The sequence below is a fragment of the Zalophus californianus genome, chromosome 5 (genome assembly GCF_009762305.2).
Source record: "Zalophus californianus isolate mZalCal1 chromosome 5, mZalCal1.pri.v2, whole genome shotgun sequence".
Lineage (NCBI taxonomy): Eukaryota > Metazoa > Chordata > Mammalia > Carnivora > Otariidae > Zalophus > Zalophus californianus.
In genome coordinates, this window is record NC_045599.1 from 60,096,801 (window position 1) to 60,385,158 (window position 288,358).

General features: G+C 39.8%; 2 protein-coding genes, 1 long non-coding RNA gene and 1 other non-coding gene across 5 annotated transcripts; 3 read left to right on the top strand and 1 right to left on the bottom strand.

The window, feature by feature from the left end:
• The first annotated feature begins 59,430 nt into the window (after positions 1-59,430).
• TENT2 (terminal nucleotidyltransferase 2) lies at positions 59,431-127,601 on the top strand. Of its 2 annotated transcripts, XM_027605042.2 has the most exons (16): positions 59,431-60,820; positions 61,050-61,119; positions 67,441-67,614; positions 67,819-67,908; positions 70,682-70,919; positions 86,957-87,071; positions 87,161-87,252; positions 89,005-89,083; positions 90,801-90,870; positions 97,955-98,031; positions 98,402-98,530; positions 103,527-103,570; positions 111,804-111,940; positions 119,231-119,322; positions 124,260-124,339; positions 126,145-127,601. In XM_027605042.2, exons 3-16 carry the CDS (start codon positions 67,478-67,480, stop codon positions 126,217-126,219), a joined length of 1,455 nt encoding a protein of 484 aa, XP_027460843.1. In that variant the 5' UTR covers positions 59,431-60,820; positions 61,050-61,119; positions 67,441-67,477; the 3' UTR covers positions 126,220-127,601. The 2 variants fall into 2 exon arrangements, with proteins under 2 accessions (XP_027460843.1, XP_027460844.1); XM_027605043.2 differs by having other exon boundaries at positions 59,432-61,119; positions 89,017-89,083.
• A 2,666-nt stretch (positions 127,602-130,267) lies between these two features.
• On the top strand, positions 130,268-218,640 carry CMYA5 (cardiomyopathy associated 5). Its single transcript, XM_027605718.2, has 13 exons — positions 130,268-130,542; positions 164,387-174,614; positions 178,002-178,097; positions 179,493-179,726; positions 182,148-182,170; positions 186,565-186,683; positions 192,381-192,530; positions 195,274-195,420; positions 196,461-196,608; positions 209,616-209,749; positions 210,960-211,059; positions 212,779-212,952; positions 217,793-218,640. The coding sequence occupies exons 1-13, from the start codon at positions 130,394-130,396 to the stop codon at positions 218,037-218,039; spliced, it is 11,949 nt and encodes a 3,982-aa protein (XP_027461519.2). The 5' UTR covers positions 130,268-130,393; the 3' UTR covers positions 218,040-218,640.
• LOC113929099 lies at positions 152,793-169,576 on the bottom strand. Its single transcript, XR_003522097.1, has 3 exons — positions 169,478-169,576; positions 155,989-156,081; positions 152,793-153,076 (listed from the first exon to the last, which is right to left on the bottom strand). It is a non-coding gene; the product is annotated as an uncharacterized LOC113929099 (long non-coding RNA).
• Positions 157,202-157,308, top strand: LOC113929998. Its single transcript, XR_003522384.1, has one exon. It is a non-coding gene; the product is annotated as a U6 spliceosomal RNA (small nuclear RNA).
• Positions 218,641-288,358: the final 69,718 nt, after the last annotated feature.

The window sequence follows — 288,358 nt, forward strand, 5'->3', positions numbered from 1 at the left end:
TATCTGTATAGTGCTTTATGCTTTTCCACTATTTTCAATATTTTCATGGGTCCAATAGCACTGAACTTTGTGACTCTAAAGAGAATTTATTTTTTCTGTAAGCTTAAAACTACTCTATTCAAAAAAATCTATTATTAAAAAAACCCATAATTTAAAAGGGAGACTCCTGGTAATGTTTCCTTGGAGGAAAACAAAACAAAACAAAACAATCCATTTACTCTACTAGGACTGTTGCATTCCTTTCCACCCTGATTTAGTTTTCCTTATTGTCCACTTTAACTCTCTGGCTTATTTCAGTGGTCTTTTCTTGCTTTAGAGTCCCCTGAATAACATTTATCAAATTCTTATTGACCATCATCTATGACTACATTATCAGTTGATTTTCAAAGAAAGCTAGAAAATGTTTATAAATAATACTGTACATAATAGCTTTTATTGATTGGGTATCTACTGCATGCCAAGCATAGCGCTAAACGTGTTTTATATATATATATATATATATATATATATACATATTTTAAGATTTTATTTATTTGACAGAGAGAGAGAGAGAGAGAGAGAGAGAGAAGGATCCCAAGTAGGTAGAGCAGCAGGCAGAAGGAGAGGGAGAAGCAGGCTCCCTGCTGAGCAGAGAGCCCGATGCGGGGCTTGATTCCAGGACCCTGGGATCATGACCTGAGTTGAAGGCAGACGCTTAACTGACTGAGCCACCCAGGCGCCCTGTTATATATATTTTTTCAGTCAACCCATAACAACTCTAATGGGGTGGCATTCTATATTCATTCCAGCCTCATAGAGGAGGAAATGGAAGCTCAGCAGGAATTTGTTGTTTGCCTAAGGTCTGGCTAGATTGGAACCTAGCTCTGCCTAATTCCAAACCTTTGCCCTTCATCCGTGCTCTTTTGCCATTTAACTGGAGTTGAATTAAGCATTTTTAGAACTAGGGGTGGCTAGATTAGGATGTTGACTCTCTCCATTCTGGCTGGTTCTGCCACAACCATTTGAGGGCAGGTGACTTAACTTGCGGGGAGTCTGTTTCTTCATTTGTTAGATTCAGTGGTAGATTACCAGAACTTAATGTCTTTCAGTTCTATGATTCTATTTAAATAAATATTCACTAATGCCTATGTGGTCACAGGTAGGCACCAAACAAAAGTAAAAATTGTTCAAATATGCCTCTCTTATAAATTGAAAGAGAACGGTTTTATATTATTCATTACAGTTTCTATACAGAGGAGGAACATGTTTGTTCTGTTGTTTTACTTTACAGTAAAAAAAAAAAATGCAGGTGCTCACTAAGGAAGAGAGCCTCCATTTTTTTGGTGTGTCAGCAGTTATGTCTGTAAGTGAATTTTTATTCATTGCCATGAATGATGGATATACATGTTCATTTCTTGACTTGAAAATGCTATCGTTGGAAGTTTGAATATAATAGAGTATTTATTCTTTTTATTCAGATTGTATTCAGAGTGATCTAGTGAAGAAAATTAACAGTGTCAGGGCCTGAATTTGGCTAAGTCAGATTTATTTTCCCAAGTAGTTTTTGCATTTCTTGGCTTTTCTTATTCTGAACATAACATTTCACCCTTTTTTGTTTGTTTCCATTTTGTTTCCCCATCTCTCTGCACCCTGCTCTGCCCTGCTCCTTGCGGTGGAAGACTGAAGTTCGGGGCTGCATCTTCATGACTCCCCATGAGCTGGCAAATCTGAGGGTGGAAAGTGGGTGTTTCTTCTTTGCCTACCCTGCTTTCCCACCCCACCTCTCACTGTAGCTGTGTACCCACAACGCATTTTCCACCAGGTCAGTGTTCTTCCCTACCTCCAGCTCTCACTGGGTTCTGCTGTTTTTCCTTTTGTAGTTTCTTCAGTCTTGGAGGAAAAAATGGCTCTCCTTCTGTAGCTGGTTGCTGCGTACCTCACCATACATTGCCCCTTTTCTTCACCTGGCCTGTACATATTTTGAATGATCTTTTCATTAAAGTCTCTTCATTTGAACCATCTAGGGTAAATTTTGTTTCTTCCAGAGGACACCATCTCTTACCTAAAACACTTGGAACTGGAATTTAAGCACCTCTTTCTTTTTTTTTTTTTTAAATTTTTTTCATGGCTTTTGAATGTCTTTCTTTTTTATTGTTATGTTAATCACCATATATTACATAATTTGTTTTGGTGTAGTGTTCCATGATTCATTGTTTGTTCATAACACCCAGTGCTCCATGCAGAACGTGCCCTCTTTAATACCCATCACCAGGCTAACCCATCCCCCCACCCTCCTCCCCTCTAGAAACCTCAGTTTGTTTTTCAGAGTCCATCATCTCTCCTGGTTCGTCTCCCCCTCTGACTTACTCCCCTTCATTCTTCCTCTCCCGCTATCTTCTTCTTTTTCTTTTTTCTTAAAATATGTTGCATTATTTGTTTCAGAAGTACAGATCTGTGATTCAACAGTCTTACACAATTCACAGCGCTCACCATAGCACATACCCTCCCCAATGTCTATCACCCAGCTACCCCATCCCTCCCACCCCCGACCACTCCAGCAACCCTCAGTTTGTTCCTGAGATTAAGAATTCCTCATATCAGTGAGGTCATATGATACATGTCTTTCTCTGATTGACTTATTTCACTCAGCATAACACCCTCCAGTTCCATCCACGTCGTTGCAAATGGCAAGATCTCATTCCTTTTGATGGCTGCATAATATTCCATTGTGTATATATACCACATCTTCTTTATCCATTCATCTGTCGATGGACATCTTGGCTCTTTCCACAGTTTGGCTATTGTGGACATTGCTTAAGCACCTCTTTCTAAAGATGACATTGATTTCAATCAATGAACGTATATTGAATATCTTGAGAAGCTTAGGATTATACCAAGTGCTAAGAGAGGTACAAGAGCTATTTATGGCATGATTCTTTTTTTTTTAAGGATTTTATTTATTTGCTAGAGAGAGAAGCAGACTCCCCACTGAGCAGGGAGCCCGACTTGGGGTTCGATCCCAGGACCCCAGGATCAGGACCTGAGCTGAAGGCAGATGTTTTACCAACTGAGCCACCTAGGTGCCCCTGTGGCATGATTCTTGCCCTTGACAAGTTTATAATCTAGTTAGAAAGTTCCTGATCAATATATTAAACAATTCATATGTAACAGGACTTTAAATCTTAAATTAGGTAGTTCATAGGACTACTCAGGTGACACCAGGTAAAATTATCATAGGAAATCCTCATCCTCTAGATATGCCACACTTCTTGTATTTTTTTATTTCCTGAATTGGAAAAAAATTTATTCATCATGGCTTATAAAATATGTTATTCTATACTAGAAAGAATTCATGAAATTTTAACCAGTTTTGGAACACTCATTCTTGAAATATCCTAGGAGAGATGTGTCCAAAGGTACCTCTTATACAAACATCATGAGAGCCAAGAGGTCATTCTTGTGTGTGTAAGAAGAGTTTGTTAGCCAAACAAGAAGAATGGTGGGCCAGGAGTCATTGATCAGCCTGGAACTATCCATCATTCCTATATACTTCATGAGTAAGTAGCTGATCAGCTGCTGCTGACTCTTAACTTCAGTGGGAGCTTCTGATGGGCCCAGAGACATGCACTAAGACCCAATCTTGCTTATCAGTCTTTTTCCCTACTTGGTTTAGAGAGAAGGCTCTGGGGATGGGAGAATGGGAAAGGCACACACTACACTCTGGTGCCTAATGCGATTATTGCAATTTAGTAAACGGGCTCCAGTTTTATGAACTTGGATGTCAAGAGTACACATTTGATATTTTAGCCACAGGTTGAAAGGGGGAAGACAGAACACCGAGTTTCTCTGCTGGTGTACAGACACCAGTGGGGTTCTCTGTCAGGGCAGAAAAGGCTTTATGCAGATCTTGGGGGCTTGTTTTCAAATTTGATTAGAATTCAGATTGGCAAGAGAGTAGACGGACTTAGAAACAGTATGAGAGTAAGCAGAAGGGAGGAAATGAGCTAGGTATTACACACAGGACAGTGAAGAAACCTGCTTGATGTGACGACCAAGTACACTTTGAGCAGTACAAAGTAATATTGGACAGATGAGATAGGGGTAGATCAACTTCCTGGAACTGTGCTGATGAAAGAGAACAGAGCGGGGTGCTTGGGTGGCTCAGCTGGTTAAGCGTCTGCCTTGGGCTCAGGTTATGAACTTAGGGTCGTGGGACCGAGCCCCATCGGGCTCCCTGCTCAGAGGGGAGTCTGCTTCTCCCTCTCCCTCAGCCCCTCCCCCCTGCTTGTGTGCTCTCTTTCTCTCTCTCAAATAAATAAATAAAATCTTAAAAAAAAGAGAGAAAGAAAGAGAACAGAGCATGAAAATTTCAGTTTTATCAGCAATGTGATTTCTCTTTAAATAAGGTAACTTGCTTTTAAGTATTGATGTAGCCACTCTGTAGAATCATGGTTGGCAAAAAGTTGCTATCACATTCGATAAGCAGGGTTTGAATTGGACAGGAGCTCATAAAATTTCTGATCTGGAAACTGATTCTGAGGTCCTGTGCATATTATAGTAGATGAAGGAAGAGAGGAAGTTCAGAAGTGCATTCTCAGCTAAACCTAGGGTGGGACTAGATCTACTAAAGAGACAACATAAGTTTGCAGCCATGACAACAATAGTATCAGTCAAGATTGCTTCCTTACCCAAAGCAAGAGGCAACATTAACAATGATTTCCTCTCCCTGCCCAGAAGCCTGCTTCCTACTGGCAGTGTGGGAAATGAGAGAAGCAGCACCAGCCAGATCATGATAGGCACTGGGTAAAGAAAGGGTCAGAGCAATAGAAATTGTAATGGGTGGGATGGGAGTTTTTAAGGTCTTACCAAGCACTGTCTTGTTGGTGCTACCTTCTATGGACTTTTCCTTTCCGTCATCCCCTTCTGTCCTCCCCATTCCAAATGAACAAAGTGGCACTGTAACTCACCCACCAGTAACACCGGCTGCATAAATGTGTTTTAACACTTGGTCGTGGAGTAGCAATTATTGGAGCACTTAGCTAATAAATGCCTGGGGAGTTTAATCTCTGGATATCAGAGAATTAAATAAAAATGACTGAAAACTGGATAGGAAATTAGCAACACCAGTTATTGAAGTGATGTGTATGTGTGTGTATGTTTTTCACATTAAGGACCAGTATGATATTACACTCCAATCATGAGAGCACCTTGATTCCTTGAGTTAGCAGAACAAAGAATTTACACTCTATATAACTATTTCAGACAATAAAAATTTCCAAGTCAGCACCATTTTTCTCCATAAACCTGTCCTGCATACATCACACTGATGTGAAGTCAGAGGAGGTAATTATGTGAAGACACTTTGTAAACTGAAGAGCTATATAATGGTCAAGGAATCCATTATTACTCTCATTCAATGCATCATGAAAGAACGTATTGGAAGGTCACTTGTAGGTCAGTATTCTCAAATGCTAGAAAAATGCACTATTCTTAAGGACTAAAGGCATCAAATTAAATTTTTTGAAATATATTTTTTAATTTTTGAAATATCTATTAAGAGTTTGATATGCTGATTACAATAACCTGAAGTGCTAACAAGAATGAATACATTAGGGCTCCTGGGTGGCTCAGTCGTTAAGCGTCTGCCTTCGGCTCAGGTCCTGGGGATCGAGTCCCACATCGGGCTCCCTGCTCAGCGGGAAGCCTGCTTCTCCCTCTCCCACTCCCCCTGCTTGTGTTCCTGCTCTCACTGTCTCTCTCTGTCAAATAAATAAATAAATAAAATCTTAAAAAAAAAAGCATGAATACATTAAAACAGTATTATTCCATTGCTTCTTTTTAAGGTTCTGTATAACACTGTGTTCCAAGTATATACACTATGTTTAAAGGGATATTCACTGCAACATTGGTATGGCAAAACAAAACAAAACAAACAAAACCAACCTGGAAACAACTCATGTGTCCATCATTATGGATCTATTTGAACAAATTATGGTACATTTATATTATGGAATGCTATATATTTGACAATATGGGTTTGAATTGAGCAGGTACACTTCTATGTGGATTTTTTCCAATAAATACAGTCCAGTTTGGTAAATGTAGTTTCTCTTCCATATGATTTTCTTAATAACATTTTCTTTTCTCTAGCTTACTTTATTGTAAAAATACAGTATATAATGCACATAACATAAAAATACATGTTAATCTGCTGTTTATATTATCAGTAAAGCTTCTGGTCAAGAGTAGACTATTAAGTTTTTGGGGAGTCAAAAATGATATGGGATTTTCACCCGCATGGGGGGAGGGGTGTTGGTATCCTTAATCCGCATATTGTTCAAGTGTCAACTGTATGTCTAAAAGAGCTCATTTAATAAGTATAAAAGAATTATGAGTGCTAATAAAGTTCTGTTTAGTCATCTAAAAAAAAAGAATGAACTAGACTTTTTAAGTACTAACATGGAAAGATGTCCAAAAGATATTAAATGATAAGTACAATGTACAAAACAGTATGTACTGTATAATTGAGTGCATTTCCAAGAGCTATGTAATTATCATGGAATTATTGAAAGAAAGTCTCTCTATATAGTAATATGTACTTGTAAGCAGGAAAACGTTATTGAGGAATGTTTGCGATTCTTCTATTAAAATGGCCGTCCAGGGGCGCCTGGCTGGCTCAGTTGGTAAGCGTTTGACTTCGGCTCAGGTCATGATCTTGGGGTCCTGGGATGGAGCCCTGCATCAGGCTCCCTGCTCAGCGGGGAGTCTGCTTATCCCTCCCCTCTCCTTTTGCCCCACCCCCCCAAGCTTGTGCTCATGTGCTCTCTCTCTGTCTCAAATAAATAAATAAAATCTTTAAAAATAAATAAATAAATAAAATGGCTGTCCATATCACAAGTCTACCTATAACAATATTTTAATGTTAGAATTTTTATAATGAGCTTTTTATATAATTTTTATATAATTATATATAAAATTACATAATTTTACATAATCATATAGAAAGCTTTTTATATAATTTCTCATTTTTCATAATGAGACTTTTGATATCTCATTAAGTCAAAGTCAAAGCTTTTACAAATGGATAAAATACCTGTGCTTCAAACAAAACCTAAATACGTTGATGAGTGGATAGGATTGACTTTCAATCATATATTGAAAGAAATATTGAAGGTTTGAATTGCTAAAGCCAAATAGAGTTTAGTTCAACTTGCTGAGGCTCATTTGGAATTGTGAGACTTGAAAAAATGCCTCCAAATATTGATCCCATTGCTCTAAGGCACCAGGCAGTAAGTTCAAAATAAAGTTCAGAGTCTCTACGGAGCTAAAACAACTCTTCCTGCTAACATAAGCTGAAACAAAGATCAGTTTTATCCTCCTGTAAGATTTTTAGCTTTTGTCTGTGACCAATAAATCAAAGGTCTACATGTTTGTTGAATGCACTCTAAGCCCCAGAGAGACATCAACTAAAATGGTTTGAACATAAGTTGAACAAGGTCAACTTGGACTTGCACAACAGGAAGTACTGGTAATGACCAAAGTTAGCTTTGCTATTAGCCACCAAGAAGCAAAGCGCGAAGAGTGTGGACTGTTGGTGCAGTGAGATATTTCGAAGGTTCAGCCATTTCAGAGATGAATGATTACTTTTTCTTATTTTCCTTCCTTTGTCCATCCCCACGCGTGTTAAAATACATACCTGATGGCAGAATGGAGAGAAAACTGGGATGTCATTAAAATTAGAATGCTAAAGGCTCTTTAGCAGTACCCAAAACAAATTTTATGCAGACACATAAAATAATAAGATCTCAATTTGTTGAGGATGGTGAGGTTGTAGATGATTCAAAAAATTTCTTATTATTGTTTTAAAGTTGAGCAAGCCACACATTTAAAAGCAAAACATATATTTTCTTGAAAGATGATTTCACAAAAATTATGGCTTCCTGGGATGCCTGGGTGGCTCAGTCAGTTAAACATCTGCCTTTGGCTCAGGTCTAATCCCAGGGTCCTGGGATGGAGCCCCACATCGGGCTCCCTGCTCCCGGGGAGGCCGCTTCTCCCTTTCCTCCAGCTCAGTGCTTTCTCTCTCTCTCTCTCAAATAAATAAGTTTTTAAAAATCTTTAAAAAAATTATGGCTTCCTATTTCTCAAAGGATGCATATGAAGAAAAAAATCATTCAATATTAATATTTGTGAGAATAGTTTGGTTCCAGATTAACTCTTCAAAGCTAGTTGTAAACGTAGCACAAGAAAGAAAATTATTCTTAGGTATCCTGTGACTATTTCAGCTTGTTCAACAGACTCTCATTATAGGCAGACATTCACAGTATAAAAAGCCTTTTTGAACTTGGAAGTTAGCTTCCATATAAATTCATTCTGTCCCTTGTGGCATTGTCTTATGAGAATATAGAGTAAATACGGATGTATTAAATAATATCCCCTTCTGGAAAAATAAAGATTAAAATAAAAAAAAGAAAGCTCATATGTGCTATTAAATATTTACCACAAATTCCTAAAAGCTCCTTAGGGAGTCTGAGGTCCTGGATCCATAATGCTTATGATAAAATATTGCAAACACTGATATATTTATAACATGAATACATGAAGTCATATTTAATAATTTTAGAATAGCATAAATAAACTCCAAACCTTGATTCTAAAATATTTTAAGTGAAACAAGCTCTTATAATAAACTTAAGAAACTAGTCAGAAGGTAGAATAAGCTTAATTCAAGCTAAACAAATAATGTTTAATAGCGGAAATTACATGAATTTGGAGATTTAAAATATTTTTTCTTTTTTTTTAAGATTTTATTTATTTATTTGTCAGAGACAGAGAGAGAACAAGCAGGGGGTTGGCAGGCAGAGGGGAAAGCAGGCTCCCCGCTGAGCAAGGAGTCCGATGTGGGACTCGATCCCAGGACTCTGGGATCACGACCGGAGCCAAAGGCAGACGTTTAACCAACTGAGCCACCCGGGCATCCCGGGAATTTAAAATATTGATAATATTGACTGCTAGGTGAGTTACAGCATAACACGTTAGAGCTATTTTGGTTTTTAACTAATTTTAATCAAAGATTATGCAACATAATTACTTTGCTTTTATTCTTGTAAAAAACAGGGTTCAAATGTAAGCTGTTATATAAATGTATTTGCTTCTAAATGTATAATTGAACTGTAGCACTGGGTTCTTTATTTCTTCACCTAAAAATCTGGTGTTTACACATTTGCTAACATTTTATACTATGTACAATGACATTCTCTTCATAGAATTGTAATGAGAATTAACAGCATTTAGAAAACAAAATAAAAAAGGATATATTTTCTAATAATACTTAAGAAACAATAGTAATGTAGTAAGAAAAAAATCACATCACAATGATTTCTTATTAACTCTTAAAAACTTCAACCCAAAAAGATTAACTTCCATCATCTTTTTCATTCTTTATCCATGAAATAAATGTCTTATAATTCTATAATTATTTTTATGAGAAACTAGTAACTTAAAAGTGCTGAAGAGTGGGTGGGGGGATGGGTTAGCCTGGTGATGGGTATTAAGGAGGGCACGTTCTGTGTGGAGCACTGGGTGTTATACACAAACAATGAATCATGGAACACTACATCAAAAACTAATGATGTAATGTATGGTGATTAACATAACAATAAAAAATTTAAAGAAAAGTGCTGAAGAGTGCCAATTGCCTTACTATCAAAATAAATTATTGTAAATAACTTTGATTAAACAAAATTGACTTTTAAATCTACATATTTGGAATTCCATTGAAAAAATTGGTCAAAAATGAAAAGACACCACTTAATTTGTAGACTGGTGGAACAGGGAAATAAAGGCACAGAATCCAGTGCTAAGTTTGATCTCAGGCTCTGCTTCTTTTATTTTTTATTTTTTATTGTTATGTTAATCACCATATATTACATCATTAGTTTTTTCAGGCTCTGCTTCTTACTTGCTGTGTGATCATGAGCAAGTTACTCAACCTCCCTGCCCTTCAGTTTCCTTATCTGTAAAATGGGATGATAATGTAGCAGTACTTCCTTCATAAGGTTGCTGTTAAATTTAAAGGAGTTAGTAAAAGTAAAACATTCAGACTATTGCACCTAATAAGTGCTAGTAAACGTCAGAAGTTTTTATTATAGGATATTCTTTTAAATACTCTAAATTAAAATGTAACTGGTAGTTTCACAGTTCAATTGTAGTTGATGGTCTGTTCAAAACTAACCTCTTGTTCTGTCTTAAGGATCTGAGTTTTCGTTGAGAAATGTCCCAGCAAGGAAATCCCAGGGCTGTCACATTGGTCTTTGGCCAATGATTCCAAATATGCTGAGTTGAATCCATTCTGCAGGAAATGTGGTGAGTGAGTCAGCTGGGAGGGAACCCACCTCCTCACTGCTGGCTGAACAAATGCTGAAGGATTGTTTCATAAAGTCACTTGGTACTGGAGGGCAAGTTTTCCAACATAGGGTGTAAACCTGAAGCCACTTAAACTCTCATGTCATTTTTTTCCAGAAAGATGGAAGATGAACAAAACCATTCTAAAGTCACTTAGCAGTGCCCAAGCTTATCAAAACGAAATATAGAAGCAAAAGCTGTAAGGAAACGAAACTCAGTTTTCTGAAGAACCTACCTATTAAGCAACAAAACCAAAATGCCTGGCAGAATTCCCTGGAGGACTCCTCACCATCATGTCCAGCTGCCCTGCCCATCATCTTGGGGCGTTAACAATGGAGGACTGCGTGGCCGACTCGGATTTGCCCTGAAATGCTTTAGAGTTGCACTGATTGACGTGTGCACAATATAATGCATGCCACCAATATTTCCAAAAACATGGTGGACCAGTTGTGAGTTACCTACAGCCAGTTGTGGGTACAGCATCCTGGTAGTTCCTCTCCTGCTTCTTGGTTCTTATATTCAGAATAGGATTACTCGTTTCAAAATAAGAATAATAGTTAAGATTAATTTAGAATTTAACATGTGATAGTATGCTAAAAACTTTTCATATATTTCCTCATTTCATCTTCAATCCCAGGTAATAAGTACTATTATTATGCACATTTTACAGAGGAGGAAACTAGGGCACAAACTGTGCCAAGGCCTTAGAATTTTTATTATTTTTTATATATATATTTTTTAAAGATTTCATTTATTTATTTGAGAGAGTGAGAGTACGAGCAGGGGGAGGGGCAGAGGGAGAGGGAGAAGTAGGCTCCCCCGCTGAGGAAGGAGGCCAACGTGGGGCTCAATCCCAGGACCTCACGAGCCAAAGGTGGATACTCAACCAACTGAGCCATCCGGGCTGCCCGAGACCTAATACTTTGTCTAAAAGGAGTGTCTGGGGCTCAGACCAAGGCCTGTCTAACTCCAAAGCCCAGAGCTTTTGCCCTGCACTGCGATCTTCTTGGTCTCTGGAAGGAAAGAAGCGCTTCTCCGTTGTAAGGGATGGGTGAGATAAGAATGGGTCTGAAAGAGAACACATTGGTCTCAAGCAAACGTTTTGGAAAAACCGCATCCGTCTTCGGTGCCTGGCCACTTCCGTTTCCGTATCTTTCTCCTACAATGTTACGTTTCCTCTGTGATCTGGAGTACAAATTTAGTAGAGCTATTGATTCTAGTATAAAATTTGCTAACACTGAATGTAAGTTGATTATCTAATCATGGCACAGTTCCCTATCCCCGAATTTCCCATAGGTATTATGCCGGCTCCGTTTGCTCACACCGCGCTGTGCTCCCGCTGTCCCTTACGGACCCCGGGGCTGGTTAGCAGAGAGAGGAAACCAGGGGGCTACCCTGAGTGAGCCCTAACACACGTCGTTTCTTTGCTCACTCACTGCTCAGCAATGGCCTTCTCAGATCAGCTCCAAAATCTTTTGAGAAAATAACGGTGATGTTCTGGAAGGTTCTGTGCCAAATGTAGTAGGCTTTAGGCTTGGTCCTGATTATTAGAATATAGATTTTAATGAAAGAACTGTTTGAAATTCTGGTTCCTGAAACTTTTTTTAAAGTTATGGTGACAACCAACATGATCTTGAATTCATATTTATACACAGCTTCTTAGAAACGGACTTCTGGGGCAAAACGATTGCAGCGTATTCTGGTTTGCAAACCAACATGTTTGATCGTCATATAGCATTAGTACTGAAAGATCATCTGATCCAATGCTTTTTTTAAAAAAGATTTTATTTATTCATTTGAGACAGATACACAGAGAGAGAGAGCATGAGCAGGGCGAGCAGCAGTGGGAGAGGGAGAAGCAGACTCCCTGCTGAATAGGGAGCTGGACTTGGGGCTTGATCACAGGACCCCAAGATCATGAGCTGAAGGCAGACGCCTAACTATCTGAGCCAGCCAGGTGCCCCTGATCCAGTGCTTTTAGTCTAGAGATGAGGAAATGGAAATCCCAGGAAGCTAAGAAATACCCTAAAGTTACACAATTTATTAATGTGTGTACAAAATTAGAAGCCAGGTCTTCTTATCATATCTTTTCTGGTGAACAAACAAGGCCCAGCACAGTATGATGTGATGGAAGAAACACTTGGTTAGGGATAAAGAGAGCTAAGCTTAGTGCCTGACTCTTCCACTAACTATGTGACATTAAACTCTTACCCTCTTTGGACCAGTTCCTTCAACCATAAACTGATGGATTTGACTTACAATTGTCCAATAATATAGCTACTAGCTGCACGTGTGGCTAGTGAGCCCTTGAAAAGGGGTTAGTCTAAATTAAGATGTTCTGTAAGTATAAAATACCTACATGGTTTCAAAGACTTAGTACTACAAAGAGACTGTAAAATATCTCATTACATAGTAATTTTAATATTAATTACCTATTGGAATGATAACATTTTGAATATATTGAGTTAAATAAAACACATTACTAAAATTTTTATCTGTTTCTTTTCCTTGTTCTTTTTTTTTTTTTTTAAGATTTTATTTATTTATTTGCCAGAGAGAGAAGGAGAGCAAGAAAGAACGTGCACAAGTGGGGGAGTGGCAGGCAGAGGGAAAAGCAGACTCCTGATGTGAGACTCGATCCCAGGACCTGGGATCATGACCCGAGTCGATGGCAGACACTTAACCCACTGAGCCACCCAGGCGCCCCTCTTTTTCTTGTTCTTTAATGTGGCTACAGCAAGTTTAAAATTACATATATGGTTTGCATTATCTTTCTACTGGACACACTGCAATAGAAGATCTCTCAGGTTCCTTTTAGGGCAAGGATCCACAATTTTTTTCTGAAAATGGCCAGATCATAACTAGTTTAGGCCTTGGAGACCATACGGTCTCTGTTGCAACTACTTAATTCTGCCCTTGCAGCACGAAGGAAACCACAAGCAATACATGTGAGTGTGGCTATGTTTCAATAAAACTTTATGCATACATACAAATGGGTATATTTATATAATACATTTAGACGAATGTGGCTGTGTTTCAATAAAAGTGTAGTTACAAAACAGGCAGTGGGCCAGATGTGGACTATAAGCTAGCTGGAGTTTGCCGCCTGCATTCTCTGAGTCTCTTCATTCTTCCACTCAACATTTACTGGGAGGCGATTATTATTTTAAATTATGTCGTATAAGGACTCATCCTCTGCCTTCAGTCTAGAGGGGGAGCCAGGACCATGAACACATAAACCATCATGATACAGTGTGTGAATATCACCATAATCAAGGGGGGAGAGAGAAGGCTTTGTAGGGGGGCAGCCATTGAGTTAGAGGCCTGAAGAATGAGTCAGGAAGTTTCCAGACTTAAACCATGCACATTTATCTGTAGAAATATGGTAGGACACGTAAGGGGATGTGTGTGTATGGGGCTGGGGGAGAATTGCGGGAGTGATAGTGGGAAGGGAGGCTGAAGGAGGAAAGGGGCCAGATAATGGAATGCCTTCTATGCTGTGGAGAAGCCCCAGAGAAGGACAAAGGCAGCTGCAGAAGTGAAGAGTGGGCAACCTCCAGGTAACTACATCAGTGTGTTTTGCATTAAGAGGGTGGAAAACCTAGCCCGACGTACCACCAGTAGGTTCAAACAACCTTAGCAGGTACTGTTGACAGGCCTCAGGCAGATGGCCACGGAAGAGGACAAGAAGTAAAGGAAAGGGAGAAAAGTAGTCAAAAGAAAAGGAGAGTGAGGGGCGCCTGGGTGGCTCAGTCATTAAGCGTCTGCCTTCGGCTCAGGTCATGATTCCAGGGTCCTGGGATCGAGCCCCACATCGGGGTCCCTGCTCAGCAGGAAGCCTGCTTCTCCCTCTCCCATTCCCCCTGCTTGTGTTCCCTCTCTCGCTGTGTCTCTGTCAAATAAATAAATAAAATCTTTAAAAAAAAATAAAAAAAGAAAAAAGAAAAGGAGAGTGAGGTGAGAGCGGAGGTTTCTATAGAGGTAACACATTGCTAATCGCCTTAGGAGCCCCTCAGAGAGGGGCACTTGGGTGGCTCAGTGGGTTAAGCATTGGGCTCTTGGTTTCAGCTCAGGTCATGATCTCAGGGTTATGAGATCCAGCCCCATGGTGGGCTCCACTCTGAGCGTGGAGTCTCCTTCACCCTCTGTTTTCCCTTCCTACCCCCTGCCCACTCACACGCTTTCTTTCTCTCAAAAAAAAAAGAAGACCCTCAGAGAGGCTGAGTTGGGGCTGAAAGGCTAAGTCCAAAGGTTCTTTTTTTTTTTTTTTTTAAGATTTTATTTATTTATCTGACACAGAGAGAGAGAGCACACACAGGGGGAAAAGCAGAGGAGGAGGGAGAAGCAGGCTCCCCACTGAGCAGGGAGCCTGATGTGGGACTTCATCTCAGGACCCCAGGATCATGATTAGAGCTGAAAGCAGACACCTAACTGACTGAGCTACCCAGGCACCCCAGTCCAAAGATTCTTGGCCTAGGCTATGCACTAGAATCTTTTGTGCAATTGGAATTTTTTTTTTTTTAATTACTGATGCCCTGGCCCCACCCCTCCAGAGATTCTGATTTAATTGGAATCAGGGGCCTCTGCATTAGCAACTTAAAAAGCTGATTCCAGCGCACAGCCAGGGTTGAGAACTGCTGGTTTGGCTGACCGGAAGCTGATGTGATGCCCTGTGACTATTTGGCTGGTAAGAAGATGTTCAAGAGAAGCCAGACTGAGCAAGACAGAGAATCTAAACCCGTTCTTGTATGTGGGAAAACAATGGCAACTACCTGCTCTACTAATCTACAAATATTTATAGTTGGTTAGTACTGTTATTTGCTATATATGAAATGTAGCAGCTTGTCGGAAATCCTGCATTTGTCAGAGATAACTAAAATCAGATGGCTTCACCAGAGGTGTTTGGTCCCAGATTTTCTAGGGTATTCTGTTTTCGGTAGGGTCATCAACTCTTCAGAGCATGTCTCCTGATGCCCCAAATCACCAGTCACTTCAGAAACTGGAATATTGCTGTAAAGTGATCAATTAAAACAGCTACGGACAACGAGCAAACCCTAAGCTCTGGTTTAGGAATTTTTTTTTCCTCTGGCAGAAGATAGAGCCACACAAAAATATTTAATCAAGGGTATACAGGTTTAAGCAATTAAAAATAGTATTACAGTTTTTGCAGTGGGAGGATTATCAATAGACATCTCTTTGCTTTTTAAGTCAAGAATAGGAAATAGGAAGTGATTTCCCAAGAGACTCAGCCAGCTTGACTGACTGCCTTATTTAACATTGCTATCCCTGTTCCCTATCTGCCTGCCTTAATTTTTCTGCACAGCTTTTCACCTGTTTCCATACTGTATAACTATTTCCACTAGAATGTAAACTACATGATGGCAAGGACTGTTGTCTGCTTTATTCAGCTGTCTTTCCAGTACCTGGCCCTAGTAGGGGCTCAATAAATGTTCGCTGAAAAATTGAATGAATTGCTTAAAAACACTTGTTACTTTAACATGTTGCAAAGATGTTTGAGAACAAGTGAGGGGATGTCTGATATCACTTTAAGAGTGGGTTTCTTTAAGAAGCAGGTTTTTAAAAAAATGGAATTCTACTAACGCTGTTTGAAATAAGTCCATAATATGTAGTGGCAAGTGTATGTATAAAGACTGGGAGAGATCAGATGAAGTTAGTAAGCAGTTGTAGAATTGCCTGGTGACTGAAAGAGGATCATTTTAGGGTTTTCATTCAGGTCTAAGTCATGCTGAAACACTTTATTTTTCTCTCTTTTGTTATGAGGCCAAAAAGGTGACGTCTGAAACAGGGAGACTTAAAGTAGCTACTTTCTTTCTCTAGGTTGTAAGCAGTTATAGAGAACCAGAGTAGAAACTGCATATAAGAATTTCCTTATGAAAAGTTGCTCTCAGGGCGCCTGAGTGGCTGAGTCGCTTACACATCTGCCTTGGGCTCATGTCATGATCCCAGGGGATAGAGTTCTTTTTGCTCAGCCGGGCGGGAGCCTGCTTCCCCCTCTCCCTCTGCCATTCCCCCTGCTTGTTCTCTCTCTCTCTCTCTCTCCAATGAATAAATAAAATCTTTAAAAAAAAGTTGCACTGAAGGCCCCTGGTCTTGGATCAAAGGCATGCCTGTGGATTTGTGACTATAAGAGAAGATTTACGGCAAATTTAATCTGCATGGGCCAAAGTAAACCTGAGTTAGTTTAATCAGAGGATTATTGAGTAGGGTACTTAACTATAGTTATAACAAAGGCTAATGGGCAAGGTTCTTGATTGTAGAAGGATAGATCTTCTTGCATTGTTATACATTGTCATCATTTCCTTTTTTTTTTTAAGATTTTATTTACTTATTTAGTTGAGAGTGAGGAGAAGAAGAGTGAGTGAGTGGGGGCAGGGGCAGAGGGAGAGGGAGAGAGAGAATCGCCCATTGCAGAGTTCACTGAAGAGCTGGACACAGGGCTTAATCTAATGCCCTGGAGGTAATGACCTGAGCCAAAACCAAGAGTCTGATGCTTAACCAACTGAACCATCCAGGTGTCCCCACTGTGATCACTTTCTGATAAAAATGCATCCATCGGGGGAGACGACCCATGAGAGACGATGGACTCTGAGAAACAAACTGAGGGTTCTAGAAGGGAGGGGGGTAGGGGGATGGGTTACCCTGGTGATGGGTATTAAAGAGGGCACGTACTGAATGGAGCACTGGGTGTTATATACAAACAATGAATCATGGAACACTACATCAAAAACGAATGATGTAATGTATGGTGATTAACATAATAAATAAAAAAAGTAAAAAAACAAAACAAAACAAAACAAAACGCATCCATCGTCATTATGCATTTTGCATAATGCAATATACATTTTAGTAACTAGGTTTTACGTGAAAAGGTGTCACTGAGTGATGGCTACTCACTCCTGTGAGAAGCCCTCCAATCCGGGCCCATGGCTGTGTCATGACTTCTCGACCCTTGACCGCTAACTTAATTTTAGGCCTGCTGCCAAACGGTAATCTGGTCCTGGGGTACTCATCTCCAATCTCAGCCCAGTGAAGTAGTGGTGCTGGTAATAAAATGACCTCGGGGGGCGCCTGGCAGGCTCAGTCAGTAGAGCATGGGACTCTTGATCTTGGGGTTGTAAGTTCGAGCCTCACGTTGGGTGTAGAGATTACTTAAAAATAAAATCTTGAAACAAAACAAAACAAACATTGACTTCAGTTCTATATCCTAGTTAGTTAAGGGAGACAAACAGACTCAGGGGCTATGAGAAGAGGAAGGAGAACAAGATGGAGAGGCAGGAAAGGGAGAAAGATTAACAGCAAAAAAATCGAGATGGAGCTAACAAGGGACAACAAGAGCAACAAGCCACATAGACTCTTGTGCACAAACATGCGTGCCTATGCATGTGCACGCAGAGACCCTAGAAAGACAAGGAGAATCGCGCTGAAAGACAGACTTTAATGGAGTTTAGGGCTTATTACTAAAGCCTTCTAAAGTATTTTCCTACAACTATGGATATATATGGGAATAACATCTAGTACTTGCAAAGTGAGCTGATACACATAAATCAAGAGTAAACATTTATCTTTGCTGTCTTGGGAATATACTCTTTAGGCATTAAAAAACATTACAAACCCTAGATTTTCTTTAAGGTAAAATTTTTCAAAATTACTTTCAAGATTACACATGCCTTAGAAGATATGGTTCAAATATCATAGTGGCCTTGAATGGACCAAAGAAGAAAAGATTAAAAGAATGTTTTTTAAACCCTAGGTGAGATACATAGGAAGTAAAAGAGAATAAAGTAAGGGAATATGAGTAATAAAGAGAGGGCTCAAACTAAAATTGCCCTGATGTCCCTCTGTGACTACCCGCACCTCCTCCTGGGGAATCTGCCCTGCTCACTTCTGCTGGCCAGTCAGCCATGTTCCGTAGGGCCCTGCCTCCCCTTTCCAAGACAGGTGATGGTGCCAAAAGGTGGCATCCGGTCTAGAGAGTGCCATTTTGGTGACTTGTCTGTGGCTAATAAAATAGAAGCTCTGTGACAGCAGACATCTTTGTTTCTTCCAATGCTTTGACTCCAGATTCTAGAAGAATGTCTGGCATATATTACATGTTCCTTAAATATCTGATGAATGAATGTGGCTTGACGAGCTGCGTCAGTTAGAGTCCTCTCTCGTGGATCTGAAATTTGAGAAAAAAGAGGAAGTATTGGGGCTCAAGGTAAAAGGGTGTTGGAAACTTGAATTGTAGCCAAAACTCACGCACAAGTTATCAGGAGATTGAAACACAAATGGAGCTGGGCGAGAAGGAATGGAAGGGTGCAAAGATGTGACGAGAGGCCAAGAGGGTGTTCTGTGCCCCATGTGTACTCATATCCCACAAGGGCTTCGAGCCCCTAAATATCACCTCAGTGTCTCAAAAACAACTCCCTCTCCCATCCCTTGAGTTAGCTTGACTAATTCTCTGTTCCTTGTAATTAGAAAAGCTCTAACCTAAGCCATAATGTTGTATTTGATGCAGTAATTATGTCCCCAAACAGGGTTTTTAGAACTACTTAAATGATATTAAAAGAAGGATGCTAAACTGGCATACAGAAATGATTAAAACTTGCAAAAATAGGAAAATAAGATTTATAAAATGAAATCAGTCCAGTGGCTAAGAATACTTGAGAAACACTCATGCAACCAACATTATGTGTTCACTAGATGCCGGCATTGTGCTAGCAAGCCCCCGGAGATAGCAACAGCAGACGCGCTCAACCCTCTTTAGGAATCAACGGTCTAAAAAAAGTTCAGCAAGTACAGTGAAAACTATAAAGAAGATCCAAACAAAGCGGAAAGGGAGTGTGTGAAAGGGAGACATTTTGAACTCAGACATGAAGAGTCAATAGAACCTTGCCAGCAAGAAATGAGAAGATTCTGCAGAAAAATTGTACTTCAGTTGCCAAGTGGGAGGAGGAAGACATTTTAGGCAGAAGGAATAAATGTGCACATGCACGAAGGAAAGAGAAAACATTCATGGAATTATGATTCTGTGAAGTACAAGAAAAGACAGCAGAAGATGAATAGGTAGAGCTAGACGGTGAAGGAAATGAGATTTTATTCTGTCGGTAACTAGAAGCCATAGAGAACAGAGAGTGCTAGAAAGACATGATTCCATTTGCACATGAGAGATTTCATTCTGGTGGTGGAGTGGTTTGCATGGAGCCCTATGGTAGTCGGGGGTGGGGTGGTGGTGGTGGTGGTGGTGGTGGTGGTTAGTGGGTGGTGAGGTGGTGAATGGGAATCATGCTTGTGGAGTCCACAGGAAAAGAGGTGGGAATATAGAGGAAGATCTGGATATGAGAGTTTTGGGGTAAAATCATCAAGACTTGATAATTGATAAAGGCAAGATTGATAGGTTTGTTTAGAAAAAAATAAATAAAATAAAGATGAGAAACAATCATTAACATTTGGAAATAACTTCGCAGTCTCCAAAAAGAATTTATACATTCCTTTTTTTTTAAAAGATTTTATTTATTTATTTGACAGAGAAAGAGACAGCGAGAGAGGGAACACAGGCAGGGGGAGTGGGAGAGGGAGAAGCAGGCTTCCCGCGGAGCAGGGAGCCCGATGCGGGGCGCGATCCTAGCACCCTGGGATCATGACCCGAGCGGAAGGCAAACGCTTAACACCTGAGCCACCCAGGCGCCCCGAATTTATACATTCTTATCAGAACAGCAGTGTGGGAGAGCTACTGTTATTATTAAAACCCATTTTGTGGATAAGAGTAAGTCTTTGAGAGCTGAAGTGGCTCACCCAAGGTCACTTACACTTTAAGAGGCAGAGTCAGAGCTAAAACTACTTTCTCTGACTTGAAGGCCCTGCTCTCCCCCTTTGCTGGGGTGTGTCTATGAAAATCAGGTGAACAGATAAGAGAGCACAGGAATAGCTTTCTCAAGGTAGCCCTGCTGTTGAAAAAGCAACAACAACAACAACAAGACAAAATGTTAAATGTCTGTCAAAGTATTTTTATAGAATTGAACTTATTTTTCACTTATTCATTAAAATGCTCAAATAATTAAAACATTCAGGACTCAGGTTTGATTCTTTCCTTTTATATATTGATTTTGTGTTTGAATTTAGAAGTCAGAGACTTCGTTTTTCTTATTTTGCTCTCTCTGAAGAAAAATGACATTTTATAGTTTTGTGAGCAGGGTTATTTTTCCTGTCGCGATTTTGTACTCTATTTCAAAAATGGCATGTGGTGCATTTCACAGTGCCCTGGTAGCGAGCTTCTGATGATACTGCCCTGAGTCTTTACGTAACACTGCCCTTCTAAGGAGCACCATATTCTCTACTAACATTAAACTCACTAATCTTTAGGATGTCCTTGTCATTTCAAAAGGCATCGAGAATTTTGTTCTTTCCTCGCAAATAGAAAAACTCAGTCTTAAAGTGGTTAAGTCTGTTCACGAGTTTTCCAAAGTAGATCAATGCCATTCTCTTTTATTTTCAACCCACTAGACCTGTCAGATTCCAGCTTGGGGAAAAAAAAGTGTTGCTGTTTCTTTAGATTCATGTTCACAGTCACCTGACCTGTTTCGATACAGTCAATTGCCTACTATGGGTGGGGTACTGGGTAAGTTATTTTGTTTAATCCTTAGGAATTCTCCAGTCTTTAACCTCTTTAGGTAGTGATTAATGACATTAATTTAGTAGAAGAGAAATAAATTAATTGATTTTTTTCCACCTTAGGGGAAGAAAACAGACTTTTTTTTTCTCACTTTGTATTTAAAGTGAGTTGCTTCCACAGAAAATAAGTGCAAAAATTATAAGGGTACTGCTCAAGGACATGATTAGTAAAACCAAACATCAATTCTTGTCATGAAGAAGATAACTTATTTAAGTATGTGCTTTCAAAAACTTTCACAAACTTCACAAAATGGCTCCTTTAATTTTCACACATTTTAATTATAAGCCCTAAAATATATTAAGCAGGGAAGTTTTTGAGAAGCGATAACCGTTTAAAGCTGGCTTCCCTAGTTGCAAGGCCAGAAGGGACCACGAGGGGGCGATCAAAACTGTCATTTCCAAAAGTATTTTGAAATCATTGAACCCGAGTTTTGGAGCTGGAAGTGACCCAAAGGTCCTTAAATCCAAACTTCATTTTATATGGACATGAAAACTGAGTCCCAGTGAAATCACCTAGTTTTGCCAAAACCACACAGACATCTATAAATAGAGGCAGCTTAGAAGTCAAGCTTTCTTTCTCCTTTCCAGCCCATATTCTTCCTAATAGTAGCCGGATTTCAGTTCTTTCTGTATCACTTGGCAAACCACTTCATTGAATCCTCCATCCTCTTAGCTATTGTTTCTCATCTGGAAAAACCTGGAGACTTGTGTTAGGTTTCTTTGAACTTCTTCCTGTGAGATTGGTGATACTAAGTAATGTTTTGAAGCCAGAACGAGTGAGCAAAGTATGAGCTCTCCTGTTGTATCATTATTCAGCAAGAAAATCATCATCAACATCAAATATACATTCTGTGACTACTGTGGTTTGGCATTACTTTGATTTTTTAATCTATTTTGATAAATACTAAAACTCTCTACTTCTAGATTTATATTCTAGAGAAATTTCTGCACATGTACACCAGGAGATGTAAATAAAAATGTTCACAGTAGTATTGTTCATGAAGAGACAAAAAAAGGGAAATAACCATCAGTAGTAAAATGGATAACAAAATTGTAGTCTATTCATACAGTGGAATAGTGCATAGGAGCAAAACTGAATGAATTACGACTTCACATTTCAATGGGTGATAAATCTCAAGAACATGTTGAACAGAAAAGCAAATCACACACCTAAATATGTATGATACCATTTGCATAAATTGCAAAAGCAGGCAAAGTTAAACCATACATTGCTTGGGGACTGATAAGACAATATACAGAAGCAAGGGATGTTTAACAAAGTTTTACCATGTGAGTACCTATGGGGTGGACAGGGAGGGAGATGTCATCAGGAAGAGGTACAAAGGAAACTTCTAGGGTACTGGTAATGTTCTATTTCTTAAGATGAATGGTAGGTGTATAGTTATTATTTTATTATTATTCTTTCAACAGCATATATAAATACACACACACACACACACACACACTCTTGTGGAGGCGTGATATATTTCACAATAAGAAAGTTTAAACAAGGGGCGCCTGGGTTGCTCAGTCGGTTAAGCATCTGCCTTCGGCTCAGGTCATGATCCCGGGGTCCTGGGATTGAGCCCCGCATCGGGCTCCCTGCTCTGAGGGAAGCCTGCTTCTCCTTCTCCCACTCCCCCTGCTTGTGTTCCCTCTCTCGCTGTCTCTCTCTCTGTCAAATAAATAGATAAAATCTTAAAAAAAAAAACTGCTTTCAATTAAAAAAAAGAAAGTTTAAAAAGTAAAAAGCTAATATTTTCTTTTTTAAAATCTTATTCAAATTCAGTTAATTAACAAAGCGTGTATTATTAGTTTCAGAGGTAGAGGTCAGTGATTCATCAGTTGTATATAACGCTCAGTGCTCATTACATCATGTGTCCTCCTTAATGTCCATCACCCAGTTACACCATCCCCCACCCACCTCCCCTCCAGCAACCTTCAGTTTAATTCCTAGAGTTAAGAGTCTCTTATGGACGAGATTGGGCGCGTTCAGGGTGGTAGTTGTGGTCCATATATAAAATGGAATATTACTCAGCCATCGGAAAGGATGAATACCCACCATTTGCATCGACGTGTTTGGAACCGGAGGGGATTATGCGAAGTGAAATAAGTCAAGCGGAGAAAGACAATTATCATATGGTTTCATTTATATATGGAACATAAGGAATAGCATGGAGGACATTAAGAGAAGCAAGGCAAAAATGAAGGGGGGGAAATCAGAGGGGGAGAGGAACCGTGAGAGACTATGGACTCTGAGAAACAAACTGAGGGTTCTAGAGGGGAGGGGGGGATGGGTTAGACTGCTGATGGGTATTAAGGTTGGCACGTATTGAATGGAGCACTGGGTGTTATATGCAAACGAGGAGTCATGGAACACTACATCAAAAACGAATGATGTACTGTATGGTGACTAACATAACATAATAAAATAAAATTAAAAAATAAAAAAAGAGTCTCTTATGGAAAAAGCTAATATTGTCTGAATTAATTTGGAAATTGCAGTTACAAAGGCACATCTGAAAAACTGTTTTCTTTTTCATTTAGAATTAAAGCTTGGTTTTAACTTATATCTCAGAACATATTGAGAATTAAACATAGTACAAAATATTGCAATAAGGACCATGTTTTAAGAAATGCGCTTATACTAAGCATGGGTAAGCTAAATATGGCTAGGTCTGATGTTGTTGGATAGAGCTATGTTTATGTTGGGCCAACACATTTGAAAAACCAAACATCCTCTTTTCATTGATGTTTCCAAAAATATGACATATCTGGTGAGCCTTACATTGAAAACCAAACTTAGTAATTTTTTCCTTTTGTTTTAGAGGTGATATTATAAAAGCTCAAGTTGCCAAAAAGAACAGCAGATACATTCTATTATCCACTTTAATGTATCTTCAGCTATTTGGGTAACTGAAATGTGTTTTTGCCGAAATAAACACGGCCTTACGCAGCTGTGTGTGTGTGTAATTTAGAAATGTTACAAGGAAATTATTCCCTATTACTACATGTAGATTATTGTAGTATATGAATACCTAATTGTATTGTTAAGCTCTGCAAAAATAAAGCCAGACTCTTGGCTGATGGACAGAGCAATTCTCTGTTGAATTCTTAGGAGAAGAGGTGGGACCTTCCGTGGGAAATCAGACTGAGAGGGCAGTAGAAATGTGGGGTAATAGACAAGGGAGCTGGATCTTTCTTCCTCTTGATCTAGAATCTGAATATTCTAGATGTCCAGTCAGGATCTCCATGGCTCATGTGATACAGGTGCACAAAGTGAGAATAGGCACCACCTCCCTAAGTCTTCCTCAAGACATTCTACTTTCAATGATCATAAAATTATAATGTACTGAATATGTAATAAGGCACTTAGCTGCCATTTGGCAGAAAATTATTTTGATAAATATAAAAATATTATGATGTCTACAATGTGAATGGTACCTCCTTAGATGTGATATTGTCGGGCAGTGCCCAACATGCATAACTGTATTAGTTCTGTGACTGGGATTGTACACCTTCATGGTGGGTACTCATCTATGGCACATGCCATGATGAGGGAGATTGGAAGCTAGAAGGAGTCCAAGCAAAATTTCTTTTTCCCAAGACCTCATGTGGACTAGGGAGATATCTGTGAGAAAGCAGACTCTGCCTTGGATATACTTTATTTTGATTTCTTTCTTTCTTCTTTTTTAAATTATCTACTACATTTTAGTCTCCCCACCCCCCCAGTCCAGTTTGGTCTCAGCAAAGAGAAGCAATTCCTTCTCAGCTAGCCAGAATGGTAACAAGGTAATCCACTGGGAGTGGAAATTTGGTTGGGGAGTAGGGGTCCAGCTGCCCTTCCTCACCAGGAAATTTGCCACGGTTCCAGACTTGGAATTTCTGGATTTTATTTCCTTACAGATAATCCTTACATTGCCTTACAGCTGCTCCCTGGAATTTTATGTTCGAGGAACCAAGGATTGTGAGTTTTGAAAAGGCAAATACAAGGGCAGAGTTCAGATACTTCAGATTTTAGTAGTAGCTGATAATAGTAATACTTATTAAGCACTAATTATGAGCTATGCTAAAATGTTTTACATGCCTTTGTATTTTAATCTTTGCAACTAGCATATGAAGTAGGTCTACTAAGAGAGGAAATTGAGGCTTAGGTAATTTAAGTAACTTTTCCCAAAATATACAGGAAGTATCTGGTAGAGGCTAAATCAAACACAGGTCTGTCTGTATGATTGTAGAACCCAAATTTAGCATTATACAATCTAGAGTAGTCCTTAAAGATCTTATACTTTAAAAAATAAACGGACTAAGGCTGGGGCACGTGGCTGGCTCAGTCAGTAGAGCACGGGACTCTCAATTTCAGAGTCATGAGTTCAAGCCCCACATGAGCGTGGAGCCTACTTAAAAAAATAAAGAAGAAAAATGGACTGAGACTGAGACTGATTTTACATGAGGCTAATGAAACTTTAGCTTTTTTTTAGAGATGGGGGGGAGCAGAGGGAGAGACAGAACCTTAAGCAGGCTCCACGCCCAGCAGAGAGCCCAAAGCAGGTCATGATTTCAGGGTTGTGACTTCTTGGTAAGTCTGACACTTAACGGACTGAGACACGCAGGTGCCCAGACACTGTAACTTCACGCCCCTTCATTTGCATGGGTCCCTTCCAACTCCTGTGAAAAAGGCCCTGGCAATGTGCCTTATATGATCTCCTGATTTTGTAAAGTGTGAGGGCATAAATTTTGTATTCATTTTCTAGAAGTTGGCTCCCCAAATTGTGCAAGCTTATGGCCTCACAAAACCTGATCAATCCCTGACTGTCCCAGTTTCATAGGAATAAGTAGTCTGTCAGCTAGGACCATCCTAACTCATCCAGTTGTTACTCATTCAAGGGTTTTTGCAGAGGAGCCCTGGCCATTTGTTCCTACCCTATGAACACTTGCATGATCATCTGTGTAACTCACTAGAACATGACTCCTTACAGGCAGACAACATAGTTTCTTAACCTGTATTACCCTGACATTGAACACACAAAGTTCTTAGTAGATATTTGTTAAATGAATGAATGAACATGAGATTCATAAAGAATAGAAATCCATTTCCTTCCCATAGTACTAATGACTAAAAAATCCATGTATGGAGAGTTAGGCTTTGTGTAGAGCAGTAAGATTCTGCAGCTGTTTTCATTTAGCAGATCAATAGGTTCAGATTTGAACTTAAGAGGGTCTGTTTCTGATGGCAGGACTGGAGGGAGGGAGGGGAGCGCGAGAGGCTCTGGGGAAACCTGGGTTCATACTTGGGTATGGTATATACTCTGGCTACCCCACTAGAGATTTGGGGTTTCACATTGGTATGAGGCTAAACTACATTCTCTGTGGAGTCGTCTTATACCTGTCCCCTGTAAGGCGGGGTAGTAGGGGGTGTTTTGTGTAGGGGAGAGCCTGGCACAGAAGAATTAGTACCTGTCCCTCATCTGAAGACATCTAAGTGGGAAGAGGCATGGTGAAGGGAACTGTGGTGGCAGGGTGACTAGAGTTGGTATGATGGTTGATCTTTTGTATCAACTTGACTGGGCCACAGGATACCCAGACATCTGGCCACATATTATTCTGGGCGTGTCTATGAGGGTATTTCTGGGTGAGATTAACATTTCTTTTTTTGTCTGTTTTTTTAAAATTTTTTAATTGTTATGTTAATCACCATACATTACATCATTGGTTCTTGATGTAGTGTTCCATGATTCATTGTTTGTGCATAACACCCAGTGCTCCACGCAGAACGTGCCCTCCTCAATACCCATCACCAGGCTAACCCATCCCCCCACCCTCCTCCCCTCTAGAACCCTCAGTTTGTTTTTCAGAGTCCATCGTCTCTCATGGTTTGTCTCCCCCTCTGACTTACTCCCCTTCATTCTTCCCCTCCTGCTATCTTCTTTTTTTTCTTTTTTCTTAACATATGTTGCATTATTTATTTCAGAAGTACAGATCTGTGATTCAACAGTCTTGCACAATTCACAGCGCTCACCATAGCACATACCCTCCCCAATGTCTATCACCCAGCCACCCCATCCCTCCCACCCCCCACCACTCCAGTAACCCTCAGTTTGTTTCCTGAGATTAAGAATTCCTCATATCAGTGAGGTCATATGATACATGTCTTTCTCTGATTGACTTATTTCACTCAGCATAACACCCTCCAGTTCCATCCACGTCGTTGCAAATGGCAAGATCTCATTCCTTTTGATGGCTGCATAATATTCCATTGTGTATATATACCACCTCTTCTTTATCCATTCATCTGTCGATGGACATCTTGGCTCTTTCCACACTTTGGCTATTGTGGACATTGCTGCTATAAACATTGGGGTGCATGTACCCCTTCGGATCCCTACATTTGTATCTTTGGGGTAAATACCCAGTAGTGCAATTGCTGGATCGTATGGTAGCTCTATTTTCAACTGTTTGAGGAACCTCCATACTGTTTTCCAGAGTGGCTGCACCAGCTTGCATTCCCACCAACAGTGTAGGAGGGTTCCCCTTTCTCCGCATCCCTGCCAACATCTGTCGTTTCCTGACTTGTTAATTTTAGCCATTCTGACTGGTGTGAGGTGGTATCTCATTGAGGTTTTGATTTGGATTTCACTGATGCCGAGCGATATTGAGCACTTTTTCATGTGTCTGTTGGCCGTTTGGATGTCTTCTTTGGAAAAATGTCTGTTCCTGTCTTCAGCCCATTTCTTGATTGGATTATTTGTTCTTTGGGTGTTGAGTTTGATAAGTTCTTTATTTTTTTTTTTAAAGATTTTATTTATTTGAGAGAGAGAGAATGAGAGATAGACAGCACGAGAGGGAAGAGGGTCAGAGGGAGAAGCAGACTCCCTGCTGAGCAGGGAGCCCGATGTGGGACTCGATCCGGGGACTCCAGGATCATGACCTGAGCTGAAGGCAGTCGCTTAACCAACTGAGCCACCCAGGCGCCTTTGATAAGTTCTTTATAGATTTTGGATACTAGCCCTTTATCTGATATGTCATTTTTAAATATTTTCTCCCATTCTGTCAGTTGTCTTTTGGTTTTGTGGACTGTTTCTTTTGCTGTGCAAAAGCTTTTTATCTTCATGAAATCCCAATAGTTCATTTTTGCCCTTGCTTCCCTTGCCTTTGGTGATGTTTCTAGGAAGAAGTTGCTGCGGCTGAGGTCGAAGAGGTTGCTACCTGTGTTCTCCTTTAGGATTTTGATGGACTCCTGTCTCACGTTTAGGTCTTTTAACCATTTGGAGTCTATTTTTGTGTGTGGTGTAAGAAAATGGTCCAGTTTCATTCTTCTGCATGTGGCTGTCCAATTTTCCCAACACCATTTGTTGAATGATCTTTTTTCCATTGGACATTCTTTCCTGCTTTGTCAAAGATGAGTTGACCATAGAGTTGAGGGTCCATTTCTGGGCTCTCGATTCTGTTCCACTGATCTATGTGTCTGTTTTTGTGCCAGTACCATACTGTCTTGATGATGACAGCTTTGTAATAGAGCTGGAAGTCTGGAATTGTGATGCCGCCAGCTTTGCTTTTCTTTTTCAACATTCCTCTGGCTATTCGGGGTCTCTTCTGGTTCCATACAAATTTTAGGATTATTTGTTCCATTTCTTTGAAAAAAGTGGATGGTATTTTGATGGGGATTGCATTGAATGTGTAGATTGCTCTAGGTAGCATTGACATCTTCACAATGTTTGTTCTTCCAATCCATGAGCAGGGAACGTTTTTCCATTTCTTTGTGTCTTCTTCAATTTCTTTCATGAGTATTTTATAGTTTTCTGAATACAGATCCTTTGCCTCTTTGGTTAAATTTATTCCTAGGTATCTTATGGTTTTGGGTGCAATTGTAAATGGGATCGACTCCTTAATTTCTCTTTCTTCTGTCTTGTTGTTGGTGTATAGGAATGCCACTGATTTCTGTGCATTGATTTTATAGCCTGCTACTTTACTGAGTTCCTGTATGAGTTCTAGCAGTTTTGGGGTGGAATCTTTTGGGTTTTCCACATATAGTATCATATCATCTGCAAAGAGTGAGAGTTTGACTTCCTCTTTGCCGATTTGGATGCCTTTGATTTCTTTTTGTTGTCTGATTGCTGTGGCTAGGACTTCTACTACTATGTTGAATAGCAGTGGTGAGAGTGGACATCCCTGCCGTGTTCCTGACCTTAGGGGAAAAGCTCTCAGCTTTTCCCCATTGAGAATGATATTGGCTGTAGGTTTTTCATAGATGGCTTTTATGATATTGAGGTATGTACCCTCTATCCCTATACTCCAAAGAGTTTTGATCAAGAAAGGATGCTGTACTTTGTCAAATGCTTTTTCTGCATCTATTGAGAGGATCATATGATTCTTGTTCTTTCTTTTGTTAATGTATTGTATCACGTTGATTGATTTGCGGATGTTGAACCAGCCTTTCAGCCCAGGGATAAATCCCACTTGGTCACGGTGAATAATCCTTTTAATGTACTGTTGGACCCTATTGGCTAGTATTTTGGTGAGAATTTTTGCATCCATGTTCATCAAGGATATTGGTCTGTAGTTCTCCTTTTTGATGGGGTCTTTGTCTGGTTTTGGGATCAAGGTAATAGTGGCCTCATAAAATGAGTTTGGAAGTTTTCCTTCCATTTCTATTTTTTGGAACAGTTTCAGGAGAATAGGTATTAATTCTTCTTTAAATGTCTGATAGAATTCCCCTGGGAAGCCATCTGGCCCTGGGCTTTTGTTTGTTGGGAGATTTTTGATGACTGTTTCAATTTCCTTAGTGGTTATAGGTCTGTTCAGGTTTTCTATTTCTTCCTGGTTCAATTTTGGTAGTTGATACATCTGTAGGAATGCACCCATTTCTTCCAGGTTATCTAATTTGCTGGCATAGAGTTGCTCATAATATGTTCTTATAATTGTTTGTGTTTCTTTGGTGTTGGTTGTGATCTCTCCTCTTTCATTCAGGATTTTGTTGATTTGGGTCATTTCTCTTTTCTTTTTGATAACTCTGGCCAGGGGTTTATCAATCTTGTTAATTCTTTCAAAGAACCAGCTCCTAGTTTCGTTGATCTGTTCTACTGTTCTTTTGGTTTCTATTTCATTGATTTCTGCTCTGATCTTTATGATTTCTCTTCTCCTGCTGGGTTTAGGCTTTATTTGCTGTTCTTTCTCCAGCTCCTTTAGGTGTAGGGTTAGGTTGTGTATTTGAGACCTTTCTTGTTTCTTGAGAAAGGCTTGTATTGCTATATACTTTCCTCTCAGGACTGCCTTTGCTGTATCCCAAAGATTTTGAACAGTTGTGTTTTCATTTTCATTGGTTTCCATGGATTTTTTTAATTCTTCTTTAATTTCCTGGTTGACCCATTCATTCCTTTGTAGGATGCTCTTTAGCCTCCATGTATTTTAGTTCTTTCCAACTTTCCTCTTGTCATTGAATTCTAGTTTCAAAGCATTGTGGTCTGAAAATATGCAGGGAATAATCCCAATCTTGTGGTACCAGTTGAGACCTGATTTGTGACCTAGGATGTGATCAATTCTGGAGAATGTTCCATGGGCACTAGAGAAGAATGTGTATTCCGTTGCTTTGGGATGGAATGTTCTGAATATGTCTGTGAAGTCCATTTAGTCCAGTGTGTCATTTAAAGTCTTTATTTTCTTGTTGATCTTTTGTTTAGATGATCTGTCCATTTCAGTCAGGGGGGTGTTAAAGTCCCCCACTATTATTGTATTGCTGTCAATGTATTTCTTCGCTTTTGTTATTAATTGCCTTATATAATTGGCTGCTCCCATGTTAGGGGCATAGATATTTACAATTGTTAGATCTTCTTGTTGGATAGACCCTTTAAGAAGGATATAGTGTCCTTCCTCATCTCTTATTACAGTCTTTGTTTTAAAATCTAATTTGTCTGATATAAGGATTGCCACCCCGGCTTTCTTTTGGTGTCCATTAGCATGGTAAATGGTTTTCCACCCCCTCACTTTCAATCTGGGGGTGTCTTTGGGTCTAAAATGAGTCTCTTGCAGACAGCATATTGATGGGTCTTGTTTTTTAATCCAATCTGATAGCCTGTGTCTTTTGATTGGGGCATTTAGCCCATTTACATTCAGGGTAACTGTTGAAAGGTATGAATTTAGTGCCATTGTATTGCCTGTAAGGTGACTGTTACTGTATATTGTCTCTGTTCCTTTCTGATCTGTGCTGCTTTTAGTCTCTCTCTTTGCTTAGAGGACCCCTTTCAATATTTCTTGGAGGGCTGGTTTCGTGTTTGCAAATTCCTTTAGTTTTTGTTTGTCCTGGAACCTTTTTATCTCTCCTTCTATTTTCAATGAGAGCCTAGCTGGATATAGTATTCTTGGCTGCATATTTTTCTCGTTTAGTGCTCTGAAGATATCATGCCAGTCCTTTCTGGCCTGCCAGGTCTCTGTGGATAGGTCTGTTGCCAATCTAATGTTTCTGCCATTGTAGGTTACATATCTCTTCTCCCGAGCTGCTTTCAGGATTTTCTCTTTGTCTCTGAGACTCGTAAGTTTTACTATTAGATGTCGGGGTGTCGACCTATTTTTATTGATTTTGACAGGGGTTCTCTGTGCCTCCTGGATTTTGATGCCTGTTTCCTTCCTCACATTAGGGAAGTTCTCTGCCATTATTTGATCCAATATACCTTCTGCCCCTCTCTCTCTTTCTTCTTCTGGGATCCCAATTATTCTAATGTTGTTTCGTCTTATCGTATCGCTTATCTCTCGAATTCTGCCCTCATGATCCTGTAGTTGTTTCTCTCTCTTTTTCTCAGCCTCTTTATTTTCCATCATTTGGTCTTCTATATCGCTGATTCTCTCTTCTGCCTCATTTATCCTAGCAGTTAGTGCCCCCATTTTTGGTTGCACCTCATTAATAGCCTTTTTGATTTCGACTTGGTTGGATTTTAGTTCTTTTATTTCTCCAGAAAGGGTTTCTCTAATAACTTCCACGCTTTTTTCAAGCCCAGCTAGTATCTTTAAAATCATGATTCTGAACTCGAGGTCCGACATCGTGCTAATGTCCGTACTGAGTAGGTCCCTGGCTGACAGTACTATCTCTTGTTCTTTTTGCTGAGGTGATTTTTTTCGTCTTGTCATTTTGTTCAGAGGAGAATAGATGAATTAGAGAACAAAATGCTAACAGGTTAAGAACATTCCCAGCAAGTATACTCTATACAAATCAGAAAAGACCTGAAACCAGGGGAAAAGAAAGGGAAAGAAAGAAAAAAGAAAGAGAAAAGAAAGAAAGAAAAAAAAAACAAAAAGAAAAAGATAAAAACAAAAACAGAACAATACAAAAAAACCCGAATATGATCAAATATGATCAGGCTAGTGCATAGATCAGTGCCACACACTAGATTTTGGGCATATTTTGGTCTGTTAGAAAAAAGTGCCTCCTAAAATTTTAAAGGAAGAAAGACATATATGTACAAAATAAGGGTTGATACATGAAGGGATGGAAGATGACTGTAAAGATGAAAATTATAAAAGATTTTATAAAAGGAATTGATACGGTAAGAAGTTGTTTGATAAAAGAAAGAAGAAGATTTAAAAAAAAAAGGGGAGAGAATGTGATCAGGCAGGAGACTAGAAGAAAGCCATACACTAGTGATTTAGGGTATATTTTGATCTGTTAGAAGAAACTGTATCTCAAAATTTTTAAAGAGAGAACAACTTATATATATATGCCAAAAATAAGGGTAACTACTATGAAGGGATAAAATATGACTCTAAAAATGAAAAATAAAAAATGTTTTTTTAAAAAAAGGGATTGATAAGATATTGGTTGCAAAAGGGAAAAAGAAAAATAAAAAAAACAGTTAAAAAAGTTAACTTTGAAAAACTAATGAATCATGGTAAAAAAAGCCATGAATTCTATGTGCAGTATTCCCCTAGCGCTGGAGTTCTATTGTTCTCCTTGATCGGTAAACTTGGTCTTGGCTTGCTGGCTGTTCGTGCTGATCTTCTGGGGGAGGGGCCTGTTGCTGTGGTTCCCGAATGTCTTTGCTGGAGGTGGAATTGCCTCGCCCTTGTTGGTCCCGGCTAAGCCAGCTGCTCGGGTTTGCTCTCAGGAGCTTTTGTTCCCAGCAAGCTCTTGGCACAGCTTTGGAGGACCAGGGTGAAAATGGTGGCCTCCCAATCTCCGCCTGGAGGAGCTGAGAACTCGGGGCTCCGCTCCTCAGTGCGCCCCCAGAGAAAAGCAGTCACTCCTGTCTCCCCGGTCTCCGGCCGCACTCCGTGCTCACCCGGCCTGTGACCGAGTGTTTCTATCTCTGGCACCCGACCTCGTGTGGAGTCTCCAAACCCAGCAGATCCCCGCGGTGCGCTCCCGCGCCGCTCCTCCTGGGAGAGGAAGGGGAGTCTCCCCGGCTCTGCCGCTTGTTGGGTCCCTGCTGGAGGAGCAGTGGCCCGACTGGGCCGCGGATCACAGTTTATGGCAACCCCGAGCTGAGAGCCCGCGCCTTGGCTCCATCTCTGCAGCCGGCTTCCCCGCTCCGATACCCGGGAGCTCTGCTGCACTCAGGCACCCCCGGTCTTCCTGAGACCACACTGTCCCACGAGGGTTCCACCCCCTGCTTAGCCACTGGAGCGACGTCCCTCAGCGGAGCCGGCTTCTAAAAGTTCCGATTTTGTGCTCCGCGGCTCTAGCACTTGCCAGAAGCGGCCGATGGAGGCCCCCTCCCCCGCCGTCTATCCTCCCGAATATCGCCTCGGATTCACTTCTCCGCACGTCCTACCTTCCAGTAAGTGGTCGCTTTTCTGTTCAGAGAGTTGTTGCTACTCTCTTCTTCGGTCTCCTGTTGAGTTCGTAGGTGTTCCGAATGGTTTGATCCCTATTCAGCTGAATTCCTGAGACCAGACGAAATCCAGGTCTCCTACTCCTCTGCCATCTTGCTCCGCCACTCCTTTTGTTTGTTTTTTTAAAAAATAATCTCTACAGCCAACATGGGGCCCAAACTCACAACCCCAAGATCAAGAGGCACATGCTCCACCAACTGAGCCAGATGGGCATCCCTGAGATCAACATTTCTAACTGGAGACTGAGTAAAGCAGATTGCATTCTCTAAAGTGGGTGGGCCCCAATCAGTCAGCTGAGGGCCTGAAAAGAGCAAAAAGGGCTGAGTCTCCCACAGTTAAGAGGGGGAATTTCTCCTGTCCGACTGCCTGTGAGCTGGGAAGTTTGTTTTTTACTGCCTTCAGACCTGAATTGAGACACTGAATTGAAACATTGATTCTTCCTGGATCTCCAGCGCACTGACCTTCAGAACAGAACTGCGCCATCAGCTCTTCTGGGTCTCGGGCTCGTTGACTGCAAATCTTGGGATTTGTCCGCCTCTGTAATCACGTGAGCCAATTCCTCCTAATGGATTTCTTTATATATCTATATCTGTATGTCTCGCTATCTCTGTATCCTCTAAGTTCTATTCCTCTAGAGACCCCTGATTAATACAGCTGGAAATAAGGGCCTGAGGGGGCAGACATACAGGTTTCCTATGGTCTGCATGTGGCTTACAGAAACAAGAGCTGGATTTTGGTCATCTTAAAAGAGACTTCACCAGAACAGTCTTTCCAAAGGGTGGCGGTGGACCATTTAAAGCTTTAGGCTGAGATGCAGTGCCTGGAGTGGGAAGTGGTGGAGAAAGCAATAGTCGGCCTGAAATCCTATTTTATGGAGGGAAACTGGAGTTTGGAGGTCCCCAGTAGTGAGAACTCAGAGTCCACTACACCAGGGAGAGAAGACTACTCTTGTCCTCTAATCTGCCTCCTTCGCTGATAGGACCGTAGAATAGCCACAAAGAACAGTTAGAAAGTGGAGAAGGAGGTAGATCTAGAAAGAAAGAATACCCCTCTATCACCCTCCCCCCCACCCCCATGCCACACAAATCCACCCTGGCCTTTCCCATGTGGGGCTTGGAAGCTTGATTCAGGCCAGAGGATGAAGAGAGTTGGGGCCGGGGGGGAGTCAGGAAGGGAAACCGAATCAAATGAGAGTATAACATTTTAATATTAGATAGTCCTGAGCTTTTTAATACCTGAATATGACCAGAAAAGCTAGGATCCCTGCCTAAGACTTCATCCAAGGATGGAGGGGAATAATTTCACAGAGGGAATTTGAAAGAGTGGTGGAGAAAGAGTAAAGCTGTTTCTTTTGCTTTTGACTGAGTCCAGCTTATTCGATTAACCAGTTTTATGCAGTTACCCAAAAAGAAAGTTTTGGTGTGCCAATTTGTAAAACTTCCCAGACTACCATTACTATTTTATTCCAAAAAGTCTAATGGAGACCTAAGAGTGCCCTTGCTTTAAGCCCCAGGAGATATGCCTTCTCTTTTTTTTTTCCTCCTATGACTCTGCCAAAGGCCAGCAAACTCATTTCCTGAATCAATTGGATGATTCAAAATCTCTCATCTCCAAAGTATAGCCTTAAAATCCTTTAAGCAGAAATTGAATATTGTAGCTTTGTATGTGTCATTGTAATAATATAAGCATCAAAATGACACCAAGACTTAATGAGCCAACAAGGTCTGTGATTAATTCAGGAAGGTAGGAGTCTGTTGAAGAGGAGGGGGTGGTTCCTGCCAGGAATCTAAACGCTTTTTGTCAAGGAAAGATACATCCTCATGAGATGCAGATCATGATAGTTGCAGGGCTATAGCTTTCAAACACTGCCCCTATTTCCAGGAAACAATACATTTGCCTTAAGTATTCATAACAATCTCCCAGTGTTTAGCAACTCGTTGCTTTTTGCCAGGCAGCAAAGTTCTCTGCTAAAATGTTGTCAGATCATCAACCCACAAGCTATAAACCACCTACCCACTAGCTCTGTTCTTCAACACTAATTTTCTTTTAATGCCCGTTTGTCCGGGAGGTGGGGGAACAGGGAGCTATTTTGATGATTTATAGCATCTGCTTGATCTCCAAGATTTGATTTGTTTAAATATGGAGTCTGGTATTCAGAAGGCACTTGAAATTTTGCAAATAAATGAATATCTTTTCTTGAAATTGAACCGAAGGAATGATTAATCCCCTTGGTTTCTGCCTGCGAATGGGGCATCAGAAAGCCTCAGAATGGAAGGTACCTGTTGTACCAGCCTTCATTTCAACGCTCAAACAGAGCATAAAATCTCCTGGATTAATAGTCATAGTTTGGGTTTTCTAAAGCAGCCTCTGCATTCTCAGGATTTTCTACATGATGCTACTTTCAGATGTCCACATCCTAAGTCTCTGTCCTTTAAATTTTTATTTTTTAAAAGAGATTTTATTTATTTGACAGAGAGAAAGAGCACAAGCAGGGGGAGCGGTAGGCAGAGGGTGAGGGAGAAGCAGGCTTCCCGCTGAGCAGGGAGCCCGATGCGGGACTCGATTCCAGGACCCTGGGATCATGACCTGAGCCGAAGGCGGACGCTCAACCGACTGAGCCACCCAGGTGCCCCTATGTTTCTGTCCTTTAAAGGAAGATTTCTTTCTTTTGTTTCTGTTCTTTTTTTTTTTTTGTCTGAGGTATGTGAAGTAAGACATCTGAAGGAATAGTAATATCTCACAGAATCTCCAAGAAACCAGAGAACCAGGGTATGCAAACAAGGAGGAATAGGAAAGGACAGTTGAATAGAACCACATACAAAGCCATGCTCCAGCGTTGTATGGCAAGGGTACTACTGACCCTGCTGAGTGAGGAGCCCTGTGGCTTTGCACAGGTGACACTGCTGTCCCTGGACCCTAGACACCCCCAACGGCTCCGTGACTTCGGCTGCCCCTGGAAAGTGTGACATTAAGAATTTATTTATTTATTTTTTTAAGATTTATTTCTTTTGGAGAGGGGGGAGGGGCAGAGGGAGAGAGAGAATCTCAAACAGACTCCCAGCTGAGCATGAAGCCTGATTTGGGGCTCGACCTCATGACACTGAGACCATGACCTGAGCCGAAATCAAGAGTCGGATGCCTAACCAACTGAGCCCCCCAGATGCCCCAAGGATTTTTTTTGAAGTATAGTTTGTTTTTTTTTTTTAAGATTTTATTTATTTATTTGAGACAGAGAAAGAGCACAAGCAGCGGGGTTGGCAGGCACAGGGAGAAGCAGATACCTCACTGAGCAGAGAGCCCAATGTGGGACTTGAAGGTAGGATCCTGCGATCATGACCTGAGCGGAAGGCAGACGCCCAACCTACTGAGCCACCCAGGCGTCTCTGAAGTATAGTTGACATACAATGTTCTATTATTTTCAGGTGTACAACATAGTGATTCAACAATTCTACACATTATGCAATGCTCACTCCTATACGTGCAGTCACCATCTGTCATCATACAATGATATTACAATATTATTGACTGTATCTCCTATGCTGTACTTTTCATCTCCACAACTTATTTGTTTAATTTTTAAAAATGATTTATTTTTAGGCAATCTCTACACCCAATGTGGGGCTCAAGCTCATATCCCCCGAGATCGAGGGTCACATGCTCTACTGACTGAGCCAGCCAGGCACCCTTCCACATCTTATTTATTTTATAACTGGAAGCTTACACCTCTTAATTCCCTTTACCTATTTCACCCATCCCCCCAACCCCCTCTCCTCTGGCAACCTCCAGTTAGTTCTTACTTCCATTCCTACCTTCCAGGTCTCAGGTCACTTCTCATGTGCTGATAAAATGCTAATGTCTTATGGTTGCAGATTCTTTTTTTTTTCAAAATGGAAAGATGAGAACCTCACTATTATCCGTGATGATTGAGAACCTCACAAAAAGCTCAGTGGGCACCTTTCCCCTGTGTATTAGAAGCAGAAAGCCTGGCTAGAGCGTATGACTTTATCTCTTTGGGTCATATATTGTCCTGCAACATCATTATTTCTTGTTGCCATTCTAGCCCAGGAACTTTTTTTTTTAAAGATTGTATTTGTTTATTTGACAGAGAGGGAACACAAGCAGGGGGAGTGGGAGAGGGAGAAGCAGGCTTCCCACTGAGCAGGGAGCCCAATGTGGGGCTCCATCCCAGGACCCTGGGACCATGAACTGAGCAGAAGGCAGACACCCAACGACTGAGACAGTACTTTTAAAAAACTTTCTTTCTGTTGGTTTTCACCTCAGCTGAGACAAAGGGTCAATGACCATTTTGGCTTAAAAGGCAGCAGTACAGCTGTTGATGGGCATAAGCGGTAGGCAGAGAGAAAGATGGAAAAAATAGAAAGTAACGGAATTAAGTGAGATCAAGGGAAAGAGAAGGAAGCCGAGAGGAAGAGAAGAAGGAGAGAAGGAAGACAGAGGTGGGAGTGTCACACAAGCCAGAGATGACCTGTGATCTAATATTAACTAATAAAAAGCATATCTGCTGTACCGGCCTTTTGTACTTTCTTGGAACATGGAAATCACCAGAACATTTCATTTCCCTTGGCGTATTTGATACTTGTGGCCTTGGTGGTTTAATTTTTGAAAGGGGAAGTGATACATACTTTGGATTTTGAAGACAGGTTTTGAAGAGTTACATCAGAGAAAGTAAACAGAGCATTTAGCCTAATGCCTGGTGTATGGTAAGTGCCTAGTGAAATGTTAGATTTCCTTCTCTTTGAAACAATAGGTAAAAGTTTCCTCATCAAAGGAAAAGAGCCTGAGGAAAACAAAAACAAAAACAACAGGATGAAATCTACAAATAATGACATAACTGCCTTTATCTCTGGATTCTAAACTCTTCCTCCTCCACGACTTCTTTTATCGCGGCTGTCAGCTAATAATAATATTAGCTGATTTGAGTTTTTCCTGTTCCGCTTCCTCCGTTAGAAGAGATGGTATTTGTTTTGCTTTGGGGGGAGGGGAGAGTTGTTTTTACAGAGGCAGGGGACGCTGTGCTAAGGAGAGTGGGTTATCCTCTGCAGGCCGAGGAGCCCGCAGCATTTTTCAAGCTGGGGAGGGATGCAACCTGTTTCTCGTTTTGAAATATCCATCTGGTGTAGGACCGGAGACAGGAAGGGTGAGGTGGTAAGCTAGAAATCATTGGTTTCCTCCACAAATACGCCCTCAGTGCCTACTTATGTTAGGTGCCAGGCAGCCAAGGTGCCTGACCGCATAGGACTGAGGGCAGACCCTCACGTAAGTATATAAATACATACTTGGGTAAAGGTGATGAAGGAAAAGAAAGGGTAGGCACTATGGACGAAAGGAAATGCTTCTCTGATGTGATGCTTGGGCTTGAGGATAAATAAAAGTAAGTCAGACAGAGAGGAGGAACAGGAGAGGACCTTACTCAGGAAGAGGAAAATTGAACGTACTTCTGCGCTGGAAGGTTAGGATGAGGTTGTGGGGGGAAGGTAAGGAGAGAGGCAAAAGCGCAAGAGTCTTCAGAGGACATGCTCAGTGCTGGGGGGCGGGGGGGGAGAAGAATTAGCCGTGGCCAGGAAGAAGGTTACCATCTGCTGTGGGATAGGATAGAGGGAGAGGGGTTGGAAACATGTATCGATAAGTTTCTAGATGGAGGATAGGTAATGGCAGTTTTCCTGGGATGGTGGGACGTTCTTTGTGCAGTAGGAAAAGCGGTTGCTGAAGATCAGGGTGAGCTTATGGAGTAGAGGGCTTGGTGAAAGTGGATTGGAATGGCTTCCTTGGAAAACCAGAGGGAGTCATGGCAGGTGGGTCTAGCTCTGTCCCAGAGGCTCCTGTAATTCCTCTGCGGGATGCCCCCATAGTCTCCTTTTCTCCCTTTAATTATTATATTTTCCAGGGAACTCAGTAATGACATACAGCTGCCATGAGGACAAGCATAGGGGAATTCTCCCTTTACACCTGTATGTCCTAAACAAAAAAATGATATATTTATGCAGGCCTGCTTTCATCCAACTCTTCAAGGAGACCCAATAATGATACTGGCAAAAATTAGAAATCTGTTAATACTGAGTGTGGATGTCAATATGGGCAAAAGGGAATTCTTACACACTGCGGGGAGTGATGGTGGTGTAAATTGGTACAACAACCAAGAAAAGCAAGGTTCTGTTGTCTTGTAAAATTGCAACTGTCATACACTGTGTATGTTATAACAGCTAGATATAGACTTAGAAGGTTGTTTTTCAAACTGCAGATGGAGATCCTATAGTGGGTCCAGAAATCAAGTGGCTCTCAGCTAGCAAGTTAAAAGAACATAGACTAAAGATAGGTAATATGAGAGATCATTAGTCATAGAAAGGATAAGTACTATTTCTCATGAAACTTGGATTTCTGCTACCTATATGCAACTGGTTACAAGGAGACATGGACTGGTCACAATAAGACATTTCCCATTGTGGGATGGGGTCAAAATATGTAGAAACACTGTTCTAGAGAGACACATGCACGTACACAGGAAACATGATTATAGCTATTTCCCGCAGCATTGATTATAATAGTGATTTATAATGTAAGAAATAATCTCCATCAGTAGGTGAATTGAAAGTGATCTGTTTATACAATGCAATATTGAGCTAGGCCCAACTCTATCAGCATACATAAATCTGGAAAGTGAAAAAAAGCAAGCTGAAGACTATGTAAGGATGATACCGGTTATGAAAAAATTTAAAAACCCACAAGACAGCTATATACATCGTTTTCACTATATTTACATTTACATAAAAGAATAAAAAAGACTGGAAAGAAACACCATACAATTGGGCATGGGGACAAAGAAGATTTTATTTCAAAAATTTTTTATTGAAAATGTTTGAGAAAAATATTGATAAGGTAATAATAGCCAGTTTGGGGCAATGAGTATACCACCATTTGTTAAATTTTTCTTTGTACTCTTTGTAGTTTTAAAGATATGTTTATACATTCTTTGATATTCCTCCCCTCAAGAGATGGAGCTTAATTTCCCTCTCCTTGAGTTTGGGCTGGACTTGGTGACTTGCTTCTAGCAAATAGAAAATGACAGAAGGGATGGAATGCCACCTTTAAGACAAGGCCAGTAGCTAGGACAGAAGACTCGGCTTGTATCCTGGGTTCTCTCTCTCCCTCTCTTCATTCCTCCCAGCCCCCTCTCAGATTTCTTACTCTGGGGAACCAGCTGCTAAGTTGTATGAACAGCCTCATGGAGAGGCCTGCATCGGGAGGAACCGAATCTGCTACCAGCAGTCGTATGAGTGACCTCAGAAGCAGATTCTCAGACCCTTCAGATAACTGTGGTCCTGGCCAACACCACAATTACAAGCATGTAAGAGACCCTGACCAAGAACCACACACCTAAGCCATTCTCAGATTTCTGACCCTCAGAAATTGTGTGAGATGATAAATGTTTATTGCTTAAAGCTGAGAAGTTGTAGGGTTATTTGTTACATTGCAGTAGATAACTAATGTAAGTTCACTGTATTTATATTTTTTCTCAAAAAAGGGAAAAGCTCCCCTAAGTACATTTATAAGTAAATAAATCTTTAAAATAAAAGAGAACAGAAAGAAACCATTAGGGATTTCCTTCAAATATCAACACAAAGCAGAAAAGTCAAGGGTTGGAGGATATCAGAGTCACAGAATGGAGCTTAAGAGCATGAACTCTGGAGCCAGACAGCCTAGGCTTAAAGCCCTGCCTCTGTCCCTCACTAGCTTTGTGGCCTTGGGCAAGTTACCTAACCTCTCTGACCTTCAGTTTCCTTATCTGTAAAATGGGAATAATAGTAGTTTCTGCCTCATAGGTTTGCTGTGAAGATTAAGTGAATCTGTTTTCTGTATTTATGAGTTTGTTTCTGGTTTTTGTTTTTTATGTTTTTTGGACTCCTCATATAAAAGAAATCATATGTTATTTGTCTTTCTCTGACTTATTTCATTTAGCATTATCTAGTGTTGTGACAGATGGTGACTGCAGTTGTTATGGTGAGCATTGCACGATTCTATGCCAATAGTGTACAGAATTGTTGAATCACTCTGTTGTGTACCTGAAACTAATATAACACTGTATGTCAATGATATTTCAATAAGAAAGATTAAGTGAATCAACAAATATGAGGCAATTAGAACAGTGCCTGACAAATACTATGCACTTTATACATGTAACTTATAAATGTTATTATTGTTTAGAGGAAAGGGACCTTAATTTTGCAAGTGGGGAAAATGGAGGTTCTTGGTTCCAGGCTTAGAGCTATTTCTTCCTTGAAATGTCATTTCCATGAGAATTTTCTTTTTCCTCCCTTTATGTCAATTATACCTACTGAGTGTCCCAATTTGCAAGGCTCTTTGTTGGGTTTCTTCACATACAGCACCTCATCTAATCTTTAAAATCATGTAGGTATTTTTTGTTACCTCCATTTTGCAAAAACACCCAAACTCTGAGAGCTTATCACTTGCTCACCGGTTAGTCAATGGTAAAGTCAGAATTCAAACTCAGGTCTTCTGATAATAAGATTAGTGGCACAAGTACATTCTTAACCAGTTTAAGGTATTTCATAATAGACTCTTTTGATTATAAAGGTCTTACAGACTTCTCTGCCTATGACCTCCTAGGACTCTAGAACAGATGCTTTCTTTGTACTCTTTTTGGAGGTTATTATGGGTCACTTTCATGTACTTCAAGGGATGGTCTCATCTGGAATTTTGACTTCCTCTTTCCATAGAGCAAGACCTATTTCTTTTTTTTTTTTTTTAAAGATTTTTATTTATTCATTTGCGGGAGAGACAGAGAGAGAAGAAGCAGGGGGAAAGGCAGAGGGAGAGGGAGAAGCAGACTCCCTGCTTAACAAGGAGCCCGATGCGGGACTCGATCCCAGGACCCCGGGATCATGACCTGAGCCGAAGGCAGACGCTTAACCATCTGAGCCACCCAGGCGCCCGAGCAAGACCTATTTCTACAGAATGCATTGATTGGTCTCTTTCATTTCCATAATATTCTTCTACTTGGTTCCCTATTCTATATTCAAAAGAGGAACATTTCAGCCGACTGCTAAAAATTGGCAGGGCATCTATGCCCTGCCAATTTGGCAGATTTAGCAGATTATGAAGAGGCTCAGGAAATACTCCTATCCTACGAAAACTAAACTGAAACCTAATATTAATCAACCATGAGGCTTTAGTTTTGTTATTTGATTTTCACAACAATCCTATGAAACAGACTGAGATGTTTCCTTGTTTAACAGATGAAACAGAATCTCAGGGAGTTGAAGTGAATACTCAGAGTAACGCATTAGAAGTGGCAGAGTTCTGAGTGTCCTTTTCAAACCACCTCTGTAACTTTACCCAGTAAATCCACATCTGGGTCTTTAGCCTCCAGAAGTATTCTCAAAGTGTGTGAGAATATATGTACAAGGGTTCCTTGCAGCATTATTCATAATAATGAAAACCTGAAGAAAACCTAAATATTCAGCCATAGAAGGTTAATTTAAAAAATTATGACATATCCATACTATGGGAGGGACACTTAGCAGCCATCTAAACCAATGAGGTACACACACACACACACACACACACACACACACACACACACACACACACAGTGACATGAGGAATAGACACAAAGATTGCTTAATTAAAGAAAGCAAGTTGCAGGGGCACCTGCGTAGCTCAGTTACATTGCTTACATTTTTATAATGGTTAGATGTTACCTTATACTTAAATGTTTTAGGTTGAGTTATTCACAGTTTTTAAAAAAGTTATTCGTGGGCGCCTGGGTGGCTCAGATGGTTGAGCGTCTGCCTTCGGCTCGGGTCATGATCCCGGAGTCCTGGGATCGAGTCCCGCATTGGGCTCCCTGCTCAGTGGGGAGTGTGCTTCTCCCTCTGCCTCTCTCTCTCTCTCTCTCTCTCTGACTCTCATGAATAAATAAGTAAAACACTTAAAAAAATAAAATAAAAAGTTATTCGTCCTCGCAACTATTTATTGAATTTTTGTTATGTGTGTGTTCGGCACTCTGCCAGGGACCTCACAAGGAAGACCTCACAAGGAAGCTCTTGAGGAAGTCTGCATCTGGTCGGAGAGAAAAGCAGAACTTGGAAAATGATCCAAGACAGTTTTTGTACTTAACTGTGGGGGGGATGACCAATTAAGTGTGCCAGTCAGAAACCTTTCAGGAAGAGTCACACAGATTTCATTTTCTTTTGGAGGTTTGGCACAAGGGAAGTGGCCTCCTGTCCCAAATTTCCCTGCAGTGGGACCTTTGCAACTTTGGGTATGACGAAAAATCCTGAGCTGCTCAGTATCACTCAGGCTAGTTAAATTGGAGTAACGTGCCCTTTCTTTATTGATCTATCACTTGCAGTTCTCAAAGAGAGAATTTGATTGGCTTGCCTGGTGTTACCTGGCATCAACAGAAATTGGGCTCCTGGACAGAAACTTGATGATGCCACCTCTGGCACCTGGTGTCCCTCATGTGTAACCCAGAGAAGGTAATTTCTGGGTTGGGCAGTTGTCGTCAGTCCATGCCAAGCCAAACTCTTACGGCCAGGATATCTGGGTTCATTTTACTTGACAAAGCATGCTCTTTGAGTCGCTGAACTTATATTTAAAAGAACTGATGGGTGCCGCTTGTCTTCACAGCCAATATTTTCTGCATGGCAAACATTATGGATTCTTCTGACAGCTGTTTAGTTTAAAAGGTAAAAATGAGCATAGCACGGGTTGCCTGGGTGGTTCAGTCGGTTAAGCATCTGCCTTCGGCTCAGGTCATGATCCCAGAGTCCTGGGATCGAACCCCGCATTGGGCTCCATGCTCAGTGGGAAGTCTGCTTCTCTCTCTTCCCCCTCCCCCCCGCTCGTTCTCTCTCTCTCTCATGCAAAAAAATAAATAAAATCTAAAAAAAAAATGAGAATAGCAGAGGTAAAGGAAAAACATTTTTGAGTGTAGCCAAATTCAAAAAAATTAAAGAGAAGTTGACGTTTATTTGCTAGTTTTCTTGGGCTGAGCTGCTCTGTAGAATAGAACAGATTGTACCTGCATAGGAATGTTCACTGAGGGAGTGAAGGGCTGAAATTCAAGCTGAGCCCTGCTCACACGACATGGTATAGTGCTGGCTGTGTGGCCCTGGCCTGTGATCGGGTTCTGTGGGAGGAGCGCACCTTTTTCCAAGTAGCATAAAAGCAGCTCATGGACTAGCAATAGCCCTGTTCTTGGGATAATATCGGCTTGTAATCTACCAAACTGTAGAATCAGAACTGAGGGCCATGCTAAAAGATACAGAGGGAAGGGACTTCAGAGGAAAACTCAATTATTTCCAACTTGAGCCTGGTACATAGCTGATATTTAATAAATATTTGTTAAAGGAATAAATAGTGCTGGGGATAGAGCAGTGAGAAAAACAGACAAAGTCTTTGAGGTTATATAATGAATTAAAGTAAGATACAGAAGAAGTGCTACTATATGATACCATTTACATAAAGAGCCCAATAAAATAAAAGTAGATGGAGATGTGAAACTGGAACCTGGAAAGAACCCCAATGGCCACTGACAGGAGAATGGATACATTGCAGTATGTTCATCCAGTGGAATTCCACACAGTCTAAAACTTAATTATCTACAGCTACACACTAATTTGTATTCAGAGATACCATCCCTGAAGCTACACAGCCATCTTGACATCATGAGGGAAAGTCTTTGTATCACTGAATCACTGAACCAGGGCTGGCAACTGCCTCTGAAGTAAACTCCATTTAGTTTGGTCACTGATGGTCAGGTTTTTTTGTTATTTGTACATGTAAACATTTCTAATACATAATAGTTAACTGAGAGGAATGTTCAGGAATTATTAAGGATAATAAATCAGGGGGACTTTTCAGTTTGTATTGTTGAAAATTTTTACATTAAGACTATGTTCATGAGTTACTTGCTTAATTTAAAGAATTTAAGTACAAGAAACCAAGAAGTAGTGATATATAGCAGGTCATATGGGCCACCTTTTCAATCTTTCCCAACCAAACTTTTATAATATTTACGTAATTTGCCTTCTCTCAGATTTCCCCCCAGAATTACTGCTTTTAGCACAGTCATGCTACAACTTCCTTTCTATAATTCATGCATCCTTCATTCTCGGGGTATGTATCTTGGCACCTTCCGAAATCTTCAAATTACAAATTTCATGATAGCATTTTTCTTTGATAAAACTTCTAGTTAGGAATCACCTTTAAATTAGGCTGTTTCTCTTTTTCTGCAGTTCCAATATCAGCACCAAAAGTTGGCTTTCTTGTGGAGACCATTTCACAAAGAAATAATAATTTTAAAAAGTGAATTTGGGGCACCTGGGTGGCTCAGTTGGTTAAGTGACTGCTTCTTGATTTCGGCTTAGGTCATGATCTCAGGATTGTGAGATCAAGCCTCACCTCAGCTCCGTGCTCAGTGTGGAGTCGGCTGGAGATTCTCTCTCCCTCTCCCGCCGCCCCTCCCTCTGCTCGCAGGTGCGTATGCTCTCTCTCTAAATAAGTAAAATCTTTAAAAAAAAAATGAATTCACAAGTGTCCCCATGTATATAAAGATAAGAAGTGAAAGTCAAAATTTTAGGTGTATTCCAAGCGGTCAGGTAGTCTCATTCAGTGGCTGGAAATTCTGCAAAACTAGAATTTATGTATGTAAAATTCAAATTCTTACCACAAAAGAATGACAAATCATTCCAAGACCAAGGGTCTACTGAACATTGATTATATTCATAACATTTCAATTCAACAGGCCCTCCCTGAGGTTAAGTTCAGATTACTTTTTTTTTTTAAAGATTTTATTTATTTGACAGAGAGAGACACAGCGAGAGAGGGAACACAAGCAGGGGCAGTGGGAGAGGGAGAAGCAGGCTTCCCGCGGAGCAGGGAGCCCGATGCGGGGCTCGATCCCAGGACGCTGGGATCATGACCTGAGCCGAAGGCAGACGCTCAACGACTGAGCCACCCAGGCACCCCAGATTACTTTGACTAGATTTCTGACGTTTGTAAAACTTTTAAATCTCACATTAATTAAAAATGTCTTATAATGTATAATTTTTTATTTTTAAGAATTTTATCTTATTATTGTGCATAACATAGACGTAGAATATAAATAACAACCACAATAATAATAAGTGAACACTCAGATTCCCTCCACCCAATTTAAGAAACAGAATATTACCACTCTATATCGTACTCTCTGTCCCTCCACTATCTCATCCTTCTTCTTTCTTTCCTTTCCCATGGATATCTTCTACTCTGACTTTTGTATTTATAATTTCTTTGCTTTTCTTTACAGTTTTACCATGTCGGAATGTATTCTTAAATAACAGATTGTTTAGTTTTGCCTGTTTTTGAACTTCATATGAATGGAAGCATGTAGTTCTTTTCTTCTGAAACATGTTCTTTTTATTTTTACTCAACATACAGGTGCATGAAGTTCATCTATGTTGACATGTGTAGCTGTAATTTCTTTTTGCTGCTATATTGCATTACATTTTATGAATAAACTACAATTTATTCATTCGGTTTCTTGCTACTTGAGTCACCGGTTTTCTGCTATTTGAAACTGCCAATGTTAACATAATTATACATCTCTCTTGGGTAAGAATTTCTTTGAGGTATATATTTAGGAGCTGAATTGCTGGATTGCAAAATAGATAAATATTCTACTTTATTTGAAATGCCATAGTGTTTTCCAAAGTGGTTTTAAACAAAGTAGTTTTTTGTTATTGAAGTACAGTTGACATATCATATTATTTTAAACAAAGTGGCTTCATTTTTTTTAAGATTTTATTTATTTACTTGCCAGAGAGAGCGAGAGTGTGAGGGAGAGGGAGAGCACAACCAGGGGGGTGGGGCAGAGGGAGAGGGAGAGGGAGAAGCAGACCCCCGCTGAGCAGGGAGCCCCATGCGGGACTCCGTCCCAGGACCCTGGGATCATGGCCTGAGCTGAAGGCAGACACTTAACTGACTGAGCCACCCAGGCACCCCAAAAAAGTGGTTTTAAATACCAGAAGTATTCAAGATTTCTTATTGTTTGTTATCCTTATTAATAATAGTTGCTATTGGCATATTTTAAAATTTTTGCCAGTGATATCCACTATAGATGGCTAAACATGTCTTTGTATTTTTATCTTTATAGTTTCATTTTTGAATTCAACTTTAACCTCTGTTTGAAGGTATCTTTCATCATCACCCTGTATCACATATTTCTTGGTGATTCTTTTAAATAAATCTACTTTTTAGATGCTGAGAAAAGAGCTAGACGATATTCAGATTGATTTGAGGACTAGTATTGATTATGTTTCAGAGTGGCTCCATCTCGGTAGTGCACTGGCACAATTTGATACACCCAGAATGTCTTCTCTCTCCTTTTCCTCAGTTCCATCCACCCACCTCCCCAAAACCTCACGTTATTGCCTGGGGAATCGAGCTCATGTGACTGCCATGCTGCAATACCCCAAAGAAGCTGGCTTCTAGAGTTCACAAGTGTTGATTTTTAATGCCTAGATGTATACCTCTGTTATCTGCTTAGAATTTGGAGCCACCTGCTGTATTCTATGACCGTTAAAACTAAAATCTAAAAATTCAATACAGGGGTGCCTGTGTGGCCTGGATGGCTCAGTGGTTATGAGGCATCTGCCTTTGGCTCAGGTCATAGGGATCCTATGCCGGAGTCCTGGAATTGTGTCCCTGCTCAGCGGGGAGCCTGCTTCTCCCTCTGCCCCTCCCCCTGCTTGTGCTCTTTCTTTCTGTCAAATAAATAAATAAAATCTTAAAAAAATAGAATAAAAATTCAATGCAGTATTTCTTATGGACCTACTTTATTATGATTAATGCTGAGGTTCAGCTTAGAGTTTTTTCCTTATGGTGACAACTAAGATGATCAGGTGCACGTTGCAGGGTGAATCAGAAAATACTTCTTACTCAGTTATCTTATGCATATGCTCAGTTTCACCTAAAAACAAAGGTTCTGGTGACTTTGGGAGAAGGTGGTGGAGGGAGGAAAGGGGTCCAAGCTATTAGTAATGCTGAAGGCTACCCATGAGAATGCTCAGGACAGGATGAAATGGACAGGTATCTAAACTGAAGTTTAGCCATTCTTAATAAATACTCAGAATTTAATCCTCACCACAAAGAAGTAGCTGCTATCATAATATCCTTATGCAGGTAAGGAAACTGAGATGCAGAGACGTTAAAGTAACTTGGCCAAGGATCCCATATGACTGGAAAGATGTAGCTAATAACATAGAGATGAAATACATAGACAAATCGACTTTTTTTTTTGAAGGATGCCAAGACTTTGAAGTTATTTTTCTTTTCTTATTTTATTTTAATCACATTTCTATTTTCTGTAAACCAAAAGCTATACTCCAAAGTCCTATTCTTAGATTTCTGGCAGCTTGAACATCTAGCCAGATGACTGGAATCTCAGTCACTTTTTTCCAAAGTACTTACTTGTAGGTGGCAGTGTTACTTTCAAACCCCCCTACTTTGCATTTTTTTTCTGGGGAAGATTAGAAAAAGCCATCTGGTTAACATTACCCTGAAAGATTCTTCTCTGAGTGGAGCTTCCTAAGAAGAAATTATAAGAGAAGAGTGTGGTAGAAAGCTAGGCAGAATACAAATAGAAATATTTAGAAACTGAAGCATTGCATTCTGATACTTCTGAGAATTATCTTTCCCTACCATAAATTCACTTTTATTTCAGCCCTTTTCTTCACTTTTCCTTTTGAGGAAAGATTTTTTTGAATGAAACTCTTTCTTGATAACACTTTTCTAGTTCTTGTTGAGGTTTAATCTTGTTCACATATTGCTAGTTTGATTTTGAACTTTGGGCTTCTTTTCTATTAGCTCTCTATTCTATAGGTTTTTATTACCACCATCCTCCACTTCCCCAATAGTGACATTCTTATTGTTACTCTTTAACTAGAAGAGAATCTGGCAAATATTAGGTGCCCAGTAAATATTTGTGGATTAACTGAATGACTGCTTAAATGAATGAACAAATGAATTAGTAAGTGAAGACTTTTCCGGGAAAGAAAGAAACAAGATCAAAGAGAGTAAACTCGAAACAAATCATTACTGATGAACTTTGTAAAGAAGTGTTGGTGATATTGACTATTCTTTTACATTTCCCTAGTATTTGTTAACCTTGAGAAGTCTACCTATCCATATAATTTCAGGACTCAGCTTAGAAAAATCAAATGTTATTCTAAAAATGACTTTTGGATCAACTTAAAAGATTAAGGTTTATTTTGGTCTAATTGATTCATTTAATTGCAGTTATTCTATCCAGTTATTTGGAACCTTCCACTAACGTGTTTTAGATCTTCATTGCCTAGTAAATTACTCTCTCATTCACAGAATTTATCTTTTACTTTGAATCTCTTAGAATATTATCTTATACTGAATCATACCTGTTTAAAAAAACATTCATGATGACAAAAGTTGAGATATTGACTGACATTTATTGTAATTCTTATTTCTGTCTTCATAAAATTAAACTTTTAAAAGGCAACTTTCAGCCTCATGGATTTTAGTTATGTCGAATCCTGTGAATTAAAATTTTTTATTTCCGGGGCACCTGGGTGGCTCAGTCATTAAGCATTTGCCTTTGGCTCAGGTCATGATCCCAGAGTCCTGGGATCCAGCCCCCATTGGGCTCCCTGCTCAGCAGGAAGCCTGCTTTTCCCTCTCCCACGCCCCCTGCTTGTGTTTCCTCTCTAGCTGTCTCTATCTCTGTCAAATAAATAAATAAAAGCTTTAAAAAAATAAAAATAAAAATAATAAAACTTTTTATTTCCTTCTTAATACATTTCTGTATTTCCCCAAATTTCTTCAATAAACCTTCATTATTTTTATAATCATAGAAAGCAATAGATTCCATTAACACCCCTCCCCTCCAAATCAGTCACTTATCACTCTGAGCAAATTGTTGCTCAAATTGTTGCAGTTAATTTCAACTTGAAATTTCTAAGGGCTCTCTCTAAGAGACTGAATAGAGAACTACACTCATGGTGTATTCATGTAGAATTTGCAATTGCCTTCCTGGATCATACTGTCTATTCTCAGGCAATATCCAAGTTGAAATTGTATGCTGATATACTTAAAATGATTTAGAACATGTGAATTTATTTCCTTTTCTATCTTTATTACATCCATTGTTTTCTTGCATGTAAAACAGGGAACGGGAATAATTACTAAGCTTTGTTTTAGTTCTGATATTCTCTAACCATTCACTAAGATTGCTCTACAATAAATTCATTAAAGATAGAATTATGGAATATTGTATCTTGAATTCCCAAGAACACTGTTCATCTCAGTAGCCAGTGTATGTTCTCAAATTGTATACAGAAGAATGCACTTTGAATGTATACGCATGACCTATAAGGAATCACACAGGATAGGGAGAAGTTGGTAAGTTTGAAGAGTTTTAATACTATAATCATCATCTAACTCTATCCTATACCTCTGGTTTCAGTCACTCCTTCCTAAATAGAAAGACATCTGTGTATCTCCATGTGACATTACCTAATGAAGAGGAACTTTCTGGAATTTTGTTCAATCTTTTATTTCTCTAACTTATAGAACCTTGTTTATAACAGTCTCCATTAATGAAATTCTATCCAGTTACCTCATGATTTTCATATATATCACCAGGGTAATTCAGGATGTTTCTGCTCTGTTTTTAGAAGAGGTAGTGGCCTTTGAATGTATTACAAATTAAAAAAAATTATGTAACAGATATTTTCTTTTCAAAGTCCATTTTCAATTCTTCTGAAGGGAGCTGGTGTAACTTGGTAGTTAAGCAGTTAAAAGTAACAGGCTTGGAAACAAACAAACCTGTTTGTATCCCAGCTGTACTTTCAACTTCTGCCTGACCTTGGACAAGTTACTTTACAACTCTGATCCTCAGTTTTCTCGTTTGTAAAATAAAGATAATAATAGAACTCCTTTTGTAAAATTGTTTATGAGGAATAATTACATGCCATACACAAAGCACTTTGCATTCCATTTAGTCAAGCAATACTTATTGAGCACTAAAAATGTGCCAGGCACTGCGCCAAGCTCTTATCTAACTCAGGACTGTTCTTTTTCTTTCATCACATTTTTATCTAACTTCTCTTCCATTAGGTCTCAGCTTAAATGGCACTTTCTCACAGAAAACTTCTGTGCCAGTTCAGGTCCTCCAAGAAGCTAATGCCAAGACAGGATTAGACAGGCAAGAGATTTATTAGAGGAGATTCCTGTGGAAGATAAAGGGGAGGAAGCAAGAGTAAGCAGGGAGAGACCCAGACTCCAATGCAAGGCTGACATCTGTTGAAGGAGAGGAAAAAAGAAGGAGAATTGGGTAGAAAAAGACTGCAGTACTGTCTGAGGAAGTTTTGGCTAGGCCAAGGGGGAGTTCCTAAGCCAGAATTGCCCATGAGAGGAGTCCTGTGTCCTACAGGAATGGGCTGGCACTAGTACCTCTGCTGTGCTCAGTCATTGGCTGGTTGAGGTTCCAGAGAGGGGGGAGCCTCAGCTTCAAATCTGGTGGATCTGGAGAGGCAGTAGCTGGGGTTGTCAGTCAACTATGCTCCTCGCACAGCAGATCTCAGTAGCACCTGTCCATAGCCCTCACACATCCATAATAGGTTGGATCCCCTGGCTATTTATTTGCTGTTACAGGAACATGTATTTTCCTTTTCTCTGTTTCCACCATAAAAATCAAATTTTTGTTTTCTGAATTTGTAAAGGTTATTCTCTACTGACTGTCAGCTACATGAGGGTAGGGACTGAGTCGATCTTGTTTACCATTGCTTCCCCAAGATGCACCTGGTGAAATGGCAGATAATAGGTACAAAGTACAACAGTAGTCATTATTTTTATCCACTCTATTCTGCTCTGCACATTACCACATCCAAATCAAAGCACCGCAGTCTCACACTGCAGTATAAAAATTGCAGATTTCAGCTTAACGTTATTTTCTCTGAAGCTCTTTATTTCATTTTGTCTCAGGGAGAGGTTGCACCTTTACTTTTAACATATGTCAAAGCATAATCAAAAGTGGTGAAGCTTTGAAGATGGATTTTTGAATGTACTAAAAGTATACTCATGCATAAGAAAAATAGAGCTTCCAGCATCTAGTTGTAAATTCTTTCCTTTTCTTTAGTGGGTAGAATCTAAAGAATCTCTTTTCTGGGCTTAGAGAGCTATCTGTATAGACTGGTGACTGTCAGCTTTTCTCTGAATGACCTATTTCCTCACCCCTGTCTCCTTTCCAGAAAGCAAAATTTTCATCAGATATAGCAGAAAATGTTAGGGAGATAAGAAAGGGGATGTAAATTAATAATACAAAGATGAAGGAACCTAGAAGTTGTAGTTGACTCTACCTCATGGACGAGCTCAAGATGTCCATCACATGCAAATATAAAATTAACAATTACAAAACCACATCATCAAAAGCTCCAGAGTCCCTTAGTCCTGCCCTTCTTCCCTGACTCCTTCCCAAAGCAGTGGGTTGAGTGGGGGGAGGGGCTTCGGAAGAGGAGGGGGTATAGGGTACTGGAGTCAGGCTATCTAGATTCAAAGCTTATCTTTGGCATTATTTGTGGGACATTGAGCAAATTGCTTGATTTCACTGAGACTTAGTTTTTTCTCCTGTACAGTGAAGACAATGAAAGTAGTAATCTTAGAGGACTATTAATCAGATTATAAGAGATAATTTTTGTAAAGTGCTTAGCAAGGTGCCTGGCATATAGCAAGATCCCAATAAATCTCTCTACTATCAGTTCTTACTAGGACTTCTGCCATACCCTGCTCCAGCCTTTTTCCAAAATGTGATCCATAGACAGTTTAAGGAAACATGAGGTCAAAATTATTTTCACAATAAGAATTTATTTACCCTTTTCATTGTTTTAAACTTTGCTTTGATAGTTCAAAAGCAAATCACTGTAGACCACAAAATACTACTTCACACCCACTAAGATGGCTATAATAAAAAAGACAGGCAATAACAAATGTTGGCAAGTATGTGGAGAAATTGGAATACTCATATGCTGCTGATGGGGATGTAAATGGTGAGGCCACTTTGGAAAAGAGTTGGCAGTTCCTCAAAAAATTAAACACAGGGTTACCATATGACCTAGCAATTTCACTCCTAAGTATACACTTAAAATAATTGAAGACATATGTTTAAACAGAAACTTATACATGAATGTTTATAGCAACATTATTCATGATAGCCAAAACTCAAATGTCCATCATCTGATGAATGGATAAACAAAATGTAGTATATCCACACAATGGAATATTGGGCTGGATAATACCTTGAAAGGGTTGTCTTGTGCACCGATTATCAGAATGGTTAGCAGCATCCCTGGCTTCTAGTCCTTAGATACCAGTAGCAACCACCTCCAGTCCCAAGTTGTGATAACCCAAAATGTCTCTGGACATTGCTAAATATCCTGTGGGGGCAAAATCAACTTCAGTTGAACACCATTGGCACAGATCAATAGTCCTTATATTCTTCACTGTTATTCTCTTGTTATTTAAAAAAACTTACAATTTTACTTAAGAATGTTCTTAAGGAAGGAGTAAAAATTATTCTTTTTTTTTAAAAGATTTTATTTATTTATTTGACACAGAGAAAGAAACAGCTAGAGAGGGAACACAAGCAGGGAAAACGGGAGAGGGAGAAGCAGGCTTCCCACTGAGCAGGGAGCCTGATGCAGGGCTTGATCCCAGGACCCTGGATCATGACCCGAGCCAAAGGCAGATGCTTAATGACTGAGCCACCCAGGCACCCCAGTAAAAATTATTAATTCTAATAATGACTGACCCTTGAATTCACATTTTAAAAAATATTCTGTTCAAAAAAATAAGAAGTATTCATAAGTTACTTTTGCTACATACTGAAGAACTATAATTGTCTCGAGGAGAAGCACTTTGTGGGATTGAGTTGCAAGCTGAACTAACTTCTTTTAATATTACAGAACACCATTTTTATTAAAATATCTATTGACGGACAAACTGGTTATTTAGACATGCGTATTTGACAAATATTTTCTCAAAAATAAATGAAGTGGAACCATCAGTTCAGGGAAAACAAATGATAATATTTGGCATTAATATAATTGAGCTTTCAAGAAAATAAATTGTAATAGTTGGATAAGGATTTATCATCACTGTCATCTTGACAGCTTCCAAGTACTTAGATTCTTCTTTTTTTTAAAGATTTTATTTATTTATTTGACAGAGAGAGAGAAAGAGAGAGAGCGCACAAGCAGGGGGAGTGGGAGAGGGAGAAGCAGGCTTCCTGTGGAGCGGAGAGCCTGTTCCGGGGCTCAAACCCAGGATCTGGGATCATGACCTGAGCCAAAGGCAGACGCTTAATGACTGAGCCACCCAGGTGCCCCTACTTAGATTCTTCTGATGAGATTGGAAGTGATATTAACAAATGTGATATTTTGATAGCGTAGGATGAAATAAGTCAATATTTGGAAGATCGGCATAACTCAGTGAACAATATTTCCAATTGACCACTGTGGGATGTTAAAATCATGCGTAGTTTAAAAGATTCACTCAAAGTGCGACATGGACCAATAGATTTTTCTGCTTTAAAAAAATTTTAATAGCTTGTCTGAGGTATAATTGACTCATAATAAGCTGCGCATTTTTATGCATGAATACACACATGAAACCGTTACAACAATCAAGATAATTAACATGAGTATAGCTCCCGACAGTTTTCTTGTACTCCTTTGCAATCATTCCCTTGGCCCCTCTCAGCCCTCCGCCCCAATTTCCGTTTTCCAGACTACCACTGACTTCTTTTTTCTCCCTAAAGATTAGTTTTCATGTCCTAGAATTTCATATAAATGGGATCATATAGTATGTACTATTTTTTGCCCAATTTCTGTCACTGATCATAGTTATTTTGAGATTAATCCATGTTGCATTATATCAATAGTTAATTTCTTTTTATTCTGAGTAATATTCTATTGTATGGATATATCGTGAATTGTTTATTCATTTCCCTGTTGACAGACATTTTTGTTTCCAGTTTTTGCCTATTATGAACACATTTGCTATGAACATTTGTGTACAAGTCTTTGGGTAAACATATGCTTTCATTTTTTTTTAACAATTTTTATTTATTCATTTGACAGAGAGAGAGAGAGAGAGCACAGGCAAGGGGAGCAGCAGACAGAAGGAGAGGGAGAAGCAGACTCCCCACTGAGCAGGGAGCCCAGATGTGGGGCTCTATTCCAGGACCCTGGGATCATGACCTGAGCTGAAGACTTCACCAACTGAGCCACCCAGGTACCCCTATGCTTTCATTTCTTTTGGATAAGTACCTAGGAGTGTAATGTCTGGGTCACATGTAAATATATGTTTAACTTTTTAAGAAATTGCCAAAGCATTTTCCAAAGAGGTTTACCATTTCACATTCCCATCAGTGGTTATGAGAGTTCCTTTTTTTAAAAAAAATTATTTTTGGGGCACCTGGGTGGCTCAGTTGGTTAAGCGACTGCCTTCGGCTCAGGTCATGATCCTGGAGTCCCAGGATCGAGTCCCACATCAGGCTCCCTGCTCAGCGGGGGGTCTGCTTCTCCCTCTGACCCTCTTCCCTCTCATGCTCTCTGTCTCTCATTCTCTCTCGCTCAAATAAATAAATAAAATCTTTAAAAAAATTTTTTTAAAGATTTTATTTATTTATTTGCCAGAGAGAGAGAGAGAGCAAGCGTGTTTGCACAAGCAGGGGGAGCGGCAGGCAGAGGGAGAAGCAGGCTTCCATGTGGAACTCAACCCCAAGACTGATCATGACCTGAGCTGAAGGCAGATGCTTAACAGACTGAGCCACCCAGGCATCCCATGGTTATGAGAATTCCAATTACTCCACATTCTCAACAACAGTTGGTATGGCTAATCTTTTTAATTTTACCATGAAGTAGGTAGGTAGTGATATTTCATTGTGGTTTTAATTTGTATTTTCTCTAATGACTCATAATGTTGAGTATCTTTTCATGTGCTTATTTTCCATTCATATGACTTTGGTGAAGTGTCTATTCAAACTTTATGCCCATTTGTCTACTGGATTGTTTAATTTCTTCCTGTTGAGGTTTGAGAGTTTTTGGGTTTTGATTTTGTGTGTGTGTTTTTCTCTGTTTATTGAGGTATGAGAGATTTAAAAAGTATATTTTCTGGATATAAGTTCTTTATTAGATATGTGATTTGCAAATACTTTCTTCAGTTTTTGGCTGTTCTTTTCATTTTCTTAGTTACCTGAAAAGAATACTTAATTTTGATTAAGTTCAATTTATTACTTTTTTCTTTTAAGGATAGTGCTTTAGGTATCAGACCCAAGAAATTTTGGTCTAGCCTAAGGTCACAGATATTTTTTCATTTTCTTCTAGAAGTTTTAAGTTTTATGTTTAGATCTATGATCCATTTTGTGTTTTCATTCATTCATTCATTCATGTCTATGAATACCCAAATGTTTCAGCATTATTAGTGAAAAATCTTTCCTTTTTCCACTGAATTGCCTTTGTCCTTTGTTGAAATGAACAACCTTGGCACTTTTAAAAAACTCTCTATTCAGTTTTGTCAATCTTTTTTTCTCTCTTTACACCAATACTATACTACCCGGCTTAATGTGGCTTTATAGCAAATATTGAAATCAGGTAGTGTAGTGTAATTTCTTCAAGTTTGTTCTTCAGTCTCAAAGTTATTTTGGTTGTTCTAGGTCCTTTGCATCTCCATATAAATTTTAGAATCCTTTTGTCAATTACTAAAAAAAAAAGCCTGCTGGGATTTTGGATTGGGATTGTTTTGAATCTACAGATTAATTTGTAGGAGAATTGACATTTTTACAGTTTTGAGTCTTCTGAACCATGAACATGGTATATTTTCTGTTTGTGTCTTTTTTATTTTTATTATTTTTTAAGATTTTATTTATTTATTTGACAGAGAGAGACACAGTGAGAGAGGGAACACAAGCAGAGGGAGTGGGAGAGGGAGAAGCAGGCTTGCCTGTGGAGCAGGGAGCCCGACATGGGGCTCGATCCCAGGACTCTGGGATCATGACCTGAGCCGAAGGCAGACGCTCAACGACTGAGCCACCCAGGCGCCCCTGTGTCTTTTTTTTTTAAAGATTTATTTATTTTAGAGAATGCTTGCACATTTACGAGTGGCGGAGGGGCAGAGGGACGAATCCTCAAGCAGACTCCCCTCCAAGCGGACTCAAGACCATCATCAAGACTACAGGATAGAAAAATCAATATACAGAAGTCAGTTGTATTTGTCTTCTACTAACAATGCACAGTCTGAAATTGAAATTTAAAATACCATTTAAAATAGCATAAAAAATATGAAATAGATCAGGATAACTTTGATAAAAGATATTCAAGTTGTACACTGAAAATAATATGCTGAGATAAATTTAAGAAAACACAAATACATGGGGCACCAGGATGGCTCAGTTAGTTAAGCGTGTGATTCTTGGTTTGGCTGTCATGATCTCAGGGTCATGAGATCCAGCCCCAGGTTTGTTCCATGCTCAGCGTGAAGTTGGCTTGTGATTCTCTCCCTCTTCCTCTGCCCCTCCCTCTGCTCCCATGCATGCGTGTGGACGCTCTCTCTCTCAAATAATCTTAAAAAAAAAAATACATATATATATCTTGTCAACACTACAAACAAGAAAGCTGAGTGGCTATATTGCCATCAGACAAAGTGCACTTTATTTTTTTTCAAAGTACACTTCAGAGCAAAAAGTATTACCAAGAGAAAAGAGGTTTTATAAAGTGGATCATTTATAAAATGGATCATTTCATAATGATAAAATACTTTTCATAGTCAGTTTCATTATGGATAAATTCATCTAAATAACAAAAATTATAAATGCAAGAAAGTTTATGCAACTAACAGCAGAGTTCAAAATACATGAAGCAAAACTGATAGAACAAGCAGAATTAGAAGAATCCGTAATTACAGTTAGTTCAATACTTCTCTCTTAATAATAGGATAAGTAGACAGAAAATCAGTATATTTTAAGTCCCCCAGGATTTAGAAGATTTGGACAATATCAACAAACTTGATGTGATTGATGTTTATAGAACATTTCACCCAACAACTGTCGAATACACGTTCATCTTAAACGCATACTGAATATTTATCAAGATAGACCATATTCTGGGTCACAGAATAAGTCTCAATAAATTGAAAATGATTCAAATTATGCAAAGTATGTTATCTGATTATCTGATTACAATGGAATTAGAAATCAGCGACAGGAAGATGTCTGGAAAATTCAATTTTTGTAGACTAGGTAACACACTAATAACCCATGGCTCAAAAAAAAAAAAATCTCTGGCGAAATTAGAAAGTATTTTGAAATGAAGGAAAATGAAAACATATTAAAATGTGTGAGGTGGGGTGCCTGGGTGGCTCAGTTGGTTAAGCGACTGCCTTCGGCTCAGGTCATGATCCCAGAGTCCCAGGATGAAGTCCCGCCTCAGGCTCCTTCCTGCTCAGCAGGGAGTCTGCTTCTCCCTCTGACCCTGCCCCCCTCATGCGCGCGCGCTCTTTCTCTCTCTCTCTCAAATAAATAAAAAATCTTTAAGAAAATAAAACGTGTAAGACGTAAAGAAATACTCTGAGGGACACATCCCACCCAATGCCTATATTACAAAAGAAACGTCTATAATCAGTGATCTCAGTCTCTAAGTTAAAAAACTAGCAAATAATGAAAAAATTTGAAAATTAAGGAAAAAAAAGTAGAAGAGAGGAAATAAACCTGAGCAGAAATCAATGAAATAGGGAACAAAAACAATAAAGAAAACCTATGAAAGCAAGAGTGCTTTGAGGGATTTGAGATCAGTAAAGTTGATAAGCCTCTTGCCAGAACGATCAGGAAAAAATAAAGATGACACAAATTACCAATTTCAGAAATGAGAAATTCTTCTGTAGGTATTAAAAGGAAAATAATACTGTTAAAAGATTGACATTAACAAATCCCAACAACGTAAGATATTTTCATAACCATTAAAGCTCACTACAGAACAAATATTAAATATTTGTTGAATTCGGTAATGTTAAGATATTATTAAAAGCAGGGTGCTGAGTCCAGGCTTCACACAGAGACAAATAAGGCATTTTCAACCCCAAGCGGCTTTCATTTACTGGAGGAGTAAAAAAAAAAAAAAACAAAGCTTAATACAGATCCGGTGCTGAGGAGCGAGGGAAAACTGGGTCAGAGAAAGCTTCTCTGGGGAGGAGTCATTCAGCTGAGACAAGAAAAAGCCGTTAAAATATGGGTATCAGAAAAAGAGCCGCTGTGCGTCATATCAGGTGGTAGGTAGCCCAGAGGAGCCCTCCGCGACCGGGCCTCTGCCGAACGCCTTGTCCTCCCTGTCTCTGAGGTGTCCCATCTCTTTCCCCACTCGCGCTCACTGGCGCTAGGCGTCCACCTCCGGCCAAACCGGGACTGCAGCAGTGTGCGCCTGCGCACTCAAGCAAAGTGCTCGCTGGAGGGGGCGAGGCGGCTGCCGGAAGTGTGACCTCTCGCTCCCTGCTCGCTCTTCCCATCCGGGGTCGTGGAGGTCTTCCGGGTGTTCCTGACAGGGTTTTCTACGCCGTTTTTTCGGCGAATTTTTGGTCTTCCGCTTCTTGCTACCGGCCCGAGCCTTCCGCACGCTTGCTAGCCCTGTCTTTTCTTGTGTCGCTCCTCCCCGGCCGCCGAGCCCGGGGTTTAGATTGCAATCGGGATCCGGAGCCAGGCCTAGCCCTTCCGCAGGCCACTACCTGCTTTGGCTGGGGCGAAAGCTACAACCGTGCACGCCGGACTCTCGCTGCTCGGGCCTTGGAGCTCCTGGGCGAGCAGTGCCGGTAGGCCCTGCTTAGCCCTTCCCCAAGGACACCTGTGAGTCAGGGGGGTTTCGGAAAAGGACGCAACCGTGTAGGCCCAGGTCGGGGGCGGGGCTCGGGGAACTTTTCCCGAAACCTCACTGTTATGTTTGCGTGGGAAGTTCCGGCAATATTTCTTAGACGTCCCAGACTTATGGGCGGCCCCCAGGCTGCAGCACTTTTTGAAGAATCTTAGGACCAGTTACTTTTTCCACTCGTTTCCCTTCCTCGCACCCGGTTCTCAGTCTAGGACCATAAGAGGAAGACTGTCTTGGGACCCCTGCATGGTGTTTCAAAGGGTGGTGAAAAACTAAGGTAAATATCTGGATTAATAATTTAAAATTTAAGACTTTGTATTAAATGGGCTTCAGTTCTTCATTTTACAGTAAAGTGCACAGTTCAGGACTGTCAGATTGTTGTACCCTTTTCTTCCCGTTAAGCCTTTGTAGTTAGACTCCTTGTCTCTTTAGGCCAGAACACGATGGGGTTTATGTGTCTCATAATATCTGGAATATCCAAATACCCCGTCTTGTTTTCTCTCTTTTAGCTCTTTGTTTAAAATAGTAGTTCTTTATTTAGATTGCGGATACCAGTAGGAAACAAAGAGAAACTAAAACTCAAGCTAAATCGGAACTTGTTAACAGATATGTGGTATGTGATTTTGTGAGGAAAGATCATAACTGAACACTAAATCTGTGTTTGTATTACCGGTAACATACTATTTTTGTAAATACTGTCTTGTATGGTGTTTTACTACAGGTTTTTAATATGTACAGCCAAAAGGCTCATAGTAGCTAGCCAATAATGGTAATATTATTTTGTTGGTATGTTAGCCCCAGTTATGTCTAATCTGGAAATGCTCCATAATATAGGCTTTATGTGAAACAGGCTATTTATCAATCATTTAAGAAATGTCCATTTCAAACCACATGACATTATTTTTTAACTCTTGGATGGAATCTAATTCTTAATAAAAAGGAATGTTCTTTTCAAAACCTTCAGGTAGTTTTGACAGTGGATGAGCAGGATTTAGGAATTGGGCTTTTTGGGTGGTGGAGAAAAGAAGTGAGTTTAGGATATCAAAGACATTTGGACAAAGTGGACAGATAACTTGATTTAGTTGCCACAGTTCTGTCTTTTGGCTTTTATCCTAGGGAGATTCTGCTTTCCAGGAAATCCTGTTGAAGGAATTATATAATCTTGAAAGTTCTCTTAATTGGTTGGAGGAGAGATCAGGTTTAGGACAGAAATTCCAGGTTGTGAGTTACAGGAGCAAATACTGTATCAGTAGGAATTACTTTGCAAACTACCCTTAATACAGCTTTGTCTTTCATGTATGATTATTTACAAATAAACCTGTATAATATCCCATTGTGTCAACCTTAGTCAAGAAGCAACTTTTAAGATTTTTTCCTGACAAGAATCAATGCAACAGTTTTAAAACACACCAAAAATTCCTAGATTATCCTATTTTATAGTCATGTACATATTGAGAAACCGGTAACTTTCAAGCTAAGAAAAACGGGATATCACCAATATCTGGATTGTATTTATTTATCATGCAATTCTTATACCTGCTACCACAGTTAATGTGGAATAGTGTTTTATGTAGATCATCCAGTAGACTTAGTGAAGAAGCCTTTCATTCGGAATATAAAGAAAAATATTTAAAATTTGATAGATGTCTCCTTAATGCTGCAGTGGTAATAGGTTTGCTGGATTTTATACTCTAAAACTCTATATTCTGGGGATGCCTGGGTGGCTCAGTCAGTTAAGCGTCTGCCTTTTGCTGGGGTCATGATTCCGGGGTCCTGGGATCGAGTCTCGCATCGGGCTCCTTGCTTGCCTACTTCGCCCTCTGCCTCTGCTGCTCCCCCCTGCTTGTGCTCTCTCTCTCTCAGATAAATAAATAAAATCTTAAAAAAAAAAAATAGAACTCTATATTCTGTTTAAAAGATGATCCCTTGTATTGTTTGTGATAGATTATTATTTTTGGATTCTTTCGTTTTTTTGGATTATTTTAGATTATTCTTATCTTCATCAATATCACTGTTGAAAGGTATTAGAAAAAATATTAGAAGGAAGAACTGAAATTCATAGACTTTTGTTTTACTTCCTCATCGTCATGCAGGATGCCTATGTTGTGGGGCATTGAATGCCATTCCCATAGGAATGATCTTACTGTGAGGGCTGTCCTAGTTAAGAGCTAGACTGGAGGGCCAAGATTCATAATGAGGAGAACCTGACAGATACTTTATTGTGGAGGGCCTGCAAAAGCTTCGATGCTTATCTGGGAATTTGGGATAGGCTGAACTAGATACCTGCCCTAAGGTAAACTTGGCTAAGTAATCATTGTAAGCTCTTAAGCCTTGGATAATTTGGTCATTAGCTTTGTTGAGTACTACTGGGGCACAAGACACCTTTTGACTTACTCCTAGTTTGGATCTTAACATGTCTTGGGATAGAAATAAGGTGAAGTCTGGGCTGTCATATCGTTTGGGGTCTTCCAAGTCTGAGTGCATGTGTATGGGACTTTATTTGGGTCCAGAGGAAAAACACAAGCATATAATTTATAGATGTAAACAAAGGGTTTCGAATTTTAACTATGAACTGATTTCAATAAATCTGAAAATAGGACATTTTAATTTTAGCTTTTCTGAATATAAATTCCTTCCCTTGTTTGATCGGATCTATAGTATCTGTATTCCAACAAAATGAAATACCAAGAAAAATTCATTATGATGAATTATATTTAATGTCATTTTCTCATGAATCTTATGATAGGAATTATGTTTATGGGAGTTTGGGACAGGGAAGCAGAATAAAGAAGGCCAAGAAAGAAAAGAGCATGAACCTGGGCAAAAGGTAGAGCAAGTCTTTAGTTGCTTGTCTTTAATCTTGCTTTCTGTGATTGAGTGTACTTTTAATAAAGGATTGTCTGGAATCCTGCTTGGTTCAAGATAATTTCCATTTCCTCTGAGCAGTGAAAATCAGTACAGCTTAGCAATTATGATAGGATTGATTTTTTTTTTTTTAAATCTCCTATAATAAGAGGTATAGACCTTTGAAAAGAGTTGGTAAATTCTTGTTTTCTGAAGGTAACACCTTGTCTCGCATTCACATTAGGGAGTTGGGCACTTGGGATGAGATCTGATGGTGGCCCAAGATTCTTGTTCACAATCCATTTTGAAGCCTGGACTGGTGAATCTCATTATCTGTGGCCAGCCTCGGGAATTTAAATTTTACAAAATTGAAAAAAAAAACAACAAAATTTGTATGAGTAATTTATTAGTTTCTTCCCAGATCTTTGTCTTTTTCTCTCCTATTTTCTCCTGCTCCAATTTTTCCAACCATCTGGTCTCAATACCCAGAGGCAGCTACATTTTTTTAAGCTGCTTAAGTGTTATTTTCCTCTGTTGTTCTAAAAAAAAAAAAAAAGCTTAAAAAATTTCTATAGCCAGTTTTTAAAATTGACATCTGCTGAAAATGAGGACTAAGCACCTTTATGTACCCTTTCTTATCATTAAATTGTGATGTATATGAACATGTAACTGTATATAATGTGTATGTAATCCTTAAATATAATATGTAATAAATGATATATAATAAATTTATTATAATTTTTGTTTAAACTAGTATTTTTAATGTTTGTGTTATTGTGAGAACCAAATAGGTAATGATTATATTTTCTTTTTTATATGACTTTTTGAGTTTTGTTTGTTTGTTTAGTAATTTCTTTTTAACCTGCTACTTTTCTGTTTCTATGATTATTTCTGCTCTGTTAGCAGAACTCCTCTTGGTGGTCAGATACATCAGGAAATCTTTCAGTAAAGTTTTAAGTTTTTTTCTCCTTGGCTATCTTCTTGAAACACTTTATCTTCTTGGCTCTAATTTAAGCTGGTAGCTTCCCTTCACCATCATCCTAGGGTATTTACTTTGTCTCTGCCCTACAGCAGATCTCCCTTTTCCTAGATCCCAGGTTTTGTTTTGTTTTTTGATACCTTACATGTCTGAACATGTTTTTATTCTACCTTGCCTTGATATTATACCTGGGTATGGAATTACTGCTTGAGAGCATTTCCTTCAGAGACTTGAAGGCACTGACTTCATTGTCTTATGGTTTCCTCTGTTGCTATTAGGGAGTTTAAAGACATTTTGATTGTCAGCCCTTTTATAACATTTTCCTCTTCTGTAATATTTTATAAGCCTCTTTTCCCTGATATTCCGAAATTGACCATACCTTGATGCATATATATATTTTTAATGGACTTTGTACTCATTAGGTCCTTTAATTCTCAGGATTGGTTTTCTTCAGTCCTGGACATTTTCTTGTGTTATTTATTTGATAATTTCCTTCTCTGTGTTTTCTCTCTTCTACAGGAACTTCTGTTATGTTGCATGTTGGACCATATAATTTGATTCTCTTTTATTTTTTCTCTTACTGTCCTGCCTCCTTTCTACCCTCACCCATTTTTCCTTTTTCTTCTAAGAGATTTCCTCAGTGTTACCTTTTAAGTTTTTACTCAGTATTTCTGCTTTCAATTTTGTAATTTCCAAGAGCCTTTTTTGCTTTTAAGTATATTCTTTTTTTTTTTTTAAGATTTATTTACTTATTGGAGAGAGAGAGAGAGGAATGTGTGAGCAGGGGGAGGGGCAGAGGAAGAGAGAAGCAGACTGTGCTGAGTGGGGAGGCTGATGGCAGGGCTTGATCTCAGGACCCTGTGATCACAACCTGAGCTGAAATCAAGAGTTGGACGCTCAACTGACTGAGCCACCCAGGTGCCCTGAAAACAGCATATTCTTGTTTTATGTATGCAGTTTCTTAAATTAATTTTTTTTCACTTTTAATTTGTTCTTGGCATTGTTTTTGTTTATTCCTTGATCTTTTTTTCTGACAGTGATCTGTGGATGTTTATTTTACATGAGAGGTACTAGAAATCTAATCACAAAAAGCAAGCTCTGTTTGTATGGATGGGCAGCTCAGTAGTAGGCTTCACTGTAGTTTGCTAGCAAGCTTAACTTCTCCTTGGTGGAAAACTGTTACTATATTATAGGTTCTTTGGTTACCATATTATATAGTTTCTTTCTCAGTTATTCTGTAGATGAGTTTTCTTATTTTTTTTTTAGATTTCATTTATTTATTTATTTGAGAAAGCGAGAATGAGAGAGAGAGAGAGAGCACATGAGAGGGGGGAGGGTCAGAGGGAGAAGCAGACTCCCCGCTGAGCAGGGAGCCCGATGCGGGACTCGATCCCAGGACTCCAGGATCATGACCCGAGCTGAAGGCAGTTGCTGAACCAACTGAGCCACCCAGGCGCCCTGAGTTTTCTTATTGACTCATGGGAGATGGGCTGGGGATCCTATTTTCACTTTGTTGATTTTACTTAATACTTGTTTTCAGTTTGTTACCTTAACCTATTCTTTGTAAGTTTACAGCCTTTTGGGATCAGTCATTGCAAAGTATAAATATCTAGTCTCTTGCCTGGGTCAGTGAATGGTTCTGATTGCTTTGTATAGTAGCCCCCCCCCATCCTCAGAGGAGATAGTCCAAGACCCCCAGGGATGGCTAAAACTGGGTACTACCGAACCCTATATATATATATATATATATATATATATATATATATATATATACATACACACACACATATATATATACACACACACACACACACACTGTTTTTTTCCTATATATACAACCTATGATAAAGTTTAATTTATAAATTAAGCACAACTAATAAGAAAATAGAAACAATAATCTACTGTAATAAAGGTTTTATGAATGTTGTCTCTCAGAATGTCTTATACTGTATTCACCTTTCTTGTGATGATGCTATAGGTGATAAAATGCCTATGTGATGAGATGAAGTGAGGTGAATGATGTGTGTATGTGACATATTGTTAGGCTACTATTGACCTGATGATATGTCAGAAGGAGGATCATCTGCTTCTGGGCTGCAGTTGACCACAGATAACTGAAACCACAGAAAATGAAATCGTGGATAAGGGGGGGACTACTGTGTATAAATTTTCCCCATTGCCGTGGAACAAGCTCTTTTACTGGACATCCTTTATATAAGTTATTTAGACTTTGAAGTGAATCTCAGAATTTTAGAGTTATTAGGCAGTACAGATTCCTTCCCTTGTTTGAGCAGATCTCTAAGAAGATCTGTAAGATTTATATCCTAGGAATCGGGTTGTCATATTATGGCTTACACCTTTGAATAAATTAGATTGGGTATAAACATAAGAGTCTGTATGGCTTCATTAAATGTCTGTATTGGGTGGTTTCTGTTTTATCAGAGTATATGGTGATAACTTGATTTCTGAAAGATGTGTTGATATTAGGGTACATTCATCAGAAATTAGAAACTTGCATATATTTTACTATCATTTGAATAATATTTTTAGATTTAAAATTCATTATTAGCAAAAAATAAAAAAAGTAAAGTTAAAAAAATTCATTATTAGCAAATTTTTTGTTACCTGTAGTGGGACTTAGAAATCTGTTTAAGCTTTTGAAATAACTTTGCAAATGAAATTCATAACTTGGTAACTAATTGCTTTAAATAGTAGATACTAGTTAGGGTTCAATATTTTTAAGATATAATAATTTGTTTTTTAAAACTATTCTAGGTAGAAGAATACATGTTCACTTTTAGTGAACAAGAGCATGTTCCCAAACTCAATTTTGGGTCGCCCGCCTTTCACCCCAAACCATCAACAACATAATAACTTCTTCGCCCTGTCACCAACTCTTTATTCACACCAGCAGCTTATAGATGCACAGTTCAACTTTCAGAATACAGAGTAAGTATGGTGATACTTTGGTCCATATCGTTTATAAATTTTGTTTTCTACTTGACACAAACTCTTTTTATATGAAACATTTGAAGTTAAAATGTCATTGTCTTGTGTTCTTTTGATCAGTGAAATATATTTAGTTCTTATGAAATTGGTTTTTTGTTTTTAAGGTAAAAATGTTTACTACTGTTTTTTATCTGTTTTTGGTAGCTTGTCAAGAGCTGTGTCTTTACAGCAGTTGACATATGGAAATGTCAGTCCAATACAGACCTCAACATCTCCGTTATTTCGAGGAAGGAAGTAAGTACTTCTTAATTATTTTAAAAGAAGAGTTGGCATGTCTCAGAACTGTAGATCACTGTTTCCTGTATTAAGATTGGGTGGGTACTATGCCCTAAGTTTTATTTTCTGGAACCTGTGCGATCAGTCCTATCAGAGAATTTTAAAACTTCTATATATTTAAAAAAGTTTAGGGATATTTTTGTTGATTTATTCCTGACACAGCAAATTTTAGATGGAGTGAAGCTATATTTCTTCAGAATATTACTTTGAATTGAGATATTAACTAAATGAGATGGTTTTCTGTATTAGTTTGCTAGAGCTACTGTAACAAAGTACATCAGCAACAGAAATTTATTTTCTCACAATTCTGGAGGCCAGAGGTCCAAAAGATCAAGGTGTTGGCAGGTTTGGTGTCTTCTGAGGCCTCCCTGCTTGGCTTGTAGATGGCTGCCTTCTCTGTGTCCTACATGGTCATTCCTCTGTCTGTGTTTTCTGTGTCCTAATCTCCTCTTCTTCTAAGGACACTAGTCATATTGGATTAGGGCTCATTTTAATGACACCATTATAATTTTTTAAAGGCCAAATGTCCAAAACCACATTTTGAGGTACTGGGAATTAGGGCTTAACTATAAGAACTTTGAGAGTACACAGTTCAGCCCATAAATACCTTTTTTCTAGTAAAGTTTACTATTTGATTTATCTAAATCTTATACAGGTAAGGTTCCTTAATAAGTATTCGTAAAAATTTCTGCATGACTTAAAGCTTTCTACAGAGAAATGAGAGTCAATTAATTTTAACCAGTTAAAAGTAATGGGTGTATTACAAAGTAATTATAATAGAACTTTAGAGATGATTATTAAAATAAAATTTGGCAGTACTTGTAAGATATTACTGTTTAAAGCCTATGTAAATATTCCATAACTTTACATCCAATTAAAAATAACACTAGCTAAGTATTATTTATTTATTTGTTTGTTTGTCAGTGAGTGAGAGAGAGCATGCAAGCAGGGGGAGTGGTAGGCAGAGGGAGAAGCAGGCTCCCCGCTGAGCAAGAAGCGTGATATGGGGCTCAGTCCCAGGACCCTGGGATCGTGAACTGAGCCGAAGGCAGACTCTTAACCGACTGAGCCACCCGGGCGTCCGCCCCCCCCCCTTTTTTTTTTTTTATTTATTGATGACTCATGTAATTGGCATTGTTCTTAGGACTTTACAAATAATTTGATTAAGTTTCACAACACTCTATGAGGTATGTTATTCCTCTTCTGTTGAGAAAGATGAGGCACACAGAGGTTAAGTAACTAGTTATTCAGGTGGAAGCGCAATTGGGATTTGAACCCAGGCGGTCTGGCTCTAGATCCTCTGCTTAGAAGCACTGTGAGTTCTTCAGAGTTGTTGTGGAAAGCTATATAATGATGCTAAAAGTATTGACTTTATTCAGATTTTAATTTTTTTGAAGTTGTCTGGATAGCTAACTTGTGAATCACAAATGAAAACAAATTCCATTGGCTCATAGTTACACATATTTTAAAAACTAAAATTGGCATTCTCAATAGAACCTATTTAGCATATAAAGCTAAATCATTTTTATATTAAAAGATATTAAATATACTCTTGTTAGCATTGTATACCCACTTATTTTGTGGATCAAGGAGTGAGGAATTGGGGTGATCCTAAAGGAGTGTTGTAATGAAAACCTTCAGGTGGCTATGACCCATAGAATTTTAGAGCTTAAAAGCAATCAGACCATTTCCCATGGCCTAAATTATTATCTGTATGAACAACTTAATGTATCAATGAAGTATTTTTTTAAACAAATAATTATTTTTTAATTATTTCCTTTTGCTTTATTATTTTGAAAAATTTCTGCCTCCAGAAAAATTTAAAGAATAGTACAATAAAACCCTGTATGCTGTTTACCTAGATTCATTAAAGTTGTGCTATATTTATTGTCTTTTTTGGCTTCTTTTTCTCTTTACCCCTACTTTTTTTCCAAACTTTTTCTATGAAAAAGTTGTAGACATCACTTCATTCTACCCCAAAGCACATTAGTGTGTTCCTCCTAAGAACCAAGGATCTTCTCCTATATAACCAAAATGCATTTGTCATGCCCAAGAAATTTAACATTAATACATTACTGTTATCTGAAATGCAGTTAGTTTTCATATTTCTTTGGTTGTTCATTGTCTTTATAGCTTTTTAATATGATCTTTCCAACTGATGAGCCAGAACATAGGTGGACTTAAAGAGCCTTTTTATATATATATATAAATAAATTTACTTATTATTATTTTTTAAGATTTTATTTTTAATCTCTACACCCAATGTGGGGCTCGAACTCACAACGTAGAGATCAGGAGTCACATGCTCTACTGACAGCCAGGTGCCCCTTTAAGAGCCTTTTAAAATATATAACTCTCAGTTCACTTAATCTTTTCTCCCTATGTTAGAATTTGGGTTTTTATTGTTAGTGTTTCTATGAATAGAAGTTTTCCTACAAAGTTTTCACTGGTGAGATAAAACATTGGGGGTAGTTCAAATGTAGGTGACTAACCCTGATGTACATATGTAGTTTTTTTTTAATATGCATTATTACTATTTGTTTTTCCTAAGGTGTTTTTCTAAGGCATCTTTTGTGCTCACAATGAATATTTTAAGATTCATATAGAGCTAATAATGTGGCCTTGCTGTATTATTAGTCATTATTGGTATTATTTATATATTTTTAATTGTTTTCTGTTTGTTATTAGAAAGTTATATCTTTAATCACTAAGGTATATTGCTTGTTTTCAGGAGATTAAGCGATGAAAAAAACCTTCCTCTTGACGGTAAACGGCAGCGTTTCCATTCACCCCACCAAGAGCCAACTATAGTTAACCACATAGTGCCTTTATCAGGTGAAAGAAGATACTCAATGCCGCCATTGTTTCATACACACTATGTACCAGATATAGTCAGATGTGTTCCACCTTTTCGAGAAATACCATTTTTAGAACCTAGAGAAATCACACTGCCCGAGGCCAAAGATAAGGTAATAATAATGTAGATTTTAGTTTTACCTTTTGGGAAGTTAATATAATGTATTAAAAATATCAGAAATACCTAATGTTTTGGATTAAGTAGAATATGCCTTTTTTGCTCTGTTTAAACTACTTAACAGTTTTCTGTCTAAATTTGATTTTTTAAATTTTTTGTTAGCTGTTCTTTTATTTAAGTGCAGCTTTCATATCAGGAAATCAGATTTTCTCTGATTCATAAAAATCTGGATTAGGGCTCAGAACATTTGATTTCTTAGTTTAGAGAACTCTTGTTACTTTTATTACAGAGAAACACATATTTATGTGGTTATTGTAATAAAGTGTCAAAAAGCATTTTCTCTTGGGATATTTGTGTTTGTCATGAGGTTTTTGAATATCAAAAATAGAAAATCCAGGAGTCACTGAGAAACTAATACATTCAGAGTGATAACAATGAAGAGAAAGATTTATCTAGCAATATTATTTGTGAAAAGCATTTCAAATAAATGAAATGAAGCTATTAAATAATTTTTGAAAAATGACATTGTCATCATTGGGGAACAATGAGTTATTTAACCACTAACATTAGAAGCATATCCATCCCCCCCCACCAAAAAAATTCTAGGTAATTTAGAAGAGTTTATAATGTAAATATCTGCATTCTCTTGGCTTGTCTATGGCTTATATTTGCTGTTTTTGCATTTTCAAAGCTGCTCCATTTTTAAGAAATATGACATTTGTAGGCTGAGGGGAATGATCCTGAAGAGTGTAGTGACTTTGTTTTACTCATCTTTGGGTTCCTGGCAACCAGCATAGGTCTGGAATATAGTGAGTGTGCAGAAAATGTTGGGTCAAAAAAAGAACGCTTGCTTCATTCTTTAGTTGTGCTGCTTTTTATTCCTTTATCATTCTTTTTTTTCTTTGAGATAGAACTATCATAAATTTCATTCTTTTTAAGTGTATGATTCAGTGGTTTTTAGTATATTTGCAAAGTTCTGCAGCCATCACCACTATCTAATTCTAGTATGTTTTCATCATCCCCAGGAGAAATCTTGTACCCAGTAGCAGTCCCTTCCCCATCCCTAACCTTCCCACGCTGCCCCCCTGCCCTTGGCAACCACCAGTTGATTTTTTATCTCTATGGATTTGCTTATTTTGGACATTTCATATAAATGGAATCATACATTGTGTTGTCTTGCTTTTTTTCACTTAGCATATTATTAAGGTTCATCCATGCATGTGGCATGTGTCACTTCTTTGTCTCCTTTTACAGTTAAATAATATTCCATTGTATTGATATATCCTATTTTGTTAATGTATTCATCAGTTGATCAACTTTGGGGCTGTTTCTGCTCTTTGACTATACTGAATAATGCTACTCTGAAAATCTGTGTACAAGTTTTTGTGTGGACATATTTTCATTTCTCTTGGGTATATATCTAGAAGTGAAATTGCTGGGTTATGTGGTAACTCTATAACTTTTTGAGGAACTGTCAAAGTGTTTTCTAAAGTGGCTACACCATTTTACATTCTCACCAACAGTGTATAAGTGTTCCAATCTCTCTCCATCCTTGCCAGCACTCATTATTGTCTGTTTTTTTGATTATAGCCATCCTGGTGGGTATGAAATGGTATCTCATTGTGATTTTGAGTTCCATTTTGCTAATGATTAATGATGTTGGTCATCTTTTCATTTGCAGGTTGGCCATTTGTGTATCTTCTTTGGAAAACTGTTCAGATCTTTTGCCCATTTTTAATTGGGTTATTTATTTTTTATTGTTGAGTTGTAAGAGTTCTTTATAATTCTCAATATTAGACCTTTATCAGATTTATGATTTGCAAATATATTCTCCCATTCTGTGGTTTGTCTTTTTCCTTTCTTGATGGTGTGTTTCTTTGAGACACAAAAGCTTTTCATTTTAATGAAGTCCAATTTATCTGTTTTTCTTTGGTTGCTGGAGCTTTTGGTGTCATATATGAGAAACCATTGCCTATCCAGTGTCACAAAGATTAATGTCTGTGTGTTACTCTGAGAATTTTATAGTTTTAGCTCTTAGATGTAGGTCTTTGGTCCATTTTGAGTTAATTTTTATATGATATGAAGTAGAGGTCCAACTTCATTCTTTTGCTGTTAGTCCAGTTGTCCCAGCACTATTTATTAAAAAGATTCTGTCATTTTTTTTTGTTATTATGAAGTAGGAAAGCAGTTAGGTGAAAATGGCAGGAGGGAGGAAGAGGCAAAGTAAAATGGGAAAAGACTAACTTGAGAAGTTTTGGTACTGTTCCTCCTCCTCCCTCCCAGCCCCCCATTCTTTCTCCTTTCTTTGCTTTCTCATTTTAAAGAAACTCTTGTAATACTATAATGTGAAAGCCTGTGGTGTAAATCAAATCCGACCAATTCTTTGAGTGAACATTAAGAATCTTTTACTATATGTGGGTTTTTAATGTATGTATGCAGGCTCATTTTTTATGGAATTTATAAGTATTGAAGCTTTCTATATTTTTGCATGTATTTATATGTTTAATAGTTAACTATTAGAACTAACTAAATAACTGCTAGTTCTGCATATAGACTAAATATATGTTGAGTCTCAGTAAATTTAATAACATAATTTATATCAGTATGTATCATCTAGTAAAGTATGGTTCCATATCAATAACTTTGCTTAATAACATAGGAAAAGATTCTCTTAAATCTTACGTTTTTGGAGTAAGCATTTATTTCAGAAACATAAAGATATATTTTGTTGTTAAGGCAATTTCTTTGAGTGCTACTCTCTACTTGCCTAGTTGTAGGGGAAAGAAGGCAAGCGATTAGTTCTGTGTTCATTCTTTAAGCGAACACTTTTAAAGAAAACTAACATTTATTGATGTCTTTTCTCTTCTAGGCATTCTACATATGTTATGTCATTTAGTCTTTTCAACAACCCCATGACATGGATATTACCCTAATTTTACTGAGGCTCAGAAAGCTAAATAACTTGCTCAAGGTCACAGCTAGTAAGTGACACAACTGAGATTTGACCCTTGTCTCTGATAATACAAAGAGGAGGAACTTAAGATGCTTAAAATCAAGGGTAGGGAGATGACATTCTTAGCATTGACTATAACACCAGGTAATCTGTGACAGTAGTGCTAATACTAATAAGTATCTTTCTTTGCCAGCAGTGTGTTCAATGATTTGTATTGTTTACCTCTGTTTACCTCTGCTACAGTGTGAAGTGAATGGGAGCTTCAGTGTGAAATAAAAATGGGGTAGTGGTTTCAGGCCTTGAATGCGCAGTAGAATGCCACTGAAGGTTTTTGAGTAGAGGAATAGCACAATCAGATTGGCATTTTGGAGAAGATGGTTCTTGTGATATAGTGGAGTTGAGCTTGGAATAAGGAGGGCCTGGAAGATGGATTATTATTACCTTGAAGGCTGTTAAATTCACTCAGATGAGACGTGCTGAAGCTTTCAGTTATGGCATACGGTAGTGAGAAAGATGTGAGAGACCATGCATAAGGAAAATTGGTAGAATGTGTGGAATCATTGAATATAGGGAAGAGAGAGAGAGAGGCATTTGTGGCTCCAATGATTTGATTTTGGACTACTAACAGAGATAAGGAATATAGATTTGGGGTATATAAATTAATTGAGGAACTAGTCAAGAACTATTTGGAACCATGGTAAGATCTGTAATTTTTGTGCACTTGAGAAAGCTTGTATTCTGAATATTGCTCACTAAGAATATAGGGCTATGGGAAAATAGAGCTGGAGTAGGCTACTCAAAATTTAAACAATTTTGTAACCAGAACACTATCAAGAGTAGTAACTGATGCCTTGGGAAATAACTTGGTCAGACCAGTAGGCGGCTTCGTATGGCTGGATGCTGCTGCAGGGGATATTAAAAATATACAAAATAGAGTTGGGATACTGCCTTGTGGTGGACATTGAGACAAGGCAGTTAAAAGTGGAGCTCTGAGTCAGTGAGGCTGCTGTTATAGACACAGAGGGAAATACATCAGCAGAGAGCTGTCTGAGGCTGACGGGATGCTTTATTGAGTGGGAACCGTCAATATAGTGGGAACCCAAATAGGTGGGAACTTATTTTTAGTTGTGTTAGATCTATAAGGACTCCTACTGTGCAGCAGCCAAACTGAGGAATTCTTTTTCTTTCTCATGAAGGTTATGATGTAGAATTTCAGCTCCGTGTTCAAATTAACTAACATGTTGAATTGATACCATTCACCTACTTATCAATTGTCTATAAGCTAATTGGTATTGTAGAAAAATATGTTGTAGTTGAATTGGCAGTATATATTTCAGAAGCAAAGCAGGGCCAGAGATACAAATTCTGAAGTCTCCTGTAATGAAACTCTTGGGAGTAGACTAGATTCTGTTTTTATTTATTATTCAACAAATACTTGTGAGTGCTGTTATCTATGTGCTACAATGTTGTACCACAGTGTTGTGCTAAATATACATGGTCACGGTCTCTTTACCATATACACACAGTATAGTGAGAGGGAGAACCGTTAAAGAATGGCCATTCAAATCACAGTTTTATTTATATATTTGTAAGTTCAGTGAAGGAAAATTGCAGTTCTGAGAGAGTGTTTTTGAGGTCAGGGAAGGTCTAGAGGAGGTAATGTTTTAGCTGAGATCTGAAGGATGAGTAGGGGTTAACTAGGGAAAGAGTGGTGGGGTTGGAGAGAATGCTTCAGAGAGAAGGAACAGTATCTTTGAAGGTCCTCCTGTAGAAAGGAACATGGAGTATGCAAGATCTGAAAGGAGGCCAAGGTGGCTAGAGTTTGGTTGATGAGGGGAAAGTGGCTGAAGTGTGGTAGGAGAAGTGGGGCGAGGGCCAAACACTAGTATGTTACTTTGGTGTTCAGCCTAAGAGCAGTGATATACCATGCAGGGTGTTTTTTAGGCAGGGAAGAGAGAGAAGTTAAAATTATTTTGACTTCACTGTGGAATTTGAACAAGGATAGATGTAGGAAGTTATTGGATTCTATTCTAGGTAAAAGGTAGTGGTGCCTTGAATTATGCAGTGTTGGTAGTTAAGATGAAGAGAAATTATTGGATTTAAGCTGTATTTGGGAATTGGAATTGATAGGATTTGGTGATTTGATTAGATTATGTCACCTATTAGGCCTCTTGACTCTTGACATTTTGGAGCAACTTTCTTTAAGGTGGAGAGGCTGTCTTGTGCATCTTAGAATGTCTAGCTGCATTTCTGGCTTTAACTCACTAGATGCCACCAATCCTGTTAAGAGAAACAAAAGTCAACAGACATTGCCAAATGTCCCCTGGGTGGGGGTGGGGGGCTGGGGGTGGCTGGTGGGAGTGGGGGTGGGTGGGTGGGTACAGAATTGCCTCTGGTTGAGAACCACTAGATTAGAGAAGAAGGTACTGAGGATTACTTTAAGTTTCGGTCTTCTACATGGATTCATGGTAGGATCATTCACTGAGATGGAACAAAATGGAAAAGGAACAATATGTTTGTGTGTGTTTAATAGGAATTGGAGGATAAACAGGGGCCACATGAAGTCTGTGGACATGTTGTCTTTATCGTACATTTGAAACATCAAATTAGATATTAGAGATGATAGTTTAATATTATAGATCTGAAATTCACAGGAAAGATACTGACCAGAAATGTACATTTGGTAATCATTGGCATATAGATGGTAATTGAAACCAAGATGGTGGATATGATTGTTCAGGGAGAGAAGAGAGCCTGGATTCAAGACTGAAATAGTTTGTGGGAAGAATGGGAAAACAGAAATGGAAACTAAAAGTATATACAACTGTTTTTGGGAAGTTTGGCTGTAAAGGGGAGGAGCTAAAGATTTGAAGTTGGAACAAAGGTTTTTTTTTTAATTTTTAAGGTTGGAGAAAGTTTAACCACATATAAACGTTTATGGGAAAGATTTAGTGGAAAGAGAGGAGATTGACTACTCAGCAAAGAAAAAAACAATCATCATAAGTTTCTTCAGAAGGTAGAAAGGGCATGGATCCTGCTTATAGGTGGAGTGATTGGCTTTAGAGAAGAGAAAAGCTTTTTGGAATTGGGAGGATAGGGGAGGATTGGTGTAGATAACGAGGAAGTTTGTAGATATGATAGGGAGTTCCCATAGTTGAGTGGCTCCTTCCTGTTTTCATTCTGGGTTATTGTGCAAGGTTATCTATTAAGAGTGGGGAGAATGAAGTGGGATGTCCAAGGTTTGAGGATAGTGGAGAAGGTTTGAAATAGCATTGACTGAGTGCAGTAAATCAAGCTGTGAAATAGAGAAATATAAATAGAGAAATAGAATGGAGAAGACTTGAAACAGTACTTGCTGTATAGTGTAGAAGACCGACCTAAGATTGGTAATAATGAATTTATTGTAATTAATATATATCAGTCAGCTGGCTCAGCCAGCACCAAGGAAATATTTTGTTAGTAAAAGTTTTAATCACTTTGAAAATTCATATTCTTCGTTTTGAAACCTGAAGACTTAAGTTTTTGAAAATGAATACGCTCTGAATTTACTTTTTTCCCTCCATTTTAAAATCTTTTGTGTTTTTCAAGTTGCTGTATTAACAAACAACTCTTTAAGTAAAATATCTGAATTACCTTTCTGAATTAACTTTTATTTCACTCTAGCTTTTAGGTGAATATATGGTTGCCTGGACAAAAAAGAGGCTGTAGAGGAATCAAGAGTTAACCAAGCTCCTGAATTCTATCTATTATAACTGTTCTTTGGAAATTCTGGTTAGTTTGAAGATATTAATTGAATTGAAGTAATTGATTTTGAATTTTTAGTTGAGATGAGGTTAGGCTGAGGTTTTCGTGGTATTGATTATAAAATAAAAGTGATTATGAGTGAATTACTCAAGATATCTTGTATAATGTTTAATTTTGGAAAGGAGAAAATTTTATGGATCCTCTTGGCACCCTTGGAGGAACAGTTTAGGGACGGTTATAGATCTCTTAGAGGCTCTGTCTTTAAAAAGTTTTCTTTTAAATTTCATCATTGCTCTTAGAAACAAATTTAAAAAGGGAATATTTGTAAAGCGTTAGCTCACTGAATTTCAAATACAGTTGGCCCTTGAACATCACAGTGATTAGGGGCGCCAACCTCCTATGCAGTTGAAAATCCTTGTATGACTTTTGACACCCAAAAAAATTCTTCTAATAGTCTACTGTATGTTACATGTATTATATACTGTATTCTTAAAGTAAGCTGGACAACAAATGTTAAAATCATACAAAAGAGAAAATACACTTATAGTACTATACTGCATTCATTGGAAAAAGTCTAAGTGGACCTGTGCAATTCAAACCTGTGTTATTCAAAGGTCAACTGTAGTTAAAATGTGTATGCCCACATCTCCTACCTACCTCTTTATTCCAGCCTTATTGAGGTATGATGACAAAAATTGTATGTATTTAAGTTGTACACTATAATGTCTATAAATTGTGAAATGACTACCACAATCAAGCTAATGTCCTTCATCTCACACAGTTACCATAGTTTTTTGTGGTGAGAACAACTAAGATCTATGCTCTTAGCAAATTTCAAGTACATAATGTATTATTATTAAAGTCACCATATTGTACATTATTTCTGGAATTATAACTGCAAGTTTGTATGCTTTGACCAACATCACCCCATTTCCCCCATACCTCCCAGCTCCTGATAATCACTGTTCTACTTTCTGCTTATTTATTTAACTTTTTAAGATTTAAGATTTAAAGTAAGTGAGATCATGCAGTATTTTTTTATGTGTAGCTTATTTCATTTAGTATAATGTCTTCCAGGTTTGTCCATGTTGCAAATGGCAGAATTTCCTTCTTTTGTAAGGCCAAATAATATTCCATTGTGTGTGTATATGTGTGGGTATGTATATGTGTATATATGTGTATATGAGTGTGTGTGTGTGTGTGTGTGTGTGTGTGTGTGTGTGTGTGTGTGTGTGTGTGTGTATGCCACATTTTCTTTATCCATTCATCCATTGACAGACATTTAGGATGTTTCCATATCTTGGCTATTGTGTTTAATGCTGTAGTGAACATGGAAGTGCAGATACCTCTTTGAGATAATGACTTTATTTCTTTTGAATATATACCCAGAAGTGGAATTGCTGGATCATATGGTGGTTCTATTTTTAATTTTTTGAGGAGCCTCCATACTGTTTTCCAGTAAGGTGGTAACAATTTACATTTTCACCAACAGTGTATAAGAGTTTCCTTTTCCTCTACATCCTGGCCAACACTTGTTACCTTTAACTTTTTGATAATAGCCTTTTAACAAGTGTGAGATGATATCTCATTATGTATTTGATTTGCATTTCTCTGATGATTAGTAATGTTGAACATCTTTTCAGGTACCTGTTGGCATTTTTGTATCTTCTTTGGATTCCAAATGTTTGTTCAGGTCCTTTGCCCATTTTTAAATTGGGTTATTGATTGATCGCTGCTGAGTCATATGAGTTTCTTATATATTTTGGATATTAACTCCTTATTGGATCTCTCATTTGCGAATATATTCTCCCATTTTGTAGGTTCCTTTTTCAATTTGTTGACTGTGCAGCAATTTCTTTAGCTGTGCAGAAATTTTTTAGTTTGATGTAGTCCCACTTGTTGATTTTAGCTTTTGTTGCCTGTGCTTTTAGTGTCAGATCCAAAAAAATCATTGCAAGACCACTGTCAAGGACCTTTTACCCTATGTTTTCTAAAGAGTTTTACAGTTTCAGGTCTTACTTTTAAATCTTTTTTTTTTTAAAGATTTTATTTATTTTCTTTTAAATCTTTAATCCACTTTGAGTTGATTTTTGTGTTTGGTGTAAGATAAGGGTCCAGTTTCATTCTTTCACATGTAATTTCCAGTTTGCCCAACATTGTTGAGGAATATCCTTTTCGTATAGTCTGTCCTATTGCATAGTCTTGGCACCTTTGTCGAAGATAAGTTAACCGTGTACATATGAGTTTATTTCTGGGCTCTGTAGTGGTCTGTGTGTCTGCTTTTATGCCAGTACCATACTATTTTGAATACCATACCTTTGTAATATAATTTGAAATCAGGAGTGTGATGTTTCCATTGTTATTCTTGCTCAAGATTGCTATAGCTTTTCTGGGTTATTTGTGGTTCCATGGGACTTTTACCAGTGCTTTTTCTATTTCTGTGAAAAATGCCATTAGAGTTTTGATAGGGTTTGCATTAAATCTATAGATTGATTTGGACTTTTTAAACAGTTTTAGTTCTTCCAGTCCATGAATGTGGGATATCTTTCCATTTATTTGTTGTCTTTAATTTCTTTTGTCAATATTTTATAGTTTTCATTGTAGAGCTCTTTCACCTCCTTGGTTAAATTTGTTCCTAGGGCTCTATCTTTATAATGTACGTGTCAGAAAAGTTTTGAAAGCTACTGAGATGTATTTTTCTGTAGAAAATCTAGGCCAGGACTGTACACAGTAGGTCCTCAAGTGAAAGCTTGTTTTGTTTTGTTTTTCCATTCTCCTTTTATTTCTTGGTCAAGTTCAATAATAATGTATGCCTAAAAGCAATCAGACTTAAGGGAAAGAAATCAGAATTCAAAGTGCCAAATCAGTGTTTTATAAATTAAGAAGACTCTACTCCACACAAAAACGTAATAATTTAACACAAAAACAAGGATTGTGTTTCTGGCATGACATTTTCCTGATTCTATTTTATTTTAGTCAATTTTAAGAGAAAGGGAATTTAGCATCAGTAATGAATTTAAACTTTTATTATATATCTATCTTTATTTTTCCAGAGTTATGTATGTAACAAAGATTATGGCAATCTTTGTTGCCTGAGGGGAGCGAGCAGGAGAGAGCCTGAGGAATTGATAGTTTTTGTTGAAATGTTTATGAATTAATAACTAATGTTTTCTGTACGATATTTAATTTTATTGCTCTTGTCTTTGAAAGCTCATTTCTGAGTTGTGTTTGTTGTTTCAGATAGCATTTATATTTAGTCAAAAACCTGTTACCGTTTTCATATAGTATATGATCAGGTTTTAGTAATCCCAGCTGAAAGATTTTTTTCACTTTCTTTTACATGGGGGCCCAGCTAACACGGACAAATGTAGAAGCTGCTGAGAATGACATGTGAAAGTTATACCTTAAGCTTTATTTATTGACACATTTAAAAGCTTTTCTGAATCTCAGTCTATACTTGTCCTTGATGACTTGTGTTGACCTAAGACAGTAACTTCATTGGTAATTTCTTTGAGCCTGACTTTGAAGAAAGGTTATAATATCTTTTAGGAAAAATGAACATATATATTTGGAAGAAACATTAATTTTAGTATTTTATACTATAGGTAAATATTTTGTACAGTTTTGAACAGATACAACTTTTATTTATAGTGAGAAAGAGATATCTTCTACAATTACTTTAAATTAAAGTAATAGATATTGGAAGGCAGCCTAAACAGGTAGTATTGTAGAGATTGAAACAACTTCAAGAATAATCTATTATATGGATACTTTGTTGGAATAATTTTTTTAAACCAATGATGAGGAAAAATATGCTTCTGAGTGAAACAAAAGCAAGTTCCTGAAGTGCCATTATTCATAGTCACCTTGGTATTACGTATATGATTTGAATATTTGATGCCTGATATTCATCAGCCAAGGAGAATTCATATCATACATTCCGCCCCCCTGAATTATAAGAACATTGAGCCATCTTCTGAAATATTTCTCTAAATTTAAGTAGTAGAAGTCTTATTTCAGCATGTATGTACATTTATTTTGAGTTTTGTCTCATTTGTACTCTATATTCTATATGGTGTCTATTCTAGGATGCAGGAACGTAATTTGATAATGTGAATCCCTAAGTAAATAGCTAGGTAGTGAGAATTCTTTTGTATAGAAACCTGTTAGTGCTCCATTATAGCAGTACTTGAAAGAGAAGAAATGTTTCAATGAATGTAAAAAAGGGAAAGGAGCAAGTATATAGAATTTTATATTTTTTTATATTTTTCACATAATCATGAATTTTTTTGGTATAGGAATGTTTCTATATGAATATCATTTGGATGAAAGAACTTCATAAATATGATAAAATTTCATTTGAGCATTGTTATAAAGAAATTTCTTTTTGCTACCTAAGAAATGTAGTTATATGTAGGATGATACCTACTATTAGTTCTAGGATTGTGTTGATCTGCCTAACTGATTCTCTAGATCATAAGGTCGGCAAAACTTTTTCTATAAGGGCCAAATAGTAAATATTTTAGACATGTGGGCTGTGTGGGGTCTCTGTTAGATATTCTTTTTTCTTTTCTCTCTTTTTGAAACAATGCTTAAAACATGTAAAAATTATTTTATCTTACTGCCTCAGCAAAACAGTTCAGGGACAGTATTTGGCTTATAGGCCATAGTTTGCCAGTCCTGCAAATCAATAAAATTTAATTGTTCAAGTGTTATTTAAAATTTTATATTAACCACTTTACTGGCCACTTCTTTCAAATCTTTTATACACTTGGATGCTTTTATTTTATTTTAAAAGATTTGATTTATTTATTTGACAGAGACACAGCGAGAGAGGGAACACAAGCAAGGGGAGTGAGAGAGGGGGAAGCAGGCTTCCCGCGGAGAGGGGAGCCCAATGCGGGGCTCGATCCCAGGACTCTGGGATCATAACCTGAGCTGAAGGCAAACGCTTAACGACTGAGCTACCCAGCACCTCTAAACTTGGATGCTCTTAAAAAGGTTTTTATGGAAAATATCAAATATATACAAAAATAGAATATAGTATCATAAATCCTATTACTGAGCTTTAAAAACCACCAACATAACTACCAATTTTATTTCATCTATACCTCTCTTCCTCATTTGTTTGAAGTACATGAAAGGTATATCATTATATTCACAAATATTTCAGTATTTTTTGTTATCTTTTTAATCCTTTTGCCTATGCCATACTTCCTTGTTTACTGTAGCTGTTATAATAAGTAAGTCTTGAAGTCTGATAAGGCAAATCCTCCAACTTTTTTTTTTTTTTTTTAAAGATTTTATTTATTTGACAGAGAGAGAGACAGGAGAGAGGGAACACAAGTAGGGGAGAGGGAGAAGCAGGCTTCCCGCTGAGCGTGGAGCCCGATGTGGGGCTCAATCCCAGGACCTGAGCTGAAGGCAGCTGCTTAAGCGACTGAACCACCCAGGCGCCCCTCCTCCAACTTTTTTCTTCCTTTTTTTTTTTGGCTATTCTTGGTCTTTTGCCTTTCAAATAAAATTTAAAGTTACTTTCTCAACTCCTAGAAACAAACATGCTGGGTATTTTATTTTGTTTTGATTGCACTGACTGTGTAGATTAATTTCAGGAGCATTAACATCTTAACAGTAGTTACCTGATCCACGAACATGGTATAGCTCTCCATTTATTTAGGTTTTTAATTTCTCACATCCGTACTTAGTAATTTTAAGTGTACAAGTTTTATATATCTTTTTGTAAACATATTTCTAAATACTGTTTTTTGCTGCCTTTGATAAGTTTTTAAAATGTAGATTTCCAATTCTTTTTTGTTAGTACTAGTATAGATACTTTATAGTCACTTATCTTTTTGGAAAATTAAAACATAAGAGAAAAAGCCTTGGCCTGATATATTATGTTAAAATTTGCAATAGTTTGTGGACATGTCTTTCTGGTGTGCTTTATTATCTGTAGGAGTGTTACTCTATTCTCAGTTTTCTTATAAAAACTTTGTATGAAGGGCACCTGAGTGGCTCAGAGGTTGGGCATCTGCCTTGGGCTCAGGTCATGCATGATCTGAGAGTCCTGGGATCAAGCCTCACGTTGGGCTCCCGGCTCAGCAGGGAGTCTGCTTCTCCTTCCTCTGCCCCTCCCCCTGCTCATGCTCGCTTGCTCTCTGTCTGTCTCAAATGAATAAATAAAATCTTTAAAAAACAAAACAAGACAAAAAACCAAAAAACTTTGTATGAAAATTGACCAGAGTCCTTTTTAGGCATTATTTCTTCAAATGTTTTTTCTGTCCTCTCATTCTCACCTCCCTGAGATTCCAAAATTTGCATTTAACAAATACAAATACAAGTGAGATGCCTTTTCCTATACTACTTTTAAATTAGAATGGTTGGGCAGACTAGCTTTCTGAGATTTATGGCTTTAGGAATCCTCTTTTGTAGTTATGTAGTATTCAGAAATATACTCTCTGACACTTTTTCTTTCCTTATAGCTAGACTTGGATTTTTCAGCATTTTGGGTCAGATAATCTTTACTGTGAGGGATCATCCAATTCATTGTAGAATATTTAGTGGCATCCTGGCCTCTAACTACTGGATGCCAGTGACCACCCTATGGCACCCCTCTTGCCCCCAGTTATGATAACTAAAAATGTTGCCAGACATTGTCAGGTGTCCCCTGGGAGTCAGAATCATTTTAGTTCTAGACCATGTTTTCTTTGCCCCTTTTGGCTCTCTACTGTTTAGTTTAGATTTCTCCTCCTGGCAGTTTCTGCTTGTGTGTTGCTTTGTCTTAGAAGGGAGCTTTCACTTTGTTTTGAGATTTCTGATCTTTCTGTGATCCTCTGCATTTACCTATAAACTCTTGCATGTAGCCTGTGAAACTTTCCCCCAGTTTTGGTTGCTGTTCCACTCTGAATTGGATTCCTCAATTTGAGGAAGGGGGAAGGAAGTACTACCTATAGGCAATTTGATTTCTGGATGGTCTGGCTTCAGGACTGTCCAAAATCTTTTTCCTTTTTTTCTTCTTAACGTTTCTGGTACCATGTGGGTCTTGCTGCTATTGGTGTTTGGTCCCGATTGCTCATATTTTGGGGTTCATGAGTGATATGTGGTCATTTGTTTTGTATTTGTTAGCCCTGTTTTATTTTATTTTGGTTTGGTTTTATATGTTTTATTCTGGTTGCTCTTATGTTTTTTTGGAGGGAGGGTTATTAAAAACTATTAAAATACTAATGTTAAGTATATTAATATTGTTATCAAAGGGATATTAAAAAATGATATCTCTTTCATTGTCTAATTGCCCAGACTGCCTGTGCCTTCTTAAAATGTGTATTCTAAATATGACAAAAGAAAATGTTTTATTTTTTTGTCCATCTATTTAAAAATTCTTTTTCTTTTTTTAATTAAAAAATTTTTAATGAAGTACAGTTGACATAATAATATATTAGTTTTAGGTGTACAACAGTGATTTGGCAATTATATGTGTTAGGAAATGCTCACCACATTAAATGTAATTATTCTGTCACAGCAGTATAAAGTTATTACAATATTATTGACTATGTTTCCTATGCCCTATCTTTCAACCCTGTAACATAGTTATTTTATAACAAAGTTTGTATCTCTTAATCCCCTTTACCTATTTTGCCTATTCCTCCATGCCCTCCTTTTGACCGCCACCAGTTTGTTCTCTGTATGTATGAGTCTGTTTCTGTTTTTGTTTTGTTTATTTGCCTGTTTTAAGAAAACATTTTAAATGATGGGTGAGACTAGTGCCTCATGGCACATGGGCCCTGAGGAAGGCCTAGAGAGGGAGAGGTTGAAAATGCAAGAGGGATATGGAAAAACTCATGGAAGTATTTGTGCCCTGGAACACAAGTATTGGTAGAGGGATTAACTTTGAACAGGGGAGAACAGTTTGTTTGACAGAAGAGATAAAGAGATGGAATTCATTCAGGTATGTTAGTTTGCAGAACTTTGCAGTTAGGAAGCTGAGGAGTCTGCTATTTTCAATTTTCTTAGTAAACTTTATGTAAAGTTATTTGCTGCAGAGAATGAGGTAAGTATAGGGACTTGAGGAAAGTAGTAAAGGTTTTAGAACAATGATGGTGAAAAGTGAGAGCAAAATCTAACCAGAGGCTTGGAAGCCTGAATGATGCTAAGGACCAACCTTAGGCTAGACTTTATAAAGTTGAAAGATGCCAGTTTTGTGATTTAAAATTTTTTTTTTCAGTTTCATGTTCTGATGTAAGAACTTAGAAGGTGGTTGTTTGTATAGTGAGATTTTTCAGGACCAGTGTTAGGTTGATCAAGACAAGGGGATAATGTTAAGGCATGATAAAAGAGAGTGGTTCAAGGGATGCACTTTGTGGTATAGACTGGATAGGGAAAGAAATTATACCACTCAGGTGCTAATGAGCTGGGAAGAAAGGGAGGATTCAGTGGAATTCAGGTCTGTGTGGTTCTGGAACACGTATGAGGGGAGTAAGAAAGTAAGAACTGGAAAGGAGATTGAAGCCAAGATAGTATATTGGAATTTAAAATTTCAGAGGTCTCTTCTCTTTTATTGTAAAGACCATGTTATGGCTGTGGGAGTGTAATGTTGATGAAAAATATTGAAGTAAGAGAAGTTCGGAAATGGTGGGAGTATGTTGTGATATGTATGTAGCCTGTTGTAGATGAAGAAATTACCTGTGATGATGGTAAGAGTTGGGTTGGAGGGGAAAGTGTAAGCCAGATAGGTAGATGAACAAGGAGATCTATCTATAGATGGCAACAAGAAGACAGGGTTCAAGCCAGTATTGTAAAAATGGGGAAGGAGGGCGGTTTGCATCGGTAAAGATGACCAGGGTTTTTTTTTTTAAAGTTTGTTAATATTTGTTATTGGTGGTATGAATATTGGGTTGGGCAAACTTCTTTTTTAAAGGGACAGATAGTAAATATTTTAGACTTTGCCACTCATATGTTTCTGTTGCATATCCTTACTTGTTTGTTTTTATAACCCTTTAAAAATGTAAAAACCATTCTTAGCTCATGTGCCTTCCAGAAACAGGCAGCAAGTGAAAATTGTAGTTTGCTGTCCCATGGTTTATACTCATTAAGAATTTTCTGTGACCAACTGTACTTTTCTGTGACTTATCAATGATACTTTACTTTGGGAAAGTTAATAACTATTTTAGTTATTAAGTAACTATTGAGTAAGAGTAGTTTTGGAAAATGTTAAGGAGAATAAATATTCATTTTTAAAATGTTGTATTTAAAATACTGTGTAAAACAACACTTCTTAGTATGGTAATTACTTTTACATTTCTGAACAAAATTTTTACTTTTTTTGCGGTGGATTCAAGTTGAGTCAGCAGATACTGGAGTTATTTGAAGCATGTCAGCAGCAAGTAAGTGATTTAAAGAAGAAAGAACTGTGTCGAACACAGCTGCAGAGAGAAATTCAGCTGTTATTTCCACGTATGTTTCCCCATTTTGCATGCCCTTTGTATATACATTCCTACTTTAAATATTAAATAATACCTTATAATTTCATTCTATTTCTCTAGAAAGCAGACTTTTTTTGGTTGGGTCCTCTTTAAATGGATTTGGTACCCGGAGCAGTGATGGTGATTTATGCCTAGTTGTTAAAGAAGAACCAGTAAGTAATGAAATATTTATTGCAAGTGTTCTTCTCATGTTAAGTCATTTAAGAAATTTCATATAAAAATTGTTGAAGAGGGGTGCCTTGGGTAGCTCAGTTGGTTAAGCATCTGACTCTTGATCTCAGCTCTTGATCTTAGGGTCGTGAGTTTGAGCCCCACTTTGGGCTCCATGCTGGGTGTGGAGCCTACTTAAAAAAAAAAAAACCGTTGAAGGAGAAAATTTGTTTTGTTTTAATTAGTTCTTTGGATTCTCTCTTCATAGTAATTCAAGGAAAGTCAGGAAATGCTTTTTCTTTTCAGGCATGTGCACATGCACAAATACACATAACAGGGATTTTTAGCATTTATTTTTAAGTTGTTAAAGTAAGATGGCTTCACTGTGTTTGCTCTGCCTCTATTTTGAAATGTCATTGGATTGGATATGTTGCCAGGATGCAACAAGAAGAGTATGTGTCAGTATTATTTTGATGTATTTCCTTTCCGTTTGAATTATCAGTGATTCTATTTTTAATCTTTTTTTTCCCCTTTAGAACTGCTATGGGGTTTGGAGTTCTTATTTTGGGAATACAAAAACGATTTCACTGACTTTTTAAAAAAGACTATTGTGATTGAATATATTTTTCTGTGATATTTTGGGTTTCTTTTTATTTAGCAACCAAATTTTGTTATTTAGTTTTATGTTTGTTTGAATTTCCTGTTAACTGATACTCTTGTGTGTCCTTAATACCACAGTAATTGGTGTTCATTAAGCTAACTTGAAGCAATCTCTTTAATATGCTGAGGTCTCTTCTGAATTACCGAAGATTAATTTCACTATAGTTTTAATATGCTTTATTACATTCCACCTCTTTAAAAATACAAAAAATATCTACTGAATCATAATATATATTTTTATTATTTCATTAACAAAATTTGCTTCTAGTTACTGCAAATCAGAAAGAGATTTATTCCAGGAAAGAAACTGACATGTTTCTAGGCTTTGAAATCATGTAAAGGAAAAACTTTGAAAAAAAAACCTCAGAAATAATAAACATGGTGAAGAATACTAGACTTTTAATTAAATCTTTCTCTCAGAATTAGAGTTAAACTCTACCCAGCCACATCCTACTAATCCTCTCTTGTTCATATGTTTGAATCATGTCAGAACCTACAGTGAGACACCATAGATTTGAACCTTATCCTTAAGAAGCTTACAGTCTGTTACAGAAAGTTAAAATTCTGTTCTTTTTTTCTTTTTTTTATTTGAAGATTTTATTAGAGAGAGAGAGAGAGAGAGAGAGAGAGAGACAGCAGGAGCAGGGGGGACCGGAGCAGGGGGGAGGGGTAGAGGTGTAGAGGGAGAAGAAGAAGGAGAAGCAAACTCTCCGCTGAACGGGGAGCCTGGTGCAGGACTCAGTCCCTGGCATCATGACCTGAGCTGAAGGCAGATGCTTAACTGGCCGAGCCACCCAGGCGCCCTCTATTTGTTTTTCCGGGAGAAGATTGCTTTACGTACATTTATACTAAATTTAAATGACGTATAAGACTGTTTTAATATTTTTTAAATTTTGCCTTAAGTTTATAATTAGGAATTGATTTAGGAATGTTGATGTGAAAGATGTTTTCTATAATGTAATTTAATGTATACTGAAAAATAACTCCAAAGAAAAGTTTACTTTGTATGGTTTCTCTTTGATGAGAAACGTTAAGAAAATAAAACACTAAATTTAGAAAGGTAATGAAAAAACACTTTATTTTTAACTTTTCAGTGTTTTTTTCAGGTAAATCAGAAGACTGAAGCACGGCATATACTCACCTTAGTCCATAAACACTTCTGTACTAGACTTTGTAAGTTTCATATGCCTCAAGTTCATCTGTCATCTGACGTAACTATTTAATATGTCTCTCACTTTATTTTCTGGTAAGAGTTGTTTATCTGGTCAGGATAGGTATAATATGGATCCTTTTTTCCAAATGAATTCTTTTTAACTCTTGATTAGAAAGATAACAATTCTTTGAGTTTACTTAGACAATAATCCCACTGCATGCACTGGGAATTCAAATATATATAAGCTTCAGTTCTTTTTCTCAGTAGACTGTTAGGGAAGCCAAAGCATGAATATGAATAGCTGTAGTGCAAAGTATCTGTGAAAAGCCAAAAGGGTGGTACAGATAGTATTCATGTGGGGAAGTGAGAATTTCATCTGTTTTGCAATGACGTGCAGTTTATGACATCACATTTTAAAAATAGAATCACTGAACATGAAGCCCATAAATGAATTACTCCAACAAAAAGCGAAATTATTGACTTAGGCCATTTTATTGTAAGATTTTATTCTTGAATAAGTGAGCTAACTGGATTTTAATCCACATGTTAAGCCATCTCAAATTATTTTAAGTTTCCACAATACTGTGGACAGTTTAAGTCCCTCTGTGTGATGTTGGAAAGAGCTGGGTCCATTTATGGACAGACACTCCTATGTGTCAGGCTTTGACCTGGAAAATACAAAGTCAAGTGACAAGTTATTGCCCTGGATGAGTTATATCTATTGTTGGAGAGAAATAAATGAAGTGATTTATTTTAGTGGACTTAAGTTTTCACATTTGTGAAGTAAAGGAGTAATTCATACCTTAAATGGATTTTCCATAGCTGTTATTAGAATAATCAAATATTAAAAACAAAGGGACGTTAGAAATCATCTAATTCAAAAGTGTTTTTGGTTATTTTTCATAGTTAAGGAGAATGATGATCAGTGGGTTTAGTAATTAGCCTGAGGAGTATAGTTTGTTTATTGCTCTCAGAACCTGTACCTGGAACTTGAGACTTTTAACTCTTAATCTTATTTTTCATTGAACCTCATTGAATTCCTGCACACAAATTCTATTTGAAGCCTGACGTATTTTATGATTTTGGTGGTAAAAGCATTATAACAGGAAAAATTATCATTTTTAAGTCTGGTATTATGCTTTTCTTTAGTTACAGCATTAGGAAATTTTTCCTTTGGGAGAAGTTTGCAGTTTCCTTTTTTTATATATTCCTGTATTTTCCTAGTTTTCTATAATGGACATGTATTATTTTCAAAAACAGTTTTTAAAGTCTGATGGAATAAAAATATGAGTACAGTATCCTTCTACTTAGAGATCATACTTATTTAAATGTATCACTGCCCCATGTATCATGTGTAGGCCTTTCCACATTAAAGACTCTTTATAAATAGGATTTTTATGGCTGCCATAATATTTTGCCTTGTGCTCTACTAGAATTTAGCTATCCCCTTGCTGCCAGCCTAGATATTTTTCATGTGTATAATGCTGTGATGAATTTCTTTATGAATATTACTAGATATTAGATGACATTTCTGAATTTTAATATTAATTCCTCTAAATGGTATTGGAAGTTTCAGTGTTAGAAGAATGTAATAATGTCCTTCCTTTGCTTTCTTATCCAAGACTGTTTTCTTAAATTGTTTTAGTTTAGTAAAATACTATTTTTTAAAAATGTGTATTGGAACACTATGAATTTGAGAAATATTTACAGGTATTCACATTATCTTTTATCCTTCAGCTGGCTACATTGAGAGACCTCAGCTGATTCGAGCAAAAGTGCCAATTGTGAAGTTCAGGGATAAAGTCAGGTAAGTAATTATTGAATCTTCCTTTTTCAGTTGCTTTAGATCATTTTTAGATGTACTTTTGATGTAGGTAATTAAGGAATGTATGCTACAGTGTAATTGCTTATCCTCATCAGTTTTTAGAACTGCTTGATTTGGTCTTTGAGATGATTTTTTGGAATAGGCTGAGCAGTTTTTTATGCTTAACTGTACTTATTTATTCTGCTTGACATTTCGAGTGTTTGAAACTATCCATATTAAAAAATATGTATATATATTTACATTTCACATTTTTAAATGATCTCTTGCCTTTTGGAAATGTAATCACTCTTCAGAACATTGATGAAATTTATGTGTATTTCGAAATTTGATGTGTATTTATATCAAGGGGGTTGTTATAAATGTAATTACATCTGTTGGTACACTCTACCACCCTGGGTTCTGAAATTGTTATGGGCATGGGGATTGGAATCTTTTATATAATATCTGAATATGAAATGTAAATTAGGTGTTGACTATTTCATTGGATAAACAAGATTTGTTGTTTTCTAAAGAATAGATAGGATTGTGATAAATTAGATTTTCTAGTCCAGTTTTATAAAAGTAATACTGAAATTGTTTATATAAATATAAGTGCAAATATATACATACTTGATCCTCTTTATTCATGGATTCTTTACGAATTTGCCTACTTGATGAAATTTATTTTGTAACCCTCCAAATTAATATTAGCTGCATTTTCATGGTTATTTGTAGACATGTGCTGAGTGGACAAAATTCTGAGTCACTACATGTACAGGTTCCTAACTGAAGTTAAACAATAACAGTCTGCCTTCTTGTTTCACCTCTTATACTGTAAGCGATTATTCTTTTCATTGTCCAGTTAGTGCCATGTTTTTTACATTTTGGTGTTTTTTATGAGTGCCTTTGCTATTTAAAATGGCCCCCTGGCATAGTGCTGAGTTACTGTCTATTGTTTCTTTGTATAAAGCTCTGATGTGCCTTATGGAGGAAATACATGTATTAGATATGCTTTGTTCAGACATGAGTTATAGTGCACTTGGCCGTGAGTTCATTGTCAGTGAACAAGTTGTCTTTAAATGGAAACACATAAAAAAAAAGTTAGGTTTTGATCGATTGATGAAAATGTTTTGACTGAAGGCTTGTGGAAACCTAATCCTTTGTTTTTCCTAGCAGCTCTGGTTTTGTATTCACTAACTCAGTGTTTACAGTGATGTTATAGAACATAACTACTGCAAATAATTAGAATTGACTGAATATATATATTTTAAACAAATCCTTGGATATATACCTGGCTCACACCTTCCTCTCCATTCATCCAAGTATCCATCCAATCTATAAATATTTATTGAATTTTTACCAAATACTTTATAGGGAGATAAACTAAACATAAATAAAATTATTAGCTTATTATAATCATTTTAAAAAATATATGGTTGTAGTTGTCATTATGTAAAAATTTTATTCCTTTCTTTTTTTTGTAGTTTTTTAAATTTTTTAATTAAAAAAAATTTTTTTTAAGTAGGCTCCACACCCAATGTGAAGCCCAGTGTGGGGCTTGAACTCAGAACCCTAAGATGAGCTGAGATGGAGAGTCAGATGCTTAGCCTACTGAACAAACCAGGCCTTCTCTCTTTTTTTTTAAGTTTTAAATTTTAATTCCAGTATTGTTAACGTACAGTTAATTAGTTTTAAGTGTACAATATAGTGATTCAACAATTCTGTGCATTACTCAGTGTTCATCATAATAAGTGTACTCTTTAATCCCATCACGTATTTCACCCATTCCCCCTATCCCCCTCGCCTCTGGTAACCATCTGTTCTCTACAGACAAGAATCTGTGTCCTGGTTTGTCTCTCTCATTTGTTTTTCCTTTGCTCATTTGTTTGTTTTTTTATTCCACATGAGTGAAATTATATGGTATTTGTCTTTGTCTTTTTCTGAGAGACTTAGTTCACTTAGTAGTATTATGAATATCTTGTAGCTCCATCCATGTTGTTGCAAATGGTAAGATTTTTTTTATGGCCAAGTAATATTCCTCTGTGTGTGTGTGTGTGTGTGTGTGTGTGTGTGTGTACACATACATACATATAGATGTGAGATAATATATATATCCATTCATCTTTTGATGGAAATTTGGGTTGCTTCCAAACTTGGCTATTGTAAATAATGCTGCAGTTAATATCAGGGTGCATATATCTTTCAGATTAGTGTTTTTGTATTCTTGGGGTAAATACCTAGTAATGTGATGACTGGATTATGGGGTAGTCCTATTTTTAATTTTTTGAGAAACTTCCATACTGTTTTCCACAGTGGCTGCTTCAGTTTGCATTCCTGCCAACAGGGCACAAGGGTTCTTTTTTCTCCACCTCCTTGCCAACACTTACTGTTTCTTGTGTTTTGTTTATTTTAGCCATTCTGACAAGTGTGAGGTAGTATCTCATTGTGGTTTTGATTTGCATTTCCCTGATGATGAGTGATGTTGAGCATCTTTTCACATGTCTGTTGGCCATCTGTATGTCTTTGGAGAAATGTCTGTTCATATCTTCTGCCCATTTTTTTTAAATTGGATTTTGTTTTTTGGGTGTTGAGTTGTATAAGTTTGTCATTTGTAAATATCTTCCCCCATTTAGTAGATTGTTTTAGTTTTGTTGATTGTTTCCTCACTGCTCAGAAGCTTTTTATTTTGATGTAGTGTATTTTTGCCTTTATTTATCTTGTCTCAGGAGACACATATAGAAAAATGTTGCTATGGCTGATGTGGGAGAAATTACTGCCTATGCTCTCTTCTAGGATTTTTGTGGTTTCAGGTATCACATTTAGATCTTTAATCCATTTTGAGTTTGTGTGTATTGTGTAAGAAGGTGGTCCAGTTTCATTCTTTTGCATGTAGCTGTTCAGTTTTCCCAACACCATTTATTGAAGAGACTGTCTTTGTTTCATTGCATATTCTTGCCTCTTTTGTTGAAGATTAATTGACCACAGAATTGTGGGTTTGTTTTTGGGCTGTCTGTCCTGTTCCATTGATCTGTGTGTCTATTTTCTGGCAGTACCAGACTGTTTTGGTATCTGCAGCTTTGCAGTATAACTCGAAATCTGGAATTGTGGTACCTCTCGCTTTGTTTTTCTTTTTAAGACTGTTTTGGCTATTTGGGGTCTTTTGTAGTTTCATACAAATTTTAGGATTATTTGTTCTAGTTGTGTGAAAAATGTTGTTGGTATTTTGATAGGGATTTCATTAGATCTTTAGATAGATTGCTTTGGGTAGTATGGACATTTTAATAATATTTGTTCTTTCAGTCCATGGGCATGGAATAGCTTTCTATTTATTTGTATTATCTTCAGTTTCTTTCATCAGTGTTTTATAGTTTTTAGAGTGTAAGTCTTTTGCCTCCTTGGTTAAGTTTATTCCTAGGTATTTTATTCTTTTTGGTGCAATTGTAAGTGGGATTGTATCTTAATTTCTCTTTCTGTTGCTTCCTTATTAATGTATAGACATGCAATGGATTTCTGTACATTGATTTTGTATCCTGCAACCTTACTGAATTCATTTATCAGTTATTGTAGTTTTTGATGGAGTCTTTAGGGTTTTCTGTATATAGTATGTCATCTGCGAATAGTGAAAGTTTTACTACTTTATCAGTTTGGTTGCCTTTTATTCCTTTTTCATGTCTGATTGCTGTGGCTGTGACTTCTAATACTCTGTCGAATAAAAATGGTGAGTGGGCATCCTGGTCTTGGTCTTAGGGGGAAGGCTTTCAGTTTTTCACTGTTGAGTACGATGTTAGCTGTGGGTTTTTCAATATATGGCCTTTATTATGGTGAGGTATGTCTTCACCACCCCACCTACTTTGTTGAGGGTTTGTATTATAATGGATGTTGTACTTTGTCATGTGCTTTTGCTGCATCTATGGTTTTTAGTCTTTCTCTTATGGATGTGATGTGTCACATTTATTGATTTGCAGATATTGAGCACCACCCTTGCATTCCAGGAATAAATTCCACTTGATTGTCATAAATGACTTTTTTAGTGTATTGTTGGATTTGGCTTTGTAATATTTTGTTGAGGATTTTTACATCTATATTCATCAGAGATATTGGCCTGTAGTTCTATTTTTTTGTAGTATTTTTATCTGGTTTTGGTATCAAGGTAATGGCAGGACTTATAGAATGAATTTGGAAGTTTTCCTTTTCTTCTATTTTTTTGGAGTAGCTTGAGAAGAATACATATTAACTCTTCTTCAAATGTTTGGTAGAATTCGCCTGTGAAGACTTCTAGTCCTGGACTTTTATTTGTTTGGAGTTTTTTGATAACTAATTTAATTTCATTGCTGGTAATCAGTCTGTTCAAATTTTCTATTTCTTCCTGATTCAGTTTTGGGAGGTTATATGTTTCTGGGGAATTTATTCATTTCTTTTAGATTGTCAAATTTGTTGGCATATAATTTTTCATAATCTCTTATAATCCCTTGTATTTCTGTGCTGTTGTTATTTCTCCTTTTTCATTTGTGATTTTGTTTGAGCCCTCTTTTTTTTTGACGAGTCTGGCTGAAGGTTTATCAGTTTTGTTGATCTTTTCAAGGAACCAGGGCCTGGTTTCACTGATCTGTTCTATTGGTTTTTTTTTTTTTGGTGTGAGTTTTTATTTCATTTATTTCTGCTCTAATCTTTATTATTTTCTTCCTTCTACTGATTCTGGGTTTTTGTTCTTCTTTTTCTAGCTTGTTTGGGTGTAAGTTTAGGTTATTTATTTGAGATTTTTATTACTTCTTGAGGTAGGCCTATATTGCTATAAACTTCCCCCTTAGAAGCACTTTTGCTGCTTTACAAAGATTTTTGGTCATTGTGTTTTCATTTTCATTTGTCTCCATGTATTTTTTGATTTCCTCTGATTTTTTTGGTTGACCCATTCATTGTTTGGTAGCATGTTATTTAATCTTCATGTATTTGTGCTCTTTCCAGTGTTTTTTCTTTTGGTTGACTTCTAGTTTCATAGCGTTGTGGTCAGAAAAGATGCATGGAATGACTTCGATCTTTTTTAATTCGTTGAGACTTGTTTTGTTGCCTAATATGTGATCTGTTCTGGAGACTGTTCCGTGTACACTTGAAAAGAATGTGTATTCTGCTGTTTTAAGATGGAATGTTCTGAATGTATCTGGTAAATCCATCTGGTCCAATGTGTCATTCAGAGTCACTGTTTCCTTGTTTATTTTCTGTTTGGATAATCTGTCCATTGATGTAAGTGGGGTTTTAAAGTCCCCCACTATTACTGTATTACTGTCAATTATTTCCTTTATGTTTGTTTTTAACTGCTTTAAGTATTTGGGTGCTCCTTAGTTGGGTGCATTTCTTTTTCTGTTTAACATTATTATACAAACTTTTTTCATCGTTAAGTGTTTTATAAACACCATTTTATATTTTCTATACAGACTTTAAAAAAAAGAAAGTCTACTTCTAACACCCAAAGTTAAGTGATGTGAACATTTTGGTGTAAAACTTTCAGTCCCTCTTCTATGCATATGAATGCATAAGTTTTTAAAATTAAAATTGAGATTTTACTTTTTTATTTAATCATACGTCATGAATATTTGCTTATATCATTGATTATTTTCTGGCTTCATTTTTAATGGCTTTACAGTAATATTTCATGAGTGAATATATTGTGATTAACTTACTTATTCCCCTGTTAGAATAAGCATTTTGTACATAAACTTTTTTCCTATATATAAGATTACTTTAGTATTTCCAGAAGTAGAATTTGAAGCAAGTACTGTGGATATTTTTAAAGCTCTGAAGTCATATTTTTGGAAAAGTTTTTAATTGCAAACTGGTTTCCGTCTGTTTTTTCCTCTTTATCGAGTTATACTGGTTTCAGTGTTAGCCTTTCACAGATGCAATTGAAGAATGTATCTCCATTGTTTCCATAAATTCCCAAAGGCAGATATATATATGATATCTGACATGTTACTACTACTATCTGTTTTTAATAATATGCATGGTTGATTGAAAGATTATAGTATTTCATTTCCCAAAACAAGAAAATCTGAATTGGTAAATTTCAATTTTTATAATTAAAAGTTCATAGAAAGGATTTTGTTAAGTTTTTATTTTAGGCAGTCTTTTCATAGAGAACTCCGTGTGCAGAGGAAGTTGGGCCTCATAATGTAATTTTCATTAATCTTTCCTTTTATTTTGGATTTAGCCTTTCTTTGTAGATCCTATCATTATTGCCCTATTTTCTAAATTGTGAATTGCATGATATCTTTGTTTTCAAAGAAGTAACCCTTCTGTTATGTGTTTGACTGTTCTTCCCAGGTATCAGTAGCTAAATTTGGTATGATATTATAATTTATATCTTATTTATGTCTTATCCTTTTTGGGGGGAATATAATGTATAGACTTCTTCTATTTTTTTCACCTGTACTTTATTTGGCATTTTATTTCTGTTGTTTTATTTTTTAATTTAATTAATTAATTTATTTTTTAAAAGATTTTTAAAATTTATTTGACAGAAACAGCGAGAGAGGGAACACAAGCAGGGGGAGTGAGGGAGGGAGAAGCAGGCTTCCTGCTGAGCAGGGAGCCCGATGCAGGGCTCAATCCCAGGACTTTGGGATCACAACCCGAGCCGAAGGCAGATGCTTAACGACTGAGCCACCCAGGCGCCCCTATTTCTGTTGTTTTAAAGCAAATGACACTTTAATTCCAAATTAATTGAGACTATATAACTCAGTGGGATAACTTGGCCAGAAATGTTTTTGGTCACATAATTTTGTTTATCTGGACAGGACTGCAAAATTTTAAAATTTGTTTTATTAGGGATAATTGGAGACTTAATGTAGTACATTGTGGATCTCGCAACTGTAATCCTGTTTTATATTTTTAATATACACTAAATCATATGTACTGAGTATGTATTCTTATTTCTTTAGTGCCTCATTTTAAAGTATTTGGTCTTTGGGCTCATGCTATTTTTGCATCATAGGGTAGATGAATATTAATTTAGTTACTAGGGAGTTTGTTTCAAAACACTTGAGCTAATGTTTCAGAACACTTGCGCTAAAGTGTATTTCTCTCTTTTTCATAGTTGTGTGGAATTCGACTTGAATGTAAACAATATTGTTGGAATAAGAAACACATTCCTTCTCAGAACTTATGCATACCGTAAGTTTTTTGTTTCCAAATAATAATCAGCCTTCTCTATCCTTCATTCTTTATTCCTTTTAAAGATGTAATAAATACTGACATCTGTTTAAATATGTTTATATATAGTGTCTTTTATTACATGTATAATATTTTGTTACACTAAAATTATATACTACTGGAGTTACAGGTCAATAAAACAAATTTTAATAATTAATAATTTTTAAAAGGTGACTAAGATACCTTTTTAAAGCAAGACACATTTATGGTGAACACAATGTTTAATAAATAGGGAGGCAGTGCTCTTTTTGTTGTAGTTGGGAAATGTTATAAGCTTTCAAAGACACCATAATATTTCCTTACCATTTTTAAGTTTTAATTTCACTTTCAGTTGAAAATCGAGTTCGTCCGTTAGTACTGGTGATTAAGAAGTGGGCGAGTCACCATGAGATAAATGATGCCAGTCGTGGTACTTTAAGCAGCTATAGTCTTGTATTGATGGTTTTGCACTATTTACAAAGTAAGTATTTTGGGTTTTCCCCAATTTTTAAAATGAAAACACAGTTAAACTTCATTATGATGTCTTCTCTGTTGCCTCTGTCTTCAAATAGCATTGTTTTAAAAAGTTCTTTCTAAGGCCTAGAAAAGCATGTTTCCTAATTCGTTGCTTTGAACAATGTTTTAGAAATATTATTCCCTGGGGGGTGCCTGGGTGGCTCAGTCAGTTAAGCGTCTGACTCTTGATTTCGGCTCAGGTCGTGATCTCAGGGTTGTGAGATCAAGCCTAACGTCAAGCTGAAGTACTTTTTGGAAAGTACTTATGGCTCAAGCTTAAGGTTCTCGCTCTCCTTCTGCCCACTGCATCCACCCCCCCCCCAAAAAAGAACAAATGTTATTCCCTGGAAAACATTATAAGGGAAGTTTCACTGTGTTTTTTGACAGTTTTTCAGTATTAACTTTTGTATTCAAAGAACTTTTTACCTCTGTATTGTTGACCCATTATGTTGAGGCACATGCATGTTCAGAAGGTCTATAAAAATAAGCTCAAGCACCATTCATTGTGTTTTTTTATTTTTCACTCGAGACAGGATTTTCTTTTTGGTCAAAGAAGTTTTATTCCTTGTGAGCTGGCATGGAGATGTGGGCGAAAGACTTGATGTTAATGTAACAGAAGAACCTTTATCAGGATGTCTAGGGTCTGATTTGTTCTGGGTTAATGATATTTCTATAGTTTAGAAAGCAATGTTGTGATATTTATGTTCATACCCTTTGACTCAGTGTTATTCAGCAATTGCATTTCTAGAAATTTATCCCAAGGTAATATCAGGGATGCAGGTACGGATTTATATATAAGGCTGATTTTCATGGTGTTTATTGAAATAACAGAAGGTTAGAAATAATCTTAAGTTTTTAAGAATGGGGTATGATTGAATTAATTATAATGTTAGCCACTAAAAATGATGCTTTTAGGATATTTAATGATATAAGAAAATACCCATGATACACTCTCATATACAACGTGATGCCAATTTTATTTTAAAAATAGCATCTGTATTAGAGTTTGTATATATATTCATATGTATATAAACATTGAAAAGTTATGTACCAAAAATTTATCAGAGTTATTTAGGTTTAGTCAGATGTACTTTTTAAGTCGCAACTGAAACTAAAAAATGAATAGACACTAGTTGGGATTTAAAAATTAGATTTGACTACAGCATTTAACATGTCTGAACATCCATAATATGTCTCCTTTCCTTCCATTTTTATGGGTTACATAAGAAATTTTAATTTGATTGCCCTCTTTAGAAAAATGTACATTAGGGATGCCTGGGTGGCCCAGTCTGTTAGGCGTTGGACTCTTGATTTCAGCTCAGGTCATGATCTCAGGGTCGTGGGATTGAACCCTGAGTCAGGCTCTATGCTTGGCAGGGAGTCTGCTTGAGATTTTCTCCCTCTTCCCCTTCTCTCTCTCTCTCTCTCTCTTTCTCTCTCTCAAATAAATAAATCATGGGGAAAAAAAGAAAAATACTTTAATCACAGATTCCCCAAGGTGGTTTGGCAAGCAAGTTGAAAGTTCTGATGTTGGTATTTTACCAGTGTTAAGAAATCATGCTAAAATTTTGCTTAGATTTTATTAAATACATTTTATTTTTGACAAAGTAGTCCCATTTACTGAGATGGTTTATAATTAATAGCACTCTCATCAACTGTTTATGGGTCTTTGTTAAAGGACCTCACCTATGCAGAGCTGAAGTATAACTGAATTATTTGGCAAATTTAAGCTGCCCCTCACTAGAAGAAATTAGACTGAAATTAGCTGCATTTTTTTTTATCATACAGGATTTTGCAAGATGTACTGAGTAGTTCCAGTCTGCCATAGTGAAGTAGTGTTTGTGATTTTGGCCAAATTATTCTACCTTTCTGGTCCTAATATTCTTATCTGTAACAGGAATAGTTGGATTGGGTGGACCTTTAAGTTTCGTTTAACTTCATAAATGCTTTTAATATCTTTTTTGCCATGAATAGAGAAAGGGAGCAGTCTTCTGTATGTAGAAAGGTTGAAAAAAATTAAAGCATTTCCTAGGATGAATTTCAACAGTCTAGTAGACTACATATGCTTGAAAGGTGACTGATGAAAGTATGAGGGGTAAAAACCCAATGAGAAGAGTTTTTAATGGCAATCTAAGATTAATAATTAATAAAAAAAGGCAAAAGTATCAACTGGTAAATAATGATACGAATGAATATTCATAGAATATTTACCATGTTACCAGGTACGGAACTATCTCATGCATTTAAAAATTATTCGTGAATTTTCAAAATTGTTGCTTAGTTGTTGAAGATTTGCACTTTATTTTTTCGTTGAATTTTTGATGAATCAGAATGGAATGTTTATATGTATAACTTTGCGGGAGCTTGACTAGAAAGCTCTCATCTGGAATGTAAGCAAAATAAAATCTTGACAGAGTAGTTATTCTGAAAGCGTTATCAATTGACCAGATACTGCAATACCAAGTTTTGTTTTATTTTGCTTTTGAGAGAGAAATTTAGAAGATTGAAGTCCAGAATTTTGAAGTAAAAATAGATGTTACAGCCAGATTCTTCCTGAATGTGTGTTGCTTTGAGTAAAATAAACATTTGAAAAACTACTGAAGTCTTTGAGGTTACTATGAGGATAGTGTTAATAAATAACTGCCACAATACACCAGTTGCTCTTAATGTGTTGGCCTTGAAAAATAAAAGAACCAGTTTTTTTTTTTTTTTTTTTTACTGGCACAATGAGTTTATTCAAGATTAGCAGAGGAATTGGAGTTCAGTACAAGCAAACTGGTGACCCAACCATTGGCAAGTCCAGAGAATGGAGGCCAGGGACTTGCCTTTAGAGGAAGGGGACGAAGCTGGAAGGGGCTGTTTTCGCTGAATTCTCATTGGCTGGGCTGTTGCTGGGCAAGGAAAATTATTTCTTCATCCTGCTGGGGTGTGTGAAGTAAACTTATTCCTATTTAGGGAATGCAAGGTACACTGTATTCCCTTTCAGGGTGTCCTCACACTGCTATAAGTGAGGTTTCTTTTATTTCTTTCCACAAGTGACTTGTGTTTTGAAATCTATAAGATTGTCTGGCAAGGGATTTACTGAATGGTATCCCTGCCCCCCCCCCCCAAATTTCCAAATTGCTTTTAGTTCTGTTTACTTATTTTTTATATTATTTATTTAGAGACAGAGAGAGGGTGCATCTGAGAGAGTGAGTGGGGGAGGGGCAGAGGGATTGGGAGAAAGAATCTAAAGCAGGCTCCACACTCGGTGTGGAGCCCCATGTGGTGCTTGATCCCATGACCTTGAGATCATGACCTGAGCTGAAATCCAAGAGTCGGTGCTTAACTGATTGAGCCACCCAGGTGTCCCTCAAATTGCTTAGTTCTAAAGGTTTTTTGTCTATTGAAAGACCCTAACCCAGTGGTTAGTATTTGTTTTTCTCTTCTAGCATTCTAGTTATGATTCCAGAATGAGATAAAATTTTTTTCTAATTCTCTATAACCTTTTCTTTATTATTTTTTAAATTATAATTTTACTAGGAGTATTCAGTGAGAAAGGAATTCAGGTTTTTAATTAAGTAAACTAATTTCTAGTAAGATTTTCTAGTTTGACTTCTGTATTATAGCAAAAATTATTAGGAAGTCATTAAAAATGTTTGAAGACTTTTAGAATTAAAGTAACTGGGGCTTGAGTTTATTTGTAGGATCTTCTAGAATTTTGAGCATTTGAATGCCTCTAGGAAAAAATATTTTTACTTCCTAAGAGTGGTTGGTTCCGGTAAGTAATAAGTTTTCCCCCTCAGTCACACGCTGTGAACATTCCAGGGTATCATGGAATTTTATTTTATTCCAATTTCAACTTGAGAATGAAGCATGATACAGAAGAGAAATTTAAATACTATGAAATAGGAATTTATATGTTTATAATCATAGTTGGAGATTATGTAACTTGGTGATAATGGTTGATTATATGTATATTAATATATTCCAGAAGTCATTTAAAAAGGTTTGTGCTAAATTGCAAATTAAAGGTAACGATGGTTACTGAATTTACTTAATTATATACAATGTATTTCTAATTCTTAAAAACATAGTTTATAATATAGTATTATATTTGGTCTTTAATCTTAAAGAAATCTTGAAAACATACTACTTGTATCTTACCATACTCAACACATTGTATTTTACAGTTTTTTAAATTGTGAATATTAAGCACTTTGCCTTTCATGTTATTCCCTTTATACTATAATGATGTGAAATTACTGTTAATGCATTTAATGAGGTTGGATTTCGGTAAAGCTATTGGAGAATGAAGAAAAGAAAAAAGTAACATATGAAGATAATAATTCCCTTATGTGAAATTTTTATTTTTTATAGCAAATTGGTATAAATATCCTGATTTATATTTCTGAACTTTGCTGAGGCCTTCTTTTTAAAAATTTGTGAAGTTGAAGATTTTTTTTTCAGTTTTTCTCCCCAATAGATCTATTTCCTGAAACTATCTAAATTTTGGTATTATTATTTGAATAAATTAAAAATAAAGGGACAATTATGATACAGCTGTTGTTCTTTCATGATACAGTATCATTGGACTGTATTTAAAAATTTTCTTTTTGTTAGCTACATTCATCCTAACAATGTTCATTCAATATCTGTAGAACAATCCTTGTCTTGCTTATTTTATGTGTGTGTCTGATGTTGGACCAAATGATGTGTGTCCATTGATGGCCTATTTTTCTAAAACCATGTAAGGAACATTGGTTTACGTAGAAATATACATAGTTTATTAACAAACCTTAAGTTATCAACTTAGATATATTTGGAATTTAAACTTTTAGGGATCAGAATTAATTCACAAAATATATGGAAACTGTTGAATTTAAGCAGAAACCCTTATGCCTGGGGTGTAGCTGACAAATTATTGCTTTGTAAAATGAATAACGTGAATCACGGAAGCTTTAAACTTTTTTTTTTTATAGCCCTACCTGAACCCATCCTTCCATCCATCCAAAAAATTTACCCAGTAAGTGTTTCTTATGAATTATTATAATACATATTATAACAAGTATATGTGGAACTATTATATGCAGTATTAATGTGAATATAAAAGGTGTAATAGTTGCCTTCTAAGTATATGGTAACATTTTCTATATAGGCTGAGGAGTTTGCCACTAGCACATTAAAAATATTTCGTATACTTTTTTTGGAAGACTGTGATATTTTATTTAGTTATTGGCAGACAGTCTGGTCATTTATGTAAATGGTAGAATTTTTCACATAATGCTCATGATTATCACTAATAGTAATTAAATATAGGCTCGGTTAGGCTCTTTCTAGTTTTCTTCATGCTATTTTCAAATACAGTTTTATAGCATTTCTTTAGTTAGTGACTAAGAAGTTTTTAATCCAATGTATGTATACTTTGAAAGCAGGGGAAAAAATTAAGAAGTTGAACAATTGGATAATCATTTTATCTTTCATTTGATTTTACCAAGTAATCCACCAAGAGTAGTAACATCAGTACACTCTTTGTGTGCTTAATATTAAGATTCCTGAAGTTAATTGGAAACATTAAAGAAGTAAAGTGTGCTCACTAGAAAAAGTTTGATATGTACTCAGTTTGAGTTTAGAAAAACCTAGGTAATATACATATTCACAATCTTTTATACTGTTGTTTCTTTTCTAGTTTTTTTGTGTTCTTTTTTCCAGGATTCTCTTTCCTTGTTTTATAGTCCTACTGTTTCTGTTTTCCTCCATAGTCATCCTTATTCCTGGTTTTATTTGGAAATAGTATTTAAGCTGTTTAGAATGTTTAACCTTCTGAAACCGTATAATTTTGACCTGTTTTATAAACTTACAAAAAGAGCTGTTTTCTAAACTTACTAAAGAGTCAAATTGGAAAATGTAATATCTAGCTTGAGTGATCAATTTTCAAAGGACATACTTATTCTCTGTATCATACAAAATATAAATCTACTTGATGTGGAATCTAAATTAAATTTAACTTAATCTTTGATAATTGAGAAGAACTGATGTTCTTGTTTTTGAACATGGGTTATTATTGTAATGCATACATGCCAGGTGCTGGATAATAAAAGGTTCATTGTAATAGAATTTTGCTGTAGCAGGGGCTTCCCAGTTTGTGGTGGGTCATCTGGTAAAGACATCTGTAAGAATCTTTTGGAGTCTGGATGTCTTATCCTCCTCATTTTGAAAATGAATTTCTGCTATTATGAAGAACTATTATAATGAATTTCAGTTATTGCTAGGGATCAGTATTTATGCTGTCATAGACATAATGAAAATGAAAGCATCAGAAGGTGTAGAAATAAAAGTAACTTGAACTTTTGGCCTTATCCTTGAATGGTTTTCTCCCTGCAATAAAGTATTGTTTCTTTAGCTTATACTGAAAGGTCAAAGATGGTGACTGGGTGTTACTATTTCATTTTTTTGTCTCAGTTTTTTTGTTAAGACCTAGGTTTCAGTATAGAAGGAACTATGTATATTTTTCAGCATACAAAGCATCTAATAGTTAAACTTATCCTTTAAAGAATCTATTATTGTGTATGGAACAGACGCTTTTACAGAAATCTCACTTAAAACCCTTGCTGCATGAACTCTTTTTACTAATACAAAATACTAATGAAATCTCAGCTTAATGCACTGTGCTGGAGAACAGAACAGACGTATTGCTTTTATTATAGGATGCCCAGGTTCTTACTGGTATATTCTAGTTTGAGGAGCCTCATTTTACTTTTCTTTCATGTTTCTCATTATCTAGCTTTCCCCATGATAAGAGTCCTGACTTCTCTTCACATACACCATCTCTCACCCTATACTCTCCACCCCTATTTTACTAATAATCTTATTTCTATACCTGTAACAGGGAAATAGATTTAATATTAGTCCGGCGCAAAGCCTTAAACTAATAGGGAGACTTGCTAGATTTAAGAATATCTTAATTTGCTTTCAGATGTGGTTACATTATCATAAATATTTAAAGTACATTATTTTTACTATGAGATTGATGCTTATGTGGGTAAGGACTTACTATCCACTCTACAGGATTTTAAATTTTATATGAAACCTGTAAGCTGATTGATCAGTAGAGCACTTTTCTCAGTGGTCCATCTAATGGAACAAACAGATCAGCTTATTTCTTACTACTAATAACTGTCACTTATTTAGTATCTATTTTATGTCAGCACTCTATAAATATTATATGCATTATCCTTAATCCTAAACAAATAAACTTGTATTGTCCTTGATTCACAGCTGAAGAAACTAAGTCTTAGTTTAAGGAAGGTTACATTATTAATTCAAGCTGTATAGTCACAAATTATGGATCCAGAAACTGATTTTTTTTTTTTTTTTTAAAGATTTTATTTATTTATTCATGAGAGACAGAGAGAGAGATAGAGAAGCAGAGGGAGAAGCAGGCTCCCAAGGAGCAGGGAGCCTGATGCGGGACTCGATCCCAGGACCCTGGGATCATGACCTGAGCTGAAGGCATACGCCCAACCATCTGAGCCACCCAGGCGCCCCAGAAACTGATATTTTTAAAGACAAAATGATAGTACTATTCATTAATATAGTTTCTGTTGCTTATTACATTTTATGTATATCTGATTGTTCCTATACAGATATACCTTTCTTTAAGAACAACATGTATGACAAAATTTCAACTTGTATAAATAAGTTTGAGAATGACTTAAAACTTTATAGTAACAAAAAAAAACCTTTGTTATTTTACAAGGGAACAAGTTTCTTTTAAATTTTGAGCTTCTCTAATATAGTTAAATAGAATTAAAAAATAGGATAAAAACTTTGGAATAGAATAACATTTGTTCAATGTATTATGCTTTTTTAAGTTATTTTCATATTTTCTCAGATTTATGGTAATATATTTATTTTAAAAATGGGTATGGTATGCATTATTATTTTTTTAAGTATTATTCACTTTTATTTACTTATGTGACAGTATTTGTAACAACACATTATCATTGAGTAGTGAATAAAAGAAAATGAGGCTTATTGGGAAACTGGCATGAAGTCATATTTATCTTTTTTTTTTTTAACAAAACAAGAACACTGAAATTAAAATCACAAAACTCCTACTATGAACTGTTAAACTTGAAAAATTCATTTCAGAAAGCTATGCCATTTGAATTCTAAAAACACAAGAGTCAAAATTGCAACTGTCATTATTCCCCTAAGAATCTGCCAAGCAGAGAGAAACCTTAATATTGAAGATTTCATATGTCATGTTCCAGCCTGGTATGGATGGTTCCATGGCAGAATACTTAAATTTGAAATAATAGTGTGTGTTTTTTTTTAAGATTTTATTTATTTATTTGACAAAGAGAGACACACCAAGAGAGGGAACACAAGCAGGGGGAGTGGGAGAAGGAGAAGCAGGCCTCCTGCTGAGCAGGGAGCCCGATGCGGGGCTCAATCCCAGGAGCCCGGAATCATGACCTGAGCTGAAGACAGATGCTTAATGACTGAGCCACCCAGGAGTGGTACAAAGTCACTACTTGACCCTTTAGATATTGCAGTAAAATCTGGTTGCAGCACTACTGGCTAAAAACCATAAAGTCTTGCTGCCACCAATGACCAAAGGCACTTGGATAATCAAGAGTTCCACACTGGGCCATATGATAATATAGCATTATTATTACTACTTAATTCTTACTGACTTAAAAAAACAGCATGAGTGATACAGAGCAGAATATTTATTATTGAGTTAAAGCAATGAAGTTGAGAGAGGTTAAATATATAAACTTAGGTTAAGCTTATGAAGAGATCTTTATTTTCACGAGAGCATATTTTACCTAGATTTATGCTAGGTGGAGATTTATGAGACAACTTATATTTGTTTCTTTCCCTAATGGTATCTTCATATTCCAGAAAGCCATCTTTATAGTTATGAGATTAGGAATTCTGAGAATGTAGAGTTCCTCTGTGCAGTTGTATATTGAAAATACATTAAATTTTACATATATACATACATATACACATATAGCAACTTTTTTCATTTTTGAAATGCATATAATATGAAGGATTTTAGTTATGTAAAACAGGCTATAAATGAATACCTTTGAAAAATGAGTTTAAAAATTTTGATGAAGTCTTTTAATGATAAAAAAATCTCTTAAAATTGATATTATTTAAATTTTAAAAGTTACAAGGAAGTTAATTTTGAAATAATACATTATTTCAGGAGGTAACCATACTGCATTATTGTATGAATTGTGTAGTTATAATAATGATGCCTGGCATATACTAAATAAGTAATATGTAGGTAATACTATTGCTGCTATGCTTTATATACATTGTATCATTTAATCCTCATTACAGTTCTATGAGTACTGTTATTTTTCTTATAGATGAAGAAGCTGAACATTTGGAAAGCTAGGTAACTTGATAAAGTTCATATAGCTAATAGGTTTCAAAGCTAGATCTGACTCCCAAGTTCATGCTCTTAACCACTTCATTATTGTACTTCTACTTTATGATACTTATGTTGATTACAAAACTTTAAAAGCTTTCCAAAAAAGCTTTCAAAAAGTTTAAAAGCAAATATAATTTAAAGAATTTAATGATCAGTCTTTAACATGTTATCACCAGATTAGTGGTAATCTGCATACAATTAAGAAAGCTTGGTAGAACTTCAGTATATCATTTAGCTCTTTATTCATTCAGAGCTCTGCCTAAGTACTCCATATCAGTTATCCTTTTCTTTGAGACCTTTCTCAACATTTATATTCAGGGCCTAACAATTCATATTGTTCGAATAGGATGTAACAAATTTGTTTGCTTGGAGGTAGAAAACAGTCCTCCTTCATTTAAGGCATATATCTTTTTTTTTTTTAAATATTTATTTATTTAGAGAGATTGTGTGTGTATGTGCACATGGGGAGGGGCAGATGAAGGGGGAGAGAGAGACTCTTCAACTAGACTCTGAGCTGAGTGTGGAGTCCAACACAGGGAGTCAGCTTCCTCTCTCTCTCTCTCTCTCTCTCTCTCTCTCTCTCTCTCTCTCTCTCTCTCCCCCTCCCCCTCTCTCCCTCTCTCATCCCATTTGCCCACTCCCTGTCTCTAAAATAAAATAAAATCTTTTAAACAATAGGGAATAAATTTATTGAGAGAATGTGTGCCTATGCAAGCAGAGGGAGGGGCAAAGGGAGAGGGAGAGAGGGAGAGGGAGAGAGAGAATCTCAGGTAGACTCCATGCTGAGTGCAGAGCCAGACCTCAGGACCCTGAGATCCTGACCTGAGCCAAAATCAAGAGTCAGCTGCACAGCTGACTGAGCCACCCAGGTACCCCTAAGGCATGTATCTTTTTAAAGAACAGTTATCAAGTGAAAGTTTAGCCAATCTAATTTATTCCAGAAAGTGCTTAATTGTCCAAATTTCAAACTTTGAAGGTAAGATATTATGGCACAAATCAGAAAATAATGGAATTTGGCAAAAGATGTTTTTGCCGTTTTTGGTAGGCAATTGTATGAGCAAAAAAGTGAGACTTTGCAGTTTTTCAAGGGGTTGCCCATTAAAATTTTTCTTAACTTTGCGTTGATTGAGGGAAGAAAAGGATGATACATATGTTTAAAAATGTTAGCATTTAAATATCAATTGGAAAATGTTTTCAGGAATTAAGTCATTACAAATTTGGTTATTAGAGGCCCCATATAAGATCTACCCTTAAAAAGTAATAAAGATATCTTCCCCACATTAAAAACAAACAGCATTAAGTATCAGTAATCCCCACCTCAAATGCTTTAAGAAATAGATATTACATTGTTCTCAGTTAAATTGGTTTTCCATGGATTTTGGTTGTAGTTGCTTTGGCTTTTGGATTGGTCATTATGTGTTTTCTAATATGTTAGCTTAAGTTTTGCCTACCCATATCCTATTCAAAGTAGTGTATATTATTCTTAAGTACATACGCAATAGGGGAGCTTCCTTTTTAAAAAAATTTTTTTGACGAAATTTTTCTTAAAGCAGAGAATCTTTCTGTAATGTTAATGATTATAAAAAATGGGGATTTCTAATGGTTAAATGGAATTTCTGTTAACTTGTAGCATCTTTTGGATCCTTTTTTTTTTTTTTAAGTTTGGACTTCTCCTTCAATTCTCCCCTAGTATGTATGATATGGCCCTTTTTGTATATGACCATGAAAAAGAATAGTGGCATTAAGAGGAGACTGGTCAAATTGTTGGCTCAAAGTCATTCACCATTTTAGTAGAGTAGGTCTTACAACTCTTCAATGTTAATTTACAACTGCTGATCTTTTTCTTTAACTTATTGAACAAAATAAAAATTTTAAAAGAGGTTTAAACAGTTTTAGATTTAAGGTAAGAAAATGACTTTTATTTTAGCATCAGTTAATAAATTGAGTGCTTACTGTGGTATGTCGTAGAAGTCAAAATTAGTAAGAAGCTTTCAGAGTGGAACCGGTTAAATAGTACCCACTTTTCTTTTCCTTGTCATTTGAACTTAGGTTAACCTTTTTGTTTAATTAGCCAGAAAATAATATTGAAATTTTACAATTTAAAATACTGTCCTAAGTTCAGTTTTACACTTAACAAGTAAAAGACAAAGGGTGGTAGAAGCAGTACTCCTGCTCTTCCTTCTGCTTCCACTCTTCATTATAAATTGAGACTTCTTCCCTAACTCCACCTAGTCTTAGAAACAATTTAGATTTCTACTTAAGTCTCATAATACAATACTAAATCCGCTAGAAGTATAAGGGGAGGTCCGAAGTTTAGGAGTATTAGCTTTATGAACTGTGGTTGTCTTCTGAAAGAAGGGTAATCACTTCTTGGTAGTTAAAAATTATGGCTAGAATTGTAGGTAATAGAACGGGAGGGAATTTTTTATTTTCTTGCTCTTTTACTTTTCCTGATGATTTTTGAGGATCACCTTTAACTAGATGCACTACCCAATTTCTCTGTATTACAATTTAGTTATTTAGGGACCCTCTGTTTTTTAAAGTTGGGTTACTAATTGAACTGATATCTGTAAACTCAAGGTTGATTTGTTAAGTATTTGGGAACCTTAAGAATAGCTGTCATCCACGATGGACTCTGAAAAACAAACTGAGGGTTCTAGAGGGGAGGAGGGTTGGGTTAGGTTGGGGGGATGGGTTAGCCTGGTGATGGGTATTAAAGAGGGCACGTTCTGCGTGGAGCACTGGGTGTTATGCACAAACAATGAATCATGGAACACTACGTCAAGAACTAATGATGTAATGTGTGGTGATTAACATAATAAAAAAGAATAGCTGTCATCCATTAACTAGTTGCTTTAAAAAAAAATCTGTTATTACTCTAATGGCAAAGGGGAATGTAGAAAACCTGTCTTAAGGGCAACTGTGCAAATTACCTTAAGAGTGTTTTCTAACACTCTTGGATATGTATTACTTGAGAATCTCTGTGGTTCATTTAGTATGTTTTAGAGCCAGAACTTGCTGCTAATAGAGGAAGGATCAGATATGAAAATGAATGGCATAGTTAGCAAAAAGAATAAGTACCCATTAGTATTCTTTCTAATAAGTGTGTTGTTTGGGCATGGATTACAAGCAAATGATATCTTCCTTTATGAATATTGTGGTAAAAGTTTGTTGAATATTGCTTGCTGCTTAGTTTCCTATCGTTCTTCTTTTCCCTGCCATCTATGTCTTTTCAAGTTCAGTTCATGTTGAATGTCTGTCTTCTCTTCCCAATAAGATACAAAATACAAAAATAAAACAAAATTTTAAAAATCTTAAAACTGGTGTAAGTACTATTCATATACTAGTTACTTTTATGGCCTCTAAGAGAAATTTTAAGTGGCAGTTAGAAAATGCTGTTACCTTGTACTTGATATAGCCTTTATAAAGTACAACTGCTCCTTGTAGAGGCACTTAAGAAGGAGGAACATTTATAAAGAAATCTCTATTATGTTATTTGATGAAATCTTGGTATGTACAGTAAGGATTTATTTATGAGTTAAGAAATCTTCTACTGTAGGCCTCTTGGTTAAATGCGTGATATGCCTCAGCCAGGGTTTAGAGTGTCTTAGTTTTTTGGGTACTTTCTCACATACTGCAAACACCAGTGAAGTCTTTAGTGGAAGAAAATCTTCAGATTTCCAAACTGCCAACATAAAGAAGATTTCTTCTCTCTTCTTCAGAGAGCATTAGGTCAGGATTTGTAAAGTTTTTAGTGTGTGTTTTAAATGACTTTATATTTCCCCCTTTTTCTTTTTGACAGGAATCTTTTAGTCCTGCTGTACAGCTGCACCTTGTACATCAAGCTCCATGTAATGTTCCTCCTTACCTCTCGAAGAATGAGTCAAATCTTGGGGACCTCTTACTGGGCTTTCTTAAATATTATGCTACAGAATTTGAGTAAGTGAAACATCAGATTGTGTTTTATTCATTTACATATGTGAATGCTACACTTTTGGTCAGAAGCTACAAACTTGTCCAGAAATGTGTAATTTATAAAATTTAATATCTAGTGATTATTAGAAACTAAATAGATTTTATATTCCTATCTAATGAAAAATGATAGTTCAGTAAGCCCAATTTTAGTTGATTTCAGTAGCGATCCTGTCTTAGGTTTAGCTCCCTCTTTTCCTAGTAGGGCCTGAATAAATGTTTGGGTTGGCCCTGTATAGGTTCTGTATAGTTTGAAACATCTGTTTTTAGCAAGTTAAGATTTATAGTAAAAAGCACAGCTAAGACAAACATGGAAAAAGATCTCCTTGATATCTGAATAGTTATGTTAGTATATAAAAAATCAAGGAATACTCTCTTTCCTTTTTTTTCCCCTTTCTTCTGAGGGTGATATGTAAACATGGAATGCTGAAGTGTATAATTAGACTGGACTTAACTGAATGTTCCTAAGGGAGTTCTAGAAGTCCAGATAGAGTGGGGTTAGGAATTGCAGCTCTTCTGATCAATTTAGAAAGGTTTGAAGGGGGGAAAGAGAAAGGACTTAGGAGTTTTACAAAGTTAGAGGAGGAGGGTATGGTAACCACAGGGTGCCATTTTGAAAAGATTTGGAGAGGGGAATAATAATAGCATTCTTTGTAAATTGTTATTACTAGCTGGGAAAAACGGTTCCCAACAGATTATATGTATCTTCTCATTTACATAATAGTCATATGTTACAATATTACATCATGCCCATTTTACCAGTGAAGCATATATAGAGAGAGGTGAAGAAACTTGCCCTAAGATCACACAGCTAGTCACGGGGAGTATTTCTGTTAGTTTTGACTGCAAAATTTGTACTCTTAACTATGGTACTTTACTGCAGTGTTGGTATTGCCTTATTTGCTATGATGCAGTAGCTCTAAAGAAACTTGACTCAGATGATTTGAAACATAGGGCATGAAAGAAGTAATGTTACTTAAATTCTTCAGCGCAGAGCTTTCATCAGAATGTGTCTGTTTTGTTTACAGTTGAGTCTCCATTACTTAGCCCAGTGCCAGAGTGGGTACTTGAAAAATTCTTGCTATAAATAAATAATTTTGAAGTAGAGGGTAAGATTATAGACATGTTGCAAAGATCCTGGAGATGACTTAAAAATTACTGAATCAGGTTAAGAAAAAATGTAGGAAAAGTGCTGGTGGAAAGTAGTTCAATAAGAATGAAGTTATAATCATCATCATTAAAGATGACTAGGACCCGAGTTTAAGTCCAGGCAACAAGGATAAAAAGGAAGGGGCCTTCATTTATAGGATGAGAAAAGATTTAAGGATATAAGACAAGGGACATAAGAGACTACAAAGGTTATTCTAGAGTCAAGATTTGTAAGATGCTGCAATAACAAAAGCTGATGTTTCGTGAGTATTTACTTAGTGTCCTACAGTATGCTGAGTGATTTTTGTGTATTATTTAATCCTCACAGTAACACCTTGTGAGGCCTAGGGAATTTGTGTACTTGAAACTTGTCCATGGCAGTACAGCTAGATAGTGAGAGAACTGGGATTCAGTCTCAGGTCTGACTCCAAAACCACATTCTTAATTGTTAGAATATATTGGCATTGTCTTTTCTATTGTAAATTAGTGAAGTTTGCAGAGAGGGGAAAGGATTCATAGAAAAAAGGTATATTTCTACCATGTATAGTTTAGGATTAGAACATCTAGATACCAGTGCCTTGAAAGCCAACTGCTTTGTTGTACTGAAACAAAAAGGTAGATGAACAGGTTTGTGTATTAGTTTAGTATTAACAGAAACTAGCCGGTTGTGCCAAATGAAACTGGCTAGGATGCTGAGACTTTGAAAGAGGTTTTGAACTTTTGGATGCATTTGTTACCACTATGACACATGATTTTGGAGACATCGTCACCTTTTCTTTCATCATACAGTGCATTTGTCAAGTGTATTATTGTTTCATATCAGATATTTTCAGAAATTTGACTGTAGGGAGCATTGCCAAGAATGTAGTCATGGCAGTGAACTAGGTGCTGTGCAAAGGAATTCTGGCAGCTGTTAGAAATGTTTGTAAGGATTTCTTCTGAACTTTGAGACATTCATTTAAAAAATTCTCTTTACTCGAAGACAGAATTAAGTGTCAAGGGATACTTGAGTATATGGTATAAATGTTGCAGAAATTTTGTATGCCTATTTAAAAATTACCAAGATTTTCTTACCTACTTCACTCACAGCTTTCTTCTAAACCTTCCTGCTGAAAATTCTTAAAATGAAGCCATGCTTCTAGAACTGTACCTGGGAGCAGGGAACTGATAAATTAAAAAAGGATCAGGTTGGGGCGCCTGGGTGGCTCAGTCATTGAGTGTCTGCCTTCGGCTCAGGTCATGTTCCCAGAGTCCTGGGATCAAGCCCCGCATTGGACTCCCTGCTCCGCGGGAAGCCTGCTTCTCCCTCTCCTACTCCCCCTGCTTGTGTTCCCTCTCTCGCTGTGTCTCTCTCTGTCAAATAAATAAATAAAATCTTAAAAAAAAGGATCAGGTTGCTTAGAGAAACTAGGAAAAAATAAAGTCTGAATGTAATCATTTTGTATTTTAACAAAACAAAACAAAATATGTTTTAAATATCTTACAGACACCTAGGTACTAGAGATTCTAGGAGCCTTAAAAAGTTACCTATTTTGTAATCCTTTTATTCCGTGGATGCCTAATCACATGCCATTATTGCTAGTCTAATCTCTTGTGTTAAAAATGCATGCCTACATACTTAAATACATTTTTTAAAAAGATTTTATTTATTTGACAGAGAGAGACAGCGAGAGAGGAAACACAAGTAGGGGGAGTGGGAGAGGGAGAAGCAGACTTCCCTCTGAGCATGGAGCCCGATGTGGGGCTCGATCCCAGGATGCTGGGATCATGACCTGAGCCGAAGGCAGCTGCTTAACCGACTGAGCCACCCAGGTGCCCCTTAAATACATTTTTTAAGTAGGAAATTACAAAGGCCCAATTTTTTTGACTATCTCCTTTCTTACTGATTTTTTTCCTCTCATTTAATCAATAAATCATTGACTGCCTACTATATATCAAGCTGTTTTCCTATGCACCGGGGATATGACATTTAACAAAACAGGCAGAAGTCTTTGTCTTCATGGAGCTTATATTGTAGTATGTATTGTAGTACGGAGAGATAGACAATAAACAAATAAATTGTATAGTATATACATGAGGTTAGGGATAAGAAGGAACTAATTTATAGTCTATCATTGAGATAGGAGGAAAGCCAATAGAATGTGTTGTCCTGGAATCCAAAGAGAAAAAATGTCTCAAGGGGGAAGGAGTGATTATCTGTGTTACATTTTTTGATGGATCGAGTAAAAGATGAGAACTAAAAGCTGACCATTGCAATATTGGTCCACATGGAGGCCACTGGACCTTTATTAGGAGCAGTTTCTGTGGAAAAATAGGGATAAAAAGCATCATTGGTGTGGGCTCAGGAGTGAACAGGGATGAATTAAATACAGATAGGATAGTGTTTAGACACTGTAATATGTAGAGTGTATATACTTATAAAGGGGAGCAGAAAAAATGGAGTAGAAATTGGAGCGTTAAGTGGGGTTGAGTTTTTGTTTTTTAGAAAGGAGAAAAAACCTATCTTGATGGCAAAATTGATGATACCAGAAAAAGATAGTAAATTGTTGAATAGTATGCTTCTTTGAATCAGGAAGGGTTGGAATCTAGAGCACAAGTGGGATAGGAGCACAGATGATGCATTAATAATAGTAAGTAAAAGAGTATATGATTCAAAGGAATGCCAGTTGAACTGATGTGGGAGCTAGTGGAAATTATCTTTTGGTTGCTTTAGTTTTTTTAGTGAGATGAAGCATGGACATCACCTGGGAATGATTGTGAGGGAGGAGATTTGGAAAGTGAGGGAAAGTATGAATTATTCTGTAGGAGAGTAAAGGAGTGAATTAACTATGGAAATACAGTATGTTTGGTGGGTAGTAGCATTTAGGGTCCTTTTGAGCTAAGTCATCATGAATTTTAAGTGAATTTAAAGTTATCATGAATTTAAGATCAGCATGGTTGCATATTTTTCTCCAGCCACATTGAGTTGCAGGGGAAAGGATTGAAGTAGACAAAGATTTAATTATGGTTGTATTTCAACCAACTAAGTTCAGTGCGGCAAGAAGGGTAAGAGAGTTTGGGGGGGATGGTATGCAAGCAAGTGATTTTTAATAACTGACAATGGACTGAATGTATTAAATTCAGTCTTGAAAATGTGGACACGGGGATGCATGTAGGACATCAGGTGGCAGTTTCCAATTGTTAGTTGCAATAATTGTCCTAGAGCTTAGTAGCAAGGTCAAAGCTGGAGAAAAGGATTTGGGAAAGAAACATCAGACTGTTAAAGCTTGGGAGGGGTACTGTAGCATTAGAAGAGGATTGAAAGAGGCAAGGCCCTGATGGACACCGCATTTAAGGGGTCAGGCAGAAGAACAAAACAAACCAAAACTCTGGGATTAGAGCAGAATTTTCTGTTTGCTTACGAGGTTTGAAATCCCTGACATTTTCTTTTTGTTTGCTTCCCAGCCCTTAATAATAAAACAAAACTATATATATTTGTTCACTTAATTTGACTAGTCTTGCTTAATATATATAGCCACATAGTTCAGACCCATAATTTTGACTTTTTGTTGGACTTAAATTTTTGTTTGTAATGTTCCAGTGTAAGCATAGTATTTTGAAATAAATACTTAGTCACAAAAAGAATGGCTAGAAGAGAGTTAATAGATAAGTAGCAGTTCATTATCATTACTGAAGAAAAGAAGCAAACATCTTACCAATGTGGGGTTGGTAAACCCAGTTTTACAATCAAAAGATTGTCATATATTACCAGATCTGTTTTAGATTAAATTAAACCCTATATCTGTTCTCCTGTTCTTTTCTGATACATTCCTCTTCTATGGACTATATCTTATTTTACATTTTAATTATTGAATGACAATAACATTTTTACATGGCAGACAAATTATGGTAGAAAAATATGGTGTGATAAAAGGTTTAATTTGGGGCCTGTTTTAAAGAAAGAAATATTTAGGGAAAATGTTTCTAAATTGCCATTTGAATTTTACATTTAAATTCACCTCTGAAGAGTAAAAATAGCATATAAGTTTTATGTATCAGGTTTTATGATTTCATATATTTAGTAATTTAGAAATATTTAAAAGTGCTTTGAAATGTAATAGATTGAATCAGTCTAAATAATAGTGACTTAAAATATTTTTTTTCTCTGTGAAGTACTTCAGGTGTTACAGTCACTTAAATAACTGCATTATTTGGGTTGATTATAGGTTGAAGCTTAAATGATACCTGTTTAGGGATGATAAAGTGAATATTGGTATGTCACATATGTTTCTGTCACCTGGTTTAGAACCAAGTATTGGCATGTAATATAAATTCTGGATTGGATTTCATACAAGTATGGTGAGGAGAGTTCCTTTGATTTAAGAAAGTAAAAATTGTAATTTAACAGCAGGATACAGTTTCAAGATTCTAAACTTGTCTGAAAAAAAATGGTTTATCCCTTTTTAACATAATGTTTCCAATTTTAATTTTATTGCAGATTCAACTGTCCTGTAAGTTCAGTGAGAAACAAGTAGTCTCAAGAAAAAAGTTCATTTTATTAGTGAAATATATCTTAAGCAGTATAAAAGTAAAGCACATAGTATAATTCTACTGTGATCATGTTTGGTTCAGGCATGTGGTTATATAACTCTCTCCTTGACATTGTTGTTTTATTTTATTGTTATTAGTTATTTATTAATTTATTTAAGTCATCTCTGTATCCATTGTGGGTCCTGAACTCACAACCCCAACGTCAGGAGTTGCATGTTCTACCTATCGACTGAGCCAGCCAGGCACCTGTTTATTGTTATTTTAAAAAAATTTTGGAAACACACTTGGACCAACAGAGCAGTGTACTTTTCTGTTTGGAGTTTATACTAATGGAGCTGCTGTACATGAAATATCTAAAACATGTTACTGTAATTAATACTGTTTCTCATTGAGAACCTGCTTAGTTTTTAAAAAGCATAAATTCTGATATGTATTCTTAAAGAACTTAAAGTTATCTTTGCAAAGTATTTCTAAATTGTACTCCTTATAAGAAAAAATAGAGGATCATACTTGAGGATCCTTTTCAATTATCAAACTTCATAAGATGCAATGTTTTTTTGCATATTTAACATAGAGATTAATCAGTTTTCCAGAAACAAATGCCACATTGGACCCTCAGTTATAGTCCTAGGGATTCTTTTATCTGATAAAGTAGAGGAAGGGTAAGATAAGTGTTGGAGTTGGAAGGTCCCAAAGCTTGGTCTTTTTATTCTTACTGAAATGATGGACAAAGCTAAATATGGCTGAAAAAAGAGATATCGACTATTTTCCAAACTCATTTGTCTCTTACATACAAGCTGAATGGTCATACGTTTTACAGTGTTCCTTGAGAAAAAGAAAATTGTACTTGTGCAGAACTATTATAATTGTAAAGAAATTTTTAAAAAACAATATAAGGTTAGTACATACTAAAGACTGAACAATTTACTTTCAGACATGCTGATAAAAAATTGTTTTATTTGAATATAACTTTACTGTTAAGAGCTACATCTGATATATAGCAATAACAGTATGTTTTCATAGAGTATTAATTTTTCCTAAAACAGCAGCTACTGGCTTCTCTTGGATAGTTGTAAAATTTTCTCCCAAATCATACAAGTGGACATGCAGTAAACAAAAATTATTTAATGATACCAGAAAACAACACAAGATTGCATCTCTCTTAACAAATAAAAAATTCTTACTGAGGTGCTAACAGTGAACACAATTTTTACATTTTTTGCTTACTTACGCTTTCTTATTTTTCATATTACTTCATTTATTCAATAAATATGTATTGAAGGCCTACTTTATACTAAGCAACTATTTGAACAGTGAAAAAATACATAAATCAGCATCTTGAAGCTTTCATTCTGCTTGGGCGAGACATACAGTAAACAATAATAAATAAGCAAATTGTTAAAATATAAGTGCTGTGGAGAAAAAAGAAGGGTATTGAAACAGGGATTGTGGTGCTGAGGGTCAAGGCAAGTTTCAGTATTTTGTGAGAAAATTAGAGTGGGACTTAGTATTATATAATAAATACAATAAAAGGGAAAATTAAGAAAATAGTTAACAGTTATGTTTTTCTTCTTGTAGCTGGAACAGTCAAATGATTTCAGTTCGTGAAGCCAAAGCCATTCCCAGGCCTGATGGTATTGAATGGAGAAATAAATACATCTGTGTAGAAGGTAGATTTTCCACAACTACTTATTTACCATCTGGTTATCACCATGGTACTGAGAGAATTACTTGAATAATTCCAGTTTGTATTTCAGTTAAAAGTAATACATTTATGTTCTGATTTACAAGTCTTTTAGTTATAAAATTTTTTTTTTTCTTCCAACTTTTTACTTAAATTCCAGTTATAGTTTAATATTGATTTCAGGTGTGTAGAAGTTAGTGCTTCAACACTTCCATACAACACCTGATGCTCATCACAAGTGTCCTCCTTAATCCCCATCACCTATTTCACCCATCCCTCCACCCACCTCCCCTCTGGTAACCATCAGTTTGTTCTCTGTAGTTAGCAGTCTGTTTCTTGGTTGGCCTCTCTCTTTTGTTCCTCCTCTGTGTTGTTTTGTTTTGTTTCTTAAATTCGACATATAAATAAAATCATATGATATTTGTCTCTCTCTCATTAACTCCACTTAGCATAATACTCTCTAGCTCCATCCACATTGTTGCAAATGGCAAGATTTCATTCTTTTTTATGGCTGTTTTCATTTAATTTTTAAAAGTAATTTAATTCTTTACCTGTAAAAAATAATAAATATGAATTTAGGCATTTAATCTTCTAGTTCATAATATTTGAGCAGTCTTTATGCATCCCTCCTGCTTGTAGTTGATTGAAGCTTAATTTCATGACTTGAAGGTAGAAGAAAATACTATCTTCATGTGATAATTCTTACATTGAGATAAAATGAGTTCTTTTAAAATTAAAATGTTGATATTTAATGCAAGCTAGATTTTTATGAATAGAAATTTATTTTACTTTAAAAATAAAATGCCCTGAAGATAATCTGTTCTCTAAAATTAATTTACATATAGTTGAATATTTCTTTGAGTTGGTGGGAAATTGACTTCAAGAAGCAAAATTATTCTCACTGATGCTAAATTGAAGACTTTTGTAAACGTTGAGGTAAAAAAGAATAAAGCGTTAACAGCATTTGTAGGAAAACATCACATTTAGAATGTTTTAATCTTGGATTACATGCAACATCTTAAGAGTTTATGAATATGAAATTAAATTTCCTGCTTTGGTGGTTGGTTTGTTAAGTTGCACAGTGAGTGTATATTATTTTAGTTACTTGTGTTCTTTTGAATATTAAATACTTGTAAAGTGCTGTGTGTGATGTGATCCAATAGCTTGGCATTATGCTGTGAAAAAACGCAGGCATAGCTTGGATATATTGTGGGTTCAGTTCCAGACCACCGCAATAAAGCAAGTATTGCAATAAAGTGAGTCATGAATTTTTTTGGTTTTCCAGTGCATATAAAAGTTATGTTTACCCTATGTTGTAGTCTATTAAGTACATAGTAGCATTATGTCTAAAAGAATAATGTACATATCCTAATTTAAGAAGACTGTTGCTAAAAATTCTACCCATCATCTAAGTTTTCAACAAGCCGTAATCTTTTGGCTGATGGAGGGTCTTGCCTCAATGTTGATGGCTGCTGTCTGATCAGGGTGATGGTTGCTGAAGGTTGAGGTACCTATGGCAGTTTCTTAAAATGAAACAACAGTGAAGCTTGCTGCATCAATTGACTCTTCCTTTCGCAAATGATTTCTCTGTAGCATGTGAGAGCATTTTACCCACAGTAGAACTTCTTTCAAAATTGGAGTCAATCCTCTCAAACCCTGCCCCTGCTTTATCAACTAAGTTTATGTAATATTCTTAATCCTTTGAATCCTTTGTTGTTTTTTCAGTATTGTCACCAGGAGTAGATTCTGAGGAGCAGGTCCTATCCACTCAAATTTTATCATGAGATGGTAGCAATTCAGCCACATCTCCAAGCTCCACTTCTAATTCTAGTTCTCTTGCTATTTCCACCACATCTGCAGTTACTTCCTTCACTGAAGTGTTGAACCCCTCAAAGCCATCCATTAGGGTTGGAATCAGCTTCTTCCAAACTCCTGTTAATGCTGATATTTTGACCTCTTCCCATGAATCACAAATATCCTTAATGGCATCTCGAATGGTGCATTCTTTCTAGAAGGTTTTCAGTGGCTTTTGCCCAGATCCATAGAGAAAGCACGATCTATGGCCAATTATATCCTTAAAAAATATATTTGTTAAGTAATGAGACTTGAAAGTTACTCCTTGATTGATGGGCTGCAGAATGGATATTGTGTTAGCAGGCATGAAAACAACAATCTCATTGTACATCTCCATCAGAGCTCTTGGGTGACCAAGTACATTGTCAAGGAGCAGTCATATTTTGAAAGGAATTTTTTTTTCTGAATTGTAGGTCTTAAAAGTGGGCTTAAAATAATATGTTGTAAACAGATGTGCTGTCGTCCAGGCTTTGTTGTTCCATTTATAGAGCATAGGCATAGTAGATCTAGCATAAATAGCATAATTCTTAAGGGCCCTAGGATTTTGTGAATGGTAAATGAACACTGACTTCAACTTAAAGTCATCAGCGGCATTAGCCCCTAATAAGAGCGTCATCTTATCCTTTGAAACTTTGAAGCCAGGCATTGACTTCTCTCTAGTTATGAAAATCCTAGATGGCATCTTCTTCAAATATGAGGCTGTTTCATTTACATGGAAAACCTGTTGTTTAATGTAGCCACCTTCGGGAATTATCTTAGCTAGATCTTCTGAATAAATTTCTGCAGCTTCTATGTCAGCACTTGCTGTTTCACCTTACACTTTTACATTATGGAGATAGCTTCTCTCCTTAAGCCTCATAAACCAAACTCTGCTAGCTTCAGACTTCTCTTCTGCAGCTTCCTCACCTCTCTCAGCCTTCATAGAATTGGAGAGAGTTAGGGCCTTGCTCTAAACTAGATTTTGGCTTAAGGGAATATTGTGGCTACTTGGTCTTCTATCCAGACCACTGAAACTTCTCCATATCAGCAGTAAGACTGTTTCACTTTCATATTCATGTATTCGCTGGTGTAGCTCTTTTCATCTTTTCATTTCCGTAAGGAACTTTTCTTTTGCATGCACAACTTAGCTAACTTGTCCAAGAAGCCTAGCTTTTGACCTGTCTTGGTGTTCAGCATGTCTTCTTCACCAAGCTTAATCATTTCTAGCTTCTGATTTAAAGTGAAAAATATGTAACTCTTCCTTTCACTTCACTTGGATATTTAAGGGCCATCGTGTGGTTATTAATTGGCCCAATTTCAATATTGATGTGTCTCAGGGAAAATAGGGAGGCCTGAGGAGAGGGAGAGAGATGGGGCAACGGCCACTGGGTGGAGCAGTCAGAACACACACAACATTTCTTAAGTTTGCCATCCTATGTGGGTATGGTCATGGTGCCCACGAACAATTATAATAATAGCATCAAAGACAGCTGATCACAGATCACTATAACAGATACAATAATGATGAAAAGTTTGAAATACTAGGAGAATTACCAAAATGTGATAGAGACAACAAAGTGAGCAAATGCTGTTGGAAAAATGGCACTGCTAGACTTGCTCAGCACAGGGTTGCCATAGACCTTCAATTTATTAAAAAAAAAACAAACCCACAATATCTGTGAAGTGCAATAAAGTGAAGTGCAGTAAAACAGTGTATCCTATACTGTGACAATAAACTTTTAAAAATGGCCTTAGTAAGCAATAAAAAATATATATAGACACAAAAGGAGGGTTTTTTTTTAAATTACGGACCTGATTAGATTTGACAAATCTAGAGTTAACGTCTTCATCATATTTCCTATTCTTCCATGCTTTTTCCAGGTCTTTCCCCTCAATTGCATTTTTTCCTTCTAGCGACTTCATTTTTTTTCTCTCTAGTCACATTCTCTTTCAGCTTTAGAGCATACATAGGTCTTCTCATCCTTGAAAAATACTCTTGATTTTACTGGCTCTTGTAAGTACCTTTTTTTCCTCTTTTACAGTGCCAATATTCTTTTTTTATTTTTTAAGTAAGCTCCACACCCGGTGTGGAGTCCAACATAGGGCTTGAACTCACGACCCTGAGATCAAGACCTGAGCTGAGATCAGGAATCACATGCTTAACTGACAGAGCCACCCAGGCACCCCCAGTGCCCAAATTCTTAAACTCTAGTCATTTTTACCTACTCTTGGCATTATTTCAGCTATCTCATCTCATTTTAATGCCTCTAGTTATCTTCCTTTGCTCACTAGCATCCTCAGTTTCCTTTCTTCTCATGTAGATAGTTTCCTTATGTCTATATATGGACTCTTGTCTCTTACCTTGTGGATGAAGGGTTAGTGGGTGGGGGGTGAAGATGTGGAAGGTAATGTTGGAGACACGACACACATAAAAACTTCTGCTTTGTTTTCTTTCTGTGTTCTGTACTTGCTCTCCTGTTTCTCCCTCTCCTTTCACTGCCAAATTTCTCCTACAAGTTACTGTACTCACTGTATCTTTTTCTAAACCACCTACTCACACAACTCTGCACTGTTTTCTATCCTCCTGAGTATTAAACCTCTACTTTGAAAGGTAGTGACCGTTCTCCTGCTGGACAGATCGTGGCCTTTTAAATTAAAATTAAATTTAAAATTACCTTTCTGTGGTATTTGACATTGACCACCTTTTTTGCGTATAGTGTTTTATTCTTTCTGATAATTGTTATTTAACTTACTTTTATTTCCCTTAGGGTAGGGATAGGTCCTTGACCCTCTGTGATTCTTCAGAGTTCTTACTCACTTTTGTGATTTAGACTTAACATACCTATGCTGATGACTTTGTTTTAGTTATCCTCTCTCTTGAATTGTATCTACCTTATTAGAACACAGTTCATAATAAAACTATTTTTATATGCGTATATCAAATAAGAGATTAGGCTTCACAATATGCAGTTGCTATTTTGTAGGTTAAAAACTGTCAAATATTGACAGTTTCATATAGTTAAACCTAATATAGAAACTGAAGTTCTAATTTTAATAACTTCTTGTTTATATGTACATTTAATATTGTAGAACCTTTTGATGGAACAAATACAGCCAGAGCGGTGCACGAAAAGCAGAAATTTGACATGATCAAGGATCAATTTTTAAAGGTAAATAATGCATCAGATTAACTCTAGAAACATTAGTGGAATAGTATGCTTTGAAAATGGAAAAATATAATAGAACATAATAGCCCTGGTTCCTGTGTTATGAAGTCATTAAAGTGGCACAGTAGGAAATTTATTACTTGATTGAGAGATACACTTTTCCTTCAGAGAAATCTGTTTTCGTTCACATGGCTTTCACTCTGATGGAAGTAAGCATTTCCTTAGTGAGCCAGTTAAGCTCTCAGAATGAGTGAGTAAAACCTAATGGACTCATTTCTCTCCTTAAAATTTCAAGGAACTTAGTGTAGCTTTAGAATAGAGCTGATGTTTGTTCCATGATTTTTCTTCTGTGTACCCCACTGTAACAGTGAACCTGAGTACCTTTTTATCTTTGCTTATATTTTGAGAAATTAAAAGAAAATCAATGTGTGTGTATCACACATTTTGTATATATAAACTTCAGCCATATGTATGTAAACTGTCATTTATTATTTGGCTCTTTGGTCTACAGTATGAATTGATTCATCAGTGATTTTGTTAGGTGTGGTTTCTTTTTTCAAGGAGTTCCACAGTACAGTGTAGAAACACATTGATGGAAATACATACTGTGAGACATATAGGAGAGAATGCTTCATTGAAGAAAAAGATCAGCGAACTATGAAGGTCATTTTAGAGGGATACTTTCTCATTAGACGTAGAAGTGGACTTTATTTTGATGATAATTAAAAATGCAAGTTTATCATATTACAAGCTGTCCTTCCACGTTAGGCCCTCTCAGTTTGTCAGCCAGATTAGAATATTAAGATTAATGGAATTCTGCAGGGCAAAACAAATATCCAAGAGGGAATATTTTTGTCTATCAGAACAAATTGAGAACTCAGAAATAGCATTGCTACATTGTTGATGCGTGAGTTTTCATTTAGGATTGATTAGCTATAAAACCAATACTTTCGGGCGCCTGGGTGGCTCAGTCGTTAAGCGTCTGCCTTCGGCTCAGGTCATGATCCCAGGGTCCTGGGATCGAGTCCCACATTGGGCTCCCTGCTCAGCGGGAAGCCTGCTTCTCCCTCTCCCCCTGCTTGTGTTCCTCCTCTCACTGTCTCTCTCTGTCAAATAAATAAATAAAATCTTTAAAAAAAAAAAAGTTTTATAAAACCAATACTTTCAGTCAACTGAACAACTGAAGTAAGAATAAACTACAAAGATACGCAGTCACCAAGTAGTGAGCCAGAGTTTTAGCCTGTGAATAAGAGTTTGGGTTTGTTTTTTTTTTTTTTTACAAGTTATATGTTTACTCTTCCTTTTCAAAACTATAAAGTGGTTTATTTGAGATTTACTCTCTCCATAATACTATTTTTGATTGAAAAAGCTTACTAGATGCAAACTAGTCAACCAAGTAATTGAAGTAATTTTCTCACACCCTCTCAAACCCGAAGGTTTTGTCTTCATTACCTTGCTGTTGTAGATGAAATAGTTTAAATCTCTGAATAAATGTTAATATTGTCAGTTGTATCTTTTTGTACCATCTCTGTGTCCATTTCTTTTTTAATGCTGTGTCCATTTCTTTTTTAATTAATTGGAATCACACAGGTATAGAGTTTTTAAATAACATTTTCTTTTCTGATGGCAGAAGCAATACTTTTACTGTGTTAAAAACTTGGGAGATAAAAAACACAAAGGAAAAATATTACCCCAGTTTTGCCACCTAGAGAGAATCACTATTTAACATTCCTAGTAACTCTCATTTCAGTCTTTGTTCCACTTATATAAGTTTTATGTTTTAAGAATGATTTTTCTTTCTCTCCCAGTCGTGGCACAGATTGAAAAACAAAAGAGATTTGAACAGTATACTACCTTTAAGAGCTGCTATCCTGAAAAGATAACTGGCCTGTATTTCTTAATAAAATCTTCTGAGAAATAAAGAACAATAGTAACATCATAATGCATTTTGTTTACCTCCATCATGGTTTCTTTTTAATTGTTCTTGTTTTCATGTTTTATTTTTAAGAGGACATACTTATATAAAGATTGCATATTTTATTATGACATTTCCTAATAAAACCCTTTGATTTAAAGATGTATTTTTGAAAATGTTTACATTGATTAGTAATATTATGGCATGAATTTTCAGATCAGATAAAATATTTTTTGGGGAATTATCTGAACAAATAAAAGGTTTTTGATATAACTTCAATTAATTATACCACATGCTAATACTAAAGATATGTGTGGAATTTTGGAAAGGGATTGATTCATACATACTTAACGTATAACGTACAGTAGATAGTTTGTTGTCTCTCTATTCTAGTAAAGTGAAGATTCAAGCCAGTTATTCAGTTACTTGAAGCAAAATGAAATCTGTTATTTCACTGAAATCACTGCAGAGGCTTGAAATACTGGACAATTGCCTTAAGTCTTCACTTGACTCACCAGGATAGACTGAGGCTTTGGGTGTGTCTCTATTAGCATTTCATTAGTACCTCACATGCTTTTGATGTACTCTTGAGATTGCTTTAAGTTTTTTGTTGAAAACAGTACATTTTGCACTGTAGTAATATGAGCACTAACTCTGTATTTTTCAGCAGTTAGTAAATTGTTTTAAAGAATTAGTTCATTGTAGACATTTTGAAAAGATTGTAAGTCCCCTGTGCTTTATGATAGTTTAGTGCATTGTGCACTTTTACTTTATTTTATGTTTTCTTGCTTTTATTTTCCCTGTGACGTGAAGCATCAGACTGGGGAAAGATCAAAGTTGAGATTATAGCCTATTGATGGTATCAGATTTCTTCTGTATACAGTTACAGGATTGTAATCTAAACTGGAATTTTTAGGCAGTAAGCCACTATAAAATGTTTTAGGTAAGACATAAAATTATTATAAATAAAAACTTAATGTTTGTAAAGATAACTTTTTTAGTATTTTTTTTCCATATGAAGAAGTAGTGGTAGCTGCTTAAAAAAAGGCTACAGTGTTTTATTAAGGTTGTTTTTGGTTTATGTAAATATTTGTAAATTGGTCAGTGCCTGTACATTTAAATATGAAAAGTAATCTTGAAAACAATTTTAACTTTTTCAGAAGGACTGTGTACAACTTCTTTTAGGCCTGCTGTAGCACAGTTTGTACCTCTAATGTATTTGGGTTTTTTGCAGACCAATTCAAATGCTAAGACTTTTGCTTTTCTTTGACTTGTAAAGGTGCATATTTTCCTTTTCTTCTTTAAGTTTAAATTTTTGTATGATGTCAAATGGAATAAAGTTTATATATGGAAATTGGTGTGTTTTGTTTTGTTTTGTCTCTGTGCTAGTCTTTTGCGATGAGATTGAGGCTGTAGTTCTTCTCATCTAGAACTGAACTGAATCTAACTTTTATGCTTGATAATATAGATTATACAGAGAATCTCGGAATTGAGTTCATTCTTGGTTAAGCCAGCTAACCACATCAACACTGTATTTCTCTGGCTTTATTAGGAATGAAGCTTTCCACATAGGTGAATTTTTTAGATTACTCATGTTCAGCACTTTTGAGGCAATGGAGCTTTATACATCAGTTCTTTTTCTTGGTAGTTTTCCTAAAATACACACTGTGCAACTCTGCTTTATCAGAATGTACTGAGTATAATTAATATTCTAGTGATGACTCTGATAATCATTAAAAACAATAAAAAACAGTCCTAGTACTCCATGGTAGTACTGTGTAGCTCTCAGGGATGTTTAAGTGCGAAGGGTGTTCTGCCTCGACAGTATTGGGACATTTCCTAAGAAAGCCCTAGCATTCATTTACCATGGTATGGACTCTTTTATTGCCACTGTTTTCTCAGCGCTCAGTGCCACGTACTCCCCCACCTCCTCATTTTGCTGCTGCTACTTTTTAGCTATCTTGCTGTAACATAGATAAAGAAGTTATTTGTTAATAAATTTATACCCATTTCCAAATCAATAGACTGAAGCCTAAGATTATGTACCTTGTGATAGATGTGTCAGATAAGTGAGCTGTATATTGAGGGAATTTTTTAGACTTTTATTTTTAGTTTGAATTTTTGAATTTTTGTGTGGTGAATAATACATTCTTTTATATTCTATTTGTATTGATCTGGCCATTTCATTTGCATGCATTATTAAGAAGATAGTGTTACAAAGTTAAAAATGTGTAATCGGTACTGCAGTTCTACATTTTGGATTGGTTTGAACTAGGATCTTTGCAAATAAATCTTGACTTTAATTAGTGTTCCCAAGAAATTTTGAGTTAGATGGAAGGAATATACAGCAGCTACCTGTAGTTTGGTGAGTGTTTAACAGATTCCCACAGCTATGATTGCATTCTTTTTGTCCTAGGTGAGGAGTCAGTCATTTGGGATTACTAGTTGGATAAATCTAGCTCATGTTAAGATAATAACTTGCTGAACCTGGTTTAATGAACCCTGGAAGACTGGACTCCTCTGTCTTCCCTTCCCATACACACCAGCTGATACTTCTATACTGTATCTGAATTATCTGCAATTCTTTGCTCATAGACTTAATACACACATACAAGCTAGTGTAACTGGTGAATATTACCTAACTTATGTTCATCATATTTAGCAACTCTGTGAATAGAATTTGCTGTAATTAAAAATAAATGTTAGCTATTCTAGCCATAAAATCATCCTCATGAAAAGAAGACCGTTATATAAAGATATTTCTATCTGTTGTATGTACTGGGCAGGTCTGGTCCTGTTTTCTTCAGGCAACATTCATTAAGTGTCTACTCTGTGCTAAGTACTTTGCTTGCTCTGGCCTTGTAAGAGATGGGGATGGTGTGGAAAAAGATGAGTAACAAATATAGAGTGTACTGAGGCAAAGAGACACAAACATAATTTGAATATAGGATAATGGAACCCGAAAGGGGTATTGAACTTAACCTGGGCATTTCAGAGAAAGGTGGTGATCTTGAATGGAGAGTCAGTCACCAGGTAAATAAAGGTTGGGAAAACCTTTCAGGCAGAAGGAACTGTAAATAAAGGCACAGTGGTGTGACTTGATAAATGTTGGGAATCCTGACTTCTAAAGAAGAAACGAGATGTGGGCTGTTGTTATCCAGTGTTCATCTTCCCTAAGGAGCTTGGGCTTTAGTCCTTGAGCATGGGGAAGCCATTGAGTGGTTTTAAGCGTAAGCACGCTATGATCCAACGCAAGTCTGGGGCCTTTGGGTTGAGTTTCAGACAGAACTTAGACTTTGGCCAATGTGAGGAAAATTATCTCTTGAAGGTTTTTAGGAGAGAGAAAAATGCCCTGACTTAAACAGTCTGCAGGTCACCAAGGATGAGAATACACAATTATTTGATTTGCAAACACAAAAGGAGGCAATATGAAGGAACAATGGTTGAAAACTGTGCCCTTGAAGATGGCAGACCTAGCTTTGTTTCCCATAGGATCACATACTAGGCAGGAGACCTTGAGCCAGCCAGCTTCCCAAGCTCTTCTGAGCCTCGGTTTTCTGATCTAAAAAACCAGCATTGCAGTTAAAAGTACCACAGCAGAATTGTGAGGGGGTAATGGAAATGAGACCCTTAGCAGAGTGCCTGAACTAGTAAGCGCTCTGCTTAGTAAGGAGTAGTTACTTGGTTGGGATGAAGGGTCCATCAAGTAGTTGGGCACCAAGCATACAGCACACCAAAGCCACACTGGAGGGAAGAGAGGCGGGGTTGGGTGCCTTTCCTCCTTTCAAGCCCCTGGTGCAGCTGGAATCTAACCCCCCTTCGGAATGGTGATCAAGAGTTGCCCAAAGGGCCGCCAGGGATCTGCCTAAACTGGAGCGGGGAGGGTCGGGGAGGGGGAAGTTGGCAGACGCAGGGGAAGAGAACTCGCTGAGCCCGGGCCCCAGAAGCTCGGTGGCGAAACTTTGACGCCTTCTATTTAAAGCCTCGGGGCTAGCCCGCCCCCGGGGCCGGGAACCCGAGCCGCCCGCCGGGGCAGGGCAGAGCCTGGCCGGGCCGGGGCCAGAGGCGCAGTCAGAGGGAGAACACCGGGCGCGCGCGGGCGGCTCCGGCTCCAGCTCCGGCTCCGGCCCGGCAGAGGCACGATGGCGAGCAGCGACAGCACCTACGCCGCGGAGAGTTCCCTCGGCTCCGACGGGGACGAGGAGGCCACCCGAAGGCTGGAGAGCGACGAGGAATCGGAGAGCGAGGAGGACGAAACGGCCGCAGAGTCGGAGGAGGAGCCGGACGCCAGGTAGCGTGCTCCCCTCTCAGGCCACAGTCCGAGCGCTTGCCCGGCCGCAGGCCTGGAAATGCGGCCTCGAGGGCAGGGGCTTCGCAGGGAGACTCCGCAACGCTTCGCTTTTCTTTTTCAGCTAGCGTGCCCTGCCTCCGAGCTATGCACTTTCTTTCAGGGGATGCTGCCTTGGTAAGAAACTTGAAGGTGAAGGTGCTTGCTGTCAGCTAGAGTGACAGGCCCGCCTGCAGCAGCAAAGTTCATTACCGCCCCTCCTCCTCCTCTCCGCCACCCCCGCCCCCCCTCCGCCCAGCAACTTGTGACTTGCTCTTGTTTATTCCTGGGGATTTACTTAGGGTCCTGCCTAATTGCAGAAATGTGTTGAACCGCTTATATTTGGCCCAAGGCATAGGAACAATCTTAAAACCCTGAGCTAGAAGAGAAGGGGATATGAGTGGGGGTGGAGACGGAGAGGGCTGCTTTAGAGCCTTCAAATGACTGACTGGAGGTCTCTTGGAACCTGCACTAGGTCGCTGTAAGAGGACTTTAATTTGGTACAAAGGCTCGTAAATTACTTGGAGAAAAACATGAGTTTCAATAACCCGTGTTCTTAAAATCCTGCTTTTTTTTTCATGGTTCCAAATATCAACGTTTCAATGAATGTGATTACAATTAGGCAATACTGTATAAAAAATATGGGTCTCCTTCCACTTACATCTCCCAGCCTTCATGTCGGCCCTAAAATGAGAATAGTAGGACTCATCTCCTATTTGGATTTGTTTCTACTTTCACATGTTCTCTTTGGGGTATGGGTTTTTTGTTTCTTTGTTTTGTTTTGTCAGTCAGTGATGTCCTTTCCTAAATCTATTAATATCAGTAGAATGGCTTTGTAGGGGACAGATGGATGTACAGCATTTCAGAATGCCACGTTAAAAGTTCCGTCCAACCAAAGCCAGCAGAGCTGAAGTTGAAATAGCCCATGGAGTAGCACCGATTAAGGGGACTAGTCAGTCAGTTTAGAAGTCTGGAATGTTGGTCACATATTTCTCTAGTAACTGCCAAGTGGGAAGTAGGCACAGCACCTGTCCTCAAGGACTTTATGGAAGAAGTTAGCAATATGGGGAGTATGAGTCTCTGTGCCAAATAAATGAGAGGGGCAGGGAGGAAGAGAGTGTGTAGATCGGTGCTGCTTTGAGAAGTGGGCATGACCTGGGCTTTAGTGAGTAGGCAGGAGATGCTGAAAGGAAAAGAGGAAGAGAAGATACCTGTGGGAAACGGAACAGGGAATAGTGACCTGTGATTCCTGGACAATACTGAGAAGGGAAATCTGCCAATCCCAGCCTTTATAACCTTTCCCCCTTAATGGTGTTCAGGATCCTTATCTTTGCCCAACCAAAATTTACCACCTAGAGAATTTGCAAACTCATTTACTCTAAAATGTGAGCAGCTGACAGTGATTCAAAGCACACTGTGGTTGCATTGCCCTTTAACAAAGGTCAAGATCTTCAGGTAAAGATAGGATTTATCTGTAGTAAATTTCAGTCTGCTCTGACTACAGATGGTAAGGTGGACATTAGGGCAAGAATTGGAATTAATAGAGTGAGGGCAACCAGAGGGAATGGGGTGGGGGTGGAGGCCTTGCAAACCATCACACTTTTTAATTTTGGATTTGATGACATGGATAACAAGAAATCAGTAAACCTGTGAGCAAGATTTAGGAAAACAGACTGGAGTTATGGAAGGATTGCTGATAGCAGACTGGAAGTTGGTTTTAGAAGGACTCAGATCAGGGAGACAGTAACAAAGAGAAAGATGTCTAGGGACTGAACCATGGCGAAGGCCAGGGGAAAGGAGATGAAAACCATAGCTAGAGGTGGAGAGATGTCAGTGGGCAGGACCTCTCAGGGGAACTGGGAGTCCCCGACTTTTTCCTACTTCAAAGTGTTGTCACAAATCAAACTATTTTGTTGTAAGTTTACAAATATGGCCTAAAGTTCTCCCCGCCCCCCCCCCCCCGAGGCTAGAAGTGAGAATTTGGAATATTCTCTAAAGGATGGGAGGTAAGAATGCTTTCCCATCTTTCTTTGCCCCTTCCTCTTGGCTCTGCTGCTGAAGTTTTAGAGTTATAAGAGAGTCCACTCTGTGCCAGTCTTAGTGCTGAGTGTTTACGGATATTTTCTCATTTTAAACCCTCCCAGCAACACTATATGCTGACTGTCCTTTTATAGATGAGGAAACAGGCTTTATATGATTTACTGAGGGTATAAGGCAAGTCATAGAACCTGGAGGTGAGCCTGGGTCTGCTTCCTCCAAGCCACTGCTAGACTTTCACCACCTCCCTTCTTGTGCAGTCGAGAGACCCTTACTGTAGGTGGACCTGGAATAGCTCCAACTAGCTTCTACCTTGAAAAATTACTAGACCGCATTCTTTGCATAATAGTAGGAGTTTCCCCCCATCTTGAATGGAAAGTCTGTTTGCATTTTCTTGGCGGTTGGAACCATTCTCAGAAGTTAAATTACAAACTCGGTTTTTTTTAAACTAAGAGGCACTTAATAGTAAATAAGTGGAAATAGCCTAATAGTAACAGAATGATTATTGCATCTACTTTATGTGATGTTACTAAGCCATTATTAAAATGCTATTTATGAAGATTTCTAACAATATGGGAAATATGTATATTGAATATGAAAGAAATGCTCATTGTATAATTTAGAATGATCTCACTATAAAATATATATTGGAAAAAGGCCTAAAAGGTTAATAAAGTTTCATAAAAGGTTAATAAAGGTTAACATAATAAAGAATATAATAAAACTTATGGTAACCTTTATTAACCTTAAGGTTAAAAAAGGTTTATAGTGGCTGTCTCTAAGTGATGGGATAATGATTGACTAAAATTTTAAAAAATATCTGTATTTCTTGGTTTTTCTATAATGAACAGGTAGTGCACTTTATTATCAGAAAAAAAAACCTAAAAATTCAAAAGGCACAAGTGTAATCTGCTTGTAAACCTTTTCTTTACACTTTCAAAAATGGCAGGTGGAATTATCCATAGCCACCTTTCTGAATCAAGGAAAAAATTCCCTTTAATTGTAAAAATGCTTTTCTAGTGCATAAAAGCTCATTATTACACATGCCAATGCTTGTATTGAATCAGAGAACTACCCTCCTGATGTATTATTTAGTGATATGAGTATGATATATGGCATGAAGAAACCCGAGTGTGAATCCTACTAGCCATTCTATCATGGGCAAATTCCCTATTTTCTCAGAGCCTTAATTTTCTCATCTGTAAAATGGTAGTAATACTTCCTAATTTATAAGGTTGTCATAGGATTAAATAAACTATGTGAATATGTGTAAGAGTACTTGCCTTTAGGAAGTTCCCAATAAGTTTTAGTTTCTTACCTCACTTCAGATGAACCATTATTGGCAGCAAAGCTTTATCTTCTGCCCACCTCCATCAATGAGGGGAGAATGATGGTCTCAGTTTTTAATATGAGTCATGATCCTATTTCACTTTGACTTTCCTGTATTCATTCATTCACTACACATTCATGGAATACCTACTAATTGCCATGGACCATGCAAAGGTGCTAGGGATACAAAAATTACTAAGAATTCATTACCATTCCAAGGTGTTCGCATTCTCATTGGAGAAATAGAAATAGAAAAACACAATTATGTCATTAAGTGTTATAAGAGGTTTGAGGAAAAAAAGGTCTATATGAAGTACCTCAAAGTAGGGATCTAGTCCTGGGATCCATCTTGCCTGGAAGGAATGGGGACGTCTTCATCAGGGGCCTTGGGAGCAGGGTATTCAATCATAATGAAGTGCCTAGAGAGCTAATAGTTTGTGACTATCAAAAATGATTTTTGTGTTGCTAAAACTTCATAAAAGTTAGATGTGGAAAGCAGCTCTATAGAATCCACAGGATGTTCGAGCTGCGAGAAGCTTTAGAAGCATCTTTCCCCAGCCAGTCCTTTTGCAGACTCAGGAGATGAATGTCAGGGGACATTTGTTCAAAGTCACATAAGTTTTTAGTGGTAGAATTGGGATTAGATCCAGCTGCCTCAGCTCCAATCCAATGTTCATTAATTTATTCATTCAACAAACATTTATTGAACTCCTGTGTGCCAGACACTTTCTAGGCAAAAGGATATAGCAGTGAACAAAATGAACAAAGTTTCTGCCTTCCTGGGAGTGACTTTCCAGTTCGGGGAGACAAACATAAATACGTAATATGCCAGGTGGCAATAAGTGATAGGAGGACAAATGCAGCAGGATAAGGGTTATGTTGTTTTTGGGTATGTTGGTGAAGAAGGCCTCTCTGATAAGGTGACACGAGCAGAGAAAGAAGGAATGAGTGTCCTAAGAAAAGGGAAGAGCTGCTCCACGGGCACTGGGGCAGGAACACGTGGGGCTTGTTTGAGGACACAAGGAGGTCAGGTTGCTGGAGCAGAGTAAATAAAGGGGAGAGGGGTGGGAGGTGAATCTGAGAAGTAGTTGGGTTACAGATCAGGTAGGGCTTTACAGGCCATGGTGAGGACTTCATGTTTTAGTCTGAGTGGAATAGGAAGCTGTATTTGGTCTACCGTATCACTCAAGGTTTAAAACAAAGACCTGGTGATTGCAGTATTCCATTCGATAGTAAGGGCCTATGCATTCCTATATTCATTAATAATATTTATTGTATGAAGACTGTGTACCAAACACTGCTAAATGTTTCAAACGTATGGTCTTCTACATGGAGGGAAATATGTAAATAGGCACTCATTATTTTTGCATTTTTCTGACTGGAGACCAGTGAAGCCTGACCCTTTTAGTCTTTCTGACAGATTACCTAAAAATTTTTCAGTATTTTTGCTTTGGATCATTTTCTGTTGTTCAGTTTTAATTTCTCTATTTATGCACAGAGGTTTTTTGCCACAGCAGTACCCAAAACTTAGAAATCATCTTGAATTGCAGTTTTGCTAGTGCCTGTATAAAATAGGTCTGTCCGAGCTGATAGGAGTAAAATTATTAGTGACATTTACATTTAACTAATCATTGTAAGAAACAAAACTTTTGGAAGGTGAAGGCAGTTTGTAAGGGGTTTTTGTTATTAGTACGGAGCACTCTGTTTCCATATATCTATTTATATGCTGTCTCCCACTGCTGTGCTTACCCAGGTGTTTTGACAAGTGTGTTATTTGAGCCGGCCCTCTTTTGAGGTCAGTGGAAAGAGCTGAAATGGGAGGGGTGACTGCTCAGGATGCCAAAGACTGAGGGAGGAGAGAGATTATTACAACAGGCACTTGGAGCCAGAAACTGAAGAGCTATTTAAATGTTGGCTGCATGGGTGTTGCATGCCCTTGGTTAGACTTTGACTCAATGTAGAGAATACAGCAAGAGTTGGATTTTTTTTTTTTTAACAGCAAACCTATTAATGTGTGGAACATATTGACTGTAGAATTTTGCAAATATAAAAGAAATGTGTCTTATATTTCTTGGATATTCTGAACCTAGGCTTAATGAAAACCTTGACTCAATTCAGACAATATAACCAAATTCCTCTTCCTACCAAGAAAACTTAGAAAACCAGGTTTAAGAGACTGGATGTGGCTTGTACCTGAAAGAGTACAAGCTTTGGCTTAGGCCAGCATTATCCAGTAGAAATATAATGTGAGCCACATATGTAATTTAAAATTTTCTAATAGCCACATTAAAAGATGTAAAAAGCAGGTGAAATTAATTTAAATAATTTATTTTATTTAACCCCACATCCAAAGTGTTATCATTTCAACATGTAATCAATATAAAAATTATTAATGGGATATTTTATATATTTTTATGCTAAGTCTTTGAAATTTGGTGTGTATTTCACTTTTCAGTGCATCTCGATTCCTCCCTCACAGCTATGTTTTAAGTACTCAATAGCCGCATGTGGCTAGTGGGTACCATATTAGACAATGTGGGCCTGATAATACCTAGACATCCTTAGCATCACTGGAATCCACAGACCTGCTCCTAAAGTTGTATATGCCAGACCCTGTGCTAGGCACCAGGAGCATGAAGGTGATTGGGTGGCACAGTTTCTTCCCTCAAGCAGCTCAGTCTGGCACAGGGAAGCAATTAGCTCCAACATAATGTCATAAGCATTACACTAAGGATATTAACAAAGGAATAGAGAAAAGACATATATTCTTTTTCTTTCTTTCTTTTTTTAAAAGATTTTATTCATTTGAGAGCAAGAGAGCACAAGCCAGGGGAGGGGCAGAGGGAGACGGAGAAGCTGACTCTCCGCTGTGCAGGGAGCCTGGGTGCGGGGCTCAGTCCCAAGACCCCAGAATCATGACCTGAGCTGAAGGCAGACACTTAACTGGCTGAGCCATCCAGGTGTCCCAAGACATACATTCTTCTTAAAATTAGATTTAGAAAGGTTTTGCGGAGGTAATACAGCAGCTGGGCAGAAAGATATTTCAGGCACAATATGTGGTTAGATATTCCTTTAGGTCCTAGTTCCAACTCTTGTGCTGTTAATTGCTGCTCTGTCTAAGCTTTCTTTTTCTCCTCTTGAAGCACTCAGGATTTCTAAGCCTGAGAATATTTGTTGAATGAATAAGTGAATGGCATGAATAACTGAATGAATGAATAAACAAGTGAATTGTCAAATCATCCAGACTCCTGTGAGAAGCAAATTTAGTTGGGAGATTGAACCTGTTAGATTAGGGAGAATTTTGGTTACATTCATTGACCAGGAATTGACAATGTCCAGTGACTCTGGAAACACAGTAGCTTGGAGGGGACAGTGATAAGTACTGAGGGATTGTTCAATTAGGATGTCTGCGGTCATCATTCCCAACTTCTGTGACTTGTTGGAAAGCCTCCCTTAGACTGGCCCTTGAGCCAGATCATAGATGGGAGGATAAGAATAGGCTTTGCTTTTTGTCCAGAGAAAAGTCCTCTATTAAGGCAACTGAAGTATATTCAGTTCCAAAATTCCACATCCTAATCTGATAAAATCCATGATATGTGGGAAGATTAATAGATGCTACTGTTGTCTACCAAATTGAATGCTCCAAACCTTCTTATGGAGCCACTGATGTTTTCTTAGTTTGATGATGCTTCTCTTTAAAAAAAAATTAGGATGCTAAACAAATTTACATTCACCACAAATTCCTCTTAATGTCTGATTTCAGTAGGGCACTTAAAATTGTTGATTTGTAAATAAGATTAATTTCGTCCTGTTATGACTTTGTTAAATTGACATTTGTTAAGTGGAGCACAGGGTGCCAGATGGTGAGCCATAGTTTGACAAAAGACCACAAGAGAAATCGCAGTACAGAAGTTTATTACTCACAAGTCCTGGAGGAAGTACACAGCATAGCTCAGGGGGCCACATGGGGAAGTCAAGGCAGAGTGCAGAGAGAAAGTCAAGATCTGGGACATATGCCTTTATTAGGGTCCATGAGTGGAGGACTTTGGGGCTTCCTGGGCTGAGATTGGATCAGTCAATTCAAACTAAAATGAGTGGGGTTTTGGTATGCTCCATGGGGGTCTTATCTAAGGGGCACAGAGTGGGGAGGCATTGAAGATGGGGGAGATTGTTGATCACAAGAACTGTTGGGGAAGTCATATCAGGAACTTCAGTGGCATATGACTCTTCAGACGGTTACCCAGGGCATGTGCTAGCATGAGTGAGGCTGGTGTCAGTTTAAGGCTCCTGCAGATCACTTAGCCAAACAAAATGGATGCCGAGGGAGCAATACCTCTGAGTAGCTTAGCTAAGCTCATGACACCTTCAATTTTAGAAATATAACTACTATAAAAAAAGAGGCTCATTCAACAAATACTTATTGGGGACCTACATAGAGTGAGTGAACAAAACAGAATTCCTAATCTTTAGAGTTCAGTTTCTGGAGAGGGCAGACAATAAACAAATAATCTCACATGCAATTAGTTGAAGTGAATGCATTGGTGAAATGAATTGGGCCTGGGGAACTGAGGTGGGGGTCTACCAGGGCCCTGGCCCATCAAGTCTCAGTCCCTTAAGCTTCCTTGCTCGTTTCCCTGTGAGTTGTGTATCAGTCTCTGGGTCCATCTGGCTAGCCCTTCTCTATCTGTCTGCAGAAAAAGGTGTCACTGTCCTAGGTCCAAGTCTGGCAGGAAAGCCTGGCTGCTGATGGCACTTATCCTGGAAGGGGCCTTAGCATCATTTCCCTGACTTATGTTTCTGATGAGTGAACAGAGACCCAGGGAAGAAGCCCAACCATTATTTACTCAAGGAATAGCGAGTCTATTCCTTGCACTGTCACTTGTTATTTTGAGTTATTTTCACAATAACTCTATGATATAGGCATTGTTTTCATCTCCGTTTTATGAGAGAGAAAATGGAGGCTTAGTTGTACTGAATAATTTATCTAATGTCAGGCAGCTGGAAAGTGCACTAGGATTCTGACCCTAGTCTAATGACAGAGTGCTGGAACACTCATGAATTCTGGGCTCACCTCAAGTTCTTGCATATGTATACACAGTATACACACATCTGGTCTCTATTAGCCAATTTCTTTCTTTTTTACTTGAGTGTAAAATTACTTTTTTTTTTTTAATCCTTTAGAATCTTAGATTTTTTTATTATGTTATGTTAATCACCATACATTACATCATTAGTTTTTGATGTATTGTTACATGATTCATTGTTTGCATATAACACCGAGTGCTCCATGCAGTATGTGCCCTCTTTAGTACCATCACCAGGCTAACCCATCCCCCACCCCCCTCCCCTCTAGAACCCTCAGTTTGTTTCTCAGAGTCCATCGTCTCTCATGGTTCGTCTCCCCCTCTGATTTTCCCCCCTTCATTCTTCCCTTCCTGCTGCTGCTGCTGCTTTTTTTTTTTTTTTAACATATAATGTATTATTTGTTTCAGAGGTACAGGTCTGTGATTCAACAGTCTTACACAATTCACAGCGCTCACCATAGCACATACCCTCCCCAGTGTCTATCACCCAGCCACCCCATCCCTCCCACCCCCCATCACTCCAGCAACCCTCAGTTTGTTTCCTGAGATTAAGAACTCTTCATATCAGTGAGGTCATATGATACATGTCTTTCTCTAATTGACTTATTTCGCTCAGCATAATACCCTCCAGTTCCATCCACGTCGTTGCAAATGGCAAGATTTCATTCCTTTTGATGGCTGTATAATATTCCATTGTGTATATATATATATATATATATATATATATATATATATATATATATACCACATCTTCTTTATCCATTCATCTGTTGGTGGACATCTTGGCTCTTTCCATAGTTTGGCTATTGTGGACATTGCTGCTATAAACATCGGGGTGCACGTATCCCTTCGGATCCCTACATTTGTATCTTTGGGGTAAATACCCAGTAGTGCAATTGCTGGGTCATAGGGCAGCTCTATTTTCAACTTTTTGAGGAATCTCCATACTGTTTTCCAGAGTGGCTGCACCAGCTTGCATTCCCACCAACAGTGTAGGAGGGTTCCCCTTTCTCCGCATCCCTGCCAACATCTGTCATTTCCTGACTTGTTAATTTTAGTGATTCTGACTGGTGTGAGGTGGTCTCTCATTGAGGTTTTGATTTGGATTTCCCTGATGCTGAGTGATGTTGAGCACTTTTTCATGTGTCTCTTGGCCACTTGGATGTCTTCTCTGGAAAAATGTCTGTTCCTGTCTTCAGCCCATTTCTTGATTGGATCATTTGTTTGGGTGTAGAGTTTAAGAAGTTCTTTATAGATTTTGGATACTAGCCCTTTATCTGATATGTCATTTGCAAATATCTTCTCCCAGTCTGTTGGTTGTCTTTTGGTTTTGTTGACTGTTTCTTTTGCTGTGCAAAAGCATTTTATCTTGATGAAGTTCCAATAGTTCATTTTTGCCCTTGCTTCCCTTGCCTTTGGCGATGTTTCTAGGAAGAAGTTGCTGCGGCTGAGGTCGAAGACGTTGCTGCCTGTGTTCTCCTTTAGGATTTTGATGGACTCCTGTCTCATATTTAGATCTTTCAGCCATTTTGAGTCTATTTTTGTGTGTGGTGTAAGGTCAGTTTCATTCTTCTGCATGTGGCTGTCCAATTTTCCCAACACCATTTGTTGAAGAGACTGTCTTTTTTCCACTGGACATTCTTTCCTGCTTTGTTGAAGATGAGTTGACCATAGAGTTGAGGGTCCATTTCTGGGCTCTTGATTCTGTTCCACTGATCTATGTGTCTGTTTTTGTGCCAGTACTATACTGTCTTGATGACTACAGCTTTGTAGTAGAGCTTGAAGTCCGGAATTGTGATGGCACCAGCTTTGCTTTTCTTCTTCAACATTCCTCTGGGTATTCGGGGTCTTTTCTAGTTCCATACAAATTTTAGGATTATTTGTTCCATTTCTTTGAAAAAAGTGGATGGTATTTTGATGGGGATTGCATTGAATGTGTAGATTGCTCTAGGTATCACTGACATCTTTACAATATTTGTTCTTCCAATCCATGAGCATGGAACGTTTTTCCATTTCTTTGTGTCTTCCTCAATTTCTTTCATGAGTATTTTATAGTTTTCTGAGTACAGATTCTTTGCCTCTTTGGTTAGATTTATTCCTAGGTATCTTATGGTTTTGGGTGCAATTGTAAATGGGATTGACTCCTTAATTTCTCTTTCTTCTGTCTTGTTGTTGGTGTATAGGAATGCCACTGATTTCTGTGCATTGATTTCATATACTGCCACTTTACTGAATTCCTGTATGAGTTCTAGCAGTTTTGGGGTGGAGTCTTTTGGGTTTTCCACATACAGTATCATATCATCTGCAAAGAGTGAGAGTTTGACTTCTTTGCCAATTCGGATGCCTTTTATTTCTTTTTGTTGTCTGATTGCTTGGCTTGGACTTCTAATACTATGTTGAATAGCAGTGGTGATAGTGCACATCCCTTCCGTGTTCCTGACCTTAGGGGGAAAGCTCTCAGTTTTTCCCCATTGAGAATGATATTTGCTGTGGGTTTTTCATAGATGGCTTTTATGATATTGAGGTGTGTACCCTCTATCCCTATACTCTGAAGAGTTTTGATCAAGAAAGGATGCTGTACTTTGTCAAATGCTTTTTCTGCATCTGTTGAGAGGATCATATGGTTCTTGTTCTTTCTTTTATTAATGTATTGTATCACATATAATTATTTCAATTTGCTTCTAATTTTAAAAGCAAAGCATAAAAGATACAGAAAATCTACGTAGTAGCTAATCCTGACCAGCACCTTAGCATAATAAGTTTCCTAGTGTGTAATAGGGAGAGTAGATCTTGTGTTTAAAAATAGACATTAGGCAATCTCGTGTGATTGAATTTTCATAAGGTCAAACATGGAAATACCAAAATAACTTCTCTACATGCTCTATAGGATCATATGATAAATGTTCAATAGGTATTTACTATAATATCTATAAAATTCAGATCCTTTGTTTAAAAGAATTTTTGGATTTAGCACAGTACACTTGGAAGTTTTCCTATCTAGTGTTTGTTTGTTTTCAGGAGAAAAGGAGGAGAAAAGTGAGACTGTTGTGGTCTTTGTCTCCTCTTAGAGTTTTTGGATCTCCAAGATGGGCTTCAATAAATCCCCTCTTCATCCAGCACTATTTGGGGCATAAACCAGGTTATAACGCAAAAACACCTGATAGGACTGAAAAGACCTGGTTTATCATCCTGGCTCTGCACTTACTTGCTGTGTGACTTGGTGCAAGACACTTAACCTCTGTGTGTTAAGTGTTGCATAGATTTCAAGGCCCTACCTGACCTGCTTACCTCTCACAGGTCCTCTCACATCCTTCTGCAATGTTCACTACATTCCAGCCCTGCTGGCTTCTTTCAGAACCTCCAACGTGCTCAGCCTGTTCCTGCATTCATGTCTTTGTCTTCTCTCCCTGGTGCTTCTTCCCCAAATCTACTCTTCAGTATCAGTACAGATGACAAGAGACTTTCCTCAGCCACTCTGCCCATTAGGCTCTCTTCTTACCTTTCACTATCACATTATTCACGATTTCAGATTGCTTTTCATGGCACCATCACTATCTGAAATGGTGGGTTTTTTTGGTTTGTTTATTCATTGTTTATTGCCACCACTAGAGGGAAAGCTCCATGAAGGCAGGGGCCTTGTTTCGCTTCTCCGCTGTGTCTCCAGCAGCTAGGGCACAGTCTGGCACACAGTAGGTCTTAAGAAATGGTTGTCGAATGAACAAGTGGTTGGAGCTCACCATGAAACATTTCATTCCAGGGCCTCGGGTTTCCCTTTCTTAGATCAGCACTGCTCATACCATCACAGTCTCAAATCATTTTGTTCCTGGGTGCCAAGACAAGGGCACAGAGAATGAGAGCTCACAAGCGGTCTTTGAATTTGGCAAAAGGCCAGCCAAATAGAGAGAAATTAAGGACAGAAGTGCTAACACCTCTGAGAGGGCTAAAAGTTTAAGCCTGTCAGCATCTGATTTAGATTGGATTCCCTTTTGAACAATTCCCTTCAAATACAGGACCTAAGACACTCTCCTGGGAGAAGGGGGCATCAGAAAAGGGAAAGTGGGTGCTTAGGAGTGACAGGACTCCAGAGGCCCATTGGAGCTACAGTTGTGGTCCTGCTCAGAGGAGTGAGCAAAGGATACTACCTCAGACATTGCAGAAAACAACTTTCTCCAAGCCCTCGGCCTCAGATCACTCATAACTCTGGGAGGGAGGGATATTCTTATTTCCCTGACTCAGAGAGTCCAGGATACAAAAGGAGGGGTGGGGAGAAAGCATACACAAAGTTGGCAGTGTTGATATATGAACTGAAATTGCCTGATAACAAAATATGTAGTTAAATCTGTGGATAGAATTAGGACTCCTACTCCATTTACATACTCGACCCTTTGGAAGAAAATCCCTGGATATCAACCCAGGTTGACAGGAGATGCAGGGTCACTCAGCCTCTGTGGATCAAGGCGGAGAGAGGACTGCCAGCAGCAGAAAATTGGGGCCTTAGCATCTGAATAACTTCCAACAATCAATGGCCTACTTAATCTTAGAGTAGAATGGCGAGAAATGGCAACAATTTCTTAAGAGTTTTCTTTCCATTTCTCTCTGCTCCAGTTCTTACCTACTGCTCAAACTGCAAGATTTCCACTTGTCAATCCCACAAGTTCCCCTGGGCTGAGTTTGTGTAGCTTAAGAGTTGAGAATCACAAATTCAGAAACCCAGGCTTTAGTAACAACATTGCCTCTGAACAGCTTTCCATTTGCCAGTGAAGTCTTATGTGAGTGATTTTTTCTAGGTGAGGGGAGCTGCCTTGGGTTCCCATCTATGTCCGTCAGGTTTTGAGTTGTAATAGAAGCTAGCTGTGACCAATTTAAGCACAAAATGACTGTATTCACAGGATCCTGGTAGTTCAGAGAATCATGAGAAGTGTGGAAAAGAGGGATTAGGTAGCCAGGAACAACCGTTAAAACCATGCCTCAAAACTGGTCTGGTGGACTATAGAACTCAATCATAAAAAGACAAATAACCCAATTTTAAAATGGGCAAAGGATCTGAATAGACAGTACTCCAAAGAAGATAGACAATTGTCCAATGAGCACATGAAAAAAGTGTACCTTTTCCCATGAAATATCACCTGAATTTAACTATCACTGTTTATTCTAGCTTTGACTTTCCATTTTATGATAAAAACAAACAAGTCTTTAACTTAGGCTTCAACGTGACCTGTCTTGCACATCTTGGTATCTGCTTTGAGGTTTCAAAGCTGTATGGAAATCTCTTAACTATATATTTGCCATTATTAGAAAGTTAATTGCCTTTTAATTCTTTTAGTCCTATATACCTAGGTCAATCCTCCTCTGGAGATTTATGCTCCAACACACAAGGTGGGCTACTACGATCCCGGTCAGGGGGTGAAATGAGACTCAAGTAGTATCAGATTATCTTTTCTAGTAACTTGGAAATGGAGACACACATTCTATTTAGCTAGTTTTAGAAACAAAAGATTTGGGGGACAGGTCTCAACTTTTTGGAAATCTATTCCACTTTATTTTGATCTTTTCAATAATATTTTGGGGGCGCCTGGGTGGCATAGTCAGTTAAGTGTCTGCCTTCAGCTCAGGTTATGATCTCAGGGTCCTGCGATTGAGCTCTGCGTTGGACTCTCTGCTCAGCCGAAATCGGCTTCTCCCTCTCCCTCTGCCTCTGTGATCTCTTTCACTCTCACTCTCTCTCAAATAAATAAATAAAATCTTAAAAAAAATAATATTTTGGATAGAATACTGGTTTTTCTGTTTTTTAAAAAATTGTTAATTTTTCTATTAGTCAAAAAAATTCTAGGGGCGCCTGGGTGGCTCGGTCATTAGGCATCTATCTGCCTTTCAGCTCAGGTCATGATCCCAAGGTCCTGGGACAGAGCCCCTCATCGGGCTCCCTGCTCGGCGGGAAGTCTGCTTCTCCCTCTCCCACTCCCCCTGCTTGTGTTCCCTCTCTCGCTGTGTCTCTCTCTGTTAAATAAATAAATAAAATCTTTAAAAAAAAATTCTAAATTTACTTCTGCAAACTGTCCAAGAAGAACATTAGCTAAATTGCTGAGTGTAACTTGGTGTCTGAGTTAGTACCCGGAAAAAAAAAAAGCTATTTAAAACTAAATAAAGGCTATCTGTCAAGGCAGGGGGTCTGGAATATAGAAGCTGGGTGGAGAGGAGATCCTATATAGATGGGAAGGGTAGGACTCTGAATGTGGGATCACTCAAGTGAGCTTCTAAAACCGTAAAACAGTCCACCCAAAATAGAGCACATACAAGGAATGCCTCTGTCCCAGAATTCTGTGAGCACAACTTATTGTCTATACAGGGGTAAGAGAGTGAAAGCCATCTGAATCTATCCTGTTGCTCAGGAAGGCCTCCATCCTTCATCAAGACAGCTCATGCCATCCGCTAGAGGTGAGGTTGTAATGTTTTTCCCACTCCTTTCTCTTTGTTCTTTGGAATATAGAGGTTGAGAGAGGGAGAAGCAATAAAATACCTTTCCAGAAAGCCAGGATTCTGTTTTTGTTTTTGGTTTCTCTTAATCTCCCTGGGAAATAATTGTTTGTTACAAAGAAAAACAGAACTCCAAGCAATTGTATAGACTCTGGGACTGAAGGTGCTGGTTGGTGGCAGCCCTATTGAGCCATGTACAAGAGAAATTGAGGAAGCTATGCTAAAGGAGAGAGAGACAGAGAGACAAGAATTCCTCATGGTTTTCCTGTTTCCTCTTCCCTCTGAGACCTAGATACATCTGCCCTTCCACATTTTGTTTTAAGCACCAAGAGTGCTTTAATCTCTCCTTAACATTTCTTTTTTTTTTTTTTTAAGATTTTATTTATTCATTTGAGAGAGAGACAGAGCACAAGCAGGGGGGAGTAGGAGAGGGAGAAGCAGGCTCCTCGCTGAGCAGGGAGCCCGATGCAGGGCTTGATCCCAGGACCCTGGAGATCATGACTTGAGCTGAAGACAGACGCTTAACCATCTGAGCCACCCAGGCACCGCTCTCCTAGAACATTTCTGTTAGATGGTTTTTTCTCCTACAGTCCTTGGCTACACATGTGCCCTTCCTTCAGGGCTAGCCAAAAGAACCCCTTTAAGGTGGAGTCATGCCCCACATTTCCAGAAATACTTTTCTCCCCCAATAAGGAATCTTTTGGACATCAACAGTTACAATATTGAAACCCAAGCTGCCATTCCACCTTCCTCACCACAACTTACTATCAACAAATTTTTAAAAGCCTGCTTCAGACCAGGAGGAATTGATCCTTCCCATCCACATGCCTCCCTATTGCAAATATTTTCAACTCTGTCAGACATAGAGTTAAGAGAGTTTTATAATGACCTAACACCAACTTGAGCAGATATCATCCGGGTACTGGTAGCAAAAAGTTCACGATCATTCTCAGTTTGACTTCAAGAATCAGAGTCCCAGACTTTCTTTGAACCTGTCCTGGAGCTGTTAAAGCCATAGCACTCAAAGTTGCCCGGGATATACTGGTGAGAGCTGCGTGACCTCTTTGTACCTCAGACTCTGAAAGGGGTGGGTGTGTGTGGGTGTAAATGAAACTAGGAGCGCGCCAGGGTCTCACGTGCTCCTGGAGCAGAGGAGAGTATGAATGGGTGTCAGGTCCCCTCCCTTCCTCTCAGTATGATCTGTCAGGACCTCCTGACCTGAGCACTTTTGTGGGCCCATGCCGCCGGCTAGCAGTGCTGCTCTCCAGTGACCCCTCCTCACCCGCACCTTAATTGGGGTGTACTCTCAGATGCACAAGTAATTCTCCTTGTTTGGTGCTTGTTTTACTTTTGAGTTAAAACTGGGAGTGAACGTCAGTCTGCTCTGTACCTAGCTCGCTACTGTCTTCCTCTCATTTCCTCTGTCGGGTGGTCAGAAAATGTCAAAACTTTCTTATTAGAAATGTATTTGAATACATCTCAGGGTCACATTAAGCTACACTAGTCGTAAAGCCCCACTGCAATAATTGTGAGCTTTGAGCCACAATAGGGTCAGGGATGATGTACCCGCAGCCCCTGGGATGTACAGTTAGGAAGCTCTCACAGCGCAGTTTGGTGAACGGCTTTTCTCTGAATTCAGGTTTCAACATGATTGTGGCATTCTGGCACTTACAAAGGATTTCATTCTTTCTCTTGTTTAGGGACTGTGTGTAATTTGTCTTCAGAACACACAGCACACACTCATAGATGTTGACTGAGAGAATGAGTAACGATTGAGCGGCACAGGGAAGAATAACCAGAAAACTCACCACTTTTGCTTAGTTACACTTCCCAGAGGTAATCATTGTTAGAGAGATGTCTTCTGTCTCAGTGACGGGGTTAGGAGTAAATCAAAGTGGATTTGTAGATCCTCAAGGTCTGGGCTTTACAAGGTGAATTTAACATTGGAAAGGAAAAGGCAGAGGACAAACATATGGAACACTGGTTTTTCGCCAAGTGTTGTACGAAGTATTTTACACGTATGGCAACATGGCTGCCTTACAAAGTACATATCGGTCTCCCTGTTAACTGAGGATGACCTTCAAGCTCAGGAAAGGAAGGGGGAGTAGTATGCCCAAGCTCACACAGCGAGTTAAGGGGTGAAGCCAGGATTTAAACACAGACAGAAACACAGGTTTCTGTCAGAAGAAACTTAATGTCAAGTAGAAGACCCATGGTAAATACTAATTGTAATAATGCAAAATAGCAGTAAATAAATAAATCAGAGAAGTACTCAGTGAGCAGAGAATTCCAGTAAATCTCAAATGCTGTATTTCGTCTGAGAAAGTGAGCTCACTAACAACTAGCCCAGTCACATTTTGATTTTCTAAAAACTACTCTCAAGACAGGGCTCACATGGTACCCAGTGTTGATAAAAGTGTGGGTCAGGACGGAAGGCTCTTGTACAGGCTACTGAAAGGAATGCAAACTGATAAACCTTTCTGCAGGGTAAATTAGCAACATGCATAAAAATCCTGAAAAAATAAGTTTGTTTGACCCTCAAGTTCCTAAGGTGTTATTCTAAGAAAATAAATGTGCAGAAAGAGGTACATGTGATGGTGTTTGTCATAGCATTTTTTTTTTTTATAATAGCAAAAACTTAGAGATAGTGTAAATGTTGACAGTAGGGTATGGGTTAAAGTGTTCTAGACTGTGATAGAATGCAGTGTTAAATATTAAATATGAGCGGTAGACCAGTAGTAGCTCTCAAAGTTTGATCTCCTCTCGGGGTGTCCTCAAGATCAAAACTATTTCCATTGTAGGGGCGCCTGGGTGGCTCAGTCATTAAGCATCTGCCTTTGGCTCAGGTCATGATCCCAGAGTCCTGGGATCGAGCCCCACATCGGGCTCCCTGCTCGGCGGGAAGCCTGTTACTCCCTCTCCCACTCCCCCTGCTTGTGTTCCCTCTCTCGCTGTGTCTCTCTCTGTCAAATAAATAAATTAAAAAAAAATCTTTAAAACTATTTCTATTGTAATACTAGCACATCTGCATTTGCCACTTTTACTCTTTCATGAGAGTGTAGAGTAGGAAAAGTCCATTGTATTATCATTATTATTATTATTTAGATTCCACACTGCAACCAATCTTTAAAACTTGTCAACTTTGGTGTGGTATAAAGAAAAATGCCCACAATAATCTGAAAGTCACTCCTCCCTTTTTCAACTACCTATGTGAGCCTAGATTTTCTTCATATATGGTTTCAGTTTGTTTGTTTTTAGTAGTCTCCACACCCAACACGGGGCTTGAACTCAGGACCATGGGATTTAGAGTCACATGCCCCTTCTTCATATATTTCTGCTAACAGAACATATCTACATTTTGAATGCAGAAGCAGGTAAGAGAATTCAGCTGCCTTCTGTTAAGCCAAACATTAAAAGTATTTGCAAAACTCTAAAATAATGTCACTTTTCTCACTAAATGTTTTTGTTTGTTTTGGAAAATAGAATTAGATTTTGTAAAATATATTGCTGATGTTGACAGGTAAGCATTACTTTATTTTAAAATGAATTAATAAAAGACTTTACAATTTTTGTTTTAATTACTAATTCTATAAAAATCAAAAATACAATCCGCATAAACAAAAGATTTTTGACGTCCTCAATAATTCTTGAGTATAAAGTAGTTTTGAGACCAAAAACATTGAACATAGCTGTTGGAACATAATAATAGCATGGGAGAATATTCAGAATATATTTTCAAATTTAAAGAGCACGTTGTAAAACGTACCATTTGTGTAAAAATTTTTTTTTAAAAAGAACATCTCAGGATAGAACAAGATTGAAAGAAATACACCAAGTATATTAAAAGTAGTCATCTTTGAGTATTGGGATTACTGGTCATTTAAATTTTTTTGGTGCTTTTCTGTTTTCCCACATTTCCCACAGTGAAATTTACAATTGGCAATTAGGAAAAATTCTTATTTTTACAGGCAGAACATCAAAATCTTGACTCTTGATTTCAGCTCAGGGTCCTGGGATTGAGCCCCATGTCTCAGCAGAGCCTGCTCCCTCTCACTCTGCCCCTCCCCTTACTCTCTCTCTCTTCCTCTCAGATAAATAAATAAATCTTTAAAAAACTTTTTGACTTTTCACCCGAATTCAAAGGAGGAATAGGGAGAAAAGTATTAGCAAGTGTTGCCTTTATTATGCTTTTTAAAACATTGTACTAGATCTCATAAATATAATTTTTTTTTTGCTAGATTTTTCTGTCTTTCTCCTTTGTGGGTGATGAATAAGAGAATGTTATGGGAAATTCATCTTAATTTTTGAGCTGCTAAAGATGTCTAAGTACTTTAAAGTCTTATAAAAATGATTTGGGGGATACAGAGTTTTACATTAATCTTATTTATCCCAACATTAAACTATTGAATTTATGTTTGCTGACTTCCAGTTTTGAGATTTTACAGTCAAAAACAAAAAGACTAGAACAAGCTACTGGCAAATTACTCCTAGTGTATTAATTTTATTTAATCTCTTTGTCTCTTTTTCTCTCTGGAATTTAAGAGACTTCCTATTATGATGTTGCATTTACTGTCTGCATTATGTTGTAGGTAAAATGTTTTTCTCTAGCAATGGTGTTTGGACCTGATGAAGGGATCATCAGCTAGGTAGAGGGTGGTCTCATTGCACGGCCAGTGGTATCTCTGTGAGGTTCATCCAAAGAGGCCCAGGAGAGCCTACCCCCTATCCCCCCAGCCTCTCTGCTGGTACAGGCAGAAGGTTCCCTCTCTGGAACCCTCAGGGCCGGAAGTTTCTTACCCATCCCCGTTCAGCTCAGAAGCATCTGCTGGAGTGAGGTCTTGGTGTGTTTTAATGTTTTTTTTTTTTTTTTTCCTTTAAAAAATGACAGAGAAAAGAAAAATGTTGCCATATACTCTACTAGGCACATGGACAAACCCTCATTTCATAGGAGAGAATGGAAGCTAATAGAGGAGCTGGGTTTTATCTTTAAATGTATTATTGTTATTTTCAAGGCCACAACATAAGGGCTCTTTCTTTGTTGTAAACCTAAGAAAAATTACTGGAGGGTCACTAAGGAAATGAGGAAAACCGATCAAATTTTTCCTACTTTTTGGAACAATTAGTCCTCATCCTCCGTGCTTTTATATGGAGTTTTAATCGTAGTATAAAAAAAAAAAGTCAGTGGATCAGCAGGGGAGAAGTCTTTCCTGACTCACTGATTTATTTTAAAAAGATCCCAGCCTGACACATTCTCCTGAGATGAAGTACTCTGTCTCTTGGTAACCACCCCTCAACCTTCACAGGAATTTGACAGCAGTGGCTGGCGGGGCACAGTTTCTGTTCTGCACTAACAGTCAGGAGCTGTTGAAGAATTCCAGTGCTAAAGAGCTAAGCCTGTGTTTAAGTTCTCAGCTGGGAATCCCAGAACACAATTGTTCTTATCCTCCATGGTTTTCTATTTACATGCTCAGCCAAGGTTAATGTTACTTGTAGTTGATTGTTTTTCCCCCTTACTCTTGGGTCTATCACCACTGGTTCTCAACTAGTATAATTCTGAAGATATTTTTGGTTTGGGAGCCAAGTACTGGTAGCATCTGGTGGAAGGAGGCCAGGGATGCTATTAAACATTCTTAGCACACAGAATTTATGTAGCCCCAAATGTCAATAGGGCCCCTGTTGAGGAGCTCCCAAGACCATGTTTTGGTCTGAAGTAGTCACTAAGCTATGAACCCGTCCTGTCACACCATGGTTCATTTATTTTCATTCTCTAGACTTGGCACCTTTCTGCCCTTAGTTTTCTATAATAGTGGGGAATTTGGTGGATGAGTTTTTATACTTCTCTCTGGGGGATTCAGACATTTGCCTACAGTTTACTTAATTAAATCATGGCCCCCAACTCTTGGCCAGGCCCTGAATAGATAAATTTCTCCTAAGTACGTATGTATTTATTTGTTTATTTGTTTATTATTATTATTATTATTATTGTAAGAGCGAGTGTGTGCACGAGCTGGGAGTGGGGAGCACAGGGAGAGGGAGAGAGAAAATCTCAAGCAGTCTCCATGCTTAGCACGGTGCCCATGCAGGTGTCAGTACCATGACCCCAAGATTACCACACGAGCCAAAATCAAGAGTCGGAGGCTCAACCAACTGAGCCATTCAGGCACCTCCCCCCGAGTATTTATAAATTGATTGCTCACTCTGAACCCAAACTACTCTTTTTAACTCTGGGGAGATAAATGGCTCCTATAATTCCAGAGTCCTGATGGGTCATGCAACACCTTTACCCACTACTGGGTAGACATTGCCTACTTGAAGTAAATGGAGAAGTTTCTGCTTATGGCCCACATATAATATTTTGGTTGGGGAGGGGTAGGAGTCAGAAAGAAGAAAGATAGTCACTATTTTGGAAATGTTGTACTTGCAAACGAATCACTTCTTCATCTACTCCCTGTTGAAAGGTCAAGCACATGTCTCAGGCACTCAGTGACCCAAGTTATCTCAAGCATATATGTAGCTCATCATTAACTAATTATCAGTACTGTCTAAAGCCCCGAGTGATGGTTTATTTTATTTATTTATTTATTTTATTTTCCAAACTACTTGGAAGTTGCAGTGGCATTTGGAAGCATCTAAATAATACTAACATATATGCCACTGGGTCTTTCAATTTTCAAAAATTAAACTTTTGCACACCCAGACAGACCCTATGGTTTCACAGTTCCCTCCTTTTGTACTTGTTCCTTTTCCTTGAATTGTCCACAACCATCCCAACCTGGTCTTCCTGGGAAACTCATTTTTATTTTACAAAAGCTTGTATCAACCTTTTATATTCTATGATTATGTTCCAGACCCCTCCTTTCACATATATTCACACAGCCTGCCCCAGTCTACTCCAAAGTTAAAAAATTTCCTTCTCTGTACATCCATGTCTGAAGGCTGTTTGCACATTCTTTCTGTTATCACATGGGTCAGCTGTATTTTAATGATCTCTGTCGATATTTCAACATGCCAGGGTTGATGTTCCTAGAAGACAGGCACTGTGTTATTCCTCTTAGTATTCTCATTATTTTCCGCATCATGAGTACTTGTTAGAATCTGAAAACAGAGTTTCTATTATTTATTTTGCCAGGCTCAGTTTTGTTTTTTTAATTTGCAATATATTATCGATTAACTGGGTTAGCTCTGATTATGGGACTGAAATAGTAGTTGTGCTAGTTAAGGGAGGTTTATCAGTGTTAGATTAATATTTTACAAGAAATGTTTTCATTTACTTGTATCATTAAGGAAGTGTTTTCTCTGCCAAGTAGAACAGGGGTTTAATGTCAGAGTGAGGTGTTTCAGGATGACTGAGACATGTAGTTAGGTTTGTATTAGATAAGATAACACTAGCTGCTCCAAGTGAACGATCATCATAAAACTTTCTCTTGAGTTACTCTCTTGAGTTACTTAAAAGTCCAATGCAGGTTTTTCTGGTTGGGCAGGTCTCCTCCAAGTAGTGACTCAGGGCCTGAGGCATCACCTGTTGTGGCTTTGCGCTTTTCATTATGTGGCATTTAAGGTTGCTGTCCTTCAACCTGTGCATGGGAAAAAGTAGAGAGGGTCACATGTGGGAAGTTTTAATGATCCCGACCTAGGAATGGCATATGTTACTAGTGCTCACTTTCCATTGGCTAGAACTTGTCACTTGGCTGCCATCTGGCCACACCTAACTCAAAGGAGGCCGGGCAGCATAGACTATCTGTAAGCCCAGAAAGAAGGGAAACAAGCTTGGTGATAAGCTAGCCATCTCTAATAGCGAGCAAAGAAACAATTCTCAATATGCAAATAGCAAATGGCATCTATTAGAACTTTGAAAATCTCACAGAACAAATGGGAGACTGAGGAACTGGGCAAGAACCAGGGGAGTGCTATATGGGGTCTAGGGAACAAGAAAGTCTGATTATCTGTCCTGGGTGCTGTGGATTTTCAGCCATCCAATGACGCTTTTTAAGATTCAAATTCCTGATTGGGGTAGGGCAGGGTGGTAGATGGGCCAGCAAGCTTCGTCTGAATAGCTCCCATCTCTGAGTGACTAGAAGATGGCAGGCCTGACAAGTCCAATGGCTTACTGTCCCATTCAGAGTGAAGTCCAGATACTTCCCATGGCCTTGACGCCCCGATGAACTGGCTCCCAGTTACCCTTCTGACCTCACCTCTGGTTTTTCTCTCTCTCCCCCTTGCCCTGCTTCATCATACTCCCATCTTTGCTGTGTGTGTTTGCCAAGCGGTCTCATCTGAGCAATGTTAGTATTGTTGTTTGCTCTGCTCTTTTTGCTGGTATTTGCATGCTTAGTCCCTCACTCCCTCCCAGTCTCTGCGCAAACGTCTCTTTAACTGAGAGGTTTCCTTGACCACCCTGTGCAATACAGCACCCCAGCTCAAACCATTGCCCTCAGTCCCACTTACTCTGTTTTCTTTTGTTCATAGCACTTACCGCTCCCAAACATTTGTATGTTTGCTTTGTTTTTTCTCTGTCTTCCCCTCTACTAGAATTTAAGCAACATGAGAGCAGGAACTTTGTTTTGTTTACATGCAAAAAACCAGACGTTGGGTGAGTGTCAGAGCAAGCACTAGAATCCAGACTTCCTTCCTCCTGTCAGCAGATCACTGCAGGACCAGCCTGAGTTGGCATGGCCCGAGGCTAAAGTAGCCTGAGCCATTGAAGAATACCAACATTTATCTTTTTTGTACAATCTGACTCAGATTGTCAACACTTATTCTTTCCAGCTCATGAACATTTTTGCCACGGATATAATATTATTTATCACTCACCACCGACCACTGACCACCGATTTTTTTTTTTAATTTTTTTATTGTTATGTTAATCACCATATATTACATCATTAGTTTTTGATGCAGTGTTCCATGATTCATTGTTTGTTCATAACACCCAGTGCTCCATGCAGAACGTGCCCTCCTCAATACCCATCACCAGGCTAACCCATCCCCCCACCCCCCTCCCCTCTAGAACCCTCAGTTTGTTTTTCAGAGTCCATTATCTCTCATGGTTCGTCTCCCCCTCTGACATACTCCCCTTTTCTTCCTCTCCTGTTATCTTCTTCTTTTTCTTTTTTCTTAAAATATGTTGCGTTATTTGTTTCAGAAGTACAGATCTATGATTCAACAGTCTTGCACAATTCACAGCGCTCACCGTAGCACATACCCTCCCCAATGTCTATCACCCAACCACCCCATCCCTCCCACCCCCAACCACTCCAGTAACACTCAGTTTGTTTCCTGAGATTAAGAATTCCTCATATCAGTGATGACCACCGATTTTTAATATTGCTCTATGTTGCTTATAATGCATCAGGTCAACCATTTTAGCTCTGGTGCAAACCAGTGCAAATAAAGCTATGCACAGTTCTGTGTGCTTGTGAAAGAAACCCACATGTGAACAGGGCAGTACTGAATTCTGACTGGCAGATTTCTGGTGGTCTGATTAGTCCACATATCAGTTTATGGTGGATACTCACAAGCACGTAGGTTAGCTATCATTATCTGTTCTTGCTGTCAAGTGATGTCCTTTAGGCTTTGCCAACTGCTGTACTTGTGGTCATTTGTGTTTACTGGGCTTTGACAAGTAGACTATTGCACAACACCCTCTTCTCCCTGCCTAAATTCTGCGACAACTGATAAATAAATCAAAAGAATGGCAAATAGGGATCAAAATGTCGGCTTTATTTCTAATAAGCTGATGATATCAAAGAATGTGGCTTAGTTGTAGGATAACAGTGTGTTTTCTAATACCAAGTCTCAGAAATAAACAGACTTATATACCCAGTTATGAATTCTGAAGAACTACAGGCCTCTCCACAGGAGGGCCTGTTCTATATACTGAATAGCACAAGGAACAGAGTAAAATAGGAAATAGTGATAGAGGGAAGCTAAGCCAGGAAGGAGGGTTACACTAAGATGGATGTCCTTTCACATGGAAAGAAATACCTGGAATGAGCAATTAATGTCTCTGTTAATAATTTAAAGAAATTGCTGTCACGTATTTTATGAGATTTTACAGATAAAAAAACTCCTTTAAAAAAATCTAAAAAGATGTGAATCTTTATATTGCACAGTTTATTCATGCTCCCTTGTATAGATAGGCAGAAAAATGTTCCCACAAAACTGAGTGTTCTCAAACTAGGCTGGGAGAATGTTGATTGTGTCTGGCAACACTCCCATAGACATGAGGGCTTAGGCAAGCACCTAATTCGTTTTACTGTGGAGCTGCCCCCAGTAGCAACATCCAAATGCATTCTTAGATTTCAGAAGAATAAATAAGGAAAAAATAACTTGTAGTTCTACCATAAATCTATAGCTCAGACCAAATTGGTTAATTTGAAGTGAACTGCAAAGTTCTTTTAGAAAATTTGCACCAAATGGTTATTTTGCTGTAAAACAAATCGTGCCTAACACAGTGCCCACTACAAAACTGGAGCTCAGTAAATACCTGTTGAATGAGTGAATCTGGACTTTGGGCTTCAATTTGAAATCAGTTGAAAGTCAATGATGATTGAAGAAATTTTATAGTTTTGACATTCATCTGAAACAGAAATTCCGTGGAGATTAGAAATATACAGAAAGAGTAATATAAACTCTTTTAACTACTTTTCCACTAAACCTAAGTGGCTAGAGTAACCAAAGATCCCCGTTTTCTCCTTAAAACAGGCAAGGCAAGCTAACCACTCCTTGTGGCAAGCTACTGTCTAATAATACTCATCATTTTGAGTAGCATTTTTACTAAGGGTCAGTTGTGACTATTCCCAAACTTATTTTATTTTACTTTATCTATCATCTATCTATCTATCTTTAAGTAGGCTCCATGCCCAGTGTGAAGCCCAGTGCGGGGCTTGAACTCATGACCCTGAGACCAAGACGTGAGCTAAGATCAAGAGTTGGATGCTTAACCGACTGAGCCACCTAGGCACCCCCCAAACCTTTTAATACTAGTTGTACTTGTTATTGTTATTACATGATTTAATTAAATATTACTGAAGCTGATGAACTGAGTGCAAAAGTAAAAGAGTTGTTCTGGAAACAAAGGTGAGTGTTTTGGAAAGACTTCACAAGAGGAGAGCTAAAAACAGAACCACTAAAAGACAGGATTCCTCGGGCGCCTAGGTGGCTCAGTTGGTTAAGCAACTGCCTTCGGCTCAGGTCATGATCCTGGAGTCCCCGGATCGAGTCCCGCATCGGGCTTCCTGCTCGGCAGGGAGTCTGCTTCTCCCTCTGACCCTCACCCCTCTCATGCTCTCTCTATCTCATTCTCTCTCTCTCAAATAAATAAATAAAATCTTTAAAAAAAATAAAAAAAATAAAAGACAGGATTCCTCATAGGTAGTTTATAGCCTTGTAGAGCAGCTAAGGTATATGTAAAAATAACTACTGTAGGATTTTAAATGCCATAGAAGATTACATGAAGATTCCAGAAGTTCAGAGGAGGAAAATTACTTTTGGCTCAGAGAATCATTGACAGGTACATAGAGAAGTTGATATATGAGCTGGTTTCTGAAAAGTGTAAAGTTAGGATGTACAGAGATGATTCATTCCAAGTAAAAAGAAGGATGTAAGCAAAGCCATGAGGCATAAGGCTGATGTTTGGTTGGAGCACAGGGTTCATGAAGAAGAAGAGTAGAAGATAAAGGTAGAAAGATAAATGGGTTGTGCTCACTTCGGCAGCACATATACTAAAATTGGAACGATACAGAGAAGATTAGCATGGCCCCTGTGCAAGGATGACACGCAAATTCATGAAGCATTCCATAAAAAAGAAAGAAAGAAAGTAGGGAAGGAAGGAAGGAAGAAGGAAGGAAGGAAGGAAGGAAGGAAAGAGAGAGAGAGAGAGAGAGAGAGAGAGAGAGAGAGAGAGAGAAAGAAAGAAAGAAAGAAAGAAAGAAAGAAAGAAATAAATAAAGAAAGAAAGAAAGAAAGAAAGAAAGAAAAGAAAGAAAGAAAGAAAGATGGGTTTCAAGTAGTAGAAGGCCCTAACTCCCACACTTATGAAATGTCTGGTCATTGTGAAAATAAGATACTCTACTCATCCACATTGAACTTCATTGGTCTTTAGTATACTTACAAAATGAGGACTTTATGTTAGGGCATGATAAACCTCTATAATAATTTTTTCATTCATGGATTCATGCATTTTTTTTTCCTTAACTGCCTAATAGCTTATAAGCTCCCCTTAACCTAAGCTATTTTATATTACTTTTTGTTCAGCAATGCATATGATTAATTTTCTGCTTACGACATGGGTATTCACTTAATTTTTGGTGAAAATATTAATTGTAGAGTTAGTGATTATGTTTTTAAGAACTCTTGGTTCTTTTTTAAAGGCCCATATAAAATACCAACAATTTGTATTAGAAGATTACAAGCTTGCTTGATATTTTATACTTTAAAAACATGTTTTTCAAAGTTTGCAATATATGCAAGATCAAATGTGACTTTATTATACTGTTATAACAGTCGAAACTTAATGCACTTTAACAGATATAGTAAGAAAAAATCCTATCCATTACCTTTTTTCATTTGGTACACTATTAGTGCACTGTGATTGCTTGAGAGTGGAATAAGTCATCATGAAAATCTAAGGCATTGCTCAAAATGATACTCCCATAAAGAATGTCACTTTAACTGTTGGTCGGAAGAAGGGACTGCTCATTCCTAGAATATTAATCTTGAGCCCAGTAGAAACAAAATATAATAATTATCTTAGCCTTCAGATACAAAGTTTGAGGACCTGTTTCACTTCTTTAGAAGCATAGTTCTATTTTCTTTAAGTAAAAATGAGAGTACCAATTAAAATAAAGATGATGATGGGATAAGGGAAATCATTATTTTGGTAGCTCTACTTTGAGGGCTACCCATTTTCCTCTTTAAAAATCTCAATTTGGGTATATGTGTATTCCCTTTCTTTGGTTTTCTCCCTTGTAAAATGAAAAATATTATAAAGTCAGAAGGCTCTTTCCATCCATGACCAATAATTTAATTTTTAGTAAGTTACTAGTCTCTGTTTCAACTAAAGTGAAATGGAAATAAACAGGGGTATCTAAGGAGGCTGATCACTGCTAAATTGCAAACACAAGAATTTTTTTGATATGGTCATATTCTGGAAACTTATGCTTCATTTTGGAACAAAGAAGTTAGATTTTTCCAGCACGTTTAATAAAATTCATCTCTTGAGAACTGATTTATGCTAATACAACTCACACACACAAAATAAATTTAGAAAATATGTCAGCTCAACAGTGGGATATAAAAATATTATCACCAAGCTACCAAAACACCATTCAGGAGTTATCATATCCCCTCCTCACTATACAAAGGGGTATGCATGTGACACAATGAAAATATAAATTAGGGTTTACTGGGGGAAATTCAGAAATGGAGAAGTAGCAGAGCACATGGATCCTTCAGGCTCTCATCCCACAAAGAGTCTTACTTATTCAGGGCATAGCTGGATTGCTATAGAAAGAGTAGGGCTCCTGGAGGAGGGTGATGCTTATATAATGCTGAACTTATTTATAGGGAGAAGGGGACATGGGAATAAAAGACAAGACTGAGAACTTTGTCAGATGATTGGAAACAATTAAAAGAATGGAAATATTTGTACTGAAAAATACAATAACAATGACACATTTGATGGTTGTAGTAGTAGTTTAGACACACCTGAAGAGAGAATAAATGTGCTGAATGATAGATTGAAAGAAACATGCAAATGAAGCACAGATAAGACACAGTGAGAAATTTTAATTTATGAAAACTTGGAATCTCAGATAGAGAAAAGGGACAAGGGATAGAAGCAATATTTGAACATAATATGGCTGAGAATTTTTCAAAGATGATGAAAGACATCAATATACAGATTTAAGAAGCCATACAAACTCCAAGCAGGATAAGATTCCTAAGCACATCATAGTAAAACTTCTGAAAACTAAAGACAACAACAAGATTCTAAAAATAGCTGGGTGGTGATGGGGAGAAATAATCCAGAATACCTTCAGAAAATAACATTACACTAACGGTTGATTTATCAGTGAAACAAGGGAAGATAGAAGACAGTGGAATGATATTTTTTAAAGTGTTGAAAGAAAATATCTGCCAATCTAGAATTTTATACCCTGAAAAAATATTCTTCAAGAATGGAAATGTAAAAGACTTAAAAAAAAAAAAAAGAAAAAAGAGTAGAGAGATTTTATCACCACCAGATTCACCCTAAAAGGAAATACTAAATGGAATTCTTCAGGGAGGAGGAAAGTGATTCCAGATGGAATGTTGGAGATGCAGGAAGGAATGAAACACAATAAAAAGATTCAGTATCTAGGTAAATCTAGATAGTTGACTCGACAGTTTAAAATAGTAATAAAGTTATGTCCATGGGACTTAAAAATATTTATAGAATTAAAATATAATTACAGTAGCATGTACATTGAAATTAAAGTGGTTTAGGGTCTTTGTGTTGTCTTGAAAAAATAAAAATACCAATTTGTGTTAGACATTAACGAATCAAGGATGCATGTTGTAATCTCTAGGGTAATCACTAAAAGAATAGTAAAATGTAACTGCCAACCTGATAGGGAAAATGGAATGATAATAAATATTCATTCAGAAATAAGGCAAGAAAGAAGAGAAAAAGGAACATAGAATAGGTAGTACAGATAGAAAGCAGAGATAGAAGACTTAACCCAAATATATGATAATTATATTGGTAATTATATTAGGTTTAAATGAACTAAGTGCTCCACTTAAATTATCAGAGTTGATTTAAAAAATCTTTGAGTCACTTATAAGAGACACATCTAAAATATAAGGATAAGGATACAGAAAGGCTAAAAGTAAAAATGCAAAGAGATATAGCATGCAAACATTAATCAAAACCAAACTGGTATAGTTTAATTAATATCAAAGTACAACTTTATTAGTATCAAAGAATACATAGGCAAAAATCATTATTCACAGATAAAAGGGACATTTCCTTATGATTAAAATTAATATTTCTGGGACGCCTGAGTGGCTCAGTCATTAAGCGTCTGCCTTCGGCTCAGGTCATGATCCCGGGGTCCTGGGATTGAGCCCCGCATCGGGCTCCCTGCTCAGCGGGAAGCCTGTTTCTTCTTCTCCCACTCCCCCTGCTTGTGTTCCCACTCTCTCTGTGTCTCTCTCCATCAAATAAATAAACAAAATCTTTAAAAAAATGTATAATACATCACAACCACTTGAGGTCATTTTAGGAATTCAAGGTTGGTTTGATGCCTGGAAATCAATCACTGTAATTCACCTTAACAGAATAGAGGATATGGTCATCACCATAGTTGTATAAAAAACGTTTAATAAAATTTAACATTCATTCATTCATTCATTATTCTAAAAACTCTCTCAGCAAATAGGAATAGAAGGAAACTTCCTTAATCAGATAAAGGTTATCCTCAAAAGGAAGGAGGAGTGTTTGGCACTCAGCTCTGGTATCAATCAATTTTTTCCTGATCTAACTCAGACCACTAAACCTTCTCCTTGCTCGTTTCTGAAGGGGGCCAGAAAGTGAGCTACATACACAGGTCATCAAGATGTGTCTATCTTCTACATGGGAAACCAAGTAATGATGAGAAGTTTGCTCTGTGAGAATCAGAGGAGAATGAATGAGATGATGTTCATAGCCAATATCCATTAACTATGAGATGCTGATGTATACATCTTTGCATAGATGAGAACACTTGTGTTCTTGAATAAGAAATATATTTCTGAACTCTATGCAGACCATTTCTCTTCTATTAAGGGAAATTATTTTTTTAGACTGAGTATAATGTGACTCCTTGGGCTGTGGTTTTACACATGCTAATATAGTCATTCTCTGATTCTTGTTGGCTCTGTCATTCTTCTATTCCTTTACTTCTCTCCAAAAATCCAGACATCCCAAAATACTTTAGATTTTTCAGTGAGCCAGGCTGATTTATTCATATGTACATTTTGCATATTCTGTGACATTTTCCTGGAATAACCTCTCCATCCTCACACCACCTCCACTCCTCATCCATTTGGCAAACTCCTATTTATTCTTCAAAATCCAACTCAAGTATCTTTCCTCTGTGAAGTCTTCTCTTCTTTACATTGTCACTGTATCTTTCTTGTCTTCTAGAATAGTACTAATCTTACTTGTTAAAATGTTTAGTTCTGTCTCCCTATTACATTTTTAATTTCTTGAGAGAAGGTTCTGTGTCTTTATATTTGTATTCCTAGTATTTGGGTCCAATAAAAGTTCATTAAATGAAGGAATGAATGAGTGAATGAATAAACAAGTAATTGAATGAATCCACCTCAGTAGGGCTCTTTCTTCTTATGATCACCATTTGGGTATTCTGCTAAGCACTCATGAACTCATTCTAGCTAGTAATGAAAACTTCTCTGGTTGAGTTCATTAAATTTATAATCAATAATTAACTCTAAATTGAATTTATAATTGCTTTTATCATACTACTACAATCATGGGCATTCAAAATGCTGACTTCCCCAATGCATGTCATAACCTTAATTTTTAATTTCATCCTGCTTCTCTTAACAAAAGGGAGAAGGGGTAGGAGGAATTGAAAATTCTGAGGAATAACTTTAATTAAGTATGTAAATAGCTTGAAAAAACATTATAAAATAAGATTCAATCCAGAACCAAGATGGAGTATTAATTCCTAATTAAGTTCAGTGGTTTAATACCAAAACAAATAAGTGAGAGCAGAGTTGCCAAGGAAATGGGGAAACTAGTTCTTCCCATTGCTTTCCAGCCCTTTGCACTTATGGCATGTATAGGAAGTGAAATTACTTATAGTGCCCTGGGATAAATGGATGAGGCTGCTTGCTGTTGAAGACCAGCTGGGCGGGGGTTCTGGCTGCCCTAGGCTCTCGCTGGCTGTGGTGAGAGTTAAGGAAGTCAGGATCTCAGTGGTCCATAAGCTCTTTGCAGCAGACTGTTGGGGAAACTCTGAGGTTTAAGAAAGGGGGAGTAGACTGTAACTACAAGGATTTATGGTCTTGGCACTCAGCCTGGTCTAACCAGGAAGTGTTTGAAGTAAGCAAGAAAGGCGTATACTACTTAAATTTCATAGTTAGGATTGTTTAGGCCAGTGATTTTCAACTCTGCTTTAGATTGGAGTCACTTAGAAGCTTTTAAAACATAAAAACACAGCAAAGCTGAGACCCTACCCTAGTATAGTTAAATCAGAGTCTCTGTGGGGAGGGGTATGGGATAGCATCAGTATTTTTTAAAAGTTTCCTACTTTTGATGATTCTAAAATATGTCCCGAGTTAAGAACCACTGGCATAAGCAGTGATTGATGGTTAAAAATTATTAGTAAGGGACCTAAATTCTGCATATGTTTTCAAAAAGTTAATAATTAATATATACATATTTATATATTAATATGTACAAAAATACTTAATTTAATACTTATACTTCATGGGTTTTTAGCATAGGAAGCTCTGTGTTTTTGTTTTTATTGTTGTAGAATGGTATACGCCAGTCGGTAGTTTGTGTTTATTGCAAACTGTAGCCATATTCTTAGAAGGATATAGCTGTTGGAGTTTTAATCTTCAGCTTAATGCTTATGAAGTAATGGCAAACATGATTGCTGAATTGATCAGGAAGAGTAACACTGGAGGTTTTTAAACTAAGCCTTGAAGAGGATATAGAATTTAGATATGCAGAAGAGGTGGAGTGAAATGGGGGATAAGAATTGTAAATGCAGGAACAAATGAACACCTGGGAGGAAGAGGTACAAGAAAATTTCAGAGAAGAGTACTACAGAGTCTGCCAGGGGCTCAATGGCAATGGAAAGGGTGGCCAAAGCCAGCTGTCTCTTGAGGGCCTATGAGAGCAGTCCAAGGAGACCACCTTTTCACCTGTAGCAGTTGAAAATGGTCATGCCCAGGCTCCCTTGGTCTCTAATCCAGTGATGTGTGGAAACTTGATTACAGATAATGTTTACTGAACATGAGCTATATGCCAGGCACTTTTCCTGAGCACTTCATGTGTATTAACTAATTGAATCCTCACAGCAACCCAGAGAGCTAGGTTCCATTTGATCCCTGGCTTACAAATGAGGAAATGTGCAGCCTGTAGGCTGTTTTGGGGATGTATCTCTATTTTCTCTTGTATGGCTCTGATCCAGAGTCCACATGACATATTTACTGGGCAGTGAATTATATAGTTAAAACAGAAATGTGCAAGGTAGGCACGGGGGTGAAAGTGTGTACTTGGAAATAAAGTCAACTAGGGATCAGAAAGTTAAGTATTTTGAACTCTTTTCCCCACAGGTATGAGGAATTTACTGATATTTTTTGAGCAAGGAATGGGATGATGGAAAATTTTACTAAAGTAGGTCTGGAAAAGGGAGTAGAGCAGGTTAAGGATAGGGGAGGGTGGGAGGTAGACATTAGGAAGCTAATGAAAGAAACTAGAGATGACGCGGTAGAAAGCTAGGTCAGGGTGATGGTAGTAGTAATGGAGAGGGCACAGAGGCCAAGTGCCCATTATGAAGGTCCTGGTGACACAGAGGGAGCCTGAGTAACTGGACGAGCCATGGGAGGTCAGGGGGAAAATCCCGATGAAGGGTAGGTGGTGAACGGAATCATTCCAGCCTGGGATGTGTTATTATATTTCATATCCTGACTTCTTGTTTTCAATTTTATTTTGCATTCTTACCTATTTTTGATATGGGTGGCAATATTTATCTGTATACTTTAATTTCACATTAACCCATTACCTAGTGAAAATAGGATATTGACATTACTATCTGTAATTAATATAGTGTTATTTTTATAATAATATGTACTATTATTGATAATATTATTACTTACTTTAGATTATCAGACCAGGATGAAGAAGGCAAGACCAAGCAGAAGTGTATCATATCTGACCCCTCCTTTTCCATGGTGACAGTTCAACGGGAAGATAGTGGAATAACCTGGGAGACCAATTCAAGCAGGTCTTTCACTCCTTGGGCCTCGGAAGAGAGTCAGACTTCTGGTGTGTGTAGTCTGGAAGGGTCAACTGTGAATTCTCCTCCAGGGAATGTTTCCTTTATTGTGGATGGAGTTAAAAAGGTTCGGAAAAGAACGCCCAAGTCAAAGCGTGGCTCACCATCACTGCGTCGGAAAGGCAACAAAAAGAGAAATTCTCTCGAATCTCAAGATGTTCCAGCAAATACAAAAGATAATCCTTTAATTTCAGAAAGCCAGGTACTAAGCACCCAGAAAGAGAAGTCATCTACTGGCATTTATGATAAAACGAGAAAAAAGAAGACCACCTCAAATACACCTCCTATTACCGGGGCAATATACAAAGAACACAAGCCCTTAGTGTTAAGGCCAGTCTACATAGGAACAGTACAGTATAAAATTAAGATGTTTAATTCAGTTAAAGAAGAATTAATTCCTCTACAATTTTATGGAACATTGCCAAAGGGTTATGTAATTAAAGAAATACATTATAGGAAGGGGAAAGATGCGTCCATCAGTCTAGAGCCAGATATGAGCAATCGTGATTCTAATATAGTTTCTCAAACAAGCAAATTAGTAGGCCAAAACATAGAAGATGATAAGGTAAAAGAGCTTGCTACACCCTGGAAAGCTGCATCCTCTAAAGGATCAGAGTCCTTGACTTCCTCATTCAGTCATGAAGATGAAAAGAAAATTTACGTTGATTCTCCACTAAAGGCCGCATCTGCCACCAAGCACACAGTTTCCTCTTATGCAAGTAATGACACAGCAGAACAAGACATACAGCTCATCCCTCCACAGTTAGTGCCACGACAGCCAGGTGATGAAGCAAAACTCCATGAAATGGAGCCTTCCTCTCTTACACCTGATATATCTACAACTGGGTTACTGGAAACAGCGAAGGAAGAATTTGAGCCTGATTCACAAGAAATAGTGACTTCAGAGCATGACTCTTCAGTCTTACCACTGTTAGTGGATGAGGTAAAGAAGGAAGATATGTATTCTGTTGACCATTCCATTTCATTGGAGGCAGAAAAGGATTCTCTGGAAACAGGTGCACCAGGTCTGGCAGCATCCATTGAGGAAGATTTTGGCCCAGAGACAACAGAGCTGGACCTGACTTCACCAGAGAGGGCAGAAGCAGTCTCTGAACAACAAACCCCTCCTTATCTTGATGTCAAAGGAATGGAGGAAGAAAATGTACCTGAGCCATCCATTTCTCTTTTTGAACCTCTAGTGTTAGAGGAACCAAAGAAAGATGAAACTTCTCTACCGATAGCTGCTACCCCTGAACCTGAAGATTCTAATTTAGTGGAAGAAGAGATCATAGAACTTGAATACCCAGAGAGTCCATCTATTTCCAAGAAGCCCTTCTCACCATATTTGGACACTGAAGTGGAGCAGAAAGAAGAGGAGATCCTTTTACCATCACTGAAAGCATCCACACCTGAACATGTTGCTTCATCTGAGGAAGAAAAAGAGGAAAATGAGTCTGTTTCTACTGATTCTGCTTTTGTATCAGAGTATTCAGTCCCACAGGATTTGCACCATGAACTAGAGCAGCAAGAAGTTGAGCCAGTTTCTCCATCCACTGTAAATGGTATATCTGAACATGCAATTTTTTCAGAAGGGGAGAATGAGGAATTTGAGCCTTTGGCCTCTGCATCTGAGTGCTCTCTGTCACCATCTACAACTGAGCAGACTTCTGAATGCCAGTCCCCTCAGTTTTCAGCAGCTTTCTCAGAACACGCGGTCCTGTCCGGAGAAGACGCTTCAGAAAGTGGATGTTACACACCAGATTCCACATCTGCTTCTGAATATTCGACTCTATCCCAGGCAACAAAAGGGTCACTGATGAAAACAATTGACCTAAAGTCCCCATTAAAATCAAAAGATGTTTCTGAGCACACGATTTTGTCAGAAGAAAAGAAGGAAGACACTGGATTGTGTTCCCCAAATGTGGCCTCTGTCTCTAAACGCTCTCTCTCACCATCCACAGCTGAGCAGACTTCTGAATGCAAGGCCCCACTGTTTTCAACTGCTACATTGGAACAGGCAGTCATGTCAGAAGAAGAGAACCTAGGAAGTGAGCGTTTCACAGCAGATTCAACATTGACTTCCCAAAATGCAGTTCCGCCAAATGTAACACAGGAATCCCCAAAGAAAATAATTGATGATGTGTCCCCATTAAAATCAAAAGATGTTTCTGAGCACACGATTTTGTCAGAAGAAAAGAAGGAAGACACTGGATTGTATTCCCCAAATGTGGCCTCTGACTCTGAAAGCTCTCTCCAACCATCCACAGCTGAGCAGACTTCTGAATGCCAGGCCCCGTCATTTGTAGCTACCCCATCTGAGCATATTGTCTTATCAGAAGAGACAGTAGAAATTGAGCGGTACACACCCTCCTCCACCTCGACCTCTGAATTTTCAGTACCACCATATGCAACACCAGAAGCACAAGAGGAAGAAATTCTCCACAGATACCCTTTAAACCTAAAAGGTGCCTCCTCACCCACGAATTTCTCAGAAGAAGAGCAAGACATTGGACTTTTTTCTCCAGACTCAGCATTTGTGTCAGAATTCTCATTTTCACCCTATGCAACTCAGGAAACGGAAAAAAGAGAATTTGAATGTGATTCTCCAATATGTTTAACATCACCATCTGAGCACACTATTTTGTCAGATGAAGACACTGAGGAAGCTGAACTTTTTTCTCCAGACTCAGCATCACAAGTTTCAATCCCACCGTATAGAATCCCAGAAACAAAGAAAAATGAATTTGAGCATGATTCACTGGTAACTGCAATATCTGCTTCTGGATATTCTGGCTCTTCAGAAGCAGATGAGGAAGACACTGTGCCAACAGCTGCCACACCCATACCTGAGCACCTTGGTTCATCACAGAAGCAACAAGCCAAACCTTCCCCTTCAATGTCTGCACCCGAAGACTTGAGTCTGCCATCTTCAACAAATAAAAGAGAGATCACAAAAGTTGAGCCAGATGCTCAAACAACCTCAATATCTGTATCTAAATATCTCATTTTGACACAGCAGCATATAACTCGAGGATTTTCAGTACCCGAGTCTGAAGACTTGATTTCACCATATTCAACCAGTGAAACAGAGAAAGGAGAAATTCAGACTAGTTCACCAGTAGCTGCAACACCTGTTTCTTTACCTGCACAATCGTTTACAGTAAAGGAAGACACCAAACCAGTTTTGCATTCATCTCAATATTCAGTTTCACCTGATTCAGTCCATGCACTTCAGAAAGAACAAGAAGCCAAAGCATCACTCACTCCAAAAGCTGCAAATGAACAGATGGCTTTGTTAAAAGTTAAAAGTAAGGAAGAAATTGTGCCTGATTCTCAAGAAGCTACAGCACATGTATCACGGGATCAAGAAATGGAGCTTCAGCCTCCAAATGTTCTAGGGTCTGGGATGAAATATTCAGTTCTGCCTGACTTGGTAGATGAGCCAAAGAAGGATGTGAAACCCAATTTAGCTCCCACTGTGACATCTGAACCAGAACAGAGAATGTTGTCAGAGAATGAGCCTGAGGTAATAAAACCATATTCACCTCTAAAGGACACGTCTTTATCTGGACCTGAGATTTTATCTGCAGTAAAAACGCAAGTGAAACACGACTCTAAAATAGCTGATACATCTAGAGTGTTGCATTCAACTCCACGAAGAGTGCAAGAGGAAGCTGAACATGGACCACCCGCACCAGAGTTTTTGGAAGAAATAAAGAAAGAAATTGAACCCAGTTGTTCAGTAACCACATCTGTAACTAAGCATGATTCAAGCTTACCCAAGTTAGGAAAAGAAGAAACCCCAACAGATTTATCTTTTACCACCCCTATAGAACATCCAGTCTTAACAAAAATAGAAAAGAGTGAATTAGGAAGTGGTTTGCCACCACTGGTGACATCTATAGATGAGCATTCACTTCTTAAAGAAGAAAAGGTAGCAAGGAAAATGAGTTCTTCTCCCACTGTAACTGCTACATCTGAACGTCCAGCTTGGTCAGAAGCAGAGAAAGAAATTAAATTTGATTCACCTGCAAGAATATCCTCTCTATCAGATCATTCTTTGTCCAAGGTAGAAACTGAAGAATTTAAACCTGGGTTGCCAATAACCAAAGCATCATCTTCTCAGCATTCAGATGTATCTAAGGAAGAGAGGGTGGAAAATGAACAAGGTCTTTCATTTTCTACAGTCCTTGACTCTGAACAACTGGTTTTATCACAGAAAAAGAATTCTGTGTCTGCCTCAGAGGTGTCAGGGCCTGAACATGTGCTTTTGCTCAACCAAGGTGGTGAGGTGAAGAAAAAAGAAACCGAACTTGCTTCTTCACAAGACATGTCACCCGCCCGCAAACATATAGTTCTGAAAGGCAAAAATGAGGAAATGGAAAGTTCTTCTCCTGAGTTAGAAAATTTAGTGTCAGCAGACTTAACTTTGACCCCCAGAGATGATAAGAACAAACAGACAGTGGAGCCATCTTCTACAGCTCAGGGAGATTTCCTGTCAGAAAGACAAGATCTTGCTCTGGTGGAGTTTTCTTTGGAACTTGAACAGAAAGACAAGCCACACCAAGTATCAGAATTACCAAGCACTGAGTCAGAATTCAGTCATAGTTTAGGTGGGCAAGATGGATCCGTAGATACAAAACAAGTAAAATCTCCCATAACCGAAACAGAGGATTCTGTCTTAGAAAAGGGCCTTGCTGAGCTTAGGAGCAGAAGAGGAGGAAAAGAAGAAAACAGGGAACATCATGTGTCAACTACAGTTGACCCTGAAATTTCAGAGGTTTCATCATGCCTAAGGGAGGAACCTCAGATTCAAGAAATTAAATCTTTCTCCCCCAAGGTAGTCAGCTTAGGGTCAAAAGAAGCATTGACCCCTCTAGTTGAAGGAGACGGCCCCAAAGAACCTCAACCACATACCTTTTCTTTAAAAGGATTATCAGAGAAGTTGAACCATTCGGCTGACATTAAAACGGGAGAAAAACAAGAAATAAGCCCATTACTGTCAACAGGAAATTTGAAGACACAAGTGATAGGATATATTGAAACGAAACTAAATGAAGAAACAGACCAACCAAATTCATTCTGTGTGCCCCAGAGTGTAACAGAACCATCAAAGATTGTTTCTTCTGACCTTGTGGAACAAGAGAAGCCTGGAAAAGCACTTCATTCAGATCAAGGTGTTAAATTATCTGATGTAAGCATGTCTTTTGCAGATAAAAAAGATCTAGGTGTTAAACAATTTTTATTTATGAAAGAGAATTTGCCTTTGGAAGAATCAAAATCATTTATCACAACTGAGCCTGCAGATGTTAAAGAAACACAGATGCAAGAGGCCCTTTTTGTTCCAAAGGATGAAAGCTGGATGCTGGAAAAGCCAGAAAGGGATCTGGCAAGTCCACATGAAGAAAGAATACTGGGATCTGTGGAGCTGGGTTCCTCTGGCAATAATGATTTGATGACAGGGCAGCTCAAAGCCACTCTGCTGGATAAAGACCATACATGTGAAACCAGAAAGCAGCTTCTGCCACATTCTGCTGAGGAATCTCCTTTATCATTACGAGAGCCAGTGTCTACTCTCAATACCTCCAGTGGTGACACAGAGACCTTATCAACTAAAACTTACTCTTCTGAAGAAATAAAGCTGGCTCCCAAACCAAAATCTTTTGTTCCAACTGGAAATGTAGAGAGAAATGAAGCAGAGGGGAAGCAGATCTTCTCTTTTGTGGGGAATGAAAGTTTGATACTGGAGAAAACAAACACAGAATTTTCCAGGCCTTGCAAAGAAGGCAGCCAGGAAGAAATCAAACTACCTTCTGAAAGAATCCACCAAAAACCAGTGTCTGACACATCAGTGGAACAGATCAAATCAGAAACTATTCCCTCTCCCACCAAAGCAGCCCATTTTCTGGCAGAAGATTCAGAACCTGGCTTGGGCAATGAGAAAGAAGCACACAGAAGTATATCTCCTTTAGCTGGAGAGAAGCCATTAGAAGAAGCAAAAACGATTCAGTCAAAGGTCGTGGATGATGTTAATGAGATAGGGAAGCCAGCATCTGAAATGAAAATACCCACACCAATAAAACCGCCCTCCTCAATGCAAGAAAATGAAGAACCTCAACCCGCAGAGCCACCTGAGGTGACACAAAAGTTGCCTAAGCATTCAGAGGCAGTTGAGCCAGGCCTTTCTGAGGAGAAGGGGAAGAAAGGAATTTTATCTTTCACATCATGGATGTCCAGTTTGTTTTTTGGCTCAAGCACTCCAGATAAGAAAGTTGCTGAAAAAGATTTAGAAACTCAGCCAAGTCCATCTGCAGAAAAAGCAGTGCCTGTGACTGAGTCTGAAGGAACAGCTTCAGCTGACTCTAATGCAACCGAGAAACCAGCTGATCGTCTGTTACCAGAGGCAAAACTTAAAATTGCTGAAAAATCCAGAGGCACTTTAGTTAAATCTGGTGAAGGCCAAGACTTTGAAGAAAAACCCACATCTTTATCAAATGTAGAAATTTTACAACAGCCAAAATCCAACTTTGAGGTGTCTAGTGAAGATTATGGGAAAAAAGAAATTCTAGACTATTCAGAGGAAATGGACCTCAACTCGGTAGTTGCTTTTGCGGATGGTGAGGAACATCTTGAAATTCAATCTTATTCTCCCATGGGCGAGAAATCCATTGTGGGAGAAGTGCAAAATGCAGTTCCTCTTCATATCACTGATAGTAAAAGAGGCCAGAAGCCAGAAATTTCTGATCCATCTAAATGGAATATTTCTATTCTTAAGAAAGAGCCAAGAAGTGATCAAAAAGAAAAATCACTCTTTTCATTTGATGCAAGAGATAAGGTGCCACAACAGCCAAAATCAGCTTCATCTAGCTTCACAAGTAAAAATATCACTAAGGAATCGGAGAAGCCAGAGACAATAATTTTGCCAGTAGAAGAATCTAAATGCAGCTTAATTGATCTGGGTGAAGAGAGACTGAAGAAAGAAATGCTAAAACCTACTTCCTTGAAAACTTCTGAAGAAGAAACAAAACTCAGGTCTGTTAGCCCAACTGAGGAGAAAGGTGACTTGGAAACCAGATCATATTCCGTGGCAGAAAACAAGGTGCTGGCAGAAAAGCCAGAAACTGTGGCCCCATTAGAACTTTGGGATAATGACAGAGGGAGGGCACAAATTGCACATGGATCTAGCCTTATTAAATTGGAAGAATCAAAAGCGGCAGCTGTGCTGCAGCAAGTCTCCCAAAATGAAGACCACAAAGAAGGACGCACAATAATGAAGCAGGAGAAAGAAGAAAAACAAAAGCTGTCACAAGTATTTTCAGAAGGAAAGCAGCAGCAGGAAATTCAGCCTTCTTCCGTGAATGTAGTCAGGTCTATGCCTGAAGAATCAGTTATCTCCTTAAGTCCTTCTTTGGATGAAACTCAGCCATTTTCATCAGTTAAAACCGTATCAGTTACTGAAAAATCAGAAACTATGCTCTTGGAGGGTCGCCCAGAAATCAGGGAAACAAGGGCAGTAGGAACTCAACCACATCCAGGAGAAGAAAGTAAAGTTTTGGTGGAGAAAATCAAAATGTTCCTTCCAGAGGATCTTCCTTATCATGATGAAAGAGATAACTACTCTTTACCTAAGGAAGGCAATCTGATATTGGAAAAGTCAAGCAGGGATATGGCAAGTCACAATGAAGAAAAGGAACAGGTCACAACAGCAGAGCCATCGAAAGGTGGTTCAATAGATACCACAAAAGAAAGCATGAAACAAGGATCTCCATCTAAAGAATCTGAAAGGATTTTAGATCATCATTTTGATGAAACAAAGAGCTTAGAAACCCCACCATATTTGTTGTCATCTGCGAAATCACAAACACTTGTTTCAGGAAATTCTCCAGAAATTAATACAGTAAAGAAACAAGAAATGCCATGGTCAGAATTGACTCCAGGTAGGCATACAGTCCATACAATCCAAACTTCTGAAGATCTAACATCTGAAATGTCTAAGCAATCAGTTCTTGCTTCAGAGCAGCATATGGAGGCTGTGGAAGATGCCCACGTATCTTCAGCAAGTAGCAACTATGCTCAATTTATAAAGAATGCATCAGCAATCAATGCTGGTAGAAGGGTTCCTGCTAGAGAAAGATCCAAGGAGCCTGAAGACACGTATGTGAAAGATGAAGATTTCACAGTGACTAGTAAGCCAGCTGGACTTTCAGAAGATCAAAAGAGTGCCTTCAGTATTATTTCTGAAGGCTGCGAGATTTTGAATATTCATGCTTCTGCATTTATTTCTTCAGTTGATCAGGAGGAAAGTGAACTAATGCAAGATAAGCTAGAATATTTGGAAGAGAAGGCTTCATTTAAAACTATATCCCTTCAGGACAGTAGTGAGGCTGTTTCTTGCCATAAAACATTAAAGAGTAAGTTAGAAGATTCTGATCAAGTTACATCACTGCAAGACGATAAACAAAAGGAATCTCTTAACATAAAACAGGAGGTAGCCACAGATTCAGAAACTGATGATTTCACCTTTAATCAGCCCACAGCTCCCAGTGAAGAAGATTATTTTGAAAAATATACATTGATTGATTATAACATCTCTCCAGCCCCAGAAAAACAAAAAGCTCCATGGAAATTAAATGTTGAGGGGGAACTCCCAAAGGAAGTTACAGAAGATACTGTCTCTTTCCCAGAAAGTTCAGAAGAAAGTGCCCTGGAACATGAATATGACTTGGTGAAATTAGATGAAAGCTTCTATGGGATGGAGAAGGACTACAGCAAATTATCTCACCCAGAGACCCAGAAGCCTTTGGATATCCAGCAATCAGCTGACAGAGAAGCCTCAAAGAGCATAAATAGAGAGGTGGACTTAAAGTCGCTGGGGATGCCTTTATTTGGTACAGAGGAAGGGGTTTTGTCACGAACCCAGATCTTTCCTACCACCACTAAAGCCATTAATCCCGAACTTCTGGAGGAGCCACCTGCATTTGCATTTTTATACAAGGATCTGTATGAAGAAGCAGTTGGAGAGAAAAAGAAGGAAGGGGAGACAGCTTCTGAAGGTGACAGTGTGAATTCTGAGGCATCGTTTCCAAGCAGGAATTCTGACACCGATGATGGAACAGGAATATATTTTGAGAAGTACATACTCAAAGATGACATTCTCCATGACACATCTGTATCTCAAAAGGACCAAGGCCAAGGTCTGGAAGAAAAAGCAGTTGGTAAGGATGATTCATACCAACCGATAGCTGCAGAAGGGGAAATTTGGGGGAGGTTTGGAACTATTTTGGGGGAGAAGAGTCTGGAAGAGGAACAGAAAGCTACTTACAGGGAAGGAGACTCAGTATGCCATGTGGAGACCCTTGACAATGAAGCTATGCAGGGGAAAGCTCCCATCACTGAGGAAGTCACAGTGGTTACCCAGAAGGTAAGCTATGCGGTTCCATTTGAAGACACCCATCATGTCCTGGAGAGAGCGGATGAAACGAGCAGTCAGAGTAATGAAGCAGCAAGTGCAAGTCCAGAAGTCAACCTGAACATCCCAGTACAAGTGTCCTTCCCAGAGGAAGAACTTGCATCTGGTGCAACTTGTGTTCAAGAAACACTGCAAGAAGAACCTATAATAATGGTCGCACCTGAGCCAAGTGAAGACAGACTCCGCAGTAGCCCCGTTCAGGATGAGTATGAATTTGCTGAATCCCTGAATTATGAAATGGTTGCTCAAGACACTTTATCAGAGGAACTGTATTCAGAATCCGCGCCTGAAGATGTGTTATCTCAAGGAAAGGAATCCTTTGAACACGTCAGTGAGGATGAATTTGTGAGTGAGGTAGAACAAAGTATGTCTGCCAAACAGAAGGAGTTGGGCAGAGAGAAGACAGAACAAGAACAATTGTCATCAGAGTCAGCAACTGAGAAGGAACAGAGGGAACCGAAAAAGTCCCAGATCGACACATACTGTTACACTTGCAGAAGCCCAATTTCTGCTGTTGACCAGATGCTTGGCATGCACAAGGACCATGAGGTTGCAACACTTGATACAGCGATAAGTGCTGTAAAGGTAAAAAAGATTTTAAAGCATATAAGTACATAATAATAATAATACATTTAATTTCTTTTCATATTTCCTCAATTTAAAAAATGACCAATATTTGATATCTTCATATTTAGGGATAATAGTCTGAAAGAAAGCTAAGAATTCTTCCCTAGGCATTCAGTTAAGATCAATTTGACAAATGTTTATTGAGTATACACTATGTGCAAGACATTTTTCTAGGGTTCTGGCAATAACATTGTAAATAACACAGGGTCACAACCTTTGAGGGGTTTTATCTTTTGGTGGTAGCCCTTAACATTATCCAAAAAAGCCAAATAATTTTATTTTCACTTTTTTAATTTTTTTAAAGATTTTATTTATTTATCTGAGAGAGAAAGAGAATGAGTGAGAGAGAGAGAGCACACGTGGGCGGGGTTGGGGGGAGGCAGAGGGAGAGGGGGAAGCAGGCTCCCCACTGAGCAGGGAGCCCGATGCGGGGCTCGATCCCAGGATCCTGAGATCATGACCTGACCTGAAGGCAGGCACAAGCCAGCCAGGCAACGAAGCCAAATAATATTAAATTGAAAAATATGCTTTTGAGCATAAAACACAATTTATTTTCTACTATCTACACTGTCATTCTTTAGAAATACACATTTATATTACACTGAGCAATTTTATTGCAAGTTTTATAAAATATTCCATACAGTCATTTTAAATTTTGGTTTTCTCCGTATTTCCTTTGTGTATAAAATTGATATTAAAAATGGAAAACTTTTGCATTCTTTCTATGTCTATAGACTCCCAATGTTAAAATGTTAAAAAGTTAGTCACAACACATATCCTTATGCATGTTATTATAAATACTCTACTTCCCCAGAGATAATACTACAAGTAAAGCATTTAGTCTTTGAGATTCTCACGTACTTTTAGTAGCCTACTAACTGGAATTCCCACCCTTCTCTCTTCAAGCCATCCTCTAATACATTAGCCAGAATGACCTTAAAATGCAAGTATTCCCAAGAATTGAGCACTTACTATGTGCCAGGCACTGTGTTAAGTTCTTTATATATAAGATATCTTTTACTCCTCATAATAAGCCTGTCATCGTCACCAATCTGAAGATAATGAAATTGGCGCAGGTAGGTTAAGTGATTTACTCAAGGTCCTGGGAGACAGACTACGATTGGTACCCGGGTCTGTTGGATGCCCAGAGCTCATACTCTTGACTGTATATCCTTATTGCTTGGCCCAGTGCCTTGCTAATGGTGCAGTTTGCAATATGATTATTTAATTAGGTCACTGTTAAATAATTGTTAGGCTCATTTTGATTTAAAAAAAATGACAGAATGTTTTTTTCCCAGAAAATTAAAACTTCTCAATTCTCTAACATTGGTTCTGTTTCTCCAGGATGAAATTTTGTTGAAACTTTACCTGGTAAAGTTTGGGGGTAGAAGATGGAGCAATTTTTTTTTTTTTTTTTTATGAACTCTCAGGATTCTGGATGCTTTAGCACCGGTAACATGTGCTCTATTCTGTGATGACAGTTGGTTTTGTTAACTGACAACTACTGGGCACTGTCAGCAGAAAGAAGACTAGATTTTTTTCAGCTTTCTTAATGACGTTTTATTCATCTCTGAGTTTAAGAAATCAAAAAATAATTCTGTCTAAATATTATCAATTTAAAACAAATTTCAAAAGCAAGGCGATATGGCTCCTGATTTAAAACCATTTTAAAGTTTTTTGCCCCTGACCTTCTCTAAACAGTATGACCAAAAAAAAAAAGGAAAACTAGTTCACTAAAGCCAAAGAGACCAGCTTTGTTTTGCTAAATCAACTGTGAAGATTAAGAGTTGGTTGGCAGGGGCGCCTGGGTGGCTCAGTTGGTTAGGCGACTGCCTTCGGCTCAGGCCATGATCCTGGAGTCCCGGGATCGAGTCCCGCGTCGGGCTCCCTGCTCGGCAGGGAGTGTGCTTCTCCCTCTGACCCTCTTCCCTCTCGTGCTGTCTGTCTCTCATTCTCTCCCTCTCAAATGAATAAATAAAATCTTTAAAAAAAAAAGAGGAAAATATTTCGATCAATAATTTGAAAAAAAAAGAGTTGGTTGGCAAACTTTTAAAAATTAGAGATCAATTTAAAACGTTATAACTTGAGAATTCCCTAGCATCTTGTGAGTAGGCCATTTGTGATTATTCAGGAATTGATGGCTACGTTTATAGATCACCCAGGTCCTTACTTCTCCTCCCCTGCCATTCCCACTGTGGTGGCTTATTTTTTGTTACTTAGCTTCTTCCTTTATTCTGTCCTTCTTTCTTAGCCTTTATTGACTTCCCATTCCATGTGCTAATCATTGGGAATGAAAACAAAAAGAAGGGAAAGTGTACAGCATTGTGGGAGCACAGTGTTCTGAGAAAGGAACCTTTTGGGAGAGAGCGAAATGGTGGCGTAGGACTGGGAGGTTAGGGAAGTTGAAGTTTGGGTGACCTTCAGTAAGAGTTTTTCCAGCAATCAAGGGCACGGAGGACATTCTAAAGATAGGGAATACCACATGAAAAAGCTCGTGGGTGAGAAAGAGTTCAAGGAAAGATGGGGCTTGTGGAGAACAGGCAAGGGCTATCGAGGGAAGCCGACCCCAGGATCCTGAAGGGGCTTCCATCTGTGTAATTTCTCCATCATTCTGTGGATCGTGAACCAGGCAGCTGAAACTTTGTTATTTATGTTGTTTCTTGTTAAGTTTAGCGGGATGGATTACAGCTGGGTTGATAACTACGGCTAAGATAGCTATCATCTTCCCCCATCATCCATACATTTTCTAGTTGGCTGTCGCTTCTTGAGTGTTTTAACCCTTTCAGGGTTACTAGAACCTTTAGGTCTTTGTAGGCAGTTTTCATCATTTGGTATGCTAAACTTCTGGCCTGGTGACATTCTGATCACCTTCTCGGGGTCAGGTGATCCAGGCATATCTGAAACCGTTGGTACAACTGTGAGGAGACCATTTGGATATGTTGGACCAGCAAAAAGTCTGCAGTCTTAGAAGACAATACATAAACATCGAGGCTTTACTAAGGAGAAAGAATTCAAATCCATAGTTTACTCAAACAATATGCTTGGAACTCATCTATTCAACAAGAAGGCTTTCCTCTTGCATGAGAAACTAAACTTTCTATTGCTCTCACTCATAAACCTCCTAACTGTTCTCACTCACAAACCTCCTAATTGTTTATCATACAGAATTATCTATAGTCAGTTTAGATAAAGCAGCAAAGAAAATTTAAAGATTGATTTGTAAGTGAACATGATATAGTAAATCTCTACCAAATATACTAAATTTATAAGGAAATTAGAGCTCACTGCTTGAAGTTCTTTTCCCAGATGTCATATACTAAGCACATCTTAATTTTTTTTCTTCAGGTCCAATTAGCAGAATTTCTTGACAATTTACAAGAAAAGTCCTTGAGGATTGAAGCCTTTGTTAGTGAGATAGAATCTTTTTTTAATACCATTGAGGTAAGTTACCATATCCCTTTTACTTTGGCCTGGTTTGTTCGTGTCATCGCAAGGAAATGATTCTGGGACAGAACAATCTGAATTAGGGATTGTGTGTGCATATGTGGTTTGCCATTGTTGGTTTTGTTCCATTAAAAATGAAGGTCTCTAAAGTCTTCCATCTGTGTCATCAGTGAAACTACCTCCTTTCTAAGGATAAACGACTTGCCCTTAAAAAGATATGCCCATTTATCGGGTGCTTACTATGATAGGGCAAATGCTTTGCATGATTTATCCAATTTAATCCTTACAATAACCATACAAGACAGGTGTTATCAATACTGTTCCTGTTTTCTAGGTAAGAAACTGAGAGTTAAGTATCTTACCCAAGGTCATAGTAGGTTGAGAGCCAAAATTTGAATTGATCTGAATTCTTATTTGCTCCACCATCCTGTCCTTTACCGACTAGCTCTGCAGAAATGCTCAAAGCCACTGCCAAGTGTCCCATGCCCAGGACAAATGAGTGTCTCTCATGGTACCCCTGCCTTTAATGAGTTCATGCCCTCCTAGCTGCTGGCCCCTGCTCCCTCCGCAGTGAAGGGAGGCGGGGGGCAGTGCTCCAACCATATGCAGAGATGGCCCAGGCATCCTCACGTGGTCAGTCAGGAGTGGCGGAGGGGGCCCCGGCAGAAGGCTGGTGCACAGTTTCCCTAACACTAGGGCCGCTCTGTGTCCTAGTTCGCTTGAGAGGGGTCTGCGCAACTCCTGTTGTAGATCAGGTAACACCCGCTAATTATTTCTAGTACCCCCCCACCAAATATCTGTTGGAGTGAGAACGGCGAGGCATCTGGATTTGTCCAGGTGGGCAATACAGTTTCTCTTACTGTGGTGGAGAGTGCCCCTTCCCTGGAGAGCTTGTGGATGTAGCATCCCGTCCAGTATCCTGCTGCTCCCTTCCTCACTCTGTGATTTTCATGGAGTGGCGAAATGGCCTGAAACCCTCTCCACCTCCTCCGCCATACTTCCAGCCAGGACAAATGAAGGCCAGGGACCTTCATTCACTGTGATGCCATTTTCAAGTTTTATCCTGTGCGAATGTAAGTGGGCAAGTCTTCCATACAAATCTCTTGTGTGTGTGTGTTTCCTTAACTAAATCCTTCTCGATAATACTCTTATGGTGAACTTTACTGCAAAGCTAACTATGGCCAAGAGGGTTGGTGGGTTGGAAACTTAGACTGTGCCCATAATCTTTGATTCTCTTACCAGGACACCAGAGGCCAATTATTTGAAAGGGTGGTGTTTCTCTTAAGAGAAAAGAAAAGAAGAAAAGACATGAAAACAAGACTTCTTGTTTCATTCAGACTTGAGTTGTTGGGTTTTTTTTTTTTTTTTGGCTTTGTTTTATTTGTATTTTAGGAAAACTGTAGTAAAAACGAGAAAAAGCTAGAAGAACAGAATGAGGAGATGATGAAGAAGGTTTTAGCACAGTATGACGAGAAGGCCCAGAGCTTTGAGGAAGTGAAGAAAAGGAAGATGGAGTTCCTGCATGACCAGATGGTCCACTTTCTGCAGAGCATGGACACGGCCAAGGACACCTTGGAGAGCATCGTGAGAGAAGCAGAGGAGCTTGACGAGACCGTTTTCCTGACTGTAAGCACCAGTTCAAATGGGCCCAGAACTCTGCATCTGCTATCCTTACCCAAGTCTACTTTTTAGAATTCACCTTTCAGTATTCCCCAAGATCACTTTTTTAAAGATTTTTTTATTTATTTGACAGAGAGAGAAACAGCAAGAGAGGGAACACAAGCAGGGGGAGTGGGAGAGGGAGAAGCAGGGGGAGTGGGAGAGGGAGAAGCAGACTTCCCGCCGAGCAGGGAGCCCGATGCGGGGCTCGATCCCAGGACCCTGGGACCATGACCTGAGCCGAAGGCAGACGCTTAATGACTGAGCCACCCAGGTGCCCCTTCCCCAAGATCATTTATAGTTTTGTGCGGGGTTTATATAATTCTGATACTTAATAATGATTAGGGCATGCCTGATACCTGTGGGAAAGCCCGAGAAAAATAAATCCTCAAAGTCTTTTTTTTTTTTAAGATTTTATTTATTTATTTGTCAGAAAGAGAGAGAGTGAGCACAAGCGGCGGGGGAGCAGCAGGCCAAGGGAGAAGCAGACTCCCCACAGAGCAGGGAGCCCCATGAGGGACTCGATCCCAGGACCCTAGGATCATGACCTGAGCCGAAGGCAGACACCTAACCGAATGAGCCACCCAGGTGCCCCAAATTCTTAAAGTCTTAACAGACAGATCTAGCTGAAGGGACCCATGGAAGTCAGGTCACAGCATCATCCATTCACTCTGTCACGCGGATTGGTCACCTTCTAAGACGGAAGGAAAGAAGCCTGAAAACCTTACTCATGCCGTGCTTTCCCTTTGGGTACCAGCCTCATCTCCCAGTGCCTGGCATCCTCACGCTGGCCTCGGGACCTGTCATCCCCACCCCTACTCCCTCATCTGAGGTGACTTCTCAGAGGGACCATTCCCTCTGGGCTTCAGCAGGTGGCTGAGGGTAACATTCCAGTACACTTGCAGCATGCGAAAGAATGACGTAATGTGATGCCTCTTTCAGGTAAACACATCGATGTTTTTATAAGAGTCTCACTGGGGACCAGATTCCCTAATTCAAACAAATACCTTGTGGACTGAGATTCCCCTGGGTGATCCTCAAATTGTACCACAGAGGCAGCTCTTTGCTCTCCTAATTCCCTAGGACATTCAGTAAGATACTGGTTCTCCGTGGAACCAGGATTAACCAGGAGTAGTGTAGGCCAATCCCACACCTAATTGTCAAACTGGAGGAAAGCACCATCTTATGATGAGCGGGGACCTCCCTTTCAAAGTTCCCCAGTCCCCCCAGCTCTCTAGTAAAGTCTGGGGATAGAGCAAGGCAAAATGGAATAATGTTAGGCTTTTGATTTGGGCATACTTCCAGCCAGGACAAATCTGAGTGAGGTGGACATGACATCCTCAAGAGAGAATGAAAATCATTCAGCTGCTTTATGTTTAAGGCAAAGCTTTGGTCTTTTAAAATTAGGTACCTCGTGGGGTGCCTGGGTGGCTCAGTTGTTAGGCAGTCGTCTGCCTTCGGCTCAGGTCATGATCCCAGGGTTCTGGGATGGAGTCCCACATCGGCTCCTTGCTCAGCAGGGAGCCTGCTTCTGCCGCTCCCTCTGCTCCTTCTCCCTCTGTGTCAAATAAATAAATAAAATCTTGGGACGCCTGGGTGGCTTAGTCGTTAAGTATCTGCCTTTGGCTCAGGTCATGATCCCAGGGTCCTGGGATCGAGCCCCGCCTCGGGCTCCCTGCTCCGCGGGAAGCCTGCTTCTCCCTCTCCCACTCCCCCTGCTTGTGTTCCCTCTCTCGCTGTGTCTCTGTCAAATAAATAAATAAAACCTTAAAAAAAAATTAGACACCTCTCGTGAAGTATAACATTAATGAGGTTCTTTGTGTTCCCTAAGAACCTTGCCTTTGTTTGATAAGAATTTTTCTCTCTAGGACCAATTGTAAAAAAGAAAGCATTTTTTTTTTTTTTCTGCTTAGAAAAGTAATATGTATCCATTTTAGAAAATTTGGAAAATACAGAAAAGCACAGAGAAGGTGTTACCCAGAGATAACTACTGATTACATTTTAGGTATTTACCCCACATTGAACAAATGCAAGTCCTTTTTCTTGCTTTGGAGAATTCTATTCTGGAAGCTAAGCTTCCTGTTAATGAGTAGAGAGGAGCAGCGTAAGAATTCATGGCTGGCTTTGCTTATCATAGAGAGTAGAGCAGAACTGGGAACTAAAGCCCCCTCCATTCCTGCCCAGTCCCCCTACCCCTTCTGAGCACTGATTTCCTTCCAGAAAGGGGCTGTAGCCTTCCAGAAAGAAACAGCCTCAGGGAAGCTAAAAAGTTACCTTTAGAACATGCATAATCTTAACACTCTTAGTTGGTTTCTCTTTTTGTTGTTAATTAGTCTCTCTCTTTCTCTCTCCCTCTCTCTCTCTCTCCCCTTTTCATTCCCTCATAAGTCGTTTGAGGAAATCAATGAAAGGTATATAAAACATGGCACAATGTAGTGGCGACTGAGAATAGCATGACTGTATGCTTTATTTTTAATATTTTGATGCTTTCTAGAAAATGAGCTGCCAATTAAAAAAATACATACATTTACTGAGCTACTGAATTTTCACTTTTAGACACTGTGCTTTTAAAAGCTAAACGACAGCTTTGAAAGAAAATTGCATGTGCTTTAGTTAAGTAACAATTATCATAATGTAGATTTTTAACTGCTTCCTTTAGATGTGTTCTGTATTTTCAGCCTAATCTGGACCATCTTTCTTGTCATTGCGTACAGAATACTGCGTAGATACTTCGACTTATTGGTTAAATATGAGCATTTGAAAGAATCATTTTTGCTTTGAGTAATTTTATGACTTATGTAATCTTAATGGAATGTTCCCTCATTTTCTCTTCAAAAGATAGGCATGCATTTATCTTTCTGCTCAGCTCATCTAAATGAACCTTCCTCTTTTGATTATGTTTTGTCTTTGTTGCTGTTGTTAACACTCAATCTAAGGGAAATTTGTCATTATCTTAAAAGGCAAAACACTCAACAAGAAACTAGGAAATGTTGTCTGTAAAAACACATACCATCAGATCTATATTTATCTTTTGGAGCATCTGATACTGAACTGCTCATACTGATCTGATACATTTTCCCTTTTGCCTCAGGGCAAGACCTGAGGTCCTTCCTACCAGTGGAGCCTAATTGTTCTTATCATTTTTACCCGTTTCATGTAAATTTTAAAACTATAAATTGTAAAATTATAAAACTGCGAGTTTACTTCGGTGCCACATTGCAAGAGAGCATAAAGCAAAATAAAAAATTTGTATTTGTGGTATACTAAAATATAGAAACCTGATTTATTTTATTTTATTTTTTGTTTTTTTAGATAATGAAAACTGCACAGATAAATCCTGTTTACCTTTAAAAACAATCTATTCAACAGAATATTGCTAATAAGTTTTAAGAAAAAAACTCGTTTAATATTGACATTAATCAATAAAGATTTCATTACAGTGGCTCTCTTATAAATCAGTTACCCAGGGAAAAGTGCTGACATCTGAGTCTTACCTCTTGAGATTCCAGTTTAATTGGTCTGGGGGATGGCCTGGGCATCCTTAAAGCTTCTGAGGTGATTTTAATGGGCAGACAGGGTTGAGGACCTCTGGTTTCTAATGGTCTATCCTTTGGCTCACTGGTTCCTCATACTGGCTGCACCTGAATTACCGGTGGGGTTGGTTAAGCCAAAGTCCCTGGAGCCTCACCCCACGTCCACCAGAGGGGAACACAAGGTGGGACCAGGGCTCTGCATGTTTACCAGTCCTCATGCAGGAGTCTGAGGCACATGAGGCAGGCCCAGAAACTCAGACCCAGGCTTTGCTCCCAGTTTTCTTTATTTTTTAAAAATTATACATTTCTCTAGGTATTACTGATTTGTATTTTCAGCTAAAAAGTATATGGATTCATAGTGCCATTTCATATATACTGGACAGTGTAGATGCATTATTTGCTTATTTGTACTTCGTCTACTCATGGAACGTACTGATTGATTGGCAGGAAAATTTGGCGAATAGAAAATTGCACATGCTTTTATCTTAAAAAAATGCTGCAGCACATTTTTATTTTTCTACACCTTAGAGTATTAACTTGCTAATATGAATTGGCATTCATTTAATTCTAAATACCATTTCTTTGGTTTCATGCTTGAACTTGTTCATCCGTGTGTCATTTTTATTATTTCATTGTCCAGTTGACAATGAATTAATTTCTGCTAACGCTGCATGCCACCTAAAGGAGAGTACACTTGGGATAACCATTATTTTTCTGTGAAGAAAAAAGACAGCAAAATTTGGAATTTGGGATTTAACGAAAGCCCTTTTAGACATGCGTGTGCACATGCACGCGCGCGCGCGCACACGCACGCACGCACACACACACACACACACACACACACACGTGGTGAAGCTTGATTGTTTCACCAAAAAGAAGGTTTTATGTCCTCAAGACAACTTCTGCCTCACAGTCTCAGTTTTATTGGTGTTCCTTTCCATGAGAAGAGCTTATTATCTAGTTCGGTTTTTTGTTTTTTTTTTTTTTTACCTTGTTTTCTTCCCCTCCCTTCGTATTATATCTCTAAAGGCAGTGCTTGTCTATTAAATGATTTTTCTCAACACTGAAAATGCTTAAATTAAGGAATGCTGTCAAGCATATTTAGACTCAATATTTGCATATTTTGAAAAACACATTTGCTTAGAAAATGCTGGGCTGTTAAAAAGGTGCATTTTTTTTTCTCGTGTTATAATAATGAAAAAGAAGGAGAGTTCCAACCATTATAGGACCTGCTTTTAAAAAGATGTTCACTTGCCCTTTCATACACTGATGTTAAAATTGAACAGATTAGTGCGTAAGGGAAGACTCAAACATTTTATTTGTGGTATCTACAAGCAGAACTTTTGTGTTTCAGAAAGTCTCCCATCTAGTCAGTGATGTGCATCGACTAGGCTTAGTATATGTAACAGTCAGCATTGTTCGTTAATTCAGAACCTATCATCTCCACCCTCTGAGCCGCCACCAAAGCCTTCCTTTAGGTCCGTGGTGTCTTCCCTCACCTAGAGCATTGTGGGCTTCTCCCAGCAGATCTCACTACACCTCTGGTCTGCATATTTGCTCTGATCCTTTCTCAGACTCTTGCCAGAATATTCTCACCTTGTGAAGACACTTCTGTGGCTCTCCTTGCCTTACAAGATAAAATGGAAATGCTTGGTGGACATGAAAGGCTCTTCACAGTCAAGCCACAAACCTCCCTTTCATTTGTTCTCTGTCTCCATTCCCCAGTTCACAAGGCAGCCCCTGGGCCCCTCTGGCCCTCAGACTTGCTGCACCCTCTCACAGCTCCATGCCTTGATTCACGCCATTTTTCTGTCTGCAACACCCTTCCTTCCTTTCCTGCCTCAGGCACTCCTACTCATTCTTTAAGACACAGCCCAAGTGTCACCTCTCTTTGATGCCCCTACTGGACCCATCTCTCCCAAATCAGATGATAGTGAGGCTTATTATTCCTAACACTAGTAAGTATAGTAGACACTCCTTAAATATTTCAGTTATATTTTATAATCTTTTCTCCTCATATTGATGAAAACATTTTACCAGACCTGAGATCCTGATAATCTCACCCAAGTGAAACTGTCCTTTACTCATTCAAAATTTGTTAAATGCCTGTTGTGTGCCAGGTAACACAGTACAATATGGTGGTGAACAAAACAAAGTCCTCTCCTGAATGAGATTATATTCTGGGGAAGTAGAAAGACAAAAACAAATAGGTTGTGATAAGTTTGAGGAAGTGAAATTTAACAGAATAAAGGGTATTAGGGACACATAGTGCTGTGTGAGTAGCGTACTCAGAGCTGGCCTCTCCGAGGAGCTGACATTTGAACAGAGATCTAGGTTAAGTGAGGAAGGAGCCATACAATATTTAGAAGAAGAAAGTTCCAACAGCAAGTACAAAGGCTTGGAGGTGGATCTGTGCCGCCCAAACCAAAAAGTCCATGCTAACGAAGCTGATGGAGTTCCTCAAAGCTGGCTTAATTGCTGGAATATAATTCTAGTCCCCTGTGAGCCAGGTGCATAGAGGAGAGCTCCTAACCAAATTTTAGGCCCCTCATGCTGAAGTGAAATGCTTTTGCAATCTCTCCTTCCCTTTTTACCTCTTTGGAATCAACCTGTTTTGTTTTAAAGCCCGGTTTGCTCCTGGATACAAATGTTAAGTGTTAGCATCCCTCCTAAGAGGGTCATGAGTATATAAAGGCTGCTGACTTATAAACTGTGGTGTGTTTAGTCTTTCAAGAATTTATAGACTTTATCCTCCTTCATTGCTGTATCCCCAGTACCCAGAGCAGTGCCTGGCACATAGTAGGTGAACATAGTTTTTGAAAGACTAAATAACTAGAAGCGTAATTGGAAGGGTTGGGAACAGCAAGGACATCAAAGAGTGTGTGAATTCCCCGACAGGTTCACAACCTTTATATCCTTCAGGAAACAAAGAAAAAAAGAATCGTTACAATTATAGTAATTTTTAGGACTAACTTTACAGATGCAAAATTGAGACTGTATAATTTGATGGCATCTAATCGGATCTGAGACTAGAGGCATGGAATTTCTAATATTAACCAGTTACACCAAAGAATCCTAAGAATAAATAGATTTTAGACCTATCTTTCTGGACTTCAAAACAGTTTAACTCCTTTTTGGATACAGTGCCTCACAAAACCCACCACCACCACTACCACCACCAACAACCACCTCATTTTAAGCCATTGTTTCTAGCTTTCATTCTGTATGTTAATAATTTCTTGACTTACGCAGAAATGTTTTCCCCCCGATAGGTTGCTTTCTGCAATGGAGAGCACTGCTTCTTTAGAGAAAATGCCTGCTGCGTTTTCACTTTTTGAACATTATGATGACAGCTCAGCAAGAAGTGACCAGATGTTAAAACAAGTGGCTGGTAGGAATTTTAAGATATGAATTCCCTCGATGAAATTTGGCAGTGTTTCCTTGTTTGTTTTGTAAAGTTTTTAAATTGAAGTATAGTTGACAATGTTATATTAGTCTCAGGTGTACAACGTAATGATTCAACAATTCTATACTGTAAGCTGTGCTCACCAGGGTAAGTGGAGTTACCATCTGTCATCATACAGCGTTATTACAATGTTATTGACCCTGTCCCCTACGCTGTACTTCTCATCTCCGTGACTTACTGATTTTATAACTGGAAGTCTCTACCTCTTAATCCCCTTCACCTGTTTCACCCACCCCTCAAGCCCCCTCCCCTCTGGCAACCACCAATTTGTTCTCTGTATTTATGATTCTGTTTCTGTTTGTGTTTGCTTGTTTGCTTGTTCTGTTTTTTAGATTCCACACATAAGTGAAATCATATGGTATTTGTCTTTTTCTGACTTATTTCATTTAGCATAATACCTCCTAGGTCCATCCATGTTGATGCAAATGGAAAGATTTTGCTTGTGCCCAGTGGTGGAATTCCTGGATTATATGGTATTTCTGTTTTTGATTTTTTGAGGAACCTCCATACTGTTTTCCACAGTGGCTGCACCCACTTACATTCCCACCGACAGTGCACTCCAATATCTACACTCTCCACATTCTCGCCAATATTTGTTTTTTCTCTTTCCTTTTTGATACTAGCCATTCTGACAGGTGTAAGGTGATGTCTTGTTCTGGTTTTGATTTGCATTTCCCTGTTGATGAATGATGTTGAGCATCTTTTCATGTATCTGTTGGCCATCTGGATGTCTTCTTTGGAAAAACTATTCATGTCCTCTGCTCATTTTTTAATTGAATGATTTGTGTTTTTTGATGTTGAATTGTTGTAAGTGCTTTATATGTTTTGGATATTAACGCCTTAGATACATCATTTGCAAATATCTTCTCCCATTCTGCAGATTGCCTATTTGTTTTGTTACTTGTTTCCATCACTGGGCAAAGGCTTTTTATTTTGGTATAATCCCAGTAGTTTATTTTTGCTTTTGTTTCCCTTGTAAAGTTTTTGTATGTAAGGAGCTATAACCGGAAAAAACTCTTAGTTGTAAAAATTTAAAGCTAGATTCTGAATCAAAGCATAAGACTAGCATACCATTTCAGTTATAATCTGCATTTCCATTTGAAGCTCTGTGACTGTCCTGGGATATCGAGGAGATAGGAGGAGGTAGCAATGCAACAAAAGGGTCCCATCTTTTTTCTCTCTTTGTAAAATAGGATTTCTCTCTCTGTCTTCGAGAGATTGTTTGTTTCGTACCAGCAGTCAGATATAGAAGGAAAAATAAATCAAATATTTTCATATGTGTTGAACAGATTTTTCTTTATGAGTGGTTTTTCCCTCTTCAGCTGAGTCCACCCTCCACCCCCCCCCCCCCCCCCCCCCCCGCTTTTTTCATACTAAACAGATTAGCTTAGAGAACTAACAACTCAGCATCATGCTCTGTGGCCAGGAGCCTCCTACTCAGCTGTCAGAAGCATCCTGCCGGCTCTTCAAAATATTTTTTAAAGTGCTATTTTAACAAACAAGACAATGAAACTTATTTAGATTTCTCAAAAGCTGCTGTGTTTCAGTGAAGTTATCAAGTTTCACTTACTGTAAAATGTACTCAGATATCTTCCTTAAAAGATACTATATTCTTTCCAAACCACCCTAAAGACGGCTGCTATTTTTACATCGACAATTAATTTTCATTCCTGTAGGAAGAATTTTAGTTTGGTAAAAGGCTTTTCAGGGGTCTTTTAAAAAAGACCCCCAAAACCCACCAACCTTATAGAAAGTGAAAAATTCAGTCATTTATCATAAGAGATTTTCTCTATAAATATGTTAAAACCAAAGGGTGTTTTTTGTAATGTCTTTAAATCGAGAGGTGATTGGAAACTAAGAAATTCTGATTAACAGAGTAGGTTGTTTGCTTCTAAGGGATTCATTGTATGCTGCTGTTCATTTAGAAGGATATTCTTTTGAATATCTGACCGACAAAAGGAGAGGACATTTTATATATTTAAGAGGACACAGAATTAAATTGTCACAAAGTGTTAATGATTCATTCAGAAAGCGGGTGCTTGGGACTCCCGGGAGTTCCGAGCCGTTTATAGGGAGACTGATTTCTGTGAGGCAAAGCCGCACATGGTATGGCTGCTTCATGGGATTGGAGCCCGGGGGTGTTGACTTATTGCTAAATAGTTTCTGTTCATTTTTGACCGGTGATGGTCAAATATATAAAAATATATATAAAATATATAAAAAAATATCTCAGATATAAAATCCTCACTGGGTACCTGAAAAGTTAATCCGATCACTGCCTAAACCAATCAGAAATTCTAAGGAAAGGATGTGACTTTTCTGCTGAGGCACGGAACAGCCCCTAGCATCTATTTCACACGCATATGCCGCTGGGCGCTGGGGACACTGCAGCATATCTTTTGATCCAATCTCGCGACAAGCCTAGGAGGTAGGTTTTGTTATTCCCATCTGACAGGTGAGGAAACAGAGGGAACAGAAAAATGTCTCCTATAATGCTCTAGATATACAGCTACTTGTGCCGTGTGGGGGGTGGGGTGGGGAGCAGTTTGGCCTCAGGGTCTCTGCACTTGAACCACTGCCCCACCACAGAGAGGCAGAGTGCCTTGCCCTGAAAGGAGGGATAACCAGAGATTAGTAACATCCAAGGCTTCCTTGACTCTGGCTCCTAGGGACTTTTTTTTTTTTTTTTAATTGTGGTAAAATACACATAACATAAATTTACCATCTTAACCACTTTGAGGTGTATAGTTCAGTAGTGTTAAGTGTATTCACATTCTCGCACAACCATCACCAGTAGCCATCTCCCAAATTCTTTTCATCCTGCAAAACTGAAACTCTGTACCTGTTGAACAACACCTCCCCATTCCCCCCGGCTCCCCAGCCTCCGGCAACCACCATTCCACTTCCTGTCTCTATGAATTTAACTACTCTCCGTCCCTCCTGTAAGTGGAGTCATACGGTATTTGTCTCTTTGTGACTGATTCATTTCACTTAGCATCACGTCCTCAAGGTTCATGCATGTTGTGGCATGCGTCACAATGTCCTTCCTTTGCTTTTCTGTTTTTTCCCTCCTTTTTCAAGGCTGAATAATATCTTATTGTATGTCTATACTGCATTTTGTTTATCTGTTCACCCACTGATATCTACTTGGGTTGCTTCCACATTCTGGCTGTTGTGAATCATGCTGCTCTTCTGGGAACAGCTAGATGGAGTGGAAATCTATGTGGCCACACAGGAGCTAAAGTCCAAGTTGATCTGACGCTTACCTGAGTGTGACAGCTCTTTATGGGCACACGTCATCAGGTAGAGGAAATCCATGGTGTGATTTCTCTGTCCAATTCCTTAGCCTCCCATAAAGAAGCCTTAAAATCCCATTTTGTATTTTTTTGGCATTACTCCTTTGCAAGTTTATTCCTATAGAAGTGTAAACAGAGTTGCTAACATATGAAATCTGAGTCCCTGATATCCTGCCACACAGGAACTGTAAATCTAGCCATTATCGTTGGATTGCATCTATGGAATATTCTTATTCTCCTTTTAATTTTAGAATACTTTGAAAAGTAAAAATGTTTCCTGTTTTTGAAAAGAGATGTTTTAACTGGGGGGAATTTTGAGGGAAGGAGCACATGAGGTACAAAATCATTCCTAGCCCACATGCTTTGCTTAATTCCCTACAACCACTTCTTTCTTAAAATTTGGTGATTTGTTGGGGGAGTAAATATCCCCTTTTAAGTTTGTTAAGCTACCTAAGAGAGAGAGAGAGATTTTTGAAAACATGTTGCCATTTTTAAAAGCAGATATAGCTCAATGTAAAATTCATAGGAAAAAAGAAAGGGAGATTTTCATCATTCATGCCTCAAGGAGTTTGGCACCGTTTCAAAGACGATTGACAATAGTTGAAGCATTCTGCCTGGCTCTTCAGTAAACCTGGGCAGCATGAAAATTTACTGAACTACATTTATCTGGGTGGACTCCTTTAGAATGTGACACTGATATCCTGCCGGGAAGACAAATAGGAAAGTTAAAGACAGTGTGAGGGTCTCTGAACCATTATCATTCATTGGGGAGGTGCTCTGACAGGCAAGCTTCTGAGGTTATTGAGCAGCCGGCTCAGCATGTCTTCCCTCTGCAGTCCCTCTGTGATTTACCAGATGATGGATCCCCAGTTCAACTCCCATCTTCACGGGCTTCCTGCCTTCTCTCCATTTTCTGTGCTCCTTCCAAAGCCGTTTTGCCTTTTGAAACTTTAGCACTGTTTGTGTGTCAGACAATCTGCTAAGCACTTAACGTACATATGCTGCTTACAACAAACCTGGGAGGAAACGGCATTATTATTATTATTATTGTTTTCCCATTTCAAAGATGGGGAAACTGAGGCTAAGCTAACACAGCTAGTAAGTGGGGGATCTGGCATTTAACCTCAGACTGGTGTCTCTGCTTTGAAGCCTATGAACTTGACCACTCTCTTATCCTGCTTTTCATTAACTCTGTATTTCCTTAGCTCCTTATCGAATCTTTTCAATTTGCCTCTTTTTGTTCCATTCTTTAGATGCATTTTTTCTTTTTTCTTTTTTTTTTTTACCTTCTTGTTGAAATAACCTTTGTTTTCTTTTCCTTCAATGTTGACTTTTCATAAAGTAATCTCATAAAATTTGGCCCATAGTATTTCAGTAAGCTTATCTCTCAGGAAATGTTGACTGGAAAAAATAACCACAAAAGCAAATTTAAAAGCATGACATCTTTTCAACTATAGGAATAACCTTTTCCTCTAATTTGTAAAATATGTTCAATCCTTTTGTATCTCAATAATTTTGGAAGAGAGTTGCATAAGAACTTGATTTATGGCGTTGTATGTACAATTAAGGTTCAATATGCATAAACTTTAAAAATCTCTATGAAAACACTTGAGAATATTGTCTGAATTTAAAATTCAGAAAAATAGAGTTATATTAGATATCTAAACCTTACCTTTGCATCAGTTAATAGGGTACTTTTTCTCTTATGTAGTTTTTATATTTTGTTTAATTTTTTAAAAATGTGTTGGTAGAGTCATGTTAAAAAGAGAAAGTGGCATAGTAATTTCAGAAAGTGTATTTTGATATTTTTTATTCATACCAGTCTTTTTTCAGCTTTGATGATGTAGCAAATGGATCTGAAAGGGTTTTATTTGTCTCTGTTCTGGATATAGACCCTATTTATGTAGAAGGAAACAACAGTGGTTATGTAGCAAAGCAACTCATTTTCATTTGGAAAGAAAACCAAATCATTTGATGCATCTTCTTGCCTGTATATAAGTTTGTTACTCTGAATATAGGACTACAGAAGATTATTATCAAGTGATGACAGTTTGGGATCTATGTTTATTTCTCTGTGTCTATAGGCACGTCTATACAAATGCATAAAAAACATTTTGGAGGGACATACACTCAAATGTCACAGTGGTTGCCTTCAGTGAATATGCTTGAGTGGGTGTTGTTGAGAACAAGGGAGCCCTTCCACATTTACTCCATGTATTTCTGTATTGTTTGAAGTTTTTTCAACGAGCTTAAGTGACTTGAGCATAATGAAAAAGAATCAATGAGTAAAAAGCATTAGCAATAATCAATCTTGCTTTTATTCCAGTTCCACAGCCTCCTAGATTAGAACCTCAGGAGGCAAATTCTGCCACCAGCACCACAATTGCAGTTTATTGGAGCATGAACAAGGAAGATGTCATTGATTCATTCCAGGTTTACTGCATGGAGGAGCCACAGGATGACCAAGAAATAAATGGTAGGATTGCTAACACAAATACAGATGCATGTCAACATTTCTGTAACTTAATATGAAGTATTTAAAGATATCCATATTATGACTCATTCCACAAAGCATTTATAGCACATATAAAAACAACAACAAACCAACAACCATATAAGCAAACATAAAACACATAAGCAGAAATTGGAAATCAGAATCAAGGAAAAGAAAATGCATACATATCATAAGGGTCAACATGAATATTGTAATTGAGATTCAGATTTGGCTTTGAGCTCTCAGGATAACAGGAACAGCTAAGATATTCTCATTTCCAGAAAGGAGCACTTCAGGGAGAACAAGTCTCCATCAGTGCTTGAGTCTAAAGGAAAGTATAATACGTACCAATTTGCAGAAGAGAAATGAGCTGTATACAAGACAGTGTCCTCCAAAATAACTTTTTTTTTTAAGATTTTATTTATTTATTTGACAGAGAGATAGAGAGCACAAGTAGGCCAAACAGCAGGCAGAGGGAGAGGGAGAAGCAGGCTCACCGCTGAGCAGGAAGCTGGATGCAGGCCTCGATCCCAGGACTCTGGGATCATGACCAGAGCCGAAGGCAGCCGTCCAACCGACTGATCCACCCAGGCGCCCCCCTCCAAAATAATTTTAACGCAAATGCAGTATTGGATGTCATGGCTGGCGGTTTCTCAGATCCACCTTGATAAAAGCTGCAAACAAACCATAAAGGTTAATTCAGGGTTCACAATTCTCAAGGCATGGGCCTCAGTATGTGTAGTCTCCTTGTGTCTCCAATTCATATGCAGATAGAAGTGAAAGTGATTAGTAGGGTGAATGTATGACACATATTTAGTTGAGCCTCTGTAAATATCTCTCTGTTCAGTAGGACTTCTAATGAGACCTAGAAGCCAAACACTTGGAGTTTGTACTTCCTGATGAATCAGAGCTGGTGTGCTGGCATTTTATATTGCTTGTTGAAGACAAACCCACATATTTTGGAAACCCAATGAGCATGTGACAGGATGGACATGGCATTACAAAACTCAGGAGCCCAATTTGTCATGAGGAACAAATTATAATATAGTTCGCTGTTACCAAGATTTAAGTCTTTTGAGATGTCATATGATACTTATTTAAATTAGGAAAAGGTAAAAAAAAAAAAAAGCAACCATAGGCATAGTGTAAAGTTGGCTAAGTTTGTCTATTAAGGACTGCTTATTTTCCTGGCGATGTGATCATATATCTGTCACAACACAAGGTGAGTGTTATTATCCCCATGTGCAAATAAGGAAACTGATGGGAGGTTAAGTAATTTGCCCATGGCCACACAACTTATACATCATGGGGGTAGGATTCAAGCACAAACCTTTGAGACTCCACAGCTTATGTTTTGGTTTGCTTGTTTCTGTTTGTTTTGTTATAGCATGCTTCTTCCTCCTCAATATCTAGCTGTAGAGGTCATGGAACTGTGTGGCTCTCCATGACTCCTCTTAACAGCAATTTATCGCTGGAGTGTTTTCTTTGAAGCGCTTCAGCTCCTCCCCACCCCCAGCCCCTAAACACTTAACGTGTCCTGTGTCTCATTCATTCGACACCTTGAAATCCACTGATGCCAGTTAGCTAATCCAGTGATCTATACTGGGATACCGTGCTATGTGTGGGGTCTCCCCCAACATACATTGTGTGCATTGTTGAAAGGAGTGCTGGGGCAGCAGGACTCAGCCGAAGAGCATGATTCCACTGAAGACTGCAGCCACAGTTTCTACGATGTGGGGGAAATGTTTTTCAGTGTGTAACTCCTTATGAGATTCTTTAAACCAAACTTTCCATCCAGAAAGTATAGCTCAGTGGGTTGGAAAGATGCAATTAAAGAAACTGAGTTGAAGAGCTCCTAAATTTCCTTTAAAAGTAAATGATCTGGGCTTCTTAACTGGAGGAGTTTTGAAGATGTGTCTTTCAAGAGAAATAATGGAGGAGAACTAAAATGATCACGGGCTAATTTAAAAAAGAAAATAATTCTTTGTAAAGGAAGAAAAATTTCAGTAAGAATAATCAGATTGGCCCAAAGGGACACATGTTCATAAGGGTATCGAGTAAGAATGCCACTAAAAAATTGAAAGTAAAATAACATAAGAAATTTTAGGAAATGTCTTGTTTGAACAAGTTACTTTTTAGAATAGTTTATGAGTTATCAAAGTAATTTAAGTATTTCTATAAATTGTGGAACTCTCTAGTTGAAAGGATTCTGGAATTCATGAGAAGGAACCAGGATTTGAAGCTTTGAAAATCATGCTGAGTACTAAAATGGTTTACTAATTTGGAAAGGTACTTTATAACATCATAAATTTAGAAAAAATGGGGTTGTCCATATTTATTACATACTCTCCTGAAATATTAGCATTGCTTCTTACGAATTTTTTGAGACTGTACTACAGAGATTTAAGCTAACATAAACTATGCAATTTTAGTGTTTGCTATTGAAGTTAAGTTATTTTAATTGTGGCAGATGAAGCCCAGAATGTTACTAATATGCTATTATTTTCTGGTAAGCATTCACAGTAATAATGCATCACTCTAAATATCTCTTTTTACCATGCTGTTGCTCTTATGGATTCTAAAGTGAGAGCTATCACAAAATGATATCTGTCAGTTTATCAGTTTGAATTTTCCACTGAAAATAGTAGAGCAATTCTTCCAATAGCTATAATTTTCAATTAACTTTGGAAGACACCCTAGAGTTTATAATTGTGTTTTATGCTAGACTTGGTAGAAGAATACAGATTGACAGTGAAAGAAAGCTACTGCATTTTTGAAGATTTGGAACCTGACCGATGCTATCAAGTGTGGGTAATGGCCGTGAACTTCACTGGATGTAGCCTGCCCAGCGAAAGGGCAATTTTTAGAACAGGTAAAGAGATGTTAAGGGGATGTTGGGAGGCAATATTCAATTCTTCACACACTACTAAGATCAACTAATAAGCATTTATTAAGCACCTATTGTACGCTGGGTGTTGTACAGTGCTGAGTATTTAGTGACGAATAAAGCTAGGTTCCTGTTCTCAAGAAACTTGCAGTCAAGTGGGAGAGATGAAAAACAAAAGATCATAAACTGTGGTAAGGGCCATGATCTAGTTATTTACAAGTTTTTATGAGAACACTCCACAGGGATACCCGAGAGAGCCAGGGGCAGGGGCAGGATCTGGAATGGCTTCTTAGAATTGATGCCTGAATGGAATCCTTTAAAGGATCAGTTAAAGGAGTGTATTCCATTTGGAAAAAAACATATGAGCAGAGACATCAAGGTAAGAAACAGTATGGAGTGTGCAGGGCACTACAAGAAATTTGTTACTACTTCTTTGACTTAAAAACAAGGAGAGGAAAGACATGAAGTAAGAAAGGCTAGTGTTTGGGGGCCATGTTTGCCAAGGTAAGAAGCTTCATCGTATGGATGCTGGGAGCCCCAAAAGAGTTTTCAGCAATGATATTCAACTGGGAATGCATTCCCACTGTGGAGCCTTTCCACAGGGAGCTGAAGTAGGTGCGGCATAAGCCAAGTTTGCATTGCCTTGAAGATCATTGTAACTACCTCAGAGGAAGAAATGACTCACCCCCACCATTTTATCCTTTCTTCTTGCCTTCTGAAACAAGTATTTATTCAGTACCTACTGAAGGCAAGATCATGGCTAACTTCTTTGTGAAAGGAGGTAGACAAGAATCTTCCTTTTTATTTGCTTGTATATGTATAAAGAAACTGGCGGGATTTCTAGGAAGCTAATATTAGAGGCTCTCTGGGGATGGGTGGGATCCTTGGTTGGGCTTTCAACCAAGAATGTATTTTTTAATCAAAAATTAAAATAAAGTCATGTCCAAGCACATTTCTCAGGGTACCAGGGAAGCAGGGCTGATGTTGATATTATGTTCTATAATTGATTTAGTTCTCTCTTGCAGCCCCCTCCAGCCCTGTAATCTGTGCCGAGGACTGTACGGTGTGTTGGAACATGGCCACCATCCGATGGCGGCCTGCCAACCCAGAGGCTACTGAGACCTATACTCTGGAGTACTGTAGACAGCACTCTCCAGAGGCCGAGGGCCTCAGGTAAGGAGCCTCTCCTTGGGAGACCTCACCTCTCCGCGGGGAGAGCCCAGGGTGCCTGGAACTCAGCTGAAGGTCCTAACCTAACTCGGAGCTTCTGCTCACAGAGGGAGAAGAGCTTCCTAAAATCTTGCTGAGCTAATGAAGCTGTTGACTTGATTTGCAACTCCATCACTATTCATCAATGAACTCCAAGTTTGTAATAAAACACATGCTACAATGCAGAATAATGACTCCCTTGTAAGAAAAATGTATGCAAATTTTAATAAGATGGAACATTCTTTGAGGTATATTTAACTTGAGTCCTTAGACAGGATTTATGCATATTTCAAGCACTTTTTAGTAGTTATATCAGAATAGATACACCTAACTCCAGAAACTAATAGTGAGCTTGTATATAAAGTAAATCTGGGTCTCCTGGATGTATTGGTAATACAAAGGAACTAATTATATATATATTATTACAGAGACATACCTGCCTTTCTAAGAGCATGAAGGATCTAAAGAGATTTTGCAGGAAAAAAAGAAATGGGAAGCTCTTTCACTAAACTTATAAAGCTTTAAATTTATCAATAAAGGGCTGTACATCCTGGGGGCATTTGGTAAATGATTTATTTACTGAGGGGGTGATTTCTTAGCCTCCAATCCATGGCAACAGAGCAACTTTACATTTCATGATGCATATTCAGATCATTATTATTAATGCTCATATTTTAATAGAGACATTTGTAGTTTTTTTTTAAATGAAGTTTACTGAGATAAACTATTTTGGTAGGATATAAAACTTAGAAATAATGGTGTGAAATTACACAGCTTTTTAATAAAGTGTATTATTTAAGCTCTTGATTACATGATCAATCAACAACTATTTATTTAGTTATGTGAGGTTTCATTCGACTGAGCAATAATTATAGTTTCTTTCAGGTATGTGAAGACAGGCTTCATAAAATAATGATCAAAGGATGAATTAATGTTGAGTGTATGGGTGGGATGTAGGCATTTCAGCAAAAGTGAGAACATAGTAAATGTACAAAAAAACAACATCTCTGTTAACGTGCCAAATGCTGGGTGGCAGGCTTCAGTAATTAGCAAACAGAGGAGTGGTAAACTCTGACTAAGATGGGATGGGAGAAGAGGAGAGACAAGAAGGAGGGAAGGAGGGAGAGAGGGAGATAGTGACAGAAGAGATTATAACTGACTTTTATGGAGCATTTACTATGTGCCAGTCACTGTCCTCAATGCTTTATGCACATTGCCTCATTTAATTCTTACAGGAATTCTGAGAGAAAACAGACATTTTGAGAGGGTACTCAGCGAGCGAGTAACAATCAGGATTCAAACCCCATTTTGTCAGATTTCCAAGTCCAGGCTGCTAAGTCCTGTTTAATGTCAGTTAGGGGACTCCTGGGCCTTCCCGACAAACACCCTTGGTGTCATGGGAATCCTGTATCAGCAGTGCCCGAGTCCCTGGGAATCTCTCCCACTGTTCTCCACCAGCAGTGAGGAAAACCCAGTTCTTTCTGAGGCAAAATCAGACTGTTAAGGAGTACTCTGAAATGACTCATCCTTGTTATGGTATCGTCCCCGGCTGGCATTTGCATAAATAATATCAGCACAGTTGGATTCTTAAACCAGCAGAGCTCTAGAAAACCCGAGACCCAGTAGCCATCTCCCTAAGGGGATTGTGATGTCACCTCGTAAATTCGGCTTCAGGGAGAAGGGAAAGGGGGGGTGGATGGGCAGATGTCATTCACTGAAGGTCTTCAACATGCCAGGAGCTGGGCTACATCTCCTTCAGCCCTCTCAGCAATCCTAGGAGGGAGCTGAGGTGATGATCTCCATTAAATGAGATTCAAGGAGGTTAAATAATTTGGCCAAGGTATCAAATGATGGAATGAGAATTTGGAGTTAGGATTCAAACTCAGATCTGTCTTATTCTCTCCGTTAGTCCTAAACCTTGAGTTAGTACCTAGACTGAGTTAGTACATGGACTGAGTTAGCATACTTTCAACAGCCTGACAACATGGAGTTATTATGTCTCCATAGTTTCTTTTGTCACATGAAAATCATAGATTTAAAGAGAGAATGCAGTACCATTATTCAAAACTTCGTTGATCAGTGTTTTTCCTTTTCCTGATCACCTTGGGACCCTCAAAATAAAACAAAATGTTCATTTAGTATCAAAAATGATAAATACATTCCAAACAAATCCTTCTATCAAAGCCAAAGAAACCAGTGACAGTTCCATTTGTAAGAAAAAAAATGGCCATCCACTAATTTTATTAAGACAAAAGTTGAGCTAATTAAAACATAAGGCTTGTCATTAGTTTATTCTATTTGAGACTTTGCCAGTGGGTTCATTTTTAATTTTTCCCGTTAAAGGAGATCATCTGAGAGGCTGGATAAGCAGAAGTTCCTAGTAGTTATAGAACAATACAAGGACCTTTGTTAGTGAATGGATATAGTCCAGCAAGTTTAAAGTGAAGGGAAATTCCACATGCAGAGTCTTGTTGATAGTTTGGAGCTGGGTTGGAGATGGAGCTGTTTTCCAGTTAGGTGCTAAAAGACTCCTCACTGCCAGGAGGTGGAATGGTATGTCCAATCCACAACCCAGGGGTGACTCTCCAGCCTCTGGAGCCCTGCCGAGTCTGACAAAAAAATTAATTTCTTGAAGCAAGCACAAATTTGTTGGCCACAAATCATTGCCCTGTTCATTTGCTAGGTCTATTGCTGATGTACCACATTAGAGCCATCCTTCATCAATATAAAAGGCTCAATGTCTTATACCCCAGGTTAGCATCAGGGGACTGGAATAATTCATCTGGAATCTCAGAGGCCCAGAGCTGCAAAACTCATTTGTATCTCTTTTGGTTCTCCAATTTAAGAGTTCCAGAAGGAAGGAAAATTCTACTCTTTGGGAGTGGCCATGTGCTTTAGTCTTTCAAATATCTGGTTCTTAAAACCAACTTGAAAGCATTCCTTATGGGGTCGGATAGTTAAAAACTCTATAAAACATTATTAACTATTTAACTATCATCTGTGTTGCTCTATCTCTAACATAACAACTGCACACAGCTAGGCAGATAGTAGAATTGATAAACAAGGAAACTTAAAACTTTATCACCTCTAGTCAACAAATGCAAATAATCCCTCCTGTTCCATCCTATTAGAACCACATTTTTCACTTTGATTTTTTGCACAGCAGTGCATAATTAGAGTTATTCTGTGTCCTGGAAAGAACAGCAAGCCAAGAGTTGTCTGATCCCACTCAGTTGTTGGCTCTATGAAGGAATCATTATGAAAATTTGCAGCCTCAGTGTCTGGGACAGTATCTGGCATATTGTAGCTACTCAGTAAATATGTGTTACCTGAATGGGTTAATATCAACTAGCACCGAACACATAATACTGATACCAATAAGAGAAGTTAGGCTGGATTTAAGGATAATCTCTTATTCAAAATTGGAACAAAATAACCATGCTAACAAAGTAGGGAAGAATGGTGAATGAGTTAATTTTAGTGCTTGGATGCTTGCGTAGGAGATAGGACCAGCCTGGTCTGTGGGCTGGAAACTGGTTAATGGATCACTCATAGAGAACAGCACCGATAATCTTGTTTAGCCATTGGTTGCATAACCCTTTTATTGGTTCTGGGGTCTATCCAAAAACCTTATGCTAAACCAGATCCAAAAATTGATCCAGAGGTCACTGCTGGGGAGTAAGGGGTGATCAAAGATTGCTTCTTTTTGATGTGGCTAGGCTGGCTGGGTGAGGATGGGGACCTTATCTGTGTAGATATTCAATAAAGGTCTGTTTAATGAATGAATGAGGGGGCAAATGAGGGGAGTAGCCAAACTCCTTTTGGCTTTGCCACTCTCACATCGTCTAACTGGCTGGAATCTCTGGTCTAACTGGTAGAGGAGAGCTGAGGGCTAAATGAGTTCATATCTCTTTCTCACCCTCAAACCCTGAAAAGGCAGACAGTCTTAAAGGCTCCGGTCTGGAGTAGGAAGAGAAGTTGAAAGGAAATTAAAAGAATGAAGAAAAGAATGAATAATAGGAACACACACACACACACACACACACACACACACACACACACACACACACACACACACTCAGGGCATTGATTACCCTTTAGATTGGGGAATCTGATTTTGGTTGCTAGAACAGAAACACAGTCATCTTCAGACCTGCATTCATTCTCCCAGTATGATGGCCTCTCAATATTCCGATTTAAGATCAAAGGTGCTAGTTGAACTCTTATGGTGAGTGTTTGAATGGAATGAGCCTACTGAGTCCCCAAGTTCCATGACGTGGTATCTGAAATAACCAAGCAATTGCCTCCATTCCATAATCCTCACAGAAAGCACATTTGCATATTTTTGTGTGTGGGCACCTTGGCTGGGTCCCAGCAGTCAGCCCCTGTTGGGATTGGGGGTGGGCGGGAGTGACAATCCCCGGCTTGTGTGTGGGGGCTGAGGGAGCTCCTACTCACCCTTTCCTGTTTTTCTTTGAATGCTCTCCTCAGGTTGGGTGGGCTCAAAACACTTTCAAAAATTTTCCACCGCTCGGCTGTTTCCTCAGCTGTTCTGTCTCTCCTGTGTGGAGAGAAGTCAGCAGAACTGTGGGTGGAGGAGGGAAAACTGAGAGAAATATAGTACAGGGATTAGCTGTGTGGGCTGTGTGCAGAGAGAAGCTGTGTACTGAATGACAAATCTGTGAGACTCAATACACCACAAAAGTAGTCGGTAGTGAACTTCCTGCTCCCCTCCCTGGCTGAGGCTGTAGGGGTGTGGAGACCTTCTCTGGGTCCCCTTCCCCAGAAGCATCCCAAGGGGCTGGGCTCTGGTTGCTGGGCCCGTAAGATCACATTCTTCCTGCTTCCAGCTTTCAGGGCCACATGTGGTGGGGCAGGGAAAGAAATGTCTGTCACAGTTGGGTTTTCCAGCTGGAGACACCTGCAGCTCTGTCTGCATATTAAGGACAAATAAGGGCGAGTTTTCTAAAGAACTTAGTACCTGAGCAGGAGATGAAGAATCCCAGCATTTCTTTCTTTTTAAAAAAACTTTGTACTAAGTTTTCAGCTGGATAGGTTGACCAATGGTCAATGGCAAATGATTTGACCTTCCCAACCTGTAGACAGAAGAGACAGTTCCTGCCCCTTGCTTGCTTTTCGGGGTGACAGGAGGATCGCTGGCATGAATGGGCCAAAATTCATGAGTATTCAAGAGCTAATAACCAATCTTTTTATGTTTTCCTGTTTTCCAGTTTTCCTGACCCAGGTGATATCCCTCAGCAGGGAGTCCTTGGGAGAGCGAGCTCTGGGATGATTTCCACTCCTCCCCACCCCAGTATTTTTGACATTCAGCTTTTCCTAAATGAAATCTTTCTTCCCAAAGGAATCTGATTTAACTGTGATCATTTAGGATCCTATATACCTCCTGGTTGTGTAGTAAAACTTCAGTCAATGAAAACCCAGGCTATTCCTTCACTTCTAACTTACGTTCTGTCAATTTCCAAAAGTATTCAAGTTGTTCACATTAAAAGACCCAGACATCATAGAACCACTAGAAACACTCCCGTAAGAACAAGAGCCAGATCATGCAGGGGTGAAGAGGATCGTATCAGAAAGGCCAGGTTAAGAACAGTAGCTCAATGGAACAGAAAATTTAAATCTGAACTTCCTGGTAGCTAAGGTGAAAACAGGAGAGAGGGGGGAGACAGCAAGAGGGAGAAAGAAAGAGATTACATAACTCATCTTTTTATAAAAAGGAAGCATAACATTTCACTAGGAGACAATTATATTTCTTGACATTCAGCTCTAAGATGAATTTTTCATGTAGATCTTTATATAAGGGCTATTGAACAAGATAATAGTGATTGTCTTTAAGAGCAGTTTTACAAAAGATGCAAAAACGTTCCTGATGTAATCATTTTTAAACTGGATCTGAAAGCATAAAGTTAAATCACCATTCTGGGCAGGCAGTTCTATGGGGACCTCAAGTAATTGTCCACATATGTGGCCTTGGAGTGGTAAAGGAGATTTTGGAGAATCCAGCAGAATGGATGTTACTAGGCTCCTGGGATTCTCTGCCTGAAATAGATATGGTATCATTCAGGCTCTGGAGGAGAACTACAGAGAAAACAAAAATCCAGGATCATTCTGCTGGAATCCTTTGGCTCACTTGGATTTTGTGAGAGATCTAATTACAGACAAGCCTAAATCTCATGGTTGGCAGCATTCAACCTTGTGTTTCTATGCTATTATGAGCTAATAGTGATGTTTAGTTAACACCGAATCTCGTAATATCCTCATTTATCCGAAGAAAAATAGTCCTGTTCAAAAATTTTTATTTACCAAGCTTTAAGAACAAAAATCAATATGTAAAGAATCTTCTTCTTCTTAATCCTGATTTAACCAAAATGTTTCATCTTAAAACACAAAGTTCCATGTTTACAGGTAGTTAAGCCTTTTAAAAATGGCTTCCAACAGCAACAGTTAGTTCTTGCGTTTAGTGGGACAGTTGGATAGCCACACGTGGATTTTTCTTCTTTTTCCTATTCCTCCCCTGCCCACCTCTCCCCACCCCCCATCTTATGAGTATGTTTCCCAAACCTAACTGACCATAAAAATCACCTGGGCTGCTTGTAAAATCTTAGACTCACAGGCCCCCTTAAGAGGTTCTGATTCAGAAGGTCTAATGTGTCCACGCAGGTTTGGGAAATGCTACTTTACTGGCCCAGCAGTGTACTCTGTTCACAGTTCTCACTGAATGGTGTTGACTGACTGGCTGAATGTAGGTGCGGCCAACAGGAATGCTAGCGAGAACCCACTGTGTTTTTAACAAACAATTCATATTTAGCCATCTGTTGTGCACTGCAGTGACAGCACCATCCGTAGGCTGCTTCCAGGAGTAATGGCACTGGATTCCTCCATATTGTTTGTACACACACCGCCCCCCCTCCTCTGGGGAGAAAACATGCTTAAATCTAGGTGCTAGACACGGTGGTGCAGAGGCAGTCACTCCTCAGGGTTACCAGCCCCTCAGATGACCTGAAGCCCACGTACACTCCTTGCTTCCATCCCACACAAATTGTCGAATTATCGAATTCCTAGAGAAGCTACTTTACAAAATTCAAATTAATGTGTGCTCTGCAAACACGTTCAACCAACTCCTGAGCTTATAATACAGCTCTAAAAGTAAATTATTTAATTGATTTTGGGTAATATGTACATATGGTACAAATTCAAAGATACAAAAGGGATACAGTGGAAGTTAAGTCTCCTTTCTATTTATCTGTCACCTACTCAGTTTTTCTCCCTGGAGGCAATTACTATTACCCGATTCATATTTATCCTTCCAGGTAGTCTGTGCATATACAAACATCTATATTTTTTTTCAACAAATGGTAGCATCCTGTAGATATTCTACCACCTTGCTTTTCTGGTTTAAAAATATTTCTTGGTGAGTATCCCAAACCAATGCATTTAGAACTGCCTCAGTTTTAAAAACAATTCCATTATATTCTGTTTTAAGATATAATTTGATTTATTTGACCAATTGAAAGGTACTTAAGCTGTTTCCATTTTCTTGCTATCACAAACAATGCTTTAGAAAAAACCTTGTGTATCATTTCACACGTGTACCAGGATATATGTAAGATAAAGTCCTAGAAATAGATTGGATAAAGGTATGTACATTTTGGATTTTGATAGATATTACCAAACTGTTTCCATAGAGGCTGTAGTTGTTTTGCACACAGGATAGCAGCATATAAGAGTGCTTCCTTGCCTACACAGGGTATGATAAAACTTTTGATCTTTGACACTTGATAGGTAGAAGACGGATTCTTATTATAATTTCAGTGTGCTTTACTACTATTAGGTTGAACATCATTTGATATGTTTCAGAATCATGTACTTCTTTTCTGTGAACTTCTCATTTCCTGTATCCATTTTTTTCCTGTTGGACTGTAGGTTTTTTTCTTATTGATTTGTAGAAGCTCTTTGTTTTTTAAAGAACATTAGCCCTCATCTACAACATGAGTTGCAAATTGTGTTGAAAATTTTTTGCCATGCATATTTTTTCTTGATGGGTAGTTGATATACAATATTATATTAGGTTCAGGTATATAACATAGTGATTCAACATTTATATACCTTACGAAGTGATCATAATAAATCTAGCTATCATCTGTTAGCATACAAAGTTATTACATACTATTAGCTACATTCCCTATACTGTACATTGTATCCTCATAGCTTATTTATTTTATAACTAGAAGTTTGTACCTTTTCATCCCCTTCCCATATCTCACCCATGCCCCCCCAACCAACCTGGCAACCGTCAGATTGTCCTCTGCATTTATGAGTCTGTTTCTGTTTTGCTTTGTTTGCTCATTTTTTTTAGATTCCATATATAAGTGAAATCATATGGAATTTGTCTTTCTCTCTTTGACTCATTTCACTTAACTTTATACCGTCTAGCTCTATCCATGTTGTCACAAATGGCAAGATCTCATTCCTTTTATGGCTGAGTACTATTCCAGTGTGAGGTATATCTGTATCTAGGGCTAGATCTGTATAGAGATATATCTCACATCTTCTGTAATCCATTGATGGACACGTAGGCTATTTCTGTGTATATCTTGGCTATTGTAAATAATGCTGCAGTGAACATGGGGGTTCAGATATCTTTTCAAGTTAGTATTTTTGTTGTTCTTTGGATAAATGAAATTTTATTTCATTTTATCAAATTATCCAATTTATTCAAATTATCCAGAAATGAAATTGCTAGATTGTATGGTTGCTCTGTTTTTAATTTTTTGAGGAAACTCCATACTGTTTTCCACAGTGGCTGCACCATTTTGCATTCCCACCAAAAGTGTAAGGGGGTTCCCCTTTCTCCACATCCTCACTAACACTTGTTATTTCTTATCTTTTTGATACTAACTGTTCTAACAGATGTGAGTGATAACTCACTATAGTTTTGATTGGCATCTCTCTGCTGATGAGTGATGCTGCATGTGCCATGGATATTTGCAAATGTTAATTTAGTTGAATTTATCAATCTCTTTTTAAAATAGCTTTAAATTTTGTCTATTTAAAAATCCTCTTTCTCATGTTTTTTGTAGTATCCAATGATTTAATTTTTAAAAACTAGATCTTTTATCATCTGAAATTTATTTCAGTAGAAAGTGTGAAATTAGTAATCCAACTTTATTTTTTAAGTATGGCTATCCAACTGTCCCACTAAGAAAACCCATCATTTTCCCTTCTGATTTGAAATACTTCCATTATTATACACTCAAGAGCCTGTGTTTGGCTCTATTCCTGACCTTTAGAATGTGTAGTCTGTTCTGTTGATCCATCAGTTTATGCCCCAGTGCCATGCAGTTTTCATTATCATAGCTTTATGATTTAGAATTCTTGGTAGGTTAGGTTGCCCCTGCATGACTTTTTTTTTTTTTAAGATTTTATTTATTTGAGAGAGAGAGAGAGAGAGCACAAGTGGGGAGGGGAAGAGGGAGAGGGAGAAAGAATCTGAAGCAGACTCCGCACTGAGCACAGAGCCTGAGGCGGGGCTCCATCCCACGACCGTGAGACTGTGACCTGAGCTCAAACCAAGAGTCGGATGTTTAACCAACTGAGCCACCCAGGCACCCCTATGACTTTTTTTTTTAATTTTATTATGTTATGTTAATCACCATACATTACATCATTAGTTTTTCCCCTATGGCTTTTTTTTTTAAACTCATGTCTGTAACTCCAACTTATGGGAACGCTATTAGTATTTTCCCATTAAGCATTAGGTCCTAATGGTTTTTTTACTTCATAAAGACCCTTTTCAATTCCCATGTGAAATGATTCTTGCCCCACTGTGCATGGTTAGTTCTGTCAAACTTTTCAGTTGTGTCTTGTGAAAACTAAAGAATGAAAGGTCTCAAGCTACAAAGGCCTTCATAATATTGGGCAGACGTTGCCTTCTAGTGGCTTCCACTCATTAGCTTTCTGAAACAACAGAAGAGGGGAACGGTCTCATTTATGATTTCGGATTTCTGAGGAGACAGTGGGTCTCCTTGAAATAGTTTCTCTCTGCTTTACAGCATTGGAGTTTAACAAATGTCCTTTGTACTACCAATGGAGAGAGGAGCAGGTTGAGAGTCTTTCAAAGGCCTGCTGGGCACAGAGTGCTGGGTTTGTACTCTGTGGTATGCTTATGCTCCACTGGCAATCAGCCAATTGCTGATGAGTCAGGGTTTCTAGATGCTTCTTTGCCCTTGTGTTCCTGAAAACTGCACATATACAGCCATCTCTTTCCAATGCACTGTGGCACTTGTAGGGAGAATTCCACACCTATGACCCAAAGTCACTCCATTTGGGTCACATTTCTTACTGTCTTTTGAATTTTACTCTTGGCTTAAGCCTTCTAACATAGATCAGTCATGTTACTGATGAGGCTAACATCCCTTCTTACCTGAGCACCAACAACTTGCTGTGGTTGCATCTGTGATGTCATCACTTACCTCAATTTGGATATCCTTTGAATCTTAATCTTAATCCTACTGCAAACTATACTTTGAATAAGGTATGTGGATACAGGTGCAGTTACGACATTTTTGTTTTCGAAATTAAAAAAATTATAATCTGTGGAAGTGTGCCCCCTTCAGATTTCAAATTCCAAAATTTTTAAGGTTTTCATTTGGCTAAAAAGCAGGGAGAGCTAATATGAGGACTTTTATGATATTCAAGTGAGGTCAGACAGTGAAAAAGACATGGAAGTAAACCATTGGTTTGTGAGCTTTTTTGCTTTGTTCCTGCTGCTGGAACATAAGATGGCAACCTGTCAACAATAAAACTCTAGGACATCTCATGTTACTTTCGTTCTCAAGCCTGGTGCTTGTGTTTCAGATTCAGTGAGGGTATTGTGCACATCTGTCAAGTCTGCACGACCTGTTCACACACTGAAAGCAGGATCTGATCGCATATTCTGACTTCAATACCATATAAACCTTCATTCTTTCAGTGAGTGATAGATAAGACATAGGATTCAGTTGACCATATATATGGAAATCTTTCCTTGACACCCTTGATAAAACTGAAACGCAAACACTTACCCCTAAACCAGTATTTTTGGTATTTAACAACCTCATCGTGACAAAATGAAGCCAGCATGTTATATCCCTTCCCTGGAGCAGAAATTTCCTCACCTAGTCTTGCCACTCCCACTCCCCCGCCCCCAGACTTCAGGGTAATAGGGCCTGGACACGTGATAACTGATTGATAGACATTTATTTGTTTAATGGGTGAATGAAATAAATTCAGTTCAGGCGCTAGTATGCTTACAGAAACAATAATTTTACTGCTTGTTATAATGAATGTATATTCAAGCCATCTCTTCAGTCATCGATTTAAATAAGATAAGCAATACATCCACCCTGGAATAATATTCTAGATATCAGTTGGGAATTACATTCTCAATCAAAGGACATGGTTTTTCATTAACGAACTGAAGCATAATTAGTTGTCACTGAACATGTGGCTCAATGATTCTGGCGCGGCTAAAGATAGTACTTGCGGAGGACCTGGTCCGGTGGTAGGTTCTGAAATAACAGCTACTAATGTTCGAGGAGTTTCCAGCCGCCTCTTTCACTCAGGATGCTAAATAGCGCATGCGCAAACAGGCGCCGTCTGCTCCCCACCCCCACCCCCTTCTTTCCGAGGAATACGCTGGGTGTTTTTTCACTTTTAGGCATGGTGGGGGCGGGCTCTGTGACCTTTCTGCTTTTAAAAACCTTTCAATTAGTTTGTTTTCTCAATCAATGATGCTTTTTTCCTTTTTCTTATTCTCCATAGTGTTCTCTAAGGCAGTGGACTGAGAAGTGCAATAGTCAACAGAAGTAAAAATGACCTGCAGAAAATCTTTGATTCTGACACGTTTGTAGTACATTGTTAGTAACAAACGCAAAGAAAAACGAAGACAAATAAGCAAATAAACAGATTTTAAAAACCCCTAACCTTGTGAGAATGGACAGGAAGGGTGTCGTACTGTTGTTCTCACCATTATCCCACGCATAGCTCCCGGGAACAGGGCCCAGGCACAAGCACTCGGATTAGGAATTCTTTCATTAGGAAGGAGCCTGCCTCCTAACTCTGCCCAAAGCCTCTCCAAATGGAGGCGGAAAAAATGAGCAGTTGAGTAATTTATCTGTATAAATGCTCTAGGCCATGATATCAAGCAGATTAAAGAGAATAGAAAAGAGGCACATGACTACTTAAGTTCCCCGGCCAATTCAGAGAGCTCCATCTTCAAATCCAGCAAGTCTCACTGTGTTTAAATGGTTTGGCTGTGGCAAGCCACTGCCAATTAGACACTACTACCAGTACTTTTATTTTAATATACATGGGAGATTAAGAAATAGCAACTTTGGAAATTTTATTTGGCAATTAGGACTCTGTTTTCTTGCTGGGATTAAGCTTGCCTTAAAAGGTACAGTCTTCTCTAGGGATCTTCTGTTTCTGTAACTTTAGTGGCTTTTGTTTGATGGCCGTGTCCAAAATCATCACTCACCTTAAGTTTTCTGCTCTTCCTGATCTTCTAATTAGATAATTAGCATCCTTTGTATTATTGATGGCTTAACATCATCTTAATCCAGAAGTGCCCTCGTAGGCAAAAGTTGATAAAGAAAATAATATATTCTTAGAGACTCACTAACCACAAAATTAGTCTGTTTTCTGAATTTAAAAAAAGGTTTGGTTTATTTCAAAGAGCATTCTGGAAGGCATATATTTGACAAAGTTGACAAAGGTAGAAGTGATTTGACAAAGTAGTCTTAGTGGACCATGACCATTTTGTAGAATCTGGCTTGCTAACTCAGTGGTTGCCAAAAGGGAAAAATTAGTTATTTGTTGTTAATAAAAGATGTTCATTCATGACAGGATTGAAATATGATGAGTTATTTTAGCATGTAACCTTATATTTAAAATTATTTCTCTTTTGTATTTAGATCATTCTCTGGAATTAAAGGACTCCAGCTGAAAGTTAACCTCCAACCCAATGACAATTACTTTTTCTACGTGAGAGCCATCAATGCCTTTGGGGCAAGCGAGCAGAGTGAAGCGGCTCTCATTTCCACCAGAGGTACTTTCTCCTTCACACGCACAACTACTTCCAAGCCTTTACATTCCTTGCCTTCTACCACCTAGAGAAGACACTCCAGAAGGCCACTTCTTAAAGCCTCAACCTCTTGGCAGTGCTAGGTTTTTGACATGAGGATCCAAGATGGGTCAAAGACCAAGATGTTTCTTTTTCTGGTTTAAGAGGTTCTCAACCTTGGCTACCCATTAGCAATTAGTCAGGGTACTTAAAAAATACTGATGCCCAGCCCCCTCTCCTGGAGACCCTGATCTAATTGATCTGGAGATGGTTTTTGACATGTGTTTTTAATCTCCCCAGATGATTCTTGTTTGGCTCACAATGAGCTATAATTAGTGGGTATGTTTTGAGTGTATGTTGGGGACAGTGGGATGGAGATATTCTTCTTTTATTACACTGTAAACTCCATGAACAAGCTTCCAGTATTATTCTTCTGTTTATTTTTGGTGCTTAGCACATTGTGCCAATTAATGTTTGTTGAATAAATGAATGAATAACTTAAGGAAGCGATAAAGCTGTTCAGTGACATTTTGGAGAAAATTGCCAAATGATGCCAATAAAAAAAGTGCTTGGCTGTTCTCAATTATTGTGAAAAGAAGTGAGAAATGGCAAGGCAATCATTTTTTTATCTTATCCTAGACCCAAAGATGGCAGAAGATTGAGGGTGGTACATTAAGTGATTTGCTTAACCAGCCAAAACTTGTGCACAGGCCTTGTTTGTGATGTGGTCAGGGCCAGCCTGATGTTTATGAGAGAAGACATGAGAGCTGCCTGCCCAGAAATATCCCCCCCGGTCCCAATATGGTGCCCGCACCTTCCACTGTTAGAACCACTCCTTTAGCTTACACCAGATTCAGGTTCGGTAGGTCTGGGATGGGGCTGGAGATGCTGCATTTCTAGGCTCGTTTCCGGGTGATGTAGATGCTGCTGGTCCAAGGAGCATACTTTGCATAGCAGAGGGAGGGAGCTCTTGTACAGGAGGTGACCTGCAGCCCCGGCTCGAGGTAAGCAGCCACTGACACTCACGCACGCCTTAGCGTGGATGAGATTTGCAGCCTGCGGATCCGAAAACACTTGAGAGGGACAGTTTGATGTCAGGGGAGAGGAAGAGTAAGGTCTGAAATGTGGTGCTTGACCCAGGGACAGCACTTACCGTTGTGGTAATGTTATAATCCTATTTTCTTCACTGCGACAGGAACCCGATTTCTTCTGTTGAGAGAAACGGCTCATCCTGCTCTGCAGATTTCGTCAAATGGGACAGTGATCAGCTTCACTGAGAGGAGACGGTTGACAGAGTAAGTAGGGGGAGGCCCCTTGTGCCTCAGCAGTAGAGTTTTCTGACATGTGTCCTTCTGGTGTGGCCTCCCCTGAGCATATCCTTGGTTTAGTGGACATGCCTGGGAGTATGGCATCGAATATCAACATGAGCACACCCATTCGGTTCTGTTGCGGTTCAGCACGAGGGAAAAAGTGACAGTAGTTCCTAAGTTGGAGCAGTGTCAATATTTGTATTGCAAACACAGGCACAGACGATTGTGTTTAAAACATCGGCTGTTTTCAGGTGCCATCTCTAGTTTAATGAAAAAGGAGTCCAGGCTAATTCTTCTTTTATTTTCAATAGCAAACCAGGTTTTGTGTCCAACCACTTGAGAAGAAACAGAGGAGAATGACATTCTGTTGAGTTTCTAGTTCTGGCCACATGTAGGACTTTCAGATTTTCAGACTTTCTTGTCCCTCCCCACCCGGTAGCTCCCACAGAAAAGAGCATTAAAGAGCTGAAAGCTGAGGGCACCGTGGGGAGACGGCTCTGCAATTTGCCAGCTATCTTTCCTGGTCATTTTGAGCGTCAGAACAGTCATGTGGGAGGAAGTCGGTGAAAGGCTTTGGAAAAGTGTAAAAAAAGTGATTTCAAAAATCAAAAAAGAAAAGAAATAGACTGGAAGTTGGTAAGAGTTCAGAGATAATAACCGATGATAACTGTAATGTATCTCATAGAATTGTATTTATTAGTAACCCGAAAATTAGCTCATAAATATCAGGCAGTCAGGCTGTGCTCAGGGAGTGAGGGGCTGTCAGTATCCACCTCTTTGGAAGGAGGTTATTGGGTAAAGACATGAGAAAGTGAAATACATTCCTTTGCATTAATCATTTTCTCATCTGTTAAAAAGGAGAGGGTGCTGAGTATTAACACTGCTTAAATTAAAAATGCTTCCTTGCTGTCTCAGCCGTTTCAAAGCAGAATGGAGCAATACGTGCAAACAAAGTCACCCATCCGCAGTCCAGAGTGCTTGGGTTCATTTCCCAGTGCCTGTTCTAAAGATAGCTAAGGCGAGGCAAAAGGAGACCTTTCACCAACCTCTCAGGTACCCTGCTACAATCCGAGGAGGCCAGAGTCCCCAGGACTGTTGACCACAGCTTCTGTCAAGCACACTCATCACATCTGGTCAGTTCTGTGCTCTGCTCTGGCCTCCCCGGCTGTCTTGGCGCACAAGAGCTGCCCCTCGTTTGGTCTCTGTGCCCAGTAAGGTCAGCAAACACGGGAGGGAACTCACTGTTAAAGAAGGTGTTGGAGACTCCTCCTCCTCCCCCTCTCCCTATCTTCAAGTTTTGGGGAAAAAAACTTTGCAGGTTATGCTCTCTTGGAACCCCGCCTGCCTCCCTCCTATTTCCTCACTCTCCTTGAAAGCAGAGATGGTGCCCTTTCTTTTTCTCCCACAATTATCCTGGTTATTTCCTGGTTCTTAGCTCCCTCAAGAGATGCAGTGCACTAGACGTGCATGTTGCACATGGCAGTGGCAATACGTCAAATGCAGGCTGAGAGTTTGTGGAGTTCTGTGGTGGTCAGGTCAAAGTTGGGGGCACAATGAACAACAAATGTCTTTAGTCAAATTCCAACGGTTTCCAAGGATAAGAGTCCTGCGTAGATTGTGTGTGACCTTGTGCATGTTGGTGTTTTATGAGAGAAACGCTGGTGATTCCTGTGCTAGGCTTAATTGCATCCACTTTGTCTGCAGCATCCCGTCAGTGCTGGGTGAGGAGCTGCCTGCGTGTGGCCAGCATTACTGGGAAGCCACGGTCACAGACTGCCCGGCTTACCGACTTGGCGTCTGTTCCCGCTCGGCGGTGCAGGCTGGTGCCCTGGGACAAGGGGAGACTTCGTGGTACATGCACTGTTCTGGGCCGCAGAGGTACATTGGAGCCCTGCCCTCCCTTCTTGGTCAAAGGGTCATGAGTTGCTATGTAGGTAGAGGTCTCTGAGGCACCTAACAGATAGAATGCCACTTCCCTGCCCAGGTCTGAGCCAATAAAGAGAGAAGACAAAAGCGTCAACTATAGGAAGACCAAACTATTACCCCGATTACTGAGGAAGCCAGTTTTAGTGAGTGTGGTTCATATCTGAGGGAAAAGAGGTTTCTTTTCTTTCTTTCTTTTTTTTTTTTAAGATTTATTTCTTTATTTGAGAGAGTGAGCATGTGCATGCATGCACGCCCTCAAGCTGTGGCAGAGGGAGAGGGAGAGAGAGAATCCCGAGCAGACACCATACTGAGTGTGGAACCTGATGCAGGGCTCGATCCCATGACCCTGAGATCATGACCGGAGCCCAAACCAGGAGTCAGAAGTTCAATCGACTGAGCCACCCAGGCACCTTGGGAAAGGAGGTTTCTTATATTGAACCCTAGTAATAGACTTGTGCCCACCCAGACCCTAGGCTAGGCCAGCTTCGGCACCCTGCAGGGCAGAGTTGGTCCCTGGAGAACAAAGAAGGATAGGTGCTTCAGCTGGAAGCTCATACTCCAGAGACAGGGAAAAGGAAGGAACCTCCAGGCCACGCATGGCCAAGTTTTCCTTCTAAACTCACCTTGGGATGGGGAGGGGACAAGGGTAATACTAAAGAGCTCCCTCCACAGAGGAGTCAACAGGAGTGAGAAAGCAAGTGGGTCCCCAATACCTTCCCCTCATTGGTTTATATCAGGAAATGGTAAAATATAGCCCACAGACCAAATATGACCACTGCTTGTTTTGTAAAATTGTATTAATAGTTTTACTGGAATGCAGTCATCTCGTTTGTTTACGTATTTTCTGTGGCTGCTTTTGCATTACCCCCAAAGCCTAAAATATTTACTATCTGCCCCTTTACAGAAAAAGGTTGCTAACTGTTTAGTTGGTTAATGTGAAGAAACCATAACCTATGTTAGTCTCAGAGGGCTAAGGCAAGCATGGGATGATCTGAATATGCTCACAGGGTGGGCTTTCTTAGAAACCTGACTTGAGTCCTGGCCCCATCCTTGACTAGCCTCCTACGGGCTATTCACTGGAAGCTCAGTGAACCCTTAGAGCATGCCCGAAAGGCCTCATCTATCTTGTCCGGGGACAGTGACACCTGGCTGCTACATTTTTGGGTTGTGAGGATCACATAAAGACAGGTACAGGGAAGAGTCTTGAAATTGTAAAGTATCATAAAATGTGAGGCATTATTCAAATGTAATGCTTTAAAAAGGAAGACTTCGATGCTCACAAGTTCCCAGAAAAGGGCCCACAGATTGGGATTTTGCATATCTCTGGCTGTACATTTCTCCCTGCATCCTACTTGACACAGTTTGATTTTCTGACATGGTTCATAAGGACACTATCTCCCAGAGCTATTTAAAGTCACATTTCATCAAGTCAGAGCAATTATGATAATTGATGTTCATTGCTGCGCAATGCTTAAGGACCTAGCCCCTACCCAGAGTTGAAAATCTCTCAACCCCAGAATTTATAATGAATAGATTTAGAACTAGAACTAGATACAGATTTCATAAAAATTTCCCTAGACACTTGAACCTTTAAAACCCCCAAACCAAAGACTAGCCTCCCGTAACAAATTCCTGGACTCTAGAAAACAGAATTATATCTTGTCAACAGATTCAACAAGCTTGGTCTTTCAGGCCCAGACTAGGCCCCGTGGATCCGGGGAGGAAGAGTGTGCCTATCGGTGAGCTCCCAGCACAGAGACGTCAGGCCTCAAGTGCCTTCACTTCATGTTTCAAATAGAGCACCCCTGACGTTAGGCACTGTGGTGCTCACAGGCCTGTGGCAGACTGTGGCAGACCCCCCCTCTGTGTTTCACTTTTCTGGCTTCATGATTTTAAACCAAACTGTATTACTCTTGACTCTATTTGCGTAGAATCCAAGCTTTAAGATGTCACAATTGGAAAGGAGAAATGGAGAGTCTTAGACACAGAATCGATTGGACTTCTTCCCGTCCACTCCTAAACTTTCTCCCCCTGTTCAGAGCCTCCTCACCTCCTCTACCAGGTCCGCCCCAGCCACCATGCCTGTACCCTTCAGGGGAGGTCTGCATCCACCCCACGCTATCCTGTGTGGCACAACTGGCACATTTTTCTAGAACATCATTTTCATCACGTCCCTTGCCTTTTTGCTCAAAAATCTACAAACATCAACAATGACGTCAACATTCAGGTGGGACCACGGTAAAGAGAGGAACCCAGGACTAACGTGACGAGGAAGAGGGATGAGGAGCTCTGGGTGGAGTAGCCGCCAGAGCCAAAAGGGGTCTGGACTCAGTCTGGGCCAGTAGTGAGATTCACGGGGGTGGGCCCACGTGGGCCTGGGGACTCTAGGACGGCAGTTCCAGGGTCACACAGGTGTCTAGAGTCAGGCTTCTGAATGATCTTTGAAAAGACACCAGCAGTCCCAGGAAGGGGCAGGCAAAAGCTGGGCAGGGAGTCTGGCCCCAGGCAGACAGGCTTGGTTTCAGGCCAGAGTGCAGGTTGGAGAAGGAACTAATGTGCTGGGTAGGAAATGGAGGCAGACGTAGGGCAGGGCAAATTCCAGGCCCTGCAGACCTGGTGGAGCCGAGGCTTCGAGGAATGTCTCTCCCTCCTCGGCCTCCATGGTGGGGATGGGCTCAGGGACTGATTGGGGCTGGGCCTGTGAGCACCAGGGGCCTTCTAAGCAGGGCTGGGGAAACGGCTCATTTGGGCATTCCGAACCCTCCAGACCAGTGCTGTGCAATCAGATGTTCCGTGAAGATAGAAAACTGGTGTCACAGGAGCACCTGGGTGGCTCAGTCAGTTAAGCGGCTGCCTTCGGCTCAGGTCATGATCCCCAGGGCCCTGGGATCGAGCCCCGCATCGGGCTCCCTGCTCAGTGGGAAGTCTGCTTCTCCCTCTGCCGTCGCTGCTCCCCTTGCTTGTACTCTCTCGCTTGCACTCTCTGTCTCTCAAATAAATGAATAAAATCTTAAAAAAAAAAAAAGAAAAAAATGGTGTCACAGATGGCTATTGAACACTTGAAATGTGGCTAGGAGGATGGAAGAACTGGACACCGAAGTTAATTTAATTTTAATTAATTTGAATGTCAGTGGCCACATGTGGCTAGTTGGCAATTGTGATGGACAGGGCAGGTCTAGATCCTGGCCCCTGACTTACCTATTCATGTCATGTCCGCCATGTCCTCTCCGAACCTGTAGGGCAGATGGTGACGTTCTCCATGACCTAGGGCCTTGCTCATTCGGCCACCTCGTCATTGCTCCCGCTGCCCCTGCTGGCTGGATCTCTCCCTCCTTCTTTCCCACCTGTCCAGTTCAGACCTCCTTTTGGCTGAGTATGAGCCCCTCTGCTCCCAAAGCCTTCCATAAGTGCCCAGCCTACACTGCTGCTCCCCGAGGCGGCCGCCTTTGTGTTCTGGGCCGTCAGACCCCTCATTAGCACGGCACTGGAAAGGGCCTTTGTCATTGTGTGAGCCGTGCTTACTTTCCCATCCCTGTGAACCTCTGCCCTGTCCCAGCACAGCTGCCAACTTGCCACTCCCTAAACATACCTGCACTCGAGCTTCTGGGCCTGAAGACTGACATCACAGGCCTTCAAGGTCCTCGGCTCTCTCGGCCACACCAGAGTCACTCACGTGCCTGTCAGAGTCTAAAGGCCCCGTCAGCCCCAGTGCTGCTGAGCTTTCACCCCTCAGACTCACCATCCTCCCAGACCTTTCCCTCATCTCCTCTCTCTCATTTCTCCCCTTCCCCGCTTTCAGGGCTCCAGCCTCTGTTTCTCAGACTGCCAGGAAAAAACGCCAAACTTACGTTACTTTTCGCACAGAGCAATTTAGCTGCTTCTGTTCCAACAATTTCCCCTTCCCAGCCCGGTCTCAAAACATTAATTCCACAACCACACAGGTCCATTAAATGTGTTTATGAACACTTTTCCAGTCTGTGCCCTGAGATGGAGCCTCAGCCCGAGTCCCCATTTAAATGATCAACAATATTTTCCTCTCTGGTCAGGAGGGCCTGGGCTCTCCGAGGGCAAGGACAGTGCTCTGTGGTCCTTCATATCCCTGCCCCCCCGCCCCCGAAGGCCTAGCAAAGTCCTGGACTCACAGATACACTCAATGAATACTTGCTGAGTTCAATTTATTTGAATTGAAAAGAGAAATGACAGGCAGCCCCCCCTGGGCTGCAAGGCTGCAGAAAACATTGAGAAGATGAAAAGGAAAGTTGGTTCAGGGTAGGGGGAGCCTCTACGAAGAATAAACTTGGGCAAAAATAATGAAATTTTTTTCTTAAACTTCATAAAGGTCCTTATGTAAGTTACTAATAAATTTTTAAGCTGTAAAATTAATACATTTTATGGAAGGCAAGCCTGCAGTACTTTTTAAGATACATGGCAGCCTCAGAGGAGTTTTATTCAAAAGAATGACACACCATGAATGCGGTAGTTAAAACATGTGGGCAGCTGGGAAAGAATTAGAATGTTGAGAAAAATCACAAGGGAGGCATATGCTGGTTATTCTGGGACCGCCTCCTAATGTAGAAGGAGCAAAATTATTAAAAATGCTTGTCTGTTGGGATGAGCTATGCATTTTAGCATCTAGGAGGAATCTGGCTAAAGGATTTGGGACAACGTTTATGGCAGCTTATTACTGTGAAGTGAAATTAATCACTGAAAAATTGGTTATCTCCAAGTGATTTTCTTCACCGTGGCCTTTCAAGATTTCCAGTGTTCAATTTCCCATTCTACTTCATTTCAGATACACATTCTTCTACAGTGGCATAGTGAGCGACGTCCATGTGACTGAGCGTCCTGCCAGGGTGGGCATTCTGCTGGACTACAACAACCAGAGGCTTCTCTTCATTAATGCTGAAAGTGGACAGTTGCTCTTCATCATCAGGCACAGGTTCACTGAGGGCGTTCACCCTGCCTTTGCCCTGGAGAAACCTGGAGAATGTACTTTGCACCTGGGGATTGAGCCACCAGATTCTGCAAGGCACAAGTGATCATTGGCTTTCAGAGTTTGCCAGAGCAATCATTCACATTTCGGGGGTCTGTTGTTCTTTCCCTCGGGTGCTATGTATTATTCAAAACGTCTCCCACACATGCGCTCAGCACGTGAGCAAAACCACCAAGGAAACCTTGACTTTCTAGGTAGCGTGTGAGTAAAGAGGATGGGAAAACAGCCTCCGCCCTTTGCCTTCTATATGTGTGAGTGCTTCCCTAAATTGAAAGGATTTATACCTGATTTGGGAACCAAAGCAGAGAAGTGGTCTTCCACCTGTTGTATTGGCAAAAGGCATCCTCGGATGGACAGGTCTGAGCGAGGGGAAGGCTGTGCTAGTCCTACATCTCTGACAAGAATCATGGGCTTTTTCCCTACGAGAGAGGTCACCTCACTCCACTAAAGGATGATGTTTTCTAATCACTAGAGAAGGTATTTTAACTGTTTTAAGTTGACAACAAACTCTTTTGTAATAAGAAAAATCTTATTAATATGTACTGTAGAACATGAGTCTCTTTTCCCTGAAATTTAAATGTAGACAAGTGCTAGGTATGAGAAATTTCCATTTTGTTAAATAAATGCTTAGAGTCTATAAAACAAAACATGTTATATGAACTTATTATATATAACTTATGAGCCTGGCGTCTCTGGACGGGGGGCACACTGCTGAGTAAATGACCATTTTACTGAGTGGCTTGCGCTCCGACTGATTTTCACATAAGATTTTTATATGTATCTTTTAAAAATCCAAACACTTTTATCCCATAGTTACAGTCAACTATAGGAAGCTAGGAATCTCTCTTTGCCAAAGTGAAATGGTTGGTCATTTTTAGATACTATATTGAAATCTCTCGAAATCTTCCTAAAATATGTGTGCAAAGTTGATAAATCTAGAAGGCATTTTGAGATGATTGCTCTTGTTTTCTAGAATATAAATACTCGGATCTTATTTACAGATTTTCTAGCATTATTAATTCATTTATTTCTTTTCATGAATCAAGAAATAATATCCTACTTTGGAGGTCTATTCTAACTTCTGTTGATTAACAGAAGATCCAAACCGGCTCTGTAACTGCCCCTTCAAAGCTATCACAACTCTGCTTTAAAATGAGAAGAGCTGGTGGCAAGGTAGATACTTAGTGAAATAGGGAGAACAATTTACTTTGTTGAGAATGTTATCTTCACTTTTGTCAGGTCTTAAAAGCATTGCCCTCAGATTCAGAGTCATCAGCAACCCACGGTCATTATTACTTTTTCGGTGAGAATGTCATGTAATTAAAAACAGGAACAGTAGTAGCAACCACATGAATTTTAGAATCTCGGTTTGGGTTCCTCCGAAAGTAGACCTGGAGATAGAGATTTAGTGCTGGTTTACACAGGAAGTGATTCTGGAAAGCACACTGGAGGAAGTGGGGAAAATAAGACAGGAAGGGGGAAGAGCCAATAACGGGCATGTTTTGTGAGTGGGTTATTGCCACCGTGAACAACTGGGGCTCACTTGTACAGGGGGCACCCTGGAAACCATCCAGAACATGCCAGAGGTTGGTATTGAACCACTCTGTCCAACCCCAGGGGGCATTAAATTCCCACGCCCCTCTTTTCCAGGTTGTGTTCCTTGCAAACACCTCTGGTCCTCAGAAAGTCTTCAGACAAAGGAAATGAGAAAGAAAGGCATCTGAGACAGAGTTGTCAGCGGACAGCTGCCTAATGCCCCTGGTGGTGCGTTCAAGTGAGCTGGGGGTGAGTTGGGGGTAGTTGGGACAGGGCACCAACAGCATGTGCCATCACGTTGGAAGCAGCCCCGGCATTAAGGAGAAAGTCACAATAATGGGAAGATCTAAGGTTGAATTAGAACTAAGTTAAAATTAGAACTAAGTTTGAAAGGAGCTGGATTCAGCTCTTTCTAGGTGATAACTTTGGGCAACTCAGATTTTTTAGTTGTGGCTTTTTCTTGGGATAATTGCAAACATCAGATTAAATAAGCCATGTGAAATGTCACAGCACTCTGTAGTTTATAAAACATCCAGACAAGGCACTCCAGAGATCCTCTCAGGCCAGCCCATTGAGTGGTCCTCCTATCTTGGAGTCCATGGCAAGTTCATGGTGGGAGACAGGACTCTGGGGCCAGGAGATCCACGTTTCAGCTGCCTTTATGCATCAACTGATAGATTTCCTCATTGGTTTCTAGGGAACTGTTCCTGTGGAGACAAGCAAAGTGAAGTTAATGCTTTTTCCTTACACGCTCAAGCAGTTCTTTCCTCCTGAGTCCATTTTTCCTTCTTCTTGTCCTTCCTCCTCACATAACACAAGCCCTCAGAGGGAGGAAAGGAAGTCAGCAAATTTTGTCAAAATTGCTTCTCTGGAAATCTGTCAGTGGTGCTTATTAGTTTAACAACATGTATAGCACATACATGATCTTTCTTAATCTTCATCAGAATCTTGCACAGTAAAAATCGTTGACATTTTATAGATGAGGAAACCAGGCTCAGAGCAGTTAAATAACTGGTTCACACTCAGAGCCAGCAGGTGGCAGAGTGTGGATTTAGATGTAGCTCTGATCCTCAGCCAGGAGAATCAAATGATGTTTCATTTTTGCATCACAGGTTGGTTTTTCCATATATTTGTGATGTCGGAAAATTACACGTGTGTGTGTGTGTATACATACACACTCTCTCCCCCACCCGTGTACGTAAACATATGCGTGCGTACATTCATACATACCTATTTTCTTCCCTCCTGAACTGACTTCCTTCCCAAACGTCCATTTTGCTGTTGATGCTGTCATGGGTTTACCTTTGATTCTTTCTAAAGTACCAGTGACCTTAATTAGGACTCAAAAAAGTCAGTAACATTTCGTTTGTGAAGAAAAGACTTTAACACATGAGACCGCAGTGCTTCCTCTGAGAAGTATAGGGTCAAAATAAAGGAGTTTGTGGGGAAAAGAAGAAGAAATGAAGATTAATACTATGGTCCTTCTCTGTTTGCATACCCATCTGGCGGCCCTGGACAGATAGGTTCTCTGTCAGAGGTAGAAGTATTTTTCTATGGAAGCAAACCAGAATGTGTTCCTGCTGTTTTTCTGGAGGTGCTTGCCCAAAATGCAACAGAGCTGAAGTATCATACTTCATCACATCCACTTACAAAATTGCGTGCTTTAAGCACCAAACACTAACACTCTCCCATCCGAAGCATCCTTCAGGCCCCAGAATGGCCTGTATTGGAAGTCACTCCTCATCTTTATTGTGTTAATTACCCATCAGTTATCTCAAATGTTCACTTGCTGGAAGAACTCACAGTACTCCAACAGTTGATATTCACAGAAGAGCTTCATCACAGGCAAAGGATATAGTACAGCTGCACAGAGGAAGGTTAGGCATCAAAGGGGTCCTGGTGTCTCAAGTGCAGTCTTGTTCATGCTCCCACTGTTGGGTTGCAAAGTATGCACATCGTCTCCAGACCTCAAACCACCACCAGTGTGCGGGTGAGGCATTGTGGTACCAGAAGCCCGGGGTTTGTTTCTGACAGTGTTGGGGTAGTGATCTGGTCACATAGGCACTTTCTAGCTATACAACCAGCCCTAACCTTTGAAACTCACCTCCTTGACTCCTGCCGGCTCTACCCAAACCAATGCAAATCATAAATCCAGTGATGGTTACTAAATTATACTGACAGACTGATAATTCTGCACCCAAACAATGGGTGGCTCCATGGGTACAGAAAGTCACTTATTTTTAGCTAATAGATTCCATGACATTGTCTAAGGGTCTGTAGCTCTGTGGATATGCATGTGATCAATTAAAACTAGCAGAAATGAGCCCATGCTAGGCACTTACTGTCCTGTGTTCCTGAGCTCAGCTGGCTGGGGAGTATTTGAAGAGCAATAATAGTAAGGGCTGAAGGCCTCTGCCACCGAGGCACTGTTATCCCCTTGTGTTCCTGACACGGTGACTGCTAGAGAGTGATCCCAGGCACATCCCTGAGTTGAATGAAGCTGACACTGATTTCCAGCCCCCTTCCCACTGCAGCAGGGGACACATCTTCTGGGCTGTTTTCCAAGGAGGAGCTCAACACCTCTTGTTTAACTTTAACTGTCCTCAAAATGTATGTGGTTGTGTCCCTCTTTGTGCCCCTCTTTTGGTCTTAAGTGAAGTCCCTTTCTATGCGGAGTCTGTTTTTGCAATTGATATCAATAGTTTCAGATCCCCCAATAGTATGTGGACTATAAGGAATGGCTTGAGAATAGATGGGGGGTTAAGAATGTTTAACTTAGAGCAAAGATAATTAGGGAAGGAGGTAAGAGGTCTTCAAAGATTTGGGGAGTCATTCTGTGGGAGGAATTAGGCTTACTTTGGTTTTTACACTAGGACGGACTGGCGGGGAGTCCCAGGGTTGAGGAATCAGTTGAAGAATGGAAGAACACCCATCAATGATAGTTGACCTGGGAACATGCTGCTCAGCAGTAATGAGCACTCAGAGTCAGGCTAAATGATCAACTAGCTGGAATATTAAAGAGCACATTCTTGCTTTGGGTTCTAGATGCACAGTTTTAAAACTGTGTTCCTGACATGCTGGGATTCCACAGAGAGGTCTGATGGCCATTGTGGGATCCAACGGGAAAGGCAAATGGGCATAAATTCTGACCCCTATCCTACTGAATCACGGCAGCTCAATTTTAATCTGTTTTACACATTGGGTTCCATATAGTAATTCATTTCATGAAAAGATTTCTATGGTTAAGTAAAGTTTGAAAAGCAGATAACCATTGAGATTCAAGTCTGAGGTAGGGTGACCCAAAAGTCCCTAAATCCCCTAATCTTTCAGGGTGCCTTTTCCTTCACTATCCAACACTGATATCATATGGATTGTAAGAAATTCTGCTTCCCGTCCCAAATTTCTGAGAATTTCTGTCGATGATTGCATTCTGCTGGTTGACATCTCTGACCTGCTTCTGAATTCTCCTCCATGACCTCTAGTCACCTCCGCACTACTTCTTCATGCTTCCTTAGTCCCATTTGGTCATCACCATCCCAAAACTCTGACACAGTGCTCCATCAATTCCTAAAGGCCGGGCTAACACAGGTCTGACGGCGGTAGTGGCTTTTGCTCAGGACTTGGGGTTTGTGGGGGGAAATTTCATCATAGATCATGAAACAAAATACAGCCGAATCTGTGGCATCCAGCGGTGCTAGGAACCCCTTCTGATCTCTTCTCCAGCTCAGTCTTCCAGCCATATTGAACAGATTAACCTCTCTATTCTACTATATTCTTTAAGTTTCTAGCTTCTGCTCAAACTTTTTTTTTTCAGGTCAGCTAGCAAAACTAGAAAATTTCAAAATACAAAAACCTCTCTTACCGATATAGGCATCTTTTAGAATAGAATGAGAGCAAAATTTTTGCCCTCCTAGCTCAGCCTCTTCCATCCTGCCCAGATTCTAAGACCTCTCTTTGCAGAACTAAAAGGTCCATTAAAGCAATTCTCTAAACCAAAGAACACTCCTCTCCCAAAGATGAATTTGGCCATTACTGCTTAGAAGGGTTTTAGAATCCCCTTAGTGTCTTCCCTTTAGTGGATTTCTGCAGAACTGGGTAGTGACTGAAAGTCCTTTCTCAGCCTAATGGAAGCTCCCAGACTTGTGTGGGACTGCCCTGACACATTGGCGGACTTTACTGCATGCCAGGCATGTCAGGAAGAATGACACCCTTCTAGAGTCAACATATTTTTTGAGGATTTTCTAACTTCAGAGGCAATGGGCAAAAGAATGAGGACAAAGGAAAATGGAGAAGGAGAAGCACAATTCATTCATTAATTCAGTCGACACATATTTATTGAATACTTACTATGGGCTGGGCACCACTCAAGGCCCTAGGGGAATGGCAGCCATCCAATCAGATAAAATCCCTGCTTTCAAGAAGCTTATATTCTAGTGGAGGAAGACACAATAAGCAGATACATAGTAAGTGAGTGGGGAATGAGAACTAGGAGAAAAAAGTTCAGAGAGAATAAAGAGTAATAGGAGGTAGGGGCTGCTATATATTTTAGGTATGATGAGACTATCTCTGATAAGACACTCTTTTAGTAAAGACCTAAAGGAAGTGAGGGGGCGAACCATGTGGATAGCCTCGGGGGACGAGTATTCCACACAGAGGAACAACAAGTGTAAAGGTCCTGGGGCAGCAGCACGGGGGTGTTAGAGGACCAGTAAGGCTAGGAAGGCTGGAGTGGAATAAGCAAGGGGGAGAGAATGCTATGAATTCAGTTAGAGAGGAGCTGGGGACCAGTCCATAATGGCCTTACCAGCCACGTAAGGATGTCAGGTTTTATTCTGGGTGAGTTTACAAGAAAGAACAGGTATGGAGAGTAGACAATCTCAAAGAACTGGCTTTTCATGTCCTTGGGTATTATGTTTTCCAACATTAAACAGAATGTTTCATGAAGGCCCCCTGAGCTGGCGTTTGCTAGCTCTCAGCTCCTGCAGAGAAGGGCTTGGTGTAGGTGGGAGGAAAAAAAAAAAGGTGTTTTTTGTCTCCTTCTTAGCTCTGTCCAGAAAACCTATGGCCCCGTGCACTTCCTGCTTCAGGGGAGCAGCCCCCCACTGACTGGTCGCCATTAGGACCACCTAGTACAGAACTGTGGGGGGAAATTGCTATCACACCTGGGCTGACTTTATGCTGCACAGAGTCCACTTGCCCTTGATGAAAAGTTGGTAACCAGCAAAGATGGAGAAATACAAGCACACTTGAAGAAAATGTTTCATATCTTTTCAATTGCATGATTTTTCACTGACAGGGAAGAGGAGATAGTGACGTCATCTCAGGAGGCAGCCTGGCCAAACGGGGCCTCGTCGGTGTGTATATATGTGTGTATGTGAGTGTGTTTGTGTATGCGTCTCTATGTTGCCCATATTTCATAAGTGCGATTGTGTGTATATGTATGTATGTATATATGTGAGCATGTGTGTGTACTAGCATGCATGCATGCATGCGTGTGTGTGTGTGTGTGTGTGTGTGTGTGTGTTGTGTGTGTGTGGCTAGAAGTGTCCCTACACTTCAGGGCTTGCTTTCCCGTTGAAGATCTAGAAACTGCATTTGTCAGAGCTTCCAAGAGTTGTTAGGTCTACAGGGACTCACTCCCATTAATCAAGTCCACAAAAGACTTATTAATAATTTAGAACACCAATTGCTTAATTTATAGCGAGAAATCAAATTATCAAGGGAGCTGCTGGTCAGAGGATTCTCTCTCTAGGCCCCGGAGGAGAATTAGCATATTTTCACCTAGGAAGCCCTGTGACAGTCAAAAGATTGGGAAAGTGTGCATTATTTCCATATTCACTTTTGTTCGGCAACCAAGGCGAATTATGTGGATGATCTTAATGACCAGCATTGTTAAATTGCCATGGCCAGCCAGGGACCCCAGCATTTGGGTTTGCTGCTTTAAGTAGTTTCCCCAGCATCAGCTCTGGGCTTCCCTGAGAAATCCTTGTCCTCTGGTGGTTATTCAGTCCAACTGCTTACATTAACATGAAATAAAAAAAAAAGTGGCCCTAAGACCATTTCTCAGGCTGTATAGTTTTTTCCTTTATTTAGTAAACACTCAATTCGATTTTTAGGCCCTATTCCTCCTGCTTTTGATCCAAAAAATATCATGCCTATTAGGATGACTATGCCGATGATAGAACATTATCTACTATGTAAAGATCTTACTAATTTAATAGTCAGAAGGACATGACACTTGGAAGTTCTTATGTGATATCTCACTACCTCTCCCATGGATTGACTGCCTGTGGGAGGAGGACATTCATTCAAGGATTTGTTGCCACCGATGAGAAAGAATGGTTCAGAGCACACATCCGGGAGTCATGGAGATCTGGCTTGAGACGCGGCTTTGCTCCCTCCTAGCAAATTGGTCAAATTGTTGAGCGTCTTTCAGAGTCCTCATTGTAAGACAGGAATTGTACTAGTTATTTTGTCATGAGCTTGCTCAGACAGTCATTCAAGGACTAACTAAGGCGCCGGGCACTGCTGTAGGTGCCAGGGATCCAGCAGTGATCAAAACAAACACGGCTGCCCTCTGCAGGTTGGCATTCTAGTGAGAGGAATGACACATAGTAAAGGAGATAAATAAGCTACCTGTGTGGGTATCAGAAAGTGGTAAGTGTAGACAAACCGTAAGAGACTTGTAATCATAGGAAACAAACTGAGGGCTGCTGGAGGGGAGGGGGGTGGGGGATGGGGCACCTGGGTGATGGGCATGAAGGAGGGCATGTGATGTAATGAGCACTGGGTGTTATATAAGACTGATGAAGCACTGACCTCTACCTCTGAAACCAGTAATACATTATATGTTAATTAATTGAATTTAAATTAAAAAATAAATTAATTTAAAAAAAGAAAGTGGTAAGTGCTATAAAGAAAAATGAAGGCAGGGAAAGGTTGTTGTGACATGTAAGTGACTGAATCTGTGTAAAGCTCCTAAAGTGCCTGGCATATAACCATCGCAAGAACTTGAGCTGTTACTGATTCGGCTGTAACGCGGGGACTCTTCCGGTGAAAGAGGTAACTGTACCCCTCAGAACAGCACCACGTCCTCACACCCAGTGTGGCATGTAGTCATTCTATCTGTGACCACTGTATCTCCAATGAAAGTTTAAAAGTTTCCGGTTTTTACTCATGGCAAACACCCAGGAAAAGTATTTAGAACAAAAGATAGATTATCCTTAATGTCACCACTCAGAAGCAATTTAAATTTTGGTATATATCTTCCAAGGCTCTTGTCTTTTTCGTTGGATACACACACACACACACACACACACACACACACACATTTTTTAAATGCAGATAAAATCGCTGTTACATACCCCTTAAAGCTGTGTCATGAACATCTTCCGACATCAACAGACATATTTGCATCACTATTTTAATCAATTGCAGTCCCGCTGGAAAGATGGATCTTAAGCTAGTTTGTTATCCGTAAATTCTCGAATGACTTCCAAATTTTCCTTTCTATAAAAATACTTTGGTTTTAAAGGCACCAACTTCACTATTTGGCCTAGAGTTTTCCATGGGTGTGTCATGGGAAAGTGTGCATTATTTCCATATTCACTATGAAATCTAATCACCTTTTGGTAAACCCAGCTGGAAAGACTGAATAGAAACTTCTTCATGGGGCAACCTTGCTGCCCCGCTTAATTTAGAGTCCATTCAATGTAATTACATTTAACTATATTCAATTTAGATGTATTTTTTAACGTCTGCCATGCCAGGACACCATGAGGATTCCTGCTGGGAACCAAGAAGAGTAAGACGCAATCCCTACTTTCAAGGAGGCCAAGACAGGAACACAGGTGTTGGTAATCAGCACACAGGCCAGAAGAGTCATGGGATCACAGCGTAGGGAGAGAACATATCTGTTTGCTGTGACCAAGTAAGAATAAATGTCAGCTGTATGTCACCAGTGTTGTGCACAAGCAAGACTCCTGAGACAGAGTCATAACTCCTGTGTTAGTTTTGTCTCCTTGTGCCCTTTTGAGTATACTCAGTAGAAGGAGGTTCTAAATGAAATTTTAGAAACAGGAGCTTGGGAGGACTTAGGTGGGCTTTCTTAGAAGAAATGTGTGAACCAAGACCCACTGATTGAGTAAAAGTTGGGCAGATTGAGGGGAGCAGGGTCTGGGGCAGGAGGAGGGAAGAGCAGTGTATTCCGGGTGTAGCGTAGAGGTGAGGAGATGAGAAATAGCCTGATCTCTTAGAGGGATTCAAAGATCAGTATAGTTGCGTGGGAGGGAAGGGGGGAGCTGTGCAGGGCTCTTGTGGGAAGGATCTTCTCTGAATAACCTACATTTTAGCTTATGGCCTCATACAAAGTGGGCAGTAAGTAAATATGGTTGAAAATAAAGTCTGAAAATCATATGACTTTTTGGTTCCTTAACAAATTTCCCTTCTCATAATTCAGAACCACCATGTATCAACTTTCCACTTCTCTTCACTGGAAAATTTGAGGGCTATCTCCAAATGGTTCTTGGATTATAGGGCAGAGGGAGAAAAACATTTGCATCCTTGGAGCAGAGGCTCTGATGGAGTTTGTTGGTAAGCAAGTTTTCTCAGGTAGTGATGACTGAAGGTGAGTGAAGTATTGAAGCCTCAGGGTCAAGAATTATCATGCAGATAGGGTGAATACACTTGACACCTTCAAAGCACAAGCCCATTTCAAAGGTGGTTTTCTTAAGAAAAAAATGGTGATCCATAGTATCTTTCAGAAAATCAACTCCTGAAATTATAATTTATGCTGCTTTTTACTTTTGTCTTCTTTCAGTGAATTAGACTATAACCGAGCTTCTTTCTTGATTTGCATTTCTCCTTAATTATTCTGAGCTAAGTTCTACCCTACAGAGCTCCAGAAAATGGATAAACTATGCATCTGAGTGTTGAACAGCAGTGGCAGACACCTACACACCAAACCCTGGCTGTGTGGGACGCTGCCATTTTCCCCAAGTCATTTAAGGTCAGAAACACCTCTGCTCCCAAAGAATAGCTTTGAGGGGCCCCCACACAAGGTCTTTGTATGCACCATATAATATGACAATCAAGGAGCAATATACTGTTCTGCCCCCTCCCAAGAATAAGTGTGTGCCTACTTTTTGCCCTTATGGGCATAACAGGGATTCTGTAATTATTCAGCCTCATGGGAAACCCTGTGAATTACCTTTAGAGGGCTTGAAGTCAAAATCAGAACATGATTTTACTTTATTCCCATCCAATTAGCCAAGCTCTCTTTTGAAAAAAACATTAATACATATGATTATGGAACTTTTGGAAACTGTAGAAAATTATGATGACAGGAAAAAAAAAAGTATTTGCATTTCTGCAGACTTAGACTCCCATTGGTATGCTCTTTGGCTTCAGGCCTCTTGCCTTCTTGCCTTCCCCTAATGCAGATATAATGCGTAGAAGTGTCACAGGCAACTTGCCATCTTGAGGATAAAATCCGCATGCTGAGCATCCAGAAGTCTGGATTCTTTCTCAACGACATTGTTGAGAAACCATTCTGGCTCTCTACTGCTTACCTCTGAACCTTTTGTTGCTTGAGTTAAATAAACCTCTATCCTTTTAAATCATTAAAATAGCTTTCTTTTGAGGTATCACACACATTCAGAAAAGTGCATCACAAGTTTGTAGCATGATGAATGTTTTTCAAAGCTGATATATGTATAGACATGTGATATACGTATATCATGAAAAAGAACATTATCATAAGTGACTCCCAGTTACTCCCACTTCTTTAAGTAACCTGTATCTGAAAGTAACCATAGATTAGTTTTTCCTGGTTTTGAAATGTATGCGAATGGAATCACACTGTATATGTTTTCTTTGTTTCTGGCTTCTTCTGCTCAACATTATATTTGTGAGATTTATCCATGCTGTCGTATGCTCATTCACTTCACTGTATAGTGATATAGTTTATGAATATACCATAATTTGTTTCTTCATTCTGCTACTGATGGACATTTGAGTTGTTTCCAAATTGGGGCTATTACGAATAATACTGCTGTGAGTATCCCTGTACATCTCTTTTAGTGAGTATGTACACACTTTCTGTTGGAGAAATACCTAGGAAAAGAACTGTTAGCCGCGAGTGCGCATGCTCAGCTTCAGTAGATACTGCCAAAGTGTTTCCAAAGTATAAGGTTACTTGTGGAGTGAAAAGTTCCAGTTTATACTCCAACCAGCACTCTTATGAGAGTTCCAGTTGCTTCATATCCTTGCTGTCACTTGGTATTGTCTATTTCATTTTAACCATTCTGATGGGCGCATAATCGTACCACATTGTGGTTTACATTTGCATTTCCCTGATGGTTTTAAAAGTTGAACACCTTCATATATATTTAACGGCCATTTGGATATCTTTTTTTTTTTTTAAGTTTCTGTTCCAGTCTTATACCCATTTTTCTACTGTGTTGTCTCTTTTTTTCTTTTTTCTTTTTGTAGGATTTCTATATATATTCTGAATATGAGGTTTTTGTTGGATATATATTTTGCAAGCATCCTCTCTCCATTTTGTAGCTTAATTTTTCAATCTTTTAATGCTATTTTTTGATAAGTAGAAGTTTTTTATTTTAGTAGAATTCAATTTTTTTTTCTTTATGGTTAGTTTTTGTGTTCAATTTAAAGAAGTTTTGCCTACTCTATGGTCATGGAGATATTTTCATGTTTCTCTTTAAAAGTTTTATTGTTTTCATTTTAGCTTTCATAGTTAGGTTTTATATATATATGTGTGCACAGATCCACACACATAGAACAGAGATATATATATATATATACATATAATTAATTTATTGTGTATAGTATGAGGTAGGTCTCAAAATGCAGTTTTTCCCTCATGGAAATAAAAATTGATTTAGCCCCGATTATTAAAGATCACCCCGGGGTGCCTGGGTGGTGCAGTCTGTTGAGCCTCTGACTCTTGGTTTTGGCTCTGGTTGTGATCTCAGGATCGTGATATCGAGCCCCGAGATGGGCTCCGTGCTTAGCGTGGAATCTGCTTCAGATTCTCTCTCCCTCTCCCTCTGCCCCTCCCCTCCATGCCCTCTCTCTTACTCTCTCTCACTCTCTCTCTAAAATAAATAAATAAATCTTTAAAAAAAATCACCCCTTCCCCAATGAACTGCAGTGACACCTTCGTCACAATGCTTAAGCCATCTCAAATTGGCTTTTGTTGTTACTAGCAGTCAGAGAATCACATCTGGTGTGTGTGTATGTGTATGACTGTGTATACCCATGAATTTTCCTTCGTATCCTTAAATATTTATTAAAAATATAGTATTTAATATGTGTGAAATTGTCCATGTTAGTGATGTACCATCATCTACTTAATCAATACTCTGAGGCTGGACATTTGTTTCCAACTTTTGGTTGTTATAAATGATTCTAAAATGAATGTCTTTGTCCATAAATATTTGCACATATATTTCTTTATTTTCTTTAAGTGAGCTCCTAGAAATAGAATTATGGGTAAAAAGTACAAATTTTTCAAGCCTTTAAACACAACCTGAAGAAACATGTGGAGAATGGGCTTTTAAAGTACCATAGTTCTGCAGTTGAGAAGCCAATAGTACCACTTTTAAAATAAAATATATTTTTTAACTTTTTTTTCTAATACATTTCATTGATTTTTTTTTTTTCAAACTATTTACTTTCCTAATGACAGTAGAACTCAGCAGATTGGAACTTACTTGACATGAATGTGAGATTGGCTATCTGGCTATTAAAAATTTCAACATAATAGCCTGCCTATTTACTTCTTGTACTTGAAACCAGGAAGGCAAACAATGGGGGCAGGTACTTCTTATATTCAACTCATTATTCCTGTGCATGGATTCCTTTTTTCCTTGATTTTGCTATTGCCATTTGTTCTTTTGTAAGCTATAGACGATCCAAGAATGAAATGAAAAGAATGTGTTTTGGAGGAATGTTGGACTTGCTCGGTGAGGGGTCGGGGGGAGATGGTAGCAGGGAATTGCTCCTAAATACTCTATCCCCAATTCTTCATGTACTGTTTTCATAGCCAATGAAGGAGAAGAGAGATCAAGAAAAGGAGAAGCAGAGTTGGGGAGGTGGAATTTTCACTCTACAAAGGGCTAATTTAAAGATTTAACTCAGAAAGACTGCAGAGTACTTGGAGCTGCCTCTCCCAAGCCAAAGCAGACTGAGCCAGAGGTGCCCCCTGGGCTCAGCCATCTGCTGGGTTTCAGGGAACAGACCCTTCCGAGGTGGAGATGGGGGTCCTCAGTTGCTATGGCTCTGAAGAATAAATCCCGCCTTTGTAAAGGTAAGCAAAGTCAAAACTATACCCTGTAAAGTGTAGAGAAAGGGTCTTTGTGCGTAGATCTGAAATGCTGCAAAGGCGGGGCTAGTGCCTCTGCCACAGTGGTGGTCCCGTGGCTCACGGGTGCAGGTCGCCCACTGCCTCCCACACTGGCCCCGGGGGAAGTCTGCCCGGGCCAAAAGAAGGGCCCCTGTATGGTTTGTGCTGGATTTAAAACCACAGTGCTTGGGCAGTAATTGTAAGTATCTGGGAGGAACTTGTTGTCTCGGGTGAGAGAAGAAGGAGGTAGGGCAGCAGGAGAGCTCCTGGACAAGCAAGGAGGTTGGTGTACTTTTCCCAGGTGGTTCCTCCCCAGCTGCTGAGCATCTCGGAAGGCACCTGGGCCTGGAGGGCTCGGAGCCCTGGGAGGACCAGAGGAGAAGGATGCTTTGCGGAGGAGCTCCCCGGGGAAACTTCATGAGTTCTGGCAGTCCAAACTGCGGCCAGACTTCAGCAGTCTTTGAATAAACATTTCCATTTTCATGTTTTTGAACTTACTCTCGTTGCTGCCGCTGTTGTTTGTTTCTTTTCTTCCCAAAATTCCTGTCGAAAATCTCTGATTATTGTCTTAGCTTTTGAAAACATTTGGAGGAAAAAATGCCTCAGACTGTTGCGGGTTGAATTATGTCTTATGAAAAGTTATGGAGAAGTCCCAAGTCTGGTACGTAAGAACATGACCTTATTTGGGAATAGGGTCTTTGCAGATGTTATCAACCGGGATAGGGTGGGTCCTAAATCCAATGAGGGGTGTCCTCATAAAGAGAGAGAGAGATTTGGAGACCCAGATACACTCACGGGAACGGAGCTTTCGTGAAGGTGCAGGCAGAGTTTGGGAGGTGCATCTATAAGTCTAGGAATGCCAAGGATTCCTGGCAGCCTTAGAAGAGGCCAGGAGGAACACTCACCTAGGAGGGAGCATAGCCCTACGGACACCTTGATTTTGAACCTCTGCCTCCAGAACTGTGAGAGAATAAATTTCTGTTGTTTTTAGTCATCCAGGGACTCTGCTATAGCAGCCCCAGGGCATTCACGCACAGGCTGTGGGACTCAGAGCCCCCCTGGGGTGGTAAGTGTCCCAGCTGGAGACCTGAGCAGATATGTGGATGGAGCGAAGATAGTGCTGCACTTAGCTGCAGAATGGCCACGTATGGGGGTTCAGAGGCACTAAGGCTTTGCAAGTCATATTACATAGATCTAGCTGGACTGGAATTTTTCTTTTAATGTGGTAAAAAATAAACACATAACATGAATTTTACCGTTTTTTAAGTGTACAGTTTAGTAATCTTCCCGTCATCATGGGACTTGAACAGATTTTTAGGATTGGAAGATATTATACTTTTTAAAAGGGTTTGTCATACAATTATTCTTACCCTTCACTCCCTGACTACTGAGTACAAGCCTGAGTCTTAGTGATGATTCTCTCAAGGGAACAAAGTTTACAATGAGTCCAGCTGGTTAGTATGAGGTTTTGGATTTTGAAATGACAATGAGGTCATCTTTTAGCAACTAAGCTTAAAGCTAATGTCATGCTTCATTTGATAGTGTATGTTAAATTGGCTTTGGTCAATCAATGCTAGGTTTAAAAAGTAAGACAGAATGTGTGGGATGTTCTCACTCCATTATGATAAATGTTGTGATGTAGAATTCAATCAGGCTGGCGTGGTGCCCCCCACTCCCGCTCTCCAGAATGAGGGGAAGCTGACAATCAGATAAAGAAAGGCTTTGTGGAGGAAGTGTCATTAGAGCTGACCTTCAGGGCCGAGTCCAGTGCTATTGTGGGCACTCCTGGGTAAGTTATTACAGAAACTACAGAGGAGATCACTGGATCGGAGGTGAAAAGCACATGTGGGCATCCCTGAGGAAGCCAGTAGGGAAGCTGCCCCAAAGCCAAGAGCCTTCCAGCCTTTTCTGAGGTTAATCCCAGTCTGTGGATAGAGCCTCATAAACCAAGACAGGTGTGTGTGTGGGGGGGGGGGTGGGGGTAGAGGGGGTTCCTCTCAGTCCTCTGGCTTTAGTCTGGAGTGTACCGGCTCAGGTCGAAGAAGCAGCACCTACCAACTTCTTCCCAACTGCTTGAACCAGCTGAGCCAATTGCATTGAGTTCTCGACACCAAGGCTTCTCAAACAGGAACCTGTTGGAAGTAAGGACCACAGACAGAGCACTCCTCTCTTCTACCTTCCCCTCTGGTAGGACATTTTCATAGATGGTACTCATCTTGTGGCTGTGGCTCTGATGAGTGGGATAGTGATTACCTGTCTAGGTTGTGTCGCTTGCCCCAGGGAGGGGCCAAGACTTAGTCAGTTAAAGCCTCTTCTCATTACACAGAACACACCCACCCTATTGGCCCAGCTCTACTGCTTTTGACGTCAGGGATGTAGATGAGGGCTGATTGGTTCCATTTAAAATAGAATGAAGAAAAGTCCCCATTTATTTAGTCAGGATAGTGTTTCAACAACAAAACCCTGGAAAGCTCCATAGGCCCAAAGTTTATTTCTTGCATTGCTATATGTCCATTGTGGGTGGGCTGTGGTTCTGTCCCATCTTATCCCTTGTTTGGGTGCCAGGCTGATGAAGCAGTGGGCACTAACTGGAACCTTGCTCTTTATCTCATGGTAGGGAGCTGCTTGGTGAACCACCCATTAGCCCTTAAAACTTCTGCCTGGAGGTGATCCAAGGCTCTTCTGCTCCAATTCCATTGGCCAAAGTCAGTCATATGGCCAAGTTTGCTTTCAGGGGGGTAGGGACGGGGTAATCCTCTCCCTGGGAGCAGCATGGAATATTTGTGAAAAATAATACAGTATTTCACACTTGGTCACCAAGGGAGGTATTCCTCAATTTCATTGTAAAATTGCCTTAACTGATACATACTGATGGGCTTTTTATTTGCCAACCTATAAAACAGTGGGAGAATCTGAGTGGTAAGCACCAATGTCAAGGTGATTGGTGAAGGTACTTCAGGTTTCATGAGCTGCTGAGCAATAACAGATTCAAAGTGTAGTATGTGATTTAAGTTGGAGCAATGGAGTGGAAGGCAAGGAGCTTGAGTGTAGTGGGCCTTAGGCACTAAGGGTTTAGAATTATTCTTTAGGCAGTGAAGTTTCATGGACAACTTTAGAATGTTGGGATGCACAGTCTTCCTGCCAAGATCCCTGAGGGCATTATAAAGGATGAATTGAAGGCTGGGTACCAGTTAGAAACCATCACTAGGAGAGTAATGACGAAGTCCTTTGGGAAAAAAGGAGATGGGGGTGGTTAGAACCTAGAATTTGATTTCAGTTTCAGACAGATTTAAGTTCAAGGTCTGCCTTTGAAATATCACAGCCACATGATTCTGGGGACATTCCTCTCTGCCTCTCTAAACCTTGGTTTCCTCCATGTAAGATGGAGATGATAATAGTATCACCTTCCATGGTTTGCTGGGGGAACTAAATGAAGTAACATATGTAAAGTGTTTAGCAAAACACAATACACCTAGAAAGCCCTTATGTGTGGAAAAACAGAGACACTGGAGATTTAGAATCAATAGGATTTGGTGATTATATGTGAAAAGTGAAGATGTGGGAGGATTTGAAGAGAGTACCAAGGTTCCCCGGCTGGAGAATGGTAATACCACTCCTCTGTTCAGGAGCTGGCGATAGCTGGGGGAGGAGAAACAGAATCTGAGATCTCAGGGAGACATCCAAGGAGAAGGGTCCCCAGCAGGTGCTTAGAAATCTGAGCTAGGCTCAGGAGACAGGACTTGTACAATGAGTCATTTGCCGATTGTGTGGACAGATGACTCCTGGGGTCTCTGCTGAAGAAAATACTTAGCTGTATACATTCGAGCACACTGCATACCCCTAAGAGCTGAGGAAAAAGACTATTTTCCAAGCTGAAGATCCTGGACACTCACACTCACACCTGAAGGGCTTCTTAAAACCCAGAGTTTCTGATTCAGTAGGTCAAGGGTGTTCAGCTGGGGCTGGAAACTGGGTTTCCTCACTTCCTCCGAGTGCTCTGCTCTTGTGCCGCCTCTGCCTTAACAGAGTCTTCGAGAGGACCTGGAAAATGCTGAGCCCACAAATGGGAGTGATTGCCTTAACACCATTGATCCTCGCATCTAGAACAAGATTTAGGGAAATGGCCTTTTGAGAATACACAGCAGATTGCTAGGAGATCAGCAGCAATTCAACATGACAAGTGTGGCATATGTTTTGATTTGTAACATCCTCGGGTTGTAATTCATAGAATGAGTCTTTAGCCTATGAACCTCATGGAAGAGATATCATCTGCCCTGATGAACTGAAAAGCCACAGAACTACGATAAATGCCTCTTGTGTGCAGATCTTTGTCTCACTCAATATTCTGCCTTTGGCCGCAGGCAGTCACAGAGGGTCTCTTCCCTCAGGCGTTAGTGGGGAGGAGGGGTTGGGATGGAAGAAGTGACATTCCTAAGCTCCCCTGAATAATAAAGAATGCACAAATTCATGTCCCTGGAGTATTTACAGTTTTTGCCTGGATGTAAAGCATTCTCTTAGTTTACTAACAACTATGTAAACTACAGTAATCCTTTCATTTTCCAAAGGACCACCTAGTAGAAGCTTCTAAAATTTTTTGGCAGTATAATTGACATACAGTAAACTGCACATACTCAAAGTGTACAGTGTGATGAGTTTTGACATATATTCACATCCATAAAACCATCACCCCACTTAATATAGTGACCATATTCATTACCCTAAAAGTATCCCTGTTCCCCTTTGTAATCCCACCCCACTCCCTGCATGACCCTATCTTCAAGCAGCCACTCATCTGTCTTCTGTCACTACAGGTTGGTTTGCATTTTCTAGAATTTTATGTAAGTGGAATCATATAATATACACTTTTTCTGGGGGGGGGTCTGGTTCTTCCACTCAGCCTGAGCATTTTGAGATTCATCCATGATCTTGTATGTATCAATGGTTCATTCCTGTTTCTTGCTGAGTAGTATTTCTTTGTATGGATATATTCTATATCCATATTTCTTTGTATGGATATATTTATTTGTTGATGGGAATTTAGATTGTTTCTATTTGGGGACTATTACAAATACAGCTGCTATGAACATTCACATACAAATTTATGTACACACAGATGCTTTCATTTCTCTTGGGCAAATACCTAGGAGTGAAATATTTGGATCATGTGATGGATGTATGTTTAAAGTTTTAAAAGATCTGCCAAAATTTCTAAAGTGGTTGAACTATTTAAGATTCCTACCAGTGATGTACGAGAGTTCCAATTTTTCCACTTTCTAGCCCATATTTAGCTTGGTTGGTGTTTTTCATTTTAGCCATTCTAGTGGATATGTAGAGGTATCTCATTGTGGTTTTAATTTGCATTTCCTTGATGATTAATGGTATTGATTATTTTTTCCTGTGCTATTTGCTATGAAAATCTTTTGAAGTGTCCATTTTTAAATTGAATTGTTTGACTTTTCATTATTGAGTTCTAACAGGTTTTTAAAAATATATTCCAAATACAAGTCTTTTGTCCAACATATGTTTTCCAATCTGTAGCTGGGCCTTTTCATTTCATAACAGTGTCTTTTGAAAAGCAAACATTTTATTTTGATGAAGTCCAGTTTATTGGTTTTTTCTTTCATAGTTCCTATTTGTGTTTCATTTCATTATCCAACGTTACTAAGATGTTTATGCTTTCTTCTAGAAATTTTATAATTTTAGTTTTTTATGTTTAAATCTATGATGCATTCTGAGTTAACTTATGTATATGGTATGAGGTAAAGGTCAAGATTCATTTTTTTTTTACATAGAGCTAACCAGTTGTTTTGGCACCATTTGTAAAAACAATTATCCTTTCCTCATTGAGATGCCTTGGCCTCTTTGTTAAAAATCAGTGGATCATATATGTGTGAATTCTCTATTCTGTTCCACTGATCAATGTCTGCCTTTATGCCAATACCACACCATCATAATTACTTTTACTTTATATGTATTTCTATCTTACTTAGTTACTTTATAATGTTTTAATAATTAGTTTCTCTAATTATTTTTTTTGACATAAAGCCCACCAAAATCTTTTGGTTATACAAACTTTAGTCAAATCCCCATATAGCCTATGTCTCTCTAAACTGAGAAGTCTTGATTTTCCTCTATCCAGAAACACAAAAACAATTATTTGGGTGCGTTTTCTTTATCCCATTGCTTCCATTCCTAATGTGCTTCCTTTCCACCACGTCCCTCCACCCCATGGCACATGAGTAGGTACCATAACAAGTAGCTGCCCCTCCCCCTACTGTTAATCCTAGTATTGCTGCTATTGTTGTCATCATTACCGCACGTACACGCTTACTTTGGTTTCCAACATCCTTCCTACAGATGCAAAACCACTCACTCTAGTTTTGAGCCCAACAATTGAACCAGGTTAATTTCTTTAATAAACCTACGTGACTCCTAGGTTCCCTATTGGCTAGTCTAGTGGATGTACTGAGGTATCTCATTGTAGTTACAATTTGCATTTTCCTATGATTAATGATGTTGTACACTTTCTGGAACGTAAGAGAAAATGCAGATATTATTAATTTATAAGTATAACTTAAATTCTCTCTCCCTAAATATAGAACTGAGTACTTTTTTACACCAATTCTTTTTTCAGGATCTTGCCCTTTCACCGATCTTTGCGAGATTGTTATGTGGTGTGCCCAGATCAGATTATCATTTAATAGCTGAAAAGCCTTCTGAGAACTGGAGGTTTCATGAGTATTTCTTAGGCTACATTTAATTGTTAAAATTTTAAATAAGAGTTGTCTTACAATGATCCCTACCTAGAAAGCCCACTGTGGTTTCTTCTCCACTGAGAGGTGAATTTTCTTATGGCTATCTTTTGTTTTCTGTCTTATGCCAGTGTCCTATTCATGACAAAATCTTCCAATCCCAACCCAACCCCTAAAAATACAGTTTTTAAGAGTGGTGTGTGTGTGTGTGTGTGTGTGTGTGTGTGTGTGTGTGTGATTATGTCAAAAGTTTGAGAAAATGCAGATTATAAACGCAGAAACATCAGGCTTACATTCCTGCTTCTCTTGCTTGATGAAACCAGTCAGATTTCTGTTCAAGTTTCAGCAAATTCCGCTCTAAGTGATGATATGACTTTAAGTAGGGGAAACTCCTTTCAGCTCTCCTACAGCATTCTGGAGGAAAAGGAAGGGAGGATGACAGGCAAAGTTGTTAAATGTTAAATCAAAAGCTGAAAAGTCATTGAATGCAAAATAATTCAAACTCCACATGAGAAGAGAGTTCAGGAGGGACTTCTCACAATGAGGGGAACAAAAATGTCAAACCAGCAGTAATTGAGAGAAAAGTCAAATGGAGGATGGAAGTCTCCTTTCTCACAAGAAAGGGCTACTCTGTCTTTGTTGCCTCCTCCACTTTTCCTTTTTTAAGTTTGGGATGAGGAAGGTGACAAACTCTAGAGAACATAGGTGGAGGGAGAGCAGAGGAAACTGCTGGCTGAGCAGGAACTGCAGGGGCGGAAGGGGAGGGGCCCCACTTTGTGCTTAAAAGGATCTGAGAAGGGGGTGAAAAGCTGCCAGCAGCCAGAATATGAATTAAGGAAGGTGACCTTATAGAAATAGAAAAAATGACCTCTCTCTGAAATCTGGAGGAAAAAGATGAGGATGTTAACTAGGTGGGAGAAGAAAATCATCACATATTGGAGTATGAAAAGACCTTAGAGGTCATGGAAACCAACTTGCATTTTACAGATGGGCCAATAGTTGAGAAGAATGAGCCGTCAGACTAAATTGGTCCACCACAATATGAGATGTTTGCATTTGAACTAATAAAAAATAATGTCTTCCAATATCAAAGGAATCATGTGCTCTCAGGAGATACACTCTTTTTCTCTCATGGCTTTTCGTCATGCTTAGCATCATCATAGCCCTTTTGAGAAACACCAGATTAACTGCCTTGCCTAGTTTATGCCATGGGATTATTTTAAATTTTGCTTTTAAGTATTTGGAAAGAATTATCATCATCATATTTGGTGCTTAATGAATAGTTCTATACATTTTGATTCTTCTAATAAATAGGTATGCCATTGGAACAGGGTTGCCATAGAGTTCAGTGCTATATACCCGCTGTCCAAGTGGGTTGGGGCCAAGGAAGACAATGGGCTTCATTCCCACCACCTCATACCTTTCCTGGGCCTCGCTTTGGCTGCAAGAACAGCTTTTCATAGGTCTTCCTGCCTCCTCTCTTGCCCCCTTCCAAACCATCTTCTGCACCAGCCCTCAGAATGACTTTCCTAAAATACAAGTCCAAGTGGTATCACTTACTTGATAAGTACTTTTGGTAGCAACTCAATGGCCGTAGGTTAGATTCTAAACTCCTTAACCTCTAGGTCCTCCCTGCCCTCTCCCCCTCATATATGCCCTCTCCCCTCCTAACACTGTACACTCAGGCTTTAGAGATCCTGTGTTACTCATCAGACCAGCTTCAGATGGCTGTTTCTTTGCTAGCTAATCTCTTCTGCCTAGGATGTCCTTCTCTCCTTCCTCCTCTACCTACTGTCTACTCATCCCTCAAGGCTCAAAGCAACACTTCCCTTGCACTCTCAGTTAACTGTCCCTCTACTAGTGTTTTACTCCTCCCTAGACACATTGATCGTAACACCTAGAACATCTTCTTGCACCTATTTTTATACACAAGAGAAATCAGTGGTTTTCAAACTTGAAAAGCACATAGTGCCTATAAGAACCCTCCAAGGAGTGTCTTTAAAAGGCAGAAATTTCTTGGCCTCACCCCTAGAGATTCTGTTTCTGATTCTGATTCAGTAGGTCTAACATCAGAGGGGTTCATGGCCATCTCTGAGCCTAAGGAGAGCTTACTCTAAATCAGGTAAGTCTTCACCTGTTTGTAGCACCATTTTTCCAAGGGCAGAAGACAGTGCTGGTGTGTTCCATCTGCTACTCCCTGATCACTGACTCACAAGAGTATCAGTTTGAGAGATCCCAACACTCCCTTCCTCCCCTCCCACTCTTTTGGGGGTAAAATATGCAAAACTCATTTATATTCCCGCAAGTAGGTGAGAATCACATTCTGGGCCATCACCATTCAATAATGGAAGCTTTGTGCAGAGTAGTGACAGGTGAGAGGAATGATTTCATTTTTCACTTTGACAATTGGTGAAGCAGATTCCTGGCAGTTCTGCAAAGGTTTTATGCCCACATAGTTACCCAAGGGATCTGCTTAGCAACCGAGAGATGCTGCAAGGGGAAGAAAAGCAGATTCTTCTCTCAGTAGCATCTTGTAACTGAGATGCTGCCACAAAAGAGGGGAAAAGAGGACAGCTCTGACCTAGGGTTCTTGGTTGTTCCATGGTCTCCTGAAGGGCCTGTCCTGAGTGCCCTGGTCCCTCTCCCCTCCCCAGAGCCCATGCAGAGCTCACTGTGAGCGGCGAATCATTCCCCGGGGGGCTTGGCTCTGCTTGGCTAGATTTCTTCTTTGTGCACCTATTTTTTCTGCCTATAAAATTCAACCTATTTGTTGGAGGTTTGTTTTGAGAGGCTCCAATTTAGTACCCCTCTTCCATGCCTGGGTTTTGAACTGAGAAGTAAAGCAAAAAAAAAAAAAAAAAGTAAGCATTTGGCAAATCAAATAGGACCAGCTTAGGGATAGAGTTGATATTGGAGGATGGCGTTTGTATCTGCAGACAAGTGGGTTTCCTAATGCTGAATCCTAGAACCGAACTGAACCCCACAAATGACAGCCCTCCCATCTCCTGCCCAGGAGCTGTGCTCTGGACTGGAAGGTGGGCTCCCTGGAGGAAGACGAATGACAGGGGCTGGTAAGTCCAGTGTCTCTTCTCAACCCACCAATCTGATGACTCCTTCGGCCTCCCTGGACAGAGGGACAAGGAGAAACTGCAGTGGTACTCACCTTCACGTGGCAGGAAACATCAGACACAGGCCCAGGTGTTCCCCCAACCCAATTATGGTTACTGTTAAAGACTGGGAAAATACAGAAAAACACCTAAAGAATGAAGTGCAAATTGTCAGTGATCCGAGAGATACGCTATATATATATTCTTTATTCTAAGGCACATATTTCTCACCTTCTAATGTTTCTTAAATTGGGATGTATCTTACAATTGATATGTGTTTAATGTGGTATTATTATTTTTTTTGAAAGATTTTTTTGTTAAGCCTCTGGTGCCTCTTTCAGTTGTCAGTATCTTAGAAATGAGGAAATGTGGTAATTTTCAGTTGTTTCAGAAAATAGGGATTATTCTAGAGCATTTTTCCGTATCAATAGATAGTGAAAACCTGATGTACAATGACTGCAAAGTAGTCCATCATCTGAGTGAATGAGACTGCATTTAACTCATCTCTAGCCCTTGGCATTTAAGTTCTGTTTTTCTGTTTGTTTGGGTTTTTAGCATTATGGATAATGTGGTGATAAACTTCCTTGTACCTAAGTATTTGCTCCAAATGTGATTTTTCCCCCTTAAGAATTGGACCTTTTAAGAAGTGTTGGTTTCGTGTGACCATATTGTTCCTCAGAAAAGTAATCCAGTGGAGCATCCCACTAATAGCATCTGAGGGTGCCCATCTCGGCACAGGCCTAGCACTGAATTATAAGGTAGGGTACCTTCTGAATTTGAGGATCGTCTGTCCTTAATGCCTCTCCTGCCACTCTTTGTCAGCCCTCCCACCCTCCCTTCCAGTCCAGTCCGTTCTCCTGGGAGAGCAAGAATAACACAGAGGACAAAGCTCAACGTTGCCACAAACCTTTGCTGCCAAATCCAACATAGTATCCTGACTGGTTAGGCTCCCTGATGGAGAAGAGAGGCACCCCTAAATGGCCTAGAGCCACAGCAGGCAAGGGAACATCTACAGCTCCTTTCCCCTCTGTCCATGCTCAGCTCCCAGTGGCAAGATGGCACGATGGCAGAGCAGTGCCCAGGAAGCTGGCTGGCTGAGCCTTTGTCCTGATGCCTAGAGCATGCTGGTTGAGGTTCCTCCCTGCACCTCCTTCTCTTCTCTCTCTACCCCAGTGCTCAGGATTGAAGGAAATTGAGCTTCCTCTGGAGGCCAGGAAGCGTCACTGATGGGGATGCCATGCTTCACCTTGGTCTCCATGGAGCCACCCCAGAGGCAGCAAGGGAAGGCTTTGGCTTGGGTTCGATGCCATGCAACACATTTTAATCAGCATCTGCCGCGTGAAAGGCAGTATTAAGTGCTGTAGGAAAGACAAGGTTTTATTTCTGTCGAGAGCTTTTTATGGCACCAGTTCCATGGATCTCCACCCCACTCCAATCCATCTGCTTGCTCCTTGGGTATAGGCAGGAGACTTTTCTGGAAAGGAACAGCATGTGCTCATTCCTCAGAACCACAGACAGAAGCAGATTGGACCGTGGCAAGTGCAAACCTGGCATGTTTACTGGAAAAAAAGTTCTTGGTTCCCCCGAGAATAATCTACCAAAACAAAGTGGATTCTCTGGACATTCCTCAGCGAGATGATGTCTATGCTGGTTAAGTAGAGAATTCTAGGGCCTAAATATGCCCCAGTCACACTGTATTCTTTGCTGTTACTCCACTGAGGTACAGATTCTCTTATTTGATACTCAACGTTAACTGGGGGCTTTGGGTGAAGCTTTTAGGGTAGAATTTGGTTGGGCTTTCCTGGTAAGATGACTCACCAGATCTGGTGCACCAAGTGCCTCCAAGCTACAACAGTTTATGTTTAAATGGCTTCTAGAATTAAGGGGGCTTCTAGGATTTCTGAGCCAGGTAAGCTGCATTAGGGTAGAGCTCACTAATAACAGAGCCAAAGGAGCCTTTTCAAGGGGCACTACCAGGGACGGCGGGTGTGGACAGACAGAAGAGCAATTTGAACAGCCAGGCTCTCATTCAGGAAAGGTGTAAGAAGACAAAAACAGGTGGGAGTGCAGAGTGCTGGATTATGTAATAGTGGGACACCCCAATCTTGGGGAAGACAGTGCCCATCGGCGTTCCTCCAAAGGGACTTGAAGGAGATTTGGAGGCAAGGTGGGTAGTGTTGGCATCTCATCAGGCCAGTAGGGCTCTGAGGTTTGATCCAGGAGTCCTGGGCACTCTGATCTCCGAATGCATCCTGTTCCCCTGGCCAGGCAGAGAAGAAGGGGGAAGCTTGGAGAAGCTTCGATGCACAGATCTCAGCCAGGTCCCAAAGATCCTTGGAGCATGGGAGGGCAAAAATGGAGCCCCACGGGGTCATTTTTCCTGAGGCTCCATCTGTGCAATGAGATTTACTGCCTGGGGACAGGATGGGGATTAACTCTTGGATCTGTCCAGCCCACTGAGGAGAGGGTCTTTGTCAAACGATGCTTCACTGGGTTGTGTCTCACCAAGAGAATAGGGAGGAGCCCATAGGGTCAGCAGGAGGGAAGGGGACCTCCAACCTGTTTGGGGTGGGGTGGGGCAGAATCTCTCCACTGTGAACACTCCTGGGGCTACAGCTTCTGCTGACCATTTGAAAAACGAATCATGGAAGATAAAAAATACATAAGAAGAACAGAAAGGTAATAAAAAAGATTTAATTTCAATAATAAAGGAAGATGAGAAGATTAAGATGGGCTTAAAAACCAGACATCTTAAACACGAAAAGGCATTTCAAAATAAGTTTAAAAATAAGCAACTTTGTTTGACATTTCAATAAAAATAAAGGAGGAAAAAATAACTAAAGTAAATTAGGTTTAAAAATAAAATTTGAAATAAAATTTAAGAAATTTTGTATCTGGGAAGTTGGGAGAAAAGAAAAGAAAAGTAAAAGAATATTAAGTTTTTTTTTTTTTTTAAAGAGAAGCTACAGCTAGATGAGATTTAAAATCAGAGAAATGGCTGAACTCCAGGAAGAGATTAAAAACATAAAAGACGAAGCTATACATGATCAAAATAAAACCCCAAAGCCATGAGGTGAGAAGCTAAAAATGTGTTAGTAAATGAAGCTAACAATGACATAGGATTTGTAAACACTATCAAATAAAAGGGAAAAATGTGTAGGATAATGTGAAAATGGAGAGTTTTTATGTCTGGAGTCAGGTGTAAGTCAAAGGAGATGGGGAGGAAACAGAGCAGGCCATTAAGTTCCTGTGGACACAGGTTCTGGGGGCTGCTCTGGCTTCTCCTGGGCAGTGGCCTCCACCTCAAGGGGTGCCATTTATTTTTTGGGGGGGGTGAAGAGCCAGGGGGCAGAAAGTTAAGAGCTCCTCTTACCTCTTGTCCTAGATACTGCCCCTATAGACTCCTGGCTTGGTCTGACCCTGGTGGTATGTCTTCTTGTTCCTTAGTTCACTGTACCTATATGAGAGGCCCTGAGGAAAGGAATTTTCCAGAGCCACCACAGCCCTGGGGCAGAAGAAACAGCCCTAGATCCTGCTGTGCCACCAACCCCCCTATTTCCACAGGAAAAGGAGAGGACATGAAAAGAGGTAAAGAGAAAAATCAAATATAGAGTGAGGGTAAAATGTCTAGAACTGTAAATCGTTCACTAATACCTCCTTTTGATGTCTCCTGCATCAGAACATAAATACCAGTGGCAGGAAGTTTATCTTCTGCAGAGTTGCTAAAACTACCCCATATGTAATTATATATTCGTACTGTATTGGCTCAAAATTGTGCGGAATAAAGTGTAACCTAAAGAGAAGCCAAAAATAGTTATTTGGTTTCCTTTGCCAAATTTCCTTGAAAAATGTAACTGCATGAGAGTTTAAAATTAGGTAATCAGCTAACAAGTATTTGTTGAGTCTCCTGTGTTTCGAGAGCTGTTAGCCTCCCTGGAAGCCAAGAGGACAGCCTTCCTGGTCTTGCTGTCCACCGGAAGGGCACAGGGCCCAGTCCAGGCTAGTTTTCATTGCTGTGACCTACTTTTCATCAGTGTGATAGCCAAAAAAAAAATCTATTTGGGCATACTTGCTCTTCCAGGGTCTTTCTTGGTCCACTACTAGGACACCCAGGTATTTTCTTCTCTTCAAAAAATCTGTTATTCCTGTGAGTAGGCATTTTACAAAGTGCTGTGCTCTTTTGCTTCCTTAACTGACCTTCTTCTGCCTCACATGTTGCTGTAGACCTGACCACACTGCTCCAGCAGCAGCAGGTAGAATCCTCTGGGAAGAACTTGGGTCACATTCACAAGTTAATTTCATGTGTCCACTTATTACTGTGTTACCTGGTTCCTCTAAGCCTCACTGCCCCATGTCGTATGAAACATAGTAGCACAGTACTAACCGAGTTAATACTAACTCTCTTCCTTCTCAAAAAAAAATCCCCTCATGCGGGTCAGCTCCTAGAAGACCCTCCCACCACTCAATCAGACAGGCTCCTGAATGCTGGGTCCACCCTAGTCTCCAAATGCTCAAAGCACAAAAGTAGCCCATGACCATTGGCAAGGCCTTTGTCCACCCTGGACCTCATTCCTTCATCTGTAAAACATGACCTGCCCTTTTGGTGTCAGTCATGAGTATCAGATGACATCACTGATGACTGAGCACTTTATAAAAGCCCTATAGCAGTACTGAGCTGGAGAAAACCAGGAGTTGATTGCTTTGTTTTCTTTAAGCCCAGAGGGGGAGACTTGTGGGAAAGGTTGGTTTTCTTTCCCTAATTCAATCTGGCTAGCCTTGTTTAGTCTTTTTTAAATAACAGATTAACTTTATATGAATTATTTATATATTTTACTTGTGTTTTGCCAAGAGACTTTAAAATGTCAGGGATATTGGAGTTGGGAGTATGATGGTGGGTTGAACAGGTAGGCAAGCATTAGGGGCAAAAGAGAAGAAAACAAGGGTCTTTTGTCATAAAATATAGTAGCTATATGGGATATACTGGACATGTGCAGGTTAATTAGCTCACTGGTTTGCGAAGCAAAGCCACAACAGGGACTAACTGTGAGACTGGCAGAGCAGAGAACCAGAACCGCCACTTCTCCTGTGCCTGCAACCACGGCAGACATTTCCAATGGAACGTGGCACCTTCTCTATTGTGGCAGACATTTCCAATGGAACGTGGCACCTTCTCTATTGTGGCAGACATTTCCAATGGAATGTGGCACCTTCTCTATTGTGGCAGACATTTCCAATGGAATGTGGCATCTTCTCTAGCTGAAAGCTGACCTCACATTCCTTCTCGTGGAATGCTTTAAAATTTTTTCTTTTTAATTTTTAATTTTTTATGCTAGAAATCTTCAAGAGTATAGTTAAACCAGGATAGCCCACATAATGACAACAGTAGCTTGAAGCTACAATCATTTAAAAAAAAGAAAGAAAGAAAAAAAGCTCAGGGGCCATATGTTGAAGGAAACTGCTTCATGAGCTATTCGGGCAGTTGTTGATGGAACGTGGGAGGACCGCGGACCAAGAGGAGACCAAGAGAAGAAGGAGGGGGTCAAAGCTTGCTGCTGTAGGATCCTAGCACTTCTCACCTCCCTTGCACCCTCTCCCGACACATACACAATCAATCCCCTAAACTGGGTCATATATTGAAATATTTAACTTTAGATTTAAATTAATTTAAATGAAATGTACTTAAAAATTCAGTTCCTTGGTTGCACCGGCCACGTTTCAACAACTCACTAGCCATATGTGGCCCGTGGGCAAGTGCAGATATAGAACGTCCCCATCATCACAGACAGATCTATAGGTAACCTAAAGCAGACCCCAGGGTGTATTCTACTCGTAACACTGCTCAGTAGCCCTGCATCCCAGAGCTCATCCTCTGCTGGTGGGAATTAGGCACACACAGTAGTAACAGAAACTCTGTTCTGACCCCCTCCCTTCCCTTTACCTGTATAGAAAGAGGGACTCAGGCTGGGGGAAAGGAGAGGAAATACACCATTTCGAGAATTGAAATTATTTTTCTTCCACATAAAAGTTACAAAAAGAACAGATGGCACTTTTTGAAAAATGAAAATCTGGGATCAAAGAGAAAGAAAGAGCCAAGCATGAGTCCCAGGGCTGCTGTTGGGTTTTTCCTGACCACCCCAGCCAACTCAACACCATCGTTGTTGTTTCTGTAAAATACACAAATGTTCTTAGTTTTAAGACTTGGGTTGCAAAGAGAATTCTTACTTTTACATTCGACTGAACAGAAGATGCTTGCTTTTACCCAAATCTCTTATGATTCTATGATTTCCCATCCTGCCTGCCTGCCGGCTGCTTTGTGTATGAGGCAGAACAGATAAGCTTTGACCTTGGAGCTGCTCCATGAGATTTTCCGCAGATGGTTCTCAATAATAAGGTGTTTGCTCATTTGTTTCTAGGTTCTTTTATTTCAAAATAAAAGAACCTAGAAACAGCCAAATTGACCCATGGGGAGAGAAGAGATTAGGCAGAAAACAGCATCTCCTTAGATTTCTTACTCTAACACATTCTGATTCCACCCATGAAATTGTCCCACCAGGACGCTGGCAGGAACGGAACAAGGAGAGACCTTAGTTCCGGACGGGCACGTGTGAGGGCCGAGGAAGTCAGCTGAGGCTGAGAGGGTAGACAAGGGCCTCAGGTCTGGAGTAAGAGGTCGGGATCCAGACTGCAGGAGGCTGGGGAGGTGGGGTGGTGAGCCTCAGAACCAGGCACACGTTGCTTCCCCACCAGCCTCAAGCGCACAGGGCTTATCTGCATGTGGGTCCTGGCCATGACTGAGGCAGAAAAGAGATGGAATCCCAGCATGCTAGAGCTGAAGGGACTTTGGGGATCCTCTTGTGGAGTCCCCCCAAAGACCCTGAAGATAAGAAGCACCCTGTGTCCTTGTTAAGCACAGAGCCCTGGACCTGAACCACACCTCCTGAATCTTGGTCACCTAAGTATCTGACAAACACCTCAGGTGACTGATCTCAGAAAGTCTGGGAAGCACTCACCTATCTGGTGGTTCTCAGGCTGGACCATGCAAAGCCTGGAGATCTCTCACCGCTTCTCTAGCGCTACAGAAGGATGCAATGGGAATGGAGGGCAAGGACTGAGTTTGTGAAACTTGAGGCCTCCCACCCTGCTACAGTCTGATCATGGTGAGTAACAGGAGCAAGTGTTTATGAAACCCTCTGTCCTAAGAGTTGTGCGTGTATTCTCTCCTTAGCCCTTAAAAATCACTCTAGGAAGCAGGCGTTAGTACACCTGTTGTATGGATGAGAGAACTACGGCTGGGCCAATAAGTAGCTGTTCCAAGATCACACCACTAGTAAGTGGCAGAGCTAGAATTTGCATAATACAACTCCTTCCCATCACGTTATACTAACCTTGAAGAAGCTCCACTTGCATTTGGGTTATGTCTTATTGGGCATCTTGCAGTATTTAGATTATAAAATGGATTTCACTGCTAATAAAGGTGTGAAAACACATTGCTAGACTGATCCCTACCTTTTATACAAGAAGAAGCCAAGGCCCAGAGAGGCGAACTTGTGGTCATAAGGACACCAAATAAGGGTACAAAGTTGGGAGTTCTGGCCTGAACAAGGCCAGAACCTTCCCCAAGAGGCCGACTCTGAACTTGGCTCCGCACCCAGCCAGCCGTGTGCGCTGGGCCAACCCGGTCTGCAGCCTTTCCTGATTTCCTAAGGCTGGCGGACACCATCTGCTGAGAAAGAGTTATGGCCCCTGCTGAGGGCTGGATTGGGTACTGAGGACATTTAGCCAAAGGGGAAAACAAAGGTCACAGTTTATGATGAGTAAATTTCTCATCTTGTTACACGGAACCATGACTCCTTTGTTAGGCGGCCTCGAGTGTCTATGACTGCAACTGAATCTGATCCTCTTTTATTCCTGTTGTAATTAATGTCCACGTGCCGTGGGGCTTCCTGAAAGGGTGAGATATTTTCCAGAGGAGGCTATATTTCAGGTGCAGGTGACTTATTTCTTCTTCCCTGGGACTGGTTCATCAATCACTTGGAGATGTTTTGCAACCAAAGGGCAAATGCATTTCTCAGAGCAGCGGTCTCCACCCCAGTCCCTGAGCCAAAGCCAGGCGATCAGGAAAGGGCTTGGGGGACAGCCAGCCCCTGTCTTCCAAAACCCACCATCTGGGAAGTGCATGTGTTGCCTCTGCTCCCAGTGGGGACCGGACACATGGCTGGGTGCCTGCAAGCCCTGCTCCCACAACACTCGGTGGTCTGTCCGCCTACGGTCTCTGTGAGGGCCGACAAGGAAGGTTTGGAAGCTGCACGCTCTTTGCTTGGGAAGTCCAGCTGAGCCTCCAGGTTGATTGATTTGATTGAGTGTCCAAGACCCAGTGTTTTCTCCAGGGCTGCTGTCAAAACTATCTTTTCGTGTTGAGAAATCAATTTTCCTCACTTGGCTGAAATGGCTTTACAAAACGTACGTTTGAGAGAGGGCTGGATTCTGTAGCCTACTTCTTGAATGACGTGCTTCTTGACACATGCTCTGTCTTGGAGGGGCTCAGATTAGATGGGTCTTGACTCCTTTTATGGCCTCCTTGTTCACCCCCCCCAATTCTAAAGAAGTCCATCTGCACCAGGTAGCCTTTGAGCATCTCATTACCTAGCAGATGGGTCATAGACAACTTCTGCTTGCATTTTTCTCAAAGTAGTAATGTCCCTGATGTATCTTAGCAGAAAGTCCCATGCTGAGCAAATCTGACCAAGGAAGTCTGACATTTGCAGTGAGAGGCAGCACTGCAGTGTCTCACGTTGGTAGGAAAGTCTGGGAACAGATGGGGAGAGAAAATGTGGGTGCGATAGCAGGGTAAATTTGGAAGAGAGCAGTCGTGGGGAGACAGACTTTTACCTTTACCCTCTTAGGGTTCTTCTGGCTGGGCCTGAGAATTCAACTGACACAGACAGATCAGCAGGAGAAAAATATCCAAATTTATTTAATGCAAGTTTTATGTGACCCGAGAGCCTTCACAAGGAATGAAGAACCAAACAAATGGCAAAACCTACTTGCTTTCAGATTCGGTCAATCCAAGAGAGGCAGTTGTGGCAACTACAGAGGGAGACTAGAGGAGGGTAAGAATTATTTTAACAAGGTCTGTTTGCATAGAATTCTCTCCATCCCAGCTTATCTGTGATGATAAGAATGTTACTTTCCTTCTGGTACTGGGAAGACAGCTTGCTGTGAGAATCGCATCTCCCTCTCCTGCTTCTGAGGAAAATTCGAAGGAAGGTTGGAATTGTTTCTTGTATTTGCTGTTGTTGGAGTGCCTTTCCCTCAAGAGAATTAATGTGGCAGAGTGGCATGGTTGGGGTGGCATGTTCTGAACCCCTTCACAGTGCAGTATGGAGGGAGACGGCATGGCAGGGCAGTTCTGAGCATTAGGCTGCTGACCAGCCTGGGTTTGAATTCTGGCTTGGCCACTTCCCAGCTATGCCTCTGCGAACAAGTTCTTGATTCTCTTCTTGGTGGCTTCATGTGAAAACAGCACTTACTTCGTGGAGTTGCTAGAATTAAATGAGTTCATGAATATAGCACATTTAGCACCCTGCCTGGCACATAATAGGTGCTCACTCAATATTAGCTATTATTATTCGCCTTTTTCTTGGGAAGTGATAGTGGATCCCCTGGCTTAGCGTGGGGACCTAGCCAGTGAGGTTTTGGTTCCTCCTTGACCGCGATGTCTCAGCCGCTTGGGCTGCCCTGTTTTCCCGGGGACGGTGGCGAGTGGGGCGGACTCCTCTGACCTGCCGAGAAACACTGCGTTGAGCTTCCTAAAAGCAAGGAGGCTGCAAGGCAGGTGATTTACTCAGAGGGTAAATACTCCTCAGGATCCTCCCCACTTTATTCTGCCATTCTGGAAGGGATTTTTCAGTTGATGAAAGAGAGGAAAGACCGATTACCTTCAGCTCTGCCTTACCGAGAGAAGCCTTGCTGAGAGCTTTAAAAGGCTTGCCTCCTGCCGGCATGCCCCTCCCTACCCGCCCTCGTCCCCCAAGGCAGAGCACGTGGGTCTCTTTTTCAGGCTCCTCAAGAGAAAAATGAATGACTCTCAGACCGATACACAAATGGCAGAGAGAATGCAGTCTGGCAGTGTTAGAAATCGAGCCGTGGCCTGTTACTGTCCTTCCATCTCCCCGGGTCCGTCGTCCCTGGCCTGAGCCGAGAGACGGGGCAAGCGCTCCGGCGCCGTCTGTGCGGGCGGCGCGCAGTTGTCTGCGTTGATGAGCGGCGGGGCGAGGTCCCCAGCTAGAGCCTCAGGGGCTCTCCTATGGGTTGATGCAGCTGTCTAATAAAAGACCATTTTCGTAGTCAGTGTTCAGTGAAAACATTCCATTTTCATTTATAGAAGCGGTGAAGCCACCTGCTATTTAAAGGCCCCCTCCTCCTCGTCTTCCTCGCCCCAGGGCGGAATCTTCCAGCTCCCTCCCTCAGCCAGCTGTGCCTTGTCAAAGTTCCAGTCTCCTCCTTCAGAGACGTCAGGCTCTCTGACCGTCCACCCCATGTGCCCTGCTTTTTATACTCAGTCTGGAGGACGGGATTATGGCCTCACCCACAAAAATAGCTTCAAGGAGAGCGGTCAGCTGAGGAGGAACTAGGTGTACCCTGTCGAGGCACGAGGAGCCAGACATGACTCTCCTGCAGAGCCCAGACTCCCTGCTTCGCTCCCCACCGGTGTTCGCACAGGGCTCGGGCTGAGTCAGGCGCTGACAACTGAGGGGGCAGGGAGGAGCGAGCACGAGAAGAAAATGCTGCTGCCGAGGCAGGAGCGCAGAATCCAGAGTAAAAGCAAGGGGCTCGGAGCAAACAGAAGGAAGAAAGCAAAACAAAGAGCCAGATGCCGCAATACCTCAATGAGCCAGCCTGCTGGGGGCATGGGCGTTTTTCGGTTACTGGAAGTTTCTATTTAACTGTGAATGGAGCCAAAATCCTTTGTCTTAACCCTTAATTCAGAAAAGCTTTTTACATAGTGTCAGTTCACTTCCTTAAGGCCATTCCGGACGGGGACCATGGGGTCTTAGGGCAGCAGTCATTCGGGCCGCGAATACCGCGAACAAGAACACGGTGGAGAGCCTTGTGGAGGGAAGGGTCCCAGCCCCGGGGGAAACAGATGCTGAACCCCTCTGCTTGCCCTGAACGCTAAATCGCTGATAGAAACTTGCTTTTTCATGTTTTGGGTTTAATCTTAGTCACAAATTGCTGAGAATTTTTGTTAAATCGTAACTGCATAGTACACTTCTATTTATTCTTCAAATCTCAACTTGAGTATCACCTCCTCCGTGAAGGCTTTCTGATGACTCCTGCTCTCCCCTCAGGCCCTCCCCATCATTTCCCTCTTGGTTTAGCACACTGTGTTTAAATACTTTATAAACATGGGTCGCAGTGGGCAGGTGATGAAGGGAGGGCGTCCTCTATGACCTTCCCTGTAAAGAAGCTGAACTCCCAATCTTTGCCTTATGATAGTAATAAACTCAACTACCTGTGAAGTCTCAGAAGGTTAAAAAAAAAAACAAGTCCTGCTTTACTGTTCTACCCCCAGCTCACGGCCAGAAACGAGGGGGGGAAAGAGAGGTGGAAAAGGGAGGAGACATTCTATAAACAGATAAGAGGGGAGAGAGAGAGAGAAACCATTTACAGTCTTGGTGATTTAATCTTAATTCCGATCCTTTCAATCCGCCTCTGAGAAGGTCTGCATGCTGCTTAAAAACCAACCAACCAATAGCCCTCTGGCCCTGTGGGTTTTACAGACAAGAGAGGATGTGGTGACGTCCTATTATAGAGGTTGTAACAGTGTCCTCTAGAGTCCCCAAGGTAGACAGCATGTATGCCAACCTGGCAGACAAAACAGCTCGTTATGTTTATGCGCACCAATGGTGTGTTCAGAGCTGTACCCACATGATGAAACAGGAAGTGCACTGGACATTTCCTCAGCACGTCCCCTGCTTTCCTGCACTCCTGGTGGGTAGGGCCCGTTTTCACTTCTGTATCCTCAGTATCTGGCACAGAACCTGACCAAGTATAGGTGCTCAACAGATGCTCCCTGAATGAATATAATAATTCCAGTTTCAGAATTCAATTATGTCTTGATTCAAGTCTGATCCATCATCTCTTTGCGCCTTTGTAGGGATGAGCTCGCTGAACGTCCCCGCAGTCCCAATAGCTCATCTGTCACTCAGCAGCCAGCACCTCAGCAGCGAGGCAGGCTGCTCCTCAGGTGGCCAAGAAGAGGGCACAGGGTTCTATCTTCTTTCTTGCCTTCCTTCCTCTTTCCCTTCTGGCGGGGTGACCAGTTGTCTCGGCTTGCCCAAATCTGAGGCCTTTCTCAAGCAAAAACCAGGCAAGTCCCAGCAAACGTGGGCAAGTTGGTCATTCCATTCTCCTTTTCCCTTCCAGAAACATATAATGAATCATGGTTTGGGCGTGGCCCTGAACTAGACCATGTGGACTTATCAAGAACAGGATAAAGCTGCCACCCTCAGCAATCTCAGAGTCTAATGGGACAGAGACACAATAGGCAAGAAATGATAGAGTACCAAGGAGAGGCAGAGTAGCTGGAGGGCGAGAGAGAGAATATGGTGAAATTAGGGGAAGTTTCCTTCAGGATGTGACAGCAAAGAGCAGCAGAAAAGTCTGATTGGCCAAATGCACCCAGGCCTGGTCAGGGAGACTGAGACAAGTATTTCCTTACAAGTTGGGAGTGTCCGCTACCCAGGCGCTATAGTGTTCCTGAGGAATCAGAGGGTGACAGTGCCAAATATGGTGTAGCACTATTATCCCAGGAAAGCACAGGCCCAGGCTATGCTGGAATGCGTTGACTGGTTTTACTCAGGGCAGTGGAGCTAATTACAGAGCCAAATTCCCTTGGCTCCGGAGTGAGAATGTTATTGCATTTCCACCCCCTTATCATCAGCTTCACCCCTCCCTTCTGTACCCTACCTCTCTCTTCTCCTTATCCAGAACATAAATATAAGTCAGGATCTTGGCCCGGTGACAAGACAGGTGATCATTTCCATTCCTTTCTCATGGAAACTCAAGCCTTGATTTCTGCCACATCTGGAACACAGAGCTTGATGAAAGCGGAGCCGAAGGTCATAGTGCCTTTTGGCCTAGGATTTCAGACTCTGAATTCCACACTCTCATTGGGCAGCTCTTGAGCAAGCTCAGGGCTTCCAACGCCTCCTTAACATTTATCTCTCAGAGAGTGGGGAAGGACCTGAGATATTCGGTGGGAGTCTACTCACGGCCTGCTTTTGGTCCGTATTCTCATGCTCCTCTTGAAATTGGATACCTTCTGATCTCTCTGGTTTTTCGGGCTTTAGTGATTCGCTGCCCTGGGAATCTTTGCTGGCCACAGTGATTGCTGAGACTGGGACATGACAGATGCCTCTGAACCAGAGCCTTGTACTATTCCTTCAGGTTTGGGTTGGACTGGGCTGCCCACCACATGGACACACACCCACAGCACATATGGTTGGCACTCCCGATAGTTCAGCTTCGTGTTAGCTTCACTGTCCAGTGGAAAGTGGCTGGAGTGCTCGGTGGTGAATTCACTCATTTTCATATAGGAGTCTGTATTTACTGATGGGTCAAGGCCTCTTGGATTTCTCTTAATTTGACTGGGTCCGTTATTTCTCTCTAGCACTGAGTTCAGGAGGTAATTGGAATCAATTCAGGGTTTTTATTCCATTCACTTAAAAGTAATTTTTAAAAATTTCACCTTGTCCTACATCTACTCCCCACCTGCACCTTAACAACATATTGTCTTCTGACTTATGTACTGGAGAAGCTTTGCTATGAACCTAGGGCAGGAAGTCTTCACCCGACTGCCGTGGAGGTAGATAGGTTCCCAAGAATCTTTTTCAGGAGGGCAGGTGGCCATGTCTCAGTCCTACCAGCTTTGACAGCTGCGATATCTAGGGCCTGCTAAGCTACCTTAGGAGAGCCTGCCCTAGAGGGGGCTGAGTCTCCTGTTTATTTGTAGGCCCAGAAATCCTAAAAGCCACTCAGGAGCCTAGTCTTCTCCTCTATATAGTTAGATGTTGACTTCTGGAGTGGCCCAGCTTCTGAGGACTGAAGCCACCAAACCAGGGGGAGGAGGATGCTTTGAACCTGGGTAAGTGTTTCTCTCTAAGCAACTGTGCAAAGGGGCCAAAGAGAAACCAAGAGATAATGAACTCCTACAGTGAATATGTTCCTCCTTCAGTAGAGGATGTTGCTCTCCCTCCTGGCGCCCCCCCGCTTCAATTTTTCTCTTCTCTTTGGCCGAGTTCCTTTGCAATTTATTATAGAACTTCTTCATACCACGTTTCTCCTGGAGTCTACTCCAATGTCAGTAGTCTGTTCTCATGGATTCAACAATTCATTAATATTCAGATCTGGATTTATGGTATCATCTTACTACTATAAGGGAGAGAAAACCCTATGCCAAAGGGGACAATGCACATAGCTTCTTTCTCTTTTTGAAATATATTCAGCTGTGACTAGAAGTGGAGGGACAGGGAAGGAGAAGGGTATGGCCACCAAGACTAAAGCATAAAAAGATAGAAAGAAGGAACCCCCATCTTGGTAAGGTGCCACATCCAGACAAAGGTGACTTTTGATGAAAATAGCTCAAAGTAGCTTTATGATGACACGGACAATGATGACATTGATGATAAAGATGAGGAGGAGGAAGATGCTAACGGTAATGATGTGAACTGAGTGTTGGGACAAGTGCCATGAATGAACTGATTTGGTTACTGAAACTTTTATACTGGGAATGTCCAACGTTTTCATAGCAATTGGCATCTTGGATTGATTTGTAGCAGCTGTTTCAACTGAGTGGCATCAGATTCTGGGGTTCAATCCGGGGTCGTCTGCAGACAACGTGATGACCAATTAGTGATGTCAGATGTAACCAAAAGAGAGAGTGGGGAGCCAGAATTTCATATACTCACCATCCATGCAGCGTAAACTATGGTTTGTTTGTATCTCGTTGCACAGGAGTCGAGACACCTTGGCTGTTCAGTTTTGTACCGGGTTACTTATAAGCGTGCCATAATTTTGGGGCACCCTTTACTGCTCTCCCACTATGTGCCAGGCATCCTATGGTGTTCCGTGTTCAGAGCGCAGCACGGTGAGGGTGGTGGCAGCTGAAGACGTGCTTTCTCTGATTGAAATTCCAAGGGCAAACACAGCGGGGAAAACCCAGGGACTTCGCTGGAAAGTTTAGCGTAAGAACATCTTCCCCCTTCCCCCTTCCCCGCTAATACTTCAGGAGGGCTAGGAAAGTGGCCTTTCCTATAGTAACCTTGTGTCCCAGCACCCACCCTTCTCCTTGCTTCCTGTGGGGGCAGAGTCAGTTTTTCAGTGACAGGCCTGATGTCATGATGATTTCAAGTGATTTGGCCCAAAGACAACACCTACTCCCTGAACAATATCCATGAAAACTTAATGCAGTAACTTGAGTGAGTCACATTTTCCCTGTGGATGTGATTTGCAGATGTCGGGATGGAACTTAACCAGGGCTGCCTTCTGAAATGGAACTTCCAGAGAGCATCAGACAGACTGTGGAACAGCCTTCCCAGAAAAAGAAAAGCCTCCTATAGACCAGCAAGAGCTCTGATCACACAAATGCAAACAAGGTTTCCAAAGAAAATGAAATGAGAGTTTAGAGAATGGGCATGGAAAATTTCTCTACAGAAAGATTCAAACTCACTGTATACCCGTGAAAAGGAACCTTTTTTTTTTTTTTAAATCAAAATGTGTTCACAAATACTGGCTTATTTGATTCTCATAATAACCATGAATGTGGGCTGTGGATATGGGCCATGAAAACATGATTCTCCATTTTGCGGTTGGGAGAAGGGAGGGAGAATGTCAGTGGTTTGCCTCTCAGGGCACGTGAGTAGCAAATGACTGAAGCAGGACATGGGTCTTCTGGTTGACCCTAGACGGTGTTCTTGCTGCCTCATTCTGCCTTTACAAATTGGAGGTGGGCCACCTAAGTAGCAATCTCTTTTCTTTCAGACAGAAATGTATCTTTAAAAAAAACAAGGACAAGGATCAAAAATAGTCTCAAATGAACATGGAAAAAATATTTTAGTTATATTTTATGATACATTCAAAGATCTTCTTAAGGTAGAGAGCCGGAGGGGCAGAGGGAAGTAGAGATGAGAAAAGTGGAAAAAGACACACTCACATGCTGCACATGCCCACAACTTCCATGGACTAACAGCTCCATAGTATCACTTTTTAGAACGCAACAGGGTGCTTATGTTTTCACAGTGATACACAGAAATATGGGCAATACCTCTTCTGGGAACTGGTGACGTTGAGGATAAAATTTGGGTCAGGAATGAGAGTTCTCTTAGCTGTGGCTGAAAATGAGGGAGATCATTTCCCTTGCTGTTGTCATGTTTAACTTCCAGAACTGAGCGATTGCCCTGCTTCAGCTCCGTCTTTATAATAATGAGCAATGATGACGGCCGAGCACATAGAATACAAAGAGTAGGAGAAAGCAGGGCAAGAGAAAAGCAGAGTGGGGGCGTCTTCACAGTCCATTAGAACCACCTGGGCAAGCTGTAACTCTGTGGGGCCTGGGCCTTGCCCCAAACCAATCGGTCTGCTGGGGCTGGGCCCCCGGGCGGCAGATCAGGACGTAGGGCCTCCCGGTGTGTCCAATGTGTGGCCCAGGCTGAGAACCCTGCTTTCAAGAGATCTGCCCCCAAAGGCTGACTTAGGAAAGGAAAATACACCAAAATAACTGAAATGAGGTTGGGGGAGGGCCATGCAAAACCTCCTGGAAGAGAGACGGAGAACAAAAGATAGAGATGACTCAGGAGGTCAGAGCGCAGCACGGTGAGGGTAGTGGCGGCTGAAGACGTGCTCTCTCTGATTGAACTTTCAGGGGCAAACACAGAGGGGAAAACCCAGGGACTTCGCTGGAAAGTTTAGCGTAAGAACATCTTCCCCCTTTTGCCTTAGTTAACCTTTATTCCAATGCAACACTTCGAGGGCTGGGAGAAGGGTGCTAAATCCTCCGATTCATTTGGTTCTGGGCCTCACACAGAAGCAGCGTGGGAGGACTTCTCACCGGAGGGAAGAACACTCGCTCTTATGTACAACTCCTAAGGCTGCCCTCCTCCAAAGAAGCGGAACGTTCCGACCGGGGACAAAGCAGCGGTACAGGAACAGCCACGTCACCTCACCAGTGGAGGTGACAGGTTAGGCCAGAAGGCAGTTGGCAGTGTTGTGAGGGGGAAAAAAAGGTCACCTTTCAAATTCCTTCTGAGATGGAGTCCGATGAGGACTTTCTTCTTTTGTAAATGAGCTGAATGCAGTGATGAGACTTCATTTTCCATCAGTACTGGCGTCAATGTTATTTGCTCTGGATACCCTAGCCCAGGAATCCTTAACGTCATTACCCTCCCCATTCTTGGTTAGAGTAGAAGCTCCCTGAGGGGCTACTTCTTCTGCAGCTTGACAGCCTTTGAAGTGTACAGTTTAGCACCTACCCAGCATGTAGTAGAAACTGAGTGAAGGTTGATGGAGAAACCAATTAGAATATGGCTGGTATTGCAGGGGAAACACCATGGGCTAGATAAAACACGTCCCCCAGAAATGCAAGGTGCCCTGCCCTATTGCTAAGGGGCAAATGGGGATGCCTTCTGGGGGACACAGGTCCAGGGAATTTCTACTCTCCTTTCAACCTCATTCAGAATGGGGGCAGGGAAGCTGAGAATGGACTAGAGATGTCCTGGACGTGATATTTGGGATCGTGACACTTGGGGACTCTGTGGCAGGAGTGCTGAGGGCAGAAGGCAGTGAAATGGTCTGTTCTCACCCCTCAGGGCAGAGCCTCAAGCCATTGAGGGACCACAGCACCAGGTGTCACTGCTTCCCAGAAAACGCAGCTTGTGATCAAGTGGGGTTTTAGGATCCCAAAGTCCCTTCTGGAAGGCCAGAGCCACTCTGAAATTGAACGTCCAAGTAGGCTTGAGAGCTGGATTTTTCTTTTGGTGAGAAAGCTCTTGTTTCCTCCAAAGCAATAGGTCCTGAGTAAGTTCTTGGAACCCCTCTGAAGCCTTGGAAAACTTGCCACCTTCTGAACAAAAGCATCTTGAATATACCCTTAGGAAATAATTACGTGGAAGTTTATAGTCAGTCTTGCTGTTTTGCCTGTAGCATATAAAAAGTTTCCAATCTCCCGTGCTCAGATGTTGTGGATTAATCACATTTGGAGGTAGAGCCTGGAGCCTGGCCTGGCCTGAACTTTCAGTGGGAAGATGCAGCTATATTGGTCAGGGCGATTACAAAGATAGGTCAGGGCGTTAGAGGCTTTGGCCACGAGTACTGGTGATTAGGTTAGAGCTCACTGGACAAATGGATTAGTGTTGGATGAATGGGCTCCCTTGGACAAAGGGAAGTAAAAGGCTACTTTAATCAAGACTAAGCCACATCTCCCAGCCAGTCAGCCATCGTCAGTGCCTAAGAATGTTCCAGGATGCTAAGGCCTGGCCGGCGTCTGTTAGATGGGACTCTGCACCTGCACCAGTCGGGAATACAGTCAAAAGATAGAAGCCGAGGAGGAAAATAATCTAGGTCAACTTTTGTTGCTTCTCAAAGATTCCAGTTTTGTGACTTGAAATGTCCTTCCCATTGGTCTACAAAACTACTGGACCCCAAGTTTATGAATGTCAGTGCTTTCAAGCAAGTCAAGTGTCTGCCAAGAAATACATATGGTTAGTCCAAGACTTGGATTGTATTTGCATTGACCTTGGCTTCTAACTTCTCTATCATCTCATAGGCCTGGCTGATTGGACCTTGCCTTTTGTCAAATCTGAGTAAAGAAACCTTCCACATGAGGGCCAAGGCTGCTGTGTGTTGACTTTCCTGTCATGGTCTCCTGCTCCTTGTGTCTTCTGGAAAACAAGACTTGGTCTGAGGTTTCCTGAGTCTTTCTTTCACAGAAACACTTGGAACCATTGGGAATCAATCAATGTATATTCCTTCTGGCTGGGGAGATCAGGGAGGGCAAACCGATCTCTGTGTGTAAGAAGAGGTAGCATTTTGGCCAGAGTTTCTCAAGTCTGATTGCACCTTAGACTTGCAAGGGAGAGGACGAGGGGGACAGCAGGGTTAAAAATTATTAACGCCTAGGCTCAACCCAGATATTTCTCGTTCATTTGGGTGGGATGGGGCTCAGGCATCAGTAGTGCTCCTAATGTTCCTCAGGTGATGTTAATGTGTGGCCAGCATTGAGAACCCGACCTCAGGTTCTCAGCTGAAAGGAAATTAGTTGGTGGGTGTATGTATCCTATCTCTCTGATTAGATTATAAGCCCCTAGAGAGTGAGGACAGCATCCCATGTTTTAGCATCTTCTCTCTGAGTTTAATAGCGTGCAGTACACACCGAGTATTTAAATATGAATTCTTGGATGCATGGACAAACGTCATTCCCTGAGAAACCCCATCCTCTTGAGGCAGTGGCTACTATTTTAAACATGCTGCAATTCAGAGGCCCTTTTAGGGAAGTCTGGGCCAGCTGGACCTGCCACAATTACACTCAGCAACATTCTAACTGCTTAAGAAATGTCTAGACAGAAAAACCTTCCAGACAATGAAAAGTAGAAGGTGGCTAGTGTAGTCTGTCTTTCTTCCTTTCCCTCTTTCTTTCTTTTTCTTTCTTTCTTTCTTTCTTTCTTTCTTTCTTTCTTTCTTTCTTTCTTTCTTTCTTTCTTTCTTTCTTTCTTTCTTTCTTCTTTCTTTCTTTCTTTCTTTCTTTCTTTCTTTCTTTCTTTCTCGGGGGGCGGCTGGGGGGTCAAATATCTGATAAGGCATCTCTGTTTCCCTTATCTCAAACAGATTGTTTCTTTAACTTGCTGGAAACAATTATTTCATTATCAAGTTTTCCTTAGAAAAGTTAGACGGTAGTGTCCCTTGTCTAAATGCATCTGGAAGGAGCCTCTGTGCTTATCCCAATACACTACTATGAATCAAGTGCCTGTAGAAGACAAAGTCAAGAGAGGGCAGGACTGGAATTTAGAATGAGCCCTCCATACCAGCCTCCTTTGCTACCTCACACTACCATCTGTGGGTTCTATTTTAAAAATCGACCTAAAAGCACAGAAAAGCATTTTGGATTTTCAAAAGTAGCAAACACAACAAGGAGGGATTATGGATCGATTAAGAGACTAGGTGGAGCTTCACAATTAAATGCTTTATATACCGTGAAGAGCAGATTTCTTGCCTTTCTTTCCCTTCCCTTTGTTCCTTTCTCTCTCTCCTTTCCTCCCTTCCTTCCCATAAACACTATTTGAACTAAGAATAAAAGCTCACAATCTTCACATTCACCTCAAAGAGATCATGATTTAATACGGAAGATAGGAAATGCAACAACATCTCTGATGAAGGGTGGAACGTGAGACATGACCAAGAGAAGGAGCTTGGTAAAGGAGGGGCCATGTTCCCAACAAAACTGTTCCCATTCAAAAATGAACCCCAAAATGAACTCTTGTTCTCAGAGTCTGAAAGGACATCAAAGGCCATCTCATCCAGGGTCCCTCATGGGATCCTTAACCAGTCGGTGGTTGTAGGACCTTACTTAAATATTTGCTGTCTTCCATCATCAGACACCTCTGGCATCCTTAAGACAAGCAACAAAGTCAGCCATTATCAATCACAACTCCCTTGATTATAACAGAAAATTGACAGCCTGGTGGCAGCAAAAAAGGAAAGTCAGTAGCTCATACAACTATAATGTCCAGGGTATAGGTCTGACTTCAGGTAAGGCTGGATGTAGGGTTCCATAGGGAGTCTTCTGCTCTCTCCTCAGCTCTACTTCTGTCAGACATGGCTTCATTCTCAGGCAGGCAAGATGGTCACCAGTGCCTCAAAGCTCCTATGAGCTTAGGAACCAAGGAAGAAGAGAGCATCTCTTCACTACCAGCCTTGAGAAACTCTCATTGGCCTAATGAGTAAGGGCAAGATCCCTGAACTAAGAAGGAATAATTAAGGATAACTTCAGGGTTTCAGACTAGGGAAAACTGGAAAATGTTAATACCTTGATGAAAATTAAGGTAATCAGAAAGAGCATCCAAACCACAAGGGCTGAGAATAAGGGTGGGATGTTTCCATAGAGGAAAACTGAGGGGCTGTTCCCAGAAGAAGGTGGGATGGATAAGACAAACAGAAGCATGACCATCCACTCCAGAAACCAGGGGAAGAATGTCGAGGAGGGTGATGGTCAACAGTGTCAAACGCCCCAGAGGTTGAAGAATATGGAGAGTGAATGGACACAGTGCACTTTAGACGTGAGAGTGAGTCATTTATTTCTTTAAAAGATCAGAAACATGGGAGGAAAACAGATTTTAGTGGGTGAAGGAGTGAGTGGGAGTAGAAACAGTGTAAAGGCAGGGATTTGATATTTTAAAGAAGTCTCTGAAGGAAGCAAGGAGACAAGTTCTAACCCAATTCCCACGATTCCTGTGAGCGAGGCACGATGCTAGGCACTAGGAGGGCTGAGATGAGTAATTACTAGTCTGTGTCCTCAAGAAACTCAAAGCTTGGAAAGGCAGAGAGAATTGTCAATAAATAAAATATGCAAGGAAGGAATATATAATGTCCCCAAGGTTGCAGTGTGGAAAGGTGCACCCGTGGGAGACTGATAGTAGATCAGAGGTATCCCACAAGGGAGAATGATGATGTCTAGCCAAGAGTATAAGGGAAGGTTTTTTTGTGGAAGCTGGTGCCTGAACTGGGTTTTGTGGGATGTATGGGAGTTTGCTTTAGGAAGCAAAATAGGGAAAGGGGTGCCAGGCAAAGGCAAATGTTCCCTACAAGGCTCATGGGGGTGCATATAGTGGGAGAGAGAAGTACAGAGTGGGGGCAGGCAGGCGCAGAAGAGCTGGTGTGACCTGTGGAGGGGTGTGGGCTTTATCCAGTGGTGCTGGGCAGGGGGCAGTGAGATGTTTTCAGTCACGGCAACACACATCAGATTAACCCATTTGAAGAATCTGTCTGGAGTCAGTCTGGAGATGGAGCCGCATGGAGATGGACAGGCCAGTTCAGAGGATGGGTTGGTGGTGGTGGGAAGGAGTGACAAAGACCAATACAACGACAGCGGCACAGAAGAGGGGACGGAATGAAAGGGTCATCAAGAGCAGGGAAAACTCATAAAACTGGGTGCTTATTGGATCCGGAGGAGTGAGAAAGAGCAAGCGTTGAGGACAGGTGAGGGAGATGGGGAAGGAGGATATGAGCCCTGGAGAGGGAGATGCCAACGGTGCGGAGGAGAGCGGTCCCCCGAGGGGCAGCAAAGGTGGGTGGGCTCCAGACACAGTGGAGGCGCGACAGGCTGAGCAGTGAGTCGGGGAGAACGGTGGAGAATATGGATAAGAACCCAGAGCGTCACCGAGGAGGGCAGAACAATCGGAGGGCTTTAATTTTCTCAGTTCAGAAAGCAGTGAGATCACCTGTTGGGAGTGAGTGGGCTTCCGAGTTCCCTGAGGGAAACATGGGGAGAGTAACAGAACCAATCAATCCCTGAGTCATGCCAACTCCACCCCCACCTGGGCCCACCTCTTCCCTTCCTGCAGCTTGCCTCCTCTAGGTCTTCACTAACTACACCAGCGGTGCGCGGGGTGGGAGTGCTTGTTACACCTAATCACCCCAGGAGCTTCTTCAAACTCTCGCCACCCCAGCAGCTGATTCGGGAGCTCTGGCGTGAGACCCGGGCGCGCGTGTTTTCAGAACACTTCATATAGGAGATTCTGAAATGCATCATACCCCACACACAGTTGAGAATCACCCAGGTACGTAGGCCTGAGTCCTGGAATTTGCTATGATGTGGGAGAAGATGGCATGGAATCGTTTGCAAAAACCGGGTGGGTGTCAAGTGACTCAGGAAAGGAGGACAAGGAGAGCAGGTGGCTGCGCCAGCAGATTTGGGAAAGCGCGGGGGCTCCCATTCTTACATTCAGCGGCTATGCCTCTCCCAACCCCACAGAGTGCCAGTGACCACACAAGAGACTCAGAAAACCTATAAAAGCTGAGAACAACGGAAGACAACCACATTTTTTTTCTGAAAGATCATGGTCACTCTTCTAAAGGCAAGGAATGAAAATGGGGAGGAAAAAACACTATTGATAATGGAAAGGCCCTGGGGAAGCCTCAAAGTTGCAGCGGTTTGTGTGCAGCGCTGCCCTCTGCTGGTTAGATTCGGACCTGCAGCTCAATGCAACAGCATCCTTCGGGAGCGCACCCTTGGAGAGGTGAGTGGGGCTTTGGCGTAACTGGAGTTCAAGTCACGAACATCATTAAGTCCACACAGATGGCTTTTCAGGTAAAAGCTGAACCTGGAAATTTAGACTCGGAAATTTTCCAATTAGCTACGTTTAAAAAAAAAAAAACAACCCACACAAACTGTCTAGGAAAAACTGCTGTGGCCCTGAAAAAGTTTCTTTGGAAAATATTTCGATGGGGATTTAATGGCCACAGTCACCTAGAAATAAGCTACCAAGGTAGAAACTTTTCCAGGAATGAATTAATGGACTTTGAAAAAGTGTTGGTAATTCTATGCTGTTAATAATATTGGCCAACATTGATTGAACATCATTGGCAGCTTATATGCATTATAGCAATTAACTTTCACAACAACCCAATGAGGCAAGAACCATTATCATCCATACTTCACTGGTGAGGTAACTGAGGTATAAAGAGTATAGGTACCATAGCCAAGGTCACAAAACCTGGGCTGAGCAAGGTATTAAACCTGAAACCATTGTGCAGTCAACTGCTTTATCACATATACAACAAAATGTATCATTGCTCACACATCAGTGATATTAATTTTGTGCTCATGGTGTCACATTCAGATGCTTGTTGTGAATGGGTGCATTTCTTCCTCCATGTGCTGATTCAGGGGGTCAGACCTCTTCTGGCTTGCGACTCCCTATTAACTGGGTCTGGTCATTTTCATATACACATGGAGGCAGGCAGAAGAAGAGAAAAGAATAAAGAGCGCCATTTCTTAAAAGCCATGGCTCATATTCCAATAGCAAGAGCTAGACCAATGGCCATACAGTGCCAGGGGGCCAAGAAATGTGGTCTCTGGCTAATCAGCCACTTTCCAGCATCAACTCTACACCATGGGAAGGGGAGCAGAGATTTCGGTGGTCAGCTGGCCACCTCTGACCTCCCTCTAGTATGATGACATGGTTCACTGGCTCAGGTCATGCACACTTTTTCAAGGAGGATGAAGGAAACTGATCACTACCCCAGGTGAATACCGCAGCGAGATCATGAGACTGGGGTCTTTAGCCATGAGTCATTGGTGAGGTACCTTTCCCCTTTCCTGTGGGGGTGGGTTAACTACCTTTATTTCCCAGATAAGAAAACCAAGGCTAAGGAATCAGGTGGTTTGCCCAGATTCTCACAGCTGGGGCTCAATGTATTCTCATTGCCAGATCCTCGAAATAGTGATGGCTGCTCAGTGTAGGTGGAGCTTGACCAAAATATTTTCTGGGGAGGTGAGAGGAGTAGGCAGACCAGAAACAGGTGATGCTGCCCATGGCCTGAGTCGACATTGCTCATTAAACAGGGACCTGGTGACTCTGTCCAATGTCTGCCAGGAATTCTAAAATTGGAGGCGGACGGCAGTGAGACAGAAAGAAGGCAACAAAGGGGGGGAGTGGCAAAGAGGCTGTTGGAGAGACAGCTAGGTTCTCAAAATTTGTCCTTGTTTTCTGTCTTTACAAAATGCCAGAGAACAAATCAACCGTGGGTACATTTCACAGCTTACCAATTTACGTTGCAGATTCTCTTTACCTTAGGCAATTCTCTCGTGTTCTTAATTGTTACAGAATTTCCTTTCTGAGAGTTTGTGAGGGTTCTTCACTCCCCCCCCAATCTACCTCACACCTCCTCTTAGTTTTATCAGAGTCTCCGATAACAACCTGGTAATAAGGAGGGGCTATCACTAAGTTAATTCTCACTGAGCTTTCATTCTGTGCTTGTTAAAACTTTTATATTTTTATTGTGAAGTTATTTTAATATACACAACAGAAAAGTAATACATAAGCATATACTCAACAACTGAATAAAAAAATCTTAGCATTTTTCAAATGTCTTTCTGTTAGGGATTTCTAGATTAATTCCATTCTGTTTGGAGACTAGAGTTTGCTTTCAGTTATTTTACATTTTTTTTAAAGATTTTATTTATTTATTTGAGAGAGAGAGAGAATGAGAGATAGAGAGCACGAGAGGGAAGAGGGTCAGAGGAAGAAGCAGATTCCGTGCTGAGCAGGGAGCCTGATGGGGGACTCGATCCCGGGACTCCAGGATCATGACCTGAGCCGAAGGCAGTCGCCTAACCAACTGAGCCACCCAGGCGCCCTCAGTTATTTTACCTTTGCGAAGGCTTGTTTGTGACACAGAGTGTGGTCTGTCTTGTGAGTGTTTATTGTGCACGTGAAGAGAATACGTATTTTGCTGTTCTATATAAATACTGTCTGGGTCAGGTTTGTTAGTAGTGTTGTTCACATCTTCTGCGTCCTTGCTGATTTTCTGTCCACATGTTCTATTGATGAGTGATTAAACAATGTTGAAATCTCCAACCATATTTGTGCATTTGTCTGTTTCGCCTTTGTTTTTGCTTCATGTCTTTTGAACTTCTGTTTTTAGGTGCATACACGTTTAAGATTGTGCTATCTTCTTGGTGAATTGAGCCCTTTATTATTATGAAGTGTCCCTCCTTATTTCTGAAATATTCCTTACTCCAAAGTCTACTTTGTTTGCTAATAATATAGCCACTTCAGTGTGTATTTGACGAATTCATATTTAACTTATTTGTGTTCCATTTCAATTTATCTATTGGCTTTTTGGCTATACACACACACATACACATACACATAATTTTGCCAGTGCTCTAATCGTTAAAATATATACCTAAACTTTCACAGTCTACTTAAAGGTAGTATTTTGTCACTTGAAGTAAAATGTAGAAGCCTTAGAACCATATCGGTTTTCACTTTACCAACTTTATGTCATAGTTGTCAAATGTAGTACACCTCTACATACATAGAAATGTGAGCCATACAGTCTTAGGATTTTTGCTTTCAGTAGTCATACCTATAAGTAACTGAAGGGGAAAGAAAACTTTTTTTAAAAAGATTTATTTATTTGAGAGAGAGAGAGAGAGAGTGCATGCGTGTGTGCTTGCGCACGCAGGGGGTAGGGAGGAGCAGAGGGAGAGAGAGAGAGAGAGTGAATCCTCATGCAGACTCCCCACTGAGTGCAGAGCCCGACTTGGAGCTCGATCCCAGGACCCTGAGATCATGACCTGAGCCGAAATCAAGAGCCAGCCACTTAACTGACTGAGCCACCCAGGCGCCCTGGAGAAGCAGTTTTTATTAAGCCAGATATTTACCCTATCTGCTGCTCTTCTTCATTCCCTAAGTTTCAAGTTTTTCCTCTGATAGCCTCTCCTTTCAGTGTGAAGAACTCCCTCTAGCATTTGTTTTAGAGCATGTCTGCTGCCAATAAACTTTTGGTTTTCCTTTATGACTGCAGACCCCATGGGGCCATTACTAGTGCCTACCCATGGGTGGAAAGCACGAGAGAAAAAAAGGGTGGGAATCCTGGAAACTCACACCCTTGTATGTTGCTTTCTCAAATTCTGATGCTCCTTCTCTACCTGCCAGCTTTTCTTTACTTTTCAGAGTCCCCAGGTAGTTGGGGGCTTTGTAATCTGTCTAGTATTTTAGTTATAATCAGTGCAATAGTTTGGAGGGGCTTAATCCATTTTGGCTCAACTCTGTGTTCTCCTGTGTTTGGTTGAATTTTCTCATCTTTTTTCTAGCTTCTTAAGATGAAAGCTTAGATCATTGATTTGAGACTTTTTCTTTTTCTTTTTTTTCAAAGATTTTATTTATTTATCTGTCAGAGAGAGAGAGAGAGAGAGCACAAGCAGGGGGAGTGGCAGGCAGAGGGAGAAACAGGCTCCCCGTTGAGCAAGGAGCCTGATATGGGGATGTGGGACTCGATCCCTCGGCCCTGGGATCATGACCTGAGCTGAAGACAGATGCTTCACCCACTGAGCCACCGAGGTGCCCCAAGGCTTTTTCTAATGTAAGCATTTAAAGGTATAAATTTCCCTCTAAACACTGCTTTGGTTGTATCCCACACATTTTAGTATGTTTGATCTTGATGATCTTTTAGTTCAAAATATTTTCTCTTTTTCCTTGGTGATTTTTTCTTTGACCCATGGACTAATTAGAAGTGCATTGTTTAATTTCTAAATATTTAGGGGATCTTCATGTATCTTTTTTTGTTACTGATTTCTAATTTAATTCTGATGTCGCAGAACATGTTAAGTATAATTTCAATTAAATGCATTAAGATTTGTTTTTTGGCCCAGTGCCCATTGTCCATAAATGGAATATTTATGTGCATTAGAGAAGAAGATACTATTCTATGTTGGGGTGTGATCTTTTATAAATGTTAGGCCAAGTGTGGTTCAGATATCCTATATCTCTCCTGATTTTCTATTCTGTCAATTACTGAAAAAAATGTGAAATTTTGTAATTCTTTCACGTTTTGTTCGCCTTTGCTTTATATATTTTTTGAAGCTCTGTTTTGTGTATATACATGTAGGATTATGTTTTCTTGATGAACTGACAACTTTATTATTATAAAACATCTCTTTTGTCTTTGACCATAATCATTGCCTTGATATCCATTTCATTTGCTACAAGTACAGCCATTCCAGTTTTCATGATTATTTTCCTAGTCTATCTTTTCCTATCTCAGCCTTGAACTTCTGAATTTATGTTTTTAAAAGTCGGTTTTCTTGTAGATAACACTTGTTGGGTTTGTGTAGTTTGGCAATCTTTGCCTTTTATTTTGAGTATTTGACATTTTTATTTAATTATTGATATAGTTGGGTTTAAATACACTATTTTACTATTTGTTTTCTATTTGTCCTAATTGATCTCTGTTCCTTCATCTCACCCTTTCCTACCCTCTTTGGGATTTATTGAGGATTTTTTATATTCCATTGTATCTCCTCTCTTGGCTTATTAACGATAGCTCTTTTATTGACTTCCTAGTCATTGCTCGAAAGTTCACAATATCCATCTTTAACTTATCACAACCTATCTTCAAATATTATACAACTTTGCACGTGTATAGTTCTACTTCTCCCTTCTGTCCTCTGCATTATCACTGTCCTACATTTTACCTCTGCATATGCTATAAATCCCACAATACACTGTTATTAATTTTGCTTTTAAATAATCAAATGTGTTATTAAAGAAGTTTAAAAATGAGAAATAACTATATTATATTTAGCCACTTTGTATTAAATATTTATCACCTTTAGTTCTCTTTTTTTCTACGGCTCCAGATTTCTATCTGGTATTATTTCTTTCAGTTTGAAAAATAGCCTCTTTCATTTCTTTTAGTGTGGGTCTGCTGGCAATGAATTTATCTAGTTTTTGTTTCCCTGAAATAAAACATGTTTTTATTTTTGTCTTTACTTTTGAAAAATATTTTTACTGAATATAGAGTCTAGATTAATAGTTTTTTTTTCCCCTTTCAGCACTTTGAAAATGTTATTTCATTCTCTTTTGTCTTCTGTTACCTCTATTGAGAAGTCAGTAGAATTTTCTTTTCTTTGTTCCCCTATGTGTAGTATGTTTGTTTTGTTCAGGCTGCCTCTAAGATTTTTATCTTTGTTACTCATTTCCAGCAATTTTATTATGATGTATTTTTGTGTGGTTTATGTTTATCTTGCTTGGGTTTTGCTGAACTTCTTGGATCTGTGCGTATATAGTTTTCATCAAGTTTGGAAAAATTTTGGCCATTTTTACAAATTTTATTTATGAAAAATAAGCAAGAATAGGTTAACTTACAGGTAACTTTTTTTTTTTTTGATGTCACATCTTCCTATGCATGAATAGGGTTTCTCTTTACATTTTTTCAAGTCTTCTTTGGTATCTCTGAGTAGCATCTTAAAGTTGTCTTCATATATATCTTAAATATTTCTTATATTTATTTCTAGGTATTCATCTTTTAGTTGTAGTGGCTATTATAAATGAGGTCTCTTTGTTATTATATGTTCTAAGTGGGTATTGCTTTTATATAGGAAGACCACCGATTTCTCTAAATTAATCTTGTCCCAGCCACCTTACTGTGTTCCATTATTGCTTCCTATTCATTTGCCTCTATTTTCCAGGTGTATTTAATATCAGAAAGTGCCGCTTTCTTGCATTTGTATATTCCTTTTTTATAATGTCCTTATATTGCTTTGTGTCTTCTATTTTTCCTCAATTCTTGAATATTTTCAACATATTTATTTAAAACCATTTTCATATTGTTCTGTTATCTGTAGTTTATGGGATGTAAAATTTTCCCCATTTCATCTGTTGACTGTATTTCAAGGTAGTTCTTTTCTTCATGAAATCAGACATATCTACCATGAGCTCATCTTCAGTAAGGAGCATTTCCTGTAGAGCCTGATAAGCCTGTATTATACAGGCATCTGTGTAACTTGGTTCATTGTTCCTTTGCAGAGTTCATTCTTGGATACTTTCTGTCTTTTATTTTTTGACTGTAACTTCCTTTAGTTACGGTTTGGAGAAATTTTGACTAACACCCGCACATAGTACAATTTTGGAAGTTTGATTTCTAGAGGTCTACTTTTTTACCACCCACAACGTTAGGCAGATGGTCAGCTTCCTGCTACATCCTTAGACCAGTGGGCTGAGTTTTCTAGTCCTTATTTCACGGAAGGAATAGCCTTATCTGGCTTTTAGCTTTATTCAAAGAGGTCAGTTTCTGCTTCTAACCACCAGCCAGCCTGAGGCCTAATTGTCTCTTCTGTGGGTCTTAAAACTCATCTTCCATGCCAACACCTATTTCTGGTACCCCTGTAGATCATTTGCTCTTAGCACCTGCTCAATTCTTTGCATTTGAGTTTCTACTTCTTTTCTGGGTCCTGGGAATTTTCCTTGCTTGGTTTTGAGTTCAACTATGAAAGAATGATGGTAATAGTGATGACAGCAACAACAAGTGTTGTTGCTGTTGTTGTCATTATATTTTATCCAGAATTTAAATGGGCTTGGAGCATAATGAGAAACTTTACATCAGTTCAATCTGTGCTGTTTGTTGACCAGGATTTCCTCATGGTCCTTTAAGTAATTCTGACACATGTCCTTTCCTGCCACAGAAAGGAAATACTTATCCTCAGAGTATCTGGGGCCCCTGGAAGTAAAGGATTCCAATTGCTCCTATTCACTTGTGCAGTCAGCAACTTCCTCCACAGCCTCCATTCTACTCTTTTATATACAAATGTTTATTGAACATCTATTTTGTGCCAGGAACTGAGCTCGTTATTTGGCATATGAAACTTAATAAAGCGAGGTCACTTCCTTATAACGCATCACTCTATGGCTCAGGGTCAGGGGGATACTTTGAGTGCACTATGGGAAGTACCAAAATAGAGGTAGGGGCAGTGAATTTGCAGGGAAATGTTGCTTAAAGGTTTTGTGGATGAGTACAAAACAGAGATGACCATGTATCCATTCTTCTCTTTTACATCCTGGGAATAACAACCAAGCAGTGGGGAAGTAGGCAACAGGAGGTGGGGGAGAGAATGAGAGTCCTGCTTGGCTCGCAGGATACTTGGCTACTGGTACTTGTCACTAACTAACCAGCCAGGGGCTCTCAACCCAGCTGCCCTTCAGAAGCCACCCACCTGAGGTTCTGACTCAGCAGGTCTGGAGTGGGTCCCAAGTATCTGCATATTTAGAAGCCTGTGTGATTTAGGGGTGCCTGGGTGGCTCAGATGGTTAAGCGTCTGCCTTCAGCTCAGGTCATGATCCCAGAGTCCTGGGGTCGAGTCCTGCATCAGGCTCCCTGCTCCCTGGGAGCCTGCTTCTCCCTCTGCCTCTCTCTCTCTCTATCTCTCTCTCTGTGTCTCTCATGAATAAATAAATAAAATCATTTTTAAAAAAAAAAAGCCTGTGTGATTTAATGTATGATTAAGATTGAACATTGACCTAATTATATAACCTCGGGTGAGTCATTTTAACCCTTATTTTCTCTGTGCCCCCAACTATGAAACAAAGCAAGTAATGTCCAGTTAACACATAATTGTTGCCCAAGAAGACTGTGATGGTCATCATTGTTTTTGGTAATAGTGCTATTATGTAATTCCACTGATTTTAGTAGCTTAGATATTTTTCCTGAGAAAAATGTCAGTAACCTCAAATGACAAGCAGACTAGTTTTTCTATCATCCAGTGTTTTAATTTGGCTTCCAAAAAATTAAGTACCGATGCTTGCTGTAACAGCTTTGCCAGTCATATAACCTGCCTTTATGCACTGTGTTACAAAGGAATGAGTCTGAGTCTTAGGATTTGTAGAATCTGCTTTCTTGCCTTTCAGTACCACCTCGGGTGTGTGTGTGTGTGGGCAGGCACAAGAGCGTGAACGGTAATTGTTAGTGAACCCAGTTGGAGGACTACGGGGAGGTGCTCAGAGGCCAAGGTTCCAAATGTTTCTCGTTAATTATCTTCAAAACAACCTCTCATCCTAAAAAAGCCCCAATTAGGGAGCAACACATGGCTTTGGAAGCCATGGTGGTAAATTTCCTGATGTACTGGTTTTCATTTTGAGGATTAATGTAGCTCAACAGGAAAAATGTGGACTCTGGAGATAGCCAGGCTGGGTTCCGATTCTGGCTCTACCCCTTACCAGTCTGATGACACTGGGTGAGTTCCTCCATCACTGGTGCCTCGGTTTCCTCATTGGAACTATGGAGAGGATGATGATAATGGCACTGACCTCCCAAAGCTATTGTACCGATGAAACCAGTTATCCCATGAACAACATTTAGAACTGCACCTGGAATATGTAAACATTCAAGAAGCCTTAGCTTTAATCATTTGCTCCAGGACAAGAATGTCATCTATAGGGACAAATGGATAAGTTGAGTCACATGTCAGGCTTGGGGGAAAGACATCTGGGGGACAGGTCGGCCTTTACTGAAGCCTTTCCATGGGATACTGGGTCAGACAGTGGAGGGCTCTTTCCCTCTCTCAGGCACAACATTGCTTCCCCCTCAGTCTCTCCCTCACTCCACTTAGCTCTCTCGCCTCCTTCTCCCCAAGCCTGACCTCCACGTCATCAGCCTCACCACGAGGCATTTCTCCACCTAGAGATCATCCTCAGGGCTGCGGCCACAGGTCAAGTCTGATGAGTCCCTGGCCCCTTGCCCTGGCCTCTCTCACCCAGAACAACAGGGTCTTGGGTCCAACTCCTCTTCTGCCTCTTAGGAGATGGTGGGACTAGCCTGGGAGTGAGCCTCCCAGATCCCATGCAGGAAAGAGCCATCCCAGCTAGGAAGGGCTGGCTCATGTTTGCCATTCTCCTGGCAGAGTCTTTCCTCACACAAACATTTTGCTAAGGGCAGTTTTCAGAACGCAGACATGCCAAGCTGGCTTCACCTCTTATTAACTGGGACTGAAGAGTCAAGTCAATTTTGGTTTTAATTAAGAGAGCACAAGGATTGGGGCATACCGTGCAGAGGAAGAAACAGGAGCAAAGGGGAGAGATGAAAGCCGGCCTTTGTTCTCACTGGAACATGTGGTGTTTTGAGAAGCCAGAGTTGTTATTGAGTCTTCCTCATTATCTCCAAGGAGGGAGAGAACAAAACCAACTCACTGAGGGCAAACCCACTAAGCCATCTCCTTTAATGAATTCTTCTTAGCAACTGGTTTCCAGGCAGTTGAGAAACAGTGTGAGAGTGTAAAGGGCATTTTTCATTTCAACAAATTTTGTGGACCTTTTGTGGAAAATGCAAGTTCCTCTCCACTCCCCTATCCCTCCTTCAGTGTACACATCACACACGGAGCCACGCGTGCCAGTGGCAAGTGCTGGAGCGATCTGTAGCTGATGAGAACCTAGGAGGGCTACTGGAGGAGTTGCCCAGGGCTGCCAGGGTAAAATGCCACTAACTGGGGGGCTTAGAACAACAGAAGTGCATCGCCTTTGAGTGTTAGAGTTTAGAAAACCAAAATCGAGGTGTCAGCAGGGCAACACTTCTTTGAAGGCACTGGGGCAGGGTGGGTCCCAGGCCTCTCTCCTAGCTTCTGGGGCTCCCAGGCTTGTGGCAGCATGATGCCAGTCTCGCCAGGGCCTGCTCGCTGTTTGCGTGTCTATGTCCAGATTTCCCATTGTTTTAAGAATACCAGTCACATTGGATTTGGGGCCCACCCTACTCCAGTATGACCTCATCTTAACGAATTACATCCGCCACAACCCACAACCCTATCTCCAGAAAGTCACGTTCTGGGGTACCAGAGGTTAGCATTTCAACATACACATTTTGGGGGACAAGTTCAACTTGTAAGAGCCACAGCTGTGTCCTGCAAACTTGAGTCCACATGAGTGCGGGGCTCTGCTTTGCATAGCACATTCTCTAGCCCAACACTCCAGGGCTCGTTGGCCGCACATTTGCTAGAACAGCTCTAGGGCTAGTTCTGTGTGTACTGGAAATGAGGCCAGACACATGGGCAGGGCTGGGCAGGCCATGTGAGAGCCCATTGCTTTACCCCTTGAGCAGTGGGGGCCACTGGATGTTTATCAGCAGAAGGATGATCAAACTCTAGAAAGACTCATCCAACCGTCGTGTTGGGAAAAGGAGTGGGGGCAGAGTGAGGCTGTCTCAGTTTTCCAGACAAGAGACTGAGCTGGCCTGAACCCCACTGGTGGCAGTGGGATGGCAGGAAGATGGCTTGGAGAGAGGGCTGCGATTTCTGTCTGTGTGTGTCCAGAGCAGAGGAAGTTAAAGTGTGTGTTATTGCAGTAAGGGCACTGCCATTTGGGTTTCTGGAGACAGGCACTTTATTAGTTTTGGAACAGATTCTCTTGTTTTCGAGGAAATCGCCAGGATCAAATCTTTATTCACACCAAAGTAAAGCAGGTTGTTCTCGGAACAAGTGGTAAAGACATCATGAGTGTAGCAGTTGTAGAGTGAGGTGCTAAGTGCTGAGTAATTAGAGAAAAATTGTCCTGAAGTAAGGAGTTAGACCAAATTATTTGTATCCCCCATGTATTGGTTTCCTATTAGCTGCCCTTACACACCACCGCAAACCTAGTGGCTGGAAACAACACAAATTTACTATCTTACCATATCCATCCTATCTCAAGGTCAGGAGTCAGACGTTCTCACAGGGCTAAAATCAAGGGGTTGGCAGGGCTGTGTTCCTTTCTGGAGGCTGGAGGCTCTTTTCTCTACGTCTAAGGCACCCACATTCCTTGGCGCATGGCCCCTTCCTCCATCTTCAGAGCCAGCACTGTGGATAATCCAGATTAAGCTCCCTTTCTCAAGGTCAGCTGATGAGCAAACTTAATTCCACCCGAAACCTGAATTCGTCTTTGCCATGGAACCTAATGCATTCGCAGGCTCTGGGATTAAGATGTGTATGTCTTGGTGGGGGGGGGGGGGGTGAGGCGGGGGGGTGCATTAGTCTGCCTACCACACCCCCATGCTGATTAAATTAGTATAATGCAGGCAGCCCAAGGCTGAGGAGTGCCCTTGTCTTATCTGAGTTCTGGGGAATCTGAGAGGGGGTTTCTCTGGAAGGAAATGGAGTTTCCCAGGGCCAGTTTTGTTGGGGTGGCATGAGAAGGCCTCAGGGCAGCAGAAAGGGATGATGCTCCCTATTCTCTGGGGAGAGGGGTTGGGGGGCAGGGAGTCTCTACTCAGTGTTGGCCTGATCTATTCTAAATAACCTTGTTGAGATGGGGAAGCCTGATAGGAGCTAAATATGGCCTTGAGGTCGAGGCTTTAGGGCCTGTGAGCCCCAGGAACACAACAATCTCCTTCTCTTATCCCCCAAACATTCAGGAAGCACTGCCATCCATCCGTCCTAGACCGGGGAGTTAATTTGGGAGGCATTAGTGATGGGTTCCCACTTGGAGCGAGTCCCTACGAACTGCTAACCTCCCGGGTAGCCGAGTTCTGGGGGGTGGGGTGGGGAGCAGGAGGTAAAGCGGGAGGCTCAGGCCGCAGCAGTGGGGTCTCACGTGGCAGGTGAAGTGACACATACTTGCCCTGATGGCATCTCTGGGGACTCCCAGAAATGGAGGAGGCAGACCCCGAACTTGTTCCGTGAATCCCAGGCTGTTGTAGGTTAGAATGTGAGAAGAGGTGAGACTTGATTTTGGGCTCCTGAAGCAGACCTCTGGCTTCAAGATGGAGAGACTGTAGGAGATGATGGGGGAGCAGGTGCCAACCGATTCTCACATGCTCAGTTGTGGAGCACAGTGGAATCTCTGTCCCTGGAAGATGCATTTTGAGGAGGCCTGGGGCAGGAAGGATGCGGCCGTGTGCCTTGTGTGCCTGGAGCTGGGGCAGGGCCCACAGGCCCAGGTTTGGGGTTGGAGCTTCCTGTGCCAGCAACACAAGATGAGGGGTATTACTGTTTATGCTGAACAGGTGAGGGGAGGGAGCACCTTAAGAGGCTCTAGGTCTTTGGGAGGTAGGGCTCGCCACCTCTCCTCATACCTACTGGAAAGGTCAGCTCTACGTGGAGGGCATTCTCCTTTTTTTTGGTTCCATATTCAAAAGGAAGAGTAGTTTCCCCAGAAGAGGTCAGGAAAGACGCCGTCTTAATGAAGGGCTTTTGTGCTTGGGGTCTTCTCACCAGTCTCCTCACCACCTTGCCCATTGCCTCCCACTTGCTGTCTTTGTCCTTATTTAGAAGAAAGGTTTGGTTAAGACATTGACTTCTTAAGATGTTTTCTGTTTAGTTTTTTTTTAAATTAAAGGGGAAAAAAAGTTGTCAAAGTTTTACCCTCAGACACCCAGGCCACAAGTGTCCATAGAGTTACGTGTTCTTATATCAGGATGTTTGTCCAAAATGCATCCCCTGAAAAAGACCCAACTGATCTTGTTTCACCAGAAGAGAGGCAAGTAATGGTCCACTGACAAGCAGCTTCTCACTGCTACCACTGGTTCTGGGAGCTGCAAGAACTTCAACCAGGTACTTGATTGAGGTTCCAAAAGGCATTTGGTCTTAGCCATGCCCTTTTCCTTCATTCTAGTCCAGCTGTGCCTTTGTCTCTAACTCTTTCAATCAGTTATGTGCTGGGAGGGATCCAAAGAAATGAATCTATTGCCAGTCTCTACCCTTAAGGAACTGATGGGAGATAGGGGCTACTCCCGGGAGACAAGCAGTTAGGCCATGAGGTTACCCTATGAGGCAGTTTGTGAGTAGGTCCCAACTGTAGTTAAGACTGACATGAGGGCACCTGGGTGGCTCGGTCGGTTAGGCGTCTGCCTTCAGCTCGGGTCATGATCCCAGGGTCCTGGGATCGAGCCCAGCATCGGGCTCTCTGCTCCATGGAGAGCCTGCTTCTCATTCTCCCTCCACCCCTCCCCTCTGCTCATTCTGTCTCTCACTGTCTCTCTCAAATAAATAAATAAAATCTTTAGAATAAAAAAAAAAAGAGTGACATGAAATTCTGTTAGGGTTTAGAGCCAGTAGAAGGAACTGCTGACGGCTTGATTAATTGAGAATAGAAAATTTTTGAAATCAGCCCTTGAAGGATTGTCTCTGCAGAAAGAAAGAGCTAGGGCATTTTACATGGAGTAGGGAGATTGCATAAGGGATACGGTGTGTGTGTGTATGTGATATGTGTATGTCCATTTGTGCACATATAGGCACATAATTGTTACACATGTCAATGGTGTAGAATTCAAAAAGATAAAAATCTGTACAGTCTCCCTGTCTCCTAGTTCTGCTCCCTAGAGGCAGAGCTTGGATTTTAAAATATTTAATAAATACAGAGTACCCCCCCCCCGACACACACTCACGCACACACATCCATGGCTGGATGGCTGAACCATCTTCTAAGGATGGAAGTCTCAAACATGTTGTTGACTTTGTTTTCTCTGTAGTGTTATGTAGCCATTCTTTACAACCACCAAATCCTGACAAAGAGTACTTCACACACTGTTTTGGGGGCCATGCTTCTGGAACAAGATGCAGAAAACTTGAGAGACCAAACGTAATTATATAATGTTAGCCACCCCTAACCCCACCCAGGAATCCACAAAAATCCCGGGAGGATTTGGCTCCCATGGGGTGTGGGACTAGTCTAAAGGACTAGAGGCCCTAGCTGACACATGGGCTTCCACCTAAGGGGGGAAAGTTGGTCCCATTTGGAGACCAGAGCAGAGGCAGGGCTACCCCTCTTTCAAGTGAGCACGCCGAGGGGGTGCATGGGGGACCCACAGAAGCAGCCTTCAGGACAGGCACTGCCGGGGCTCAAAGACTGGGGAGGAAAACAGCACATACAGCCCCACTGCAGCTCTATCCACATGGGGTTCCCCACCAGAGGAGGACTCCCATATTGAAAGGTTATGTAGGAAGGATTCTGATTTTTTTCTCCCCTGCTGTGTAAACAATTAAAAACAGGATGGATATAAAAATGGTTTTATAACTTCCTCCACCTCCTGGCTTCCTTCCCTCTTGGGGCTGGGCCAGCCCAGACTGGAGAGAGACAGGAGTCTCATGGTCTGAAAATTCTGTGGCAGTTTAAATAATGGTGACCTATTGCTCCAGCTCTCCTCAGGGGACCTGAGGCTGGAGGAGCAAATGTCTCCTGGAAAAGGGACAGATAAAGGAGGACCCTGTAGGCGAAGGGAGTGAAGGGAGGGGTGGCCTCCCAGGCCCTGGGCCCACCCCCAGCCTCTGCTGCCCACAGGTTCAGAGCTGGTCTAACCTGGGGAAGTAAGGGCACCTGTTTTAGAAGACAATTTATTTCTCATAGAACAATTCAAGTTAGCTTGTTATGCTTACACATGCTTGCTTTCTACAAACCAACATCAAGAATTTTCATTCTGCTTTTGATCAACAAATAATCCTAACAGATAACTTGGATTGCATACAACTGTGTGCCAGGAACCTGATTAGGCACCTTTCCTAAAGTAATTCTTACAACAGCACTGAAGGTTAAGTAGTATTTTGCCCAACTTACAAAGGAGGAAAATGAGCCTCCGACAGTAAGTGGCAAAACTAGGGTCTCAATCCAGGTCTCCTTTCCATTCCCTGCTGAGGTAAATAATAATAATGGTTCTCATTTATTGGACCTTCGCTGTGTGCCAGAGACATGACACACATGATCTGGAATCCTCATAGCAGACCTTGGGAAGGCTGCAGATCCACTTGCAGATGAAGAAGCGGTTGTTAAGGAAATAGCCCGAGGTCACAGGGCCAACTTGGGAAGTCAAGGCTTGAAGCTAGTTCTCTCTGCGTTCTCCATTTCGTTCCTCACATGCCACGCAACTTCAGAGACCCAGGAAGGTGCTCGTGTCCAGAGGTGCTCCCAGGGGGTGCTCTGGAGGCAGAGAAGGGCCTCAGAGGGTCATCCCTGGTGAGCTGAGGTTGAACGGGTCTGCGCACAGAGCAGGGGTGCAGCTGCCGCCAACGCACATGGCTCTCAGCAGCATGTAATGTTGCCTGGGACTGTGGCCAACTTGGCTGAGCCATTTTAGACATCTTGAGGGACACAGTTCTGAGCATCTTAAATGGATAGACAGACTTCTGTCAGAAAGTGTTGCTTCGTACCAAAGAACTGCCCCCATTTTTCCCAATGAAGAATATTAGTTGGAAATAAGTGATCATTTTAGACTCTGGCAACCTGGGGGTCCTATTTTTACACCTGATGCAGAATCATGTGAAGGGGCCTCTATGGCTCATACATCCCTCCTTACTTATCAGACAGTTCTAACCTCCTTTTAGGAACCCCTGTGCTATTTTCTAAGGCAAACCTCCCCTCAAAACATGTTGGGGTGTCTTAATATCCCAATCAGCATCTTCTCTTCCCTTTGCTCGTGCCCACATGCTCCTCACCCAGAAGCATGTAGTCCATAAACAATAGCAACACATTACAGTCCAGGTTTGGGGCTGGTATGAGAACTAGCCAACACATTCCCATGTTTATTACATAATTTAGGGCTCTTTTTAACCCAACAAAGAAAAGCAGTACAAACACAGGTTGTCAGGGAAGAAATGTAGGACCATGAGTGACCAAAGCAGGACTGGGACCCATGTTTCCACTGGACCCCTTTGTCCAGTTCCAAGGTGCAGTCAGGGAAATAGCCACTGTGACTCAGGAACATTGGTCTGACTCAAAATGTTTTTCCCTCAAGGGATTTCTTCAGTTGTTCTGGAAACTCAGCCTGAAAATTAAAAATACTCCATAAAGGTAAAGCTTCTATCTAGAACAATCCATCTCAGAAGAAGCATATTTTCTGAAACCAAGACTGTCACACAATTTGAGCTGTCTCACCTGCACCAGTGACTAGCCATCCATTCACTCAGCGCATCCTTACTGAGTGTATTCCAGGTGCCAGGACTGCCACGTACCGTGGACTTGGTGGCCGATGCACTAGGCACAGCTGTAGCCCTTCTGGAGTTGAGAGTGCATTCAGGGAGTCTGATGATGAGCTAGAACTCATGTGTTATGACAGCAGGGAAGCCAGGTCAATCCCAAGGTTTGGAACAGCTTCTTTGAGGATGTAACGTTCAAACTTGAAGAATGAGTAGAAGCTGGCCAGGTAAGGACGAGGGGAGGAGGACTCCAGATGTGGCAGCCACAAGCATGGGCCTCGCAGGTCTCTAAGTTTGGGGAATTTAATTGCCCGAGGCCCAGTTGCTGCTCTCTGAAATCCATCTCCCTGTGTTGAGGCTGTGCTTCCCATAGGCACTCCTGGCAAGTGATTGAATGTAGCAGCCTGTTCCTTGGAGGCCAGGACTCCACTGATGACTCATGACTCTGCTCAAGGATACCCCCACAACCCTATCAAATGCCCTTAGATTGCTGGGGGCGGGGGGGTGTCTAAGCTACGTACACCCACCTTCCTTCCCTCTCTCCTTCACTGGGGGTCAGACCTGCCTTTGCGCTCTTTGTCTAGCCTCTCCATTCTGCTGCCCACCAGGGGGAGTAGGTGACATTGCCCAGGGAAGGTGGGCTGGCAGAGGTGAGGTGAGCCAAGAAGAAAAGAGAAACAAAGAAGAAAGGGCTTGGAGCAGAGCCATGCAAGCTCTGTTCTCTAAGCAGGAGGAGGCAAAGTCAAACGTGTGGCGCTGACCTTTTACTCCAGGCATTGTTCACGACTAGATTTCTGTCCCTTGCTTTGAAAATTCCAGAATGACTCTGGCTGAAAGGACCCTGTTTCAGGACAGGGTCCTGAAGTGTTCTGGGGCAGGATTGGAATTTTTCTGAAAGCTATTTTTTACTCCACCTATAAGGACTTTTCCCTTCCTGTAACATCTTTATCTTTATAAGATCAGAAGCAGGTGACACCAGAGTCTCATCTTGGCAGGGCCCATCCCAGGCCTCACTAGAGGGGAAGCCCAGGCAGGCCTCAGACATGACAGGTCTAGACCAGGTGTGTCCCTATTGTGGAGATGGACAATACAGTCTATCAGCAACTGGCACCATTCAACATCTAGATCCTTCTAACTAGCAGCTCAGGTGCAGATGCTTCCTGGCTACATGGGGAGAATGTCCTATTCTGGCTACCATGAGTCACTTAGCAGATCTAGTTCCCCTTGAATATTAATAAATTGATTTTCTGGTTTTATTTTTAAAACAAAAGAATAACATTAACATCAAGGGAGGTCATGAGAGAGGGAAAGAATTACAAAAAAGCCACATGCAGCCTGTGGGTGTAAGGTGGAGGTGAAGGGGGGTAGATTTTGGCTTTTAGGTGGGCATAGTTACCCCAGTCAGGATTTCAATGGTGCCTTTCAAATTAATTCTTTATCTGTGTGATGCCTGGGGATTAGGTAGGAGTACCAAAATGCTATAATTCTCAAGAGGAAAAAATGACCCTGCTGGTGATCATTTAAGGTGGTATTTTAGGACAAATAAAAGGAAATACATCTTTACACAGCCTGTAGCATGTAAGTGGAACTCATTACCCCCTAAGGTGTTCAAGATGAAAATCATAAAAAATGGGTCCAAGAAAAGGCCAGATAAATTCATGGATATTAAATGTAATGGTTGTCAAGGTCAACCTATGAAGACCAAGTCATATGCCCACAGAAAGTTTCCCTCTAGAGGCATTTAGGTTCTGGGCACATTAAGCTCCCAGATGTTTCTGGAATGCAGAGTGTTCTTTCTTAATGCTATGCCTTTGCCACACTGGAGCCTTGAGGGTCCCTTGCCACTCTCCTCTAAGGCTGGTAAACTACATGAATTCTTCAAGACCTGGTTTAAATGGACCCTCTTCTAGGAAACACCCCTCGAGGATTCCTTCAGGGCAAGGCTTATCACTCCTTTCACCAGTGGAACCCCTCCCCCAAAGCACTGTAATGGTTTGTCTGCCCAACTGGTCAGAGATTGTGTCTGATTCTTATGGGCTTAGCACAGAACCTGGCCCATAGCCCCTAGGCAGGAAATGTGTTGAATGAATGAATGAATGAATGAATGAATGTTGAGCTATATAAATCAGTAGTTTGAGCACTTACAGCGGTTGTGATATTCTTAATGACATTCTTAGAAGCTTTGCTTCTAGTGTCGGTTGGACAGTACTCTTCTTCCAGGACATATGCCTGTTTTTCTCAGCTAATATATATGCTAGTCCCCAAAGAAGCCATCTGTGTAGTTGAAGTGGAGTAGCCAAGAGGCTTGTTGAGATTTTAGTGTCTTTAACCTGTGTCTCTTAGACAAGTGAGCCAGTTCCCCAGAAATCTGGTCTAGAAATATTGCCAATGCACATTCCAGTGACTTTGAGAGGTTAGAAAAACAGACATATCACCTTTCAGGCTGAAATCACCGGGAACTGCATTTTAAAGTTGGGTTTCCTTCCAGATCCTAAGGTTATGAATGACACAGAGTCTGTGGAAACTTTATGAGATCACTAAGAAGCTGAGGTGTTTAACTCTCAAGGATCAACCAAATACAACATTTGCATGTTTAAAAAAGACAAAACAGTAAGCAAAAGTCTAGTGATCAAAATGCTGCCCCAGTCAAACCAACACAAGGGGCCTGCCCAGGTTCAAAGATGGAGATTGTGAAAATGGTGGGGTGTGGGCAGAGCGAGGAGAGCAGGAAACCTGGACAATAAAGGAAAATCTAAGAATAATGAGAGGTCCTCCTCCGTCAATTAAACACTCAGGCCCAGAGAAAGGCTCTTGGCAAGACTCCTACCAAGAACCTGGGGTTCTGATCCCAATTTTAACCCCCTCAATAAACCATTTGAGTTTAACTTCTGCAAAATTTCAGTAGTCAATTTAAAAACAAACGTCTACATAACTTAAAGGTAAATGCAGAGTGCTTTGAGGGACCACATACTGATGTCCATTCCACAGATAGCTACTAAGCAACTATTAAGTTCAGGGCCATCTGCTGGACTTGAGTGATGGAGCAGGAAGCAGGACTGAGGTTGTGCAGCCCTCTTTGAGTTTATTGCCTGGCAAGAAGGACAGGCCAGGATAAGTGATAGCAGTAATGGCTGGTGAGGTTTCCTGAGGGCAAGTTGAGGGAGTTCTGCTAACATGTAATGAATTAGAGGACTTGCTCAATAACCAAGAGGTGGGAAGATCTCCCAATGGGAGTGATCTTAAACTGTTGCTCAGAATTGAGGTTGTAAGGAGAATGTTCCAAGAAGAGAGGAAAACTCTGAGGAGCTTAAGCTTCCAGCATTGCTTGAGGCTTGAGAGAAGGGGTGGGGGGCTGTGCAGGTATTGTGCACGAGTGAGGTGAAGGTATTTAACAGCTAGACAGGAATGGAAGTTATTCAGTAATGACATTCACCCAAGGAGCATTCCATTTCTTTCTCTCAATAGGCTAAATTGTAGATATTATTCAACCTCTTGCTTGCTAAGAGATTAAAATAATAGTATGAATTGTTTATAGATGTGATCTTTTTTTGTTTGTTTGCTGTACCTACCACTAGAAAAATGATGTGCCAGAGTCATGATAAAACTTTTCCAAAGATTTGTCCCATTAAGTTGCAGGGTATTAAGTAAAGTGGAGACTCTATAAGAGGATTAATTCACTTCAGTGATATTTTCAAGATGCTGAATTTTGTCTCAGCATTTGCTGAACAGCAATTAGGTTAACAAAATTTCTTAGCCCATATAATACTGTCTCAGAAATTTATCTGTTCATGAAAATTGTATACTAGAATAACATACTTCAATTTAACCTAATCCTCCAGGCTGGATGAGAGGCTCTAATTGGCAGTTACATACTGAGCTGTGAATTTAGAATCCTGGCTCAGTCACTTGGATGTTAGATAACCTCTCCATATTTCAGTTTTCTTGTCCACAATATGGAGATTATGATATCTATAGTCCTCAACTGAACTAACGTACATTTAGCATTAGCACTCACTTTTAGTAATAAAATTGATATTGTAAATGCTCAAGGCAGGTGGGCATCAGGTGGGTTTTAACCAAGGCCTTCAATAAATGAAGGAGCAATTCAACAGGGATGAATTTCACACTGGTCTCCTAACCATTCCTATGGGAGCCCATCTATCTTAGGAGTGACCAACATTCTTGGGGAAACCCTACCTGGAACCTGACCACAACCTACCTATAGGGACCTTTTACCATCCACCCATTTACTCTCCCACCTTTCACCCCATAATCTGGGAACCTAAGTCCAGTGGGGACTGAAGTTCCCATATGCAGCCAGGTGAATGTGACTCTAAGGGAGCACTGGCCTGTGGTAGGTGGCCACAGCCTCAGAGGACCTATCACCCCCTGCCCCAGAGCTTGAGAACACTCTGGTTGGAGGACTTGATCAGCACAAGGATTGGAACTTGGGAAGCATACCAGGCTGGTGTGCTAAAGAATACTAGAATGATCTGCAAGCAGCACCCACCTGGGCTTGAGGGGGTACGGGAGCACCAATACAGGCATGAGCCAACCATGGTGGAAGCCAGTGGCAGTACCCAGTAGTAAGTAATTTTGGGAAGACTGGCATAAGCATCAACTGGTCAGACCAGATTCAGCATTAACACTTTAGTTCATAGACAGGAAGAGGTGGGGAAGAGATTTCTGAACTATGGAAGAATTTCAATATTTAAACAACCAATATAACTAGCTATTTGGTAAACGTAAGTTGAATATTGATCTTGGGGCCTTGGGAACCATATTAATGGCTCTGGACTCCATCCTAAGGATATGGAAAACTACAAGGGCTTTAAGAGATCTGATGTATGTTTTTCACCTAAGCTTGCTGAATACAGTAAGGAGGACAGATTAAAGGAAAAGAAGATGGGAGACAAGGAAACCAGTTGAGATGTTCTTGCAGGAGTTCAGGTTGGAGATAATAGTAGGAATGGATGGATATGAGAGATATTTAATACATACTGTTGTCAAGACTTGGTGATTAACTAGACATGGAAAATAAGAAGGAGGAGTCCAGAATGACTCCTAGATTCCTTGCTTAGAAAATAAGACAGATTATGTCACCATTCACTAAGATAGGAAGTCAGGAGACAGAGCAGCTTTGAGGAGAGGATATGACCAGTTTGGTTTCGGATATGTTCAGCTTGAGGTGCCTATTACATATTTACACAGAGATCCAGTAGGCAATTAGATATATGGGTACCATGTGTGAAAGAAGCCTAGTGGGAGATGATGATTTGGGAATTTTTTTCTATATTGAGTGCATGAAATTGCCCTGAAATAGAATATACAGTGAGAAAAAGATAGGTGTGAGTCTTGAGTAACAAAAACATGTAAGGAACAGGTAGAGGATGAGGCACCACAAGGTTAGAGGGAAAAGCACATACTGTGCAATAACAGAAGGTACGAGAAAGGTATGTTGGGTACCTTCTGTTCTATTTGTCTTCCTATATGGCTAAAGACTACTTTTCCGACATTCTCTTGCAACCAGAGGTCTGGATGCAAATTAAGTTCTACCAATTACATATACCACTCAAGATTTAGAAGATAAAACTGAGGCAGAGGCTGATGCTTTTAGCTGATTCCCATTGAAGTTGCGGAGCTTTTCTGCAACAACATTCCGCCTCTAGTTGCTAGCTTCATGGTTCTTCAGTTGTTATGGTGGTAGTACCAGCTTCCTAAGACCTAGATTATAGCCTTAATAGTGTGTTCTAATTCCTTAACTTCCTAATTTTGGCAAAGGTACAATCTTCCCTGGCAGGCCAGCTGTGATGTCATTCTTGGAGATTGAGCTACATCTCTAGCCCTTACAACCTTAATAAACCCCTAATTGCTATATTAAATCCCCTTCTGCTTAAAATATCTACAGTGGTATCCTTTTTTCTTTTTGAATTCTGAGTAATATGAAAAAAATATTTCAGAGGAGGATCCAGCATGTGTCTTTTCCCACACCATCAAGCAATTAACTCAATTCTGACACTATCTACCCAGACATAGTGTTAAATCCTACAGGTAAAGGGCTCAGTCCTATAAAACTGTCCCCCAATTTTAGATGCCAATGGCAAGTCCAGGCTGTAACCTAGGCTTCTGACTGATGGGCCATAGATTGGAGATTTCTACAACTCCCTCCTCAGGTTTGAGTAATTTACTAGAGAGGCTCACTGAACACTGAGAAATATTTACATTTACCAGTTAATTATAAAAGGATATTAGGGGGGCACCTGGGTGGCTCCGTCAGTTAAGTGTCTGACTCTTGATTTCAGATCGTGCTTGGAGCCTGCCTAAGATTCTCCCTCTCCCTCTGCCCCTCCCCACCCCTCTCTGTCTCTCTCTCACCCCCTCTCTTAAAAAAGGGGGTGGATATTAGGGGAACAGCCAAATGGAAGAGATGTATAGGGCAAGGTATGGGAAAAAGGCAGGAGCTTCCATGCCTTCTCCAAGGGTACCATTCATTGACCTAACACTTCCACGTGTTCCTGAACCTGGAGGCTCTCCCAGCCTCATCCTTTTGGGTTTTTAGAGTCTTCATTACACAGGCACAATTGGTTAAATCACTGGCAACTGGTGATTGATTTAACCTTTAGCCCCTCTCCCCTCCTGGGAGTTTGGGGGGTGGGTGGGACTGAAAGTTCCAACCATCTAATCACTTGATTAGTTCCCCTGGCAGCAAGCCTGCATCCTCTTTGCTTTCCTAAAGTCACTTCATTAACATAAACTCAGCTGTGGTTTGTTATGGGTATCAGGACAACTCTTTTACTCTTATCACTTAGGAAATTCCAAGGGTTTTAGGAGCATTGTGTCCCCAGAAATGGGGACAAAGCAACTATGTATTTCTTATTATAAAGTACAATAGCACAGGTCTTCACTGAACTTCATGTCTTCACAGGACTTCTGGTGCCACTCTAGAGTTTCTGTTTCGTCTGTGAGCAAAAGGAAACCCATAACTAATTTTAAACAGGAGAATTGCAAAAGCATATTTGCACACCTGAGAAACATCATTCAGTCCAGGGAGTGGTTGGGAAGGTAGCAGGGTGGACAGGGGTTACCCATTAGGGCTTGTTGGTCAGTCCTCTGGGCAAATTATGATGAGGCCTAAATTCGGGCAATGGCAGTGGAGATGGAGAGAAAGAGATTAGATACAAG

Excerpts from the sequence above, each read along its gene's own strand:
- CMYA5 (XM_027605718.2), top strand. The coding sequence starts at position 130,394 with ATGGCGAGCAGCGACAGCACCTACGCCGCGGAGAGTTCCCTCGGCTCC. Across the intron at positions 130,543-164,386 it reads GAGGAGGAGCCGGACGCCAG|ATTATCAGACCAGGATGAAG; the intron begins GTAGCGTGCTCC and ends TACTTACTTTAG. Across the intron at positions 182,171-186,564 it reads TTTGAGGAAATCAATGAAAG|GTTGCTTTCTGCAATGGAGA; the intron begins GTATATAAAACA and ends TCCCCCCGATAG.
- TENT2 (XM_027605042.2), top strand. The coding sequence starts at position 67,478 with ATGTTCCCAAACTCAATTTTGGGTCGCCCGCCTTTCACCCCAAACCAT. Across the intron at positions 67,909-70,681 it reads CCGTTATTTCGAGGAAGGAA|GAGATTAAGCGATGAAAAAA; the intron begins GTAAGTACTTCT and ends GCTTGTTTTCAG. Across the intron at positions 119,323-124,259 it reads TAAATACATCTGTGTAGAAG|AACCTTTTGATGGAACAAAT; the intron begins GTAGATTTTCCA and ends TTAATATTGTAG.